The 288,358-nt window shown below is 40.0% G+C and overlaps 3 protein-coding genes across 4 annotated transcripts; 1 reads left to right on the forward strand and 2 right to left on the reverse strand.

Moving 5' to 3' along the window:
- Positions 1-257: 257 nt before the first annotated feature.
- LOC127452120 (procollagen C-endopeptidase enhancer 2-like) lies at positions 258-14,928 on the reverse strand. Its single transcript, XM_051717346.1, has 9 exons — positions 14,816-14,928; positions 12,989-13,097; positions 12,494-12,752; positions 5,025-5,149; positions 4,464-4,600; positions 2,661-3,208; positions 2,492-2,572; positions 1,392-1,562; positions 258-648 (listed from the first exon to the last, which is right to left on the reverse strand). The coding sequence occupies exons 1-9, from the start codon at positions 14,914-14,916 to the stop codon at positions 518-520; spliced, it is 1,662 nt and encodes a 553-aa protein (XP_051573306.1). The 5' UTR covers positions 14,917-14,928; the 3' UTR covers positions 258-517.
- Positions 14,929-15,806: 878 nt separating this feature from the next.
- Positions 15,807-38,513, reverse strand: LOC127452111 (period circadian protein homolog 1-like). The gene is given in 21 exon segments (XM_051717334.1): positions 15,807-17,490; positions 17,666-17,816; positions 18,068-18,260; positions 18,686-18,884; positions 21,411-21,862; positions 21,865-21,922; positions 21,924-22,219; positions 23,865-24,191; positions 24,327-24,473; positions 25,049-25,167; positions 25,444-25,579; positions 25,684-25,792; positions 27,158-27,401; positions 28,094-28,247; positions 28,359-28,544; positions 28,679-28,873; positions 28,988-29,189; positions 29,711-29,832; positions 30,312-30,565; positions 31,025-31,824; positions 38,298-38,513. Coding segments are annotated over 20 exon segments (4,215 nt in total). The 5' UTR covers positions 31,402-31,824; positions 38,298-38,513; the 3' UTR covers positions 15,807-17,196.
- A 36,277-nt stretch (positions 38,514-74,790) lies between these two features.
- On the forward strand, positions 74,791-229,235 carry LOC127452073 (arf-GAP with Rho-GAP domain, ANK repeat and PH domain-containing protein 2-like). Of its 2 annotated transcripts, none has more exons than XM_051717252.1 (33): positions 74,791-74,891; positions 86,512-87,327; positions 90,620-90,693; positions 92,118-92,194; positions 92,907-92,971; positions 104,362-104,739; positions 106,137-106,206; positions 113,641-113,761; positions 117,067-117,245; positions 124,130-124,236; positions 139,314-139,513; positions 144,602-144,687; positions 145,340-145,522; positions 151,325-151,499; positions 154,739-154,864; positions 183,703-183,847; positions 186,788-186,890; positions 187,473-187,671; positions 194,948-195,011; positions 195,163-195,326; positions 195,559-195,771; positions 199,752-199,857; positions 201,944-202,091; positions 203,726-203,794; positions 205,539-205,613; positions 206,908-207,025; positions 211,839-211,967; positions 214,111-214,247; positions 220,023-220,105; positions 221,450-221,485; positions 221,730-221,793; positions 225,667-225,786; positions 228,734-229,235. In XM_051717252.1, exons 1-33 carry the CDS (start codon positions 74,806-74,808, stop codon positions 229,061-229,063), a joined length of 5,046 nt encoding a protein of 1,681 aa, XP_051573212.1. In that variant the 5' UTR covers positions 74,791-74,805; the 3' UTR covers positions 229,064-229,235. The 2 variants fall into 2 exon arrangements, with proteins under 2 accessions (XP_051573212.1, XP_051573217.1); XM_051717257.1 differs by having other exon boundaries at positions 74,820-75,453.
- The last annotated feature ends 59,123 nt before the right edge of the window (positions 229,236-288,358 follow it).

A 288,358-nucleotide genomic window follows, 5' to 3' on the forward strand; every position in this document is an offset into this window, starting at 1 on the left:
CTAGTCACTTCACAGTGAGCCTGCTCTTGATCTCCCAGAATGCAACATTTTTAACAGCAAACTACTGTATTTAGGAATCACAGTAGATTGCTGTAGGAATTTGGCCATAAATTTACAGCAATTTTTTACAGTGTATGTCATAACATGCTTGTTTTTACTGATAGTCTATGTTAAGTAGCTAAAGGTAATGTAATATGTAGTTAGGATTAGGACTAGAAAAAAAAATCATAAAAATGAATTTTATGCAGATGTAGGTTAAAATCCTTTAATTGAAGAAGCATGATAATTTAAAGTGAATACACTGTGTCATATCAAAATGTTTGCATGGTACAAAAACACAGCTAATAAAAATAGACATATTAGCATATAGATTTAATATCAATAATAATTAAGGATTTAGTTTATTTGAACATTTCCATTAATTTTGACTGATTTTGAGGTTGTGAAGTACTATAATCCAGAGTGGGTTGGATTAAACTTGTTTCCCCCATTGCGACTGGTCAAGGTGGCTGTGAGGTCAGCATGATTTCTTTGCGAGATTGGCCAGTGCTTTGTCATGCACTGACTTATGCTGAAGGGCAAAGCTGGATGGGGTCAGAGTGCCAAGCCCATCATCATTCACATGACCCATCAGCACATAGATCTCTCCTATGAAAGATTATAGAATTATCAAAGAAATGTAGGGTCAGTGCAATGAAAAAAGGTAAAAATCTGTACAGTGATAATTTTTGTTGTATCAGTGAGCTGTATGTATTCTGCGAAACCATCCCTACATTTCCGGTAACACTTTACAATAATGCATTAGGTATTAGGCTTCTGCATTAGGTATCATGAACAAACAATTACCAAAATATACTTTTTACAATATTTATTATCTATATAATAAATAGAATTATATATCTTAGCAAATACAGTTGTTCATAGTTAATGTTAGTTTAAAGTGCATTAACTAATGTTAACATATACAACTTTTGATTGAAATTTTTTTCTACTTTATGTTGAAATGAACATTAACTAAGATTAATAAATGCTGTTAAAGTATTGCTCATTGTTAGTTCATGTTAACTAATGGTGTTAACTATTTTAACAAATGGACACATTTCCCATAATAAATTAAGTGCATGTGTAATGTAGACATTTGTCCACTAGAGGACAAACTGTTTCTAAACAATGACTCAAATTCAAGTACAAGCCTTATACCCAAGTGTTCAAATAGAGGAGGAGGGGTCCTCCCCCCACCCCCCTCGATTGGAACACTTGGCATAAGGCTTGTATTTGAATTTGAGTCATTTGAGTCATAGTTTTATGTTAGAAACATAAAACTAGATTTTTTGTTCATTCTGATTTTTGTCCATTATCTGTCCTAGTTTTCATAAATAATCCAGATTTACCTTTACGCAGTGCTGGACACTTCATGCATGTTGCTGTCAATGTGACAGACATGGTGGATCCTCTCTTTTTTATATTAAGTCTACTTGTCTTAAATATCTTCATGATGGACACGCCTACTTGAGCACTGCCTTGAGTTCCTGGAGTCACCGATGTCACTTTACCAGTCAGCACTGTGGGAGAAACAGATGCAGAGGATTTAAGAAAAAACAGCTGTGTGGATGCTTGTGGAAATCTTAAAAATATATACAGTGTTCCTGAAAATATTTTTTGACATTAAAAATAAATGCTTTAAATGCCTTAAAATAAATGCCACTTGGTTTGAAATATTTTGTTATGTAGACATTCATACAGTTTTATGTGTGACTTAAGTGTCCAAATACTTGAAGGGCCACGTACACTCACTGAGCACTTCACTATGGTCCAAATAAACTTTAGAGACTGTTGTGCGTGAAAATCCCAGGAGATCAACAGTTACAGAAATACTCAAACCAGCCCATCTGGCACCAACAATCATGCCACGGTTGAATTCACTGAGATCACATTTGTTCCCCATTCTGATGGTTGATGTGAACATTAACTGAAGCTCCTGACCCATATCTGCATGATTTTATGAATTGCACTGCTGCCACACTATTGGTTGATTAGATAATCACATGAATATGTAGGTGTACAGGTGTTCCTAATAAAGTGCTCAGTGAGTGTATATGCACTGTATGTATTGTTTGTTCAACATTGTATTATTGCAAGATTCTGGTGTGTAACGTACAATTTCATGCAGATTCCAATTAAAAATAGCAATCAACAAATATTGGAATTACTTAGAAATAAAATGTGAAAACAATTCTGTGCATCACAGCCGAATTTGAACCATCAGTTCTTGACATAAACATACAGCTGTTTGCTTTTAGCTCTCCTTTAATGACTCTATTATTACACAATGCCTGACAAGCACCTATGCACTTAAAGCTTTAAAATGGCATTCTTCATATGAGAGCACAGGTAAGCGCTTGGGGTCCATGTTTATGACAAGCAATTAGAGGAAAAGAGAGTAGACAGAAATGGCAAGATGAAAGAGAGAGAAATAAATAAGGCAACTCACCAAAATGACTGGGGCAGAAACGGGTCACAAGAGTGCCTATTCTCGTGCATGGTAGTGAACACAGTGGGTTCCCCACCGAAGCTGAAAGATACAGATGAACACACATTTAGTTAAGCACAAAAACAGAAAACAAAATATTGCACTGTCACACAGTTAATAATAATTTTACCTGCTTTTATTGTTGTTTTGTTCCCAGGTTTTGTGATTGGACTAGTCTTTGGTTTTGCTGTTTGTTTCACACCAGGCTTTACTTTTGGTTTTTCTGTTGCACTTGTTGGCTTTAGTTGCTTAATTCCAGGTTTAGCTCTTGGCTTAGTCTTAGGCTTTGCTGTCACTTTTACTGCAGGTTTTGGTGTGACTCTATTATTAGATCTTGTTGTAGGCTTTGCTGGGGGAATAGGTCGGACTGGTTTGGGCTTGGGCATGGGCTTTGATCTTGGCTTAGGAGTTGGTCTGGGTGGCACAGGCCTTATCGGAGATTTTGGTGTCGACCTGGGCCTTACAGTAGGTTTAATTTTAGGTTTAGGTCTGGCTGGTGGAGTAATGGATTTAGTAGGTGTAGTTTTGACTCTAGGTCTAGATACTGCTTCCAGGCCAGATGTGGGTGTGCGGGTGCCACGGGGGATACTGTTGTAGTGAGCCATGAATCCTGCAGCTGTGACACTCAGATCTGAGACGAAGTGCACCAACAGCTCATTTCCATTGGTCACTACCACACTGGCAAACAGAGATGTAAAGAGAGTTGTTACTAGTGGTCGACTGATATTCGTTTTTTCTTAACTGAAGCCAACAATGTCTCATGACAATTTGTATTAATTGATACGAGATTGCAAAATCGTAAAATATCATACAACTTTTATTCCCATAGAGATCAACCACTCAACTAACAGAATTTAAAATTGATACAATACAGGCATAAAAGTTTAGCTAGCCTCATATCCAACACTTTATTTAAGAAAGGAAACATCTGTGAACAAATTTGGTCACTCATTCCATATTTATTTATGCAATACAAATGACTGATGTATGTCAATAAACTGTAATTTGCATACCTCGCTTTGTTCAAAATCCTGATGTTTTCTTTCTTTCTTAATACACAAAAGTTATTTTCCTATTTACATCATGGTTTAGGTTTAGGGTTTGAGTAAGTGGTTAAACTTTATGGTTAGGTTTCAAACTTGGTTAGGGGTTAAACTTAATCTAATGTAATAACATTGTTCACTGGTTTGTTTATTTTTCTCTATTGGAGTAAAAGTTGCATGTTTTTGTATGAGCCAATTCATACAATTTCTTATGATATCACCATCTTGTACTATTATTACAACTTGTTGTTTGGTCTGCTGAAACGATAACTAGAGAGCAGGGTGGCCAATGGTTAATATATTGCCGACAATAAATAAATAAATATATATATATATATATATTTAAATTGTGCATTATCCATTAATATGCAGTTGGTTGACTTAAAAAATAAAACAAGGGAGAGCTAACATGCCTGTTAATCGGCCAAGAAGGCACAGTTATCGGCTGATCACGTCAAAATAGTCAAATATCAGCCAATATATGTATATACTGTATATCGGTTTATCACTAGCTATTACAGTTCTAAAGCAACTGATAGGACTGCAAATAACAATTATTGAAAATTATTTACTTTAAGGAAGCAGTCTCAAAGCTAAAGTCAACACTGTCATTGACCATCAAATGGACAAAGGTCTAATTTTGACACTGATGACTGTGTAAAGGGAAACTATTTCTTAATTGGGAAGCACATTCTTCCACCAAGCTTCTTTAGGACAACTGACCTGATTGAAAACAACAACATTCTTTTCCTGTGTAGATAAATTAGAAAATACCTTGTCCTTAAAATAGTTTTGAAGGACTCAATAAATGTAACTGTGTGTAAATTGAACCTGCAGTAAATGTTGCATCAAAAGTGGCATGAAAGTTGCTACGTTGGGTTTGCACTCACGCTGGAGCCGAGTTTCCACAGAATTTCCCAATACGCCGCGAGTCATCGGTCTCTCCCCCATTGAACAGGGCCACGTAGTCATAGCGACAGTATGTGTCTGATTCCAAGTCCAGTTTCTCAAACTTAACCTCAATCACCTGGGCATGTACATATGCACACACATGGAGACACACAGATTTTGATATGTTGTTATGTAACTGTATATAGTAGCTCTGAGTGAAAAAATGCCATTTTAAAAGAGGTCTTTCATTTATTTTTTCATGCACCGCTCTCTCTCTCTCTTTCCATGTCCCACCTGACACATTCCTTTCTGAATGGGGTCTTTCACATACTCTTCCATATACTATTTGTGCTTTCATCATAAACACACACAAGTTTGCAAGTGCACCCATATATACACATGCTCAAAACCTCTTGGCACCAGCAGTAAATAAAAATTTATTTAATCCTCTTATGACTACAGTTTATGCAGACAAATAAATTTCATGCCACCAGACTGAGCAACAAGAGGAGAGAAACGAGTAGAGAAAAAGAGGTGTGAAGTGATCTTTGCCGGCTGACCATGTTGGTCTCCACAGATATGTGCCAAGAGCAGCTGATGCCTGCCGGGTAATCAGATTCTGGCCAGTTGGGTGTCTTCAGTGAACCCTGAGGCTTAGTCAGTCTGCCACCACAGAACTGATTCTCTGTAGGGAAGATGGGATGTGGTTAAAGAAAGAGAAATACTGCAGATATCCCTAATCAAAAAGTCCTAATGGAATTAGTACAGGATTGGATGTCTATCATAATTTGGAATTAATTAAATAGATTTTGGGATCTGGGATTAAATCCCTAATGGGATTTTAAAATATATATATATATATATATATATTTTTTTTTTAGGGAGACCAGGGCAAGTTGTCACACTTTTTATTTCTCAGGCTAGGTTTATTTTTGTCAATTTCTGTATAGGCAAATAGTACCTAATAAGGCCACATGCTATCTATACTATAGGCGATGCTATAGTGTATAGTATACATATATCACACGGCTCTATGGAATAATACAATTTTGATTGGCCATTTAGTGGTGCTTCTCATATAATTGCGATCTCTGCAAGTAAGTAATTATTTCAACTTCAATCAATTTCTGTTTCAAGTAGCCTTGTAATATGCAAGATAATGAACAGTCAAATATATAAATAAATAAATATGTATATACAGTATATATATATATATTCCTTTTGTTCTGAAGGCATATGCTTAAATGTTTGAAATTAGTTTTGTAGACAAAAATATAATTGTGCCAACATATTAATTTATTTAATTACAAAACTAAACTTTTATTTATTTATTTATTTTTTTTAAATGGATGACTTGGACCGAATAATTAAGAAAAGCAGCCACTAAGTGCCCAGCATATAGATGGGAACTCCTTCAATACTGTTTAAAAAGCATCCCAGGGTGATACCTCAAGAAGTTGGTTGAGAAAATGCCAAGAACATAGTTTTGATTTATTTTTTTAGTCACAACATAATTCCCATATTTCCATTTCTATTATTCCATAGTTGTAATGACTTTACTATTATTCTAAAATGTGAAAAAAATTAATTAAATAAAAAAATAAAGAAAGAAAGAATGAGTAAGTGACCCTAAATTTTGAACGGTAGTGTATATATATATATCACGGTCCGGTCACCTTGTCAGGTTTAGGTTCTACCTTATGGGACCGTGGTAGTATCGGCCTGCCTTTGTGTTTTGTGTTCCCCCTTTGCGTGAGTGCACGGGAGCCGGTTGCACCAGCCATATGTAAGTTACAACTTACCCTAGTTGAGGCGTAAATGGGCACTAAGTTACAATTTACGCACTACTAAATATTTGAGCGTTGCTTCATTAAACTTAGGTAGGACGTAACCCTACGTATGAACTAAATATTTATGAAAGCCTCCACAGGAGTAACGGATGGAATAAAAAAAGCATAGGCTGCTGATTTAATGACATCAGTGAGCACATGTTCTGCATGACAGACTTCAATCCTTTAGACATACAGTATATGGTGATATTTATATTTACACTCGTTTACATTTACAAGAGAGAATATATGTTAAAAAAAAAAAACAAAAAAAAAAAAACAGCTTGCTTCTTAGAAGCTCTTCATCATGAAACCAATCTAATGGTGCACTTTATGGGGTGCATCGCCCGGTATCAAGTTTCATCACATACAAAATAATATAGGATATTAAAATGAACAAATGTCAATTTTTCCAGCCTGTTGTATTAGTATTTATTTATTGCCCCTTATAAATTTTAGACACAGTTCCTGAATAATATTGTTTACATAGGCTATATAGTATTAATTAAATCTACTTTTATTATGTGTCCTGTTTCACTTGGAATATAATTGATTACAGCTGACAGTTACATGAGCAAACAAGGTTTGAACAAGATCAAACTGAAATTCACGGCTGTTTAACACTTCTGTGTACAAATTTGAAGACTGCTTATTGGATCAATTAAGGTAAATGTAATATTATGCGATTACACATCACTTTAGGGACAGTTTACAACCTACTAGTTACGTTTTGCCTTAAGAACAGGTGGTGCAACCAAATTAAGCACTGACTTAGTTACAAACTAATTAGTAATTACTAAGCCCTTAGTTTGAACTTCATGTCCCAACTTAAGTGAGACCTTACGGAAAGCTGGTGCAACCCTACCCGGGTCCAGGGTCTCACTTGAGTTGAGACGTAAAGTTTACACTAAGGGCTTAATAACAACTAGTTAGTTTGTAACTAAGTCAGTGCTTAATACACTCCATAATCGGCAAACCTCTAGGAGTTGTCCTGTCTCAGCAGCAGGGGAAAACATCTAAACTCCATCCATGTGCCTTCTTCTCCAGAAAACTCTCCCCGGCGCAGCAGAATTATGACATTGGAAACCGGGAGCTTTTGGCTATCAATCTAGCCCTAGAAGAGTGGCGGCATTGGCTGGAGGGAGCCCAACATCCTTTCCTGGTGCTGACGGACCACAGAAACCTAGAGTATCTTTGGGAAGCTCGTCGACTCAATCCTCACCAGGCACGATAGGCCCTCTTCTTTACACGTTTCAACTTCACCATCTCCTATCATCCAGGAGTCAAGAACCTCAAAGCGGATGCTCTTTCCCTTTTCTCTCCAGAGGAAAACACTGAGGAACCTGACACCATACTTCCTCCTCATGTCATAGTAAGCCCCATCCAGTGGTCCCTGGACGATAGCATCGCGGAAGCTGCCGCCACTGAACCTGCTCCGCTGGGCTGCCCCGCCAACAGAACTTATGTACCCACTTCCCAACGTCTAACACTCATTGACTCCGTACACTCCTCTTTGGGCACTGGCATCCCCGGGACCAATAGGACCCTCTCGCTCATCCTGGACCGGCTCTGGTGGCCACGTATGGACAGAGATGTCAGAAGGTTCATCCAGGGATCTCCGGATTGCGCCATGTCTAGAACCCCTCGACAACTACCAGCTGGCAAACTCCTTCCGCTGCCCATACCACGTCGACCTCGGTCACACCTGGGAGTTGACTATCACTGATTTGCAGTCCTCTGAAGGATTCACCTGCATTTTAGTGACAGTGGACTGATTCTCCAAAGCCTGTAATCTGGTTCCCCTCAAGGGTCTTCCTACTGCCTTAGAAACTGCTGAAACCCTATTTAACCATGTATTATGTAATTATGGTATCCCCGAAGACATCGTCTCCGACAGAGGTCCTCAATTCATTTAGAGAGTCTGGAAAGCCTTCTTCTCTATCATGGGTGTGACCATCAGCCTCTCCTCTGGATACCATCCGCAGAGTAACGGGCAGACGGAAAGGAAAATCCAGGAGATAGGCTGATACCTCAGAACCTTCTGTCATCGCCGCCAGAACCGTTGGAGTCGCTTCCTGTCCTGGGCCGAGTACGCACAGAACTCCCTGCACCAGCCTTCCACCAATCTCATGCCATTTCAGTGTGTACTCGGCTACCAACCTCCTCTCTTTCCATGGTCTGGAGAGCCATCCAACGTCCCATCTGTCAACCATTGGTTTAGAGAGATCGAGAGGGTCTGGGACTTGGCTCAACACCACCTGCAACGGGCAGTGTGCCGCCAGAAGAGCCACGCCGATGCCCGGAGATCTTCAACTCCAGTTTTCCAGCCCGGGCAGAAGGTGTGGCTCTCCACGAGGGACATCAGGTTGCGCCTCCCTTGCAAAAAGCTAAGTCCCCATTACATTGGTCCCTTCGCCATCACAAGACAAATAAACCCAGTCACATACCAACTCCAAGGTCCACCTCAATATCGCATTCACCCTACATTCCACGTCTCCCTTTTGAAACCTCACCACCCGTCTCTCTCTCCCTTCACTCCTCAGAACTTGGACGGACATGTATACGCAGTCAGAGACATCCTGGAATCCCGGCACTGCAGGGGTCTTCTCAAGTACCTCGTAGATTGGGAAGGGTATGGTCCAGAAGAAAGATCATGGATACCATGAGACGACATCCTGGACCCTACTCACCAACTTCCATGACACACACCCAAGCCGTCAAGCTCCTCGTGGACGGGGTCGGCCATGGCATCGGGAGGTACGTCCCTCTGGAGTGTTCCGTGGAGGAGGGGGGTAATGTCACAGATTCACCTGACTCTCCCGCCACACACACACAACCTTCCCTCTCTCCCGAATACTAATCACCTGCACCTGCCTTCCATCACCACATCAATCAGCTCCACTATATAAGCCCCACCCACTCCTCAATTTATGTCTGGTCTCCCTTTGGAATACAGACTCACTTACCTGCGACTTACCTGTTCTCCCGTGATACTCCTACGACATTCAGCGATCTCTCCACGTTTCCTCTCCAAAGTCTCCTTCGAATTGTGTGTATTCCACTCCAGCAACTTTCAGCGATCTTTCCAAGTTCCCTCTCCAACATCTCCTCCAAATTCTGTGTGTGGCTCCTCAAGGATAATCACTCCCTACACCGATACGAACTGTCATCAGGTTTCTGTTCATCTCAACCACTCAATACTTTATGTTTGATACTCACCTGTTTCTATATTTGTGTTTCTCAATAAATACCTGCCTTCGGGTTCAAATGCCATCTTCGAGTCTGGGTTTCCGTAACAGATATAGGCTATTTAGCTTATGTAAATAACAATATTCAATAACTGTATCTGAAATGAATAAGGGACAATAAATACATACTAATACAACAGGCTGGAAAAATAGTCATTTATTCATTTTAATATTTTATATATTGCGTATATGTTGAAACTTGACACCGGGTGGAAAGTGCACTGAAAGTGCACCATTAGATTGGTTGAATCATGCTGAAGAAGTAAGTTTTTTACATAATGTTTTCTCCCGTAAATGTAAACGAGTGTAAATGCCAACACCATCATTTATGTCGAAAGGACTGAAGCCTGTCAGTGTCAACCAAAACATGAGCTCATCGATGTCATTAAGTGAGTCTGCTTTTTTATTCCATCTGTTACTCCTGGTCGGAGGCTTCTGTAAATATTTAGTTCATACGTAGGATTATGTTCTACCTAAGTTTAATGGTGCAACGCTCAAATATTTAGTCGTGCGTAAACTGTGACTTAGTGCCCATTTATGCCACAACTAGGCTAAGTTGTAACGTACATATAGCTGGTGCAACCGGCCCCAGTTGTTTGGACCGCCGTGTGTGCATCACCGCCATGCAGTCTCTGGTGATGTCATGGTTCTGTCAACCGGTCAGGTTGGGAATTGTCTGACGAGGACCATGACATCATCGTCCACTGTCTGTCTTGTTATTTCGTGTTCGTGTTTTGCGTGGGCGCACAGGTCTGGCAGTGAGTTATTGCTGTGCGCAATTTGCCGCTCTGTGCCCTCCGGTGATGTCATGGTCATGGCACCTTGCCAGGTTGTGTTCACCTGTGGAGGATCGTGGCATCATCGCCCCCTATCTGCTTTGTCAAAGTGTGTTTACATTTTGCACTTATGTGTCTCAGGTGTCGCTGGCATGCTGAATCAGCATTTCCATGGGAACCCTGTTTGTTTCCATGGGAATGCTGATCATTATAACTTTCAGCTGCGAGCGACACCTGCCTCGTGTTTGTTTCTCTTATTTAAACCCCCAGGTGTGTCATGTCCGATGTTGGATCATTGTTTACTGTGTGCGCATGTGCACACCTTCCTTGATCTCTGCCTTCATTTCGGGAGAGGATTCAACGCCTGGCTTGCTTTAAGTTTGGAAAGAGCTGTTTGAGTTGTGAATAAATTCCCATTGAACTTTCCCTCTGCTTTTGGGTCCTGTTTCCCCAGCATCATGACATATATATATACATACACACACACACAGTATATTAAAGCAATAACACACAAGCAAGAGTGCTGTATTGTCCATCTATCAGCATGGCTGTGAGCACAGGCAGAGAGCCGCATGTAATCACATCCATGCTGATAGATGGACAATACAGCACGATTGTAAGTGTGATATTGGTTTTATTCAACAGCTTAACGAACATGTAAATAAGTAGGGAAAACTAAAGTCCCAAAAAAACACTCTTGTGTGTCAAACTTCTTTCTTACACCACAGATTTAGGATCTACCATTGCTATTTGAAAACATGCGCCCAAGCCTCTGTTACTAATTGGAAAACCACATTTTGGAACTAGTAACGACATCTTGGGCTGTTTCTAACAAGTTATTTAAGAAAAAAGGACACGTGTGTGTATGTATATGAGAGAGAGAGAGAGAGAGAGAGAGACAGAGCATGTGATTACCTTGCAGTAATGAACAGTAATAATGCAGCTGTTTTTTTTTAACTCTATTCTTCAGCTGTAGTGTGATGGTAATCCACTCCATTCATGGAGTGATACTGCCATATGTGCTATTTGAATTATGAAGTGTTTTGTTGTCGGAGAGAAAACATGGAGGACACCAGCTTCATTCTTGTATATTGCTTGGGGAACTCTTATTTTGACATCGAGACAGAAAGTGTTCTCTCCTGTTGAAAGTTTACATTTGAACGTGCCTTGAACGTGTTTGATTACTCCCGTTTGCCACGACTCTCAGCTGTGATCGGCAGTAATGCTGAAGCTGTTAGTTTAACTCTATTTCTCAGCTATAGTGTAGTAGTATTCCGAACAATCATGGAGTGAGAGACAATTCTGTATGACTTAAAGGAAATCTGCTCACTGTTCGACAACTCACAGTTTTTCAATGTCAGCTCAACTTGCTCATAGCAGACACAAGACGGTCTTTATCGCCACCTGCTAACTCAAATCTTTAATGTCACAGGGATGAATGAAAATTCAAACATCTATCTGCTCTTACATGTTAGTTTGGAATGCCATGAACACAAGCGGAGTGATACAAACAGTAAAGCGTTATGGTGTGAGCTGTCGTCCAATCAGATTTGAGGTACAGAGTTAACTGTTGTGTATATATATATATATATATATATATATGTTATATGGTCACAAAAAACTATTGAACATTTCCAAAGATATTGGCCAGGAAAAAAGATACAGTTCACTGAACTGTAGTTTCTTGACCCCAACAGTAGGTCATGTTGTCACACTATATTGGGTAAATTGTCACAATTTAACATACCATTAAGAATTCACAAAAATTAAACAAGGCATTTCAACCCAACATACAAAACCACTGCTAGAGACATAACATACATTTTTATATTTTAGACTAAAAATCTCCCCTACATTACTTAACCTATTAAACTATTTTTCAGTTTATTTTTCATAATTGTGGTGTATACTGTAGTAGGGACTTATTTAATCTTATTAGGATCCTATTAGATTGGTCACACATTGATTGAAATTTCAATAGGAATCTGTTTCACATTCCTATAGGATTGTTGATAAATCCTGAGAGAAGATATTTGTTCCTTAAACATTCTTTGAAACAGAAGTATGTGCAAATCTGAACTGTGAACATTATGTCACACATTAAAAATTGAAAATGTTCAAAACATAGTTTGGATTGTGTTATCAAAGTATGAAACTAAAATTAGATTTATCCCACCATCAACATGTGGTTTTCCTCCACTAAAATAAGCGAGAAATCCTCTTCCTCCTGTGCTGCCATCAGACACCATCTCCACCATCATGGTGTTTGAGGTAGAAATGAGGGCGCCAGGGCGGAACGTTCCACAGAACCGGCCCAGTTTCTGGACTGTGTACGAGTGTCCATTATAGACATCCACATAGTCATAGCGACAGATGGGGTCCGCCTCTAGATCAAACATTCTAAACTGCAGCATCACAACATGACCCTCTGGGACCTGATGGGGGAGAGGAAGTAATGAAAATTAATGAGGAAGTCAATGAATGAGCATTTCCATCAAAATGAGGCACAAAGTCAATTTCACAATCATTCACTTTCTCTGCTCCTTTGCGGTGGAATTAGCTTCCAACCTCCACCCGATCTGTGGAAACTGTGGAATGTTAATGTTAATGAAAATTTTATGTTTAGAATGTAATAGAAGAGAACAAGAGAAAATGAAGGTGATGTACTTACTGTGATGTACCATGTGCATTTGGAGTTTGGTTTGTAATGTGAGGGGAAACCCTCACTGGCCACAAAACCGGAGTCTGTCACCAAATGACCACCACACAGGAAAATGGGCCTGGGGAGCACAGAAGAGGAACAGAAAGGAATGGCAAAGAGAAGAAAAGAGACAGAGGGATAGAAATTAAGAAAGACAGAACTAATATTAAATGTTTAACCCTCAGTGACCCACTGTAGAAAAATTGCAACAGTTGTTTAAATTAATGGACTCCGCGTCCATATGCATGGACATTGTATTTTTACTTCACTATATGCAATGCATAAATTAAATGAATAAAAACTGACTGAATACTGTTCACAAGACTTAGACTGTAATTTAAGTGTTACATTTCTGCTTCACCAAGTCATGTGACACAACATCATGCAGTTGATTTCAGTGAAGCACTCCTATGGACACAGCCATATCATGTAAGTGAATGGTGGCCAAAATTTCAAGCTTAAAAAATTGGAGGCTCAAAAAAGCACATAAAGGCAGCGTAAAAATAATCCATATGACTCCAGTGGTTCAATCCATGTCTACTGAAGTGATCCAATCTATTTTGTGGTGAGAACAGACCAAAATATAACTCTATTTCACTGTACATCTTACCACTGCAGTCTCTAGACACAATCATGATTTCAAGCTCGATTTCACTTTCTAGTGCTTAACGCATGCACAAAGCGCTAGACGGTGCTATGAAATGTAATGGAGCTTGAAATCATGATCGCTAAGGACACTGCTGATGTCAAGATTTATAGTAAACAAAATAAAATAAAAAATAAAATATTTTGGTCTGTTCTCACCCAAAACCAGTTGGATTGCTTCTGAAGACATGTATTAAACCACTGGAGTCTTATGGATTACTTTTATGCTGTCTTCAAATGCTTTTTGGAGCTTCAAAATTTTGCTAAACATTTACTTTCATTGTATAGACCTACAGAGCTGAAATATGCTTCTAAAAATCTTTGTTTGTGTTCTGCAGAAGAAAGAAAGTCATACACATCTGAGATAGCATGAGGGTGAGTAAATCATGAGAGAATTTTCATTTTTGGGTGAACTATCCCTTTAAGGCAGTACTGCCAGTTCTTCCATATTAGAAGGATATACACACAAACTATATTTACACATACACACACGCAAACCACAGCAAACTAAACAGCCTCAGTTTTGAGGTTCCAGAAAGGGACACTGAGCTCTCTTTTAGAAATCTGGTCTGCAATCATTCTAAAAGCAAAATGTATCCTGGTTCACGCATAATCTGGCATTCTCTCTTTTTCCCTCACAAATTGCATATTCATTATTGAATTTGCAATTGCAATTTATAAAACATATGTACGCATGTAGCATATGGAAATTTCAGAAACACTTCTGGGGTGTTAGGTAGGTTTAGGGGTTATGTTTCAGGGTAAGGGTAGCATTAGGTTTAGCGTTTAGGTTAAAAGTGTCACTACAGTGTAATTAAATGCAGGCACCTAAAATGTATGTGCAATGCAACAACACGTATGTACATAATAAGTACATTTTATGCTTAAGTACATAGTAGTTAAAGACACCTAACATAAAGTGGGTTTGGATGTTCCTTATACAAGTGTTTGTCTGAGGTCAGCTAATATTCTAAGAGAATAATCCACAAATTAATTTAAAAAAAAAATCTAAAATAAATAGTTTTGTTTAAAGATAAAATCCTGCTAGTGACCAGCACCTCTGTGCTCTATATGAGGCTTGGATACTGGGCCTACTAAATGCTTGCATTCACTCACACACACATGTATCAGTCAACAAACATGCACACTTACCTTGTGAAGTTGGTCTGGCTTTGTCCATGCACCCATCCTAACCCCAAAAACAGAAGCCCCAAATGCCACATGCATACACCACCCAACATCCTCCTTCTCATAGAGGAACAGAGAACAAGTTAGTGAGGGAACAGAGAAGAGGGGTGAGTTTAAGGGCGTGGAAAGCGACAGGGGGAGGACTGAAAGAGGGAATTCAAGAGGCAGAGAGGAGAGCGAGAGTGAAATTGAGTGAAGGGGAAGAGTAATGTGTCCCAGACATCAGTGCTGTCTTATGATGGAGACATTTAAAATTGAATAGAAAACTATAAACAGCCAAACACACATCACCACCACCAACCCATACAACATCCATAGTTGTTTGTCTGGATGTACAGTATGTTGACTTTGGCCCATTCTGCATGTTGCATTTTTTGAGTAAAATGTGTATTCTTTCCTTGTTAAATGGCCAAGGATACAAATGTTGAAACAGTGATATCATGAGAGCAAAAGTCTGTACATAAACAGCACAAATAGTGCAAGTGCTTTTGTACTTTGCTGTTGGTTATACTGTATAGTCTGCATGGCCCGTTGTTATATTGCGGTGCAGTGAAAGAATGCAAGTCAAGCTAAACTTTCTAACCAGGGCACTGGCACAAGCAACCATGTCATTAAAATCCCAGTGACATAAAATCCCCTTTTATAACTCTCATATACAATAATCATTTTAATCACAAACATTTTGTGTGTGCATCATACTTGGGTAAATATGTTTGTAATTTGTGTGCATGTGCAATGCTGTTTGTGACTGGAAAAACCTCTGTATGTGTTTTTAATAGCTGAGTGGACTAAACTAAATGGCTGTGGTTTGGTAGGACAAACCGCTTATTAATTCACTCTTCCGTCTCCAAAGCATACAATGTGCATTTCGATCATACGTATATTCACTGTATACTCTTATAATCCCTCAAATCCTATTTTAATTTCGATTCATGGAATATTTACAGACTACAAGTGTAAACCATATTCTTTTTTATTCTTTTTCATATACAAAGAAATACACAAAAATACTTAAAAACTTCTCCAAGACGACTTGAAGCAACATGACTGTAACTGACAGAGAAAAGTTACTAAAATAAGATCGAGAAAGGGGGAGGAACCTCCATCCAGCTGATAACAAATACAATTTTATGAGAATCTGAATTAACCCAAATATGAAACTGTTGTCATCATTTACTCATACTCATGTTGTTCCAAACCCATATTAATTTCTTTCATCCATGAAAAAAGTAAATAAATTGTATTGAAAAAAGATGCAATGAACGTGAATGGTGACTGAGACTAACATATCGCCTAGCATCTCCTTTGTGTTCCACGGAAGTCATACAGGTTTTGAACAACATGAGGGTGAGTGAATGATGACAGAATTTTCATTTTTGAGTGAACTATTTCTTAACCTTTCTCTGGTCGTTCCCATCTGCACCTCTCCATCACTTAGTGCTATTCAACAAGATGCCTTAGCAACCAATACTCTTGGAAAGTTCACTGTTGCCATGGATACTGTTGTGATAGTAACAAAAATTCCAAATTGGAACTGGTGGTGAGTGTAAACCGTAATAGTTTTGACCAATAATTACTGCCTGCCTCTTTGAGGCGATTTCAGTTGCAATGTTCATTTTACACAATCCATTCAAGCTTTTAACAATTACACACATCACATAAAAATCTTCCTTTGCCCCAATAATGTATAAAAAAAAAATATATATATATATACAGAATGCTTAAAAACAAACAAACAAAAAGCCTGTTTAGTGTGTGTACATTTGGCTGAAAATCCTAATTTGACAAGCTTGTGTGCAACTGTAAAAATGACAAGAACATTTCCTTATCATTTGTCAAATGAACAAGGCGAGAAACAGTTGGAACTTCCTCAGAGTCCTTGAGTCTGTTCTGCTCAGTATTACCAAACCTACATTAACTCAACGCCATGAAGTTTAACCCTTACATATTTGAAATAGATTTTAAGTGCACCACAAAATGTGCTTATGTAGGTCGCTAAAACTGGAATTGAGCAGTGGGGTGTGAGGACTTGTCCAATCCAGTGCGGTCTAAAACCAAGTACCCCCTTGTTCCCTGCAAAGTCACAAAAGCTAACAGTTCAAAACCTGTCTGCAAAAAACAAAATATCCCATGACTATGCAACAGAGTGATAATGTCACAGTCTTTCCATAAAGAGGATATTCTGCTTCACATTCATCTTCTGTCAGCCTTGCTGGCTCAATATTTATTGACAAGGATTCATCTACATAAATAATTACAACTGCATAATTTAATGTGTACACAAATGATGTCATCAGTTGAGGATATGAGCAACGTGTCCTGCTGACCGATGGCAACTAGTGTCTTTAGTGGGTCATCTCAACAGGAGAGGTCACTTCCTGTTCTTCTATCATCATTTCTTGGTCATTGATTTGTGATGTCATAATAGTCCGATTCTTCTCAATCTCCTTGTCTTTGCACAAGTCACCCTTTCCCTCTAACTTACTCTTGTCCATGACTGTGTCCACTTGGATTTGCTTTCCTGCTGTGGTGCCGTCTTCCGTCACCTCCAAAACACCGCAGAACTCCATCTCATGGATCTCAACATCGAAGGGAGCCGCAGAAGGGGCAGAAGGAGAGGACCTGCAGTCTGCACAGGCCTGAAAAATGCATACCATGTTATTAAAAGAGGATTTCAGTAAAGAGTATAGACATATCTGTTTAACAAATCCAGTTTAAATGACAGCACATTGCTGGCTAATAAAGTGGAAATCACTTAAAATAATTTTGCATTCATTTCTGGAATAATAGTCCATTTAAGAAATTTAAACTCACAGAAATGTTAATAGCACGAGGCAGGCGTCCAGTGCGGATCCAAGGGTGAACCTGACTCAACTCGCTCTTCTGCTCTTCAGTGAAGCGAGGCTGTTGTTTCTGCATGGCTCGCAGAGCAGCACGGTCCTCTTTTAATACAGAATCTCTATCTCTGTAACACAAAACAACCACAGCAACTTTGATCAGCCTTTTACAGTGGGTGTTTAGTAATGCGTGTTCATGGGGTGTTAGCATGGGAACAGTTCTCTTTTGCAAAAGTGCGCATCATAACGAGATGGATTGAAATACCTTGAGGTTATAATCATATTTGGTGTGTAGTTCTAGTATAAGACACACAATTAACTGCAATTTAAAATCAGTGATGTTTATGGAGATGAAGTGAAAATTTTATGCAACATTTACCTGATAGGCAGCTGGTAGGTCATCATAGTCTTTTCATCCGTGTTGGCCATGAGCAGCCATATTGGGTCTTGTAGGACACACTTGATGAACTGTGCCTCTCCATCTCCCCCTGCTGTCTGCTTGCGGGAATGGCTGTTCTCTGATGAGTCCACACTGCCAAAGTACTTGCTGGTATTGCTGTTTTGACTACTTCCTGTTTAAGTAAACACAAAACAAGAGAAATTCATCCATGCACTTTTTTTTTCTCAAAAAACTGAAAATATTACCCATCTTAACTGGTGAAAAGTCCTGACATTCTAATCCTTCACATAAAGTAACTATCCATAATAACCCTTAAAGTATCCATTTCAAAGGATCTGAGTTTCTTGAAAGAAACCGGTGTATGTTATCTGAGTGGAGACTGGGGGTCTGGCCTATGTCAGGAGTGCTTATTTGTCATGGCTTCCAGAGGGAAGACAGGCACATGTGTTGTTTTCTTCATTTCAAAGTTAATTTTAACTTTTATAACTTAAAATTGTGAATTACACAACATCTAGACATCTAGTAACAAAGTAAACTGGACCAAACAATATTGACACTGACATTTATTGATTCATCTGTCTTTAATAAAGCACTTACGAGTTCCACTTCCTGAAGAGCTGCAGCCATTGGATCCTGATCCAGAGGATCCTGAGCCCAACCCTGAGCAGCCTGTTCCCGACGACCCAGTGCCTGAGGCGGCTGAGCCGGTGCCCGAGCGAGAGTCCTCCTGCAGCAGCAAATCCAGCAAATCACTGGAGGTGGACATGGCATCTTGATTCGACTCATTTGTTTCACCCTGCAAAGGATAATACAAGCTTAGAACACTACAGCGTGATATGACATAACATCAGGATCATGGTTGAGTAAAGAGAATTTTCTTCAATGAATGCCATGTTCTGATTATGATTTATTTTATTTTTTTATATTTTTATGAATAAGATTACTTTCTTGTCAGGTAAATCTAAAGAAGGCTGTCAAGAACATACCTGGGACATATTTAATCCCAAAATGTATTCCAAAATATCTAAGACACCTTCTTTTCGTCAAATTCTAAGGCAGCAGCACACATATCCTTCCCAGAAAATGCAATTCCCAAATGCATTGTGATAAACTAATCAGAGATAAGTGCACAAAGAGAGAGAAATGTCACTTAAAAAAAAACAAAAAAAAAAAGGCAACTATCAGCATTGATTTTTGCAGATAACCATAGTTCCAAAAAGCAACTACTGGCACCGATCAATCAGTAAAACCGTTATATCGTCTACTTCTAATATATAAAACACACACACACACACACACACACTCTAAAACCACTTGCCTAATATTGCGTAGGTCCCCCTAGTGCCACCAAAACAGCGCCAACCCTATTCTTCTCACCACAATTGTACAGAGCAGTTATCTGAGTTACCATAGACTTTGTCAGTTCGAACCAGTCTGGCCATTCTCTGTTGACCTCTCTCATCAAGGCGTTTCCGTCCACAGAACTGCCCCTCACTGGATGTTTTTTGTTTTTGGCACCATTCTGAGTAAATTCTAGAGACTGTCATGTGTGAAAATCTCAGGAGATCAGCCGTTAAAGACACTCAAACCAGCCCGTCTGGCACCAACAAACATCCATGCGATTATCTAATCAGCCAATCATGTGGCAGCAGTGCAGTGCATAAAATCATGCAGATACGGGTCAGGAGCTCCAGTTAATGTTCACATCAACCATCAGAATGGGGAAAAAATGTGATCTCAGTGATCTGGAGTGTGGCATGATTGTTGATGCCAGATGGGCTGGTTTGAGTGTCTTTAACTGCTGATCTTCTGGGATTTTCACACACAACAGTCTCTAGAATTTACTCAGAATGGTGCCAAAAACAAAAAACATCCAGTGAGTGGCAGTTCTGTGGATTGAAATGCCTTGTTGATGAGAGAGGTCAACAGAGAACGTCCAGACTGGTTAGAACTGACAAAGTAACGGTAACTCAGATAACCGGTCTGTACAATTGTGGTGAGAAGTTTGGCGCTGTTTTGGCAGCATGAGGGGGACCTACACAATATTAGGCAGGTGGTTTTAATTTTGTGGCTGATCTGTGTATATATATACACAAATTAGAAGTAGACCGATATTTCAGTTTTACCGATTGATCGGTGCCGATAGTTGCTTTCTGGAACCATCCATTTTTGGCAAAAATCTATGCCGATAGTTGACAACTGTTTTTTGTTCCTCCATGTTCCTATATGGCCGCTGCTATTTTGATTTAATAATCATGTAATCTAAATTGAAGCGAGGGCATGCAAAGAAAAATGGGACTATATGGAAATGTGCCCTATCAGCATATACATTGTGTCTCCAACTTCGTATCTTGTGAATAATAATAAACCTTATTCCTCATTAAACCTCATATGGTGAAATATATACGTATACAAACTCTTCATATGAGGAATATATGGGCTATAAAAAGCTTAACTTGGTAAATATTTAATTATAGAGCATTGTAACGGAGCCAAGCCTCTGTTATATTACAAATAAGATCCACTTCTGTGTTTTGGGCTTATTTACAGTTAAAAGTCATACGTTATGCACTTAATCTTTATTTTTTCTGGTTATTATTGGGATTTTGGTTGAACAATAAACTGAATCTGGGATTTTATTAATTTTGGACTCTTGTAGTCTCTATGTCTACCACAGTAAGAAAAGACTGAGTTTTTTTATTAATTTTTTTTTTTTACATTCTTTAAATCTAATTTAAAAAATATCAGCTGATTAATCGGTTATCTGCTATTCCACCACCTAGTTATCAGTATTGGCAAAATCAGATATATTAAATATATATATACACAATGTATTGTGTTATCATAGCAACATGCTAACACCAAACTTTTGAAATAATTTGTGACTTGAGTCTGCCTTGTGCTATGTGTGAGGAGCACTATTTGTATGATGTATGGAGATGTTGCTAATGTAGTGTGTTCCAAATCAGTCACTTGTGAGGTTCCATTTCAAATAAGATGGTGCCTTAGAAGGCAGGAGACAACCAGGGAGCTTGGGTCTGAAACAGAGCTATAATTTTTCCCCTTTGATTTTGGAGTGAAATACAGAGTGTGTTCTTCACAGGCTTTTTGAAACACAACCAGTAAGGTCTACAGTTGACCACACGTTAATACATTACGCATGAGGTATACTTCTGAATCTCAGGCTTAACAGATCTCTCAAAGATCTGTTTAAATAATCTGATGGCATTTAGCTAGCGGTTTCATTTTGGATAAAGTTTTAACAGATAAAAACATCACTATTGATAAAAGCGTCTGCTAAATGACAGTCTATTTTTCTTACATTTTCGTTATCTTTTGAGTCAACCGCTGAGCCCCTCTGATTGGAGGAGGCCTGTCCTCCAGCCCCACCTCCTTGTCCCAGCATAGGAGATGTGGCTTGCTGCCCTGAAGCCAACGCTGATGCCACCTCAAACCGATTGCTGGGTGACTCCTCTAGCTGAAGTAGATTTAAGGGCGAGGAGCATCTGGAATGAAAAAGAGGCGACTCTGCTCCTCTCTCTGCCCCAGCCTCTCTTTGGCTATAAGAATGTGGGGTGCTGGAGCGAGAGTGGGCACGTGGGGCTTGGTTCGGGGTCTGACAAGGACCAGGGGAGCCCGTGTTAGGGGTGGGGAAAGGGTAAGCCAGGGTTGAGTTGTAGAATTGTGGAGGCATGCCCATATTGGGCTGAGGGAACATGTAATTTGGCAGAACAAATGCCATCATTGGGTGAACCATGGGAGGTGCCATCTGCAAGTTCTGAAGGGGGAAGCGTAGACCTGTCTGTATGCTGAGGTCTGAGACAGGGTGAGAGAGAGGAGGATAGACAGGATACAAAGGAAGAACGCCGGGAGGGTAAGGGGCGGAGGGAACACTAGCTTGAGACCCTGAAGTAGGCCAGGAAGAGGAGCTGGTTGTGGGACACAAGGGTATGGATGGATTCAAGATCCGGTCCAGAGTGGGAACCCCAGGGAGGAGACCTCTCAGAGGGCCTGCTGTGCTCCGAGACCCCGCTTGCTCTGAAGTCTCCTGGTGTTTCAGTCTCTTGCCTCCTCGACCACGTCTACGACCACTACTGCCTGCTGCTGGGTAGTCACGTGAACAGCGGACCCCTAAAATTGAGAAAGAGAGAGAAATTGAGAATATTGGGACATTTTCAGAAATACCAACATTTGTTTTTTTAAAGATGTCGGACATCACAATTTAGCGTATTTTACTGCAAGAGGATTATTAATAAGTGTTTTATTTTGTAATTTATATTCACCGATCAGCCATAACATTAAAACCACCTGCCTAATATTGTGTAGGTCCCCCTCGTGCTGCCAAAACAGCACCTACCCGCATCTCAGAATAGCATTCCGAGATGATATTCTTCTCACCACAATTGTACAGAGCAGTCATCTGAGTTACCTTAGACTTTGTCAGTTTGAACCAGTCTGGACTTTCTCTGTTGACCTCTCTCATCAGCAAGGCGTTTCCGTCCACAAAACTGCCCCTCACTGGATGTTTTTGGCACCATTCGGAGTAAATTCTAGAGACTGTTGTGTGTGAAAATCCCAGCAGATCAGCAGTTACAGAAATACTCAAACCAGCCCATCTGGCACCAACAATGATGCCCCAGTCCAAATCATTGAGATCACATTTTTTCCCCATTCTGATGGTTGATGTGAACATTAACTGAAGCTCCTGACCCGTATCTGCATGATTTTATGCACTGCTGCCACATGATTGGCTGATTAGATAATCGCATGGATGATTGTTGGTGCCAGACAGGCTGGTTTGAGTATGTCTGTAACTGCTGATCCCCTGGGATTTTCTCACACAACAGTCTCTTGAATTTACTCAGAATGGTGCCAAAAACAAAAAACATCCAGTGCGCGGCAGTTCTGCATATGCAAATGCCTTATTGATGAGAGAGGTCAACAGAGAATGGCCAGACTGGTTCGAACTGACAGAAAAGCTACGGTAACTCAGATAACCCTGCTGTACAATTGTGGTGAGAAGAATTTCATCTCAGAATGCTATTCTGAGAAGCGGGTAGGCGCTGTTTTGGCGGCATGAAGGAGACCTACACAATAATAGGCAGGTGGTTTTAATGTTATGGCTGATTGTTGTATACACTCACTGAGCACTTTTAGGAAAACCTGTACACCTACTTATGAAATTACCTAATCAGCCAATCGTGGCAGCAATGCAGTGCATAAAATCATGCAGATACAGGTCAGGAACTTCAGTTAATGTTCACATCAACCATCAGAATAGGAAAAAAACAAAAAAAATGTGATCTGCTGATCTCCAGGGATTTTCATGCACAACAGTCTCTAGAGTTTACTCAGAATGGTGCCAAAAACAAAAAACATCCAGTGAGCGGCAGTTCTGTGGATGCAAATGCCTTATTGATGAGAGAGGTCAACAGAGAATGGCCAGACTGGTTCGAGCTGATAGAAAGGCTACGGTAACTCTGTACAATTGTAGTGAGCAGAATAGCATCTCAGAATGCACAACCCGTAGAACCTTGAGGCCGATGGGCTACAACAGCAGATGACCACATCGGGCACTTTATTAGGACCATAGTGTTCCTAATAAAGTGCTCAGAGAGTGAGTGTGTGTGTATATGTATATATATACATATATATAATTAAAAACTCTAATATTGATGTTAAACAGAAAACAAAATTGCAAAAACTTTTTTTCTTGGAGGATAGAGTGTACTGTGTATGTTGCATTGTGTGTGAAAGCTTACATGCTTGTCCTTACCTTTAGCTAAGGGCACAGATGTCTGGCGTCGGACAGCTGAAGTTGGGTCAAACACTCTGAGTTTACTCAGGTCTCTGAAACGGCACATGAAGTTCTGCTCCTGTTGCTGTGTGTGCGCAGACAAGATCTCTTTCGTGAGACCCAACCTTTCTCCACCTGCTCCTCCAGCTGTCCCGGCTCCTCCTGGACCTCCTCTTCTCACTCCATCCCTATCGGACTGAGGGGCGGGGCTAGGGGGCAGAAAGGGTGTGGCCATGAAAGGAGCTTGGGGTTGAGTGGCAGGAGGAGCAGTATTTGGAGTTGAAGGGGCTTCCTCCATTACAATATCTGTGAGAGTGCAAAAAAGAAACAGAAGATGGAAGTGAGATAACAAAGGAGGACTCCAGAATGTCTTCCTAAAGAACTGGAATGCACAATGTCCCTGCTTCACTGTCTTATTCACACTCACACCCAGTTGCCCACCTGACTCAGGAGGTTTCTTGTCACCCACATGGACGATGGTGCTGCTGAAACTGCACTGGGATGTAACAGAGGCAACACTTTCTGCTTTACTGTGCAAAGCCAGTGGCGGCAACAAAGCTCTCTCCTCTACCAATGACACCCGAGGAACTGCAATTCAAGGCATCTGTTAATGCACATCTTGTCTTGAAGGTTGTAGTTTATGCCTGCCATTTTTGTGTTGTTCACATTACGTTGTGCTGTTCACATTACGTTGTGCTACAGCAAACATCCACTTTTACCTTATCTTTTGCACATCTTAACAACTGTTCTGAATCTTCATTGTTTTTACCACTAACATTTTCTAAGGACCTTGCTTAAAAGCTTAGCTTGTTTAACATTCATCATGAAATCATAATTGACCCCATGTACTTTCTTAATACTCTTTTGCATTGTGCCCAATTCATAATTTCACATTATACCTTCGTAATCTTTTTCCAAAACAAAAACAAAAGATGGCCCCTTTTTATGATTTTCAATTTTGTGCTATAGCAATTAAATAAGCAAATGTTTCCGTTTATTCCTTCTAATAATAAAATGAATGATGCATAATCCAACATGTTACAATATCAGTAAATGCAGATTGTATTTAGGAGGGGGCATCTTTTCCCACCTTCCCCTACATTTAGCATTGTACTACATACAATCAGTACTGTAATGCATTAGTTTAGTATTGCAATGCCCACCTATAGTATTGCCATGAGTGTCCTGCTGTTTGTCTTCATCGGATGTGGAGGAGGCGGTGCAGGAGGAGGAGCCACACTTCCTCTTTACTGTGCTGGGGATGTTACAGCTCTCCAGATACCTGAGGAACCAAACAAATGCATGTTAAATCACTGAACCCAAGACCTGCCACTGGACTGCAGCAGTTGCATTTAATGAAATTACATGCCTAATGTCCAAAGATCCATTACTCACTTTACTGACATGCATATATATGCCTATACCACAAAGCAATTGCTTTGCTATGGACAACTGAACATAACGCACATAGGCATTTTTTGTTATTGATATAAGAGGTACAAAGACTCTTTTATCTGAGTGGAAATCCACCAATGCATTAATGATCTGAAAAACTCACCTGATTATGCTATCTAGGCTGTTGATCTGCTGATAAGAGAAGGTGGGAGATGAGGGTGCAGAGCTCTTTGAGAGTGGGGCATCACTAGGGCCAAAACTGCAACCTGGCTCTGCTGCTTCACTGGCTTGCAAAGCACCTGTTTATCATGGACAGAACAAAAGTGGTAAATAATCCACAAAAAAAGAAATACTGCCATAAAACTTCAGAGTAAATACCAAATCTGTTTGTATGTGTGTTTACCAGTGGTGGAATGTTTTTTAGGAGGAGGTCGGCTACGGGACTCAATAAAGACCTGTTGTCCGCTAGTCTTCACCATGTGAACATCTTTGCAAATTTGCTGGAAGGTCATCTGTTAAAAAGTCAGTGAGATAACTGTCCATGTGGTAACATATTTCTGTGTGCATACAGATTTAGCAAGCGATAATATGGCCAGACAGAATTTACTGTAGTGCCTCACACTTAGTGCTGATTGTTACTAGATACAGAATTGTAAAAATCATTTTATAGAGTTTGCCCTTACAAAGAGCAATTTGTAGGTAATGATATGGAGAAATTATATTCAGCAAAAAAAATTTGAATCTCCATGTCTTTTTAATGCCTTAATGTAAAACTCTGATAGATATAGATATACACACACACACACACACTCTAAATCTTTCCTAACTGGTGTTTCGGTGTTCCTGACCTTAATAACTTCACACTTTTCCAGTCTGAAGGCCAAAAAATTTAAACACTACAAAACTGCCATTTGTTGCTTAAAAAAATATGAAAATTCTTTCATAATTTATTAATCCTCATGCCATCCCAGATGTGTATTGCTTGCTTTCTTCTGCTGAACACAAACAAATAATTTTTATAAGAATATCTCAGATCTGTAGGTTCATACAATGAAAGTCAACATGGTTCAAAACTTTGAAGGTCCAAAAAACACAAAGGCAGCATAAAATAAATCCATAAGACTTCAGTGGTATAATCCATGTCTTCAGAAGAAATATGATAGGTGTGGGTGAGAAACAGATCAATATTTATGTCCTTTTTTACTATAAATTCCGCTCTCTGCATCAGTAGATGGCGATATGTACAAAGAATTTGAATCACCAAAAACAAAAGAAGAGCTCTTAGGAGAGAAAAGCACTTAAAGGAGGGCTATTTGAAAGTGGAGATTTATAGTAATAAAGGACTTAAATATTGATCCGTTTCTCACCCACACCTATCATCATCATCTTCTTCTGAAGACATGGATTAAACCAGAGTTATATGGATTACTTTTATGCTGCCTTTGTGCTATTCGGAGCTTCAAAGTTTTGGACCCTGTTGACTTGTATTGTATGGACCTACAGAGATTAAATATTCTATTAAAATGATGTGAATGATGAGAGAATTTTCATTTTTGGGTGAACTATCCCTCCAAACTAGAAAAAAAGTAAAAACTAAAATAAATACTTCACTAGTATTATTTCAGTTTAAGATCTTGATAACAATCTTATAATAATGTTTTGATCCCATGCCTTCATATTCTACCTTATTTATCAAACTACAGATGTTTTGTCCAAGCTAAATTACTGAGCAAATTTCATGGTCCGACTGAATACTGGTATTGTGTATTATCCTTTGCAATCTTTCTCAAATAATTTTTTTTTTTAATGAATTACTTGATTAATCTGATGTCATAATTTTAAGGTGTGCAAGTGTGTGCGCATCTCAAAACACTTACAGGTTTATGGAACTGAGAGGGATCCTCCAGACCTGGTCCACTGCTTTCTGATGAAGAGGCGGCACTGGGCTGGAGCTCATGGGATCCGTTGCTGGCCAGGCTGCCGTAGCCCTGAGAACTGCCACTGTGGACAGGCTGCACCAGGAGCCTGTGGATCTGTTCACTGAGCTGAGCGATGTCTGGGGTCAGGGCCCGCTCCTCCTGACCACTCGGCAGTGTAAAGACATCCTCATTCAGTGGAGAGCTGGAGGAAAAGAGTGGAGAGGTAAATAGGTACATGTTCGAGTGCATCAGAGACATTTACATTTGTTTAAATCCAAAACGACTTATATATAGCCTTAATCAGTTTTTATACACTTATCAGCATTTGTTCTTTAAGAATCAAACCTGTGACCTTGGCATTGCTAGTGTCATGCTCTATCAGTTGAGCTACACTTCAACTACAAAGATAAAGAAATTGTCCTTGAGAAAAATATTGAACTCATCAAAAATCTGTGAATGTCTATCTGTGTCTACATGTGATTGAGGAATTACATGTGTGTGTTCATGTGTGTTTCTGTTGAACACATTTGTAGAAGTATGTGTAGTAGGTAAATCATTTTAATAAATGATTTTGAACTGAAGACATACAGTTGTGCATATATGTATGTGTATTCCAGGACCAAAATTAACTTTTCACCACACCTGTCTATAGCAAGTGAATTAAAAATATATTAATATTTTAATTACTAGCAATATTTTTTTCCAGCCATGAAATGTTATTTTGCATTATTTTCCATCAAAAATGAATAAAAAAGTACTGTTTCTATGATAATGGTATTATTTTGTCACTAGCAGAATCATTAAAGATGAGTCAGTTTCTGTTATTTTATTTTTTATTATGTTGTCGGTTGATAATTTTGGACCCTGTATGTACTCGTAAACATGCGTTCTTACGTTCTGACTTTGTGGCGGCCAACTATGAAGGCCACTTTCCTGCTCCAGGGGTTAATAAAGGAGGACCAAGAGGTGTCAATGGTCAGATACTCTCCATTGCGAGCGCACATCCGCAAAGGAGAGTGCTCGAACGGCTGCCCTGCAAACTGAAGAACTGCGAAAGAAAGAAATTTGAATATATTGTGCCACACTACTCTCATAAAAAAAAAAATACAAAATGGATGAAGGCTAAAGGCTAAAGACAGAGAGGGGAAAATGGACTCACTCTTCTTATGGATGGCCACCATAATAGGTCGGTCTTCTGGATGGATGAGGAGCAGCACAGGAGTTCCCACCAGGTCCTGAGGCAGGTACCCTAACAGAGGAACTGCCCGCTCATCCACCTCCTGAAAGAGACAGCTGGGAGTGTGACTGGTGGTGAATATTCTCTTATCCGGAGGAATGCGAGGAGCTGAGGGAGGGATGGAGAGAAAGACAGGAAGATAAGCAATTAAAACAACTGAAACATCCTCCGCAAATGCAAACAGTGGCAAAAAACAGATGGGTTAATAAACAAGCCAAGAAAATGTGCATGTATAGATGTACCCTCATATCCCGAGTGCACTCTCTCGGCGATGAGCAGACAGCAGGGTTGGGGGAATGCCGTGTCCGAGTCTCGGAGCGTGAGCAGGTAGGGCGTGAGTCTGAAAGGGTAGTACCTCATATCAACGCTGGATGAGACGTCTCCACTGATGCGACAAAACATAGACTTTTCTTGGGTGCAGTCCACCGGAGGAGAGGCTACAGTCAAAGAAGTGGAGAGAATTTAATTTCATTGCATAAACCTTCATTTGTATACAGTAGTGTGGCTAAGAATAGGTGTGCTTGACTTTAATATACCATGAATAAACATACCAGAGCCGATGCAGGAGGCCCATGAAGGTAGTCTGCAGGGTGCTGTGCTACTGTAGAAGGTGCTTACATCCTGAGGGGCCAGCAGCTCAGAGAACAGCACCCTATGCAGCTTCTCTGGCTTACTGCGCAGAAGAGATGAGCCCTGTGGTGAGATGTACACCACCTTTCCTGACAGGAACGACACCGCCATGGAGAATGTGTCCTGCACAGGAGAAAGATGGACAAGTGTGTAGTGACAGCAACTTCTGACAAAATAATGTGGTTTATTAATGTATAATAAGGCAAATAAACCCAAGCCATCTTATCGTCGAGTCCTGTATGACATGTTATATGTATGAAATAAATGTGAACCAAAGAATGACTAATTATTATATTTTCTAAAGGCAAATGTGCTTTTGGTCAAGGGGTATTGAAGATAATTGATCAAATTGCTGGCAAGGAGAATCTTCTTGACCTCACAGGTACCATATGTGTTTTATGGTCACCAAAAGTAAGGTATAACATTTTCATGGGGGGAAAAAGAAGAAAGTCTTAAAAAATATGAATTTGTGCCTCGATTTGGGGAAAATTATGTGATGAAATACATTAATGTCAACATTTTCCACGCTTTCTTCCATTAAGCTAGTTGTAGATTATGAACATTATGTTACCCTATGTAGACTTGATATCACAAGTCAACTTATAACCAAGACAGAGAAAAAACGTGTGTCACAGACAACGTACTGTATTTTTGAGAGTAAATTCAGAGGTGATATTGTCCAGTTCATCAACAGTGAAGGTGGAAAGATCCAGACTGCAGCCATGGCACTCCTCAACATTCCACTGGTGATAGTATTCCTGATTGGCTACAATAAAAAGAAATAAGCACAAACATTCTTTAACATCACTAGACATGAGTACACATGTAGTGCACAATACTGGATTATGCCATTTCTTTCATTATAGGCCTTAATTTTACCACCTTTTCTGAAACACCCATGAACTTCCTACTATACTCTTCTTAATTATATTTTATCTTTAATTCTTTAAAGGTGAAGCATGTCATTTCTGCGCACTACTGTCACCAAACAGAATGCCCGGAACAGGTTTCCACCAGTTTGGCTAAACATAGTCCAACCCCAAAACTCATGCCATTGGTTGAGCAAATGTTGCTTTGTCAGGCTGGTCAGAATGCTCAAACAAACAGAGCAATGTTCTGATAGTGGCACAGAGCCACTCTGTTTAGGGGGAAAATAACCCCACGAAAGGCATACTGCAGTGGTCTCTACATAAACCACAGAACACATAAAACCTATACACAAACTCCCTCTCTTCAGTCTCTCACCTCGAACTTGTTTGACACAGCTGAGGGCATATTTGAGGGCGTTAAGGGTGCTGGAGCGTCCCTTCATCTTTTTCTCTGGTGGCAGGCGGATCTTCAGCTCGTTCAGTGCTCTCATCAGCTCTTTCTGAGTCTGGACACGAGCGGACTGGTTACTGCTGCAACCACTGGTGGACTGTGGGTCCTGCTCAGAGCTGGCACTCAACAGACTGTAAGCCAGAGAGCTGCTGGGCGGAGAGAGACTCTGGGAGTTGGAGCTGGGGAGGCAAAGATTAACAACAAGAGAGTGTGAATTTAGACATTTAACCAGTGATAAACCAACACATTTCTAAAAGGGATAGTTGCCCCAAGAATGACAATTCTGTCATCATTTACTCACCCTCATGTTGTTCCAAACCTTTTATTGCATCTCTTATTCATGCAATGAATGTGGGCTGGGGCTAACATTTTGCCTAACATATACTTTTATGAGGTTAAGTGAATGATGACAGAATTTTCATTCTTGGGTGAACTATCCCTTCAATGTTCCGGGTTCAATACAAGTTAAGCTCAATTGTGGCATAATAATGATTACCACAAAAAATTATTTTGACTTGGAAAAAAAGCTAAAATCTGGTTTACAGAGAGGCATTTACAGTGGAAGTGAATGGGGCCAATTCGTAAAAGTTGAAATACTCACTATTTTAAAAGTAAAGCCACATTTCCCCCTCTCTTACCTCTTGTTGCTCTCCGTAGTCTCCAGGCACATAGCAGAGTCCTTTCCATTCTGACTGGAGGAACTTTGATAACTTCTGTTTGACCGTCTCCCTCTGGATCCGTTCCCTCTATCCCTTCCTTCTTCACTCTCCCTCTCCCCAGAGTCATTTCCACTCGATAGTGCATCCGTATCATCAGAATGTGTCCCTTGGTTGTCACCTGTGGATCCCTTGGGATCAGATACCCCTCCCGGTGACAATCCCGTCCCGCTACTCGCCGGATTTGATGAGGGAGAGCTTTCACTCATGCCGCAGGAACAGTTAACAGGCCCTGCCGCTTTGTCTGCCCCTCTATGTGTATCATTGCTGGGGGCAGAGTCGGAGTTGTCATCACTCATAATACTGTGAGAATAAATGTTTGCCTAGGTGATGAGATTCACCTGATAACAGATTACGTTGAATAAGTTCACTATGTTGGACTGGATGAACTACAATGTGAAATCATTTTGTTGTAAATACTCTTCATTGATTCATTCCACGAACAAGTATCATGGTGTGTCTGATTGTTTTAGTTCCTCTGAGGCCTATTTAAGTGGACAAGTGGCTTGTAGCCTCCAGCACTGTTAAACGTCACCTCAAAACTGTTGTTTAGCACAGAAAACCAGACAGGACTGGTTGTTATGAAACAGACTTGGCTACTTGCACAGAGGCAGATGGAGTGTGACAGTGCGAGAGAGAGCGCAAAAACAGCCACTGAGAAATACAGCTTTTTTTCAGGGTTTGTTTGTTTCTCATCTGCTTTATCCCGTCTCAGCGGACACCTGTCAAGAAAAGGAACAAAAAAGTGAGTGTCAGTTTAAAACATAAACAGACAAACAGAAGTATGCAGCTAGTTATTCATCTTGAATTAGCTAATGGATGATAGATGATATTGTTTCTGGACAGCCTGAAAATGCTACTGGTCTCCAACCTTTTTCAATCAGTAATTCCACATATCATGCAATCCTCTTAAAAAATGTAGCGATTTTAAGTGTAAACACAAGCACACATATGCGCAGGCACAGAAGGGGTGCTGAACGCATGAGCTCAAATCTGGTCTCCTTGGTAACCAAGAGTATAGTTTATATAGCCACACATCCACCCTCTACATCTCCACCTTCAATCACTGCAATCTGAATCTTAGTTGGGGGGGGGGGGGTTAATTATACTGGACCTCTGCTGATTGTGTTTGGGCAATAAATAGAGTATTTACCTTATGGGGTTATTCCTGAGTGGTCCAAAAACAGCAAGTAACTTCAACCTGAACACTTATTCTCACTTTATCCCTCTAGAACACATAATCTCATCAGACAACCAGGGGACGGAGTATATATATTGAGTGTTGTCTTACTGTATATGCTTCCTCTCTGGGATTGTTGCCGGCCCGGCACTCTAATGATCCAATACCATTTTTGGAGCTACTGAGTTTAGACCTACAATTTTAGTAGTGCAACTGTGAATTACTATTTACAGCAAATACCTCCTGTAAACTAATCTTGTAACAATTAGTAAGCCAATCAGTTATTCTAAGATATATTAACAACATGGCAAATATAAATATACATGGGGCAGTAGCTAGTGGTACTGAATGGAAACTTGGCACTGCATTTAAACTTTAATATCTCCCAGTTTGAATGTCCCAAATCAAGACCATTCTAAACAATGGTTCCCAAACTTTTTGGTATGCTGGACACCTTTGTGATCTAAATCATTTAACATTTAAATAAATATTATGAAAAAAGCAGGTTATATTTTCATTATTCTAATTAAAGTTTAAAAATGCTAAAAGATTAAATGTAATTTGGCATTGACATTCTTATCACAATCTGACATGCCTCCTGCAGTTCCATCCTAAACCTCTAGGAGATGACAGTCCTCTCATTGAAAACCCCTTTTGCAGGCCTAAGCCTTTTCAAATGACCTCTAATGAAAAACTTCACCTGTCTTTTAGCCTATGGCCTGTTTTGCATACGATTAGGTCATCCATTGCCATAAAAATGTAATCCATCTAGAGCACATTTCATACCGCTGAACTTGTGTAGTACAAGACAAGCAAGACAAAGAAGGATATATTTCATTATACTGGGGAATTAATGATCGAGTGGGAATAAAGTGATTTGCTAAATGAAGAGTGCTCAAATCTGACAGAACTCTCAGGTCACTGCGGCAATATCAAGTAATCAACATTTAACTGTTGTGCTCTTCAACTAGTTGTTCAGGTTTAGATGATATGCCTTTAAAAAAACGGTTGTAAATCATGTGCAAAACAGAACTAGGCCTATTACTTCAGTGTCTCTCTTCTTTGTTTTATTAGGAGGCCAACTGGAAAAGCTTAACCTCCTTATAATCTTATCCACAAGAACAACCTATTTTAGCTATAACATTATTCATTGTGTATGATACATTAGTGAAGTACAGCTTACCACTACACATAAATGTGCCATAAAGAGCCATAGACAGATCATCCATGTTGAAACTTTAACCGCCCTTATATAGAGTACAGTCCATTACACCTAACAGTTTGGTTTCCATTCAATTTCTCATATCCTTGCCAATTTACTAAGCAAGGTAAGATTGTTGTGGTATGAAGCAAAGCATGATATGAAAATGAAACTGTTGTCCAGCTATTATAAAATGGAATTTAAGACATGATGGTAGGAGGATGCATGTTTGCATTCCAAGAACCACCGCTTAATCATGCACTTAAAAAAAATATCTTTTGCTGAACTTGATTTAATCATGGACAGTGGTTCCACATGTTTGAAATGAGTTTTCTTAATTTAAAATGAATATGTAATCTCAACACAAACATCTAAGAACCCAGAAAAAAACCTAGTTTAATTGAGTAAATCCCAAAAAATAAATCTCTTATTTTTTATGTACTAGTGAAACTAATGAAAGTACATTTTAGCATGCAAAATAAATGCTAAATGGAAGCTCTACAGAGTATAGTTTAGTAACTATGCTATGGTTAGCACAGCATTTGCTCCACGAAACGATCAATCAATTTCATGTGTGACCTCTACCTATTCTCATCGTTTGCTCAAGCTCCACTCTTCACCATAATGGTTACCCCCCAAAACTCAGACAAGACAGAAACTCTTCAACATCTCAACATAACAAAACATAACATTAACAACTATTCCCCTTTAAACTCATCTTGCACAAAAACACATAAAATAACACTTAATGACTAAATATAAATGTAATTTTAACTCCTATCAAGTCCCATGCAAAGCATGCTGAGAAATGGAAATCCCCTGCCCAGTTTCATCTATGTAACATTAACACCACAAAAGTATTGATGTAGTCCCAACTCAAATGTATTAATTAAACTTCCATTTTACAAACTGAAATGGATAGAATGCATTAAAATCAAGTTGTGAGAAAATGTTCTAGAATTGTGTTGCTTTAGTTCATCCCTAGTAAATCTAGGCATGTCCTGATACCATTTTTTTGAGAACGAGTACGAGTACCAATACTTACTTTTTGGTACTCGCCGATACCGAGTCCGATATTTGTTTTTTTGTTTTATTTTTTCTGAATTCCATATGTACAATTTATTTCAATTTCATCACCAAAATATTGTTTAAATAAATGAATTCATTAAAACTTGAATCAAATGAAAGTATAACAATTTATTTTCAACATGATTTTGTATTATTTTTAAAGTGATTTTATACAGAACCTCAAAGCACAACCCAAAATACATTGGAGTTATTTTTGTCAATTAAAGTGCTGCATAACAGAGCACCACAGATGTGAGATATTGCTGATTTATTATTATTATTTGTAGTATTACAGTGAATATTACAAAACTATACAGTAGTGATATATTAAATTGAGCTTTTATTTTGGCAGAGCTTTTATTTTGAAGTGTTTGTGTTGTTTTGACCAATGAGCTCTGTCGACAGCTTCCCACTCTGGAAAAGCCGGTGGCTACGTGACTCAAAGTGATTATTAAACCACAAAATACTGCTATTTAATTAAATAAATGTGTAGATTGTACGTGCTTCGTGCTACAAATTGAATTTACGCTCTGTTAACTGTCATCTGCTACAAACAGAGTGCTCTATGCTCATGAAGGTTTTTTCCGTGTATGAGCCAAGGATCTCTAAAAGGTATGAATGAGCACTTTGTGTCTTTGTCAACAACACCGGCTCCACCCATTCACAAGTACTCACATTTAAAGCACGTGCAAACTATATATTTATCTTATTAAATCACAGCTTTTGCTGTTACATAATCTCACAAGGACATATCATGATTTTAATTTGTGCACTGAATGTTTACGTAATGATATTCATACGTCAGATGTTATCAGTTTTTGGTATCGAAACAGTAAGCTTCTGTGTTAATCTCTAATGACCTAAATCTTAAAATGACATGAAAGATGACAAGAAAATGACCACGACGATAATTAACTGATTTGAATTCAAACTTACTGTTTACAACAATATGACGAGAAAAAAAAATACAGCAAGGCATTAACAATGCACGCAATGTTTTTAGAAGAAGGAAAAATCTAAAATAGAATTTATTCAAATAATGTAGTCATAAATTTGCTGAGGTTGGGGATTTCCATGCTTGAGCTTCGCGATTTGAAAGAGCTGAACACTGGTAAAATTAACCACTTAACTAACGGGGTTAATCACATGCATCTTATAAACTGTATGAGATTAATCCACTGTATCTACAACTAAAACGCAATACATCTGCACAGACAATGAAATGAATACACTGTTGAACTTGAACTAACTTGCATGCTAGTCATAATTTGTTCTGAATACACTGTTTACGTAAAACACTACAAGCAATGCAATATCCTAGAGCCATTCGCAAATTCTAATAGTTAATACTTTAGTACTCTTTATATGCTATTATTACAAGAGGCCAGGTTTTCACAAGGACATTTTGCATATGTTTTACATTTAATGATCAGAAATCTATATTTTTAATATGTATGAATATTGTATGACTCACACGTTTGTCATTTTCAACAATTTTTTTTATTTGATTTTTACAATTTAAGTCAGAAAAATGTACTTAAATTAGTTGACTAAATCTTGAGAAAATTTAAAGACCATTTTCGCCCAAAAGACAAAAATTACGACTAAAATAATAATAATAATGTAATAAGTAGGGCTGTCTATCAATTAAAATGTTTAATCAAATTAATTACATGATGTCGCTTATGAATATTAACTGAGAAAGGCACCTCAATAAAGAATTTAGTGTATAATAATTAAAATTACTATAAATATAAAAATAAACATTATAATTTAGATCATTCAAATGCAATACATCTAGGGATATTTTTAATAACCATTAAAAATGTAATCGATTAAATCGATGATCAATTAAACTATTTCAGCACAAATGCATTCAGTAATCATGCAAGCAGTGAAGACTGTTTACCATCATTCGCGATGCATTACAGTCCTGTCCAAAACACAACTGTGCACCCTTAAAGGCGCTATATGTAATATTTTGACTGTACTAAATCATAAAATGACCATAATATGTCATTAGAGAATTAGGAAACATGCTAAGTTTAAATACTGGCTTCTCCGATAACAATGCTACAGCCAGTATATTCTACTTTGAAGTTTCCATTCCGGGCCGGAATTTATGTTTATGTTTTGGCCTGTGTGATCCCACCCACTGCCCTCTCACCAATAGCATTTCTGCACCGCCGGGTTGCCAGATTTCAACAAGTTTGCAGGCAAACAACACTGCGTGCTACATCATGGAAGCCAGCAAACAAACTGGATCAGAGATAACAGATTCCACCCGACCTAAAAAGCCTCGCCATCCGTCTAAAAACCACCATGACAGAGGCGTAGTAAAACAAGGATAAATACTGGAGATGCCTTTGAAAGGTGGAGACAGCTCAAAGCCCAGAAATCCTTAAAAACGGATGCTGAGTTGGATAATTTTCATGTCAACATTCTGGCAACCCGCATGAGCTTCGAATCTGGGGCGGGGCAGACAACTCTCTAATATTTTGAATTTGCACTGCAGTCACTGTCAATCTTACATATAGCACCTTTAACTTCTCTGCAAATTCTTACTAACTCCAGCCTAAAATGCATTAAAATACACTGAGCTAAAATATTTCAAAAGGAATATACCAATACTTAAATCTCTTATATTTATTTCAATTATAATTAAACAGAAGGCTACAAGCACATATTATTTGGAGTAATCCATATGCGTTTTGTGGTAATAAAGTTAACGATTAATCGATCGTTAATTTTCATGACAATCGATTATGAAAATTAACGCAAATCGACATTACATCATATACATACATCGCGGCAGCAGTCAAGTTAAACATTTAGACAATACCAAGTGGTTTAAAAGTCACAACATTTTTTTTTTTCATATCATTGAACATAACCATATTATTGCCCTACTTTCCTCCGCGCTATTTCTTGCTGGTCGATCTACTGTGTACGCATGCGTCAGACTGACGCGTTGCGTCTCACTAGTTTAAATCGTCTCTAATCACACGAGCTGTTTTTAGCATGCGGTGTTAATTTAAAACGTAGGGTGGGAAACAGCCTTAAATTCGTAAAAAAAAAAAAAAAAAAAAAAAAAAGGCGAAATTTACAAAAATTTGCGTCATTTAATTTAACGCGTTATTTTTCATATAATTAATCGCACTAAGTTAACGCGTTCAATCGACAGACTTATAGTCGAGATTTAATCTAAATCAGCACTTTATTAGCGCAAATTCATCGTACAGCGCTAAATACGCATTTATGTGGCGTCACATATATACAAGCTCGCGACTACAGGCGTTGCTTGTTCAACACACTTGGTGAATACACTTCATTTTAATTCGCTGAATACATAGATGGGAATGTTTGTTTCAGGCCTTGAAAATATAATCAAACGAGGCGTAGTCGAACAAAACAGGACGATCAGCTTTAATTTGTGCGTACGACTAAGGGGTAGTTCACACCGAATTAGTTTTTTGCGTCCGTCCGCGCTGTTTTTCAACCGTTTCCCAATATAAATATAAATATGCGCTATACGGACGTATTTGACCGCCGCTACATGCGTTCTGTTTTATTGCTGACGCTGCGTCAAGCTGTTTTAACACAGTGGCGTGTTCGGCTTGAAAACCCCCTAAAACTAAACGTGAATAAATGTGTGATACACATAACTATGACCTGACCCAGAAAACGACTGATGTACAAAAGTCCCAATCGTCAAATCTAACCTCAAGAATAAGTGCTGGGCTTACCTCCTGGATCAAACTCTTCTTCTGTCTTCTAAACAAGAGGACAATTCCTTCAATTTCCATATACCAGGGCAAAATTACAGTGCAATCCTGATGTTACAACGTTGGCAGACTATAAAATGTATTCTGTTGCTTCTGCAGTCCACCGACATTGCGCCCTAATTGTGTGTGATACAGATTTCAGTTTCCCCAAGCCTCCAGACACACACGAGTACACGTGCTTTTTCCAATCCGTCTACAATCCGTCGTTTCGAGCAATTCTATTGGCTGTGCTCGTAGCAAATCACGGATACGATTGGTTGGCCACGCCTATTTTAAGATGAAGTGTTCGCTGATTGGCTGATACAGAGGTCGCTCGGAACACGTTCAGCATTTGTCACGTTGCAGCGCGCCTGTTGTTGTTGAGAGAGTGTGTTGTCGGCAGTATGACAAAATTCCTTGTAAAAACGACCTCCTGCTGTTAATCAACAAACGAAATAAATCTAATTCTATTACTCATTCTTACTTCTAAGATTTACTGTAATGTAAAGCTGCACGCTGTTATCACAACACAAGTTGACCTGTTTACTCTCTCATTTGATGATTTTTCTATTTCATATATTCAGATTATTATTTAGTAAGAAAGTAAATAAAGAGCTGTTACAGTATTTTGCACAAGTTCTCTTCCAAATAGATGTACGGTAGTAGCATACAACCTGAGGTTAGGTACATACACAAACAATCTAAATAATCATTCAAATATATTTTTTATCGACGAAACAAGCAGTGTTATAAATAGTGTGAATATAATTTGACCCCATATTTGCATTCAAGTGAGGCTATGTTCAGTATACATTCACCAGTCCATGCACAGCTACACGTGCCTCAGAGGCAGGCTGATGGTGACGTCAAGCAGCTTCCGAGACACTCGGAGTCACGCGGCTGGTAAAAAAAAAAAAAAAAAAAAAAAAATAGAAAAGTCACGCGGCTGGCGGTGTGGTTAGCTGTTGCTGTATGGATGAATCCATCGTGCTCTGCAGTGAAACAGGCTGACCTCCATTTTCCCGATTGGTAAACTGGGCCGTCTGTTTTGCCAAATGCCCAATGTGTGGCGAGTATAGTTAGTTGGGGGCGGTGTCGACAGCGCAAAACATTATGAGCTCCAGCCCTGAATGTTGTTTGTTAGGAACTTCTCAAGGTGTTGAGAAGAGCCGTTTTTAAGGAAATGTATGGGTTATTGCAGGGATTAGAAAAGAGATGCGATCAGAGCAAAGACAATGAAAACCATCACATGACAAATAAAAAACTAAATCCACACATATAGACAGTATGGTTAAAGCAAACAGAGGATTACCGCATTAAAAGAGTCAAGACAGTTGAAAAATATAGAGTAAATAAGTGAAATTGGCTGATTGTCCTGCATTGAAGCAAATTTATGCTATTTATCTCGCGTTTGCAAAAAGAGACATCAACAGCAAAGGAGGGGAAATGCACATACACCACTGGCCAGAAGGATTTTTGTACTCAGTAGGTTAATACACGATACATATAGGCAGTTATTTGACAGCAGCTCCTTCTGTAAGGCAAGTTAACATTCACTTTTATTGTTTCTGGACTGAGATGAGTGTACTGTAGGCCTATACAACAAATTCTAAACTGTATTTTTTAATAGGAAAGGGCCCCAAAGCAATATACAGTTAGGGGCCCCAGAATGCCCAGCTACAGCCCTGACCACAAGCTCCTGATAGAGATGCCTGAAGGAAAAATGAGCATAGACCAACGCAATTGCTGCTTCATTAAAAAATTCCTGATAATAGTTTGATTTAAACAACTGGTTTAATTATTTAAATCTGTTTACGTTGGCTAAATATAAAATTAGAAACATTAATGCCAAAGAAAATGTAGTTGCTTTGCCTCTTACCAAACTGTATTGTTTAATAACAACATAACATAACATATTCATTTTGGTTAGGTCTGCTACATTTTTAAAGTTCATACTCATGATTAAGTTTAATTAAACACTTCACATATATATTCTGAATTCATTATATGTACTTTATTTAAAGATTAACCAATTTGGTGAATTGTAAGTTGTAAAATTGCCTTTCAAGCGCATTTATTCTGCTTTTTGTAAAACAAATAAAAAAATAAATAAAATGCGTTTAATGCATATGTATTATACAGTAAAATGTTGTAAATGTTTAAAAGTATATACTTATTAAACAATTTCTGTTAGTGTAATGTTGTAAATAATTTTTGGTCATAGGCCTTCTCATTCAAGAGTTCTTTGATATTTATTATGAGGTTACATATATTTGAAGAAATGTATTATTTATTATAAATATCATTATTATACATGTAACATCTATGAACCGTACATATATATATGAATTCAGACCAGCTCTGGCACGCACTAGACAATAGAGGGATGGGCCGATTCCATCTAAACTGCTGCATTGCGCGTTTACTGGCTGCCATATCTGGCCCAGTTGAATCAGGGAGTGAACAGGGATTCATCCCGAGTACAGGAGACGGAAGCAGGCCACAGGGATAGGCTAACCGGAACTGGACTGAGTATATTTTACTATCTGGGATTAAAGTACAAAGAGATAGCAATAAAGAGACATAGAAGATGTTGCTATTTTAATCAATAAATGGGAATAACACAGGTCAAATTACACATCACACTTACTATATTTAACACGATTTTACCGTTGTAGCAGTAAATGGCACTGTTACACACATTTTTATAGTTTCATGTGAAGTAATCTAGGTGGAATATATTAACTTTTTTAACATTTTATTACAACTTTGGTATTTGAAGTTAAAGCTGTGTAGTTAAAGTGTAAATGTGTTTAGGCTGCTTTTTTCCCCATAACAAATACTATATATTTTTTTCAAAAGACACTGACCTAACCAGTAATGAGCAGCCATCCATGCTCTTTACATGCTTAGAACATTGCACTGTAAATATAAGGGCATGTACATAAAGGGCTCTAAAGTCTGGACCTCCAAGACTTATGGAGAGATATGGACCAAGTTTTCCTTCATGTGTAATATACTGTAGGTTCTGTTCGACTGATGTTTGATATAAGGAAATAACTGGCCTTCAGATATTTCCAAATATTAGCCTAATCTCAAGGGCCTGATAAAAGGAAAACAATATCTGTTATGGAGAAGGAAACTAGCACAGCACAGTTTCACAATCACAGTCTCAACTCAGTATATATACAGTATACACACACACACACACACACACACACACGGTTTATATATATATATATATATATATATATATATATATATATATATATATATATATATATATATAAACATGGTATTACCAATACTGTGCCATGGTACAGGTCATTGTAAGACACTATAAATTAATGCTACACAGTATACACAAGAAAATGTAAAAACGTTTCTCCTAAAGTCACCAGAATCACATGATTTGCTGTTGTTTGTGTAAATAATAAAAAATAAATAAATTTCACGGCATTCAATGCTACACTATGTGACTTGATGGGTGAATGATGAAAGGCTGTAAACGACCCTCGTCTGTGAAAAAAGAAAAGAAAATTTCCACATTTAGCATGTAATGCTGAGCAGAAGACATAAGAGCTCATATGAGACTGGCAAGCACATATTTATGAGTTACATACAAGTGGGTAATTTAAACAATGTAACAAGTAGTTAAATTGAATTTTTTGTGATGACAATTAAGGCCATTACATCATTGAGCAGCTGTAATAAAAACTGTACCTTTGCCATCACATAAAATATAAAACTTCCAGTTTAACTACCTGTTCCCACAATGTTGAAAAATTTCCCTGAGGACTGAGCATAAATGTGCGCTCAGTAACTTCTTTCTTTGTTTCATCCTGGACTTACACTGACACCTAGCGGCTTGGATGAATCATCATTTAAAATCAATAGTTTTCAATTTCAGATGCCATTGTAGAAATGTAGTTTTCACAGTCAGCCATGATAACTTTAATCAGTGAGTGAGTGTCAAATAATACAATTATTATTATGATTCTAACATGGCAGCACCCATGTGCTCCAAGTAGAAGGTTACTGATGTGACTGGAGTCTTCATTTTAATGTGAGTGCTCATGATTTCCTACATATATTGCAAAATTACAATTCTGATCATGTCTTTAGGAGTTAAACTTTTTTAATGAGGAAAAAATTACTGAGTGAACCTTCAATATTCCCCCGAGCTCCCCTCAGCCATTTAACATCACAGACAGATCTACTCATAGGATATTTGCCTATTAGACGTAAATAAGAAGCTGGATTCAAGATCGTGCCTATTATGCTGTAGAGCAGGAAGTGTGCACTCAGATTCCTTTGGCTCTTACTATCATTCCACCTTTCCTGAGAAATAATTTTTGCCTTGTTCTTTTTAATAAAAAAAATAATATACACTTTTGAGTTAATTTAATGGGCAATACATTGAACGATATTTGGCACATCTGAATGATAAAGTAAACATTAAATCTTCAGAGCAATGCAGTTCTTGAAGATTTTTTGCAAGCTTCTTTGTCACTGTTATGTCAGAACCATCTGCTGGTCAATCCCACTCATACATCTTTGTAGAAAATACCTCAAATTCTAGTTTAAAGGGATAGCTCATCCCAAAAATGAATATTCTCTCATCATTTACTCACCCTCATGCCATCCCAGATGTGGATGACTTTCTTTCTTCTGCGGAACACAAACGAATATTTTTAAAAGAATATCTCAGATCTGTAGGTCCATACAATGCAAGTGAATGGTGACCAAAACTTTGAAGCTCCAAAAAGCACATAAATGCCACATAAAAGCAATCCATTTTGCTCCAATGGTTTAATCTATGCCTTCTGAAGCGATGTGGTTTTGGGTGAGAACAGAGCTTGAAATCATGATTGCCAAGGAGACTGCTGATGTCAAGATTTATAGTAAAAAGATAAATGACATTTTGGTCTGTTTTTACCCAAAACCAAGTGGATTGTTTCAGAAGACATAGATTAAACCACTGGAGTTTTATGTATTACTTTTGTGCTGCCTTTATGTGATATTTGGAGCTTCAAAGTTTTGGTCACCATTCACTTACATTGTATGGACCTACAGATCTGAGATATTCTTTTAAAAAATCTTCATTTGTATTCCGCAGAAGAAAGAAAGTCATACATACATGGGATAGCATGAGGGTGAGCGAGGACGACCCTGTATTTGTCATCAGGAACAAATTTTTCATGCATTTTTAAGCAACTGTTTTACATGACAGATATTTTGTCAAGTGTCATTTTTTCTGCTGTTTTTGTGGTAATCTTTTTATTCTGTTAAGTGTTTCATTCATGAACAGTTTGCACAGCTGTAACAACCCTAATTACTAGATATAACATTCATTAATATCAGCTCAGTACAACAAACTTTGTACGTGCTGCATTACATTTGCAATCACAGGTTGAAAGATTGTCCTGGAACTCTAAATAGCAATCAAGCAATCATCAACTCACAGAAAAAAATAAAAATAAAAATAAAAATTTAAAAAAAATCTTAGAGGAACAATATGATTCCTGTGTCACTGTTTCACTTATGCAGTGACTTAGAAGAATATTTCAGCTCTGTAGGTCCATACAATGCAAGTGAATGGGTACTAAAATTTTGAAGGTCCAAAAAGCACATAAAGGCAGCGTAAACGTTATCCGTAAGACTCCAGTGTTCAAATCCATGTCTTCAGAAGTGATATGTTAAGTGTGGGTAAGAAACAGATAAATTTTTAAGTCCTTTTGTTATGATCAATCCCCAGTTTCACTTTCTTCTTCTTTTGTTTGTGGCGATTCACATTCTTCATGCATATCACCACCTACTGGGAAAGGAGGACATTTTACAGTAAAAAAAAGATCTAAATAGTGATCTGTTTCTCACCCACACCCATCGTATCGCTTCTGAAGATTTAAACACTGTAGTGTTATGGATTACTTTTATGCTGCCTATATGTGCTTTTTGGAGCTCCAATTTTTTTTTACCCATTCACTTGCATTGTGAGGACCTACAGAGCTGATATATTCTTCTATTAAGAAATATTATCAAATATGGAATGTGCATAAGTTACACAGAAATAATTAATATAATATAATATAATATAATATAATATAATATAATATATACAAGATTTTCTCAATGTACCACTGCAGGTTATGTTCCTGCTGAACCTGAGCAGCAGCTGTTGTCCCTCCCTCATGGAGATTTCTGAAGAGGGCTCTGGAGGTCCACAGTAATCCAGGGCCTGTAGTTCAGAGAGTTCCCAGCTAATATCTCTGCTAGGCAGGGTGGCCACAACCACACTGCTGGGGTCCAGACGCTCATGATGGAGTGCAATGGTGACTGAGAAGATCTTTACAGCTTCTTCCAGCTCTTCAACTAAGGAGGTCAGGTAGAAAGATTTTACAGAGGATTGAAAGTGAAGGACTATTAAACTTAAGAGAGGAATGTGAAAAGGAATGAGTTGAAGTTCAAAGAGACAGTTCAAAGAAGTATTTTCATATCATGCTACCAAACATTAGTTTTGATCAGCACCTTTCGTAACTCTCAGTAAGTTCAGAAGAGACCAGACCATTCTGTAGGTTCCTTACACTGACTTTATCTAGAAATTCCCAATGGTTTTCCATCCAGCCCAGCAAAGCCAGCTGCTCTTTACAGTCTTTTGGAGATTTATCTGAGGCACTTTCAACCCTGAGTGGGAGAGAAATACACTTATTTCTCTCTATTTCAAAGCCATTGTTAGCACTGATATAAACCTTTCGCTCAGAGAGGAGACCAGATTTCCTCTCAGTTTTAGAATATAAAAAGGTCTGAATAATTTACCTATTCTGCAGGGATGAAAGAGTGGGTCTGTCAGACTCATCTCCCACTCTTTTCTTGTCAGAGTTAGGACATGGCAGGATAAGTGTGAAAGGTCATCGGAGATTAAGGATTGAGGGGTGGTTTACGTACAGTAAGGGAGTTGAGGTAATAGCAGTGTGGTAGGAATCATTTTTGGAGAGGATAAAATGGAAGCATCCACTGGCTGAACCTAATGTGACAAAAAAATACAGTAGGCTACCATAGTCTGGTCTTTGATTTAAAGGGATAGTTCACCCAAAAATGTAAATAAAGATTTTTAGAAGACTATCTCATCTCTGTAGGTCCATACAATAGAAGTGAATGGTGACCAGGAATTTGAAGCTCCAAAAATCACATAAAGGCCACATAAAAGTAATCCAGAAGACTCCAGTGGTTTAATCCATACCTTCAAAAACAATATAATTGATGTGGGTGAGAAACAGATAAATATTTATGTCCTTTTTTACTATAAATCTCCACTTTCACATTCTTTCACATTTTGAAAGTGAAAGTTGATATTTACAGTAAAAAAAGAAAAAAAAAAGAAAAAAAAAGAAAAAGGAATTAAATATTGATCTGTTTCTCATCCACACCTATTATTTGTATTCTGCAGAAGAAAAAAGTAATACACATCTGGGATGGAATTTTTATTTTTGGGTGAACTGTTCCTATTAAAGCAGCTTAATTGTACCACATACTGTACATTATACATTTATCTTAGTGAGTGCTTCATTATTGTGATATGAACCTTTGAGGAAGACACAAATATATATAATGCCATCATCCTTGCAAAACATAAGCATATCCATATCATATAAGCTATGTATGTAAGTCTACAATAAAAATAAAGGAGATTAACCTTTTTGGAAATCTATAATAACTTCTGTGATAAGCCTTTTGTAACAGAAATGAAACAAAGTAAAACAAAAAACAGAATTAATTACATTACAGACCCTTTGTCCTCCATAGAAACATTTGTACATGTTGGGGTGCAATAGCTAACTCTTTGTTCCGGATCCACCACTTTCACTGTGATCTCTCTAGTTCCCATGATAACTTGCTTGGAATGGTACTGCTACGCTGAGAGGGAAGGGACATTTGATGTGGCTGGAGTTCGAAATGCAAAGAACACTGCTGACCAGCTCCTCTGATCCTGACACAATGAGAGAACTCAGGCCATCAACTAACTCACAGATCATGACATTTGCAATCTCGGATGGGACAGTTAAGTACCAGACTCTGGGAGATTCTGAAAAACTGGCTCCTCCTGACTGGTCTGCAAGTCTGTCACCAAAAATACAACCATTGTTAAGAAATTCGTCAAGTTAAAATGAACTGAAAAGCTGATTATGTGGTTTTAGGGCCAAATTCATAGAAACGCATTAAGCCTATAAATAGGAGGGATTTTCAATGGACAAATCACCTTTAGTAGTTGGGTGTTTCTTCAACTTTGGGCAATTTCATGTCCCAGGTGTTGGTTTTTAATAAAACAGATTTCAGCTTTTTTTTTTTTTTTTTTTTTCAGGTCAAATTTAACTGAACAAGAAAGTATGCCGTCATCATTTATTTACAAATAATTACATTTTCTAAACAAAGAGTGAAATATAAACCATATAAGCATAGCACATAACATAAACAATTTCAATATTTATTGTGTGAATATAATTAATCAAAGTCCCGCAGTTGTGGCGTAATTTCAACTAAACCAAATCATTTTGCCCATAATAAAGTTTTTCAAAAGTAAGCGTACTTGTTGAACAAGTTGATAAAAGTGTCAAAGCATGCTTGAGATGAAATATGAGACAAGTGATATTTGAAGAAAACAGAGACATTCAATGTTTTTACTGTGCGTCATTACAAATCAAGCTGTAATCAAGCTATTGCCAAATTATGTACAAAAGTGTGAAAATGTATTTAATTGTGTGTGTGTATTTACAGTATATATAGAATGTTAGCTATAAAATGTGCCTCATAAAGACAAAGAAGTCAGTCATTTTATATATATAAAAAAACTATCCAAATGTAATTTCCATCACCGTCATTTCCCCTACAAAATTCTATTAACCCTTATATTTTGTTTTGGCCACAACTGACCAATTAACTTTTTGTTGTTTTTTTCTGAATAATGCAGTTAATTTCATCGAGCTGGAATAAAATGTCATGGTTACTTGTGTAACCTCCGTTCCCTGATGAAGGGAACGAGACCTTGTGTCGATGTAGTGACACTAGGGGTCACTCTTGGGAGCCTGAGACACCTCTGGTCTTTGATAAAAGGCCAATGAAAACTGGCGAGTGGTATTTGCATGCCACTCCCCCGGACATACGGGTATAAAAGGAGCTGGTATGCAACCGCTCATTCAGGTTTTATGCTGAGGAGCCGATACAAGGTCCGGCCATTTCAGTGGGTAGTTCAGCATTGTGGCAGGAGGGACACAACGTCTTGTTCCCTCCATCAGGGAACGGAGGTTACATAAGTAACCATGACGTTCCCTATCTGTCACTCACTTGATGTTGTGTCGATGTAGGGGTCCCACATGTCGACACAACGGTGTCCCTATACGAAACGCCACAATTAGCTGAACTGTGTTACGTGAACTGGCGGTGTGTGGTGGGCAGACTACTATGTGCCTCACAGCCAGCACACCAGATCGACACGTAACCTTCCCCAACATAGTTATGAGTGTTGAACGGCCCTTTTTGGGGACAAGTCGACTACCCAAGAGATAGAGACAAGCTTAACCCAGTTGTGGCCTCTTTTCCCCTTCTCTTTTTTCCACTCCCTAAAAAAGAAGGGGGATTATCCGACTGGGCCGCCAGGTCTAGTCGGGGGGGTGTCCCTCCCAAGGGGAAAACACCGCGGAGACCACACCTCGCCCAAAGAGAGGGGGGATATTTAAGTGGAAAAATACGTCACATGGTCATTCCAACCATGTGGAGAGTCTTCAAGGTAGATCCTGCTCAATGGGGGAGGAGTTACTACAAACATGGAGACTGGGGCAGAGGGGCTCTGCCCAAGGAAGACGCAGTTTGCCAACAGGGAAACGAATTAGCGGAAGATATATATCGCATGGGGTTAGCCTTACACGGAACCGCCACATGCGGAGCACCTACCCCAGAACAGGACTCTTAGTTAGCACGTGTACTGGGCCGGCAGCGAATCTCTCCGAAAACTCGACTGCCACAGGGCTCGGAGGAAGTCAACCAGGGAAAAAACTTGTGAACACTACTGGGAATTAATGGCGCACGTCTTCAGCTCAAAAGGAGGTGGAAGGCGCTATGCGCAAGCGATACACCCGGCCGACTATCCCCGGCTTATCCACTTGTGTTGCGTGCCACTACCTGGGATGAAACCGGTTCCACCCGGAGGTTGTAGAACCTTGCAAAGGTGTTGGGTGTTGCCCAGCCCACTGCTCTGCAAATGTCTGTTAGAGAGGCACCTCTGGCCAGGGCCCAGGAAGCCGCTACACCCCTGGTAGAATGGGCTCGTAGCCCTACCGGGGGTGGCATGTCCTGGGCGAGATATGCCATAGTTATTGTGTCAATGAGCCAGTGGGTGATCCTCTGTTGGAGACAGTGCTTCCTTTCCGCTGTGCACCAAAGCAGACAAAGAGCTGCTCAGAGAATCTAAAGCTCTGCGTGCGATCCAAATAGATGCGTAAAGCGCGCACCGGACACAGCAACGACAGGGCTGGATCTGCCTCCTCCTGAGGCAGCACTTGCAGGTTCACCACCTGGTCACTAAAAGGGGTGGTGGGAACCTTGGGCACATAGCCCGGTCGGGGTCTCGGGCTCACGTGAGAGTAACCCGGACCGAACTCCAGGCACGTTTCGCTGACAGAGAACGCTTGCAGGTCACCTACCCTCTTGATGGAACTGAGAGCAGTCAGGAGGGCAGTCTTCAAGGAGAGTGCCTTAAGCTCGGCTGACTGCAAAGGCTCAAAGGCGGCTTTCTGTAGACCCTGAAGAACTACAGAGAGGTCCCATGAGGGAACGAGGCGTGGTCTGGAGGGATTCAGCCTCCTGGCGCCTCTTAGGAACCTAATGATCAGGTCGTGCTTCCCTAAGGACTTAACGTCAACTGCGTCGTGATGTGCTGCTATGGCGGTGTAGCAAATTAGCTTAAAAGGGAATTATTTATAATTAATTATAACTGGTTATAATTAATAATAAATATTTAGATTAGATCTTAGAATTAACTGTAGCAGAATCGATATTACAATTACTTGATCTGTCCGTCCAGCGAGCAGACAATATAATTATTTATCAACTCTTGGAAGATTACTTTCCTGGCCAAGGAACAATAGTCTTCCTACTTATACAGTGCTAGCAGTAGTTTAGCATGTAGCAAGGAGCAACATTCAGTGACTTTGAATTGTGAGCGGAACACAGAGACAATCAATCGTGAATATAAGGGATTTAATACATGAAACTATAACTAACATACAAACAAACTAAGCAAAACATACATATATAGAATGAAGGAATGTAAGGAAAAGAGAGAGAGAAGAGCAGAGAATGGCAGTATTTCAAGGGTTTTAAAACTCTCAGTTAACCACAACCTAAATGAGAATCATCAGAGGCACAATACACCTTAAAAGGGGTTCAAACTTAAACTCGCATCTAATCAGTTGTAAATGGTTACTTGCATTGGTTTGTTGCTGAATAAGAGTCTTGATGCGGTAGACGAGGTTCTCGATGATTTCTTTAGGAGTGAGTTGAAGAAGTCCACAGGAAATCCACAAAGTTACTTGAAGGTAAACACTGCCAGAAGGTTAAACTCAAGAGAGAGTTTTGGAGTGGGTTGGTCTCAAGAAGAAGAAGTTTTGAGCGATGATTAGTCTGCGCTTTGGAGTTTTGATAGTTCATTGCCGCACCCATTTTGTGGGTGGAGTGGCCAATCAGAGGCATGCATTTTGAGCGGGAGAAACATCCTTTGTCTCCGTTTATGGCCCATTCGCATTTTATTGCTGATCTGGACCGCTAGTGCAGCTTTTAATTCAAAACATAGTAAGAATTGTTCGATGCATTTCACGATCACATGGTGTACATTATTGTGTGAGAAATAAAGGGAAGATCATTTTGATACCAAGAAGGTAACCTCCAGACGATATTAAAGCAGAGAAACACTCATACACTTGAATATAGGCATTTAACGTCTAACTAATACAAGTAAAGGGTTTTAACTAAATTAATATGATAGGGGAATATACATACAACACATGCATATAGCAGATACATTTATAACTGCTTACTATGGCCTAAAATAGAGAAAATGTCTTTAGGTGTGTGTGTGACGTGTATTGGAATTACTGGAGACAGACAACTGCTCTGGTGCCTGGCACGGGGGGGGGAGTCACCCTCCTCTCTGTGGAATGTGTTTGAAGCTTGATGGAGACACTTCAGAGGAGGCCTGTTTTAGCATCCTTTTGATAGTGATAAAGACCATCTGCAATTTAGCACCCATATAAATGCAAACGTGGAGACCAGGTCAGTAATTTATATGCAAATGTCAAAAGGCTAAAAGGTTTTTTTTTAAACAAAGTTTTTTTTCAAACAAAGTGTAATTAGCCATCACTGATCTTACACAGACGTTACAGCGGCAACGTACACCTCCTGCAGGAAGGAAAGCACTGATCCGATTGCGCATCTCTGGGGGTCTTTGCATTGGGAAGAACACCACTTAGCGAACAGACGCCACTTAAAGGCATACAGGCGCCTCGTAGAGGGGGCCCTAGCCTGAGTGATCGTGTCTACCAACGCAGGTGGTAGACCGCTTATGTCTTCCGCGTCCCGTCCAGGGGCCAGACATGGAGATTCCAGAGGTCTGGTCACGGGTGCCAGACGGTGCCCCGTCCCTGAGAAAGAAGGTCCTTCCACAGGGGAATTCGCCAGGGAGGAGCTGTCGCGAGGAGTGTGAGGTCCGAGAACCACGTCTGGGTGGGCCAGTAGGGTGCTACCAGGATGACCTGCTCCTCATCCTCCCTGACCTTGCACAGGGTCTGTGCAAGCAGGCTCACTGGGGGAAACGCATATTTGTGTGCCAGCGTGTCTATGCTGAGGGGAGCCTCGGTGAGGGCGTACCAGAGCGGGCAGTGGGAGGATTCTTGGGAGGCGAACAGGTCCACCTGTGCCCATCCGAATCGACTCCAAATCAGCTGGACCACCTGAGGGTGGAGTCTCCATTCACCCCTGAGGGTAACCTGCCGTGACAGCGCATCCGCTGTAGTGTTGAGGTTGCCCGGGATGTGAGTGGCTCGCAGCGACTTGAAGTGCTGCTGACTCCAGAGGAGGAGACAGCGGGCGAGTTGTGACATACAACGAGAGCGCAGACTGCCTTGGCGGTTGACATATGCTACCGTTGCCGTGTTGTTTGTCCGAACTAACACGTGCTTGCCCTGGATCAATGGCGGGAACCTCCACAGGGCAAGCAGAATTGCCAATAACTCGAGGCAGTTGATATGCCAATGCAGTCGCGGACCCGTCCAGAGGCCGGTGGCTGCATGCCTGTTGCAAACAGTGCCCCAGCCCGTTTTGGAGGCGTCTGTCGTTCTAGAGGAACACCTGCCCGTAGAAACGAGAGGTCGGTCCAAGGGCTGAAAAGACGATGACAGACTGGTGTGATGACCACGCGATGTGTCCCGTGGTGCCATGCGCATCTCGGGACTCGAGTCTGGAGCCAGTGCTGAAGCGGCCTCATATGCATCAACCCGAGCGGGGTGGCCACCGCCGAGGATGCCATATGCCCCAGGAGCCTCTGAAAAAGTTTCAGTGGAACCGCTGTTTTCTGTTTGAACGCCTTCAAACAGGCCAGCACCGACTGGGCACGCTCATAAGGCGTGCCATCAAGGAGACTGAGTCCAACTCCAAACCGAGAAAAGAGATGCTCTGAACCGGGAGGAGCTTGCTTTTTTCCTAGTTGACCCGAAGCCCTAGTTGGCTGAGGTGTGAGAGCACCAGGTCCCTGTGTGCGCACAACATGTCTCGAGAGTGAGCTAGGATTAGCCAGTCATCGAGATAGTTGAGAATGCGAATGCCCACCTCCCTTAATGGGGCAAGGGCAGCCTCTGCGACCTTCGTGAAGACGCGGGAGACAAGGACAGGCTGAAAGGGAAGACTTTGTACTGATACGCCTGACCCTCAAATGCAAACCGCAGGAAGAGTCTGTGTCGAGAAAGGATCGAGATGTGGAAGTACGCATCCTTTAGGTCTACCGCCACGAACCAATCTTGATGCCGGACGCTCACCAAAATGCATTTTTGCGTCAGCATCTTGAACGGGAGTCTGTGTAAGGCCCGGTTCAGTACTCGCAGGTACAAGATTGGCCATAACCCACCGCCATTTTCTGGTATGATGAAGTAGGGGCTGTAAAACCCTTTCTTCATCTCGGCTGGAGGGACAGGTTCTATCGCGCCCTTCCGTAGGAGGGTAGCGATCTCCGCGCGCAAGGTAGCAGCGTTTTTGCTCTTGACCAAGGTGAAGTGAATACCACTGAACCTGGGCGGGCGCCTGGCAACTGAATTGCGTAGTTGAGTCGGACAGTCCGGATCAGCCATCGCGACGGATTGGAAAGCGCGAGCCACACGTCCAAGTTCCGCGCAAGGTGGGGCCTCGCGGCGGGGCGGAGCTCGAGGTGCCACTCCACGTCATGGCCGTGCTGAGTCTAGGGACATCGAAGCACTTACCTGGCTCCTTGTGACCACCCCCGGAACAGCCTGGGACGGGGGAGGAAGAGGCCTGTCCTCGTAACCCGTGGAGACTGCCACATCGGGGGTTGGGCGCTCAGGGGCAGAAAGGCCACCGCTGGAGCGCTGATCCTGCAAGAAAAAACCCATGGATGGTAGTCGTGGTGACGACGTACACACCGGGTATGTGACCCAGGGAGGAAGGAAGCCGCTCTTTTGCTGAACTGTTGGGTACTGCAGCCACATGGGCATGCGGCGAAATCAAACAAAAAGGCAACAAAAGATTTTCTGCCTGGCCCTCCACCGGGGGATGGAGTGGTCTTTTTACTAGCTCCAAGTAAGTGGCTTCTCTCGTCCCTGGGTCGCCCGTCTCAGGGGCGCTTTGAGGACCTCCGTGGGTTCTTAGGTGCCGGCTGTGAGACAGGTGGCATCTGCTTCCTGTGGTGGGCTCCATGCCGGGGCCGGGACGAAGGGGCGGACTGCGGCGGAGCCGGTGCAGTCATCGCAGGGGGACGCCCTTGGTGACGAGCAGATGGGGTGTGGGATCTTGAGCCGTGCTGGGGCAGGATGTGCCGGATTGCCTCCGTCTGCTGCTTCACCGCCGAGAACTGCTGGGCAAAGTCCTCGACGGTGTCGCCGAATAGGCCAGCCTGGGAAATGGGGGCAGCAAGGAACCGTGTCTTGTCGGCCTCGCCCATCTCGACCAGGTTGAGCCAAAGGTGGCGCTCCTGGACCACTAGTGTGGCCATCGTCTGCCCGAGAGACCTCGCCGTGACCTTCGTCGCTCGGAGAGCGAAGTCGGTCACCGAGCGCAGTTCCTGCATCAAATCTGGGGCGGATCTACCCTCGTGCAGTTCTTTCAACGCCTTGGCTTGGTGGACCTGCTGGAGAGCCATGGTGTGCAAGGTAGAGGTGGCTTGTCCAGCAAGTTTGTGAGCCTACAGGGCTTGGACGGGAGCTTAGGGCATCCGTGCCAGGTGGCGGCGCTCTGCGGGCATTGGTGCACCACGAGCGCCTTATCCACTGGGGGAATCGCCGTATAGTCCCTGGCCGCCCCGCCGTCGAGGGTAGTGAGAGCGGGGAATTGCGGAATCGGGGCCGGGCAGTAAAAGGTGCCTCCCATGATTTTGTCAGCTCCTCATGCACTTCCGGGAAGAATGGCACTGGAGCGGGGTGTGGCTGCTTTGAGCGGCGCCGCGAGCCCAGGAACCAATCATCAAGCCGCGAGGGTTCAGGGGAGAGCGGATGATTCCACTCTAACCCGACGCTCGCAGCCGCCCGGGAAAGCATGTCCGTCATCTCGGCATTGGCCTGTGACTGGGCAATCGTCCCCGAAGGGGGAAGCCCAGCTGAGGGTTCTGCGTCCGACTGGACAAGCCCGCTCTTTCTTACGAAAGCAAGCCGCGACTGCAACGTTGCCATGGTCATGTTCTCGCAATGAGAACATGAACTATCCACAAACGCTGCCTCTGTGTGGGTCACGCCAGACACGAAAGACAGCGATCACGACCATCCGAAGTTGAGAGATAACGACCGCAACCAGGAATAACACACAATCGGAAAGGCATCTTTAAAAAGACGCATCTTTAATAAGACGTTCGGTGTGTGCCGCTCTTTTAGAGAAATATATACTCTTTTAGAGGAGATAAAAGCTCTTTCAGAAAATATACTCTCTTGTTTTTGTATACTCTCTGCAGTGCACCAGTGCAGAGGAGGGAGAAGCCGCTGAAATGTGCCGTCAGATCCAGCAGAGGTGAATGAACAGTAGAATTCAGCTCAATGAGCATGACCGTTTGGCTCCGAAGAGAAAATCTGAATAAGTGGTTGCATACCAGCTCCTTTTATACCCGTACGTCCGGGAGAGTGGCATGCAAATACAACTCGCCAATTTTCATTGGCCTTTTATCAAACACCAGAGGTGTCTCGGGCTCCCAAGAGTGACCCCTAGTGTCACTACATCGACACAACGTCGAGTGAGTGACAGATAGGGAACTCCATGACTTTGTTCACACATGGCATCTGTACACACAATTTGTTTTTAGATAATTTTCATAAAATTTTATTGGTTTTATTTCACTTTGTTCTACCTGTGGTGTTCCTGGTCTAAAGTGACTGGCCATTGGAAATGAATGGATTAGAGTACAAAATACAGAAATATTAAGTGTTCAGGAGCATCCCAGTCCTTTAGATGGACACATATGTGGATGTGTGTTTGTACACACAAAGTCCTTGGACATGTGCACACACACACACATTTACAACGTGTGTTGAGCGGCCTTTTGTGCATCGTCTTTCCATGTACACTTTTTGAGGAATATTTCAAGATCTACATATTAGATTTAGGGTACACGAGTCTGAGTCCGAGTCCAATTTTAATGGACTTGGACTTGACACGGACTCGAGCCTTTAGGACTCTGGATTCAGAGTCCAGCCGAGTCCATGACATTTGATTTGTGATGCAATGAACAAAATAAATAAATAAAAATAACAAAACAGAAATAAATGGACACTCTCTCTGCAAGCAGTTCTAGCACCTCCTGATGTCGTAGATGTAACCAGAGTTTGTTTCACCATGTTGAGCAAACACACCTGCAGAGTGGCACACTCAGTCAACCAATACGCTTGAATGTAACTATGGAGACTGCTGTATAACATCGATTACCGAGGTGGCTGGCACAACGAACACATAAAACAGGTTTGTAGCCAATATACTAGAAACTACAAGGCAGTTTCACACAGCACGTGACCTGACAACTGGTAAAATCGCACACAGTGTTTGTGTAGCCAAGACAGTGCTCGCATCGTGGTTTTGTCATGGTTAAAAACTTCATTAAGTCAAGTCAACCACATCATGTCTCTCACAGTTTACTAAAACAACATATACAAATTAAAATTCAGAAAAATATTATTAATATTGGGCTATTAAGTATTTTAGGCGTAATGTATTCACACCTGTAGGCATCTGTAGACTCTTGTGGTCCACACAGTTTTGTCAACTTAAACTGGTCCTTGATGAATTAACTTTAACTTTTTAAATAGTTGGGAAAAAATTGTTATTGCTAAAGCAGACTACAACTCTGAAAACAGATAAACAGCACCTATTTATTGTTTTTCTAATTTAAAAGCATTGAGGAGCAGCTTAATATATGTTCTTTTACATTTTTTTCCAAAATAAAATGCACAATGAAATATGAAGTTATTTTTGGCAGTGAAATGTTTTGTTTATAATTTAATTATAGACTGGGTGACCAGAAGTCCCAGTTTATTACACAGGACAGTCCCGGTTTTTGGTAGGGTCACTGATTTTTTCACCTTATTTCCCTTCTCGTTATTGTCTCCGTTATCGTTTGCAGAGAAGAACATTAATTTTGTTGCGTCGCACGTTGATTTGACCATACACTAATTCTAGTCTTCAGCAAATCAGCTGAAATGTATCCGGTTACCATGGCAATGACGTCAAACTGCCAGCAGGAGGTGAAGCCACCGGAAGTGTTCGAGTGGCCATCTTAGTATGCCCAAACTCTCATAGAGGGTCAATGACTGACAGGAGAAAACACCCCCGTTTCACCGTCTCTGACCTGTGGATACGACAGTTGCATTTTGCCCTCTAGTGACGATCATGTTTAATGTTTAATTAGCTCATTATGGATAATATTTGTTATGAGGGAGAAGATTTACGCGGATCACGATGTTCAGTCTATCAATGCAGCATGACGATCACCAAAAGAAGCGGTAAAACTGTCCACAAGTTGTAATGTTAGAAGGAAAAGCTGAAATATCTGCTTGTTTAGGGTGACAATACATCCTTACCCCCAAAAAGGACTTTTAAAAAGTAAGACTGGGATTTGTAAATCACCTTTAATGCCCAGGATTTGCTTGTTTTCACATTGAAGTGCTCTCTGTAGTCAGTTTAATTCATTATCCTCCAGTTACTATTTTTGTCTTGTGGAATATATGAGAGTATCTGTTGTCAAATAACTTCTTCAAGGTAGTACTAAATACATTTTTATGATACCTCTTATTTTTTTTAAACAATAACACATGGACACATCAGGGTTTTAGGTGCACAAGCAGTGTGTAGAACTGCCCCACGTTTTCCGCGAATTAACAGTCATGTCCGTGTTAAATGGCCCCAATATTAGCAGCAGGCATTACCAGTGTTTCCGGATGTAGCATTTTCAGTCAAGTCGTGAGATGTAACTTCTCAGCGAGTGCTAATTACTACTGTGTTGACTCATTATTTTTCAAAAACCAGTCGGCAGATAGAGACAAAAAAGAAATCTCAGTATACGTATATTATTTCTTTAGATAGGGATCATTTTAGATAAAACTAAACTAAATTGAATGGACAATTTGAAAATGAAAAATAAATAAAAAACAAAATTAAAATTCGAAACAATAATAACTCTGGTTGTAATGACTAACGCAGCTTTCACTTTCTTTAGTCTATGTTTGAATGGATGGGAAAAAATCAACAAATAATTGAAAAAGTCAACAGAGCACAATAAGAATTGTGTTGATGGACAGTTTTGTCTTCATACACCTAAAGCATATGCTTTCATTCTAACCAATTTGAAGTTTGTTCAGCAGGATACTAATAATAAAATATAGAGGTGTTTTTGTTACATTTATATTGACAACTGTGTTTTCTTAGTTGTGAAGGTTAAAATAAGCTTAAAATATTGATGTTGAGTTTACAGTTACAATTTGAATTCAGATTCATGAACAGATTCATTCGGACTTGGACTCGACTCGGACTCGGCCTGTTATGGACTCGGTCTTGAGTCCGACATTGCCCCTTTCGTACTCGGACTCGATTGTTTAAAGACTCGGACTTGACTAAGATGGACTCGAACCCAACACTACTACATATCATATTATGTTGTGTTTGGCTCGTTTGAATCGGGATAGTCATCTGTAAGTTACTATATGTCATTGTCAATGTTATATGTATGTTTCAGGAAGTAATAAGGAAAAATGTGACAAAAAGACACTGCTGTTTATTATATTTACATATGTGTGTCTGTTGGAATTTCATACATTAATTTTCACTGCAGTTTGGCCTCTGAGTGAAGTAAAATTGCTCATTGCATTTTATTAATTGAAACCTTTCCAACTATATATAACACATGCCAACTCATTTTTTAAAAATATTTTTACCAACTCTGAATATAATTGTTGTGATAACAAATTTGCATAGTATGAGAACAAGCAGTTCTAATTTGTCAGCAAATTAAAAAGTATTATTTAAGAATTGGTAGAATCAGCTATATCAGCTAGTCCAGATTCTAAGCTTTAAAATGACACCTATTTTGTTTAAATCAAGCAAGTGGTTACTAATTTAGTGCCCCCACTAGCCTGATATAAGCTCTGTTCAGTGAATCCTTCTGTCAGTACAATTTTTTTTTTAAAGCTACACTATGTAACTTAAAAAAAAAATAATAATAATTATTAATGAGAGAGTGCAACAAAAATCCATCTTCCAAACCATGTATTTTACCCAAATACACTTTGATAAACCTATAATAATAATTAATATTTTAGAGCTGTTGTGACGGATTTTGTGGGAAATTGCATACATATGTCATTCGCCCGTGCGTGTTGACGTCATATCCGTACACAGAGAAAATAAGTTCCAGCTACTGTAACGCGTGTGGGAGTAGTTGAAGCTGAAAGTTTGTTTTCACAATGAACGAGAAAAATTTACCATGGATCATTCAAAATGGCAAACCTCCAGGGAATCACCGGTTGTAAAAACAAAGAAACCCCGAACAGAGCAGAGTCTACAAGCAAAAAGGGAAAGCGACAGAGTCCGTAATGAAACCCGAATCGGGCCTGGGTAGCTCAGCAAGTAAAGCTGACTACCACACCTGGAGTCACAAGTTCAAATCCAGGACATGCTGAGTGACTCCAGTCAGGCTTCCTAAGCAACCAATTGGCCCGGTTGCTAGGGTGGGTAGTGTCACATTGGGTTAACCTCCTCGTGGTCGCTATAATGTGGTTCTCTCTCTCAGTGGGGTGCGTGGTGAGTTGTGCGTGGATGCCGTGGAGAATACCGTGAAGCCTCCACACGTGCTAGGTAATGTGCTCAACAAGCCACGTGATAAGATGCGATGATTGATGGTCTCAGATGCAGAGGCAACTGAGATTCGTCCTCCGCCACCCAGATTGTCACTACACCACCATGAGGACTTACAGCGCACTGGGAATTGGGCATTCCAAATTGTGGAGAAAAGGGGATAAAAAAATAAAATTAAAATAAAAAATTGTATCTTGTGTGACATTATATAATACTTTTACCAAACATAAGAAATACAAATTGCAATTACCTGGTAGAGAAAAAACTACACACAATGTTTACTGTATGGATCTTCTGGCTACAGAGAGACCTTGATAAATATAAACTACATGCAGCGGTACAGCTTGGGAGATCTGGTTACAGATTCCTTCAAACATTTATCAATAATAAGAAATACCTGGTAGAGAAAAAACTACATGCAAAAGGCAAAGCATGGGAGATATGGCTTACAGATTCCCCAAGCTCCTCTGCCATCCTTCCTTAAGTACCAAACGATTCTATTGTTGTTTCAGATGTGTATGTTTGATGTTATTTAGGATTTGGTTTACAATTTAGGGAGTTGTAAGTCGACCTTTGATTGAGTAGGTTGTTTGATGTTTACAAAGAATGCACCTAATCTGCATACAGCATCTGGTCTCTGTGTGAGACTTGGGAGAGGCATGCCCCGGATAGAATACAGTATTTTACTAAGTTCTTAAATATTACTTGCGATTTGAATTTGCTGAAAGGGAATGAGACCGTTTTACCAGTTGCACTGTTACCTCTTGAATAATACCAAACATGTATGATCAAAAATCCTTTTACATTACAGAACAGGATAAGGCATAACTTAGTTTTAGTGTCCTTAAAGTGATCTGAGGTGAGAGATAGAGAGCAGATGTGAGTGTGGTTTGCGTTTTATGGTCCCCAATCAGTGGAGTGTGTTTTCCCAGGTGGAGATGCTCCTCTGTGTGAGAGTTTTATGACGTTGTTTCTCACAGAGTTCTTTGACTTTCCCGGAAGTGATGCAGACAATTTTGTGACAATCTTACAATAATTATACTGTAATCAGTGCAGAACTTTTCACTTGCTAGCACACGTGTGTATTTTTCTCTATAACGGCATTCATTTATATAAATAAATCCTTTAGTCCTAGGCTTGCCAAGGACATGTGAGTCTTGAAATGATGTTGACCACTGGTTGGTAACAATGACAATCTATAAATTAGTTAGTACCGTGGTCTATTTGGCCAGAATATCCTGAAGTTATAAAAACTTTACAACATTTGACCTTATCAGACTAGCGATTGTTATGTCTAATTTTAACGTACGTACGAACGATGCCTACATTTTGTAACGTCATTTATTTCAAAAACATTAGTGTTTCCAATAAGTCAAAACAACAGCATAAGATATGACAATTACCTGCTCAAATGACATGTTATCGGATATCCGTCTTTTCCTTTCTTTCGTTATTTATTTGTCCATTTGCTCTGATAAGATGTCCTGTATCCATGTGTACACCGGTGCCTCGAACCACATTCATCCACGCAGAGGAGCAGAGCTGAACCACAACCAAAACAACTTTCTTCCGCAAGACGCATGCAGTTTTATTTTTTAAAAGCTAGTGTATATAGTGTAGCTTTAAATATGTTCAAAACAGAAGTACAAAACCTGTCATAATTACAAAAAAAGAAGTTGACTAAAAAATTGAATGCAACACCTTGGGATAATATATGCAATATGAGAGATTTATTAACAATCTTAATGGGCCGGTCATTTTTGACCGGGAACACAAATGGTGTTCGCACAAACGAACACAACACAAGGGTTAAACACAATGCAGAATTTGAGATTTGGTGGAAATGACACCATTCATGACAAAAATGGCATAAATCTCCTGTGATGCATGTACACACAATGTTGTACATTATTAGAAGACAAATATAAAAAAATTAGTTAGTGCCTAAAGTTAAAGAAACACTCAGGGTGAAATATCTGGTTTGTGAAATGTCATGAACACACATTTCTCATCAAAGTGGAAGAGAAAGCTGTTGGATTGATCAACAGCACTTTCGATTCAAAATATCATTACACCACAACTGCCCACATACTGTAGAGACTTACCCAACAATGACCAATCCATGCTTCGATTTTTCACCCCCTTCCTTGCTTTTCTCTCTCTCCTCTCCTTTTTTTCTTCCTCCACCTCTTTATTGAGGCTCGGACACTCTTTGCTGTCAGACAACATAACTTCATACAGTGAGTCTTCTTCTGTATCTTCTTGACCAGAATGTGACCTCACGTCTCTTGTTTCTTCTGAAGTTTGTCTGTCATCCATAAACACAGTACAGTGCTTCATTGGATCTGATGTAGGACCAGTTGGAAGACCAGAAGAATACACTTTTGCAAGATGCAGTTGCTGTTCTATGCTTTGGCACTGCGAAGCACTGATATCACATGATGCTGCTTTTATCTGGTCTGTAGTATCCAGAGGTCCTATACTGGTAGGATCCAGCAGTCCATTTCTTTCACCTTCGATGACTTTATTCACAAAAGCAATACCAGTGTCGAACGTCATACTCATTATGCAGAACTGGTTTACAGTAATGAGGACATCTTCCAGTACATTAAGTATGATCACATGGTTTTGGAAAAAACAGGATCCATAGGAAGCATCTTAAATCACACAATACTATTAATGTAGTATACACTACAATAATTCTAAGACAAGACATGTGAGTGTGCATTTGAATGATTTTTTCTTCTATTTTATCATTTTAATTAAATTTAATGAACCTTTTTATTTTATTTGACTTTAAACACTGTAAAACATGACAAGTTAACTCATTTCATTAGAGGAAACTGATTGCATTAAACCATTTAAATTTTAAAACTTATATGTATGAGTACTGTGAACTCATTTAAATTGATTTAACTACACTTCAATTTAAGTATTCAGTCAGCCAAACATCCAGTATTCTTAACTTAAAAGATTTTAGTTTATTGCATTCATTGATTTCTTTACGCATAAATCGGTTTGAGTTCTATTAATATATCTAAGAATGTCTAAATAATTAATAGAACTCAAATGGTTTAAGGAAACTGATTGCCTTAAATGTATTAAGTTGAGAATACTAAATTGAAATATAGAGTTACTCAAATTACTTAAGTTACATAGAACTGTAAGCAAAAATGTACATTAATAAAACCAGGGACTAAAAATGGTTCAAGGAACAAAAACGAAAACTGAAAACAAACTGATTTTTTTGCAGAATGTAACAAAGTGATTTTCAATTGTTCCGAAGTGAAAACATTATTTTTAAATGCTGGTAATTTAACATTTTTTTGATAATTTTTTTCATGAAACCAAAGGCCAAAGGGTTTATCACAGTAAATATTTGGAACTACACCACTTCATGTTGCCCGAAAAAATGAAACATGTGCTTTGATCCTGAAGGAAACTGCTGCATCATACATTTCTTTGCCTAATTGCCCATTGTGGATGTCTCATTCAGTTAATGAAGACCTTTTTAACAACTATGTATAATTACTACATATACATGCACGGCTAATCCAGATACAATGAAAACCTTTCTCAGTTGTTTCCATGTCTTCACTGAATTATTGTTAGATATGATGCATTAATACAGATTTGATGCTGCCAGGTTTTGACTGAGAAGCAGATCTGTAGTAAAAATTATATTTAAGTGCTAATTAACTGTATGCTTATGTTCCCTATCTGTCACTCACTCGACGTTGTGTTGATGTAGTGACACTAGGGGTCACTCTTGTGAGCCCCAAACACCTCTGCTTTTTTGAAAAAAGGCCAATGAGAATTGGTGAGTGGAATTTGCATGCCACTCCCCAAGACATACGGGTATAAAAGGAGCTGGTATGCAACCGCTCATTCAGATTTTCTCATCGGAGCCGAGCAGTTGTATTCAGTGCAATGAATTCAATTCCCTCCAAAGACGCACCTCAAAACTGCTGGATTTATGGCACATTTCAGCGGCTTCTCCCCCTCTGCACCCATGGAGTGCAAAGAACGCCCCTGGGGGCTTTGGCAGAGCGAAAATTAGAGAGTATATTCTAAAAGAGTATATTTTCATTCACAAAAAGAGCGGCACACACACGGAACGTCTTTTTAAAGATGCCTTTCCGTTTGTGTGTTATTCCTGGTTGTGGTCGTTATCTCTCCACTTCTGACAGCCACGATCGCTGTCTTACATGTCTGGGCACTGCCCACGCAGAGACATCGTTCATGGATGAATCATGTCCTCATTGCGAGAACATGACCATAGCCACCCCAGCGGCTCCCCGCACCGGTCCTTCTACCTATGGGTTTGAGGCCGTATCGGTTAGCACTGGGGGCGATTTGGGGACATCAATGGGACCACCTCCGCCGGGTAACTCCCCACGGACCTCCCATTCCCCAGCACACTCGCTTGCCCCGATCGGGCTCTCGCACGAGACCACCGGCTCGTCTCAGCGCGAGTTCGACTTCTCGTTCGGAGCTCGGGAAGACAATGAGTTATCGAGTGCAGCATTGGAGAGTGGGCTTGTCCAGTCTGACGCAGAGGCTTCGGCTGCACTTCCTCCTTCGGGAACGGTCGCCCAGTCTCACGCCGATGCGGAAATGACAGACATGCTTTCCCGGGCGGCTGCGAGTGTCGGGCTAGAGTGGAACCCTCCACTCTCCCCTGAACCCTCGTGGCTTGACGATTGGTTCCTGGGCTCGGGGCACCGTTCCAGTTCTCGGCAGTGAAGAAGCAGACGGAGGCCTTACAACATATCCTGCACCGGCGCAGCTTAAGACCCTGCACCCTGCCTGTTCGTTGCCAAGGGCGTCCTCTAGCAGCAACAACACTGGCTCCGCTGCAGCCCGCCCCCGTGGCCCGGCTCCGGTGTGGAGCCCTCCTTAGGAAGCAGATGCCACCTGTCTTGCGGCCAGCCGCTAAGAACCTGTGGAAGGCTTCAAAGCACCCCCAAGACGGGCGACCCAGGGGTGAGGAGACCCACTTCTCTGGGGCTGGTCAACAGACCACTCCATCCTCCGGTGGAGGGCCGGGAGGAGAATCTTTTGTTGGGGGCGTTCTCTGCACTCCACGGGTGCAGAGGGGGAGAAGCTGCTGAAATGTGCCATAAATCCAGCAGTTTTGAGGTGCATCTTTGGAGGGAATTGAATTCAGTGCACTGAATACAACCACTCGGCTCCGAAGAGAAAATCTGAAAAAGCCTGACAAAAGAATGGTTCCCTCATCTCCTAGGTCACATATCTGGTGCGCACGGTCATCGTCACAACAACCGTCCACCATCCCATTATGGCAGGTATGGCACTCTAGCGGCAGACACCCCACCCCTGTGCGCCCAGCTGTGGCACGAACACGCCCACATGGGATTGGTTCCAGTGGACTACGGGGACGAGATTCCTCCTCCCCCCTCCTCGGCCAATCTTATGGTGGGCGGCAGGAGCCAGGTAAGTGCATCCATGTCCCTGGACTCAGCACGGCCATAGGGCTCGAGTCCCCTCGACATGGCACCTCGAGCTCCGCCCCGCCGCAAGGCCCCATCCGCTGGTACGTCCGACATGATCATTCCCTTGGTCCCCCTCGCCCGGAGTTTGGCTTTCCAACCCGTCGCGATGGCTGACCCAGACCGTCCGACACGGCTATGCGATTCAGTTGCCAGGGGCCTGCCCAGGTTCAGCGGCGTCCGCTTCACCTCGGTGAAGGGCGAGAACACTGCTTCCTTGCGTGCGCAAGGACACGATAGAACCTGTCCCTCCAGCCAAGATGAAGAAAGGGTTCTACAGCCCTTACTTCATCATACTGAAGAAAGGCGGTGGGTTGCGACAAATCCTGGACCTGCGAGTACTGAACCGGGCTTTGCACAGACTCCCATCCAAGATGCTGATGCAAAAATGCACTCTAACGAGCATCCGGCATCAAGATTAATTTGCGGCGGTAGACCTGAAGGACGCGTACTGCCACGTCTTGGTCTTACCTCAACACAGATCCTTCCTGCGGTTTGCCTTCGAAGGCCAGGCATACCAGTACAAGGTCCTCCCCTTCGGCCTGTCCTTGTCCCCTCGCATCTTCACGAAGGTCGCAGAGGCAGCCCTTGCCCGTGCGTAAGGGAAGTGGGTGTCCGCATCCTCAACTATCTCGACGCAGGGACCTCGTGCTCCAGCTCCTCAGCCGACTGGGGCTTCGGGTCAACTGGGAAAAGAGCAAGCTCTCCCCGGTTCAGAGCGTCTCTTTTCTCGGTTTGGAGTTGGACTCAGTCTCAATGACAGTGCGCCTCACGAACGAGAGCGCACAGTCGGTGCTGAACTGTCTGAAGGCGTTCAGACGGAGTACAGCGGTTCCACTAAAACTTTTTCAGAGGCTCCTGGGGCATATGGCACCCTCAGCAGCGGCCACACCGCTTGGGTTGATGCATATGAGACCGCTTCAGCACTGGCTTCAGACTCGAGTCCTGAGATGGGCATGGCACCGTGGGACACATTGCGTGACCATCTTGCCGATCTGTCGCTGCCTCTTCAGCCCTTGGACCGACCTTGCATTTCTATGGGCAGGGGTTCCCCTAGAGCAGGTCTCCAGGTGCGTCATGGTTACAACAGATGCCTCCAAAATGGGTTGGAGCGGTGAATGCAATAGGCACACAGCCGCCGGCTCCTGGACTGGCCCACGGAGTACTGCCTAGAGTTGTTGGCCCTGCGGAGGTTCCGGCCATTGATCCAGGACAAGCACGTGTTGGTCTGGACAGACAATACAGCGATGGTAGCATACATCAACCGTCAAGGCGGTCTACACTCCCATTGCATGTCACAACTCACCTGCCGTCTCCTCCTCTGGAGTCAGCAGCGCCTCAAGTCGCTACGAGCCACTCACATCCCGGTCGACCTCAACACCGCAGCAGACGTGCTGTCACATCAGGTTACCCTCAGGAGAGAGTGGAGATACGACCCTCAGGTGGTCCAGCTGATTTGGAGTCGATTCGGTCGAGCACAGGTAGACCTGTTTGCTTCCCGGGAATCCTCCCACTGCCCGCTTTGGTACGCCCTGACCGAGGCACCCCTCAGTATAGATGCGCTGGCACACAGCTGGCCCCCTGGACTACACAAATATGCGTTTCCCCCAGTGAGCCTACTTGCACAGACCCCCAAGGTCAGGGAGGATGAGGAGCAGGTCATCCTAGTAGCAACTTACTGGCCCACCCAGACATGGTTCTCGGATCTCATGCTCCTCGCAACAGCCCCCCCCTGATAAATTCCCCTGAGGAAGGACCTTCTTTCTCAGGGACGGTGCACCATCTGGCACCGGCGACCAGACCTCTGGAATCTCCATGTCTGGCCCCTGGATGGGATGCAGAAGACCTAAGTGGCCTACCACCCGTGGTGGTAGACACGATCACTCAGGCTAGGGCTCCCTCTACGAGGCGCCTGTATGCCTTGAAGTGGCGTCTGTTCGCTAAGTGGTGTTCTTCCCGACACAAAGACCCCCAGAGATGCGCTTGATCATTAGGTTCCTGAGAGGCGCTAGGAGGTTGAATCCCTCTAGACCATGCCTCGTCCCCTCGTGCGACCTCTCTGTAGTCCTTCAGGGTCTACAGGGAGCGCCCTTTGAGCCCTTGGAGTCAGCTTAGCTTAAGGCACTCTCTTTAAAGACTGTCCTCCTGACTGCGCTCACTTCCATCAAAAGGGTAGGGGACCTGCAGGCGTTCTCTGTCAGCAAATCGTGCCTGGAGTTCGGTCCGGGTTACTCTCACGTGATTCTGAGACCCTGACCGGGCTATGTGCCCAAGGTTCCCACGACTTCTTTTAGGGATCAGGTGGTGAACCTGCAAGCACTGCCCCAGGAAGAGGCAGACCCAGCCTTGGCATTGCTGTGTCCGATGCGAGCTTTACGCATCTATTTGGATCGCACGCAGAGCCTTAGAAGCTCCGAGCAGCTCTTTGTCTGCTTTGGTGGACAGCAGAAAGGAAGTGCTGTCTCCAAACAGAGGATTGCCCACTGGGTCATTGACGCCATCGCGATGGCATATCAGGCTCAGGACGTGCCACCCCCTGCGGGGTTATGAGCCCACTCTACCAGGAGTGTGGCGGCCTCCTGGGCCCTGGCCAGTGGCACCTTTTTGGCAGACATCTGCAGAGCAGCAGGCTGGGCAGCACCCAACACCTTTGCGAGGTTCTACAATCTTCGGGTTGAGCTGGTCTCGTCCCGTGTATTTGCAGGCATGAGCAGGTAAGTTCCGGGACAGATGGCCAGGTGTACCGTTTGCGCATAGTGCCTTTCCCTCACTTGAGGTGAAGACGTGCGCTCTTAACTCCCAGTTGTGTTCACAGATTGTGATCCCTGGATGACTTTCCTCCTGAGCCCTCTGGCAGTTGAGTTTGTGGAGAAACTCGCTGACCGGCCCAGTATGTGCGCTAATGAGCCCCTGTACTGAGGTAAGTGCCCCACATGTGTTGGTTCCCCAAAGGCGACCCCATATGATATTTTCCGCAAAATCGTTTCCCTGTCAGCAAACTGCGTCTTCCTTTGGCAGAGGCCCCTCTCCCCCGGTCGCCATGCTCTGTAGAAACTCCTCCCCCTTCAGGTAGGACCTACCATGGGATCTCTCCACATGACATACTTCCGATAAGACTCTGTAAGACCATGTGATGTATTCCACTCAAAATACCCCCCCCCGCTTTTTGCGCGGGATGTGGTCTCCATGGTGTCTTCACCTTGGGAGGGACACCCCCCCCGACGCAGACACTTATGGCTCCCAGTCAGTTAACAAATTCCACTCTTTTTGGGGAGAAATGAGAGGGAAACAGGCCTCGGCTGGGCTAGCCTGTCCCTATAGCTGGGCAGTCGACTTGTTCCTGATGGACCGTTTGACGCTCATAAAAGCGTTGGGGGAGGTTACGTGATGGCCTGGTGTGCTGGCTATGAGGCACACAGCGGTCTGCCCATCACACACCACCAGTTCACGTAACACAGTTCAGAGAGTTGTGGCGTTTTGTATAGGGACCCCTAGTGTCACTACATCGACAAAACGTCGAGTGAGTGACAGATAGGGAATGTCCTGGTTACTTTCGTAACCTCCATTCCCTGATGGTGGGAACGAGACGTTGTGTCCCTCTTGCCACAACGCTGAACTACCCTCTGAAATGGCCGGGACCTGGTCTCAGCTCCTCAGCACAAAACCTGAATGAGTGGTTGCACACCAGCTCCTTTTATACCTGTATATCCGGGGAAATGGCATGCAAATTCCACTCGCCAATTCTCATTGGCCTTTTTTCAAAAAAGCAGAGGTGTTTGGGGCTCCCAAAAGTGACCCCTAGTGTCACTACGTCGACACAACGTCTCGTTCCCTCCATCAGGGAACAGAGGTTACGAAAGTAACCAGGATGATTTCTATGCTGATAAATCCACCACACGGGAAAAAAAAATATTGCTTATTTTTTCTTATTTTGGTGAGGCAAGTGGCTTACTTTAGGCTTGATTTTGCAGACCAGATTATTTGTTTCTCTTGGGAGATCTGGCAACACTGCAATTGATATTTCACCCACCCCTTAGAGCAGAGTACTGTGATTTTAAAAAGAACATTATTAAAGGTGCTGTAAGCGATTTTTTCATTGAAAAGTATGCAAAAAATGTTCCTACTCCCTTAAAGATATTAATTAAATAAGTGTCCTGATATAGCTCACTTGTCTCTCTGACAGCTGTAGACTTTGTAAACAGCAAACAATAATGTGTCAGCAGACTGCGGACATTGATGGTTTTTTACCTATCAATAATTTTGCTCGTTCTCATAGTGTTGTATTTGAAGCGGATCATTGAGGCTATGATTCATAATGTTTGTCATTTGAGGGCGCTATTGTGCTACTATTGAATTTGACAGCACAGGAACAAACAATGCTGCTCTTTTGCTCGGTTTTGGTCTCAAAATTATCTTTGGAGGGTGGGGTTTCGGAATGAGGAGGTGTGGCTAATACAACGGCTCAGTCATTTGAAAGCTTCAAAATGCTATAATCACTTACAGCACCTTTAACCATTCTTTTATTTTATTCTAAATGGTTACCATTTGGAAAGGAGGCTGTGGAACTTTAAATGAAAAACCTTTTAGTCCCTGAGTAAAGCAATGATGTACACAATATTTTCTCTAATTTCCATGAGAAAATTATGGTGTGAATGCTTCACATTTAAGTTTAAAATGGTCATTGTTAAAAAGCATTTAAGCTTAATTAACAGCATTTTTGACCATGTTTAGTACCACAAAAATAATTTTTAATCATTCTACATTTACTAAAAAAGCAGCATTGTTAGGTCTATAAGGCTATTCATAAGTAATTTCTATGAATAGAATATTTAAAAAAATTAGAAAACAGTGAGAAGGTTGCTTGTCAATCATAGGCTGAAAGACTAAATTAATTGCTGTAACTCTAGTCATCTGAGTTGGAAATAACATAATTCTTTAAAATGATTCAGATTGAGTTCTGCTTAATATAGGCTAATGAGTTACTAAGTTCAGTTAAAGGGGTCATGAAATGCTCTTTTTTATATAGTTTTATTATCTTCCCTGAGGTCCACTGATAATGTTAGTAATGTTTTTTGCCTTAAAGGATTAGTTCACCCAAAAATGAAAATTCTCTCATGATTTACTCACCTTTAAGCCATCCCAGATGTGTATGTCTTTCCCGAAATTAAGATTTTCATAAGCACATTTCAGCTCTGTATGCCCATACAATGCAAGTGAATGGGTGCCATCAGGCTGCTGGCTTATTAATGGTCCAAAATGCATATTTAGGCAGCATAAAAGTAATCCACACAACTCTAGTAACAAAAAAGTAACTCCACTCGATCAATTAATGTCTTCTGAAGCAAATCGATAGGTTTTTGTAAGAAATAAATTGATAATTAAAACGTTTTTAACTTTAAATCGTCACTTCCGGCCAGCGCTGGGATGCTGTTTGAAATGACCTAACTCCCGCGTGACGTTCATTCCTCTGTTGTAAACAAAGCATGCACTTCCGACTTCTCGCGTGAACACGCCATCATGCTTACGTCATGCGACAGCTCCATAATGCGTCGACTGCTGGCAGGAAGTGATTTTTAAATGTTAATAAAGTTTTAATTATCGATTTATTTTTTACTCAAACCTATCAATTTGCTTCAGAAGACATTAATTGATCGACTGGAATTACTTTTTGTTACTGGAGTTGTGTGGATTACTTTTATGCTGCCTAAATATGCATTTTGGACCATCAAACAGCCAGCAGCCTGATGGCACCCATTCACTTGCATTGTATGGACATACAGAGCGGAAATGTGCTTATGAACATTTTCATTTCGGGAAAGACATACACATCTGGGATGGCTTAAAGGTGAGTTAATCATTAGACATTTTTCATTTTTGGGTGAACTATTCCTTTAAAACAGTCATAATTTAGTAATATATGATCATTTTCCATCCTGTCTCTGGCCCTCTGTCTGAAACACTCGGCTTTGGCATAAGCGCCTCCTTAAAACTACCACAAAAATGCCCACTGTTCTGACTGGCCAACATTGTGCAGCCCCTCAAATTTAGCCATGTTTGAAACTCAATCTGAAGAGATTGAACAAGCTCCACAACATTGTAAAACTAAATGTCAGGATTTACACATAATGCACATCCAACACATTGCATCTGAATATATTAAACTGCACATCTCAAGTACAACTGTTAACACTCACACACCCTGTCTACACCGGACGCGAGAGACGCATCCCATCAAAAGTAAGAAAACCCATTATAATCAATGATGCGGTCTACCATGGAAGTGTCAGTTACGGCGCGTTGTGCGCGTCATGCTGACAGTAAACATATGTCCCATTCCATTTTGTGCTGCACGTGCTGCCACTACTACTGCCAACAACACAAATAAACGGTTTAGAAAGTTAATGTCGACGCGCCTGGTGTAGATAGCCTCAAGCCTATCTATTTTTTATTGTATTGGGGATAAAGCTTTGATTTCTGAAATTTACAGTATTTTTTTATAGTAGAAAGACCTCAATAAAATGTTATTCTTCATGACATGACCCCTTTAACTTTTATCTATTAAGTGACATTAACTTTTAGTAATATTTGAGTAAATTTCACTGTTAGGTTTTACAGTGAAGGGACAGTTCTCCCAAAAATGATAATTATGTTGTTCCAAACCTATATGGCTTTCTTTCTTCTGTGAAACACAAAAGGATGTGTTAGGCACAATATTATAGGGACTGACAGTCCCAATCACCATTCACTTTCCTCTCATCTTTTTAATCCATACAATAAAAGTGAATGGTGTCTGAGGCTAACATTCGGCCTAACATCTCATCTAACATCAGGTTTGGAACAATATAAAGACAGAATTTAAATTTTTAGGTGAACTATCCCTTTACTCTGGTGTCCTTTTTTGTATGTATCCTTTAATTATATTTTAATCCTTCACAGTTATGCCATAAAATCTTTGTTGACTATGAGAGACAAAGTGAGATACAAAGAGAGAGTTTGGAAACTTTCCAATACCTCCTTCACAAAGAACCCAACCCTCTCATAAAGCACTTCAGTTGTTTGCTCCTGAGACTCTCTGTCTGGGAGAGTGCATGTCAGTCTGTGAGTGTGTTTGCTGTACCACAAAATACTTCTCTCAGAACACACAGTCGTTGGGTGTAAAGCACACTAAGCTCCTTAAGAATCTGGAAATGCTTTGCAAGGAGACCAGCTGAATCTCTATGTCCATTAGAGAGCTCTCAGTCAGGTCCCGTTTCTTCTCTTGATTTCTCTGGTTGTAAACTCCTTGCAGTTCTTGAGCTGTTGCTTGTAAGATGTTTAACAGGTAATTCTCTTGGGAGAATGTTAACTGGACAGCTGCCTCTACCATACTTTTAAGTGTGTTCTAAGAGAATCTTGGACTGCATACTGAGGATTTGATTATTAGCAAGAAAAAAACAAAAAAAGAAAAGAAAAAAAAAACATACTAATTTTCTCTGTGTCTCTCTCTTTCCTGTGGTTGTGTTTTAAGTGGAGCTGTTGTCTTTGTACAAGCTCACCAGTATTTACTACCATAGGCCTGTAAAGTAGGGTTGCCATGGGAAATAAAAGGTGTGACTTGAGACAAAAGCATCCCTTAGAAATGGAGGACCCTAAAGAAGAGTAATGTGTATATTTATTATATTGAGGCCCTCTCAGAAATTCAGTTTCCATCTTTAAAATTTGAGGTTAAATGTACTGCAACATATAGGGCTATTCAAATGTTTTGTGTCGTTCAATATTATACATGTAATATAGTGTACACTTTCTAGTTGTCTCACTATTTTTGTGTAATTGTTATAATGCTTGATAAGTCAAAACTAACTGGTAAATTCAGCAACAAGGCTTTATTTAATATGGAACATGCCTGTACATGCACTTGTCAAACAAACTCATATACTCACACAAATATAGTGTTTACACACAAACATGCAAAAAGATGAATAGGCCTATTTGTAACACCCTCTAAATGTCAAAATATAAACAAAAAATTATATGTGTGTTATGCAATAAAGCGCTGTAAATTGCTGTTATTACTTTGTTAAATATTGGCTTTTATGCAATATGCTGTAATCTGAAAAAAATTATCGCTGACATGCAAGGTATAATAACCTCTTGACATGATAATCAAACCACAGGGAGATGAAAATATGATGCTGGGCTTTGCCACCATCATGTGGTCAAATAACTGCATTGCACATATGTGGAGCTGCCGAGGACAATCACAGTTGTAGTTATAGAGGGTTTATAGTGACATGCTTGTAATTATAACCCAGAGGGAGCAGACTCATTAAAAGTAATATACTCTTCTAATTAGAGCTAGGTTTCTGTTAGACATAGCATATCAAAACCAAGATTTGTAATAATTAATTAAAAATAAAAACGCCTTTATTAGGCTATTGATATGACTGGAGTCTTCATCTCAAGTGAGTGAAAAGAATATTTAAACACATTTTATTTACAGTAAGTACTTACTATTTCTATAGGGATACATTTACATTTTACATTTACATTTATTCATTTGGCAGATGCTTTTATCCAAAGCAACTTACAAAAGAGGAACACATTATAAGCAAATCATCTTAAGGAGACAGTGGTACGAAAAGCGCCGTATTACAAGTTTCACTAGCATCAGAATAGTATACAAGACAGATTAAATTGCAACAATATTTTTTTTTTTTTTTTTTTTAGTGACTGGTTAAGTGCTCATGGAAAGGATGTCATCATTTACTCACTTTCATGCCTGTATAACTGTCTTGTGATGAACATACAATATGTTAGACAGAATGTTAGCCTCAGTCACCACTCACTTTCATTGCATATTTTTAACATAAATAAAAGTAAATGGTGACTTGAGCTTGTCAGTCCCTAACATTCTGAATCATATCTCCGGCCTTATGTGTTCTCTGGGAGAAAGAAAGTCATATGGGTTTGGAACAACGTAAGGATGAGTAAATGATGACAGGAGTGTAATTTTTGGGTGAACTATACCTTTGAAGGATAGTTCATTTCAAGTGCACATGCTGCTTTTTGTCCATGTCAAAGTGTTTGTTAACAGATCTGTTCAAGTGGTTTCTGTTCAGATTGTCTGTCAAGATTTTCAGCCAAGTCCCAGACATTTTTAGAAATCGAGAGTATGTACAGGTATGGTCTCTCTTGGTACATACAGTACATACAGTGATATAAAATTACTTAAACAGTGAAATAAGTTTTTGGTCATATCACCACCACTAATTAATTCAATAGAGATCATTCATTCCCTATTTGACTTGCTCTGTTCTTAGGTATATTTAACCATTTCTAAGTGCACATCCACAACTGTCTGTGGCTATATTCAAGTAGGTATAGCTGCAAGCTGGAGATCTCCAAATGGGGTTACTTCAAAAGTGGGCGAGGCTACTCAAAAAGGGGGTTGCGCCTACTCCAAAATGGGGTGTCAATTCCACTCTTGGTTAGGGTTAGGGAAAGGGTTAGGTTAAGTAGGGGCTCCCTATATCTTTGCTGGCGGTTTGGAGCTCTCGCATCTTTTTAGAGCTCTACCTGAAGCTATATCCTTCTCGCTTTATTTCAAGTCTGTAGACTTGCATTTTATTTTGTCAACCACAAAATGTCACTGTGCCCTCCAACCTTCACTCTGGAGCACTCTGAGCTCGACTGAAGTGGAAAACACGCCTCCTCATTACGGAGGATGAAACCTTCAAAAATAATAAATAAATAAATACATAAATAAATAATTAAATCTGCATATTCATGCACAAATAAATATATAATTAAATGTGTGAGGTGATATACAAATAAATATAGAAATGTAGAGTTAAAAATCAACTTTCAATTTTGCATTTTCCCAACCATTTACTTTTGTTTAATATTTTATTATTTTTGCATTGATAGTTGCATTTATTTAATTATTTGTATATTTCTTTATGCATGCATATGCAGATTTATTTATTTGTGTATTTATTTATTATTTTTGCAGGTTTGGTACTTCATACCTTTTTACCATACGGACAAAGACATGTATTAAATAAATGTGTAAATATATACATGTGTAAATAAATAAATGTATAAATTAATATAGAAATAATTACATGTGGAAATAATTGAATGTATAAATACATTAATAAGGAAATAAAAATATAAATACTAATTTATGTCAGATTTGAAAATGTATTCATTTTTATGTACACTTTAAAAAATTATTATTATTATTATTATTTACATTTATTTGATTTTGTTTTCTTTATTTTCTTTCTTTCTTTTTTTTTTCTTTTTTTTTTTTTTATTGGCCTACTTGGTCCTCTATAGAAAACACCAAACCTCAGAAAATGAAAACACAATGTTTGGATTTAGCATCATCATGTGGTCAAATGGCTGCATTGCGCAAACAGATAATTCACCACAGAGAACTGCCCAAGATAACCCCCATGACACCGGAAAACAACAGAAAACTATTGTAAGTCAGTTTTTGCAGATTTTAACATATCACACAGTCTTTGTCATGCATACACATAAAAACACATATACGAAGCTATCTTCTACAAAGGTTTTCATGGTTTCTAAATATGCATCTGAATCAGCCAGCAGTTTTGTTATTTGCTGTCATTGGTGTGGCACGAGTCATGACACATTCCATCCTGCAGAATCCATCACCGGAGGGCCATCAAGCTGCAACACGCAGTGTGTTGAGTGATGAGACAGAGATAAAGAAGAGAGATTCTGGCTTACTTACCAACATCTTTATACTTACTTCCATGTTATTTTATTTTTAATTTTGTCTATCTGACCATTTGGGCAGTGTAGGTGGTTCAGTTGCGGTTAGTTGCGGGCGAGACGTGTCAGTGCAGCGCTGATAGGCGTGGAGAACAGCGCAAGCGCGCCTAGACTCGAAAGCCGGAACGGCATTTTTATAGAAGATTCTAAATACAGTAAGCAGATGGTGACAACGTCTTGCCAGAGAGGTACAGTGACAGTGCGATATCAGAAAGCTAATCCGAACCAGGAAGGTGCCCACTGAGGTATGTTCAGAGAAAAGACGTGGTTTCCCCTCACAACAGAACTTTGCTGAGAGATTTTGCTTTCAGATTGACTATACCTACTTTCGTCCATGGGGTTACTACAAGGTTATGAAGCAGCTGTGTTACTATACATAATTTGTGAGAAATTGACTCCAAATGAGTTGATTTTGCTAATTCATTTACTTCGACCATCACAACACATTTACTACAGGCATTCTGCATTACATTTGTAGATAACAAGTGGCAGATATTTCCAGTTTTGGATTATCTTGGTTATTTTGGTACAGCTCAAGGCTACGCCTCTAAATGAGGTGTTTTATATGAGTATTGTTACTGCCAATAAAAAGAAATGTACAGCAGTATGTTGATTCTTATGTGACATGATGAAGATTTAATCAATTTATAATGGTATTTTAAAGCTGAATATATGCATATATGCATTGCAATCTGACAGAAATTAACATTTTGTAAGGAGTGTTTCCAATTGCCGGACTTTGCTCTTGAGTGGTGGATTTTATGAGAGAGAAATTTATGGTATGCATGACCAAGTTATGTGCAATGTTATGGAGTTATATGTGTGCCACAATTCTGCATGCACAAAATCATATTTTGAGCACGCAATATGATATTTATAGGTACAAAATTGTTCTGCGTACGCAAGATGATATTTTGAGCGCACAAACATTTTCTGTGCATGCAAGATGATATTTTGAGCACACAAAAATTTTCTGCACACGCAAGATGATATTTTACACATGCGTGAACTCAGTTTTGTAAAGCAATGTATCTTCTAGCAAAGATGAATTCACTTTGAGTAAACAAAAATCAATTTTGCACTTGAGTAAAGTTTATTTGAATGTGAATTTGCACAGAATTCTGAAATTTACGGCACTCCAATGTTTTTTACGCGTGCAAGATCTCACTCGCTCTCTCCTACTACCCACTCTGTGTGCGCTCATAGCTCTTCTAGGGCTGGGCGAAATGCAAGAAATATGTTCACAATATTTTTATAAAAAAATAAATAAAATACTGTATATTAGGGCTGTACAATTATAGCAAAAATCATAATTGTCGATTATTGCCCTTGATATTGTAATCGCAATTATTAATGTAGATTAAAATATTAAAATACCGTGATGTCACATAGTAAGCAACCGTGTGGTTCTTCAGAGTAACAGATTCAATGGTGGATTTGAGCTGCGCTCCAGTTTCTTTTAAGCATCTTTTAAGCATTATATTGTATTGTATTTTATATTGTAATAATGTTTGTTAAGGTAAGGCAAATACAAATTATTTTAAATTGATATCTATGGTATAGAATGAATTAAATTATTGCTAAATTACTGCTTAAATTATTAGTCCACGTACAGTAAATAATATGACATATTCAATATTCAAACTTATTAACAGCCGATTTAAATCAACCAAGTTACTCTGTTCAATTAAATCTTCAATGGTGATCTTGTTCATGTAAGATCATCATTAGATCATTTTTCGCCTCAGTGGTTGCACTCTGGAAATGTTAAATCTACTAATACCAGCTGCGTGGCAAATGGGTCTTATTAGAGAAGACGCGATAACAATGACGGTGATTCCTGAAATATGCTATTTATGCCATATTCTTTATGTTGGCTACACCTCCAAAACAAACTTAGAACAGTTAAGCTGAATTACTTTATTGCTAATTTGCCTACTTATTAACATGACAAAACAAAACTGTTATAACATTTTTAATAAATTGTACACAGAAATCGAGCAATGTGACAAACTCCCATTACAATGACTGAAGCTGTCACTCACTACAGGTTCACACTGATTGAGACCAGCATTTCGACGCAAGCTCAGTGACGCTCCACACAATGTTCTGAACTCTCGCGAATGCTCTCATTGAAAACAAAGCTGTCTAATCAAAATAATAAACAGTAGCGGATTTAGGCATGGGCGACATGTGCAGTTGCCCAGGGCGGCATCTTGCGGGGGGCCGGCACGAGGCACCCACACAGACCCCCCCAGGTCAACAACTTTGGGGGGGGGTGTTGAAGCGGGTTTCTACCAAGGCACCATACAACCACCACTCCCCCCAACCCCCCTCAACAACTTTAAGGGGCGTGTTGAAGCGGGTTTCGCCCAGGATGCCATACAAGCTAGAACCGCCACTGATAATAAATCAGTTATTTACACCGTGTCTATGCCTTGATTAGAACGGGATCGTTTTAGTTTTGTCGTGTTGCTCATTTGCAGTGTATTTAACATCTACGTTCAAAGCAAGCGGTGCAATAATAATTCCAAAGTGCTTTTCGCTCTTGTTCTACAGCTTCTTTTCAAGTGTCAGGTGATGTTTCTTCAGTATTAATTTTCGTGTGCCATGCGAACAGAGCTAGAACATAAAGCAAGCATCTGGGCATTCAGACAGTTTAAAACTTGTGCATTAGGATCAGTAGAAACCATTGATGCAACAGGAGCAGACTTAAATTGAACGCTGTAATTGTCAGTTTTCACGATTACATAATCGTGATTCGATTTTCGATTAGTTGTGCAGCCCTACTGTATATCACAATATTTCATTACATCGTCAACCCCCCGGATGAGGGATGAATATTCTTGCTTTAGTGATTTTTCATTGAAAATTAAATTCATTTATTTAAAAAATGAAAAACTTAAACCAAAGACATTTCTAAATTCAAATTGCACTTCAAACGAAACGAAAAAGCAATAAAAATAACGAAGTGGTCAGTAATAAAAAAAACAAATATACATACACATATATATATATATATATATATATAATATAACCTTTCCATTTACCGTCACGCAACTATCTGTCTATGACAACAGGTGGAAAATTACTAATACAAATTAAGATATAAAAACAATTATAAATGTAAATATAATTATTGTAATGATGATAATCATCACTGAAATATTAATCATGGTTCGAGGTGAACATGTTTTTGTATTATTTTATGATTTAATCACAGAGGCTATACATAAAGTGACCCTGCAGAGTTGCACTCACAATGAACTGCTCTGTGGAAATAAAGCGAACTGAACTCAAAGTAACTACTGAGCTGAGATGGTCTGAGGTCATTTGCAGCATTCTCATAGATGCTGCTATTCTTGCAAAAAAAAATTCAGAAAACTGAAACAAAGAAAGAGTGAGAACCCTTTACATACGTGTGTTCCACGAGACTGCATGCCTCCGAACAAACTACATGTCACACATGCACATAGACGGCTTTTCTGTCATCTGTTCATAATAATAATAAAGTGTGTTTCTTCAAGCGTATGTCTGTGTGTCTAACAGCATTTCGTGTGTCATTCCGAATCTGAGACGTCTTACAGTTACCCACCATGCACATTATACTCGCTACCTGAAATTAAACATCTTCTGTCAGTGCGCGAGTTAGACCTTGCACACGCAAAACATTTATTAATCTTTGCAAGAAGATACATTGCTTTACAAAACTGAGTTCAAGCCTGTACAAAATAACTTTTTGTTCACTCAAAATATCAACTTGCACGCTCAAAATATCATCTTGCATGCACAGAAAATTTTGTTTGCTCAAAATATCATTTTGCATACTCCAAATACAATTTTACACTCTCAGAATTCTGGCACATAAATAACTCCATAAAATAGGGGACAGCAGAGTAAGGAGCACTTGAGCACATTCTTTGTGTACATTCTTCATACTATAATCACTTTGGTTAACAGTGGGTGTAAAGCATGGGACTACATGCTTGTGCTTGTTATCAAGCCTAGAAGAAAGCTTTGCAACATTCAGGGGGGTTTTACAATGAGAGAGTGACATAAGTACGCATGAGCCGGTTTACTGCTATATTGTTGCGGAAAAGTCCAGCAGACATCCTTCATGTTTTTTTGTGAAATTTTGCTTAAGTAATTTGAGTACATGTTACAAGTCATTCAGATGATGAGTAAATTATTAACCTGTTTGTACCAATAGGATGAAGATAAAATATTTAAATAAATAAAAAATAAAAAATAAATAAAATAAAAAATACAGCACAGTTACTTGTTTAAAACTTTCAAGGAACAGACCCTTTTCAATCAGGTTTCCAAACATAGTCCTTTCCCAAACTCAAGTTATTGTCCGGGCAGGCTGTGCAACAAGCAGAGCAGAGCACCACATAGTTTACAAATGGCTTACATATAGTTGTCTATCTTTACATTAAGATGCTGGATAAGAGAAAGTATTTTAACGTAAAAAAGATCTTTAACATATTGTAGCATATTGTAATCTTTATTCTGTTGCTAAACAAGAGTACATTATATACAATTCTTTGTAGAAATGAGGAAATTGTAGCATTGGGAGGATATGATATGCTGTGAAATTAAAGGAATATATCCTCACCTAGCACTTCATTAGGAACACCTGTACACCTACTTATTCAAGCAATTATCTAATCAGCCAATAATGTGTCAGCAGTGCAATGCATAAAATCATACAGATACGGGTCAGGAGCTTCAGTTAATGTTCACAGCAACCTTCAGACCGTGGCATGATTGCTGGTGCCAGTTGGGTTGGTTGGAGTATTTCTGTAACTGCTGATCTCCTGGGATTTTCACACACAACAGTCTCTAGAGTTTACTCAAAATGGTGCCAAAAACAAAAAAAACATCCGGTGAGTGGCAGTTCTGCGGACGGAAATGGCCAAACTGGTTTGAGCTGACAGAAAGGCTATGGTAACTCTGTACAAATGTAGTGAGCAGGATAGCATCTCAGAATGCACAAAATGTTGAACCTTGAGGCGGATGGGCAACAACAGCAGAAGACCCGTCTGGACCTTTATTAAAGGTGCGCTCAGTAACGTTTGTCTTTTTTTCATCTTGGACTTACACTGACACCTAGCGGCTTGGATGCAGCATCATTTAAAATCAACAGTTTTCAGTTTCAGATGCCATTGTAGAAATTTAGTATTCACAGTCAGCCATGATTACTTTATTTTAATCAGTGAGTGAAAGTGTCAAATAACAGGACGGTTACTGAGATTAAGCGAGTAGTTTTAAGATGGTCGTGTGAATCCAAAATGGCAACCCCCATGTGCGGACCCTCTCCATTTAGAATAAAACCGCTTTTATAAGATTACTGATGTGACTGGAGTCTTCATTTTAATGTGAGTGGTCATGACTAATGCATATATTGCAAAATTACAGTTCATGTCTTTAGGAGTTCAACTTTTTTAATGAGGAGAAAATGACTTGAGTGCACGTTTAAGACAGTAGTGTTCCTAATAAAGTGCTTGGTGAGTGTAAATCCCCATGCCTAAACCAGTAAAAGTCTGATGCATGTCAGTGCAGGTTTGGGGATTGTGAAAGCTTTAGTTAGTGCCAAAGCTGTGATGCTTTAGGCTAATAGCCAGTTACGTTAGATTTGAAAAATGTGATTGCTTAAGCTGTTCTGAACAAAAATAGCCTTTTGTGTATAGTGAACAATAATCTGAAGCCTGGGCTGCTAGTGTTACCTTTAATAAGTGTGTTTGAGTCAGATTAATGATCACATGATGTAAAATATATTTAGTAACCTAATCCAGTGGAATGCTATATTGCAGTCATTTAATCTCATTTAAAATTTAAAATTTTAAATCATTTAAAATTTAATCTCATTGCCTCTCTGATTACTTTTAGATTATCTATCTTTTCAAGGCCATTTATATTCAGTAAAGACAAGAGAAAAACAACTTCAACAAAAATACTTAATAAAGTAGTAATATAAGAATCATATATTCATTTTACGAAACAAGAAGAGGACGACACTGAACTCGTTACATTCACATAGCAAGTGGTTTGACCTGGGCCCATATTCACAGAGATTTTTATCTTACCACTACACTGTAAAAAATTTCTGTAATTTTAATGGTACCAGATTGTAAAAAAAAAACAAACGAAAAAAAAAACACTTTAATTGATTAACGAGTAATTTTTTTTATATATTTTAAAAGACAATAGAGTAGTTTTTACAATACAATGTTGTAAAAATTTAATTTTTTAGATGTAAAAAGTATGATTTTCCTGGATAATTAATGGTAAAATTTTACAATTTGTTTAACAAGAGAGTACATGTACTTTTTACAGTAAATTATTGTTAAAATTACAGTAAAAAACTATAATCGGGCGTTCCCACAATTCCCTGCATGACCCATCATATTTCATTATATTTTATGGGAATAGTTGTTTCTTCTTATTTTTAATATCAGTTACGTACATAGGGGTGTTTTGTTTTATATGTTATGTAGATTAGTCAATGTTTACTGCATTATTTTAATTTCACATGTGTTACCCTGACGGTGTGACTGAGTGACACTGAGCAATGTCTCTACATGTTTATTGGTCATTGCTCCTGGTTCACTATTGGTGAACTTCATGTCATCATGTACTCTTCTGTAATTACTACAGTGATTAACAATACATTATAAAGTGAAAAGCAGATTTGTACAGTTTCAGAATGTTAAAATTATGTTTATGATGTTTTTTTACTGTACATTTTATATATATATATTTTTATTTTTTATTTTTACAGTGCCAGCGTGGTCATGTAAATTACAAACAGTTTTAAAGTGAAAAATTTACAGGTAAAGTTGTTTATATTTTTACTGTATTTTTTACATAATTATTCTGGCAACCACAGCTGCCAGTTGTTTTTTTTTTTTTTTTTAAACAGGATTTTTGTTTTGTTTTACAGTATAGGAGTTCTCCAAAGAGTTCCTAGCTAGGAGTTTTTGCTGTGAGATCAGTCTACATAGTAAATTAGTTCATTTTTGTATTTTTTTTATTTTATGAAGCAAGGTTATATTCAGTTATTCCCTCATCCAACACCATTGCAGTACTTTATTTGTTTATTCATTGTAATTGCTTGAATATCAGGTCCAGCATGTCTACAAAGAGCATTGAAATATATTTTATCAGTATAGTGATGGTTTTGCTGAAACAGAAAGGCACACACAGTCGAATGAAACATCCCACGCTTTTGTGGTGAGGACTTTCTTTGCTTCTCTAAAACTTCACCACTGTTGCCCTCAACACTACTGTTGCATTTCCAAACTACCTCACCATGACATTTCAATTATTCTCTGTTCAGTTGTATTCCTTGAACAAAATGTAATTTTATTTATTTTCGAAGATGGAAAGGATAGTGTTTGAAAGGCTCAGTGTGATACTTAAAGCTGAAAGAAGAAGTAATCTGGAAAAAAGAAGAAGCAGAGGTCATCCAAGGGGGCCTACTGAAAGAGCTTTTGAACTATGGAACTAATATTCACAGGACTGATAAAATCTGATACTAAGTTTGTTTGAGCTTCTCTGCCATGGCTGAACAAAATTAATCATGGTTGTGAGAATGTTATTTGAAGTTTAGTAATAAAGGACTGCTACCTAGTTTTACAGCTTTAATTTCTGAAACCAGGCATTCATGACATAATGTATTTATGAACAGTCCTTTACTTAAGATAGAATAAAGATGACATCTTATGTGATATCTTTACTACAGGACTGTTTTATTATTTACCTTAGTGCCATGTGAGTAAATGACCAATCAATAGCACTATATACTAAAAAACAAAGTTAAAATCCACTGTAAATCTAAGGGTTAACCCGAGAGTGGTTTTTGGGTTTAGAAGGGACTGGCTAAATACCCAGAGGAATGATGTTTGGCCAAAGTGACCTATTTATTGAATTAGGTTCATTTGAGCATTTGAATCAGAAAACAAGTTGGAGAATAAAGAGAATTAGACAGTCTTTGAAGGTTTTGTAGGTTTGAGAGTTAAGTGTTGTTTTATTCTTTGCTGACGTGTTTCCATGCTTAATGTAAGTTAAAAGTAATTTTGTTTTTGCATTTACACTAAGTTTCAATTGGATAGTTGTGTGTTTGAGGTTGTAGAGAATGTCTCAACTCATCAAGTAAGTTAGAGTTGGTAAAATGTGTCAGTGAGTAAGCTGTGACACTACCTAATCTAGGATATGACCATATACACTCACAGAGCACTTTATTAGGAACACTATGGTCCTAAAAAGTGCCCAACATGGTCTTCTGCTGTTGTAGCCAATCCTCCTCAAGGTTCGACGTGTTGTGCTTTCTGAGATGCTATTCTGCTCTACAATTGTGCAGAGTGGTTATCTGAGTTACCGTAGCCTTTCTGTCAGCTTGAACCAGTCTGGCCATTCTCTGTTGACCGCTCTCATCATCAAGGCATTTCCGTCCACAGAACTGCCACTCACTGGATGTTTTTTGTTTTTGATACCGTTCTGAGTAATCTCTTGAGACTGTTGTGCATGAAAATCCCAGGAGATCAGCAGTTACAGAAATACTCAAACCAGCCCATCTGGCACCAACAATCACGCCACTGTCGAAAATCACTGAGATATTTTTTCTCCATTCTAATGGTTGATGTGAACATTAACTAAAACTCCTGACCTGTATCTGAATGATTTTATGCATTACATTGCTGCTTTACGACTGGCTGATTAGATAATTGCATGATGTCTAGGTGTTCCTAATAAAGTAATAAGTGAGTGTATTTAGAAAGGGCCCATCATATTGAGTTGTCTGTGATTGTCTGATTTTTACTTTTAAGTCATATTTCTATTACCCCTGCATGTTAGGGCTGCACGATTACGACAAAAATCATAATTGTCATTTAGTTCCCTTGATATTGTTATTGTGATTCATTTTAAATGTACATTTAAATAGGCTACTTATTTTGTGGGGGGCATCTTCATGCCATATTCTTTATTTTGGCTACACATCTAAAACAAGCTGGGAACTGTTTTTCAATTTGCATTTTGTGAAAATCAGAAATGTTCCAGATTTTACACAGAAAGCCAGCAACGGACATGTCTGTGATTGGTTACAATACTCGATTGATTACAAGAGAAAAACAGTACAAAATAGTAAAAATGTATACAATTAACCCTTGTGCGTCAATACAAAAAGTTACTCAGAGGTCCTTCAAGGACAAAAATGTCCATGTCAGAAAACTGCCATATTAATATTGTGTATTAATATTATTTTCCACTTTCACTGACTTGATGTTGGTGCAGCTATCATTATGAGGATTCTCCATAGACATAATGATTTTTATACTGTACGAACTATAGATTCTATCCCCTAACCCTACCTCTAAACCTACCCTCACAAAAAAACTTTCCTCATTTATACATTTTCAATAAAACTTCGTTTAGTGTGTTTTTTAAACGATTTAAATTATGGGGACACTAGAAATGTCCTCATAAACCACATGTATAGCATAATATCCTTATAATTACCAGTTTGTAACCTAAAAAAATGTCCTCGTAAACCACCCAAACACACACACACACACACACACACACACACACAAATTTCTCAATACACACATACAAAACACACTCTGACATCCATACCAACACACCCATACAATTTTAGCTGCATCATTTATTCAATTGGCCTGCAGTGCTCTATAATACAGCAAACAGAAAATAGGAAAAAAGCATGTATATGCTCCATAGGCTAAACATGAGAAAATTGGCGCCATCTGGTGGAAAATATAAAAAAAAAAATTTTTTTGAAGCCAGGGCTCCGGAAGGAAAGCATAATATCATAGAATTCGTGATTGTATACTTTAATGGCACTGGAATCAAATATTGCAGTTTAATGGGTTTCAGTGGGGACATTTTTGTCCTGAAGGTCCTGAGTGTAACTATTTTGTGTACACAGTGTATTATAGATATATTTTAGGAACTGAGGTTGAAATATCAAAATTCCCCCAAAAATACACACCTTTGGCTAAATTTATGCCGTTGGCATTAACACAAAATGTCCCGAAGGTCGCACAAGGGTTAAGAGAAATTTATTTCAGGATAAATTGGGATTGTTTTTTAAATCAGAAGCTTGAAATCTGGGTAATCTATATGCTGCTCTTTGTTGTGTTTCTCATATGCATCACATGCATGAATTTGATTATATAGTTTAAGAACCATTGCAGAAGTTTTTATCCCAAGATAATGCAGAAGCACTTATTAATGCCTTTGTTAGAAGTAGGACTGATTATTGCCATGCTTTTTTAGCCTCCTCAAAAAACCTGATTCATTCTCTGCAACTTCTTTAGAATGCAGAAGTACTTATTCTAACAAAAACAAAGAAGGTAGCACATTTCATCCCTGTTTTCCATCCCATTTTTCACTATCAAATATACAGTAGATAGCTTTTATTTGCTTTTTTTATTTGCTCTAAATAGCTGAGCACAAGTGCGTTTATATGTTGCTACATTTGACTTCAGATGTGCAAATACTGCCTTTCTGCAAATGCTACATGTAAACATGCTCAAAACAGTAGAGATGATTGTGGACTTTAAGAGGAATACACCAACACACCAACTTGTGGCAGGTTGAACTTCCTCAACTGGCGAAGGAAGTACAACCTGCCACAGGCGCTGCAAATCCAGTTCTACTCAGCAGTCACTGAGTCTGTATTCTGCACTTCAATAACTGTCTGGTTTGGTTCAGCTATGAAATCGGGACATCAGAAGACTAAAAAGGACAGTTTTGACTGCTGAGCAGATTATTGGTTCCCCCCTGCCCTTCCTTCAAGAACTGTACACTTCCAGAGTGAGGAAAAGGGCTGGAAAAATCTCTCTGGACCCCACTCACCCAGCCAACTACCTTTTTGAACTATTGCCATCTGGCCGTCGCTAGCACCACAACAGTATTTTCCCTCAGGCTATACATCTCATAAACAGTTAAAACTATACTATAATTGCTTATACTATAATGTGCAATACACAGCCTAGTCAGTTATATTATTTAATAATCCTTCTGCATTACATTCCTTTGCACTGTATATAACAGATTTGTATTTGTACATACTATATGTATATTTTTAGACAAGTGAGCCAATTTAAGCATTTTTGCCATTCGATGTTTGTAAAACATTGGATTAGCAATGGTAGGCATTAAAAATAACTCCAAACACCCAGACATGTACTTGATTGTTTGTGAATGTTATTATTCATAATAGTTATTTTTACCCAGGGTGTGTTCTCACATTTTTTCTACTGTCCTTGCCTCAGATTATCCTTACCATCCAATGCCAGCCTCTCCTGCAAACCCACAGAATTCATGACCACTGAAGACCCCTCTGCCTCGTCTTCTATGGAGCCCGACCAGGAGATTGATCAGTGGTTGACCAGTCTGAACTTGCCCCAGTATGCCTCCAGCTTCACCCGGGCTGGCTACCACTGCCTTAAGGACCTCAGATGCCTAAATGAGGAGAAGCTTCTTGAGGTGGACCGTATCCCCACTGGACACCGGCGGAGGATCCTAAGCAGCCTGGAGACCCTGATGGTGGAAGATGATGGAGGTAAGGTTCCAGTGAGGAGAAAACCAATCCCAAGACCTAGACAGTTATTTCCCAAGGATAGGCAGAGAGGAACATCTTGCCAGCATCCTCAGGGCAGTAACATCCAGATGGAAAGGCAGACTCTTTCTGCAAGGACTTGTAAGGGTTTGGAGACTGTTGCTGACCTAGAGCAGATGGCCATTGGCTCAGCTACGTACACTCTTCCTCATACACTTTCTAGTGATGCTTGTCAAGCTGCTTCCTCCAGCTCTAGCTCTGCCTCTGAGCACAGCAGCAACGAATCATTGGAGAACTTATCAGAAGAGCCCTCCTGCTTTAGAGCAGAAACTATTAAAGATGAAAATTATTATTTTCCTTCAGAAGGACCACCTGTAGGGTTTCAAGGAGAAATGATTGAAAATGAAATATATGAGGAATGCCCAATGGTTAAGGAACCTTCAAGCGCAAGGTCCACACGTTCCTTTAAGCTACGACACAGGCCTGTTCCAGAGATCCCTGAACATACCTTCATACCACCTTATGACTGGTGAGTAAATATGCAAATGACTTGTATTAGTTTTTTATTTGTTTGTCATATTTCAAATATGCATTTTAGAACCTGAAATATTTTCGAAAAACTGCTGTGCCTTAGCTGCTTTTCCACTATCTGACTTGTGCGAGCAAAGGCTATCAACTGGCCAGCCTGGGCCAATAGCTCCGCGAGATAAAAATCGATCTGCGTTCCCACCATCGAGCCAACAGCCCCGCAGCGGTGCCCTTAAACCCGTCCTTAATACGCTGCCATGGTGCCAATGTCATATACCCACCGCCCATTTCACAAGCAAGAGGGAAGCTCAAGGTGAGGTTATATTATCTTGTTATCTAGAATATCGTGTTTATATCGTATGTAAACATTAGCTAGCTAGCAAGATAAGTTAGCGTTGACAGCTCATGACTGTAACTGCTATGGTGTTCCGAGTGGTCTCTCCACTAACAGCGGGACGATGTCCCGGCACACCGTCCATGGTCTCGAACCATGAAAAGTTCTTCCTTTGGGCACAGCTTTGTCCATTGTGCATTTTAATTTTTCCCGAAACTTGTACCATTATGCGCTGGATTCACAACTTGGCAAGTTCTGCGATCTTGGTGCTGACCCTCTGACATGACACAGTGAAACTCTGCCTTTGACATTAACCCTGCCTCAATTCCCACTTGGCCTTGTTTGGCCCAAGGGTAATTGGTGAGCCAAAGGCCATTGGTGGTTGTCCCAGAGGAAGCTCCGAGAAGTCACAATGAAGCCCCGGAAGTGACATTGGGAACGTAACTGGCTTGGCGTGCACTAGCACACCCTCATTTGTCCCGATGGTGGAAATGTGGCTCTTGTTGTCTTAGACCAGTGGTACTCAGAGACACTGGCACATTTCATTTGTTTGCAAGAGCCACATTTGAAAAATGAACATTGGGTGCTTGGTTTCATGTGGGTGTTTTAACTTTAAATTTGATCCATTAATTAGTGAGTTTACATCACCACAAAGAAGACATACATACTTTCCCACACCATTTAATACCACTCCACACTCCAAACGTTCATATGCATTTTAAATGCAAAAAATGTAACCAGTCTGATTTTTTGCAAAGTCAGACTAACAGGCCTAGATAATATGATTGTAGCTTGGCTTCATCCAGCATGTATAAACGTTAATTGGACCACAACTGGCCTAAGCGTTGTGCACATGCATGCTCCGAAAGAGTGCATATTACATTTCCTCATCTGACATCCTTCCTTCGGTAACACATTGAGTCATGTATACTTGTACAGACAAGACGAATACTGTTAAAGTACTCAGATAAAGTACTAAGTGGTACATTTGCATTGATGCAAGAGTTGACCAAACTACAGAGAATTTAGAAATAATGGCCTGCTATTGAGAAATGATATGAAATTCATATTCTGAACACGCTGTACAGCCAAATATCACAGCACATCAGCTTAACTCGACTACTGCATTCTCTTCAAACTCGCCACTAGCTTCATTAGCTAACTAGATAACTTTAACTAGTAAAAAAAAAAAAAAATATGTATATATATTTATATACACACACATTGGGATATACATTTTATCAGTCCATGCGTTCCCTGGAAATTAAACCATGACACTGTTTTCCAAAGTGATTTACAGTGTTTTCAAGCTATAACCTACATTAAATCAGTATGTGTTTCCCAATCAAACCTGTGACCATGATGTTGTTAGCACCATGCTCTGCCAGTTAAGCTACAAGAACACAGTAGTAATTTATTAGTACTTCTTTCCAAGCAAATCAGGGCTCCAGCCTAAAAAATGACTATGGAGCCATTGGCTTCTAAAATGAAACATTTAGGAGCCAAATGGCTGTTTTTGGATACCAAATTACAGAATTACTAGATTTAGATCAGTGGTAGTTCTGGCTTACTTGGTGCATTAGACGAGATATGGCGGTTAGTGTATTGGTATAATATAACATGCAGTATATAACAATATAACAAATATGTATAATAAATGTTAACATATAGAAATTTAAAACATTTACAACATGTCTTTGTAAAGTGTTACCATAATGCCTGGACACATACACACCTGGATGTATGTTCAGTGGCTAATAACAGACATATTGTAGTTGTATAGTGTGAAATGTAGTCGCATATGTGTGCGATTTACTCGTGATCTAGAGGGCTGGCCATTATGAAATAAAAGATTGCATGAAACTGCAAACTGGCATCTCTCGCTCACTCGACCACTCGCTCTCTCTCTCTCCCACCTCGTCAGTTCTCCCTGCGGTGGATTATGGGCAATATAGCATCAGCGAGTGCAGAGCCCCTTAAAGCGAGTGTACATGGACTGTACACTTGAAATCAGAGTGCATTGTGGGTAAGAATGAGGGAACATATGTAGGGATCAAGTTGTTCACCCAAGATATTGCACTATATAATGAATAGGGGGCGATATCAGACACATAGGACTTTGATATGAATGCATACAGTGACGACTAGATTTTATATTATTGTCGCAAAACATTTGCGACTATTTTAGTCGCAGCCTGGAGCCCTGTGAATAGTGACTCTGGTCTGTCAAGCTTTAAGGCTATGTCCACATTAATCCAGATACATTTAAAAACAATGCTTTCGTTTTCATAAGCTCTCCATCCACACTGCCATTTTCAAGCATTTTCCACAACTTGCTCATCCACACAAAAACATACGAAAATGCTCAAATCCCCTTACTGCGCAAGTGAAAATTCACTGTTCCATGTGCGAGCTGAAATGCAATTGTCCTCGTGTTTCGTTGCTGGACAGCAATTCCGAGTAAACTTCACTTCGTATTTGAATAAATGCATTGTGAAAGTTGTACAAAGTAACATTTATCTTTAACAACACTATCAATGTGAATAACAGGCAGAATAACGCCGCTACATTGTGGGCCACCATCTTGGTTGTTTGGGTTTAATGGATCTCATGACTGCATCACATGACAACAAATACCTCATCGTTTTCAGATATCTCCATCTTCCCCTTCCACACTACAACGCAAAGATGGTGTTTTCAAATTTATCCACTTGGGAGTGCATTTTGGCAAAGCTCAAATTTTGCTGTCATAAATGCCATCTCAGTGTGGATGGAAGGCCAAAACATAGAGAAAACAATGTGTTTTCAAACGAAAAAACATATTAGTTTGGACAATGGCTAAGAAGGACAAAAAACCACATTGCTTTAATTATGATAATTCATGATATCAAATATTTAGAGGCATTTATTCAGAAATCCAAATGATTTTGCACATTTATTCTCACAAATGTGTGTGCAGGAGCGTGGCAGTGAACAGCACGGACCGTCTCATAAGGTCTGAGGGACCCACTTGCCCCACAACCATTCAGAAAGGTACACTGTGCTTTATTTTATTTCAGTTTTAGTTGTTTATATTTTAAACACTGTGATTTCTGATAGAGTCATGCAATTTTTTTTTTCTCTATTAAAACAAATGGGATTTCAAATGCACAATGGGACAGAGACAAAGCCAATACTGCACTCTCTCCTCTTCCTATACTTAATAGGCTCTTTTCTCTTCACGTAAGCTTGTTGAGAGGCTTAGTTTGCCTAACTTTAAAAACTCTTTGAAACTGCTTTTGGCTTTGAAATGTTCTGTTGTGTCCCTATTTCGAGCATGTTGCAGTGTGTGTAATTGCTGCGGGAAAGGAGCTTTTAGTGTCCTAGAGGAATTGTTTGGAAATTGTTTGTGCGAGACAGTGTGTGTGTGTGTAGGCGGGAATTGGGAGTTACACTGAAGTCTGAAAACAGGCTTAGGTGTAAAAGTGGTTTAATAATGCCTATATCTACTAGATCTACAACCTAATTCTGTGCTTGCTCCCTGAAGACTAAAATGTAATGGAAAGGCAGATGAAGTTTTAGAGAAAGTTTAAAGTACTCAACAAAAAAGTGTGTAGACTGAAAACGGGGAACTTGAGAATTAGTTTGTAAAAGAAGAAAACTTGATGATCAGAGAATATACTGAGGAAAAATCAATGTCTAATCATCTTAGACAATTAGATATTGTTTTGACACCCTCAAGTTAAGGATGGCAGCATAGAGGAGGAAAAAAAAAATTGATATGTCCCCCATTCATTTAAAAATGCTCATTGATATCAGTCAGAATGTTAGCCTCAGTCACCATTCACTTTCATTATAAGGAAAAAAGATGCAGTGAAAGTGAATGGTGACAGAGACTAACATCTAATTTTGTGTTCCATATAAAAAAGTAAGTCATACAGATTTGGAAGAATACGAGTATCATCTGTAGTTAGAAGGTCAACTCTTGGTCACGATAAATGATGACACTGATCTGAAATGGCACCTTGGCTACTGGGTTAAGATGTGATACAATGCAGTACAGTTCTATCCTAGAGAACATACTGCTGTCTAGATCAAACACCCTACAGGACGGTCTTATCTTACAGGGGGCCCTGTCTATTAGCTATATATCTATGTGTGTGTCCGTCCGGAGGGAACAGTCTGAAATTCATGCTGCCCCTGACTGTCTTCGCAGAGATATGGTGGTCATTTGTCACCTTGACAACCAGTCACCCAAGCTGCTCCCTCTTTTGTACATTTTCCAAGCCGGCTGCACTAAAGGACAATGTGTGGGATCTCATTTTATGCTTGTTCTTCTCTCGCTTGCTCTTTTTCCATCTCTTGCTTTCATTGTCTTACTCTCTCTCTGTCTACTCCTTTGCCTTCCTCTCAGGCTCTAAACACAATAAAACAACCTGTTTTACTGTAACAATTAATTTCAATTTTGTTAATTACAGTGTCACTTCTAAAGAACTTGCCCTCCATTGACCCCTATGGAGAGCTTTTCCTGTACAATACAGCAGAAAACAAACTGGTGAGTGTATGCACCAACCTGTTGTTAACCATTTCTGTTTCAGTGGCATACCCAAAATTAAAGGCTTATAACTTGACAAAAAACAAAAAAAACAAAAACAAAAACAAACAAGGACGGTCAAGTGTTTGGTATAATTTTAAAGAAAACTTTTCAATTTTTTAAAAGATATAGATTATTATAAATTCTGAGAAGCCTAAGAAACTGCTGAAAAATCACAAAAAAACTTGAGCCAAAAATGTATATTTTATTTTTCTGAATAACAATGCAGACATGATTTTAGTAATGAGATTTCACAGAATGAGTTTCATTCTGTGTCATTTGAGTCATCATTGAGTCTATGTCATACACTTGGCACCATCTAGATGCTGTGTGCACATTGTGCTTCGCGTGGATTATCTAATGATATGTGCATCTTATTAATTTGTGTGGGGTTAAATGGTTAAAAGCCATTCTGTGCTGATGTATTGCAATTTGCATGTTCTAAAATGAATGACATATTGCTCTTGTCCATTTAAAAAGAAACCTGATCAAAAAGCCTCTATCTATACTCAGATGTACAGCATCTTCCTATTCTTAACACCGCTTCCCTTATCAGTTACAGTTTCAGTAAGGCTTGTATAATAAAGATAAATGGGTTCATTTGAGTTTAATATAAATGTGTCTGAATGTGTGTTGTACAATTTTAATTTGATTGTTTGTATTTGTTTTTGAGGATTTGGGCAAAGATTTAATGTCCACTCAAGGAATAAAAGAGAACCTGGAACAACAGAAGATGAGGTAAATTCAAACACATAATTTCCCTTCTGAAAAGTGTTGTCACTGATTACATATGACTAAACTATTCTTTTCAAAAATATACTTTTTATGGTAGTGTATGCTTATACAGTAACAAAGTTTGCCATAGTATAACTACTGGTAAAATCAGACATTACATTTGGCATTATCAGGACTATCAAATATTAGGACCCTTAGCATTATTATATATTTTATTCAGCATACAGTTTAATATAGTACAATCATCAGATTCACGCTCGCCCTGAAAAGTCACATCCGTGTGCTCGTATTACATGATGAAGAGAAACCATCTAAAACACTTTAAAAAACGTCACACTTTGGTCTCAGTGTGGACGTCAGTGTGACATCCATGAAAGCTGCACAGTTGATTACATTGGAACTGAAATCGCGGTATAATGTTGCACGAGTTTAATCAAAATGATGGCGCTCCCTTTCTCGATTGCGATCAGTTTGATTGCCGTTGATGTGAGTGCTTGCTTGCTCGGTGAAGTTTAACGGAGACTCGCTTGTTGTAAAGACAAACAGTTTTGTGAAATACGTGCCTGATATTTTATATTTCGAATTTATAACAGGATAAAATAGCAGTAAAATTTAAGTTATATGCTGGAGAGAAACAAGTAAGCGCATCAAACAGCACAAGCCCTCTTTTAACACACTTGATGCAGCAACCACTCCACATTAAACTGTTTGATTATTATGATCTTCTTTAAAGTGTTTATAAAGTGCTCTCGTGCACTGGACAATTGGGATGTGTTTTTTTCCGCTTCAGCTTCTCTCCGTCGTTTTTCATTATTGATAATTATCGATTTTATTGATTAGCTGTTGCAGCCCTAAATACAATTTTAAATGTTACACCTGTGGGGTGTCATTTATGTAATAAATCTCGAAATATTACTAAAACTAAAAGATCCCACAAAAAAACACTGATCTTGTCCCTTGCGGCTTTCCATAGTTCGACGCACATTGTGTACAATAGACAGTTTAATAGCCTGTAATTGATTTGCGTGAGTCACATGTTAAAACTATTTGTTACTACATTTGCCAAAGTTTCATGGCATCGTTTCTTCATGGCATCGTTTCTTAATAAAAGAGTTTAGAGAGCACATATGTATATTTGTTTTCTCTTTCTCTTTGTTTTCAGGGTACTTAGTGCATGTTTCAACAAATTTTCGACAGGCATTTTGACCGTTAACACACAGCTGCAACCGCGAGTCACGAGCGCTCCTTTTACATGCACGCACATATACATGAGTGCTTGAAGGCAGCTGCTATAACAAGTAGGGGTGGGTAAAAATAAATCACCAACATCATTTGAACTATATCGATTTTTAAATCCCTAGATCAGTCTTTTAATCTATGTGCAACCCTCCAATACAATGAGAGGAAATCACTCACATTTGCAATCAAATTTCATGCTATGCGACTAAACTTTTGCTATATATTTGGAAACTGGTTGGTAAATGTTTAGATTTCACTCACCAGTTATTGTGTAGCATAGTGGTGATGTATTGAGCAGCGAGATCCTTTCACTGCATGTTGAGAGTAAAAGTTGTTCTGTGTAATGTGTGTCCAAAGACGAGATCCATACGACCCATTTGTCATTGAATAATGTCTCTTTTAATACCCTTTCTGTTCTCTGCAGTCAGTTGTTGATCAAAAACCATACAATTTTTTTTTTTTTTTCTAATCATGCATGGCACAGATGAGATAAGCACTTCGAGTCCTGTTTTGTTAACGTGCTTATTTACAGATGCTCTTTACAGAAATGCCGGTTTTGTTAAAGAACAGTACCAGTTTTAGAATGTGTTCAAACAATCCATGTAAATACTTGTAAATAGTATTTAAATACTTGTAAATAGAAATTATTCAAACAATAAACATGTAACAGATTTTTTTATATGAAATATAATATCTTATTTTTTGATTGAATACATGGATTTGTTCATTTTTTTAAAGTCAAAATGTGACCAAAATGATGAAAAACGAATAAAATACAATTAGTAAAATTAATATTTTCGCAATGTACTTAGTTAGAAGGTCCCCTGTGTAATTAACAGCATTAGCTGGGAGAGAATTTATTTCATATGTAGGCAAAAAGGACATTATAACTGAAATATACCCATATGAATCGATATCGAATCAAAATCGGGGCTTGAGAATCGGAATTGAATTGGGAAATCTGTATCAATATCCAGCCTAATAACAAGACAGTGTTTGGGTGCTGAATTGTGTCTGTATTTGGTATTATACTGTAGATGCCCCAGTATTATTAACTTGTATATATAAAACACCGATCAGCCACAACATCAGTTTGAGTATTTCTGTAACTGCTGATCACCTGGGATTTTCACACACAACAGTAGAATTTATTCAGAAAGGTGCCAAAAACAAAAAACATCCAGTGAGGGGCAGTTCCGTGGATGGAAATGGCTTGTTGATGAGAGAAGTCAACAGAGAAATGGCCAGACTGGTTCGAACTGACAAAGTCTAAGGTAACTCAGATGACTGCTCTGTACAATTGTGGTGAGAAGAATATCATCTCAGAATGCTATTCTGAAATGCGGGTTGGCGCTGTTTTGGCGGCACGAGGGGGACCTACACAATATTAGGCAGGTGGTTTTAATGTTGTGGCTGATTGGTGTATATGTACATTTTGTTATGTTACAGTCTTATGCTAAAATGCTTTAAATTATTATTTTTTTCCACATCAATCTACACTCATACCCCATAATGACAAAGCAAAAAACTGATTTTTTTTATATCTTTGCAAATTTTGTAAAAAGAAAAAAACTGAAATATCACATTGACATAAGTATTTAGACCCTTTGCTATGACACTTGAAATTTAGCTCAGGTGCATCCCATTCCTCTGGATCATCTTTGAGATGTTTCTACACTTGTTTCTGGAGTCCACTGGTGGCAAATTTAATTGATTGGACATGATTTGGAAAGGCACACACCTGTCTATATAAAGTCTCACAGCTGAAAATGCATATCAGAGTAAAAACCAAGCCATGAGGTCAAAGGAACTGCCTGCAGAGCTCAGAGACAGGATTGTGTTGAGGCACAGATCTGGGGAAGGCTAAAAAATTTTTTTTGGCTGCATTGAAGGTTCCCAAGAGCACAGTGGCCTCCATAATTCTTAAATGGAAGAAGTTTGGAACAACCAAGACTCGTCTTAGAGCTGGCCACTTGTCATCTATCTATCTGTCTGTCTGTCTGCATATATATATATATATATATATATACAGTTGTGCTCAAAAGTTTGCATACCCTGGCAGAAATTGTGAGATTTTGGCATTGATTTAGAAAATATGACTGATCATGCAAAAAAACTGTCTTTTATTTAAGGATAGTGATCATATGAAGCCATTTATTATCACATAGTTGTTTGGCTCCTTTTTAAATCATAATGGTAAAAGAAATCACCCAAATGGCCCTGATCAAAAGTTGACATACCCTTGAATGTTTGGCCTTGTTACAGACACACAAGAAGAAGTTACAGACAACCACCTTTTTCCAGAGCAGCCTGTATTTCTCCTGAGGTTACCTGTGGGTTTTTTTTGTTTTTTGTATCCCAAACAATTCTTCTGGCAGTTGTGGCTGAAAACTTTCTTGGTCTACCTGACCTTGGCTTGGTATCAAGAGATCCCCGAATTTTCCACTTCTTAATAAGTGATTGAACAGTACTGACTGGCATTTTCAAGGCTTTGGATATCTTTTTATATCCTTTTCCATCTTTATAAAGTTCCATTACCTTGTTATGCAGGTCTTTTGACGATTCTTTTCTGCTACCCATGGCTCAGTATCTAGCCTGCTCAGTGCATCCACGTGAGAGCTAACAAACTCATTGACTATTTATACACAGACACTAATTGCAATTTAAAAAGCCACAGATGTGGGAAATTAACCTTTAATTGCCATTTAAACCTGTGTGTGTCACCTTGTGTGTCTGTAACAAGGCCAAACATTCAAGGGTATGTAAACTTTTGATCAGGGCCATTTGGGTGATTTCTGTTATTATTATGATTTAAAAAGTAGCCAAACAACTATGTGATAATAAATCGCTTCATATGATCACAATCCTTAAATAAAAGACAGTATATATATATATATATATATATATATATATATATATATATATATATATATATATATATACACACACACACACACACACACACTGGTGGCCACAAGTTTGGAATAATGTACAGATTTTGCTCTTATGGAAAGAAATTGGTACTTTTATTCACCAAAGTAGCATTCAACTGATCACAATGTATAGTCAGGACATTAATAATGTGAAAATTACTATTACAATTTGAGAAAAAAATTAAACTACTTCAAAACGTTCTCATCAAAAAATCCTCCACATGCAGCAGTGACAGCTTTGCAGATCCTTGGCATTCTAGCTGTCAGCTTGTCCAGATACTCAGGTGACATTTCACCCCACACTTCCTGTAGCACTTGCCATAGATGTGGCTGTCTTGTCGGGCACTTCTCACGCACCTCACAGTCTAGCTGATCCCAAAAAAGCTCAATGGGGTTAAGATCCATAACACTCTTTTCCAATTATCTGTGGTGAACATCAGTTAAGATGGCATTCCGGGGACCAGTTTATGGCAGGGCCCCTCTCTAACTGCCCGTGTGGAAGAAGATGTGCCACACTGTGATTGGATCCTTGGTTAATGAACATAAACAAATGTTCAGCAACATCAGATAAGATGCTAAGACAACTGCCAGACACCTCTTACAAGGCAGGAAGGGGGACCCTCTGCACCCACCAACACCAAGGAGAGGACTTTAACCACCAAACTCATTCCTAAGGTTTAGGCAAGAACTGCCATAAAAATTCCTTCAGGACTTCCCGGATGCAGCAGCAGTGGAGGGCCACAGAGATCTATTCATACCTATGTTTGGAGGCCTTAAATTAATAAAAACTGCAACACATCCACTCCATCTTCATGCAAAGCACAGTTTATGCTAATGTATATTGACTGTTAACACAACAGTTCACAGAACAGACCTATTAACAGATAAACGAATGCATGGACAATGACTTAACTGTTTCTTATCGTGTTTGGTCTCTATCTGTTCCATACGATGCCTTTAATAATTTGAAAGAGGTTTGGTAAAGAAATAATGCATGGGTAAAATGCTAAAGACACTGTTTTAACACTGTACTTTATGCTATGCAAATGAGTTCCACACTAGGCTGGGCAACACCGTGGCTACTTCAGACACCAGTGGCCAATCACACTCCAGGATCGGAAAGGCGCCAGATTTCAATCTCCTCCTCATCAGAAAGGGATAAATATGTCCCCCGGGTAGACACACCCTTGTTCTGCATTTCCAACTCGACGGGGAAGGAGACACTAACAGACACACCACGTCCTGAGTTTCTGACCTGATGAGGAAAGAGACTACAAGATAGTTGAGGTTAAACTTTTGTGAGCAAAACCTTTTATATGGCTTTTGGCTGCACTCTAGCTGAAAAAGGGCCCCAGCATTGAGGGACCTTATTTGACCCTTACGGCTCCTCCATCAGCGCAGCCCAGTCCACAAAGGACCTCTGCATCGGCAGACATTGCCTGTCCCATATGGCTCCTCTGTGACACAGCCAGCCTGCAAAGGACCCTGTGAAGATTCAACTGACCCAGCTGCCCAGTCCACTCTTTAAGGACCCTCTTGGCGCAACCAAAGTTCGGCATCCTCCAGCCCAGCGTGGCAACGACTATTGGATCGCAACTCTGCGCCCTTCCCACTGCATGCTACCTGCATCACCAGTGGAAGACGTCTCTACTGCTGGACTGATCACCCGACTGTGCGGAATGTAAATATAAACTTACCAAACCTCTTTCTAGACACCTTGGCATTAGTTTATATCTGCAGCATATGTTTTTCTAACTTGCTTAGATAACAGTTACCTGGGGTCAGCTTGTTGCAAATAATAGGTATATTATTTGTTTAATGATAAATAAGCATTATTTATCACCATTTTGCCAGAGCCATTAGGTGGTTCCCCATAAGGAGCATTCCCATACAATTCTCTCCCATTGCTACATTCAGTTCAACAGCATTGCATTTATCCATTCTGTATTCAAATCATTTATTTGTTTTATTGTTTAATTCAGTACTTTCCTTTTTGGTTATTAGTTTATTATCCTTTAGCAGTGCATATTCATTATTAGCATTATTAATCGTTGTGGTACTTACTCTTGCATATCTATTGTTAATACATTTCATTAATTTAATTACAACTGTGTCTTCATTGTGTTGATGATCAACGACTCTACTAGTTGTCCAGACTCTCACAAATCCTTCAGATAAATCAGCTGACCAGCTCCCTCTAGTTTACTTTAATTCTAAATTATCCAACAGCTCTTTTGGGAGTGTTCTTAAATTGTTAAGATAGTATTCTTAACTGGTGCCCCATATTGCAAAGGGGGAGGGGTCATCTGATACACTCATAACCACACCTTAAGTGACACGTGATCAAAAATTACTACGTCATCAGTGAATTGAGTAGAAATCACTACAACATATCTGTTGTCCAATGTCTTTGTTCCTTTGCCCACTCTAACTTTTTTATTTTTTTTATTTTTTTTTTAAAGTGGCTTTTTCTTTGCAATTCTTCCCATAAGGCCTGCACCCCTGAGTCTTCTCATTACTGTTTACTGGTGTTGAGCGGGTAGAATTCATTGAAGCTGTCAGCTGAGGACGTGAGGCATCTATTTCTCAAACTAGAGACTCTGATGTACTTATCCTCTTGTTTAGTTGTACATCTGGACCTTCCACATCTCTTTCTGTCCTTGTTAGAGCCAGTTGTCCTTTGTCTTTGAAGACTGTAATGTACACCTTTGTATTAAATTTTAAATATTTTGGCAATTTCAAGCATTGATTAGCCTTCATTCCTCAAAACAATGATTGACTGAAGAGTTTCTATAGAAAGCTGTTTCTTTTTTGCCATTTTTGACGTAATATTGACCTGAAGACATGCCAGTAAATTAGCAATTTAGCATGATTACTTAAGCATAAGGTGTTGGAGTGATGGCTGCTGGAAATGGGGCCTGTCTAGATTTGATCAAAAATGAGTTTTTTCAAATAGTGATGGTGCTGTTTTTTACATGTCATGACTATACTTTGTGATCAGTTGAATGCCACAAAATCTGTACATTATTCCAAACTTTTGGCCGCCAGTGTATATATATATATATATATATATATATATATATATATATATATATATATATATATATATATATATAGGGGTGTAACAGTACACAGAAGTCACGGTTCGGTACGTACCTTGGTTTTAGGGTCACGGTTCGATACGAGTTCGGAACAACAGGAAAAAGCAACAAATCCCAAATGCTAGGTTTCTTTTCATTTATTTGGAACAGACAGTAGTGCAAATTACAGTTTGTTCCACCTAGCAGCATTTAGTCCCCCCTGAGGTAGTTGGTAAAGTACAGCCTCCTTTAGTGTATTAAGCACTAAGCAGTACATAGAATGCACTCTTGCATAGGTCACATTTTTTGTAGGGCTGATAAAAAACAAAAGGTATTTGGTCACAATCAGCTACAAAACTGAAAAGCATCTCTTTTGTTATAAAAGTACAAAATAAATAGAATAATGAAAAATAAAACTTGTGCATTAGGAGGAGGAGTGTTACAGTTTGTTCCACTTAAACTATATGTTGTTTGTGTATATGCCAAATGCCTGGGTAATGATTTTGGCCCTGTCTGCTCTCATATCTAGAGGCTGGTTAAAAGCTGCAGGGATACATTTTTGCACTCCTGTCCTCTTTTTCTGCCTAGTTCTGGTGATTGGCACATCTGGATGATGTTGTCTGATATGTGTTAGCATGTTGGACGCATTTCCACTCACATACCGTACAGCTGCCTTACAACGCCGACACACCGTCCTCGTCCTATCTACCACTCGCTCTCCACTGCTGCCGTAGTTCACTGGGAACGCGAAACTTTCCCACACTACTGATTTAAAACAAGCATGCGGGTCTTCGAGCTCTTGCGTGTCATCTGAACTCACCATTCTTGTAGGTGGAGCGTAGATGGTCTCTTCTTCTTCTGCTCTTTTTCCTGTTGTGGTGGTTAGCAAACAGCGTTGCATTACTGCGTGCGCCCCCTTCTGGATTGGAGTGTGGATAGCCTGTGACTGACTCGGGACGAATACATGTACCGTTACACCCCTAACATATATATATATATATATATATCGTTGTATGTCTTAGCTGACAAAAACTATCATTGTGGGCAATTTAAAAAAGCGCACACATAAAATGTGACGTCATCCATAACAACAAGGTCAACACCGCCTTACTCTTATCTTAAAATTTCCTTACTAAATCTTGATCTTAGCAGTTTTGTGAATAGGTTTTCTGAATGCACTGTATAGTATCAGTAGCTCTTGTTCTTCACTACAAGATGATAAAAACGTTCAGGGCTTTACTGAAAACATTCAGGGCTTAATGGGATAGTTCACCCAAAAATTAAAATTCTCTCATCATTTACTCATCCTCATACCATCCCAGATGTGTATAACTTTATTTCTTCTGCAGAACACAAATTAAGATTTGTATAAAAATATCTCAGCTCTGTTGTCCATACTATGCAAGTGAATGGGTGCCAAAATTGATACGCTCCAGAAAGCACATAAAGGGAGCATAAAAGTAATCCATATGACTCCAGTGGTTAAATCCATGTCTTCTGAAGCGATATGATTGTTTTGGGTGAGAAACAGATCAATATGTATGTCAATTTTTGCTAGATATTCTTCTCCCTGCCCAGAAGGGAGCATATGCATGAAGAAAGTGAGTCACCAAAATCACAAGAAGAAGAATAGTGATAGGAAGTCTGATTCATTTCCGTGAACAGACAGTTCGTTTTAATGAACAGGTTCAAAAACCGATTCAGCAGTTCTTTTACGTCATCATGTAATGATGTCTCTAGCACGTAATTCTAACATTCTGGAGTCATGGTTTTCATGCTCAAACATTTAAATAAAGCTATATGTGAATGCACATTGCTGATTATTACCTTTTATTCAATTAAGTTATAATAATAATACAGTTTATTTTCATCAGTGTTTCATTTTGTGATCATGCATGTCGAATACGACTGATATTGATTACGTCTTGGATAAGTTTCCTACAGTAAAGTTTTGCACCTAAAGCACCCAATACAGACAATGTGTACAAACGCGGATATGTTCTATATGTGTATTACATTTTCTTTTATAAAACTAGTCATAAGAATATTTCCAGTACGTTTTGGTTGCCATTAAAGAAACTTACAGTTCGCCCCATGCTCGTTCATGTCCTCGGTACATGCATGCTTATAGAATCAGCTGCTCACTCGTCAGACTCCTCGGTAATCCTCGGCAAACTTCGACAGTTCGTGGACCGGCTCTTTCAGTTCTTTTTGAGTCAGACATGACCGAAGAGCTGACTTTCAATTCTGCCTGTAGGTTTGATTCCTTCATTTCGAACAGGATCTTAGGTACAATAACCGGTCTAGTAACTTGTAAGAGCCACCTGCCTGTAAGAGTCTAACTAGTCATCTACATTTAGTTAATGAAATTCAGTTTCTTGAAATTGTCCAACACAGTTAGCTACACAATTCATTAAGTCTAATTAAAAAAATACAACTAGAAAACTAATATTTTATTAATAATTTGTATTAGAAACATAATCGAGTAAAAATGCCTACTTAATTCTCGCAACCTTCTTTGCAAATATTTTTACAATTATTCAAAAATAACACATCTGTTTGTTTTATAAAGGTTTTATTCAGATACTTCTCATTCAGTGCTTTTTGAGTCAGACACAACCAAAGTGCTGATTCTGATTCTGCCGTTAGGTTTGATTCCTTAATTTTGGACGGGTTCTGTGGTTCAGTAACTGGTCTAGTAACTCGTAAGAGCCACCTGCCTGTATTAGTAACATCATCGAGTAAAAATGCCTACTTAAGTCTCAAGACCTTCATTTGCAAATATTTGTAAATAATTCAAAAATAACACAGAAACAAACATCTGTAGGTTTCTAAATGTTTTATTCGGCTACTGCCATTACCATCTCAACACATAGCAAGTCCTTGGTAATCCTCTGCAAACTTCGACAGTCAGCGGGACCGGCTCATTTAGTTATTTTTGAGTCTGAGAGTTTGACGTGCTGCGTAGCCAGTTCATTGACTGTGGGTCTTGCGTCATCAACCCAGAAGTAAAGTTCGATTCAGTTCAATGTCATGAACTGGCTCGTTCGGTTACTTGCTGAGAATCAGCTCAAAAGAGCGATTCCTTTAAGAATCGGACAATCACTAAAGAAGAATGTGAAAGTTAAAATGGACATTGACTGAACAGGGAGGAGAATTTTTTGTAAAAATCGACTTAAATATTGATCTGTTTCTCACCCACACCTATCATGTCGCTTCTGATGACATTGACTTAACCACTGCAGTCTTATGGATTAATTTTATGCTGATTTACACAATTTTTGGAGCTTCACAATGTTGGCCCCCATTCACTTGCATTGTATGGACCTACAGAGCTGAGATATTCTTCAAAAAATCTTCATTTGTGTTCTGCTGAAGGAAGAAAGTCTTACACATCCGGGACGGCATAAAGGTGAGTAAATAATGAGAGAATTTTCATTTTTGGGTGAACTATTCCTTTAAATCCATATCTTCAGAAGCGAAATGACAGATGTTAGTGAGAAACAGATCAAAATGTAAAATGTTTTTACTCTGAAACTCCACTTTCAGTTTTACATCTGAAAGCCACATGTGGTGCCTGTTTAGTTTCACTTTCACATCTGAAAGTGAAAGTGGAGATTTAGAGTAAAAAAAGAAAAATACTTACATTTTAAACTTTAAAGTTTCTCACCCACATGTCACATGCTTCTGAAGAGAAGGACCAACAGAGCTGAGATATTCTTCTAAAAATCTTTATTTGTGTTCTGCTGAAGAAAGAAAGTCATACACATCTGGGATGGCATGAGGGTTAGTAAATGATGAGAGAATTTTCGTTTTTGGGTGAATAATCCCTTTAAACCCTGGTAGCCTACCCCTAGCGCTGCCGATGTTCTGCGTTTGACCAGTGTCCAACTAAAGCTTCATCTGGTCATCATTTCAAATATATTTTACTGTCCAGAAAAATCTACTGTTGACACAAATTATACTTATGTTAATAATGTTATTATTAAGCCTTATTTTACCAACCACGGATATACACATGCATTGTTGTCTTCATATGCTGGCTTAACAAGCCTGGACTCAATGATATCCTTTATAATAGTTATACTATAACCATACAAAAGAAAATCTTATTCCTAAACTCCTATCTTTATTTTTCCAGGAAGAAGCAGACAAGATCCAAAGTAGAACTGAACAGTAACAACAAGAAAGATTTTTCCAAGCAACATTATGTTGATGATGATGATAGTGATTACTCCACTGTCCAAGCATCAACGCCCAGTCAGGAATCAACCAATAAAAGCTTTTCAAAACAACCTGCACCCTCTGTCCTTCTCTCCAGCACTGGACCATCACCTGTAGCCCAGCTACAAAGAGATGATAATGACCTATACAGTGTGCCATTGGATGACTTAGCAGACCTAGTTAGACCCACTCTTCCTCCTGAAAGAGAAGTTTCCATTTCACCTTATGCCTGCTTTTATGGGGCCCCTAAGACTAATACTAAAGCAGGCTGGCTGGACAAACTGTCCCCTCAAGGGTAAGAAGGGTATGCTTTGTATTGGGGTTTACACTCTTTTCTCATAAGGATTAGCATAGTACACATTTCACATTCAACATTACTGACTGATATCCATGGTCCCTGTGTCCAGTTTTAATAAAAGTCATGGTTTCAATCCAAAATAATTACATTGGTATGTTGCTGGAACAACTTGATATCACATTTCGAGGCAAATTAACACTTTATCATAGTGGCCCGTAATTGCAAAGTGGCCTTATTTTGCTTGTTACCTTTCACAAATTAATCACAAATTGCTCTATAAATCACCACATGTAGACTCAAGCACTACAACTGTTTTAGAAGTCTATTTTTATTGAAAATGAAAATGTATTGCCCCAATAAGTCCTTTTCGTTTGTGACAAACTGATATTTAAAAATGTGCTTTGTAGATTATTATTATCTCAAAATTCGCTTCATGGATAATTTGTGATGTTGATCATGTTTCAGATAAAGGCATAAAGATACAGATCAGCGTTGTATTTATTTATTTTTTTATAAAAGTTTTTAAGCAGATTTCAAAATGATATGATACATGCCACACTTCTGACATAACAATCTGCCAATTTTCTATTTTTACATATGTGTATGTGTTAACAATTTTACAAATTACAATTATAATTATACAATATACAAATATACAAACAGAACAACCCTCCCACCCCAACCGAAGACACCCCATACGAAGAAAAAAAATATCTGCAGGTAAATTCATATTCAGAGATCTAATGACGTTAGTGTATCGACATAGGCAAGGACAGAAATGCTGAATGTCTGAATTTCAGGTTCCTGAATTGCTTTTTATCCCTGATGTCCAAGTCACTGGTAAAAATGACCTTCCTATTCTATTTTTCTCTCTTCCTCCTTGTGTTTGAGGGTTTCTTTTATCAGATGACACAGACCATAGTGCCAGTTGAGTGTTGGCGTTGGCCAGAAAGAGTCATTTTGTGCAAATAAGTTGGCCCTGACAAACCCTCAGCAATAGTTTTTTTATAAATCAGCAATTTGTTTTTATTTTTATTAATTTAACTAAAAGCTGAAGGGTGCTACTTTTTGGATGTTAAAATACTTTCTGCAATCCCAGCTTAATATGCAGAGACAACTATAATAAACCATTCATATTTCCTTGAAAACTAAGCTTTAAAATGATTAAATGTTTTGAAAAAATGCTTTAAAATCATTGCTCTGATTGTTTGAGCGTCTCGACCGCCCGACACAGCAACACTGACACAACCAAAGGTTGAATTTGGGGCGGGACTATCTGTGTTTTGACCCAGTGGTAGACAAGGGGAGTAATCGGATTAACAATACTTTAGAACACCCTTCACATTACATTAGACTTTTCTCAATATAACACTAGTTTCATGTTGTACTTGTAGGAACTGCATCTTCCAGAGAAGATATGTGAAGCTGGAAAGAGGAAATTTCACTTACTTCAACAGCGATAAGGTGACAAACCCATACTTGCTTATTCTCACACACACCAGGGCTCTGTCCTGTTCTTGTTTCTGTTTGAAAAGGGAGAGCCGAGACACGGCTAGAAGCCTGGCACCAGTTTTCAGCTCAGCATGTACAATCAGTTCAAAGTATCTCAAAGAGTACAAACGGCTGCAAAACCCTCTCTTTTGTGGGATAAAACAAAAAGTGCCTCCATAGTTGTCAACATTCACTCAGTCTTTTTGCAGATATGGGTTATTATCACAGTTTGACAGAAACAGCACTGGATGCGGGAACGAGGTGATATCATCAGTGTGTTACAGAGGGGGTAGAGGACACTAACAGAAATGGAGAAGGGGGCATTGGGTGCACCTGTGTGTACCATGCTCTTGTCTTTCCTTTTGTCCACTTAATACCTAACCAAAAGAGGACCATCAACGGAGCAGCCTGTTCTAGCTTTTACATGCATCGCTCGCTTCTCTCTCTCCCTCCTGCTCTTTTTTTCCCACCCCATCTCCTCTATACATTTAATACTTACTGGAGTAGCAAGTAGCATGGAAAGACTGAATACAAGACCTACGATTGGTTCTTAATACTGTGTGTGTGTTGTCTCCACAAGCATCACTGTTTGTAACCTTTGTGATGGTTGTGGATGAGTCCATGGTTTGTTCTGGGCAGCAAAGCTGCCTGCTGTTCTTGGGAAAAAAAGCCTCCAGGTAAAAAAAGTGTGGGATTACATCTACTTAAGTGTATGTAATGCAGCTTCTTCAGGGCAGTATTAAAGGTGCAATATGTAATATATTTACTGTACTAAAGCATAAAATTATCATAATAGGTTATCAGAGAATTAGGAAACATGCTAAGTTGAAATACTGGCATTTCCGAAAACAATGCTACAGCCAGTAGCCAGTATTCTACTTTGAAATGTCCTTTCCGGGCTGGAATTTCTGTTTGTGTTTTGGCCTGTGTGATCCCACCCACTGCCCATTTTCCAATAGTATTTCGACACCCCGGGTTGCTATATTTGAAACAAGTTAGCGGGAAAACACAGCGTGCTGCAGCCATGGAAGCCAGCAATACATCTAGCTAACATTGACAGAGATATAAAAAATACACATGAGCTGGTTTATAATTTGCAAACAATAAAATAATTGCAAACGTATAATTAGCTGATCAATTTACAGTGTAAGACTCGTCGCTTGCCATTGACAGTTTGCTCTTTCCTGTTGCGTGTCCTCAACCTGGCAACCAAGCATGTGAAGACCTTCGAGTCTGGGGAGGAGGGGGCTGGGGAGACAACTCTCTCCAATATTTTGTATTTGGACTGCAGTAACCATTTTAAACGCTTGATGTCAATGTTACATATTGCTCCTTTAAATAAAACAACAAAAGACAAATTTTATGATTTTGTAGAAATGCTAAACTTCTTGATTCTGCAAGGGGTATGTAAACATTTGAGCACAAATGTACATACAGTCTATTTGGAGCAGATTAATGCATTTCACTTGTTAGTAATTTAACTGCTGAACTCCATGAGTGCAAAAGAGTGTCACACACAGATGTCTCTCTGCAAGACTCTACATACAGTATATAGTCGCTGTATTTGAAGACTAGACTTCAGAGATACACTACATGACCAAAAGTATGTGAAGACTTGAACATTATCCCCATTTGTGCATGTTAAATATTTTATTCCAAAATTATAAGGAAAAATAAGGAGTACTCCCTTTGCTGCTACTTTATAAAAGCTTCCACTCTTCTGTGAAGGCTTTCCACTAAATGTTAAAATGTGGCTGCAGGGATTTGCTCCTGTTCAGATACAAGAGCATCAGTGAAGTCAGGCACTGATTTTGGGCGATGGGGCCTGACTCGCTGTTGGCATTCCAAATCATCACAAAGGTGATTCATTTGGTTCAGGTCTGGTTCATTTTACTGGCTGCATCCCGTGACAGTGCCATGTACTGCATTTAGCAGTCTGAGACTAACTCAGATTCAATATATAGTTCTCTGGGTTGCCAGCCCTAATCCTTGTCCACTGCACTGTACTGTAGTGTATGCTTTTTGATATGCTATAGAAATTTGGGTTGCCAAAATGTCTTAACATGGTAGGTTACATATTTGTCTACTGCCTTTATTAGCCTATTAGTCAGAACTGAAACAAAAGTAGTTTTTCCACCATCAGGCCGAACGGCTCTCGTGGTGAAACTGTACCGTTCCGTGCTGATCCAAGCCAGTTGGCACGGTATGGTTTCTTTTTCCACTGTGGTGCTTGAGTGCAACAAATACGTTAGTAGGTGACAGCGTGAAACAGGTAAACATTGGAGCGAGTGTGCTATGAGGTATGATGATCACATATTCCCGTTTTGAGTCTTGAGCCCTGGTATTTACTCTGCTAAAGCAAAGGAAAGACATGTCCCATGACGCAAAAAGGATAGCAAAGAGAAAAAGGTGAGAGGTTTACCATCATTTGCTGTGGGGTTGTGCATGCCACTGGACTCAAACACACAGAAAGGTAGAAGTTCCCAGACTTGCTAAAAAAGGAAATTTATTAACAAAATATTATTCAAGTAAAAGTAATATAAAGATATATATTATATTAGTTTTAATGAGCTAGCTATCGTAATCTACCTCCCTGATGAAAAAGGTGTGTAAAAAAATAATGTACTATAGCCTACTAGTTAAACCATCATTATAGAATTATGAAGATTCACCAAACATACACTGTTTAAAAAAATAAAATAAAATTTAATTAACCTTACCATAGTGAAATTTGCCAGATACCCACAGTAGGTAGTCAACCAGAATGAGCTTTATTATTGTGGGGATTAACGTGGCTATAAAATGTTAAATTCTCACACGTGAGACTCAAATCATGTGGCAAAATCACCGCCAGGAGGTGCAAAGAACATATTTGTCACCATCGTTTAGGGTAAAGAAAGTGAGTTATTATGATGAACATTGTTAATATTATTATTTTTATTGTATTTTTTACATTTTGATGTGAAGGTGATTTAAGTGGAAATGCTACTGGAACTGTTCCTCACCTTGCTCAGGACCATTTGTCCCAATGGTGGAAAAGCAGTGAAATATATATAAAAATGCTCTGATCGCAGTCTGTAAAAAGCCATAAAGCTATATATCATCTTTTCTGGAGCCAGTTTTGGAAATGATTAGTGAATTTGATGGAAATGATGACCAGCACCACAATTAATCAGGAGCTAATATAGAGCAGGTCACTCACTATTACTCTCTCTCTGAAATTTCAATCTCTCTGTCTTTTGTCTCTCTGTCTCATTATCTTTTTGTCTTTAGCCTTCTGTTTATTAGAATGCTTACAGTTTAATTGTCTGCCGTGATGCTTTCATGTTGTGTGTGCTTGCCAGGGCATTGCTATATGGTTGCAAAGGTGTTCAGAGTGGTTTTTAGTGAATTGCTGTGCAGTTGCTAGAGCATTGTTAGATGGCTGGTAAGGTGTTCTGAGTGTTTTTAGCGTGTTTCTGTCTGGTTGCTAAGATGTTCTGTGTTGTTACTAGGTGGCTGCTGAAGTCCCAAGTCTGGTCCTTAGATATGGCTCAGATGCCTCCTTGATCATAAGTCTGTCATCAGCCATCTGCAAATGGCAAGTCCAGTCATTTAGAAAAGCAATAGCTCACTTCTGCAAGCACCACTAATAAAGAAACTAAGGAAAGTTTCAAAGGAAGTCTTGCAACTGATTGTCATCAAAGGACAGTCTCTATCCTCAGTCTCTTATCTCTGATTGAAATGGATAATCTTAATCACTGTTCACTTCTTGACATCACATAATGATGTCATCAATCAGAGAGCAGGTTCTTAAGCGTGGGAGAGAGGCGTGCACAACACTCCCACTGGTTCTATGCGGGACCCTCGAGGACTGGGTGGCATGGTCTCTCTCCAAACTTACCTGATGTTTCATCAACCTTGCGACCAGGTCTGCAACATCAGGGGATCCAAGTTACACTTTCTCAGAGTTTGAGTGTGTGTGAAAAAGGGGTTTAATATGTCACTTCTCAGTAGGCAGGGTCTATGGAGTTGTTTGGGTTGGGATCTGTTATCTCGTATCTGAAGTACAACTGAAACCCCTATAACCAGAAAATCCCTAAAAGCTCCAAAGTCCTATGGGAGCTCCAGTGTGAAGCTTTCTCACCACCCACTCTGGTTTAGATGGTACGTAATTATCCAACTTAGGGCAAAAGCGAGCTTTCAAGGACCCACATCTTGTATGGCAGTTGATGTTTTATTTCCCTACATTTAGCTCTGTTGTCTCTGATTAGGATGAGATTAAGCAAAAATGCAATTTGGTATTGATGTTACTCAACATAACACATTTAAAGGGATAGCTCAGCCAAAAAATGTCTTCCTTCCGTGGAACACCAAAATAAGATGTTAGGCAGAATGACAGCCTCAGTCACCTTTCACTTTCATTGCATCTTTTTTCCATACAATAAAAAGTGAATGGTAATTGCGATGGTCAGTCCTTATAATAGCTACTGGTTCCACAAAAACATCTCCTTTTGTGTTCCACATGAGAAAGAAGATGATATGGGTTCAGAACAACATGAGGGCGAGTAAATGATAATTTTTAATTTTGGGTGAACTATCCCTTTAAGTCAGCATACACATTCACATTTAGCTCTTCTTGAGGGTTTGTGCATTAACTCCCGTTGGCCATGTGGTGTCCCCATGGCTCCATTGTAGAACTCACTCAGCACTGGTAATGAGTTAAGACAAAGGCTAATGGCACTACAGCACTCTCTCTGGGTCTCTCGGAGTGAATGTGGTCTTTATCAGTCTGTCCCTTCAGCTCTATTACTCTCTCGCACATTCTGATGTATTTGTTTGTGAACATCAAAGTGCATATATAGGGCAGTCTGCTAGGAGCGTTGTAGCATAACATGGCAGAGCTGCAGATGTGCACAAACCGTACAAATACATTCAGGCAGGTATTCTGCTATAAACTTCAGGGATACAGAACAATTGTGTGTCCACGCTTGTGTGTTTGCATAAGCACTCACACAAAGTACCTAAACCATTTCTAAACTCCTAATGGATGCACCCCTGTTTGCACATCAACTCTTTAAGCCCCCTTCATCATTCCGACCCTGAAAATTGTAATTACGATGAATAATTAACGGCAGCTTAGAAAGCACCTCGTTATTGCCACTTAGCTTCCTATAAACATGCACAACTCTTCACTTTCGTCGCTCGTTCCCCTCTCTTCCGCCGGCGTCCAGATTTAGACAGAGGAAGTCTCATTAAAACGCCGGCGAGTTCACGGCCGTATATTGCAGCTGCTGTGGCAAGGATGTAAAATTGGAGAGAGCGAGACAGGAGTGAAATCCCAGGGAGAGGTGATGGCTGCCCCCTACCATAATTAGGGTTAGCTGCAGCAGCCATTGTTAAAATGGCATGCTGCCTTAATTTGAAAAGATGGCACTTTCTTTGACCCCTCTTTCTCTCTTTTCCTCACTCGCAATCTTCCTTTCCCTCTCGCTGAGCTTTTCTTCTGTGATCCCTTAGTTTTTCACTCATTTTTCTCTCTATCAAGTAATCCTCAAGCTATCATATCCCTCTCTCTTTCTCATTCTCTCTTCTTTTGCACTTTCGCATCCGCTCCATCTATCTTTGGCTTTATCTCTTCCATTTGGGCTTGTGAGGGGTCCCTCACTAAATCTTCTCTTCTATTTCTGGATGGACGAGTTCTAGAAATGTGCTAGGACATCATAACAATTAACAGGAAAGTGAAATGGACAAATGAATCATTTCTGTTTTCTTTCTCTCTGTCTCTCTTCCATTTCCTCTTTTTCTCCCTCCTCTCTCCTCATTTTCAGTTCTCCACACTACTTGCCCTTTTCTATCCATCACAGTCTACTGTTTCTGAGCCGATGGAGTGGTGTGTATGAGTGCTGTAGAATAAAGGAGGCCTCACAGAGCTCTGCTACTGCTTTGAAGGCTTATGTTGGTTTGAAGCACACACAGAGACCAAACACTCCTTTCTCTAAACAACTAGCTCCGTTTCCCTCATTGCGTCACACAAAACATCAGACTATAAATACTGGAGTGCCAAAGCTGTTAGCTGGGGACCGTTATTAGGACTCAGACCTGCTTGAGTGTGTGAGTGTGTGTGTGTTTGTCTCAATCCCTGCTTTCTTTTTTGTAGTAAGCAGATGCATTAGGGTTGGATTGGGGTGTCTGTTGTAAACAATGTATGAGAGTGATGTTGCAATATGTTGCAAAAAGTTTGGATTCACCTACTTGCTCTTTACTATTACATACTGTAGACATTTTTGAATAACAGGAAAGTTGTCAAAAATATGACATGACACCAATGGATGTATGGGAATAAAATAGTGACCAAAATATGTTACATAAATTAAGCCATAAATCTTAGTAGCCAGCCTTTGTCTAAATTGCCAGCTCTGCACACACTTGACATTCTTTTAAAGTAATAGTTCACCAAAAATTGAAAATTCTTTCATAATTTCTTTCTTCTACAGAACACATACAAAGATCTTTAGTAGAATATTTCAGCTTTGTAGGTCCATACAATGCAAGTAAATGGTGACCAGAATTGTGAAGCTCCAGAAAGCACAGAAAGGCAGCATAAAAATAATCTATAAGACTCCAGTGGTTTAATCTTTAGTCTTTTGAAGCGATCTAATAGGTTTTGGGTTAGAACAGACCAAAATGTAAATCCTTTTTCACTATGAATCTTGACATCAGCAGTCTCCTTGGCGATCATGGTCTTAAGCTCGATTACACTTTCGGGCGCCATCTAGCGCTCTGTGCATAGGTCAAGCTCTAGGAAGGGTAATCGAGCCTAAAATTATGATTGTGCATAGAGACTGCAATGGCAAGATATACAGTGAAAAAGTTCTCACCCAAGATCGATTAGATTGCTTCAGAAGACATTGATTAAACCACTGGAGTTGTGTGGATTACTCTTATGCTGCCTTTATGTGCTTTCTGGAGCTCCAAAGTTCTGGTCACCATTCAAAACTGAGATTCTTCTAAAAATCTTTGTTTTCAGCAGAAGAAAGAAAGTCATGCTCATCTGGGATGGCATGAGGGTGAGTAAATGATGAGAGAACTGTAATTTTTTGGTGAACTATTCCTTTATCCAACTTCATGTAGAATCCACCAAGTGTGCTTTTCTAGTAATCTTGAAGGAGTCCCCATATGCTGGGCACTTGATGGCTGTTTTTCCTCAATATCCGGTCCAGCTCATCTCTTTAAGAAAATAATTATTTAAATTTTTTGAAGAAATTCGTAAATGGACAAAATTTATATTTGTCAAGATCAAAAGGTTTTTTAAGATCATGAGAAACATATATTCATTCAAGTGTGTCCAAACCTTTGACCTGACAGTCTGTTGATGAATGTGCTGGGTACAATGAAAAGTTTTTCTTTCTCTCTCATTATCTGCAGGAGATGTACTCAAAGGGCCTTATTCCTGTTTCAGCAATTAAACAAGTTCGAGCTCTGGGTGAGAATAAGTTTGAGGTGGTCACTTCTGTAAGAACCTTTGTGTTTCGGGCAGAGAAAGAAGGTGAGTCTTGAGTTTCGATCCACCTCTATTAATATCTTTAAAACCAATTCACTCCCTCTCTCATCTTTTCACTCTTATGCATATCTCCTTAATATCTCTGCAATAAGATATCACAAAGGAAAAGTGTGGATTGTACTCTGACTAGATCATCCACAGCACACTGAATCAGAGAGAGAGAGAGAGAGAGAGAGAGAGAGAGAAGAGAGAGAGAGAGAGAGAAGACAGTCAGACTCGGAGAGATCACAATATTTTGACAATGAGCTTAAACAATCAAGATGCCGATCATGATAGTGTCAGATTTAAAATCTACATTAAACACCATGTGGTGCATATTGTTGTCACAACATTGCATGTGCATTTTATGGTATAGTTTTCTTTCTTATATTCATAATTAAGCTGCAGTCATGTTGTGACGAGGAGGAGGGCGAGGCCGGGCCGTGACTACGCACGCCCGGCCCCCAAACGGGCTAATCAGCCGAGGAGAGGGATAAATCCAGCCAGATGCGGCAATCTGTGTTTTGTGTCTTTTTGTTTGTTTACTTGAAATATTACTTTGAAGGTTCGTCCAGTTCCCGCCTCCTCCTTTCCCATTATACCCCTGTTACACATGTCTTATTTAAAACAGTCCTTAAAAAAAAATAAAAAATAAAATAAAAAATAGAACTTCTGTCATCATTTACTCGTTACTTTCAGTTACTCTCATGTTTTTCAGACTTGAAGTGATAGATCACTCAAAAATGAAAATGAGGGCAAAATTTTAGCCATTGTTAGTATGGAACAAAAATTGCACTTAAAGTGAATGGTGACTATGGTGACTAAGGCAAACATTCTGCCTAACATCTCCTGTTCTGTTCCCCAGAAAAAGGTCATGTTTGGAACGACATGAGGGTGAGGACGGGATGAAATAGTTTTCATTTTTGGGTGAACTATCCCTTTAGGGCTCTTTGGCTCTATCCCACATTATGGGTTTAAGGTGTTACAAGTGGTATTTAAAGCATAGTCTTCTACTTAAAGGAATAGTTCATCCAAAAATGAAAATTCTCTCATAATCTACTCACTTTCATGCCATCCCAGATATGTTTGACTTTCTCTCTTCTGCAGAACACAACGAAGATTTTTAGAAGAATATCTCAGCTTTGTAGGTCCATACAATTTAAGTGAATGGTTGCCAGACCTTTTGAAGTTCCATAAATCACATTAAGGCAGCAAAAAAGTAATCCTTATGACTCCAGTGGTTAAATCCATATCTCCAGAAGCGATATGATAGGTGTGGGTGAGAAACAGATCAATATTTAAGTCCTTTTTTACTATAAATCTCCACATTCACTTTCAGAATGTGAAAGAATGTAAAAGTGATAGTGGAGATTGATAGTTAAAAAACAATCCCCCTTTTGCTTTAGTTCAGCAAACATAGTCCAGCTCCAAACTCCCAGCATTGGTTGAGCCAATGTTTTTATGTCCAGTCCAGTCTGGCTAGTGGTGCCCAAGTTATAGACCATTAAGTCTCCAAATACTTCTTGGAGCCACTGTATATGTGTAAACTAAAGTATGCAGCATACATTATTTTGCATTATTCATACATAGAGAGACTTGACTGTCTCAAGGCCATGATGACTGGCAAGATTATTTAGCTCTTGCTGACTCCTTGCAGTAAAAGTGACAGTGAAAGGGTGAGAGGTTTGTCATGAGCCAATCAATTACCCCATTATTGACATGGCCCATGCTTTCCTTGATGTAATTACTGTAGTAAATCTAAGGCTAATAGCACTCTTGTGTGCCATATTGTCCCAGAATATCAGCAAATAATGGCATCCTCCGGACCTCCCCACCCAGCTCTTGTAGGATGACCCCTGACCCATGACAAGTGAATTAATCAGAGGGAAGTCCGTTTAGGCTGTGTTTAACTGGACTTTTCACCATCAGAAGAATTCACAGAGAAAGAACGAAAGCTGGTCAGATCTGCTCATGCATCTTTAAACAGCTTTACAGCAGTCTGAGAGAGTCATCAATCTAACGGCAAACACAAGAGAGCAGGAGAGAGAGAGAGAGAGAGAGAGAGAGAGAGAGAGAGAGAGAGAGAGAGAGAGAGAGAATGAGTGAGTGAATGAAAGAACTGGAAGTGGGTGGTGAGGTGGGATGAGCAAAACAGATAAGAATGAGAATTAGTGTTCAAGGGATCGAGCAGTCTTCAGCTCTGGAGATCTACAGGTGAACCCTGAGAGAGAGAGAGAGAGAGAGAGAGGAGAGAGAGAGAATTATATTTTGTGAATAGCAATATTCTTGTGGAGAAGAGGAAAGAATACTTTTTGTAGACACCAATTTTCAAGATTCGTGACTGTGAGCACCATAAACATCCGTAAACACATGCCACAATGGGACTGCATTGTTGACTTCACCACTGTTTGTTGAAGGCTTGGTCACATTCAGGCACACACAGGAGAATAAATGTAATTGAAGGCATCATTAAATGGACAACATCAGATTTAAAGCTGATGTGTTTCATATTTTCAATAATAAAATTATTTCTCGTATCCCAGTTTAAAGCTGAAGTATGTAATTTCTGCGTCACTAGCACCACCGAACGGAATTGCAGAAATAAATGTTTTCAAACAAGCTTTCTGAATATGCCCCTGAATATGCAAATATTTTAACATCAGAAAATGTACACACATTACCTTTAACAAACTAAACACGGTAAATGAGTAAAATGTGATTATATATCAATCTAACACAAACTAAAGTTGTGCCTGAAAGATCATTTGTGAACTACAACCAGAATTTGAATCTTGTCCAAAAAGACAATGTACACAGAAAACCTCACCTTTTATAAAATTAGATCTCTCTCTCTCCTTCTCTCTCTCTCTCTCTGTCTCTGTCTTACCTTCTCTCACTGGATGTGGCAGGTGCTGTAGACCTGCAGAGGATATGAGTATCCAGCTGTTAATGTTTTTTGGCTACTATGTGTGCGAGTGAATTTGTTCAAGCCCCTGTAGTCCTATTTAAACACAGCACAAGAGAACCCTCTCAGACTTCCTTCCCCCATCACACACACACACACAGGCAGGCACAGAGCAATGAGGCACTTGGGCTTTTGCATACTTGCTTTGTTTGCAGATTTGGAAGTTTATAAAGTATAACAATAATATTAGACTCTTTTTTTCCTTCCCTTTTATTCCCATGGCACCGTGTTTCTCCACACACACATACCTGCACATACACTAACATACATCAAAAAGGATACAGCGTACCTCCACTGGCACTCACACTTTTTCTTACCTCCCTCCATCTTTTGTCTTTCCTCTAAGGAGAACGTCAGGATTGGCTAGAGGTTCTGCAGTTTGCAGTGAGCTCCCAGTCCTCAATTTCCCATCATCCTCGCAAAAATAACACAATCAAGAGCAGCTACGTTGAGCTGCGTGGCCTCAAAGGAAGAGTGTACCTCAGCCTCATGGGAACCATCTTCAGGCTCTGCAAAACAGACCAGGTTGCTTTTTAATGTACCTCAATCTTTCTGTCTGTCTGTTTATCTGTATCAATTTATTGTTTTTTATTATATTTTAGTAAAGTAATAGTTCACCCCAAAATGAAAATTCTCTCATCAGTTACTCAACCTAATGCTGTCTCAAACTCATATGACTTTCTTTCTTCTGTGGAACACACACAAAGATACAGTATATTGAAGAATGTATTTTTTTTTGGCCGTACAATGTAAATCAGTGGGATGCACAACTTTCAAGCTCCATAGAGGAGTTAATGAGTGGTTTAATCCATGTCTTCTGAAGCGGTACTATCACTTTGGGTGAGAAACAGACCAAAATTACCACTACGGTCACCAAAAGGTTGATGGTTAACACTAGAAAATTAAAATTCACATCTCATTGATGTACAGTAATAGCTGGATTGAGTACCCAGTGTGAACCAAATGCAGCTTTTCCCTCTTGAAGCCTGCACTGTGATCTAGTTGGGCCGGACGTCAAGATTTATAGTGAATAAGGACATAAATTTTGATCTGTTTCTCACCCAAAACTGATCGTAATGCTTCTGAAGACATGGATTAAACCACTGGAGTCGTATGGATTACTTTTATGCTTCCTTTATATCCTTTTTGAACCCCATTGGCATTGTATCTACAAAAACACATCATATACTCCTCAAAATATCTTTATTTGTGTTCCACAGAAGAAAGAAAGTAATACAAGTTTGGGATGGTATTAGGATAAGAAAATTATGTGAGAATGTTCATTTTTGGCTATTATCCCTTTAACCCTAAAATGCATGGATGTTTCCCCAAACATAATTACATACACTGATCTTTAGAGACCTGGCATGTTTCTGTATCGCAAATGGAGCTACAAAATGCATAGACAGGTTAACATTTTTAAAACATTTTCAAGACAATTAGAAAAGAATCCAAATGACAGTTGCCAAATCATAGTGTACATATGTTACACATGCTATAGTTTACTTCCACATTGCTTCTTCGTCAAACAGCAATGTCAAATGTAAATCAAGCCAATCATTGAAATATCAGTGCCACATTGAGTAATAAATAGCATGTATTATATTTATGTGTACTCGCATATGGAATACTGATAATTCACCATTGTCACACAGAAAATCAATGTGATATAGTAGTCATTTGTTTGATTGTAGTACTGAGTTGTCTTGTAATAAACAATAGTAAAATTTAGATATTAAATAATCATAAAATATGATTTATGGAAGCACAAAAAAATAATAATAAAGCAAATTTTTTATATTTTTATTTTGCCAAATTTTTTAGTTAAACTATTCAGAAGAGAAAGGTTGAGAAATACTGGTGCGGGCTTAACTCCAAAAATGGTGCTGGTGGTGGAATGAGGTCCCAGGTCACTAAAGACCCGAGGTATGCATTAAAGGGTTAAAAGGAACAGGTACAGGTGAGGTGGGAGAGGATTGTTGCAAGCCGGATTCGAACTGGCACTGGCCACATGAGCACCACAGCATGTAGATTTATTATAATTTATTTTATACTAAATTAAAGAATCTCTATATGTAGGGCTGTCAATAGGGCTGAGAAATTTTCACTGAAATATTACCAAAATTCGAATTATATTCACATTTTAAAAGACATTATTTCAGGTAGGGGAAAAAATGAAAAGACATCTGATTTTTAAATCATCGTTGTCTCCTACATTCACAAGGGGGTGCAACAAATCAGTATAAACCATCAGCACTGTGTTGAAGCGATTGTTTATTGCAAAAAACAAATCTGTCTGTTAACAAATGTGCAAGTTCATATTTTCAAATATTAAGTAAAAAAGTAAAACAAGAAAAGAAACACTTCAATAGACGATTCTATGTTAAATTCTTAGTGTTGCACAGTAGGCTATACTGTTACCATAGTACTACCATGGACTCAAGCTTCATAATACTGCCGTGATCCCAGTGTTTTTCATTAAATACAGTTGTATATACATACCTAATGCTTAAGTGAGCATGGCATAGCCAAGACACAACCACCAAAGACCTTTACCTATGGGGGCTGTTCACTCCGAACGCGTCAGTCTTTTTCCAATGTAAGCATGCACTAGATGGACGTCTTTTACTGTTGTGTGGTGTCTCTTGTGCAGTTTAGATGCAGTTTAGATGCAGTTTTTCAATTTAAAAGGAAATTCAACCTTTAAAACTTGTCTCGAAAAACTCTTGTTCTGTTTTATTTGTTGCTCTGCACCTGTTTTAGCCCAATAATGTAAGTTATGCTCATTTTAGCAATCGAATGTGCATTTTTTTCCTAAATCTGACGAATGTTTGGGTTTCAAACTTTTATTTGACATTCTGATCTACCCTTGACAGGTTTATTTGTGCATTTAATTACACTGCTGGAACAGCTTGAAGTAAACTGTTTTTCTCATGGGAGTGAAAGAACTAAAACTTCATGTTTGTAAGTGTGTAACATTCTTATGCACTTCCTAGCATGTGAAGCAGCCCATATGTGCATGTGAAGAATGTCGTTATTGCGATGCACACAAAACCGTGACATCTCACATGCATATGTATTTGATCTATACCCAATTGGTCTCAGTTTTAAATTAGATTAAGCTGAGAATGTTATTCAGTGTGAATAGACGACACACACGTTCACACACACTTTATCATCTGTTTGTCTTAAATTATTGTCCATATTAGCACGAGCAAACATCTTTGTCTTCATTCTGCAAGAAAATTGTTTTTCGTCAGCCGATTTAGCATGCGAGAGAGAGAAAGAGAAAGAGAGCTGTGAAAATGGAAATTGATTGTATTGTTTTTACTTTAAATCCTCTCCGTGGTTAAATCACTCCGACAAGTGCTGAGAAAAATGAATGGGAATTAAGGAAAAAGAGAGGGAATGAGGGGAAAAAGGAAAGTGAAGGAAAAAGGGAGTGAAAGAAAGGAGGAACTGGGTGGAGAGACAAGAATGGAGGGACAGCAGAGGGAGGTGAAGACAGCAGTGGCTGTTGAGGGTTGAAGAAATCACAAAGGAGCATGTAGATGGAGAGAAGGCGTGTGTGTGTGTGTGAGAGAGAGAGAGAGAGAGAGAGAGAGAGAGAGAGAAAGAGAGAGAGGAAAAGGTGTGGTGGTGGGTAACTCGGTTCATGTTCAGTGAAGTGGAGTATTTAATTTAACAAGATGAACGAGCTGCCCAGGATGCTGTTTTTTTCCCCATTTCCCTCTTGGAGAGGATGAAATGTGCCGCCCTTTTCTCCTCTGTAGTCAGGGCATGATGTTTCCCCAAGGTAATGAAAGTCAACCTAACTGGCCAGTGAAAATCACATGACACCACTACAGTTTAGTACTACATCGATTTTTGATTTCCTAACTTAAACTACTTGCTCCAAAACAAAGAACACAATAGCCTAAGCACATGGAACTGTAATGCCATTTTCGTAAGGTCTCTGAAGGCTAACATTATAAAGTCCAAAAGGACAATTATAAGATGTCAGGGGCATTTCTATATCTTCAGCCAATTGAACCTTTTTATAGGTGATGATGCCCCATTTAGCAGCTTCAATCTAGCAAACTTTTTTATATTTTCAGTTTTTTTTTTAATTCAAAGAAACACTGCTGCGATGGGGTTCAAATACAGCTACTGAGGGAGTGATGGCAAATTTAGCATCTTTCTCTCCTTGGACTGCTTTTTTTTTAGTGGATTTTTATTTTGCTCTTTGAGAAAATGGAAGCGCAAAAAGAATATTTGCTGTGCTCTCCCATTCACAGATATAGATGAAATTACTCTGACGTCACACCCATAGTATCTATACGTAGATACCATATTAGCAGCTGCTTCTATAGACCACGTTAAGTCAACAGCCGTACATCAGTACATGAATGTAAATTGACAGATATGGTCTGCAAATGTCTATTGTCTTTTCCAGCCAGCTTCCAGATTATCTGATTTTCCAAAAACATTGGGCAGTATATTAGATGATCTAAAAAATCCTGACTTCACTTCTAAAACAGGTTGTTTTTTTTCCCCTTAGCAAACTGCAAATGAAGTCCTCTACAAATAAATATATCATGGCAAACACACTGAAAATTTGCACCCAGTCAGTCAGTTCATTACATGATGAACTGTTTCCACAAAAAAAAAAAAAAAAAGTTTATGCAGCGGTCTGAGGCTTCTTCTCCATTCACTTAAATTCAAACAGCTCTCCTTGTTGACTGTTCCAAGATGGCGCCGCGGTTGACGTATCCGAACCATCCGAATGAGGCATCTATGTATGAATATCTGTGGTCACACCACATTCAACCGCGCTTCCGTGTTCTTATTAACAGCAGATTTCAGTGGTGGATATGGGCAGCACTGACGTTTTAATAATCTTTTAAGCATTACATAATATAATAATGTTTGTTGATGTTAATAAAAGTTACTATGAAGGGATATCTATGGTTAACAGTGAAGAAATTATGTAGGTTCGTTCTGAATTATCAGAAAAAGATTTAACAAGATTTAACTTGATTCAGTATGGCTGTATGATTATGCTGGACATGTAACAGGTTGATGAATACAAACCCTCACACATTTAGAACACTTCTAAAGCCTGAAAAATTTGGCATATACACCTATGAGCCAAAACATTATGACCACCTGCCTAATATAGTTGTTCCTCCACGTGCTGCCAAAACAGTGCTGACCCGCAAAGGCATGGACTCTACAAGACCCATGAAGGTGTCCTGTGGTATCTGGCATCAAAACATTAGCAGCAGATCCTTCAAGTCCTGTAAGTTGTGAGGTTGAGCCGCAGTGGATCGGACTTGTTGGTCCAGTGCATCCCACAGATGCACAGTTGAATTGAGATCTGCGGAATTTGGAGGCTAGGGAAAAACGTTGAACTCTTCATCATGTTCCTCAAACCATTCCTAAACAATGTGTGCAGTGTGGCAGGGTGCATTATCCTGCTGAAATAGGCCACTGCCATCAGGGAATACCAATGCCATGGTGGGGTGTACCTGGTCTGCAACGATGTTTAGGTGGGTGGCACATGTCAAATTGTCATCCACATGAATGGCCGGACCCAGGGTTTCCCAGCAGAACCCAGCAGAACATTGCCCAGAGCATCACACTCCCATCACACCCCACCATGGCTTGTCGTCTTCCCACAGTGCATCCTTGTGCCATCACTTCCCCTGGTAAACGAACACATACACGGCCACCACCTGTGAGTGGTCATAATGTTTTGGCTCATCAGTGTATAAATGAGAACTACCAACAGACATACAATATGTTTCTTTAATGCATAGATTATTAACACACATACAGTAAATAATAATGTTTGACTTCAATATCATCATATTCCATGTCCAAACTTAATTTCAGCCTTTTTCAATTTAATAATTGTTACTTACTGCATTAAAAAGTACTGCAAAGACATCAGTTAAGCAGTATGACATTGTTTTTATTTACATATCCTTTCACAAACAGTAGCCTATGTGCTGTAATGGGAGACAGAGTCCCATAAGTCATATTTGGCCTCATATCTGTCACAGCTGTTGCACTTTGGAAATTAAAATTTTCGATCAGAGTTTGTGCGATTCTTTCATAAAAAGTTCAAATATACCAAAAGCAGCTGGGTCTAATAAGAGCAGACACAATAACAATGACGGTGATCCCTGAAATATAAAATATGTACAATTCTGAGTTTATCCTGATAGCTCAGATCTCATATAATCTTTCAGAAACGCCCTGTTTCAACCACACAAATAACACTTTCTGGGCATTTTCAGCTCAATTTAGTTGAAGTGCCTATAGAAAGCAGTTCCTTTCTCCACTGCCAAAATAAAGCGCCGGAGTGAGCGTTTGTTTGTAAACAGTAACTTCTTCTATATAAGTTTACCGCACTATAGTTTATTTCCGTGTTTCAAACCTGAAAATGTGAAAAAATTCCATCCAATAAGATTGTATTTTTTGTGTGATTTCACTGAAACACAGAGTGGGCCACGGATGAGCGATACAAAAGTAAAGCGCACATCCGAGGGCTCTGCGCAGGCGTGGCGCCCTGTGTCACAAAGAACATTGTCGCTTTTGGCAAAATACTTTTTGTCACCTTATGCCAGGGAGCTATTGAAATACAGTGTAACTTCCGTAACAAATTTGAAACATTTTGGGACCAATGTACAACCAATGTACAATGTATTTATATTTCCAAAAGTGTCCTAATGCTTTATTTCAGAAATCATGTCGATTCTTCTGAAATGTGAAATGTGGACTCTTTCAAAAGATGAGCTTTACTTTGAAAACTTCACCCTATTGAACGACAAGTAACCGTAGGCTACTTATACTATCTGTCCAAATATTGTCTTGAAAAGGACGATATAGTAGCCCTCTGGCTGTTGTTGTGTCGTTTTCTCTCCTCTCTCCTTCCCTCTCAGAAACATCCCTTGGTCCTCTGAGAGGTTTTCATATTGTCACCCTTGAGGTAATTGGTAAAGTTTGGAAGAAAATTTTGCTGTTTATTTCTTGCTTGTTCTTGTGTGAAATAAATGTTGTCATTCATTCACACTCTGATCAGTGGATCAGCAGGTATTCACCCACCAGCGAGTTCATCGTCTATTCTGTGCTCCCTTTGACCATTTCCACACACACGTTTCTTGCATATAGAAAATGTTTTATAGTTTATTTTAGAAGTTTTTTTTTTATTATTCACTTGATTCACTCCTGCTATAATGTTTTGATTAGCCAAACAGAATATATTAAACTAAATTGTTGGGATTGTTCACATGGCTGTAACTAATAAGCTTAATTCCAATGGGTTTGGAATTCTTTATTTTACTTCCTAATGTTGTTGTTTTTTTGTTTTGTTTCTTACAAAAATGGACATGAAAAATTAAGAGTTTGTTGATTCTTCACAGGACTTTAATGCTGGACTGGCCATTGCTGAGGTGGACCTGACTGCTGCATGTGTAAAACAGGTTGAGAGGAAGGGCTTTGAGATCACTACACCTTTCAAATCCTTTTGGTGAGCTGCTAAAAAGTAATATATAATAGATTGAAAATAACAAATTGTTTTTTTCACTCATTAAATCTTGTTTAAAACACATTTCATGACCTTCGAGTAGAGCTAAGCTTCTTACCTGGATTTCTTTAATATTACTTGTCTTGGGGTAAATAAGAAATTCATAATCAAAGTTACACCCAAGGCCAGACTTAGTAAATTAAGTGTTAACATTAGTATAAATATTCATTTATTTACTCAAGCGCCTCCAGAAATTTCATCAGATTATGAGAGAGGTTGCTCTAAATTTCATATACAGCCTCTGGTTACATAAATCATCAGCACTTTCATGTTTGAAATACTTTCATAATTTGCAGAATAGTAAATTAACTGCTATAGATGTGACCCTTCATACCTTGCTACTTGCATAAGGTTGTGAGAAAGAAAGAAGTGTGGCTTTTACCTGCCCTGCCACATAAAAACTCATTTTTGTTGATCCACTCTTCAACTGCATTCTATTCAAGTTTAATGGCCAGATCAAAAGAGATTCCAGAGGACCTTAGAAGAAGAGTTGTTGAAGTTCATAAGTCTGGAAAGAGTTACAAAAGGATTTCTTGGTTCCCCATAGCCCAAAGTCAGGCGGTTTACTCCTGGAATAAATTCAGCACCATTTCTACTTTCACTTCGACTGGGTGAACTGCAATTCACAGTGTAAGAACATGACAAAGAGTCCTCCAACAGCTTACAAAGAACCTTACTATGAGGGCTAAGAATGTGCTGCTGTGTTCACAAGTCTACTGTTAAAAAAAAAAAAACACTTGACAAGAAAAACAAGAGAAGTTCATGAAAGCTTACCAGAGATGAATCTACTGCATTTAAGAAATGTGCCACTTAGAGAGAACAAAATACTGCATATCTACCCTAAAATTTTGTTCTAAAATTAAAGGTGTCATATCATGAGAAATCAAAATTTCTTTGATCTTTTGAAATAGAAGAGTTTGATGTACTATGAGAACATATTGTAACTTTCAGAACTTCCTCTCCAGTCCAAAAAGGCCATGACTATTGCTATTATTCCCAAACACCAGAAGGACCAAAAGTAATATGTGGGAAAATCTGCAAAACCTTGTGCTGTTCCTGGTTGTAGTTATCACCTGGTGCTTTGCATATCCTTCTGAAGGATTCCGAGGTTCTAAAAGAGTGGCTGAAGTTTATTTTTTCAGATTAACAATTTTGTATTGATTCACATAAATGAACACCGAAAAACAAAACATATATACATAAAATCAGTCTTAACCCCCACTATTACCCCTCCCAATCCCCAATCCCACCCTGACCCCAACAACATCACAGTGGTCACAAATGATATAGACACACACACACAAAAATAAAAATAAAATAATAAATAAATAAATAAACAAATAAAAAAATAAAATAATAATAATCATCTATCCATAAATGACATATACCCGCCCCATTTCTCCACGAACACCCTGTACCTCCCCATTCTTCTAAATGACCCTTCTTCAAAGGCCGCCACCCTTCCCATCTCTGAGCACCACTCCTGAAAAGAGAGTGCTTCAGCCGACCTCCAACCCCTTAAAATGATCTGCCTGGTGATCATGACACTGGTTAAGACCCAACTCTTTATGTGTCTATTTTCAATGTCGATGACCGCCCCATCGCCCAAAATACAGAGTCTGGGGCAAAATGATACCCGAGTGTCTAATACATTGCACACCAGACTCTGAACCTTTAACCAAAACTCCTGGATCTCAACACACCCCCAAAAGACATGGGTTATGTCTCCATCCTCTGATTGGCTTCGCCAGCAGGTGAGTGTGTCTTTAAGATCAAGCCTATACAATCTAGAGGGGGTCCAGTAGAACCAATGTAAAATCTTGAATTGCATAAGGCGCACCCTTGCGTCTCTAGATGCAGTCTTGATGATTTTTAGAAACCTAGCCCACACTCCCTCCTCCAATTCCAAGTTTAAATCTTTCTCCCATAATCTCTTGAGAGTGGTTGAGGCTCCGTCCTCCAGACTCTGAATTAACAGGGAGTAATACACTAATGCCTCATGACCTTTTCCAAAAGCAGTAATCACCACTCTTATAGTATCTGCCGCTTTAGGGGGATGTATGCTATTCCCAAAAATAGTACAGAGCAAGTGGCGCAGCTGTAGATACCTAAAAAAACTGAGATCTGGGGATCCCAAAATGTTGAACCAAATTTTCAAAGGATCTCAACACACTACTCTCATGTAGGTCACTGAGTGTAGTAACCCCCCTCACAATCCACTCTGACCAGCAGAAAGGGGACTTATTAATACATAGTTTGGGTTTCAGCCATAAGCTCGAGGCAACATTTAGATAAATATCCGAATTAAATACTCTGGACACTTTTGTCCATACCGAGTGCAAATGCGAGATAACTGGGTGTAATTTAACTTCTCTGGTTTGACTGATAGAAAGACTTTGCAATGGCAAAATAGGAGCAATAACTTCCTGTTCAATACAGAACCAGAGAGGGGCTCTTTCAGGTGGAAGCGACCAATGAGCCAAATGTCTGAGACCGAACGCATATTAATAAAACAAAATCTTGGGTAGGCCTAGCCCACCTTTGTCAATCGGCCTATGCAGCTTACTGAAATGTAATCTGGGACGCTTACCATTCCAAATGAAAGACTTTGCTATGCTCTCAAATTCCTTGAAAAAAGAGAGGGGGACATCTATAGGGAGTGACTGTAGCAGGTAGTTGATTTTTGGAATACAGTTAATTTTAATAACATTAACCTTCCCAATCATCGATAAATGTAGTGAAGCCCATCTGCCCACATTGCTCGAAAACCTTTTTTATTAAAGGGTCAAAATTAACTATAATTAAATCAGACAAATTTGCTGGGAATAAAATACCCAAATACTTAATGCCCTGTTTGGGCCACTGGAAGGCGCCCAGCTGGAAGGCCGTTACTGGGCAGTACGCTGTCAAAGCTTCGGATTTAGACCAATTGACTTTGTATCCTGAGAACTTGGAAAAGGAATTAATAATTCTGTGGAGGCAAGGGATAGATCTAGTAGGGTCAGAGATGAATAATAAAATATCATCTGCATAAAGCAGAAGCTTATGTGCCATACCTCCCGCCGTCACCCCTGGAAAATCGTCCTCCTTTCTTATCGCGGCTGCTAATGTTTCCAGGGCAAGACAGAACAATAATGGGGAAAGAGGGCAACCCTGGTGGGTGCCCCTATCCAGAGTAAAATAATCTGAAATTAATCAATTTGTTTGTACCGCCGCCACCGGGTTTCTATAAAGTAACTTAATCCATCCAATAAAAGTATTCCTGAACCCGTATATTTCCAAAATCTTAAAAAGATAATCCCATTCTACCATATCAAATGCCTTTTCGGCGTCAAGTGAGATGGCAGTGACCAGAGTCTGATCATTCGCCACTGACCACATGATATTGATGAAATGCCTAATGTTATCAGAAGAGCTGTTGCCCCAAATAAACCCCACATGATCTATATGTATAAGAGATGTCATAACTTTACATAATCGGTTAGCAAAAATTTTTGACAATATTTTTACATCTAGCTGGATCAGGGAAATTGGATGGTAACTCTTACACTCACTTGGATCTTTGTCCTTTTTAAGAATCAGACTGATCCAGGCTTGTGTCATGGTTGGCAAAAGCTTTCCATTCTTTATTGATTCTGTATAAACTTCTAGCAAATGTGGAGCAAATTCTGTAGCATAAGATCTATTATATCTAATTCAGCAGCAAAACCATCTGGCCCCAGAGCCTTGCCTGTAGGCAGGGCCTTAAATACCTCGTCAAGCTCCTCCAAGGTTATCTCAGAATCAAGAGATTTTTTTTGCTTAGTTGTCAATTTAGGGAGTTCTAATGGTTCCACAAAGTTTCTAATATCTTCATCAGTAGACGAAGATGTGGAACTATAAAGATCAAGATAGAACTCTTTAAAAGCATTATTAATATCGGTAAATATTTCACCACCAGCAGATTTCACTGAGGGAATGATAGAAAAAGACTCTCTCTGCTTTATATATCTAGCCAAAAGCTTCCCTGCTTTGTCCCCCTGTATGACTGTTTTGCCCTGAATAACCAAAACTCCATTTTCCACGACTAAATAATATTATATCTGTATTTCAATCAGGTCAATTCTCTGAGGCCATCAGATGATATTTGGCACTTCAGCTCTGCCTTGGCACTTTTAATATTCCCTTCCAACTCCATGAGTTCTCAAGCTTTGGATTTTTTGATGAATGAGGCATACTGTATGATCCGACCCCTAAGAATGCCTTAAGTGCCTCCCAAGCCATGCCCACAGAAGATACTGAGGACCAGTTGGTCTCCATATAGACATTGATTTCAGTGTTTAACATTTGTTGGAAATCAGGATTTTGCAAAAGTGATACATTAAAGTGCCAACTATATGATTTATTTTTCTCCATATGTGGCAACACCTCTAAACTCACCAGGGCGTGATCTGAGACTAAGATGTTTCCAACTGAGCAGTCAACAACAGATGAAATGAGGGACTTAGATATATATATAAAAAATCTATTCTAGAATGAATCTTATGGACTGATGAAAATAATATATAGTCCCTACCAGATGGGTTCAAAAGTCTCCAAATATCTGCAAGACCAAGATTTTTATACATCCTAAGAAGCATAAATGTTGCTCTAGGGGGCTTACACACTTTTGCTTCACTATGATCAAATACTGAGTCCATCAATAGATTAAAGTCTCCTCCCAATATTATATCATGAGGGGTGCCAGCGGCTTGCAACATCCCTTTAAGATCTATAAAAAAGCCCTGATCATCAGTGTAAGGTACGTAAATATTAGCCAAAATCAACCTTGGCCCCTGAATTTCAGCTAAAACAATAATGACTCTTTGATTGAGACATTTGAATTGTAGATGCTTATTTATCATTGTAATGACTCCCCTACTCTTACTTGAGCCAGCACTAAAGAAAACATGCCCACCCCATATCTTCCCAAATTTTTCAGCTTCCTGCGGGGAAATATGCGTTTCTTGAAGAAACACTATATCATATTTCTTACGTTTAAGAAAAGAAATAACCTTCCTTCTTTTTATGGGGTGCCCCAACCCATTCACATTCCACGTGGAGAAAGACAGTCCGCTCATATTAACACTTGACACTTGATTGTGTGTCAAAAACAAGATTATAAAGACCACATTCCCCATTATTGCAACAATCAAACCCCGAACTTGCCCCCCCGAACTGAACAAACAGAAAAAAGAAAAATGTGCACATTAACCCCACGCACAACAGTGCCAACCGCCCATCCCTCTAAACTCAAACAGTCCATGTACGCCTACGAGAGTCCCCATGACAATTTTGCTATCGGATTGGTCAAGTCCGGTGCTTTTGTACAAATTTTGTGAGGCAGAATAACATAACAGAAAACTCCAGCCAATAGGCAGAATAAACACAAAGAATGTGTAGATTCATTCCCAGAACTGGATCGAAGGTGTGTTCCTCCACAAAACAAGCTCCAGCCTCTAGCGGAACCAGCAAAAAAAAAAACTGTTTCAGTTTCCTCGGACAGTCAAACGAAGGTTCAGTGAGCCAGCTGTTTTATAAGTGCAGCAGATGACCTAATCCTTCCAACAACCTGCACAAAATACTTCACAAAACAAACTCCAGGCCACAGGAGGCACACACCATGACTTCCTCAGTTCATCAATTTTATGAAACATCACTTACTGTGAATGCAAATACTCTGCGGCCATGCTTAGCATTCATTCTCAACCCGGCCGGGAACATCAGTGCAAAAGCGATCCTCTGTCGATGCAAAAGCCTCTTGAAGGAGTGTCATTCCACAAAACAAACTCCAGCTGCTAGGTTTCCTCAGACAGTCAAGAGTATGTACAGCAAGACAGCTCACTTGGGGGCCACATGAAAATCATCAAATGGCTAACTCACACCATTGACTCTATGAAAGACAATGCTTGTTGTGGGCATGTAAATATTTTGTGGCCATCCTTAGTATCTATTCTCAGCTTGGCCGGAATCATCACTGCAAAAATGATCTTCCGTTGATGAAGGAGTTTTTTGCATTCCTTGAATCGATCACGTTTCTCTCGTCGAATTCACAAAGTCTGTGAACAAGAAAATGCTGTGGTTCTTCCAAGAAAGCTTTCCTTTGTTCCTCGCCTCACGCAACACGAGATCTTTATCGGATGATCTCAGAAATTTGGCCAGAATTGATCGGGGCCTGTCTCCCTCTGTGGATCTGCGAGCCGGGACTCTGTGGGCTCACTCCATTTCCAGCTTATGGCCTGTTATGTCGAGCAGACTTGGAAAGAGCTCGTAAAGGGGTTTCACCATATCTCGACCTTCTTCATGCTTAGGAATTCCAACAATTCGGACATTGTTTCGCCTACTATGATTCACCAAATCCTCTTATTTGGTCTATTTTGGTCACTAGCAGATTAGCAGCTAGTTCCCTCTCTGATGACTCCAGATAATCGATCCATCTCTCGACATCCCTGAATAATTAAAAACTAGCAAAGTGCGCAGAGCTCGCCGTTTACATGTCCACTCCACGCATGGCGTCACGTGACTCTGAAGTTTATTTTTAACAAGGTCCCTGATCATTTCAGTCCAATCTTGTAGTTTGTGTAGTGTATTTCAGCATGGATTGTGTTGTTAACCTGTCTCAATATAATGCAGGCTTTGCAAAGAATCTGTTATTGAAGGATGGGAGAATTAAAAACGACATTTGACCTGACAGCAAACCAGCTTCCTGTGCCAGAGAAAAAGCTAAAAACTGTTGATCTTTTCACATGCGAAGGAGGCGTTTCTTGAAGGTACAACAGGACTGTTTGATTCTAAATTGTCACACAGAGAAATATGACCGTTTCTGGCACAAATTGAACTTTAAATGAAAAATATTTCATAATAAAAACATGTACTATGCTGAAGGGTGTATATTATGAGCTTGCGTTGCTTTTTAATTGCTTTGAACTTTTCTTGCAGTTATGTAGGGACTGATGAATTCCAAGTGACTTCATAGACATCTGAACGTTTAACAGCAGAATACCTAAATCTTGAAAATGCATGCAACATGACAGTGAACTAAAACACAAGTATAAATAGAGTGACTCAAACAAAAGAAATGCCTTATAAATTCCTGACTTCGTTCCATTGAAATGCTGTAGTGCATTCTGAAGGAGGCTATTCCAGCAAGAATATGTCAGTATTTGGGACTATTCTCTGTGTTAACCACCAGATGTCGCCAGTAAGACTGAGTCTGAATTTGCTAAATTCTGGTTATCACCTGTGTTTCATTATCCCTGTGTCATGTGCCCTTGTTATCCAATTGTCTTTTGTGTATTTAAGCCCTAGTCTTTGAACTGTTCCTTGCTTAGTCTTTGAGTCCTTGCCTCATGTAAGCATCTGTTTCAAGCTATTGTCTTGAGTAGTTATCTGATTTGGATTACACTGGCTGTTTTTGGTTTGCTATACTGTACTTGTTTTTGCCTTTGGACTTTGGAATGTTTTTGGATTTCTCTTTATGAACTATGTTTTTGATCTTTTTATCCTGTTTATATTTTTCGCAACCTTTTTCCATTTTTAGACTCACAATAATACTTGGATGATATCTGCCATCCTTGTATTGCTCTGCTTTTGAGTCTCACCCCTCTCAGTGGTAAAGTCCCTGCCTGTTACAAAGGAGACCCAGGTTCCAGACCTGCAAATGGCGGACATTTGTGACAATAGCATGTACTGTTGATGTTAGTAAGCATTTTCTTTATCAGCCGATGGATCATGTCACGAGCTGCTCTGTCTAGTTGGCACATCTCTTCACTGTGCATTTGCATAAACTCTCATCAACTTTGATGCATCACCAACAGTTGCTGTCGTTTATGTCACCTAAAATTGCCCTCTTTCATTTCAAACGAGTGACTTCTGGTCACTTTGTTGCTGCTAAACACTATCAGTGTGAAATAGAGGTCTTCACGGCTCCAAAAATTCGTGCCCGAACCCAAAGAGACCCAGAAATGTACTAACCGGACCCGTCTATTATTTGAAAACTTGGACCCGTACCCATGCAGAACTGAGAAATGCCGGACCCGAACTGGACCCGTCTATTATTTGCAAGCTGGGACCCGGACCCAGCTGGGAGACACAGAACCGATCGACACAGATTTCACAGCTGATTGTTATTAAGTTAATTTACAAGTTGTGAAAGCAGACGTTACCTAATGTAACGTTAGTATATGCATCACGGCCACACACGGCCCCTGTGCCTGGCCGTGATGCAAGAAATCCTTGATCTCCTTTTCAAGAAAGTTGGTAAAGTACATCCAGGTTTTCTGTGATTCCTCTCTTGCTGATTGAAACAGCATAGCTAATCCACTCATTATTTCAGCTTCAAAAGTCCACTTGCTGATACGGTGACGGATGACAAACGCGACTTGTTTAGAATCAACTTTGCAGTTTTTTTGTATCTCGCATAAGATAACTTCGACTGTTTGCCCTTTTGAACTATAATAAAGATTGCTCATTCATTGCCACGGCTGCTAACGTTTGCATGGCTAATTTGCTATCGTGTGCCTTAACTCCGCTCTGCCTCTGACATCACTCAGCTTGTTGTGGCTCCGCTCCGTTTTTCACCTTATTTCCCACCCGCACTTTCTCATCATAATTTTACAATGTTGCAACTTAGTTACGACACACATAGCACCATCATCATCAGCGCTGTTTGATCACGGCCGGGTCTTCTCGGCTCAACTCTGTATGTGTAATGGGACCCGACTCGGACCCGGCTGACCGTATAAAACGTGGATCCGAACCCGTATGGAGGTTGGGTCTCGGGTCCTCATTTTAGGGTGGACCTGTGAAGACCTCTTGTGTGAAAACCTCTTTAGAGCAGCAGCTACAGAAAGCATTTGGCTTGGGTGATTATCAATGAAAATGTTGCCACAAGTTACTTAAAGGAGTCATGATATACTATATATATATAATTTATGGTTTTCTCTGAGGTCCATTTATAATTTTTTTTGCACCCAAAACAGTCAAAATTTAGTAAAATTATCATTTTCACCATGTCTCTGGCCCCTTTTTTTTCTGAAATGCTCAGTTTTCAGCTCTCTTGCCTTTTAATCTCAGGGTTTACACATGACACACATCCAACACATTGCAGACAAGGAGGGGTATAACATACTCTCTCTTAGGTCCGTTGAAGACCAGACGTACTGCTGCATTCTGGATCATTTGCAGAGGCATAATTGCGCATGCAGGAAGGCCAGCTAAAAGATCATTACAGTTATCCTGTCTAGATATGACAAGCGACTGAAGGAAGGGTCTTATCTTCCTGATGTTGTGCAGTGCAAATCTACATGAATGGGCTGTTTTGGAGATGTAGTCGGTGAAAATTAGTTGGCTGGCGATGGTTACCCCTAGATTTCTGACCATTTTGGATGGTGTTAGAGTAGATGAACCTAGCTGATCAACAGCATGGTTGGCTGAAAAGACAAGGAGTTAAAGGTGGTGTTCCTTCATCCAGGCAGAGATGTCTGCCAAATAGGCCGAGATCCGAGCAGTCACCGTGGGTTCGTCGGACTGGAAACACAAGTAGAGCTGCATGTCATCTGCATAGCTGTTGTAAGAGAACCCATGTGCTGGAATGATGGGTCCCAGTGATGTTGTGTATATATAGAAGAGAAGTTGGCCAAGCACTGAGCCCTTCGGTACCCCAGTTATTAGCTGATGTGACTTGGACAGAAAGAAAGAGCTTCCTGAAAGATAGGACTTGAACCAGCCAAATACATGCTATATAATACACTATGAAATGAGCCTAACACATATAATCCACGGTTAAACATGCTATGCACACAGTATAATCCTGCACTGATGCGTTCAGGAACTGTTAAACTTCAGGTACTCTTTCCTGATGTTGGGATGCTTCAACACAGGTCTAAGCAGAGATGCTGGTCTTCCCAGCCACGACATCTTCCATGTCTGTTTACACAAAGGTTAGGACATGGTTCTCTCAGTCAGTGGCAGCAGTGGAATGGAGCAGAGCAAGCCGTGCTTTTGAAAGTTGAACTTGTTCTGCTTTTAAAGCGCACCACACATTGCCATAAACGTATCAAAATGGTCAAAGTTGTCCATCTAGTGTATGTTTACATAGACCAACAATTAAAAATGGTGCAGATGGGTGCAAGAATGTGTCCAGGATACGTTTATTCTCAAAACAGCAAGATGCTGCACATCTGAATGAAACAGAATGGTGGTCTCCTTTTGAGATTAATAACTTGTCACAGAGTCTTTTAAAAGCAGCGTGAGATGCATGCCAATGGTCAAAGATGTCTGTCTAGGGCATGTTTATGTAGAAAAAAGTAATTAAAAATAGTCCAACTGGAAGGTGTCCTGTGTAAGGCCCCTTTGGAATGAGGAAATAGTAGGCCTATTTGTCCTGCTTTCACTCCAGCTTACCGACTTAGCATCAGTGGGCAGGCCAAGGGTGTGATGATGTAAAAGTAAGCGTTGATCTCTTGCTGTAGAGGTGGTCATACATTAATGAGTACCCCGACTGACATCACAAAATCAGAGACGTAGAGAATGACGGGTTTTTGCAGCTTGGTTTCAATAAATGCTTTTAATGCGTTGAGGAGGACGTTTTGAGATCTGAAACTTACAGTATGTTTTTATAGTATAATTAACTCATATGTCAAAAGATCAAGGACAATTTGATGTCTCATGACATGTACCCTTTAATATAAAGGTTTAACAAAAATGGTTTAACCATTAAAATATTTTTGTAATCTGGGTGGTACAAAAATTTAAAGTGACAGTTCACCCAAAAATTCTCTCATCATTTACTCACACTCATGTGTGACTTCTGCATTTTAAAGGGGTCTCTGCAATTAATGAGGACATGTGACTTTGTAAATTAAATCTGGCATCAACAATCTTTAACTAAAAGTAACGACAGCATTTTTTGAGAAGGTAGCTGACCTCTGCGAATGTTCCTGTCTTTTCAATGTTATCATGATTTCTACAAGCCATAAAATGCAATATTTTAGAAAAAACAAAACATGGAAATATTTTATGTGGGCCCTATGTGGGAAAATTATTCTTACCCTTTTAGGGTTAAATTAAGACTTTATTTGTAATCATGACATCATGTTTAAGCAGCCATTTCTGCAGAAATCCAGATTCCTAGAAAGACAGTGAACTTTTTCCTTACAATTCTATTTTGAAGGTGCTTGCACTGATCTTGTGCTCTGTTAAGTTTTGCTGAACTCACGATGGGTTACAGAAATGTTTCTAATAACATATCGCCTGCAGTGTTTTGTTCACTTTTGTAACATTTCTGCAAAAGAGGTGTGACCTTGTCTTGATTCATTAGAGCACTCTTACATTGGAATTTTACCTCTTGGTACAAGTGATCTTTTAGTGCTTTTCCAACTAAATAAAAGATCCAAACAAGAAAAAATGTAAATCTTTAAAACTTTTTTTGCCTGTTTATAATTAATTGAGTGCTTGCTTAGCTAGACAGTGTGAGATTTATTAAAGTCACAGGAAACTCCCTCCATTTCTCCCTTTTGTGTCTTTTTTCAGTTTGTTGCCTGCTGTGTTTCTTTTCTAACAGCTACTCTCTCATTATGACTGTCCTGCTTCTCTGATACCATCCATCTGAAATGCACTCATTATTGATCTGTTTTTTTCAAACTCCCTCGTTCTTTTTTTCCCCGTTAGAAATATCAGCTCTGTTATAACAGCTGTGCAGTAGTGTTGTCGCTCGCCTGTGACCTCTCACTAGCTGATGTTTCCAACAAAGAAGCCATTTGCCGAGGCCTAATCGATGAGATGTTTTCTTGTTTGTTTTTTAATGGTCCTTTTATGGCTGATGCGGTTCTCCAGCTAAAAAACAAAACAAAACAAAAAAAAACCCAACAACAGTAACCGCACCAACAAACAATGAAAAGCTATCGCTCTCATTCTTTGACTGGGGTGCACTGGTAAAGATTTTTTCCTCTATCTCCAGCATATTGATCTATTTGTAGTTGCATTCTAAATGCTGAACGATGTGGGGCTGGCAGACTATTTAGTATTAGTTGTTGCCAAAATAATTTGAATTTTTCAGGGAAATGACATATCAAGCTCTCTGTGCTCATTTAAAATAATGGGCGCAGAGGGGGTTCATAATGGGAAGTAGATTTGGAGCTATTATTGGCTTTTATATTTAGACCGTACTGCTTCTCATCACTGCCAATCATAATGCAATAATAAGTATTTAAAAAGTGGTGTTCACTGTTTTTATTTGTCTGCTACTCGACCTGAGCCCAGTGGAACCCAACAAGCATTTGGGTTTCAGGCCGGGTCCGAGTCAGTTTTTAATTTACAACTTTTTGCATTGATTTCAGCCTTGTAATTACTGAAAAAAAATACCATTATTTTAAATATATTATGTTTTTATTTTTTAACGTAACACATTTTGTGTACATGCACACACTCACTCCATCATTGAGTCATAACCTAGCGAACTGTTTGCGAGGGAATTCGTTTCAGTCTTCAATTTGACCGTACCAATTGGGTTGGGTCAAGTCAGGACACAAGGTCTTGTTTACGGGCCGGGTTCAGGCTTCAGCATAATGTCTGTGCAGTTCTCTAATAAAGAGAGGATTGTTGTTTGGTAATTAACCCTAAAATGGTTTTGTATTATACAGCAGTGTTGGGTTTGAGTCCACCTTAGTTGAGTCCGAGTCAAGTCAGAGTCTTTAAACAATCAAGTCCAAGTCCAAAAGGGGCCGAGTCAAATTCAAGACTGAGTCCATAACAGACCGAGTCCGAGTCAAGTCCGAATGAATCTGTTCATGTATCTGAATCAGTTTTTTTCTACTTCATTTTCAATTTGTCCATTCAATTTAGTGTAGTTTTATCTAAAATTATGGGTGAAATACATATAATGTAATTAATTAAATACATTTAATGTGTTTAATACATTTAATAAATGTTAATATTAAAACATTTAATAATTCCCATAAAATTAAACAGAAAATAAAAACAGAAAAGATCAGATACCATTAGAAATGTATTTTTTATTCTACTACACTTCACACTTTTCAGTCCTCCTGCTGTGTCCTAGGGGCCAGTTGCGTAAACATAGCCATTAACTTAAGACTTCATATAACAATTAGTCTGACTAGCTAAAGATGCCATAGAAAGCCGGTTGCATAAAACAAACTCACAGTTGTCTTTAGTAGACACTGAACAGCTTTAAAAAAAATAGCTGTGGACGCTCAATTCAGTTTTCATTAGCTGAAAATATTTGCTTATTAGAGGAACACAATGCTTCAAAATGGATTCAAATGAACAAATTTAGTGATTTCAACCCAAATAAAAAAATAAATAAAAAGTCAAAGTCTTCTACAAAGTCTCAACTCAAGCCCCTTCAGTGCTCAACTGAAGCCCCCACCAGCTCAACTGTTATTTTCCATGGCAACATAGAATGTCAATGAAAGTTAGCCTAGGGGTCTGCTGTCTTACATTTTGGTCTTTAATTAGACCGATCTAAGTTTTTATGCAACTGACTGAAAAAGATGACCAAAATTTTAGACGACTAACTAGTAAGACTAGTCTCAAAATGTTTTATGCAACCGGCCCCAGGTATAGCCTACTTCCCTAAAGTTCAGATCAAATTTTTTGACAAACTCTCCTTGAGCTGATGTGTTATTCTTTTCACATTATAATTAGTATGGATAATAGGTGAATAGAGACTTCTCCCCTCACTTGTGTTCTTCATTGTATTTTCAGACTTTTTTGACATTGAAACGCAATAGAAGCTTACAGGTAACACACAGATGTTGCGCTACAAATATGTAATGGACTGTGTTGTACAATTTCCATCATGGTCTATTTCATCCATCATATTAGTTTAAATTTCCCTGATCCCTAGCATATTTGATTTTGTCTCGATATAGTCAACATTTTCAGTTAGAAATGGATTTGCGTAGTAACGTAAGTCTGATAAAACGTTTGTTCTGTTTAATAAATTGCAGAGTTGTGGAACGTACTTTTAAAAGTGTACTTACATTATTGATATGGGACTACAGATGAAAATTTGCCAATTTGGCTAAATCTGGCACATTTTACATTTCTTTTGTATTATTAATGTGTATTGTCCCTGATTAAATAAATAAATAAAAGAAATAAAAATAAAATATTTCTGGATGAGAGTGGCAGAGCATGTGTGGCGATACACACATACAGCATGAGTGCGCGGGCAAGAGAGAGAGAGAATGTACTTTGAAAAAGTGTGCGCTGCCGCTCTCAGCCAGAATAATCACACGTAAGTACATACAGTATATACACAGAATGTATGATAGTACTAACTGTGGAGAGCACATCAATATGAAGACAATCCAAATCCCGGACATTTAGAGGCAATTTTGAAATCCCGGCCAGACGGTTTGGTTTTTCAGGTCTGAAAAAGAGGACATGTCCGGGAAAAAGTGGATGTATGGTCACCCTATATTACATGATTTTTTTTACATTGCATCTCAAATACCATGGACTCGACTGGACTCGAACAAAAAGTCAAGTCCGAGTAAAAATGCACCCGAGTCTGTGACAAGTCCAAGTCCATTAAAATTGGACTCGTGACTCGGACTTGAGTCTGAGTCCGAACTCGAGTACCCCAACTCTATTATATAAGGAATTATATATATATATATATATATATACATACATATGTATGAATTAAATGTTTACATCTTTCATAATGTGACACCAAGTGACTCAAGCTATGTTTTTAACACCAAAACATTTTTAAAAGGGTTTACACATTAAATTGTAATTTTTGGGTCTTGGAAAATAGCAGAAAATTAATTTACTGAGGTATCTTTATATTCTTGCTCTTTTAAGGGTCAAGTAGCAGATGTTTGCACAGCTTTCTTAGGTCTTTTTGACGCACATGTACTACAGTATATACCTACTGTACACATATGTACCCTAATTACTTTGTGCGTAAACAGGCTGTTAAAGTGTAAAAAGGATGGCATGTAACAGATCTGTGCCATTTGTGTCAGTTTCACAGCGGAGTCAGAACGTGAGAGAGAGGAATGGATGGAGGCAGTTCAGGAGTCCATTGTAGAGGCGTTGTCCAATTACGAGGTGCTGGAGAAGGTTTGGTTCAACAAGTCTAACAGGAAGTGCGCTGACTGTCAGGCTCCTGAGCCAGAATGGGCATCAGTTAACCTCGGTGTGGTCATCTGCAAAAATTGTTCAGGTGAGAAAAAATTCTGACTGCACACAAAGATCAGACCAAGAGAAAACACACAAAGCCTTAGAATTGAAGGTGGACACACACTTACATCACAGAAAATGACAAAACAGCCACACACCGATTCATTTATATTTGCCATATATTTATATTTATATAGCTAAGCTATAGTTTGAGCAAACTATATACTGTATATATAAGCCGGATCTCAACATCATATACAGTAGCCACTGTAGGGAAGAACTCAGATGGGCAAAAGATGCTGGGAAACCAAAGAATGTGCTGTACCTGGAGAATTTTTCTTAAAGGACAGTTCACCCAAAAACGAAAATTCTCTAATCATTTACTTACCCTTATGCCATCCCAGATGTGCATGACTTTCTTTCTTTTGCTGAACACAAATGAAGATTTTTAGAAGAATATCTCAACATTGTAGGTCCATACAGTGCTAATGTATGGTGGCCAGAACTTTTAAGCTCCAAAAATCACAAAAAGGCCACATAAAAGTAATCCATATGATTCCAGGGGTTAAATCCATGTCTTCAGAAGTGATATGATAGGTGTAGGTGAGAACAGATCAATATTTAAGTTTCACTTTCACTTCCACATTCTTCTTTTGTTTTTGGCGATTCACATTCTATGTGCATATCGCCACCTACTGGGCAATTAGGAGAATTCATAGTAAAAATGGACTTAAAGGTGCACTAAGGATGCAGCATCATTCAAACGTAATAGTTTTCAGTTACTGATGCCAGTGTAAAAATTCACAATGCACAGACAGCCATGATTACTTTAACCAATGAGTAAAAGTCAAATAATAGGATGGTTACTGTGATTAAGCGAGTAGTATTCGGCTGGTCATATGATTCTAACATGGCAGACCCCATGTGTGGTCCCTCTCCATGTAGAATAAAACAGCTTTTGTAAGCTTACTGATATAACTGGAGTCTTCATTTTAATGTGAGTGGTCATGATTTCCTACATACAGTATGTTTCAAAATTACAATTTATTTCTTAAGGAGTACAGCTTTTTTAATGAGGAAAAAATTACTTAGTGCACCTTTATATAGTCCTTTTTGGACCTTCAAATTTCTGGCCACCATTCACTTGCATTGTATGGACTTACAGAAAATCTTCGTTTGTGTTTAGCAGAAGAAAAAAAGTAATACAAATCTGGGATGGCATGAGGGTGAGTAAATAATTACAGAATTTTCATTTTTGGGTGAAATATCCATTTAAGAAAAATCCTCTTGGTATTGCACATTCTTTGGTTTCACTGCTCAGTAAAAAGCAGGGACTCATGCACAAAAGCAGTCATTGATCATCGAGGAAGCAACACACCATTTTAAGAAACAAGGGGATGTACTATAAACTTTTAAACAGGATCTTTTGTGTAAATTCAGTTATTGTTTTGTGTTGAGTAATATGCGTATGTAAATATCTGTTATGTCAAAAAGCTTTGTCAGGGCAGTAATAATTATAAAACAAAATGCAAAGTGTAACATCTTGCAGATTCTGCAAGGGGGATGTACACTTAAGCTCTCAACTGTACATATACAGTGTGTGCAAAATCCATAAGCGCTTCTAGCCCTACTACACCATTTGTCCTCCACTCAGTTTTTCCCAATAAAATTGCCATTTCTAAGATTATTCTGACCAGCCGCTGACACCACAAATGATTTTATTATTTCAGCCATTTAATATTACATCAGGTCATGATACAAGAGGAAAGACTGGCTGAACGTGTGCTGAATAAGCCATAGAGTGTGAAGACATTTTTCTTAAATGTGTACTGCAGCCTTCATGAAATCTGTGGCACAGACACTTTAATTAGCTGTGCCTCTGTCTTTGATGATTAGGAGAGAGAATGAGAGAGAGAGAGAGAGAGAGAGGGAATATAAAAAAAGCTAACGATTAAAGGAGAGCAAATTGTCCTCAGTAGGTGACAAAGAGTGTGCGAAAGAGAGAGACAGTTGAAGTGATTTCTTCTTTCTCACAATCCATCTACACATTTATAATACTTATCTGATGTTCCTCCTTGTTTTTTTTTTTACCCTGTTTCTCTTTCTCTCACTCACTCTCTGATATCAATCAGGATTGGTAGCTCTGTGACAGATATTTGGGTTTGTCTGTTTCTTTACATGTGTAATGGCAATAAGTTCTTTAAATCGAAAGCTGTGATTGGAGACGTTCACACTGCTGTTTCCATAGAAACTCTGAGAATGTACATTTTTCAACTCTTCATTCCTTTTATTAGTTTGGTATAAGGAAACAAAACGATATAAGTGAGTTAAAGGGATAGTTGACCCAAAAATGAAAATTCTTTCATCATTTACACAGCCTCATGCAATCCCAAATGTGTATGACTTTCTTTCTTCTGCTGAACACAACAATTTCTAGAAGAATAACTCAGCTCTGTTGGTCCTTACAATGCAAGTGAATGGTGACCAGACCTTTGAAGCTCCAAAATGCACTTAAAGGCAGCATAAAAGTAATCCATAAGACTCCAGTTGTTAAATCCATGTCTTCAGATGTGATATGATAGGTGTGCGTGAGAAACATATCAGTAATTAAGTCCCTTTTTACTATAAATCTCCACTTTCACTTTCACATTCTTTCACATTTTGTGCCTCTCACTGTGTGTTTAAGGTACTTTTATGTCTTGGAAGTTTACATAGATGGCACTACAAATCCCTTACTGAGTCCCCTTAATGCACACACAGACACAAAACTTCTTTAGTCCTGTTGGATTTCAGGCGGCTCTAATGATATTTGATGGCAAACTGGTACTCTAAAATGCTGCTAATTATGCTGGAAAATCACACGCACCATATTCAAATATGTGTTTCTCCCTGCCATGTTTAATTCATCTGTTTCACACATAAACAACGACTATGACGGTGCCTGGAGATCAGCGAAATAAATGCACAGACCAAAAAACACAATTAATTACTTATGATTCATTAGCAATTAATGTCTTTTTCGCGCCTTTCATTTGCAATTATAGCTGTAGCAGGCTGGAGAAAAGAGTGCCAGGAAAGGATATGATGAAATGTATAATGAGTGCAAGTCTTTCTGTGTGTATATCATATGAGTCATTACTTTTATACGCTTTCAGTTTGAAGCTGTGTTTAGTTTCGAGTGGAAGTGAGACTAACAGTTTCTCTACACAGGAACACTATATCATCTGGTTACTAACACAGCTTCAAGACATACTGTTGTTGGCTGTTTAATTAACCCTAACCTAGTTTCCATCCACGTTTTGCACTGTTTTGTTATCGGCAAAGTGAAAATGCACAATGTTTTTTTTTAGAGAAATTTGCCGTATTCTGCCTGTTTCCATTCAAATGGCCTTTTATCAATAAAAATGGTGTGCGTGATGACATCATGCTTAAAAAAACACTTTGTCGCATAAGTTTTCGCAAAAGAAATGTGCCCTTAAGCCATTTCCATACAGAAATGTGTGTATATCGCTAATTGTGTATCTTTTGCCTTCCAGATGTCCCTAATTTCTTTCCCCCGAAGTTTTGGTAAAATGGGGAGAGTATTGAGACAATTCATTGAAATTAGCCAGCTACTGTCATTTTAATTTCACAAATAAATGCAATCAGAAGAGGAGGAATTGCAGTCAAAAGGGAGCAGTTGCCCTTCTGATAGGACTGTAATATTGGTCCTGATGTTGCGCCTATCGCAGGTTGCCACCGGTTCCGACCCGAAAGTGGATCTTCACAGCCCTGTTCATGCTGGCAACCTGCCCCAAGTAGTGGGGGAAACTTTCGGTCTTAGTATAAGGACTATCCATCGATGTGTAAATGTTGTGTGCACAGCTATTAAAGAAAAATGTATGCGGTGTAATATCAGGGTTTACATATGATACATTCCTGATATTCAATAGGCTATTTTGAACAATCATCTAATCTAAAGCATTGCCATCACAACTGCATTATGTCCCACATATTTGTCCAGCAACTTTTAACGACCAACTGAACTTGATTGTCATCTCAAATAAATTTTAGCGTCATAATGCAATTTACATTTTCTGAAGAAGCTCAGCAAATGCGTTCCGAGGTAAAGAGGGTTAGATTTAAAATATTTAAAAATTTTAAAATGTTCAAAAGCTAGTTTTCTGAAAGTGATCTCATTGGACAAAAAGTTTTGATAGTTTATAGTCTTGAACATTTTTTAGAACATTCTGAGAATGTCATTCAGCCAACTTTTTTTCATCTACAGAACAGGGTAAGGCTTATTGAAGAAAAGGCAATTATATAGCCCTAACAATATTATATTTTTTTCATTTGGTAATTATTATGTTTTTATTTAATGCTTTATTTGTTTGGTAATTTATTTTATTTAATACAGGGAATTTTGCCAGCATTTTTTCAAAAGTAAGCTAAACAATAATTTAATAGAATCGGGCTATATGTTAGTATTCCAAAAAAAGCACACTGAAGCTTTTCTCCTAGTATTGTGTATTTATTTTTTATTTAAAACATCTTCGTGCACAGAAATTATATATTTTTTGTATTTTGGGCTAATTCCATGACTACCGTCTATTATTTTGAATGCCATGGAAAAGAAATGTAATAAATAAACGTATGTGTACCGCGATTAAAGTAATCACAAAGAGTGGCCATTCATTTGTTCTCCATGATAGGAAATATTTGTGTTGGCACTCCTGGAAGTGTCATGACGCAGATGTGTTTGCAGTATCAGATCTGTGCAGGTATGCCGTTAAGACCAACCCATAACAGTGCGAGTAATGCTTCAAGGACAATGAATTACCTTGTCGTCATGATTAACACAGGCTAACGATTGGGGTAAATTCTGTCATTTAACACTATATTTTTGCATTAATGCCAATCTTCTCGACAAAAAGTGTTTCCAAACCAGATTTTTGTGACATTTGAAGTATCAATATAGAGTTTATGTGCTAAACGAAAAAATATTATGTCGACACTTGTGAAATTTTAGCATTTACATCAGCTATATCGGTAAACTTTTTGATGCACTACACTTTTTGTTGCAAAAAACCCTTGGATGGAAACGTGGTTACTGTTATAGTTGTGCAAATTTCAGATTAGTGTCTGTGTCCAGGTCAGCATCGGTTCTTGGGCCCTGGTATCTCAAAGGTTCGCAGTATGAAGTTAGACAGCAGCATATGGACCAATGAACTTATTGAGGTACCAATCTCTCCAATTTTTAATGCATTGATTTTAAAGGTGTACTCTATATATATATATATACAGTATATATATATATATATATATATATATATATATATATATATATATATATATTTTTTTTTTTTTTTGCTTACAGCACCTTTAATGTATTCCGCATGTAAAAAAAAAATATCCAAGATAAAGTGAGTAATATTCGAATGGTCATGTGATCTCAACATGGCGGGCCCCATGAGGCAACACACTATATGTAAAATAAAAATGCTTTTATTATGCAATTGTACATGATTAAAAAATATTTTTTTCAAGAGTACTATTCATTTAGTTGTGTAAAAGTAGAAAAAAATGTCTAACTGCACATTAAAGGGATAGCTCACCCAAAATCTAAAAATCTGTCATCGTTTACTCACCCTATTTTTGCTCCAAACTTGTATAACTTGTATGTTCTTCCATGGAACACAAAAGGAGACATTCAGAATGTAAGCCTCAGTCACTGAGGTTAACATGTCGTCTTGTGTGTCGCAAAAGAATGTAAGTCATACTGATTCGGAACAACGTGTGGGTGAGTAAACAATGACAGAATTTTCATTTTTGAGTGAACTATCCCTTTAAGTGTATTTAATTTACATTCTGTCACTGTCCATCTCTCTAGCTGTTTTTAGAGGTTGGGAATAAAAATTCAAACAGCTTCTGGGCAGCAAATCTTCCCCCAGAGGAAGAGCTTTGCAAGCAGCCATCGTCAGAGCAGCGGGCACTCTTTATTCGCAGGAAGTACAAGGAGAGGAAGTACAAGAAAGTTCTGGAAGGTCTAAACACCCAGGAGGAACTCAACAAGGTGTGTGTATGTGTGTGTTTGTGGTGTGTGTGGTAACGTTGGCCTTTGACTCAGTGTTATTTTTTCTCTGCCTCATTAAAAGGCCCATTAGGCCAGAAGGAAATGTTGGTGGTTGTGTGTGCGTGCGTGTGTGTGCGTGCGTGTGTGTGTGTGTTTACACCTGTTGTTGCTCCGGCTCACCTGGTAGCCCAGGTGTAAATCAGGGTTACCATAGTAACTGACTCCCACAGATTTACGGATCAGGTTACCAGGGTTTTATTAAAACCATGCTAAGATTTTGCTTATGCATAGCACAGAAAAATGCACCTTCAATCAAAGTGCTGTACAAATTAAAATTTTGGCTTTTTAAACTTAATTTTAGAGGACAGTAGAGGCAGACAAGAAAATCAGGAACAGGATCTGAACATGAACCAGGCCGAATTCGAACCCAGATCCCAGCGAGCCAACTGCTCTTGTACTGTATATGACTTAACCATAGCTCCGAGAGAAAACACCATGTATTTTTAATGCCAGAAATTACATAAATTGAAAGAAGATAATTGATGTATTTTGAATTAACAGGCTTCCCTGTGTATATGCATAATAATTACCACATCACTATGCTGAATTTGTATGCGTGTTTTGATTGGTCCTGCTGAGTTTGTCCATATTGTTCTTTCCCTAAGCCAAAAAGACGCTGTTTTCCTCGCTATCAGCACAAACAGAGATCAAGCCTGCTTTACTTCCCCAGAGACGAGGGGAAAGGAGAGGGAACGAGAAGGGAAGAGAGGATTGGAGAGGGGAGGGGAAGTGGAACTGTGGATTAGGTGTGTGTGTGTGTGTGTGTGTGTGTGTGTGTGTGTGACTGGAGCATCACTGGGGAGTTTTCAGGGCTCTTCTAAAAAGTTGTACAATTGCTAACTGTGTGTGAAGCTAAAGTCAGAGAGAGAGAGAGAGAGACTGAGAGAAAGAGGGAGGGAGAAAGAGAGATAAAAAAGTCTAGGTACATCCAGAGGTGAGATTAGATTATAAATGGAAAGGTGCATTTGGGAAACAAACAGAATGCTCTAAAAACAATCCACCCCTGTCCTCAAAGTTTCTTGTTCAAGCTCTGATGTGATTTACAGGTATGTCTTTAAGTTTTTTTTTTTTTTGCACTTTTTGTCTGATACTTTTGTTTAACTTGAAATTTTTGAGTTTATAAGATATAAAAATACTACTAGATTCTAAATGTTGGGTGCCTTTGTGTGTACAGTGCATGCGACTTTAAGTTTTCCAAAGTTGCACAGTACACATACAGTATATGACATCTTCTATATATGGCATCACTGCTTTTCTTTTTGTGGATTTATACTCCTAAACTCCAATTAGACTCGTTAACTCGGTGACCTCCAGAAAGTCTCTTCAGCATACGAGACCTAGTGAACACACACACACATGCACTTAAAGGGATGCTCTGTGGGGTTGTGTCATGCTCTGAGGTGACACAGGAACTGCTGTAATGCTTTCCCATCAGGATTATGCACCATTCAGAATTAAATTTCGAAGTCCTTTTAAATTCAAATTAAATTCCCGAATCTGAATTGAGGTACCAAACAGGATGTGGAATTGTAATCAAAAAAAAAAAAAAAAAAAGAAACGCTGTGAGTGTCATTTTTAATAATTTTATTTTTTAGAATGATTTACCAATAAACATGTTCACAGGGATTTTCTGAAACATTAAATGGTATTAATAATCAAATGAAAAACTACACAGTAAATTTGTAATTAATTCAAATACATTTATACTGTATATATACTGTGTGTGTGTGTGTATATATATATATATATATATATATATATATATATATATATATATATATATATATATATATATATATGTATGTATATATATAAACTACCGGTCATAAGTTTTGAAACACTTGACTGAAATGTTTCTCATGATCTTAAAAATCTTTTGATCTGAAGGCGTATGTTTAAATATTTGAAATTAGTTTTGTAGACAAAAATATAATTGTGACCCCATATTAATTTATTTAATTATAAAACTAACATTTAATTTAAAATAAAAATGTTTTTGAAATTGATGACTTGGATCAAATAATAAAGAAAAGCAGCCAATAAGTGCCCAGCATAGATGGGAACTCCTTCAGTACTGTTTAAAAAGCATCCCAGGGTGATACCTCAAGAAGTTGGTTGAGAAAATGTCAAGAGTACATGTCTGCAAATTCTAGACAAAGGGTGACTACTTTGAATATGCTAAAATATAACTCAGTTTTGATTTATTTTGGATTTTGTTTAGTCACAACATAATTCCCATAGTTCCATTTATGTTATTCTATAGTTTTGATGACTTTACTATTATTCTAAAATGTAAAAAAATATTATAATAAAGAATGAGTAAGTGTTTCAAAACTTTTGACCAGTAGTGTATATATATGGATGGATGGATGGATGGATGGCTGTTTCTGAGCATATGGGGGCCCTAAGTGAATTCCTACTTGGAGGAGTCCCACTCCCCCACCCAAGAATGACCCCACAATGCAGTCTTAAACAAATTTGAATATATTAAAAAAAAGGTTCCCCTGGTAGCTCAGAGCCAATAATACCACATATAGCTAGAAACAGCCCTTGACATACAGACAGATAGATAGATAGATAGATAGATAGACAGATAAACTTTAATAAATTGTAATCTATTTTGATGGTTGTGTTAATTATGACTAGTTTAGAAAAATATGTCAGTTATTAATTTTGATTCAGAAAAATATTAATTTTGGCTATTTATGCCAAATTATTTCCTTATAATCATTTTTTCTATTGTTTATCAGGGAATAAACAGGCATAATTAGTCAAAATGAATCATGTCATTTTATTTCATTCTTGTCATTCCAATTCCAATTCTGGGACGAGTACAATTCAATTCAAATTCCAGCTCATGAATCAAAAAGAAGCCTGTTTTTAAATTCTGAAATTTTCCCAACCCTGCTTTCCATAACTGAAATTTACATGTGTGTGTGTGTGTGTTTGTCATTGTGATGTATTTGGCAGCGGCAGGTATAGGCATTAGAGTACATATTTGTGGTTTTGGATGTGTATGTGTGTGGTTTACTGTCTCAGTGTCCTTGTTCTCAGTGGATCTGACTTGTTTGAGGGGGATCGATAGCTTAGCTGGATCAGGCTATGTTAGATGAAAGCAGTGTTCGACTAAATTACATTCGCCCGCTCACTCTCTCTCTGTCTCTCTCTTTCTGCTTTTGGAGAGACACACACTATTGTATTTATTGACTTCTTCCCCCTCCATCTCCTTTTAATTGGACAGACAGTATTCTTTATATGGATGCCACATTTCCTGTCAATGTCAATGTTATTTTCTGCTAGAATGCTAAACCATTCTGCTGCATTCAACAAATGTTTGATTTCCAAAGCTGCAATAGGAATGGTGCTTTTAACACTGTTGTAAGTTAATTCATCATGTGCTGTCAGTTTAGGTGTATTCTTTGTGCATCGGCTTGCATGTGTGTTAGGGCTGGGTGATACGTCTTAAAAAATTATATCTCTATATTTTTCAGCCTATGGACGATATTCAATATATATCTCGATAAGAATGGTGCTCTAAAATGGCTCAAACTTTTTTTTGTTTTTTTTTATCAGAGGAACCATCATTTCATCCACATAGCCATTGTAGCCAAGTAGATTGAATATTTTAAAGACATTAAATACAAATCTAAATATTTGTTTTTCATTAAATAAACACAAGGGAGAGTGAAATTCAATCATTGTCATCGATATGCACTTTATATATATATTTCATACACAATGATACATAGTAGCTTAACAAAAAGCATTATTGACCTTCAAATGTTTTTACTGTGCACAGCTACTTCACTGACTTATTTTTGAAACCCCAGTTGAACATTGCATAATAATAAATTATTACTGTGGGACACGTATTACAATATAATGCTGAATTATCATTATTATTCTGATTATTAGATTTGCGTTATACAAAAGTAATATATTTCTGCCCTGTTTACTTCATCTTCACCTTGGGGCTTTTATTTTGACACCGAAAGTGCTGCAGTATTTACTTCAACTTCACAAGGAGCTTTTATTTCTACACAGAAAAGGCAATAGACCTTTTTCACACTCTGGGTTTTGGAACGCGGAAGTAAATGACTGCAGGGTAAACTTCGACAACAGTGAATGGGAGTAAATGGGAGATCACAGCAAATATTATTTTCACTTACCCATTTGCTCCAAGAACACAAGAAAAAATCCACTATAACATTTGAATGACTTTCCAGAAAAAAAAAAGAAAAAAAACTCTCAGCAGCTGTAATCGAAACCCCCTCGCCGCTGTGGTAATTCATTTTTTTAAACTGATTCCAGGGTCATATAACACAAAGCATAATGTTATAAACTTACACTCAATATTTAAAAAAAATGATCATATAAAAAAGTTGCTAGATTTACGCTGCTTAAAGACGGAAACGCGTCATCGCAGTCTGTGAAAAAGGTCTATGTGTATTTGACAGTTTACAATGTTCTGCATTTCACGAATCTCGTGTTAGTAGATTTGTATAATAACTTGTAACAGTTACTAATGTTTGGAATTGCACGAATGCTTGAACCTGCATTACTTTGATTTCTCAATGCACGTGAACTGATCTGAGAGCGCCGCCATGCGAGTGCACACAGATCAGTGCATTACTGGTTTGTTCTGAATCACACACAGACCGTTTATCTGTCTTTAAATCACAGCCTTTTGTGGATTAATTATCACAACTTGCCATTCTGATGTTATTTTGTTTAATTGTGCTGCCCTGAAGGATCATGAAATTAGTCTACTGATGCGCTCTTGATGAAACTTAATGGCCAAATGAAAGCACATTGAAATCATCGCGATATTGACGATATTGGTCAATTTTACATCATCAGCAAAATTATCTCGATTGTATCGTTAATATTCGATATATTGCCCAGCCCTAGTGTGTGTGTGTCTGTCTGCATAGTTTGTGTACAAACTTTTTTGCTGTGATGTGCAATCACAGGGATTTTTCCTGCTGGCCCAGTTGGAGCATAGTTGAGTTCACTGGCCCCACCATAAAAAATATGAAATTGTTTTGTTAGCAACATGTTGTTTGTGTGTATGAATTAAATATTCAACTTTAATGATTTTTTTTTTTTAAAGTAAACAAACAAACTTCAATAGTAAATTGCTTTTAAAAGCTGGAAATTATACAACTGTAATATAACTGAAAAGGCTGTGATGTCAAACACACCTTTTTATTGGAAAATGATACCATACTGTGCAAAACATTACTGATTTGTTTTATGCTTCCAAAAAAATGTAGTCAAAATCTGTTAGTCAGCTAGATAATATTACCTTGTTGAGAATTCAGCAGGATATGCAACAACATTAGTAAGTAACAACATTGTTCAATTTATTAATATAAAACCTTTTTCATTTGAAAGGTATAAAAAGACATTTACATAATCAACAATCATTTGACTCAACATTTGATTCAACTGTGTTGGCCAGCTAGATAACCTTGGTGATATATTTACATAATTCACAACAACAATGTTCAATACACAAAAAAATCCAAATGTTTACGTTTGCAATACATAAAACATGCACATGATCAGCGGACGTCAGATTGTTTGAGTATAATAGTGTATACTCAGGCCCATAAACAAATTCTTACACTGGCATTGGGTCACTGGGCAATCTGTATTTTTGCTCTCTGAATCATATATATATATATATATATATATATATTTAAAACAATTTTGTTCCTATCCTCTGTGTGTGTGAAGGCCCTCTGTGCAGCGGTGGTTCTGCCTAATGTCCTGCAGACCATGGCCCTGGTTTTCAGTGGGGCAGACATAATGTGTGCGACGGGTGACCCTGAGCACTCCACTCCATACCTGCTGGCTCAGAAAGCAGGCCAGAGACTGCAGATGGAGTTCCTCTACCATAACAAGCTCTCAGGTGTGTGTGCTCACGAAGCAGTGTCTGTCATAAGTACAGGTATGGAGATAAAACAGTATCAAAACATCACAAATGCACACAACAGTCCACAAATGCACGCAACAGATACACAAATACACACAACAATCCACAAATGCACACAACAATCCACAAATGTATGTAGCAGATCCACATATGCACACAGCAATTCACAAGTGCATGCATCAGATCCACACACGCACAAGGCAATCCACAAATGCACTGTGAATTGAGCAGATGTGTGGATCTGTTGTGTGCATTTGGAAATTGAGAGCGCATGTGGATATGTTAAGTGCATTTGTGGATTGCTGTGTGCGTGTGTGGATCTGTTGCATGCATTTGTGAGTTGTTTTGATACTGTTTTATCTCCATACTGTCATAAGTAAAGGACAGGTTGAAAAATAATTTCAAGGAATAGATCACCTAAAAATGAAAATTCTGTCATCATTTACTCACCCTGCCACATTCTAAACCTGCTCGATATTTCATTTTCTGTGGAATATTTGCATTGGTGTCCTGCTTTTCTGTATGTACTGCCTATGTGCTGATTGGTTAAATGATTGGAGGGGCCCTGTTTGGTGCTCAGATTCAAATTGTCATCACAACTGGCATTACTCACAGGCTAATGGAGGACTCACTTAACCCTACCTCCAAACATAATCTCCCTTGAAAGTGTCTATAATTAGCAGTAGTTTGTGTTTGTGTGTGTCTAGACTTGATTGCATTGAACTGTCATTACATTGCTCATTTGGGCCCTTTAAAGGAAGTATGCCAACTATCCTAATTAAGCTATCTGTTTTACATTGCCAATATTTTGTAAAGCTCCCATCGTAACACCAGCAGGACAACATTCGTGTAACCTCTAAATCTGCGTGGAGTTGTGGCCTCATTAACTTAATGGCTTGTTTATGTGATTCTCAGTCGGATAATCCAATCATGATCTTATTTACACACACACACACACACACACACACACTCACACACACACACACACACACACACACACACACACACATGTTGGTGCGGCTATCCTTATGAGGACTCTCCATAGACATAATGATTTTTATACTGTACGAACTATAGATTCTATCCCCTAACCCTACCCCTAAACCTAACCCTCACAAAAAAAATTCTGCATTTAAAGAAAAAAAAAAACATATTTTAGTATAATACCCTTGTAATTACCAGTTTGTAACCTTAAAAAATGTCCTCGTAAACCACACAAACCTGCCCACACACACACACACACACACACACACACACACACACACACACATTCTTAAAGGATTAGTTCACCCAAAAATTAAAACGTCATCATTTGCTCACTCCAATGCTATTCAACACAGTATTATTTTCTTCTGTGCAGTACAAATGAAAGATTTTTTTTTCCATACAATAAAAGTCAATAGTGATTTTAAATACCAAGCTCCAAAGAAGCACCATAAAAGTATTATAAAAGCTAACTTATGGCTTCAGAAGATATGGAATATAGTGTACATGTTGTGTAGTACATACCCAAATTTAAGTCATTATTCACTGATAATCTTCCCCTCTGCCAATGCTCTCAAATATCATTATTCATTGATAATCTTCCCCTCTCCCAATGCTCTCAAATATCTTAAACTGGATAAAGGGTTAACTTTTAAAGGTGTAGTTCACCCAAAAATGAAAATTAATTCATTATTTACTCATACTCGTGTTGTTCTAAACCAAAATGATTTTCTTTCTTTTTCAGGACACAAAGGGATATAATTTGAAAAAACATTCTGCTCAGTGATGTCATACAATGGCAGTGGATGGTGACCACCTCTTCAAGTTTCAAAAGGATGCAAAGTATAATTCAGAAGTCTAATAAATTATCCTATGTGACTCCGAGTACTAAGGCTGGGCATAGAAATGCATCTCTTCTTCGACTTCAGTCTCTTTAGTCATGTTTTGTAAGTTCGGTTTTCTGGTTTGTGTGCAGCTGTGATGTGTTTTCTGTTGTTAATATCTCTGTGGTGGTCCGATTGTAAAAAAACAAGTGAGTTTTTGCTTGAATGCCCCATCTCTTGAGAGGGGGCAGCTGAACTGCTGCTTTTGTGCACTCTCATGAACAGGAGAGCAATGGTTGGTCAAGATTTTCACGAAATAATAAATTAGTTTTCGGTTTGTTTCTCACCAAACCTTATCCTATGCCTTTAGAACAAGGCATGCATCACATGGAATAATTTAGTAGACCTTTGAATTATACTTTTGCATCCTTTTGAAGCTTGAAGGGGTGGTCACCATCCACTGCTATTGTATGACATCACTGAGCATTATTTCAAATTGTTTCCCTTTATATACTGAAAAAGAAAGTTATATGCTATTCCTGTATTTCCTCAATAAATTGCCACAATTTTTGTTGTTCTCTTGGATTACTATATTCCAAGGAAAAATACACACATGAATACTTTTGAATATATTGCTTATGCAGGTTCTCAATCTGCATGTTTAAAGCATATGTGAAGTGATTGCCAAATTAGACTCCTCTCTATCCTATCTCATTATCACTTTTAATACCTATCATTTGAACAGAGAGGTATAAGTGGCTGGAGGGAAGAGATGGATGAATGGAAAGATCCCTCATTTAAAAGGGTTTTCAATTAAAGTTATTCGAGCTTTTTCCATGTTGGGGACTGGAAGTGCATGATAAAATCTCGCCAGGGCTGCCGGCCCTCCTGAACAAAATTGAACCTGAGCATAGTAGCTAATTCAATCTAAATGTGATAAGGTAGAAGGTGGAAAAGTACGTTTAAAGCGAGAGAGGTGGGGGGCTGGGTTGGAAGAGTAGATGAAGAGGTACTGTAGAAAAAGGGGAGCATGGAGAGTCTAATCTTCTAACCTCCAACCTCCTTGTTTGGAGAGAGGTTTTGCCGGCCTTCGGAGCAAATAACCTTAGGCAATGAGATATCCTGTTAAAATGCAATCAATTTAGCTGTTAAAAGTAAATTTGAAGCTTTTTTACACCTTGGATGAAGACTGTCCGTTTATCAAAAAGCTTCAAAAGTAAACAGTTCTTAAATACTTTGAATTTAAGTTGAAAGAACTACAAACAAACTAGAATCGGGAGCTGGGTTTGCATACTGTATAATGAGACTGATCTCCACACAAACAGAATTCCAATCTCCACCACATTATAGGATTATTCCTAATCAGCTGTTCTTCTTCTTTTTTTCTTTTAATCTCTCTCTGTATAGATTTTCCTAAACTGGAGGCAGCATTTGACAGTAGTTTTCCAGCCGCTGTTTGTTCTTTCATGGACGGATTTCTCTATTGCTCTGTGAATACAGGCAAGTCCACTCTGGACAGGAAAGGAAGACCTGGTGAGTCCATCTGCTATTACATGCATCCATCTAGAAAACCACCTCTTCATTTGAAAATTCATCCAAACAATGGCTTATAATGAATATTCATCTGCACTTCCCGTTTATCCCCCACCCATGGCTGGAAATTGTTGCATCGTATTTGCGAAATATGCACAAATCACACACACACACACACACACACACACACACACACACACACGTACGGTATCCATCTCAGAATCCCTGCTGTACACTAAATCCCCACAAAGATGTTCTTTTTTCAAAGATGTTAAAAATGTTTAATCAGTGCTTCTCTTCTCATCTCTATATCGTCTCTCTGACACCCACTGTGCTCATGCTGTTCTTCTCCAAACATCTGGAGCGGGCCGCTGGTGGTTAGGTGGGAGTTGTCTCTGGGGAGAGGGCCAGGAAAGGGCCCTACATTAAGTTGGACTCTTGGTGGAGTAATTTAAGCATCTGGAGCTCATGTTCCACTATAGGGTCTTATGTTTTTTCCAGCTTGTCTCTATCTAGTATCTTGTGGGATATCTGTCTCAAGCTGTGGTTGCCCGCTTTGGTCCTCTGCTTGTTTTTCCTGATACCAGTGTGTGTATGTGTGTGCTTATGAGCACTAAAATAATGCCATACATAGTTTTCATTTATCAATTAACATCAAACTTAGTCCAGTAAACATAAAAAAATCTAAATCAATATTTGGCATGACCATCTTTGCCAAAACAGCACCAATTCTCCTAGGTACACCTGGACACAGTTTTTCTTGGTTTTTGGCAGAAAGGATGTTCCAAGCTTCTTGGAGAATTCACCACAGTTCTTCTATCTCTTTAGGCTGTCTCTATTGCTTCTGTCTCTTCATGTAATCACAGACTGACTCGATGTCCAGTGGGGGGCTCTGTGGGGGCCATGCCATCTGTTGCAGGGCTCCCTATTCTTCTATTCTATCCTATTCTATTTGCAAAAGGAATGTTTTGGATAGAGGTCTGCACAGGCCTTAAAATGAAACCCGACCCGAACCCAAAATCGCTCACTGACTTTATGATTTCTTCTCCTAGCAAGTACTGTTGCAATAGGCTGTATTTTATGTAAACATATAGGCAACATTAGTTACAGTATTGTAACTGTAAACACACAGTTTTTAAAGGTGCACTCAGTAACTTTTGTATTTTTGTCATCTTGGACTTACACTGACACCTAGCAGCTTGGATGCAGCAGCATTTAAAATCAGTAGTTTTCAGTTTCAGATGCCATTGTAGAAATAAAGAATTCACAGTCAGCCATGGTTACTTTGATCAGTGAGTGAAAGTGTCAAATAACAGGATGGTTACTGAGATTAATCGAGTAGTATTCAGCTGGTCATGTGATTCTAAAATGGCAGTCCCCATATAGAATAAAACAGTTTTTATAAAGTTACTGATATGACTGAAGTCTTCATTTTAATGTGAGTGGTTATGATTTCCTACATATATTGCAAAATTACAATCCATGTCTTTAGGAGTCAAACTTTTTAAATGAGGAAAAAATGACTGAGTGCACCTTTAACAAGGCATGGCAGCCCCGCAGTACACTAGAGCAGAAGGGGGGAAAAACATTGCCTTACCCTTTATAAAGCACTGAAATTTTGCTTGGTGTAGAACAATCTGGAATAATGTTAAACAATGTAACAGTCACCTCTTTGCAGCCTGAACTTTTTCAGAACACTGAATCTTTGTGATACCTGTGCTAAAAACAATCTAGATGCAGCGCAACGAATGAAACAGAACTTTGACATACATGTGTCAAAAATGTGCCGGTCCTGCACGAGAGACGCTAAAGAAACAGCAAGACGCAATGTTGAACAGTCAAAGACATTCGTCCAGCATGTGTTTATGTAGGAATACTATAGAACAGAGCAGATGCACACAAAAACACGTTCAGTTTCAACGGCCCCTAACTCATCCATTCATACGTGTCTGAGTGAGAGCGTGTGCGCGAAACAAGTTTGGTAGGCCTGTTTATTTTTTCATTAATTACAAACCCGACCCGAACCCGAAGTCCTACTTAACAAACTGACCTGAACCTGGCACGATACCCGATGGGTTCTCGGTTCCCGTCGGGCGCAGGTTAGGTTGCAGATCTAGTTTGGGAGTCTAAAATGTATATTTCCTATTGACACACTAAAGCTGAAGGTATAAATAAACATCTTAGGACAAATGTTTTTGTTAAACATCTTAAGACTTTTGCACAGTACTGTAACTTAAAAGTAAATGTGACGACCATTGGATACTTCAAAGAATGTCTGTTATGCCAGTAATTTTGTCTATAATAACTGTGCAAATGCATACTGTACAAGCAGCGTGATACAAACAGTGATATATAAAGAATGATGGATTGATAGGCATCAATTTGAGATTTATGATTATCAATATGAATACTGGTGTCTGTGCAAATAACAATAATCAACAATTTATTCATTTGGAGTGTTTTGTATGGAGAGTGAACATTGTACAGTAGGCAGAACCTGCAATTTGAAAATCTTGAAATGAATGTATGGATTCAGATGGGAAAAATGTATTTGTGTTTTAAATGTTATTTATTTATTTACTTAATTTTATTTGATGTACCTTTACCCTTCAATTCATTCAACCACCGCTTATGTATATAGCCTATAGACAGAGATGTGATGCCATGTACAGTATTCAATGATATGCTTAGAATATGAAAACTTGAGGCAGTGAAAATGCATGTTAGATCCAGTGTACACAAGACCTCTCTCTCCGTCTGAAGATATCCATATATCAGAGTTCTGTCTGATATCCAAAACCAGTCAACATCAACAGCTTGTTATGTTAACTTACTCTCCAACCAGCCCAAGAGTCAGCAGGGGGAATACAGAAGAAGGCAGGAGACGAAGTGATGGTAAAAATGAACAGAGTTTATTTAATAATCTTGAGAGTTCAGTCTATAGGCATGCACACGAGTACTTCAAAACAACGCACAAGACATTCAAAACTACAATGGCGGACTACAGGACTGTGTTTGTGCTACTCAAGATTTTGAGTTTATTGACGCTTCTCCAGCAAAATAATTGTAGTAATAAAGCAACCTCATCGTCCATCCAGACAAAATTGCTCGATGCTTTTGCCATCTTCATTGTTTGTATTCACCGCTCTGTGGAAGAATGCTTATGTGCGCAGGCGCGTTTTTAGACGTTTTCGCGGATCCGTGTGAACGGGGATCGTTTTGACAACGTTGTCGTCTGTACGCAAAATTTTCAAAAACGCAAAGGAAAACTTTTCCGTTTTTTGTGCATCGTTGTCGTGTAAACGTACCCTTAGATAGCTTGGTGTGCGTGTGTGTGTGTGCATAACTACTGTATAGTTCGGGGACAAATTTGTCCCCAGAAATGAACTAAATCTGACAAACCCTCCCTTTGGGGACAATTATGGTAAGTGTTTTTTTGTTGTTGTTGTTTTTTTAACTCTTAAATTGCTAAACGTTTTCTTATAAGGTTAGGGTGTGTGTTAGGGTTAGTCTATACAGTAGAAATTATAATTAACTTTATATTTAAACAGTAGAAGGATATGGTATGTCCTAATTTAGATAGCTTGGAAATTGTGTGTTTGTGTGTGTGTGTGTGTGTGTGTGTGTGTGTGTGTGTGTGTGTGTGTGTGTGTGTGTGTCTGCCTGCACTGAGCTTCCACTGACACTGACAGAGGAATCATGCTTTTAGGGGAAGTGGAGAAAACAACCACATCTGCCCCTTCATAAATCATGCAGTGGTATTTCTGTGTGTGTTTGTGTGTACATGTGAAACACCCCATGCTCTAAAGGGGACAATGTATCTAAAACAAGCTCCCATTGCCTCTCACCGTTGGAAGCTGTGGGTCTCCATGCCGGGGCAACTTCTCAATCAAGACTCATTCATTTCATCTGGATCAATGTTGTGATCCTTTCATAGCAAACAACATCCATCCGCAAATGAAAGAACGACCCCATGAGGTTCCGCCTGTGCAAATGATGAATCAAGATTATTTTGAGGCATGTCTGTCGATGACTAAACCTCTTAACTATGCTGTGCCGGGCTCCAGACTATAAACTCACATACATATGAATCATTTTACTCATACACCACACATAAATGCTCACAACACTTTGTTTTGACCTTTAGAGTTTTAGAGTTGTGTCAAAACAGTTTTACTGTGCTGTAATTTAGAACAATATGTTATTTATTGTGTTCAATAATCTATAATTGGTCTAACAGGTTTTAGGATATGACCCAATGTTTTACAACCACAGAAGATTTAGATTTCTTTGCAGAAATTGGTGGTCGCCAGAGCTCTCTTAGGTGTCGGCTAGCTTAAATGAACTTATGGGAACTGATGATGATTTTAGGTAAAATAATATATGCTTTAAACACAACTGAGGGAAAAAACAACATTTGTTAACTGAATAGAGAAGAATGAGGGGCCGTGTCTGTATTGAAGGGGTCTGAATGCTTTCTGAATGCACTGTACATATCCGTCAGATGATAGTCTTTGTCTTTGTTCAGCATCTCATGCCATGAGCACCACATTTTTAAGACACCACGTCAAGTTAAAAACACTTAAACTTGTGTCTCGTGGGCCCTGTATTCTTTTACTCTTAAGCTTTTTTTAATTTCAGGAATGCGTCTTGTGTGAATGGCCCCTTATAGATTAAAAAGTGGGCAAAAAGCAGCCATTGTCATAAAGATAATTCTGTTTTCTCTGAAAATTCTCAGCATTCAGACATGCAGCAGATTGAAAGCGTGCATACATTTTTGTGTTGCAGTTGCTAAATCACTCCTTATTTAACATTCTTTGCTGATAAAATGCAAGCAGAGTGCCCAGTAAAGATGAATTGGCATGTAATTTGATACATTAAGAGCAACACAACTGGCCATGAATGCAGTGTTCTTCAATGCATGATTTTATGTTTATTTTAGAGCTGTCAAAATTTACGCGTTTACGCATGCGAATAATTAAAAAAGTTTAACTCTGTAATTTTCCTTTATCGCGATTAATGCATTTACTGTTAATAAAGCATAAACCAGCATAGACACTGGTTGGAAGGGTGGAACCTTTATGATGTGTTGATGTGTCCGCCCGGAGTCATTACACAGACGCACACTTCACAACACACACACACACACACACACACACATAAACAACAGCGAATCTATGTCAGCAGAAACATAATGGAGAAAGGACCTCTTAATGCTATTTGTTGTACAAAACAAGCCCAGATGGGACATGTGATAGAAATCTCTGTAAGGTGCAATTTAATTACTACAGAAGCATGTCAAGTCTCAAAAATGCCAAACGAGACTTGTCTGAGAGTGCTTTTCCTATGGAGCTCAAAGTGGTGCTTGACACTGGCATTGACGCCCTGACAAGAATCATGAACGCAGCTGCACTATTTCTGTACCAAAGCAGATAGCCACAGTCTGCTGGTCGATTAATATTGTGGAGGATGAGAGTTTAAGAAATTTAATGCCCATTGCAATGAAAATGCAACCCATGTGGACTAATTCTATAATAATAATAATAATTATTATTATTTTTAGAATAATAATTATAATAATAATAACTTAATTAGTCAACCTCTCATTTAGACTTTGTGAAACATTTAATGTTACTTGAATTGGTCCTTTTTTTTGCATTTATATCTTTATACTGTGGAAGGCTTTGTTGGGAAAATGTTAATAAAGCATTATTGCTACATATTGTTCCCTATCTGTCACTCACTCGACGTTGTGTTGATGTAGTGACACTAGGGGTCACTCTTGGGAGCCCCAAACACCTCTGATCTTTTTTTAAAAGGCCAATAAGAATTGGCGAGTGGAATTTGCATGCCACTCCCCCGGACATACGTGTATAAAAGGAGCTGGTATTCAACCACTCATTCAGATTTTCTCTTTGGAGCCGAGCGGTCCTATTCATTGAGCTGAATTCATCCGCCGAGTTCATTCACCTCTCTCTGCTGGATCTTACGGTGCATTTCAGCGGCTTCTCCCCCTCTGCTTCTGTGGTTTGCAGCGAACACCCCTGGGTGCTTTGGCAGAACATTTAAAAGAGTATATTCTAAAAGAGTATATTTACTTTCTGAAAGAGCGGCACACATGGAACGTCTTTTTAAATGACGCGTCTTTTTAAAGATGCCTTTCCGTTTGCGTGTTATTCCTGGTTGCGGTCGTTATCTCTCCGCTTCCAATGGCCACGATCGCTGTCTTACGTGTCTGGGCGCTGCCCACGCGGAGACATCGTTCGTGGATGGATCATGTCCTCATTGTGAGAACATGACCACGGCCACCTTGCGGTCACGGCTTGCATTCGTAAGAAAGCAAGCCACCCCAGCGGCTCCCCGCCTTGGTCCTTCTACCTACGGGTATGAGGCTGTGCCAGTTAGCACTGGGGGCGATTTGGGGACCTCAATGGGACCACCTCTGCCGGGTATCCCCCCACGGACCTACCAGTCCCCAGCACGCTCGCTTGCCCCGGTCGTGCACTTGGACAAGATCGCCGGCTCGTCTCAGGGCGAGTTCGACCCCTCGTTCAGAGCCCGGGAAGAGGATGAGTTATCAAGCGCAGTATCGGAGAGTGGGCTCGTGCAGTCAGACGCAGAGGCTTCGACAGGGCTTCCTCCTTCGGGAATGGTCACACAGGCCCAGGCTGATTTGGAAATGAGGACATGCTTTCCCGGGCGGCCGGGTGTGTTGGGCTAGAGTGGAACCCTCCACTCTCCCTGGAACCCTCGCAACCCAATGATTGGTTCCTGGGCTCGGGGCGCCTCTCACAGCCGCGCCCTTGTTCCTTTCTTCCCGGAAGTGCATGAGGAGCTCGGTGATCCCCCAGGTGGATAAGGCGCTCGTGGTGCACTTATGTCCACAGAGCGCCGCCACCTGGCATGGGCGCCCGAAACTCCCATCCAGGGCCTGTAGGGTTACGTCGTCCCTGACGGCTAAGGCCTACAGTGCCACTGGACAAGCCATCTCCGCCCTGCATGCCATGGCTCTCCTGCAAGTACACCAAGCCAAGGCGCTAAAAGAACTGCATTAAGGTAGTTCTGACCTGGGATTGATGCAGGAACTGCGCTCGGTAACCGACCTTGGTTTGCGGAGAAACTCGCTGCCAGCTCAGTAAGTGCGCTAATGAGGCCCTGTACTGAGATAGGTGCTCTGCATGCACTGGTTCCCCGAAGGCAACCCCATGTGATATTTTCCGCAAAATCATTTCCCTGTCGGTAAACTGCATCTTCCTTGGGCAGAGGCCCCTCTGCCCCCGGTCGCCATGCTGTGTAGAAACTCCTCCCCCTTTGGGTAGGACCTACCATGGGACCTCTCCACATGACATACTTCCGACAAGGCTCGGTAAAGACCATGTGACGTATTTCCACTCAAAATGCCCCCCTTTTTTTGGGCAGGGTGTGGTCTCTGCAGTGTCTTCCCCTTGGGAGTGACACCCCCCAACGTAGACACTTAGGGCTCCCAGTCAGTTAACAAATTCCACTCTTTTTGGGGAGAAAAGAGAAGGAAAAGAGGCTTTGGCTGGGCTAGCCTGTCCACCTATTTGTTGGGCAGTCGACTTGTTCCTGAAGGACTGTTCGATGCTCATAAAGAATGTTGGGGGAGGTTATGTGACGGCCTGGTGCGCTGGCTACAAGACACACAGTAGTCTGCCCATCACACACTGCCACTTCACGTAACACAGTTCAGTTAGTTGTGGCATTTTGTATAGGGACCCCTAGTGTCACAACATCGACACAATGTCGAGTGAGTGACAGATAGGGAACATCATGGTTACTTTCGTAACCTCCGTTCCCTGATGGAGGGAACGAGATGTTGTGTCCCTCTTGCCACAATGCTGAACTACCTGCTGAAATGAAAAGGACCTTATATCGGCTCCTCAGCGCAAAACCTGAATGAGTGGTTGCATACCATCTCCTTTTATACCCGTATGTCCGGGGGAGTGGCATGCAAATTCCACTCACCAATTCTCATTGGCCTTTTAAAAAAAGATCAGAGGTGTTTGGGGCTCCCAAGAGTGACCCCTAGTGTCACTACATCGACACAACGTCTCGTTCCCTCCATCGGGGAATGGAGGTTACGAAAGTAACCATGACATTTGTTTTCTTTCCTAAGAAGGAAATAAGTGCATTTTGACAGAAAAAGAAGCACTTTCAAAATTATGCGATTAATCGTGCTAAAAAGCTTTAATCGATTGACAGCACTAGTTTATTTACATAGTTTGATTTCAAAAGCAGAAGTGTTTCATACCTACACATGTTTGGTTGATTCTATTAAATACAATTGGTGGATTTGTGCATAAAATGAGGTGGTTTTTAATTGGCTCCACTGCTCTAGACAGCACACTGCCCTGTTTAGTCATGTAACCTTGGATGATCACAGGTGAAGACAGCCATGGCCAATGGGTGTATACAAATATGAAGAAAATGAGCTTGACATAACAGGCGTAATGGAGATTTACAATTCAGGGATGTTCCAGTCTTGTCAAGAACATGAATAATGCACTGTATATGTGTAGTTATCATTCCCTATCTGTCACTCACTCGACATTGGTGTCGATGTAGTGACACTAGGGGTCACTCTTGGGAGCCCGAGACACCTCTGGTCTTTGATAAAAGGCCAATGAAAATTGGCGAGTGGAATTTGCATGCCACTCCCCCGAACATACGGGTATAAAAGGAGCTGGTATGCAACCACTCATTCAGATTTTCTCTTTGGAGCCGAACGGTCATGCTAATTGAGCTGAATAGCACTGTTCATTCACCTCTGCTGGATCTGACGGCGCATTTCAGCGGCTTCTCCCTCCTCTGCACTGGTGCACTGCAGAGAACGCCCCTGGGTGCTTCGGCAGAAAAACTAGAGAGTATATCTTCTGAAAGAGCGTTTTTCCCCTCTAAAAGAGTATATTTCTCTAAAAGAGCACACACACGGAACGTCTTTTTAAAGATGCGTCTTTCTAAAGATGCCTTTCCATTCCTGTGTTATTCCTGGTTGCGGTCGTTTTCTCTCAACTTCGGATGGTCATGATCGCTGTCTTTCGTGTCTGGGCGCGACCCACACGGAGGCAGCGTTTATGAATGGTTCATGTTCTCACTGCAAGAACATGACCATGGCAACGTTGTGGTCGTGGCTTGCTTTTGTAAGGAAGCAAGCCACACCAGCGGATCCCCACCTCGGTCCTCCTACCTACAGGTATGAGGTCAGCGCGGCTAGCACTGGGGGCGATTTGGGGACCTCAATGGGATCGCCTCCGCTGGGTATCCCCCCGCGGACCTCCCATTCCCCAGCACGCTCGTCTGACCCAATCGGGCTTCCGGATGAGTTCGCCGGCTCGTCGCACGGCGAGTCTGGCTTCTTGTTCGGGGCCTGCGAAGATGATGAGCTCTCGAGCGCAGCATCGGAGAGCGGGCTTGTCCAGTCGGATGCAGAAGCCTCAGCTGGGCTTCCCCCTTTGGGGACGGTCGCCCAGTTACAGGCCGATGCCGAAATGACGGACATGCTTTCCCGGGCGGCCGCGAGCGTCAGGCTAGATTGGAACCCTCCACTCTCCCCTGAACCCTCGTGGCTTGATGATTGGTTTCTGGGCTCGCGGCGCCGCTCAAGCCAGCCGCGCCCCGCTCCAGTGCCATTCTTCCCGGAGGTGCATGAGGAGCTGACAAAGTCGTGGGAGGCACCTTTTACTGCCCGACCCCGACTCCGCAGTTCCCCCGCTCTCACTACCCTCGATGGCGGGGCGGCCAGGGGCTATACAGCGATTCCCCCAGTGGATAAGGCGCTCGCGGTGCACTTATGCCCGCAGAGCGCCGCCACCTGGCGTGGACGCCCTAAGCTCCCGTCCAAGCCCTGTAGGCTCACATCGTCCCTGACGGCCAAGGCCTACAGCGCTGCTGGACAAGCCACCTCTGCCTGCACGCCATGGCTCTCCTGCAGGTCCACCAAGCCAAGGCACTGAAAGAGCTGCACGAGGGTAGTTCCGCCCCAGATTTGATGCAGGAACTGCGCTCGGCAACCGACCATGCCCTCCGGGCGATGAAGGTCACGGCGCGGTCTCTCGGGCGGACGATGGCCACTCTAGTGGTCCAGGAGCACCACCTGTGGCTCAACCTGGTCGAGATGGGCGAGGCCGACAAGACACGGTTCCTTGCTGCCCCCATTTCCCAGGCGGGCCTATTCGGCGACACCGTTGAGGACTTTGCCCAGCAGTTCTCGACGGTAAAGCAGCAGACGGAAGCAATCCGGCACATCCTGCCCCGGTGCGGCTCAAGACCCCGCACCCCATCTGCTCGTTGCCAAGGGCATCCCCCTGCGGTGACTGCACCGGCTCCGCCGCAGCCCGCCCCTGGCGTGGAGCCCACCGCAGGAAACCAACGCCACCCGTCTAACAGCCGGCACCGAAGAACCCACGGAGATCCTCGAAGCGCCCCTGAGATGGGCAACCCAGGGACGAGGGAACCCACTCACGTGGAGCTGGTAGAAAGACCACTCCATCCCCTGGTGGAAAATCTTTTGTTGCCTTTTTGTTTGATTTTGCTGCACGCCCAAGTGGCTGTGGTACCCAACAGTTCAGCAAAAGAGCTGCTTCCTTCCTCCCTGGGTCACATACCCGATGTGTACTGTCGTCACCACGACTACCGTCCACGGGCTTTTTCTTGCAGGATTGGCGCTCCAGCGGTGCCCTTTCTACCCCTGAGCACCCAGCTGTGTCACAAATCCACCCCCAATGTGACATCCTCCACGGGTCGCGAGGACAGGCCTCTTCCTCCCCTGTCCCAGGCTGTTCCGGGGGTGGTCACAAGGAGCCAGGTAAGTGCTTCGATGTCCCTAGACTCAGCACGGCCACGACGTGCTGTGGCACCTCATGCTCCGCCCTGATGCGAGGCCCCACCTGCCGGTAAGTCCGACGACGTTGTCCCCTTGGTCCCCCTCGCACGGAATTTGGATGCATGGCTTGCGCTTCCCAATCCATCGCGGTGGTTGATCCGGACCGTCCGACTCGGCCACGCGATTCAGTTCGCCAGGCGCCCGCCCAGGTTCAGCATTCAGGTATTCACTTCAACTTGGTCAAGGGCGAAAACGCTGTTATCCTGCGCGCGGAGATCGCTACCCTCCTACGGAAGGGCGCGATAGAACCTGTCCCTCCAGCCGAGATGAAGAAAGGGTTTTACAACCCCTACTTCATCGTACCGAAAAAAGGCGGTGGGTTGCGGCCAATCTTGGACCTGCGAGTACTGAACCGGGCTTTACACAGACTCCCGTTCAAGATGCTGACGCAAAGATGCATTTTAGCGAGCGTCCGGCATCAAGATTAGTTCACAGCGGTAGACCTGAAGGATGCATACTTTCACGTCTCGATCCTTCCTCGACACAGACCCTTCCTGCGGTTCGCGTTCGAGGGTCAGGCGTATCAGTACAAAGTCCTCCCTTTCGGCCTGTCCCTGTCTCCTCGCGTCTTTAGGAAGATCGCAGAGGCTGCCCTTGCCCCGTTAAGGGAGGTGGGCATTCGCATTCTCAACTATCTCGACGACTGGCTAATCTTAGCTCACTCCCGAGACGTGTTATGCGCACACAGGGACCTGGTGCTCTCGCACCTCAGCCGACTAGGGCTTCGGGTCAACTGGGAAAAGAGCAAGCTCCTCCCGGTTCAGAGCATCTCTTTTCTCGGTTTGGAGTTGGACTCAGTCTCCTTGACAGCGCGCCTTACGAACGAGCGCGCCCAGTCGGTGCTGGCCTGTTTGAAGGCGTTCAAACAGGGAACAGCGGTTCCACTGAAACTTCTTCAGAGGCTCCTGGGGCATATGGCATCCTCGGCGGTGGCCACCCCGCTCGGGTTGATGCATATGAGGCCGCTTCAGCACTGGCTCCAGACTCGAGTCCCGAGATGGGCATGGCGCCACGGGACACACCGCGTGGCCATTACGTCGGTCTGTCACCGTCTTTTCAGCCCTTGGACCGACCTCTCATTTCTACGAGCAGGTGTTCCCCAAGAACTGGTCTCCAGGCGCGTCGTGGTCACGACAGACGCCTCCAAAATGGGTTGGGGCACTGTTTGCAATGGGCACGCAGCCACCGGCCTCTGGACGGGTCCGTGGCTGCGTTGGCATATCAACTGCCTTGTGTTACTGGCAATTCTGCTCGTCCTGCGGAGGTTCCGGCCATTGATCCAGGGCAAGCACGTGCTAGTTCGGACGGACAGCACGGCAGCGGTAGCATATGTCAACCACCAAGGCGGTCTGCGCTCCCGCTGTATGTCACAACTCGCCTGCCGTCTCCTCCTCCGGAGTCAGCAGCACCTCAAGTCGCTGCGAGCCACTCATATCCCGGGCAACCTCAACACTACAGTGGACGCGCTGTCACGGCAGGTTTCCCTCAGGGGAGAGTGGAGACTCCAACCTCAGGTGGTCCAGCTGATTTGGAGTCGATTCGGTCGGGCACAGGTGGACCTGTTTTCCTCCCAAGAATCCTCCCACTGCCCGCTCTGGTACGCCCTCACCGAGGCTCCCCTCGGCATAGACATGCTGGCACACAGCTGGCCCCCTGGCATTCGCAAATACGCGTTTCCCCCAGTGAGCCTACTTGCACAGAGTCTGTGCAAGGTCAGGGAGGACGAGGAGCAGCTCGTCCTGGTAGCACCCTACTGGCCCACCCAGACGTGGTTCTCGGACCTCACACTCCTCGCGACAGCTCCCCCCGGCAAATTCCCCTGAGGAAGGACCTTCTTTCTCAGGGACGGGGCACCCTCTGGCACCCGTGCCCAGACCTCTGGAATCTCCATGTCTGGTCCCTGGACGGGACACGGAAGACCTACGTGGCCTACCACCCGCGGTGGTAGACACGATCACTCAGGCTAGGGCCCCCTCTACGAGGCGCCTGTATTCCTTTACGTGGCGTCTGTTCGCTAAGTGGTGTTCTTCTCGACACGAAGACCCCCAGAGATGCGCAGCCGGATCAGTGCTTTCCTTCCTGCAGGAGAGGTTGGAAGGGAGGCTGTCCCCTTCCACCTTGAAGGTGTATGTTGCTGCCATAGCAGCACACCACGACGCAGTTGACGGTAAGTCCATAGGGAAGCAAGACCTGATCATCAGGTTCCTAAGAGGTGCCAGGAGGCTGAATCCCTCCAGACCGCCCCTCGTTCCCTCATGGGATTTCTCCGTAGTTCTTCAGCGCCTACAGAGAGCCCCCTTTGAGCCTTTGCAGTCAGTCGAGCTTAAGGCACTCTCTTGAAGACTGCCCTCCTGACTGCACTCACTTCCATCAAGAGGGTAGGTGACCTGCAAGCGTTCTCTGTCAGCGAAATGTGCCTGGAGTTCGGTCCGGGCTTTTCTCACGTGATCCTGAGAACCCAACAGGGCTATGTGCCCAAGGTTCCCACCACTCCTTTTAGGGACCAGGTGGTGAACCTTCAAGCGCTGCCTCAGGAGGAGGCAGACCCAGCCCTGGCATTGCTGTGTCCGGTGCGTGCTATGCACATCTATTTGGATCGCACGCAGAGCTTTAGACTCTCTGAGCAGCTCTTTGTCTGCTTTGGTGCACAGCGGAAAGGAAGCGCTGTCTCCAAGCAGAGGATCGCCCACTAGCTTGTTGACGCCATATCTATGGCATATCTCGCCCAAAACATGCCGCCCCCGGTAGGGCTACGAGCCCATTCTACCCGTGGTGTAGTGGCTTCTTGGGCCCTGGCCAGAGGTGCCTCTCTAACAGACATTTGCAGAGCAGCGGGCTGGGCAACACCCAACACCTTTGCAAGGTTCTACAACCTCCGGGTGGAACCGGTTTCGTCCCAGGTAGTGGCACGCAATTTAAGCGTATAAGCCCGGGATAGCCGGCCGGGTGTATCGCTTGCACATAGCGCCTTCCACCTCCTTTTGAGCTGAAGATGTGCGCTGTTATTTCCCAGTAGTGTTCACAAAACTTGTTCCCTGGTTGACTTCCTCCGAGCCCTGTGGCAGTCGAGTTTTTGGAGAGACTCACTGCTGGCCCAGTACACGCGCTAACTAAGAGCCCGGTTCTGGGGTAGGTGCTCCGCATGTGGTGGTTCCCTGTAAGGCTAACCCCATGCGATCTATATCTTCCGCTAATTCCTTTCCCTGCTGGCAAACTGCGTCTTCCTTGGGCAGAGCCCCTCTGCCCCAGTCTCCATGTTGTAGTAACTCCTCTCCCATTGGGCAGGGTCTACCTTGAAGGCTCTCCACATGGTTGGAAAGACCATGTGACATATTCTTCCACTGAAATATCCCCCCCTCTCTTGGGGCGAGGTGTGGTCTCCGCGGTGTCCTCCCCTTGGGAGGGACACCCCCCGACTAGACCTGGCGGCCCAGTCGGATAATCCCCCTTCTTTTTTAGGGAGTGGAAAAAGAGAAGGGGAAAAGAGGCCACGACTGGGTTAAGCCTGTCTCTATCTTTGGGTAGTCGATTTGTCCCCAAAAAGGGCCGTTCGACACTCATAACTGTGTTGGGGGAGGTTACATGTCGACCTGGTGTGCTGGCTATGAGGCACACAGCAAGTCTGCCCACCACACACCGCCAGTTCACGTAACACAGTTCAGCCTTGTGGCGTTTTGTATAGTGACCCCTAGTGTCACTACATCGACACCAACGTCGAGTGAGTGACAGATAGGGAACGTCATGGTTACTGGTGTAACCAGTACGTTGGAACGAGACGTTGGTCCCTCTTGCCACAACGCTGAACTACCCGCTGAAATGGCCGGACCTTATATCGGCTCCTCAGCGTAAAATCTGAATGAGTGGTTGCATACCAGCTCCTTTTATACCCGTATGTTCGGGGGAGTGGCATGCAAATACCACTCGCCAATTTTCATTGGCCTTTTATCAAAGACCAGAGGTGTCTCGGGCTCCCAAGAGTGACCCCTAGTGTCACTACATCGACACCAACGTCTCGTTTCCTCCATCAGGGAATGGAGGTTACACCAGTAACCATCACGATTTGTAAATGCACAACTTTCCTTGCAGCTTGTTAATGCAAATACCTATACATTTTTAAAATCATTTTTTTATATTTTTTTTTATTTTAAGAGGCATCACCCTAACAATAAAGCTTACTACTCACCTGAAGTCTGCATTGAGATATTGATGTAAAGTTTTATAAATGGTTTCGATTCAGATTCAGATGAGTAGAGAACGTGAACGTCATCATTCTAGCTCGATTTTATACAAAGTTGCGCTCCAAAATGTGGAAGTACACATTGCATTCGCAACGTTGTCACAAGGGGCACTGTGTGAACTCTCCTCTTCTATAGCGAGTTTTCTCTTTCAACTCAACTACTGTCATGGCGGAGCAACAGTTTGAAGAGAATATTGCTGAACAAGTACGGTAAAGCCAATATATTTATAGCAATTTGTCTGAATTATAACACATCTGGTTTAATGGTACATACTTTGAAGATAACTAACACCCTCTTTGCGTACTGAGGTTTGTTACCACCCCAATAACAGAAGAACGCATGTTAAATATGTTCAACTGGACTTTGTGTTGACAATGCATTGGTCAAGCGTTTGCGTTTGCATCTGTGTTCGTATGCTTGCATAAAATGTTTCTGGCCTTAATTAGCATGCTGTGCTTTAGCCTGTAGACAAATTGCATATTAAAACTTTCCTGGAAAAGTTGCGTCTTAAAATTCAACCCCTTCAGTGTTTCCCCTAGGATTTTTTTTTTCAGCAGCGGTGCTGTTGTGCGTGCGTCCACGAGCCCGTAATGCCTGAATATTTACACGCATCGGTGGTGGAATAGCTTAAAACGACCTTAGAATAATTATAAATTCAGCAAAAAAAGAAACGTCCCTTTTTCAGGACACTGTATTTTAAAGATAATTTTGTAAAAATCCAAATAACTTTACAGATCTTTATTGTAAAGGGTTTAATCAATGTTTTCCATGCTTGTTCAATGAACCATAAACAATTAATGCACCTGTGGAACGGTTGTTAAGACACGAACAGCTTACAGACGGTAGGCAATTAAGGACACAGTTATAAAAACTTAGGACACTAAAGAGACCTTTCTACTGACTCTGAAAAACACCAAAAGAAACATACCCAGTGTCTCTGCTTATCTGCGTGAACGTGCCTTAGGCATGCTGCATGGAGGCATGAGGACTGCAGATGTGGCCAGGGCAATAAATTGCAATGTCTTGCAAGTGCCTTGGTGGAAGAGTGGGGTAACATCTCACAGCAAGAACTGGCAAATCTGGTGCAGTCCATGAGGAGGAGATGCACTGAAGTACTTAATGCAGCTGGTGGCCACACCAGATACTGACTGTTACTTTTGATTTTGACCCCCCTTTGTTCAGGGACACATTATTCAATTTCTGCTAGTCACATGTCTGTGAAACTTGTTCAGTTTATGTCTTAGTTGTTGAATCTTTTTATGTTCATAAAAAGATTTACACATGTTAATTTTGCTGAAAATAAAAGCAGTTGAAAGTGAGAGGACGTTTCTTTTTTTGCTGAGTTTAGATGGGTTATTTTGTTTACTGGGGGCTTTTGAAGGGCTCTGGGGGTAAAATTTACTAAAGCATCTGAACATTTACAACAATCTTACCTAAATCTCACGGGGGTTCGAATTCTTACCTCTAGTTTTATTCAGAGAGAATGATTTTTAAAGTATTTAGCCTAATAATGGTCCTCTGCTTCTGTCACTTGTTTCTCAGCACGTGATGCAGCTCATGTGCTGAACATTTATGTTGTTTTTCTTGGCAGATACCTTTAACAAAGACTTTAACAGGTAATTAAAGGGCAGTTCCCCCAAAAATTAAATTTCTGTCATTACTCACCCCCAAGCCTGTATGAATTTCTCTCTTCTGTGGAACACAAAAGGATATGTTAGGCAGAATGTTAGCTCCAGTCACCATACACTGTTGCTAATTTTTTCCCCATACATTGTCCATAACATCTCCTTTTGAGTTCCATGGTAGAAAGAAAATCATAAATGTTTGCACATGATGAGAGAATTATTATCACTTTAAGAGTACATGTCAATACTCACCATACATTAAAATGGCAGTTTAATATTGACAAAATGCATTGAAAATGTTAACAGATTAAATCCTGAGAGAGAACCTTGCTTATATTATATGTATATTAAAGATATAAAATGATTTATTTTCATATTATGTATATTATTAATATTATAGTATTTATATTACCATATTATTATTATTTATGCATATTTTTACATAATAATTAAAACTGACTGATTCACAGGGCAGAGAAAATGCCTGTTCAGGTCAGATGGAGCTCCAGATAGATCATAGAGATGACGTATCAGGGTTCCCACTCTATTCAAGGCACAAATTCCAGGACATTTCCAGGACATTTTATGCGCCCAACAAGTGTAATATTTAAGCAAAAACACATGCGTCCATTTAAAGCTTTTATTTTGGTGTTTCTGTGAGTTTTTGACGGTAGTCTCTCACCACCAGATAAGCAGTTTTCTCCATGGCCCAGTGTGATTATTACTCCCTGTAAATCTGTGATTTAATTAAATAAATACATAGTCTATATGTGCTGCGCACTTCAGAGTGCTCTCTGTCTCTGTCATTTCACACACAAGAGTGCACGTGATGATCATGATGAGGTGTTTTCAGTGAATGAGTGGCCATCTCTACACATTCATTTTGAAGTGTGCATCACTTGCAGATTATTTATTTATTCAATTAATCGGAGACTTTTTAAGTTTAATTATCACACTAGGACATATCACAATTATAATTTGATTAATTGTACACTAAAACATTCATTTTCATTTAAATATGTCATATTAAATAACATTCTGCATTTTATTGCTAATGCCATTCTTATGTGTTTCTGAGTTTTCCACATACTATATAATATAAGCTAACTCCGATCATTGAATTATTGAAAATTAATTAAAATCCTGAGGTATTAAAGCCAAATCACCACGCTACCAACCCAGTGTGAATTAATAAAAAAATGTAAAAAATCAGTGGTCTGACTGTCATTGTTGTCTAAATTCACAGGGATGCAAACTCGTGACAATCACTGATTCATGAACATATGTTCAGTTGTTTTTTTTTTTTTTAGAATAAGCTAAAAGCGCCAACTTGAGCTATTTTATTGATTCAAGTATACACAATTATCTGCACAATTGTGCAGAATTAGCTGCAAAAATAAAGGGTATTTTGGTGTGGCTTGCATCTGTTTCACAAATTTGTTCAGTTTCATTAATTGATTAGTTTAGTGACCACTTCTGGAGATGACATTAGGTGGCGACAAATGAGCACAATGAGTGAGTCATTGAATCATTTTGAGTTGTTCACGACCGGAATCTGCCAAGAGAGACTTTATAGTATTTCAGCAATATAAGAACAAAGCAGATCTATAATTTCCGTTCAGTTTATGAACTGCCGAGCATGACTTTTCATCCAAAAAGACAACAATAATAGTCTAATTATAGGCTAATAATGAGTATCAATAACATTCTTACCTCCTCCTTTATTAAAATGTGCATGTCAAATCTACTGACTTCAGCAGAATGTTTAAGCATTATAAGAACAAAGCAGATGTACTGTATCATTTTCCTACAGTATTTAAACTGCTGAGCATGACTTTTGTCAGAAAAGAGGAAAACAATAGCCTAATAATAATGTCCTTTCGTCATTGTAAAGTGCATTTCACGAGTTGAGTCGAGGTGTCAATGCTCCGTTCAACGCCAGTGTCAAGCAATGCAGAAAGCGTCATGAAGGGGTGAATTTACGAGCTTGCCATGCAAGAAAGTGGGAGGTGTGCACAATAAACACTGAAAACATAAGAGAAAATATGGCAATTGCTTTGATTGCAGAAAGTAGAAAGAGGACTCGTTTGTTTAGGTCTTTGCGTTTTTATTATTATTTTTATTTTTTGTTGGTGAATATAACTACTGTAGTTCAATAACTAGGGTCTCTGGATACTCGGAAATGATAAGGTAATAATTAATTAAAATAAATTATGAGACATTCAATATTTCTTCTTAAATTTAGACAGCTTTAAAATATTTATTGTAGCTTTGTTCTCTCGTGTGTGAAAAACACTGGTGTGGAGCCGAGGTTAAGCTGATGTGTCACTTCATACACTTCAATGTATTCGGCAGTGCTGACGCGAGTCATGTGAAAGCCCCTCAACATGTATAAACATCAGTTACTTTTACACATTCATAGCTCCTCCGCTCCTTTTCTCTTTGTGATTAACAATGTAGACTCACATGCCGATGCTGAAGTAAACGAACAACATGCCCCTCTCATTCAGTCGGTCGGTACATGTACCACTTCATTCAGTTTGTTTATGAATGAGAAGTTTCACGAGTGCCGCTTCTCACTGTGCACGTGCTTTCTGTAGCCAAGCACGCAATTGGCTGTAGCTGTAACTAATCAAGTGATCTGCCTCAGTCGAACAGCGATTGCCAAGCACACGATTGGCTGCTGCTGTAATTAATCACGAGGATGTAAGCACACTTAACCATTGATGTTGTTTCTGTCACGGTCCTGTTACTCTGTCAGTCTGGGTTTTTGTCTGACAGGGCCGTGTCATTATCGTCCCATGTCTGTCTTGCGTTTCATTGTCTGTCTTTGTGAGCACGCGGTTTTGGTCTTCAGTCTGTCTTGTTTCATGTTGGGAGCACGATGTCTGGATCCTGACTTCCTGTCTGGTTCGGTTTCGATCTGTGTCGGGATCCGCACACTCGTGCTCAATAGTTTGTCTGTCCTTCGCGAACAGGGGTGCACAACGCAATGCGATGCACACCCGGGTTGCGAGCTGTCTTCATGTTGTGCCGAGGTTTGGTTGCATCGGTCTAAGGTGTCAGGTGTGTGTGTGGTCGAACTGTCGCACAGGTGTCCTGTCTTGTTTTTGTCATCTGTTGCGTGCATCTCGTGTTGATTTCTCTCCCTATTTTAGTCTCCTTGTGTGCGCTGTCCAGTGCCAGTTCGCCTTGTGTGTTCAGTCGGTCTTGTGTCTTGTTCCAGTCGGTGTGGATTATCTTCCCTCATTCTGTCGGTCCAGTCGGTCTTGTTTCCCCGTTACCCTCTGCCCCAGCCTGGATTACCTAAATTCAGTTTTTCATCTTCAAAGCGCTTGGGTCCTGAGCCTCATTCTCTGCATTCGTGACATTACGAACTGGCCAAGATGGACCCAGCGGAGATTTTTTTTTCAACTGGCCATCAGCGTGCAGCTTTATGGGCTATGGCAGGATGACAAGTCCGTGTGGGGGTATGCCCTTGAATTTTTATCATTGTCCTCGTGTCTGGGATATGATCAGACCTGCCTAATCGATCTCTTTTGGGCAGGTCTGAATGAGTCCATTAGATCCATTGTCCCAGAACGGGGTGAGTATGCAGAGTTTCCCGAGGCAGGCTTGCCCTTTAATGGAAGGAGGACATCACGGCCTGTGCCTTGGGGGACTTCCAATCCTTATCCCAACCCAAGGATAAGGGAACTCCCACACGGACGCCTTGGCCGAGCCCACTGCTGCTGACTGCCAGGAGGCGGAGGCTGCAACAACAGCAGTACTTCCCTCCTCCTGGAAGAGGAGGAGGGCACCCACTCCTCAGTCGCTGACAGTGCCCACGGCCACAGAAGCAGTTCCCTGCTGCTGCCAGTGCCCACACCTACCACGGCCAATGAGCCAGCACCCACACCTGCCACGGCCAACGAGCCAGCACCCACTCCTGCCACGGTCAACGAGCCAGAGCCCACGCCTGCCACAGTCAACAAGCCAGTGTCCACAACTACCACGGTCAACGAGCCAGTGCCTATGCCTGCCACAGTCAACGTGCCAGCGCCCACGCCTGCCACGGTCAATGAGCCAGCGTCTGAAGCCTCGTCCATCCTAGAGATGCCATCTGAAGCCTCATCTGTCCCAGAGCCAGCATCTGAAGCCTCAGCTGTCCCAGTGTCAGCATCCTCGGTCATGACGGCCACTCCCACAGTAGTGATCCTAGCCGTCCAGAAGAGGAGGATAAGGGCTTCTGTTCCCCAATTGCTGCCAGCACTCCCGGCTATGGAGGCCGTTCCCCTGTCACTGCCTCTGCTCACAGCCATGGAGGTCATTCCCCTTTCACTGCCTGTGCTCACAGCCACTGAGACTGTTCCCCTGTCCCTGCCAGTGCTCACGACCAAAGAGACCTTTCCCCAGTCTTTGCCAGCATTCACGGCCACGGAGGCCATTCCCCTGCCATGGCCAGTGCCCGAGCCTTCCACAGCTCCGCCCCCTGATCCGTTCCTTCCTGAACCTTGTCCAGTGGCTGCTGCCCAGTCCTCTGACCCCTGTCCAGCGGCCGTTGCCCAGCACTCTGTGTCCCCTCTGCCCTGAGGCCTCCTCCCAGGCCACCAGACCCTGCTTTCACCCTGAGGCCTCATCCCAGACTGCCAGACCCTGTCTCTGCCCTGAGGCCTCCCCCCAGGCTGCCAGACCCCACCCCTTTCCTTAAGTTCCCTAACTGGTTTCCCTCCCTTCCCTCCCTTTCTGTTGTGTGTTCTGTTTTATGTTAGTGCTTGTTTTGTCTGTCTTTTGTATTGTTTGATGTTACCATTTTGCTACGACAGGAGGCGTCCCTTTTGGGGGGGGGGTAACTGTCAAAGTCCTGTCACTCTGTCAGTCTGGGTTTTTGTCTGACATGACTGTGGCATTATTGTCCCATGTTTGTCATGTGTTTCGTTTCGTCTTTTTGTAAGCGCACGGTTTAGGTTGTATTCCCTGTTGTGCACTCTTCGGTCTGTCTAGTTCCCTATCTGTCACTCACTTGACGTTGTGTTATGTAGTGACACTAGGGGTTACTCTTGGGAGCCTGAGACACCTCTGGTCTTTGATAAAAGGCCAATGAAAATTGCCGAGTGGTATTTGCATACCACTCCCCCGGACATACGGGTATAAAAGGAGCTGGTATGCAACCACTCATTCAGATTTTCTCTTCGGAGCCGAACGGTCATGCTCACTGAGCTGAATTCCCACGACTGTTCATTCACCTCTGCTGGATCTGACGCCGCATTTCAGCGGCTTCTCCCCCCTCTGCACTGGTGCACTGCAGAGAATGCCCCTGGGCACTTCGGCAGAAATAATAGAGTATATTTCTCTAAAAGAGCGGCACACACGGAATGTCTTTTTAAAGACGCCTTTCCGTTTGTGTGTTATTCCTGGTTGCGCTCATTATCTCTCGCCCTCTGACGGCCACGATCATTGTCTTTCGTGTCTGGGTGCTGCTCAAGCGGAGACAGTGTTCATGGATGGGTCATGTACTCATTACGAGAACATGTCCATGGCAACGATGCAGTCATGGCTTACCTTCGTAAGAAAGCAAGCCACCCCAGAGGCTCCCTGCCTCGGTCCTTCTACCCACGGGTATGAGGCTAGCGCCGCTAGCACTGGGGGCGATTTGGGGACCCCAATGGGACCACCTCCGCCGGGTATCCCCCCACGGACCTCCCATTTCCCAGCACGCTCGTCTGCACCAATCGGGCTTCCGGATGAGTCCGCCGGCTCGTCTCACGGTGAGTTTGACCTCTTACTCGGAGCCCTTGAAGGTGATGAGCTCTCGAGCGCAGCATTGGAGAGCGGACTCATCCAGTCGGACACGGAAGCCTCAGCTGGGCTCCTCCCTTCGGGTGCGGTTGCCCAGTCACAGGCTGACGCGGAGATGATGACATGCTTTCCCGGGCAGCCGCGAGCGTCGGGCTAGAGTGGAACCCTCCGCTCTCCCCTGAACTCTCGCAGCTCGATGATTGGTTCCAGGGCTCGCGGCGCCACTCACAGCCATGCCCCACCCCCGTTTCTTTCTTCCCAAAAGTGCATGAAGAGCTGACAAGGTCGTGGGAGGCACCTTTTACTGCCTGATCCCGATCTTTCAGCTCCCCCGCCCTCACTACCCTTGATGGTGGGGTGTCCAAGGGCTATTCGGCAATCCCCCCAGTGGATAAGGCACTCACGGTGCACCTATGCCCACAGAGCGCCGTCACCTGGCGCAGGCGCCCAAAGCTCCCGTCCAAGGCCTGTAGGTTTACATCATCCCTGACGGCCAAGGCCTACGGTGCCGCTGGACAACCAATTTTACATGGGTGTCCTATCTTGTTTTTGTCACCTGTTGCGTGCATCATGTGGTTTTTGCCTCGTGATGTACGCTCAGGTTTTGTTTAGTGTGAGAATGTGTTGCATCACTTTGTTTGCCGTTGCTACGAATTGCCTCATTGTCTTGGCGATGTGCGTTCATGCCATTCGGGTGTTTTGTTGTCTTGTGAGAGCACGTGGCTTTGTTTTGTTTCTGTATCGCAATGCGTCTTTCTGTCTTACGTCATACCCCGTCTCCTTGTTTGCTTATTATTAGTTCATTTACCTCACCTGTCCCCTGTTAACCCGTTTGATTTCTCTCCCTATTTTAGTCTCCTTGTGTGTGCTGTCCAGTGCCAGTTCATCTTGTTTCCAGTCTTGTGTGTTCAGTCGGTCTTGTGTCTTGTTCCAGCCGGTGTGGATTACCTTCCCTCATTTTGTCAGTCCAGTCGGTCCTGTTTCCCTGAATTTCCTTTTTTTCCCATACGAGGTAGTTTGTATTTGTTTTTTGTTTTAATAAATTCCCTGTTTTTCAACTCTGTGCTTGGGTTCTGAGCCTCTGTCATTCTATGAACTCGTGACAGTTTCACAATGTGCAGCCGCCGGCAGAGAGAAAACGTTACGAATTTGTATATTTGTCACCTATTCCGAGTCCAGATCGTTACCAAGGTTTTTTTTTTTTTTTTTACATGTAACCTTGCTAGCAACACAGTCAAACTGTTTTATTCTACTGAAATATTTTCCAGGACATTTTTTCATGATTGGAAAACTGCATTGCAAAATTCCAGGTTTTCCAGGATGTGTGGGAACCCTGCATATGTAACAGGTATTTTGTTTCTCTTCTCCCTATAACAGTTTCTCTTCACAGAGTGTTTCTGGTAGCAGTTTACACAAAGCATTTTTGCTGTGTCTGCCTTTTGTCAAAGGTTCTGTAATATGATATGAGGGAGCGATATGAAAACGCGGCGATCTGAAAGGCGGGAAAACTAGATCGCTTGTTGCGCAAAGCTTTGCTTTGTTGATTATAAACAGGAGTGATAGTTTTATCGCATCGCTCACTTACAGAGACATGGTACAACACCATTCCCACATTGAATATTAAGTTCAGTAAGTATGTGACAAACTTACTTGTGACTTTCTCTCTGCACTCAACAAGCATTCATTAAGGTGCACGAGAGAGGGAGAGAGGGATGCGGAAGAGCCGATTTACCCGTGCAGATTCTGGAATTACAGTTTGATACAAACACCAGATTATTGTTTTGTTCATCTGTATCTATTGGTTTACCAATTCACTGCTACATGTTAAAGTGAATAAAAGTGTGCGGTAATTCCCTGCATTCTGAACGGAACATGCAGAAATAATTAAACGTGTGTGCAATACCTGCAATCCCGCACTGATTTTCAGACCCTGTGGGTATCCTGCTTCTCCGTAGCAGCACAGTAACTTTGGACTGCTATACGGTGATGTCACTGCACGCGCGTGTGTGTGTGTGTGTGGTGGGGTCCCTTTTGTTTCATACAAGTCCCATTCAACAGTGTGCAGTGTAAAAAGCGTGCAGCTGAGTGGGCCTAGCAAGCGTTATGTTGCGTAAAGAATACTAATGAACCATGTGAAATCTCAGCAGCGGAGAGGGAAACACTGCCCTTTAAAGCACTGCCACTAAAGCTATACATATTTGTTTGACCATTTCGTCTCATCTTGCACTGTTTTTCAAGCATCCCACCTCGAGCGATGCATTTTAAAATGACGTGGCGTGTTTAAAATGGTCAAAATTTTTTACATGTGTCTCAAGGCCCCTGCAGTCTGTTCCACTGTGCTCAATCAAGCTGTTGTGGAATGCAAGAACACGTCTTGTAAACACCCTCTAAGAAACATGTCTGATTGCGGTCATGTGAACTCTAAATCAACCTAATTATACAGGGCTTCCTTAAGACACATGAGTCCACTAGTTGTTCAGACAACCCGTTGATTAGTAGCGTTTGAATTGTTTTTAGTTTTGCACATCCCTTTTGATGAGATTGAAGCACTCGATGTGTCTGGACCTCTGGTCAACATTCAATACAAATCCAATGACAACTGAAAAGGACATCTCTTTATACCTGTCTCCATGCCTTTATATAGTTTCCTGAGAAGCACTGGTTCAGAGATTATATATCCACAAACGTTTGTAAACCAAACAATGAAAAGACAGTGACAAGAGGGTTTCTATGGACTTTCTGTGGTGGCATTTGAGCTGGAGAGGATCAGACAGATGAGGTGAAGAGGTTTAGGGAAATAAATACCAGCTATTTATTGTATTACACTACATGCGATACTCAGACAGCCACCTTGGATGGTTGTTGATAGTAAATGCCAGCCGTCTGTGGATCTGTTTGCATGTGCATGTTTTGTGACGTTTCAATATCTTTTGGTGATGTTGCCAAATATCATCTCTGTCAACTAAAGTTTCTTGCTGATCAACACTTTTCAGGCCAAAGCCCCCTTGGTGAATAGAGAGATGGAGCAGGAACCCACCCATTATGTTTCCATTTAACACATACTTTCTTTTTCACAAAAATTACATTGCAATCCACCAATAATTGAACCCCCTGCAATACCACCACAGATCCCCTAGGGGGCTTTGACCCACTTCCACTTTAATGTTAATCGAAATAGTCAAAGTTTGGAAGTCACACCTCATGACACATGGATAGTACCTCCTTGCCCATAATTTAGTGTCTCTTAACTTCAGTCCTGACACTGAAGACAGAACGTTTTTTTCCTTCACAAAACTAACACTGCAAACAGGATTAATGAAGTGCCAGCATTGTAGCTGAATCAGGCGAGGCATTGTGGCATTGGATCAAAACATTGTGTCAGTGGAACACAAGGTTGGATTTAAGACCCACTGCTCTATCTAATAGCACCACAACCGCTCTCAGTAGTGCTCAGAAAGAGACCATCAGCATTTTCACAAGACAAATGAAGATAAGAGTAAACAGTGTGTCCTGACGCTGATTTTGTTGTTTTATTTATGAGGGAATAGGTCGAAGCAGATTGTAAAATGACTTTTCAACTCTGAAGTGAGGTACAGGACAGTGGTTCTCAACTGGTTTTGTTACAGGATCCAGATTTAACATTGGAAATCAGGTGGCGAAAAAGTGTATGACAGTACCAAAACTGTTAACTCTTACAATAACTGTTGTTGTTTGTTTTGTTTTGTGTTTTTTGCAAAAGTAAACAAAAATGTCCTTAAAGGGATAATTCACCCAAAAATGAAACTTCTCTCATAATTTACTCGCCCTCATGCCAACTAAGATGTGTATGACTTTCTTTCTTTTGCTGAACACAAACAAAGATTTTAAGAAGAGTATCTCAACTCTGTAGGGCCATTCAATGCAAGTGAATAGTGACCAGGCTTTTGAAGCTCCAAAAAGCAAATAAAGGCAGCATAAAAGTAATCCATCAGACTCCAGTGGTTTAATCAATGTCTTCTGAAGCAATCCAGTTGGTTTTGGGTGAGAACAGACCAAAATGTAAAAAAAAAAAAAAAAATGTCTCTCCTTTTCTCCCCAATTTGGAATGCCCAATTCCCAATGCGCTCTAAGTCCTCATGGTGGCGTAGTGACTCGCCTCAATCCATGTAGCAGAGGACGAATCTCAGTTGCCTCCGCGTCTGAGACAGTCAATCCGCGCATCTTATCACGTGGCTTGTTGAGCGCGTTACCGCAGAGACATAGCGCGTGTAGAGGTTTCACGCTATGCTCCGCGGCATCCAAACACAACTCACCACATGCCCCACCGAGAGCGAGAACCACATTATAGCGACCACGAGGAGGTTACCCCATGTGACTCTACCCTCCCTAGCAACCGGGCCAATTTGGTTGCTTAGGAGACCTGGCTGGAGTCACTCAGCATGCCCTGGATTCGAACTTGCGATTCCAGGGGTGGTAGAATGTAACTCCTTTTTTACTGTGCTGTACGTCTTACCATCTCTAGGCACGATCATGGTTTCAAGCTTGATTACTCTTCCTACTGCTTGACGCATACACAGAGCACTAGATGGCACTATATGAAGTGTAATCGAAATTGAAATTGAGACTGCTGTCAAGATGTACAGTGAAAAAGGAGTTACAATTTGGTCTGTTTTCACCCAAAACCAACTGTCTTAGTAAGACATGGATTAAACCACTGGAGTCAAATGGATTACTTTATATGCTGCCTTTATGTGCTTTATGGAGCTTCAAAGTTTTGGTCACCATTCACTTGCATTGTGTGGACCTACAGAGCCAAGATATTTTTCTAAAAATCTTTGTTTGTGATCAGCAAAAGAAAGAAAGTCATCTGGGATGGTATGAGGGTGAGTAAATGATAAGAGAATTGTCATTTTTGGGTGAACCCTTTAAAATCAAACATTGAAACTACCATGAACTGCATTGCCTGAAAATAATAGCATGAAAATAGGCTGAAAAGGAAAACTGACAAATTTTGAAAATTCATAAACAACAGCAAAAGTGTAATTAACCAACATAACACATGGAACAAACACTGGTCTAAGTATTCTATTATTATTAGCCATATTACCAATTGATGGATGAATTTGCGCAAAAATATTGTAGAGTTTGATTAGACGCACGACTTTTGATATCAACAACAAAGCTTTTTAAAAGTTAAGTCTATTTATATAGGATATTGCTATCCAAACTATGCTTGGTTTGTAAATGGTTAGTTACATTTTTACATTTACATTTGGCACAGCTAGTATAATTTAACTACTTTATATAATTAAAAAAAGTCTTACATCTCAATCAAGTATTTATGATGAACAGAAGCCCTCTCGGATAGGGAGGATCTCTTAGATTTTATAAAGTGCTCAGAGCAATTTCAGTGTATTGCTGATAATCCCAGTTGATATCCTATTACATCCTTAGCATGCCTTGATGTATCTTTTATAGCTTTAAACTGCACTTTTATATGTGATGTAAGATGTTGAGGTTTGAGAAATTGCTTGGTAGCATTAGTTTATTGTTGAAACTTAAAAGACCATGCCAAGATATTGCAAGATTTTTGCTGCATTCTTATCAAAATATTGAGTTGATCCCTTTGAGCATTATTGAGTATTATTTTTCTTGCAGAATATTTAGTTGTTTTAGGCGATTCTTATGGAGCTTAAAACATTTCTCAACATTTTTATGAATTCCTTACTTTATAAGCGGTATTTAAGACCGTTTGTAAGTTCCATAAAACAGTAATAAATTAGAAAATAGTAATAGCTTGGTGCAAAATTGTCATTGCAACAGCATAATTACTGATATATAAGGCATACTGTGGGATAATCCCCCATTTAGGGGGCTGTACTGCTGAAAAGTGATATTCTGAAGAATGGTGAAAGAACTATGTAAAGAAAAGCAGTCAGATTTTCTACTGAGGTATAAAGGCCAGCCTCAGGAACCCATTTAGGTGACCCAGTTGTATTATACCAAACAGATCCTAATTTCCAGAAATGGTGAACATTTAAAAACATTTTTTTCCAGATTTATTGTTAGCCCAGCAAAAATCTTAAATTTGGTAGCTTGATAGTAATAGCACACCTCTCCTCAATAAGCTGCATGATTTGAGGTATCATTCATGTCCATAGCACAAACTGTGTGGGATTTGGAAGGGAAGTTAAGCTCCAAAATATATTAAAATCCTTTAGTATGAGCAATAATAAACGTGATGCTTGCCTTGAAGAGTATGTGCTTGAATTGTTTTCAGTAGATCATTTTTTTTTATTTGTATATATGTTTCAGACATGGCTCGCCGTTGGTGTACTTTGGAAGGTGGGTTTCTCAGTTACTATGACAATGAGAAGATTGCCACACCCATCAGCCGGGTTGACATCAGTGATGTGGTGAGCCTGGCCATCAACAACACTGAGAACATCACAGATACAGGGTGACTGTTTCTTTCTCTCATGCCCTCTTGTAAAAGCAATAATTCACCCATAAATTAAAATTGTCATCATTTACTTGCCCTCATGTTGTTCCAAACCCATATGACTTTCTTTCATCCATAGAAAAGTAAAGGTGAACTTCTCAGGAATATCTTGGCCAGTCTTTTAATTATAATTAAACTGATTGAGGACTGAGCCTGTCAAGCTCCAACATGACAAAAAAGCACCATGAAAATATCAAAGACGAGATCCACGGATCCATATGTCATTGAAAAATGTCTCTTTTAATACCCTTTCTGTTTTTTACAGTCAGTTGTTGACTGTCATTTAATTCTTATCACACATGAATGCACTAAAGAAACCATGAACGTCTTCTCTCGTTATATGCACTTACTGGCTGATGCCACTAGTGTTAAAGAGGCAGTACCGATTAAATACGTGCTCTACATATCAATATTAATACTTGTATATAGTACAAATTATGGAAGTAAACAGTAAAAATGTAACAAAAATATATATGCAACATAATATGCTATTTTAAGACATTTATGGATGGAATAGAATTCAAATTCAAGGAATTCAAAAGCTAATATTTTACCAATTTTATGAAACACTAATGATAAAATATAATTTGTAAAATTAATATTTTCGAATTGTACGTAGAAGGGTTGCCTAGTCAGTTCCTTTATAATTAAGAGCATAAGCTGAGAGATAATTTATTTTATATGTTCACAAAATGGACATTGTAACAGAAATGTACCCACACAAATTGATATCAAATCGCAGTGGCGGTTCTGGCTTACTTGGTGCCCTAGGCGAGATCCGACATGCGTGGCGCAACCCCCCCCCCCAAATCCCCCCAGATTTTACGATGTTAACCACTTTTTTTTTTTACAGAACTATGCTTTAACACACAATATATAAAAGTGTTAGTTCACCCAAAACATTTTAATTCTCTCATCATTTAATCACCCTCATGACATCCCAGATGTGTATGACATTCTTTCTTCTGCTGAACACAAATGAAAATATTTTGAGAAGAATATCTCAGCTTTGTAGGTCTATACAATGCAAGTAAATGTTGGTTAGAAGTTAGAAGTTTGAAGCTACAAAAATCACATAAAGGCAGCATAAATGTAGTCCATAAGACCCCAGTAGTTAAATCCATGTCTTTAGAAGGGATATAATAGGTGTGGGTGAGAAACAGATACATATTTAAGTAATTTTTTTACTCTATATCTCCACTTTCACATCTTAAAGTCACATGTGATGCCTGTTTAGTTTCACTTTCAGATTTGAAAGTTTAAGTGGAGATTTAGAGAAAAAAGGGATAATCGATCTATTTCTCACCCACACCTATCATACCACTTCTAAAGATATAGATTTAACCACTGGAGTCTTATGAATTACTTTTATGCTGCCTTTATGTGCTTTTTGGAGTTTCAAGTTTCTGGCCACAATTCAGTTGCATTGTATGGACCTACAGAGCTGAGATATTCTTCTAAAAATCTTAATTTGCATTCTGCAAAAGAAAGAAAGCCATGTTTCTGGAATGGCATGAGGGTGAGAAAATTTTGGCAAATTTCAAAGGCTAAAGAGTTAAAATTATTCAATATTTCGTCAAGTCATATTAATTTTAGTCAGTTTTACTCTTGACTAACATGGCATATAATTTTATTCAACAAAGAAAATATAATTTAGTTGATGATGATGTGCAAAATGAAAAAAACTTGTCAAATTGTAACAGACCAAACTTTAATAAAATATTCAAATATTTAGAAAAAATGCATAAACATTTTCTTAATTTAAATTCAAACATATAAAAGATAGGCTACATCCAAAATACTGTACAAACGTCCTTGTTGTGAAAACCTGAGCTCCTGAAATAATAGCATATAATGAATATACTTATGAATATAAGAATTAGCTACACTTTAGAAGATAGCCTACTGTATTCTGAATTCTTCATGCTTTAGAAACTGTTATTAATTGTCCGTGTTTAGCCTGTTTAGGATATTGCATTGCGTGTAGCGTGTTATTTAGCGTGCCTTGAAATTTGCAGACAAATCAGAAGTGTTCTGTATTTATAATTTATTCAAAATGTTGCACTGTACATATTGCAATCATTGAAAACATCAAACTCATCAAATAGCCATGTGTCATATGTTGTTGGAAAGCTCAACAAGCCACTTGATAAAATGCACGGATTGACATCTCAGATGCGGAGGCAACTGAGACTCGTCCTTTGCCACCTGGATTGAGGCGAGTCACTACGCCACCACGAGGACCTATAGCGCATTGGGAATTGGGCATTCCAAATTGGGGAGAAAATGGGAGAAAAAAAAAACAGTCAGAGCTTAAAGGGTTAAAGGACATTTTCATCAAAAGAATAAAAACAAAAAACTATGTTAAAATTAACACTGCATAAAGTGGTCCAAATGATGCTATATTCAAAGTCAGAATAAGAAAAAGACTATTTTAATTTTGGGGTGAAGTAATTCTCCAATAAACTTTTATGTTTTATCACCATTTGTGGGTTAGAGGTTATGGATTTGACCCCACCTCAGAGTTTCCATACACAATAAATACAAACACACAGGGGGAAACGGACATGCTAACCTATAACCTAATTAGCTTGACCCTCTGGGAAATGCCCACACTCTCACTTTTCACCCCATTCTTTTGCTCTCACTACTGTAACAAAAATATCCCCCATATGTTTTTCATAGGCCACAAGTCAGAGCTGTTAAAGCCATTAAGAGGGTGACCTTTCCCCCTGGATTAATCTCTGGTGTTCAGCTGTTTATTGTAAGAGCAAAAGACTAACAGAGATTAATCACCATCCTTTCTGTTTCACAGCTGTGAGCATGTGGGCATGTGTGTGTTTGTGTGCACTTGATTGATTTTGTGTGTTAATTGTGCTGTTTCCACACCTCCCTCAGGCCAATGTTCACCTTTGAGTTGTATCTGCAGTCGCAGAAAGTGCTGGTGTTTGGAGCGGAGACCTCGGATACACAAACAGATTGGACACGTGCTATCGCCAAGGTTACACACACACACGCACACACATGCACACTCAAAGACATAAAAAATATGTCTTATCATAACTTTTACTGTTGCGGTGTTTACCGTACGTGCACACTTTTTGTGTTTAAATATGAATGTTCCTGTTGCAGTGTTTGCCAAACAATACCTGTGTGTGTTGACTCTTGAAGGTCATTTGATTGTGTCTTTGTCCCTGTTGTGTCTGTGTGTGTCAGTGTTTTTCTTGTGTGAGTGGGTGTATGCTATTACTCCTTCAAACAAAATCCATCCATCTCACTTTCCTCTCATCCTACACACAAACACATTTCCATTTAAGTGAAGTGTGGAGGTGCCAGTGTCTAGGCAGAAGTGTTTGCGTAACTCTGAGAGACTCGGGAATGTTCAAAGGGTGTTTGTGTTTGTACGTCTCTCTGTGTATGCTGGTTTAATGTAATGCAACTCTAGGGTTAGCTGTAGTTTCTGTTTGCCAGAAAACACTAGAAACTTCTCCGTGTGATCTGCACAAGCCCCTGACTTTTAAATGTTCACTCTCCTCTCACTCGCCTGCTCAATGTAATATTTTCCCTGTCTCTTTCTCGCCAGTGTTTTGTCCCCACAAGGGCAGATGCTCTGCTGAAGCAGGACAGTGAGCTTATTGGCCGGTTGTACTATAAAGAGGGTCATGACCTTTATCATTGGCGAATGGGATGGTTCGCTCTGGTGGGTTCAGAACTGTACTTCTGCTCTGGAGATGAAGATGAAGAGGAGGGAGAAGTTCAATTGAAACGCCTGCAGGAGCTCAGTGAGGAAAAACACACACGCACGCACACACACACACACACACACACACACACACACACACACACACACACACATTTAAGTAGAATGAAATATATTAATGGAATAGTTCATCCTCAAGTGAACATTTTGCCATTCCAACCCATGAATGTTTAAGTAGCTCTTTTCAATACAACAAAAGTGGACAGTAATTTAAAATGCTAAGCTTTAAAAAAACAAAAAACAAACAAGCACTAATAATTTTTCATAAAAATAGACCATATGATAGCCATACGATCAGAGGTGGGTAGAGCAGCCAAAAACTGTACTCAAGTAGAAGTAAAAGTACTAACATATATAATTACTTGAGTAAGAGTAAGAAGGTATCCAATTAAAAGAGTACTCAAGTAGTGAGTAACTCGTTACTTTCACAAATGACATAATAGACATTTACTCCCCTATATTCCATTACATAATTCACATTGAACATGTACTACAGAATTATTATTATTATTAATGGGAATTCTGTCATCATTCACCATCATGTTGTTCCAAACCCGTATGACTTTCTTTCTTCCATGCAACACAATAAGGAGATTTTAGACCGAATGTTTGCCTGAGTCACTATTTACTTTCAGTGAATGTGTTTTTTTTATATATATATTTTGAAAGTGAATGGTGAGCGAGTCTGTCAGTCCTTTACATTCTGTCTAACATATTTTGTGTTCCACATAATACAAAGCGTCACACTGGTTTGGAACAACATGAGGGTAGAGAAATGATGACAGAATATTAAATTATGGCTGAGCTATCACTTTAAAGAGATAGTTTACCCAAAAATGAAAATTCTCTCATCATTTACTCACCCTCATGCCATCCTAGATGTGTATGACTTCCTTTCTTCTGCAGAACACAAATTAAGATTTTTAAAAGAATATTTTAGCTCTGTAGGCCAAAATTTTGATGCTCCAAAAAGCATGTAAAGGCAGCATAAAAGTAATCCATAAGACTCCAGTGGTTAATCCATGTCTTCAGAAGTGATATGATATGTGTGGGTGAGAAATAGATCAATATTTGTCATTTTTTGCTAGAAAGCAGGGGGCGATATGCAGAGAAGAATGTGAATCACCAAAAACACAAGAAGAAGAATGTGAAAGTGATCTGTTTCTCTGTTTCTCATCCACACCTATCACATCACTTCTGAAGATACTGATTTAACCTCTGGAGTCTTATGGATTACTTTTATGCTGACTTTTGTTCAGCTTTAAAATGTTGGCACCCATTCACTTGCATTGTATGGACCTACAGAGCTGAGAAACTCTTCTAAAAATCTTCAATTGAGTTCAACAGATGAAAGAAAGTCATGCACATCTGGGGTGGCATGAGGGTGAGTAAATAATGAGAATTTTAATTTTTGGGTGAACTATCCCTTTAAGGGCTCTTGTCAGATCTGGATGAATTTGTTAATAAGAAGAGAGGTTTGGAAACATTTCTAGTAATTATTACAGTGAAAACGTGATGATTATATATAATGCTGAAATATAAACCAAAGCAAGATCATGTTTTGTTAATGCCTTCTTTCGCTATGTCATAGCTTTTAAAGTCCTGTGTGGATTCTTATTTCAGTGTAGTTACAGTTTTCAGTATCGTAAGTATTTAGATCATTAGTTCTGTACAGCAGTACTGCTGCTCTCTAAATGCATATATGCAGCCTAGTGAGTAGGGCACCAACCCCGGTCGTGGAACACTCGCTGTGTCTGAAACTGCCCCCTATCCACTATATAGTGCACTATTTCTGTAGGAGTGTCTGAATTCTGAGTGAGCCACTCATTCCCTACTTTTGTTCACTCATTCTTACTCACAATGCACTCTAATTTCAAGTGTACATTCGATGTACACTCGACAATGGTTAATTTCCCACAATCGACCATGGGGAAGACGTACGAGCTGGGAGTTTACTGCTTCCTTCATTCCTGCAATGTTTTATTTCATGATGAATGTAGTAAATTACTTTTTGACAAATCATTACTTGATTAAAATAACAACATATAGAGAGACAAAACCTACAGATACATTTTAAAATGTACTCTTTATTTGATAAAATGTGTTTACTCTTTATATTAACACACAGTATATATTAAAAATGACAAACAGAATGAAGATTTATTGTATTAATATATTATATAATAAGAATAACAAGTAAAGCCCAAGTATTTTAAAATTTCATATGTGACGTTTCTGTGATAGCCCCAGAGCTCCGACACTCAGTGTATATGTCTGCATCCAAATTCACTCATTTCGTTCACTTACTGCTGAGATATAGTGCACTAACTGCCATTCACTATATAGGAAATAGTGAATGAGTGAACGATTTCAGACACAGCCACTCTCTTCGCCGTACGATTGCCTCGCGCCTGCACATCTCACACGCACGCGCCCCGCGCACCTCGCTGTGCACGCGCAGAAATGCTGTCTGTTTGCGCTCCAGTTGTCGATCAGTGGTAGTGATTTACACTTAATTTGGATGTTTACGTGGATGGATTTATACAGTTAATCCACCTGAAGTAGCTGCGATAGTTTCCAGTACCCCCGCGGGGTAAATGCGTAAATACTGCTCATGACATGCGGGATGCGGGACAAAGCACACTGATATATTGCTGCTCTGATTTTAAAAATGTACACTTAAAAACTGATGTCATAAGGGCCCAGTTACATTATCACCCTGAAAATGACCATCTCATTACACAGAAAAGCCTGCGATAGGATTAGAGCCAAAACTTACCTCACTTGCCAAAACTTGCCTGAAGTTGGAGCTGTGATTTTAATCTTGAAATATCAGCTTGTCTTGGTGTTAAATGAAGGCATTGCATGACAAAACTATTCTTTTTTTCACTGCGGCCGAATCACAGCAGTGCTGATGTAGGGACATATCGCACTCTTGCTTGTATGATATTGCTTACTTGTCTTGCTGCTGTGGCAGAAGTATGAAAGAATACACTTATATTCAATAATAATAATAAAAGTAAGCAAAAATAATAATTGCTGTGGTCTCCCATTCACTGCTTTAGAAGTTTACCCTACAATAGTTTACTTACACAATCCAATGGCCAGAAATTTGATAAAGGTCTATTAAAATTGCACAATGTTTGGGAAATTATTAGAAAAATATATATATATTTTTGGTGTACTATTCTTTTAATACTGACCTCAGAATGTGTATTTGTATGCATGTACAACTCATATAGGTTCAAGTTCAAACACACACATTTACAATAATCTGTTGAAAAAGTTTGTACATCTTAAAATGGATTACATCAGTGATGTCTGCAATGAAGTGTCTCTGTAATAGTTTGAGACACCTTCAGCCTCATGATCATTTTCTTCAAATCTCATCTGAAATGTTATCCCTTACTCTTCTGTGCCGCCTCCTCTGCGACCTGCTAGTACTTCCTCATTGGCATTTCCCTGTATGCTAGTTTTTTACTTGGTTCCCACGTCTCTAAAAGACTCATCTGGTCACACGTCTCTCCTGTCTCCAAGGGAGACCGCAGTTGCCAGTGGCAATCGTGTTTGGGCAGGAGGTAGTTGACATGAGCTTGGCACCTATGGACCAGATTTGCAACATTTCCAATCAATTGCACTAGAATGAGGTGGGAAAAATCAATGAATCTCTTTTTTTTTCTAATCCGTTCATGGCCAAAAAAGGGATCAAATCCAGAAAGCCAACATACTCAGGGAAGGATTAAGAGGGTGATGCCTCAACAGTTTGCGGAGCCTTAAAATGTAGCATGGCACTCTAACGAAGCGTCTCCAGTGGTTTAAGATCTCTATGGTGACAGAACATATAGGCCTCAAAGGGCTGGAACTCTGTGAAATTAGATTAGGACACAGACATAGACAAACCAGCAGTTCACAGCTTGGCCTAGCTCACCCTCTTCACACTACAGTGGAGCAGTATCGCATTTAGAAATGGGAAAACACTATGTTGAAATGGGTTCAGATAGTCATACACTATATTTGATGAGCAAAAAGGCATTTGTGATACATCACCAGAGCTGGGTAGATTACTTCTGAATTGTAACCTGATTGATTACAAATTTATTTACTAAAATGTAGTCAGTAATGTAATCTTTTTTATTTTTAAGGTTATCTAATTGTATTGCTTTGGATTACTTTTGGATTACTTCTGACTAATTGTTAATTTGATGTCACATGCATTTAAGTAGGATAAGCTAGTACCATTTTGACATAATGTTGCTTAAATGCATTAAAGAAAATTTACTTTATGGATAAAAATGTAAAAGTCTGAATGGACCATTTTTATATTTTCATTAAAGTTAGAAAGACTAGGCTACAAACTAATAATTTTATTGTCTTTCCTTGTCATCCATGCCAAAGATAATGACATCTGATTCATTTCACAAAATTAACAGAAATCTATTTGTTAATTATTAAAGGCTCGTAACATGCTGATTAATAAAGCTAAATTTAGAAGGAAAAAAACTTTATGGTCTAAAGGCACTCTGGAACCACGTTAACTTATGCAGCGCCTCATGTCTACTCACATGCGGGGAAAAGAGGCAACGTGTGCAGAGCGGGACAGGGCATAAATGAAGTGTGTTCGGTACTTGAGAAAAATACTCAAGAATAGCAGAAAGGTCAGATCTGGGGTACACAGCACTTTTGTTTTTTCGCACTGCTTACTAGAGACGATAAGAGGGCGCAACCGTCGTCATGATTTTATGTGGTCCGGATGGAATCAATCCGGGGTCCAGACCCGGACTGCGGTGACTGGCACAGCCTAATCCTTAGCAAGGCAGTTAATGTTAGCAACTTCATACAGTCTGAGAAAGCGAACTGCTTGCGTTTTTAGCGGCACACATCTGATCGTCTAGATGTAGAACACAGGCTAAATATTGAACATTACTCAAAAGGTTATCATCAATATTGCGGATTTTCAGATCGTTTTATCACACAGCCCTAGTCACAAGTATAGATAAACAACAATGTGCTTAAGCTAACAACACACTAACATTATAATCTTTCATTTCTTTACTGAACACATCCCATTAAACATTCACAGTGCTGTGGAAAATGTAAGTGAACCCTTGGATTTAATATTGGTCAATCCTCCTTTGGCAGCAATAATCTCAACCAAGCATTTCCGGTAGCTGCAGATTAGACCTGCACAATGTTCAGAAGGAATTTTGAACCATTCTTCTTTAGAGAACTGCTTCAGCTTAGCCACATTCTTAGGATGTCTGGTGTTAACGGCTCCCTTGAGGTCATTCCACAGCATCTCTACTGGTGTAATATCTTGGCTCTGACTGGGCCACTCCAAAAGGTGGATTTACTTCGATGTTTAGGGTCATTGTCCTGCTGCATCTCCTAACTTCTATTGAGCTTCGGCTGGTGCACAGCCACCCTGACATTATCCAGTAGGATATCTTGATAAACTTGGGAATTAATTTTTCCATCGATGATGTCAAGTGGTTCAGGCCCTCCATCGTACTTCGCCATTGAGATGTTTTCATGTTGGTATGCGGTGCCCTTTTTATGCCATATGTAGTGCTGCATGTTCTTTCCAAACAATTCAACCTTAGTTTCATTATTCCACAAAACATTTTCCCAGTAGCGTTGTGGAGTGTCAAGGTGGTCTTTGGCAAACTTAAGGCACACACAGATGTTTTTGTTGGAAAGCAGGACACCATGCTTGTTTAATGTTTTCTGTATAGTAGACTCATGAAAATAGATGTTTTTTTTTGTTTTTCTTTACCTCATTGAGCATTCTTTGGTGTGCCCTTTGAGTTATTTTGGCTGGACGGCCACTTCTAGTCAGAGTAGCCACAGTACTAAATAGTCTCCATTTATAGACAGTATGTCTAACTGTGGACAGATGAATATCTAAGCTCTTGGTCTCTTGATCATAGGTCTTCTGAGATCTCTTTTTTGCTAGGCATGGTACACATAATCAGATGCTTCTTGTGCTTTTAGTGCTTTTTATAAGTCAAAGTAGCTCTAACTTACACCTCCAATCTCATTTCATTAATTGGATGGCAAGTTTGCAGACTCCTGACTCTAATTAGCTTTTGTTGACGTCATTATCTAAGGGGTTCACATACTTTTTAAAAACTACACTGTATATGTACAAGAACAATTCAATAATTTGTGTGTTATTAGTTAAACAGATTATGTTTGTTCATTATTGTAACTTAGATGAAGGTCAAACCAGATTTGAAGACAAATTTGTACATAAATGCAGGCAATTCCAAAGGGATCACATACTTTTTCTTGCCACTGAATATAGGCTACAAGTAAAATATGAAGAAGCATCCTGAGAGAGGAGTTAGAGCAATCCAAACGCTAAGCCCAGCACTACAAGGCCGTTTAGTTCACTTTTTAAATTCCTTAATAAAAAAGTTCATGTTTATGGGAGGTTAAAAAATAAAGAGGCTTGTGTTTGTTTTATCAAACAGTGATAGTAAATGTTTGCCTGTTTTCAATAATGGCTTTTAATAAAGCTTGGGTACTCAATAACGCTCCTTTAATTTTTTTTTTAAACCTCACTTCAAATAACATTGCTAAACAAAATTTGCCAACCTTGAAAATAACTAAAGTGCAGCAATTACAGTGCTATTTTTACCACTTTAGTGCCTATGTTTCTGTTGATTTTAACAGGATATGGAGTTTCAAAAATAATAGAGCAATTTTGTTCTCAGTTGAACTCTTTTGTTTTGTTTTTTGTTTTTATTACTCTAAAATGGATTAATATAAGAAAGAATGAACAGGTGATTGAGTCTGTTAATTAAATTAATTTATTCATATAATTAAACATTATACAAAGATTTAGAGAGTTTAGTTTAGTGTACAACAGTGCTGTTTTAGCCACTGTTTTGGGGTCATTTTTCTGACACTTGAGGGGAAGGGACAGATAAAGAGAGTGGAGAAAAATGACAAAGATGTGAGAGAGAAATTTGTGTAAGAATTATTATGAGAATCTGTGATTCTGAATATGTTTGTATACAATTATTTTTACATGTAACATGTGTTTGATGGTTATAGTGAGGCAGCATTCTCAAACTCCTCTCAAACTGCTGTAGAAACTAAAGACTAGCAACACTCAGCTTTCTGCTCCACTTACTCTGACTGGAAAGTTTACAAAACACTAAAGCTCTCATCATTCGTTTCAGTTCATCTCATCTTACTGTCTTTCATTCTAGTGCGTCTAAGAGTAATTTCATCCTTATGTCAAGATGAAAGTTTTAATGACTACGTCAGCAAATGTTTTCCTATTTTTTCAGCTGTGTCCACTCATATGGAGGGTGATGAGAAAATTCAGGTCTTACTAATGGTTGAGAGTGGAAGGTACAGTGCATTTGACACCTTACATAATGCAACACAAACGGCTGTACTGATATTAAAGTCACTATGCTGTCATTGCACTTGTTTGTCTGAATTGTATCTTAATTTGTAAGAGTGTGTGTTTTTTAAAAAAACATTTTTTTTTTTTAAACAGAACCGTTTATATTCATGGCATAACCAAGCAGGACTTTGCACTGTGGCACTCTGCCATCCAGTTGGCAGCGAAGACAGACGGTACAGCTCTTGGTAACCAGCAAATGAAAAAAAATGACGTCCCTATCATCGTGGATAGCTGCATAGCTTTCGTCACCCAATACGGTAATCTGTTTATTTTCCATGCATATGAAGTCTAATCATTTATCTTTATCTTTTCTAAAATGAATTTGAATATTTTAGCAACACTTAAAAATAAGCTGCCTAAAACCTTCATTATGTAGAATTTTTAATAAATGTTGATTACACATTTAAAAGTCCTCTGGGCTAAAAATCTAGACTTGAGACTAACCTGAAAACCCTGTTTATATTTTTTACCCTTGACCTCTCCCTGCAGGTTTGTGTTGCAAGGGAATCTACCAGAAGAGTGGTGACCAGGGGCGTGTTGCCCAGCTCTTGGAGGAGTTTACAAAGGACGCCCGAGTTGTTAAGCTGCGGGCGCAAGACCACCGACTAGAGGATGTCACAGACACACTCAAGAGCTTTCTGTCCCACAGTGAAGATGCACTATTGGCTAAAGAGCTTTACCCATTCTGGATTTCTACTCTTGGTTAGTGCTGCCAACCACTGACTCTGTTTCTATGACTGAGCACATTGATGTCAGAAGCAGGCAGGATTAGGGGGAGGGGACATTTTCATTTGAGAAAATATTTTATTGGACGAAAAATTTCGATATCATCAGTAATTTTTGGTCTATTTTCCTGAAACAAAAAGACTACATTTTAAATGTGTATATGTGCTAAAAGTTGATTTGGTCATTATTTAGGAGTACCTGATGTATATAGACAGGGTTGGGAGGGTTACTTTAAAAATGTATTCCACTACATTTTACAGAATACATCCTGTAAAATTTAATTTGTAACATATTCTGTTAGATTACTCAAGGTCAGTAATGTAATCTAATGTAAAAACTTTGGATTACTATGATTAGTAATCCATATATATATATTAGGGCTGGGCAAAGAAACAATCTTGATATTTATTGCAATAAAAAAAAATCCACACTATCGATGATAAGCTTTTGAGTAATTTTCGATATTTAGGCTGTGTTCTACATCTAGATGATCAGGTGTGTGTCGCTAAAAACGTAAGCAGTTTGGCTTTCTCAGACTGTATGAAGTTGCTAACGTTAGCTGCCTTGCTAACGATTAGGCTAACCAGTCACCGCAGCCTGGATGGAATCAGTCCGGGGTCTGGACTGCGGTGACTGGCACAAGACATGATGACGGTTTCGCCTTCTCATCGTCTCTAGTGAGCAGCGCGACAAAACAAAAGTGCTGTGTACACCAGATCTGATCTTTCTGCGCTGTATTATTGAATATTTTTCTGTAGTACCGAACACTATAGACCATATAGTTTTTTCCTTCTAAATTTTGCTTTATTAATCAGCATGTTACGAGCCTTTAATAATGAACAAATAGATTTCTGTTCTAATATTGTGAAATTAATCAGATGACATCATCTCTGGCATGGATGACAAGGGAAGACAATAAAATTACTAGTTTGTAGCCTAGTCTTTCTCACTTTAATGAAAATATAAAAATGGTCCATTCAGACTTTTACATTTTCTAAATTTTCTCCCAGGAGATACCCCTGAACCCCCATGCAGTATCATGCCTCAGTCACAAGGGCTTCTATGCCCCAATACTTGGGTATCTGAATGTAACAAAATATAAAAATAATTTGAATGTAAAAATTAAATGTTGTCATTAAGCTTCAAAACGAACAGATAATCTTTTGACATTCATATCCAACTGCATTCGATTGATAAACTCTATAACATATTTTGGTAACACTTTCTATGAAGCCCATATTTATAATGCATTGTAAAGGCATTATAAATTAATTATACTGAATTCATAATGTCTCATAATACACCTCACAATAAGTTATAACTTCTCATAAGTTGGGGTAAGGGAATGAAGAAGGGGGGCGTTCATCAAAAAAAGGTTGAGAACAACTGCTCTAAGGTATAACTATGAATAGGTAAGTCTTATAATGTATTATAATTGTGGTTACAATTATTTATGAGAAGTTATAACATATTATAAGGTGTATTATGAGACATTACTAATGCATTATAATATCTTTACAATGCATTATAAATATGGGCTTCATAGAAAGTGTTACCAATATTTTAATATTTTGGTAGAAGATCCCTCAGGCAGGAGTAAAGACCTGAGCGACTTTGTCAGAGTCTGGGTCAGAGCATCTCTGAAACGGAAAGGCTTGTGGGGTGCTCCAGGTCAGCAGTGGTGAGTACCTACCGACATTTGTCTGAGGGGAGACAAACCACAAACCAGCGACAGGTGTTGGGTGCCCAAGGCTCATCGATGTGCGAGCGCAATGAAGGCTGACCCGTCTGATGTGAACTGACAGAAGGTCTACTGTGGCACAAGTCACGGAAAATTTTAATGATGGTTATGGGAGGAGTGTGTCACAACACACAGTGCATCGCACCCTGCTGCGTATGGGGCTGTGTAGCCACAGACTGGTCAGAGTGCCCATGATGACCCCTGTCCAGTCGAAAGTGCCTACAATGGGCATGCGAGCGTCGGAACTGGACCTTGGAGCAGTGGAAGAAGGTCGCCTTGTCCGATGAGTCTTGTTTTCTTTTACATCACGTGGACAGCCGTGTACGTGTGTGCCGTTTACCTGGGGAAGTGATGGCACCAGGATGCACTGTGGGAAGACGACAAGCCGGTGGAGCGAGTATGATGTTGTGCGCAATGTTCTGCTGGGAAACCCTGGGTCCAGCCTTTCATGTGGACGTCAATTTGACACGTTCAACCTACCCGAACATTGTTGCAGACCAGGTACACCCCATCATGGCAATGGTATTCGATGATGGCAGTGGCCTCTTTCAGCAGGATAATGTGCCCTTCCACACTGCACACATTGTTCGGGAATAGTTTGAGGAACATGATGAAGAGTTCAACGTGTTTCCCTGGCCTCCAAATTCCCCAGATCTCAATCTGATTGTGCATCTGTAGGATGTGCTGGACCAACAAGTCCGATCCACGGCGGCTCCACCTCGCAACTTACAGGACTTGAAGGATCTGCTGTTAATGTTTTGGTGCCAGATACCACAGGACACCTTCAGCGGTCTTGTAGAGTCCGTGCCTTGGTGGGTTGGCGCTGTTTTGGCGGCACGCGAAGGACCAGCAGCATATTAGGCATAATGTTTTTGCTCATCAGTGTATATATAGATATATACTCTATATATATCTAATATGGATATTCTTGATAGAAAAAATATAATCATAAAATCATATAAAGGGGCTAGACATAGCATTTTAACTTAGCATAAAGCTAAATATTCACATGACAATTTACACAAGGTTAACTATTTCTGCTGCTCCAAACTTGCTTGAAAACCCCACATAGTTTACCCCATGACTTTTTTTCTAATCGTATTTGGATTCTTTCTATTAAAGGAATAGTTTACCCAAAAATTTACTCAACCTACTTTCTGTAGGTCCATACAATGCAAGTGAATTGTGACCAAAACTTTGAAGCTCAAAAAAGCACATAAAGGCAGCGTAAAAGTAATCCAAATGACTCCCATGGTTTAATCCATGTCTTCTGAAGAAATCCAATGGGTTTTGGGTGAAAAAGACCAAAATGTAACTCCCTTTTCACTATAAATCTTGATATCAGCAGTCTCCTTGGTGATCATGATTCCAAGCTCGAATACACTTCCTAGCACCATCTAGCGCTCTGCGCATGCGTCAAGCACTAGGAAGTGTAATCGAGACTGAAATCTTGATTGTGCCTAGAGACTGCAATGACAAGACGTAAAGTGAAAAAGAAGTTACATTTTAGTCTGTTCTTGCCCAAAAAATATTAGATTGCTTCTGAAGACAACTACTGTAGTCTTATGAATTACTTTTATGCTGTCTTTATGTGCTATTTAGAGCTTCAAAGTTTTGGTCACCATTCACTTGCATTGTATGGACCTATGGAGCTGAAATAGTCTTCTAAAAATCTTCATTTATGTTCTGCAGAATAAATGGCATGATGGTGAGTAAATGATGAGAAAATGTTCATTTTTGGGTGAACTATTCCTTTAAGCTGCCAAAGGGAAAGTTCCTCAATAATGTCAGATCCACTTTTCTCTTATAACAGTGTGAGAACGTTCCGTCTGCCCGTATGAATGTAACACATCATAAGAAAGTGTTTAAATGCTCCTCAGATCGCATCATTTATATGGATAAATGTTTTCCAAATGAATTGACTAAATATTAAATGAAACAAATGACAATAAAATGCAAAGTAATCTCTTCAGTAAACAAAATACTTTTTAAATGTAACTGTATTTCGATTACCATGATTTAAATTGTAACTGTAGTGGAATACAGTTACTTATATTTAGTATTTTAAATACGTACTTCCATTACATGTACAGTATTCCGTTACTTCCCAACCCTGCATATAGATGGCCTCAAAGCTCTTGCTTGGATCTTGTCTTTTGTGTAAAACGTAAACAATAGTTTTGTTTTTAAATTTGTCTAATGTTTATGATTTCAGATGAAGAGGATGAGAAGGTCAGAGTGCAGAAATATTCATCCTACATCCAGAGTTTACCCAAGGTCAACAGGTCAACCCTTGGTGCTTTACTGCAACATTTGTACAGGTAATTTCATGACAACAGTCTGTAATACCATCCTGTCAAGCCAGATTGTAACCATTTCCAATTCTCTATTGTGATGTTTGAAGTCTAGTTGAAAGCTCACAGTAAACACGGGTACTTCAAACCCTCACTGGGTATGTCAGTTTGCTTGAAATATTCCTGTAAGGACTCTAATGGTTTGAAGAAGCCTTAATCGGCCCTTTTGGCAGATTTGGAGTATAGCCTAACATACAGTATCCCCCATGATGTACAATAATTGTTTATTTGTGTTCAGGTCTAACCAGTATTATTGTTTTTATGTGTTCAGGTCTAAGCAGTATTATCGTTTTTTTTTTTTGTGTGTGTTCAGGTCTAAGCAGTATTTGTGCCTGCCTGTTTTGTTTTTGTTGCTTATCTGTGTTTGTGCTTGTGTTTTCATTTATGGTTAACACATTTTATGTAGTTGCTTTCAGAACAAAGCAACCTCATATTAGTGCACACAGTAATGCAGTGCCAGTTAAAAATTTTAAGTGTTTTGGCGAATCCCACCACTGGTAACAGCACAGTTAGTGTAAACACAGTGCTGCAGGTGTAATTTAGTAAATACAGAAATATATGTGTGTGTGTGTGTTTACTTATTTAAGATGTGTGTTTGTTCAAAGTCCAAAATGAACTTTTTTCCACACTCATTTTAGAAAATGTCTTAACAGCCATGCAACTGCATTTTACATTATGGTTGTCCACAAATATACACTCACTGAGCACTTTATTAGAAACACTATACTAATACTGGGTAGGTCCTCCCTTTGCTTTCAAAACTTTGCCTCAGTTCTTCATGGCATGGATTCCACAAGACGTTGGAAACATTCCTTTGAGATTCTGGTCCATGTTGACATGATTGCATCACGCAATTTCTGCAGATTTGTCATCTGCACATTAATGCTGCGAATCTCCCATTCTACTACATCCCAAAGATGTTCTGTTCGATTGAAATCCGGTGACTGGAAAGGCCACTGAAGAACAGTGAACTCATTGTCATTTTCTTGAAACCAGTTTGAGACGACATTTACTTTGTGACATGGTGCATTATCATGCTAGAAGCAGCCATTAGAAGATGGGTATATTGTGGCCATAAAGGGATGCACATGGTCAGCAACAATATTCAAATAGGCTGTGGCATTCAAGCAATGATTGATTGGTATTAGGGGGCCCAAAGTGTGCCAAGAAAACATTTCACCACACAATTACACCACCATCACCAGTCCAGGCTATATTTTTCCAGTCTTTAACTGTCCAACTTTGGTGAGTCTGTGCCCACTGCAGCCTCAGCTTTCTGTTCATGGGTGTCAGAAATGAAACCCGATGTGGTCTTCTGCTGTTGTAGCCTATCCTTCTCAAGGTTCGACATGTTGTGCATTCTGAGATGCTATTCTGCTCACTACAATTGTACAGAGTGGTTATTGTAGCCTTTCCGTCAGCTCAAATAAGTCTGGCCATTCTCCATCGACCTCTCTCATCAACAGGGTATTTCCGTCAGCAGAACTGCTGCTCACTGGATGTTTTTTGTTTTTGCCACCATTCTGAGTAAACTCTAGAGACTGTTGTGTGTGAAAATCCCAGAATAAATACTCAAACCAGCCCATCTGGCACCAACAATCATGCCATGGTTGAAATCACTGAGATCACATTTTTTCCCCATTATGATGGTTGATGTGAACATTAATTGAAGCTCATGACCTGTATCTACATGATTTTATGCATTGCAATGCTGCCACACGATTAGCTGATTAGGTAATCGCATGAATAAGTAGGTGTACAGGTGTTCCTAATAAAGTGCTCAGTGAGTGTACATTTGCCTATATGACAATGGAATAATTTGCATTTTGTACCACAAATTTTCATTTTGGCAGCATAGTACGCTGAAAATGTAAACTTTGGCATCTTACATAAACTTCTGATGGCAAATTTGTCTAAAGACGTGCGAGCCTTGACAGATTTCTTTAGTAGATGGATTGAATGTGTTTGATTTGATTTGCTCGTGTTACTTAGATGATATTTAAATATTAATGCATATATATTATGTTGAAGATTTGTGTTTGCATTTGTACAGGATCCAGAGGTGTTCACACATTAACCAGATGAGCGCACAGAAGTTAGCATGTGTGTTCTCCTCATGTCTCTTTCAAACAGAGGGACACACGGCTCAGGAGACTCGAGTGGTTGAGGATCTTATCAACAATTACATCCAGATCTTTTCTGTGAGTTACATGTGTTTCCTTTCTGAGGATTCAAACCTAGGTAGTCTTGGTTACTTGAGTCCAGACTAGAGGGCCCATGTTCATAAAGGCGTCATGGGCCAAAAGACACTTTCACAGTGTTGTTCTTTTGATTTCTATGATGTGATAGTATAATGCCGTAAGTATTCATTTATACTTTTACTATGGTTATGAATGTATAGTGAATGCTTTATTAATAGTATCTTTTAAAGCTGTTATAGAAACGAATGCTAGAGATGAATCTATTTGTCCATTCTAATTTTAAATATGCTTCATGAAAATGCATAACTGATTAACAGCAGGCCTTTGTTGAACATGCTGTTGGAAAAGGGGTATAATAAACTGGCAAACTGTGCTTGTTTACCCATTTCACAGTTTATGACAAAGTCCTCTGTAGTGCTAAAAACTGAAAAGAATATCCATCTAATACTACAAAACTGGAAATGTGTGAGACAGAGGACAGTCATTGTGTTGCACTTGGATGTGTGCCTCTGTAATGGGATTTACAGTGCTGGGCAGTTCTAATCCCCCCTCAACTCGCTCATACATTCATAGGCCCCCTGGCTTCACACATACACACACTTGTGGTCATGGAGAGAAAGAGAGAGGGAGAGAGTGTGTGAAATGTGAAAAGTTTAGCGTGACAGATCTAGAGCCATAATCTAGAGCTGAAGATGGGAAATTCCACTGGAATAATATGTAGCTTAACACCAAGGCATAAAGGTGTAAATTAAAGTTCAATATACACATTTACATTTGTTTGTTTTCTATGGATACATACAAACAGAGCCTACTACTACTTGTTTTGTCACACTGCTAAGTAAATATCTCAATTTTCTCAAGCCTTGAATACAAATGTGACTTATTTTCCTACAGCCCTAATGCTCTTGTCTCCAATAATACATATTTCCACCCCCAGAGAGCACACAGTTCTTATCAAAACAAATGTTATAGGTGAAGTGTGTCATTTCTGCTCCAACAAATGGAATTGCAAAAATAACTGGATTTTTAAGCTTTTTGAAGAAAATGTAAGCAGTACTTGCTTGTACAAACTTGCTGCCATGATTTTAGAGATTTTGGGGATTTTAGAGTGTTCTGGATTGGTTACCAAGTCTTTGCTAAGGTGTTCTGGTTGGTTGGTAGGAGGTTGCTTTCTGGCTCAATTCAAAAAAGCCTGTCCCCAGGTCTCTATAATATTCTTGTCCCTAGATATGGCTGTGGTCCCTCCTTCAATGTAAGTCTATGGGAATTTTTCGCCCGCTTTATCGTCCACCGGGTTGATCAGCTACAAAGATAATAGCCCTTTTTTTTTTTTTTTTTTGTTAACCATAACTATGAACACTGACAAGCATGACTAATGATGATGTTCATACAGGTTTCCTTATTCCATTGATTGAGCCAGAAGTTAAAATATCGAGTCACTCAAACAAACAGCAATGTTGAAAGTTGGCTTCGACTTGAAGTTTTCTGATGTGTCATTCCAAAAGGGTCCTTTAATAGGATGCTTGTTGAATAGTTAATATGCCTTGACTTTGCTGTTGGGAATGTGAGTGGGGCTGTTTACTGTGCACAGGGGCCTTTAATCTCTATTTATCTGTCCGGTTCCATTAAAACAGGTAAATGAAGAACAGGTTAGGCAAATGGAGAAAGAAAACAGCTTTATCACCAGGTGGAAGGACATCACAGTAAGTCACCCCTTTTAACCTTTCCATTAAATAGGTGTGTGTGTTTGCATGAGTGAGAAAAAATATAGAAAATGAGATGTCTTTTAAAGCACGCAGTGTTACAGTTCATAAATGTTTGTGTTTACCCCATAACCTGCTTGTGTTTGCAGATGTGTAGGTTTACACTTGTTGCACATTTTCATAGGTCACAAAATCCCTTTGACCTGTCTTGCTATCGTTTTGAGCAAATTAGAGCAAACAGCAAGCCCTTTCTGATACCTCACCTTTCTGTCTCCTGCTTTATACCTCGCTGGCACCACAAGAACAGTTTGTTCAGATAAGCTGAAAACAAATTAATCTTCCTTTGTGTGCTGATGTCCAAGTTAAAAGTTTGTGTGTATGTGTTCAAGTTCGGGCAAGGACAATTTTGGAACTGACCCATGGAAAATCTTTCCCCAAACACAATCACAGTTACACAGAGACACACCTACTTATTATTTATTATTACTATTTCCCATATTTTAAAATAATGGTAAAATCAACAAAACTATCAAATAATGTAATTAAATTCATACCAGGCACAACTTTAATTGGTCTACAAAACTTAAGATCAAAAAGTCTTTAAGATAATGATAAAAATAAATATAGTCAGGTATGTTCATGTACTGTACCCTGGATGAAAATATCAGAGGATGCATGACTAAGAGTTTATACATTATTATAGAATAAATGCTTTATGCATCATATAATGCCAGCATACAGTATGTGTCATCTACACTACATTTAAATACATTTTGCCATAGCGGTTTTTATTGTTAAGGAGGAGAGCTTTAAGCTGTGGTTTACATATGCAGAGATGTTTTCCAGCTTTCATGATGTTATGCTGCTAAATGATGTGTGGGACTCCAGCTGTGTGTCATTTAGTGAGACACACAGTCACTGGTCTGAGCTGAAAGGGTTGCTGATTGCTTTTGTTTTATATCCACAAAGGCTGCTGTTGAGTTTAGTGCGTAGTTTCTTAGCAAAGCTATGTTATTCTCGCCCTTCCTTCCTTCTTTCCTTCCTTCCTTCCTTCCTTACTTCCTTTCCTCCTCCCTCCCTCCCTTCCCCACTTCCTTCCATCCATCCATCCTTCCTTCCTACTTTCTTTACTTCCTTCCAACTTTTTTCTTTCCTTTCTTTCTCCTTTCTTTCTTCCTTCCTTTCACATAATACCATAATTTTAAATAAAATCAATATTTCATTTTCATTTAGCCTGGGTTGTGTTCAGCCTGTTGTCATTTATTTGGCGATAATGACTGACTGACTGTACATTGTCCCTTACATAATGGCCAATATTGCACCATCATTCCGAATGGTTCTGAGCATGAAAACACTTCCAGTAGCACTTTAACTTGAGCATGGTTTGGTATGGTATGATTGCAAACCGTTCCCAGCCCAGAATTCTCAGAACGGTTAGCTAACCATACTTAGTACAGCGAACCGTGCTGGTGGACAGCTCTAGTGAAGTGGAGATTCCCAAATGGTGACTTGCCCAGTCAGTCCATTCTAATCTTGATTTCACTGCACAACAGTTTAAAAAGAAACCATAACCATGCCAGCTAGCCCGGATCGATAAACAGTGGCATGATTCGGCAACAGTAACCATTCGGACTGATGGTGGAAAAGGGGCTATTGGTAGTAAACCTAACTGACTTTGATAATGTGTATGTTTTCATAAGTTGTGTGTGGTTTTGTCTCTCTTTATATGTACATTTGTTTGCAGTTCTCTCCCGCTGGTGACCTGATATTTGAAGTCTATTTGGAAAAAAAGCAGCCCGAAAAGTGCTGTTTAATCAAGGTTTGTTTCTCCCGCTCTTGCTCTCTGTGCTTTGAGTGTGTGTGTCTGTCTGGCTGTCTATATCTGTGAACCTGGAGGGGATTTCTGCCACAGACTAAATCAAGCTGCAGTTAATCAAAGGAATGTTGATTGAATTGTGAGTGTAATTGTGGATTTTATCAGTAGTCAAGGAAAACCTGAGTTAATAGACTCATCGCATGAGTGAAACACATTGCTGAGATGTGTAAGTGTGTGTTTTAGGATGAAAGTCATCACCATTTAAAAGCACATTTCTTTTGACAGTTCTTTGATGTCTTTTTCCCAGATTAATATGCAGAGACAACTATTATTAATTTATTTCACCTAAAAGTGTAACACTGTGTCTCTATGGCACTATCAAAACATTCCTCTGTTTAAATGAGTGGTCCGTCCAGCCCAACACGGCAACATTGGCTCGACCAGTGGTGTGAGTTTGGGGTGGGTCTATCTGTTTGTACAACCAATGGAAGACTTGTGGAGTTTTCTGGAAACTTTTTGAAAACATTTTGGGACAAAACGATGTGTGAAGTAGAACTTGCGTAGCAAGAAACATTTGTGTTCATGTATTTGGATGGTCCAAATGTTACTTTTTGCCACACTTGATAATGACAGGTGAATTTCAATTTTTAAGATGAGTTTTACTCCATATCTTGATGAAACGGCACCTATTTTGCTGGCATAATGTGAGGAGGATCCCACATATGTCATTACACAGAGTTTTGGAGAAAAAAAAACTTCTGATGATACATTTTCAAGGTTTGTTTCTCCCGCTCTTGCTCTCTGTGCTTTGAGTGTGTGTGTCTGTCTGGCTGTCTATCCGTGAACCTGGAGGGGATTTCTGCCACAGACTAAATCAAGCTGCAGTTAATCAAAGGAATGTTGATTGAATTGTGAGTGTAATTGTGGGTTTTATCAGTAGTCAAGGAAAACCTGAGTTAATAGACTCGTCGCATGAGTGAAACACATTGCTGAGATGTGTAAGTGTGTGTTTTAGGATGAAAGTCATCACCATTTAAAAGCGCTTTTTCTCTTGACAGTTCTTTGATGTCTTTTCCCACATTTTTTCATTTCCCACAGCAAAATAGATGTTATAACCTCTTGTACAAAGAAAAAGCTCTTAACATAACTTAAAGTAAACATGAAAATCCCTGTGTTTAAATATGCATACTTCCCTACTATGTAATGTCATATGCAGAAAGCAGTATTTAAAATGAGTGGGATGTCCAAATACGCAGTATTAAAAAAATAATGATGAAGATCTCACTCTCTGAATAAGGTTTCTCCTAGTATGCGATCAGATGAGCTTGCCGTCAGCACTTTGGAGATGAAGGGCATGGAGGTGGAGGTCAAAGACCTCTGGACCACCTTTGAGGTCATTGAGAATGGAGAGCTAGGTAAGAGTCGTGTTTCTGTTAAAAAGACTTCTCACTTAGAATTAATACATACGTTATTTATTTATTTTTTTTGCAATTATTGGAACATTAAATGATGTTCCTCTAAGGCTTACACACACATTAAAAATGCTTCAGTAGATAAGTGAATGCTCATGATTAGTACTATTATTATTTCATGATGGATATGAAAAACTATTAACAGATTGTGATGGGATCGGTGGGAGGGGGAGACAGGTGGTGTAAGTGTGATTTTTGCCAAAAGCAAGCATTATGTTTTCCTTTTTACAAATTACAACTTGATAATAGATCTATTTTGCACTTGAGTGTGTTTTCTAATCAAAGTCAGATTGTCTGGCGATAATTACAAATTTGCACTACATAATTATGCTTGTGTGGAGGAAAAACACAAACCACAAAGTTTTTCTTTTCTTTTTTCGATGCTGCTGAGGAGGATATGATATATATATATATATATATATATATATATATATATATAATTAACAATCCAGTAGTAACTTTTGGCGGCCAAAAGTTTGGAATAATGTACAGATTTTGCTCTTATGGAAAGAAATTGGTGCTTTTATTCACCAAAGTGGCATTCAACTGATCACAATGTATAGTCAGGACATTAATAACATGAAAAATTACTGTTACAATTTGAAAAAAATAAATAAAATTCAGAACTTCTATACTACTACAAAGAGTTCTCATCAAAAAATCCTCCATGTGCTGCAATGACAGCTTTGCAGATCCTTGGCATTCTAGCTGTCAGTTTGTCCAGATACTCAGGTGACATTTCACCCCACGCTTCCTATAGCACTTGCCATAGATGTGGCTGTCTTGTCGGGCACTTCTCAGGCACCTTACAGTCTAGCTGATCCCAAAAAAGCACAGTGGGGATAAGATCCATAACACTCTTCCAATTATCTCTTGTCCAATGTCTGTGTTTCTTTGCCCACTCTAACCTTTTCTTTTTGTTTTTCTGTTTCAAAAGTGGCTTTTTCTTTGCAATTCTTCCCATACGGCCTGCACACCTGAGTCTTCTCTTTACTGTTGTACATGAAACTGGTGTTGAGCGAGTAGAATTCAATGAAGCTATCAGCTGAGGACATGTGAGGCGTCTATTTCTGATGTACTTATCCACTTGTTTAGTTGTACATCTGGCCTTCCACATCTCCTTCTGTCCTTGTTAGAGCGGTTGTCCTTTGTCTTTGAAGACTGCAGTGTACACCTTTGGATGAAATCTTCAGTTTTTTTGGCAATTTCAAGCATTGATTAGCCTTCATTCCTCAAAACAATGATTGACTGACAAGTTTCTAGAGAAAGCTGTTTCTTTTTAGCCATTTTTGACCTAATATTGACCTTAAGACATGCGAGTCTATTGCATACTGTGGCAACTCAAAATCAAACACAAAGACAATGTTAAGATTCATTTAACGAACCAAATAGCTTTAAACTGTGTTTGATATAATGGCAAGTGATTTTCTAGTACCAAATTAGTAATTTAGCATTACTCAAGGATAAGGTGTTGGAGTGATGGCTGCTGGAAATGGGGCCTGTCTAGATTTGATCACAAATTACTTTTTTCAAATAGTGATGGTGCTGTTTTTTACATCAGTAATGTTCTGACTATACTGTGATCAGTTGAATGCCACTTTGGTGAATTAAAGTACCAATTTCTTTCCTAAACAGCAAAATCTGTACATTATTCCAAACTTTTGGCTGCCAGTGTGTGTGTGTGTGTGTGTGTGTGTGTGTGTGTGTGTGTGTGTGTGTGTGTATATATATACAGGTGCATCTCAATAAATTAGAATGTCATGGAAAAGTTCATTTATTTCTGTAATTCAACTCAAATTGTGAAACTCGTGTATTAAATAAATTCAATGCACACAGACTGAAGTAGTTTAAGTCTTTGGTTCTTTTAATTGTGATGATTTTGGCTCGCATTTAACAAAAACCCACCAATTCACTATCTCAAAAAATTAGAATATGGTGACATGCCAATCAGCTAATCAACTCAAAACACCTGCAAAGGTTTCCTGAGCCTTCAAAATGGTCTCTCAGTTTGGTTCACTAGGCTACACAATCATGGGGAAGACTGCTGATCTGACAGTTGTCCAGAAGACAATCATTGACACCCTTCACAAGGAGGGTAAGCCACAAACATTCATTGCCAAAGAAGCTGGCTGTTCACAGAGTGCTGTATCCAAGCATGTTAACATAAAGTTGAGTGGAAGGAAAAAGTGTGGAAGAAAAAGATGCACAACCAACCGAGAGAACCGCAGCCTTATGATTGTCAAGCAAAATCGATTCAAGAATTTGGGTGAACTTCACAAGGAATGGACTGAGGCTGGGGTCAAGGCATCAAGAGCCACCACACACAGACGTGTTAAGGAATTTGGCTACAGTTGTCGTATTCCTCTTGTTAAGCCACTCCTGAACCACAGACAACGTCAGAGGCGTCTTACCTGGGCTAAGGAGAAGAAGAACTGGACTGTTGCCCAGTGGTCCAAAGTCCTCTTTTCAGATGAGAGCAAGTTTTGTATTTCATTTGGAAACCAAGGTCCTAGAGTCTGGAGGAAGGGTGGAGAAGCTCATAGCCCAAGTTGCTTGAAGTCCAGTGTTAAGTTTCCACAGTCTGTGATGATTTGGGGTGCAATGTCATCTGCTGGTGTTGGTCCATTGTGTTTTTTGAAAACCAAAGTCACTGCACCCGTTTACCAAGAACTTTTGGAGCACTTCGTGCTTCCTTCTGCTGACCAGCTTTTTAAAGATGCTGATTTCATTTTCCAGCAGGATTTGGCACCTGCCCACACTGCCAAAAGCACCAAAAGTTGGTTAAATGACCATGGTGTTGGTGTGCTTGACTGACCAGCAAACTCACCAGAACTGAACCCCATATAGAATCTATGGGGTATTGTCAAGAGGAAAATGAGAAACAAGAGACCAAAAAATGCAGATGAGCTGAAGGCCACTGTCAAAGAAACCTGGGCTTCCATACCACCTCAGCAGTGCCACAAACTGATCACCTCCATGCCACGCCGAATTGAGGCAGTAATTAAAGCAAAAGGAGCCCCTACCAAGTATTGAGTACATATACAGTAAATTAACATACTTTCCAGAAGGCCAGCAATTCACTATAAATGTTTTTTTTTATTGGTCTTATGATGTATTCTAATTTTTTGAGATAGTGAATTGGTGGGTTTTTGTTAAATGTGAGCCAAAATCATCACAATTAAAAGAACCAAAGACTTAAACTACTTCAGTCTGTGTGCATTGAATTTATTTAATACACGAGTTTCACAATTTGAGTTGAATTACTGAAATAAATGAACTTTTCCACGACATTCTAATTTATTGAGATGCACCTGTATATATATATATATATATATATATATATATATATATATATATATATATAGTGTGTGTGTGTGTGTGTGTGTGTGTGTGTGTGTGTGTGTGTGATGTTTATGTTTTTTTGAGTGAACTGATGTACGAATATACTGTTCTGTAGATTAATGTCTTGAGATGCTAGAATTCCCTCTGTTACATACACACAAATAGAGCCTTTTAAATGTTTAGTCTTTGACCAGACACATGCTCTACACAAGTACGCAGACACAAATGCTCACAATGCAAAACAAGCATGCAGTTCCGTTGGATATACTAAACCTGCAATTTGCTTTACTGTGGTGGTAATAAATCTCAGCACTCAAGGGGGCAATAATCTTCAAATATTTGCCATTAAATTGATAGCATTATTATTCAGGTATCTTTGAAAATGACAGTTTAACTAACTTTAAAGCTGATATGTGTCATTTTTCGATGTTAAAATTCTTTCTCATATCCCAGATTAATATGCAGAGACAACTATTATTAATTTATTTCACCTAAAAGTGTAACAATGTGTCTCTATGGCACTATCAAAACATTCCTCTGTTTAAATGAGTGGTCTGTCCAGCCCAACATGGCAACATTGGCTCGACCAGTGGTGTGAGTTTGGGCCAGATCTATCTGTTTGTACAACCAATGGAAGACTTGGAGTTTTCGGGAAACTTTTTGAAAACAGTGATTATTTGTTTCCATTTAATATTTAATTCCACTTAGTGACACAAGAAATTGAACACTTTAGATTAAGCTAACTTGCTGAGCAAAATTATCTTCAAAACGTTGCTCTGCCAAGACCATAGTTGACCTAAAAGACAAAACTGACCGTTGAGCGCATTATGAATTGCGTTCTGACACATTTTGGGACAAAACGATTTGTGAAGTAGAACTTGCGTAGCAAGAAACATTTGTGTTCATGTACTTGCATGGTCCAAATGTTACTTTTTGCCACACTTGATAATGGCAGGTGAATTTCGATTTTTAAGATGAGTTTTTCTCCATATCTTGATGAAACCACACCTGTTTTGAGGAGTATCCCACATAAGTCGTTACACAGAGTTTTGGAGAAAATTTTTTCAGATGTTGTGACAGATGTTTCTTTAGTAGTAGATAGTTTGTATGGTCTTTGATTTTGAATATTGCGCAGTTCATTTACAACAGCGAGTGTCAGATTATCATTCTTACAATTCTACTTAAACCATGTATTATGATGCAGTTCCTAAACTAGTTGCGGGCCAACTTGCAAGCCAATTTTTACTTGCATTTGGTGCTTGGCAAGTGTTATTTTTGGTTCCTGCATACTTGCTTAGTATGTTTCGGGCCTTTCTGTTCAGTGCAATCACAATCCATTGCAAAACATGTCAGAGGGAGATTTGCTTTCACTTGTCCAAGCATACTCAATCCTTTCTTTCACATCTGTGCTCAGAGCGTCCCTTACACTACAAAGAGAAGATTCTGGAGCAGGTACTGGAGTGGAGTTCCCTGGAGGATCCCAGCTCGGCCTTCCTGCTCATTAAAAAATATTCCGGCTCTGAAATGACAGATTCCAACTCAGGTACTGGCAATGAACAGCCTACTGAACCCCAACAGATCACTCTAAAGCTAAGATATAGAGATTAAAGAACCATATTATTCTGTTCCATATAAGGGGCTTTTAAATGACTCGCATCAGGACGACAACGCACTGCTCAATGGGTATTTGGTCTCTACATGAAAACTCTTGCAGAGTACATGGTGTTTTGATTTTAGCGCTGACATCACCCTTGTAATGATATGTCATCTGAATTGCCCGGTAATAATTGGTTGACACTTCAAATGGTCAGCGGCAATGGAGTCAAAGTTAAAATTGCTTGTGCCAGAGGTAACGCTTAAGCTTGCACTTTACTCCATAGCACTCACTGTAATTGTAATTGGCAACGTTGATGCGAGTCATGTCGAAGCCCCTTAATGTGTATATTTGGAGCCATATTCTCAGTTGCTTTTGGTTATGCTCAGACACATGGGGGGAAATCACTAAGAAAGAATTGTGCCCACTGATAGTATTGTTTATTTTCATGTGCTGTCAGTGTTGTTTTAGCACCCAATTCACCAAAAGAATGATGCAATTATTGCTGCAAAAGTGACCAAATATTTGTGCTGAACACAATTTGGACTGGACAATTGCAGAATTTGTGGGTGCTAGTTTGTGGAGAATGCAGTTACCGCAATCTGGCATGCCTGACTGGATCTGTACGGCATCACTCCAACACTGCAATCCAGTCACATCTGGATATATGCCTGGTTATAATATGGTTCAACATCTTTGATAATTTGATTTACTGCTGCCATGATCAATTGAAAATATAAACTGACATCTCTTAAAAAATAGAATCATTATAATTCTGCAGGGTGTAATTGCACTTTTGAGCAAATTGCAGAATGTCACCTGCACAAATGGTGTAGGCTTTTGTGAATAAGGAGCAATCTACACTCAAAACAAAATTCCATCAAATTAAATAGAGTAATATTTAACCAAGTAAAATGTCAAAAATATATATTATTTTAAGTTTTATTTATTGAATTTTGTTAAAAATTAACAGTTTGATGGAATTTTTATATGAAATTGAAATGCGTAAATCTAAAAAATTTGATTTTTCCAGACAAATCCGGAATTCTTTTTTTTCTGACCTAAACGTGACCCATGTGAATTCTCGATATGCTGTGCATTCCCTCAAATGGAGCCGCTGCTGCTGCGTCATGCACATACTTTAGACAGAGTTGTGCGAAATTTTGAATTTAAGAATTAACTCCCTTTCAAGTCATGAATTGGCCATGCCCCATAGGAAGTTGAATTTGAATTAGAATGATAGTAAGTGGAATTTACTGAACTCGAAATTCAACACATTTACACTACACATTTCATTAGTCTTGGCTTGGCACATAATCTTTGCTCTGTACATTTTTCAGCTTTTTTTGTCCTTTGCCGATCACATTCTTGGTATAGGCAAAAATATTTTCTGAGTGTATATAAAGTGTAATTTACATAGAAAGACGGATTTGTGCTGAAAAGAATGACAATGAATGAATTTAAATATGCATGGCGCAGCACAGATAACGTCTGGTTAAACTTGATTGTGGGTGGTTTGTGAATTGGACTCATTTGCGCTAAGTATGCAAAAGTGGCACACATGTATAGTGAATTTTTCCCAAAGTTTTTACAGTTTCTGGCCTCTTCTTTAATTCATAACTCTCATTTACACTCTCACAACCAATGTCGTGATCAAATTTTCACTCTATTTGACAAATGGAATTGTACAGAAAAGGAAAGCAGGGTTTTTGTAAAGAGAGCACATTTACCCTCTTTCTCAGTTATTTGAAACCATCAGTAACGGCTGCTGGAAATCATAACTTTGTACCTACGCTGAGTAATAGCTTTTAGGTGTGCTTCACTAAAAGAATTAATAAACAGTATATTAAGCAATGGCATGATACAAAGGTTTGTTTATGTACCAGGATGTGTACAGCTATGTGCTAGACCCTGAAACTTTAAACATTTTAAAAATTTATGAGAGACCCTACTTCTGTTTTAAGCAGCGGGGGTGTACAGGTGCAGTGGTATATGTATAGTTTGTATGTTCTTTCTCTCATAAATTGTTTATGTTATGACTCAATATGTTTTTCTTGTTTCATGTTCTTTTCTGTGTGTCTGTGTCTGACAGATAAACTGAAAGATTTCATTAAAGGAGAGCAACTCAAGTTCAAAGACGGCTCCTCCAAATTGTTATCAGGGAATAAATTTCAGGACAGATACCTGGTACTACAGGACAAAAAACTGCTGTTATACAAAGACATAAAAGTATGTTTATTTCTTTTTTCTTTCTTTTCTATATTCATTTATTTATGCATTTCTCTGTTAATTGTCTCTCATTTAATTTATTTTTTTTTTTTTTTTTAACAAAGCAAAATGGTTTGCAGGGTGTGACAGTTTTTCAGCCCCTGGTAATATTTAAATATATCCATCCCCGCTGTTCCACCAGGATCAGCCTCTGCATAGTGTCACCATTCGCCAGTGGCCCTGCTGCAGTCTCCAGTTTACCAATTTAGATTTTCCGGCATGGCATTTCATGTTAGTGCTGTTTGTTTTCTTTGCATGCGTTTACAGATGAAATAGTAATTAAAAAACACAGTGGATGTGAAATTACCTGCTTTGGGCCAATCGCAGGGGCCCATTTGTAATAAGTGTGGAATGGGAAAAAAGCAACAAATAAACCCATAATGGCTATTTTCATTTTAAATTCAAGTAATGCTCGGCTTCTCAAATGAGTGTAGTGATTTAAATGACTCAAGTCTGTTAGTTTCTTTCCCCGTAATCTCTCCTCATACATACTTTATTCAGTCTGTGTACAGAGGTGGGTAGTAACGTGCTAAATTTACTCCATTACATTTACTTGAGTAACTTTTTTGAATTTTTTTTTACTTTTAGAGTAGGTTTAAAGGTGGATACTTTTTACTCTCACTCAAGTAAATTTCTACTGAAATATTTGTACTTTCACTTCTCTACAATGGGTGGCGTTCCTGTCGTTACATTACTGGGTTTAATTTTAGTTCATTTGTAATTTATTGAGAGATTATTTAATGGGACTTTTACGACAGCGGAAGTTCACACAGCTGCGTGCGCTGTGACAGACTGTCACTGTCACAAGCCGAGTCCATCACTGCTGCAGCATCTAGCTCTTCAAGGTGAAACACTTTCTTTGCTCAGCACTGTGAAAAAAGAATAGTTTCGTCATGCAATGCCTTCATTTAACACCAAGACAAGCGAATATTTTAAGATTAAAATTGAAGCTCCAACTTAAGACAGCATGCTGAGGAAAGTTTTGGCTCTAATGATAACGCGGGCTTTTCTGTGACATGGTGATGGTCACTTTCAGGGTGATTCTGTAAATATGGGCTCTTATGACATCAGTTTTTAAGTGTAAATTTTTAAATCTGCAGCTATATATCAGTGCGCTTTGTCCTGCATCCCGCATGTCATGAGCAGTATTTACGCATTTACCCCGCGCCCTCATGGGGATACTGAAAACTTAATCAGACTGATTAACTGTATAAATCCATGTAAACATCCACATTAAGTGTAAATGCCTTTTACTCTGTCGAATGTGTAATTGACAACTGGAGTGCAAACAGACAGCATTTCTGTGTGTGTGCCCTACGCAGGCTGCGTACTCTGCAATTAGAGAGTGGCGGTACTGTGTACAGAACTAATGATCTAAATTCTTTCTACACTGAAAACTGCAACTACACTGAACTAACAACTAAAAGCTATGAAATAGCGAAAGTAGGCATTAATAAAACATGATCTTGGTTTGGTTTATATTTCCCTGTGGGACATTTTTCACGTATTCACTGTATTAATTACTAGAAAGGTTTCCAAACCTCCCTTCTTATTGACAAATTCATCCAGATCTGACAAGAGCCTTTAAAGGGATAGTTCACCTAAAAATAAAAATTCTCTCACAGATGTATATGACTTTCTTTCATCTGCTGAAAACAAATGATGATTTTTAGAAGAATATTTCAGCTCTTTTGGTCCATGAAATGCAAGTGAATGGGTGCCAACATTTTAAAGCTCAAAAGAATCACATAAGTCAGCATAAAAGTAATCCATATGATTCCAGTGATTAAATCAATATCTTCAGAATTGATATAATAGGTGTGGATGAGAAACAGATCTTCTTGTGTTTTTAGTGATTCAAATTCTTCTCTGCATATCGCCGCCTGCTGGGCTGGGAGAAGAACTTCTATCAAAAAATGACATAAGTATTGATCTGTTTCTCTATCTGATCTATCATATCACTTCTGAAGAAATTGATTTAACCACTGGAGTCATATGGATTACTTTTATGGTGTCTGCATTTTCTTTTTGGAGCATCAAAATATTGGCACCCATTCACTTGCATTGTACTGACCTACAGAGCTGAAATATTCTTCTAAAAATATTAATTTGTGTTCTGCAGAAGGAAGGAAGTCATACACATCTGGAATAGCATGAGGGTGAGTAAATGATGAGAGAATTCTCATTTTTGGGTGAACTACCCCTTTAAAGTGATAGCTCAGCCATAATTTAATATTCCGTCATCATTTCCCTAGCCTCATGTTGTTCCAAACCCATATTCTGTGGAACCCAAAAGATGTTAGACAGAATTTTAGGGACTAACAGTCTCAGTCACCATTCACTTTCAAAATATGGAGAAATAAAAACACATTCACTGAAAGTAAATAGTGACTCAGGCTAATATTCTGTCTAAAATCTCCTTATTGTGTTGCATGGAAGAAAGAAAGTCTTACGGGTTTGGAACAACATGATGGTGAATGATGACAGAATTTCCATTCATAATAATAATAATAATAATAATAAGAAGAAGAAGAAGAAGAAGAAGAAGAATTCTGTAATACATGTTAAATGTGTATTATGTAATGGAATGTAGGGGAGTTAATGTCCATTATGTCATTTGTGAAAGTTTTCTTACTCTTACTCAAGTAATTATTTATGTTAACACTTTTACTTCTACTAGAGTAATTGTTTTGAGTAAACAGTTTTTGGCTACTCTACCCACCTCTGTCCGTGCATATGCTAGTTTGCGTTTTCTCTGGGGCACACGCTGTATGAGCTAAGACACAGTCTCCTAAAGAGTGCTGGATGTGTTAATAATTGATATTTGAGGGAAGTGTGAGGTCATGTGTGGGTGTGTGTGTGTGACAGAGAGAGAAACGGGGGGAAGGCGGTGAGGCGAAGATGCTCAGAATGAAGGCTGTTCTTTCCTTAATTAGTGTAATTGCTTGCTGATGCAGAGTATTCAAGTAATTATCAAGTGAAGAAGGTGGGAACTGGCTGTGAAGCTGAAATTTAATTGATATTCTGATGCCTTTGTTTTCTGTTATTTGCTTTTTTGTAAGTTAGGATTCTCGGTTAGATCTCATTTTGCTGTCGCTGATGTGCGCCTGTGCTGCTTGTGTTTTGCAGTGCATTACGTACAAAATACATCCCTTCCAGGCAACAACACTGTGTTGTCGGTGCATGCTAGTTTATACAATGCCCTTGGGCTCCTAACAGCTGTAAACAGGAAATTGCAGTAGTTTTTTTCCCCCTTTGATTCAAACGAATGAGCTGGGGAAATAAAACAATCACAAATACTTTCTTCTATGCTACTTCTCTGTGTATGTGAACCAGTTTTAGTACTTGGTGATTTTGAAAATATATATTTAATATATAACATTAGCTGCAATAAAGCAGCAAATAAGGAATAGTGAACCCAAAAATAAAAATTTGATTATCATTTACTCACCCTCATGTCATTCCAAACCCGTTTGACTTATGCGGAACACAAAAGGAAGTTAAGCTAAAGATGGACTGGAATATTCATTAAAGGGAAAGTTCGCCCAAAAATGAAAATTCTCAAATTATTTATATTAAAAAAATCTATAAATCGCGATTCTTGAGCCAAACGATTTTAAAATCGTCTCCCTGATGAAAAATCTTTTTTTTTTTTTTTTTTATTTAAAGTCAAAATCCTCTGCTGATGATCAATGTTCCTGTTATTATGCTGTCATGTTTCAAGTTTAGTTCCTGTTCCTGTCATGTCATGTGATTTCCTGTTCCCTCATGTGATCTTGTCATGTGTTTCCCCTGTTCATGTGTCTTGTTTTCATTGGTTCATTGTTTGATTACTTTGTTGTCAGTTCTAGTTTGTCATTGGTTTAAGTTTATTAGTCTTGTTATATTGTTTATAGTTCTGTCTGTTCATTGGTTGTCTTGTTACCCATGTCTGTGTATTTAAGTTTGCCATTGTCTCTCATCAGGCATTGTTAATGTAACTTTGTTGTTTTGTCCAAGCCAAGCCAAGCCAAGCCAAGCCAAAGTGTAGTTTAGTGTAGTTTATGTCAAGTCAAGTCAAGTCAAGTCAAGTTTATATTCAAGTTCATGTTTATATTTCATGTTTGTAGTCAGGGTTTTTGGGTTCCACAATTGTAAATTAAACTGCACTTGGGTTCATCACTCCTACATCATCGTCTCTTCGTCTGCCTGTTTCCGGCAACATTACAGAATACCTGACCGCCAACCATGAACCCAGTGGTTCAACTACTGCGCCTGCATCAGAGGAATCAGTCCCTGGAGGAATATGTGGGGGAATTCTGCTCTCTGGCCAGCAAGGTGGACTTTAATGAGGTCGCCCTCAAAGACTGTTTCCGTTTCGGATTAACTGAGCCAATTTCCAATGCCTGGTGGTCGCAGTTCCCTCAGCCTCGCTCAGTATATCGACCTTGCCCTGCAGATCACTGGTTCTACGTTCACTGTGGGGGAGGTGGCTGCCGAGCGGCAGTCCCAAATCATGGCTGCCGAGCGGCAGTCCCAAATCATGGCTCGGCGAGCGGGAGTCCCACGTCATGGTTGCCGAGCGGGAGTCCCACGCCTGCCACGGCCGACGAGCCAACGCCCACGCCTGCCACGGCCAACAAGCTGGAAGCCTCGTCCGTCCCAGAGCCTGCATTGCCAGAGCCTGTGTTTTGATAAATAGTTTAGCTGTAAAAAGGCTTATCAAACTGTTGGGTGGCGTAAAATACATGTCGCGCCCTCACAATATTTATAATCTAACTGCCAGGGTATTAATGTACAGCGGGTAATTAATGTTCTCGCCCTCATGCCATCCCAGATCCGTATGACTTTCTTTCTTCTGCTGAACACAAATGAAAAATAAATAAATAAAATAAAATAAAGATTTATAGAAGAATATTTCCATAGAATATATCCATTCAATACAAGTGAATGGTGACCAGATCTTTCAAACTCAAAATCACATAAAGGCCACATAAAAGTAATCCATAAAACTCCAGTGATTAAATCCATATCTTCTGAAGCGATATGTTGGGTGTGGGTGTGAAACAGATCAATATTTGAGAATTTGTTTTTTTACTAGAAATCTCATTTTCACTTTCACATTCTTTCACATTTTGAAAGTGAAAGTGGAGATTCGTCATAAAAAAAGATTTAAATTATCGATCTGTTTCTCACCCATTCCCATCATATCGCTTCTGAAGATATGGATTTAACCACTGGAGTCTTATGGATTACTTTTATGTTGCCTTTATGTGATTTTTGGAGCTTCATATTTCTGGTAACTATTCACTTGCATTGAATGGAGCAATTCTAAAATTGAAATATTTTTTCTAGATTCTTCTATAAAAAAAAAAAAAAAAATGCATTTGTATTCAGCAGAAGAAAGAAAGTTGTACACATTTGGGATATCATGAGGGTAAGTAAATGATAAAAAAAATAAATAAAAAAAATAAAAAAGAAAAAAACATTTCTGGGTGAACTATTCCTTTAAAAAGTTTCCTTTTGTATTCGGCATAAGATAAAAAATAAAAAAAAGATACAGTATACGGGTTTAAAAGAACATGAGGGTAAGTAAATTATGACAGAATTTTCATTTTCAGGTGAACTATTTATTTAGCATGCACTGTAATGTATGTACTGTAAAGTGTGTCTAGAGGTACAGTATACTTTAAAGTTACAGCATTTTTAAATCAAAGCATTGTACACATTTTTAAATATATGCAATTGCTTCCTCAGAGTACCAAGCCAGAAAGAGAGGCTCCGTTAAAATCTGTTAAATGTTACTCTGGTCTTCGAAGGAAGTTGAAGCCAACAAGCAGGTAAATGGTCTTAAGGTATTGCTGTAATGCTATATAACTACTGTAATCTAATTTTTCATTCATTAACAAACTCGTGCAACAATTTCTCCAAACCCACAATATAATTTTATTGTAATTCAAAGCACATAGTAGACCTCACGAACAGTACTATAAAACATTAGTCAGAATTAGTGTAGCCACATTGAAAAACATATTAATAATCCTGAATGTGTAATTAAGATAGATTCATAATTATTCTGGCATTATCTCTTGGTCCATGCTAAAATGAGCTCTTAGTTTAATCTCTATCTTTTGTGCCAAACATGCAGAGCTTGCTTGGCTTGGTGCCAAATGCCCCCATCAGAAACAAGACTATCACAGTAAAATCTGAAGGCAGATGTACTGTATATACCACAATAACAAAATTCATTAAAATTAATTTTGCAAATACAGTATATTATGTTTTTCTCGCTCCTACTGATAAAATTGCTAACTGTGGATTTGTTTCATTTCAATACTGTTGCATTTTTGTAATTTATGCTTGTCGTGTAATTTATGAGTGCGCTGAAAAAAAGTTATTTTTGCAAATTATAATTTTCCTTGTGAACGTATCCATGGCATGATCCTTAGAACAGCATGTTTCACCAAAATTACATAGGAAAAAATTCCTTTTTTCTGTTACCCATACACACTTTATCATTTTGTCCTTTTATCATTTCACATCACAAGGTCACTTTGAAGCACTGAAATGCCAACTATTTTACTTTTGTTTAGTTGAACGATCATTACTTGACCAGTTACATGAAAAAAAAAATGAAATTTTCAATTGGTCAGCAATTATAACGTTCAAACCAAACACATTCTTGTGCTATAAAAAGTTAGATGCAGCACAAAGAATAGAACAAATCATAGGCATTTTAAAAGCTGAAGTTCTTTTTAAATTGACACGGCGTCTAAAGAAAGAAGTTCTCCTGAGGGAGATGCTGAAAAATTGTGAAATGTGGCACAACATTCCAAGAATCCATCTAGCACATTTACACAGAACAAACAATTATAAAAACAGCAGACAGATGCAAAAATATGTTCAGTGTTCACAGCCTCTGAGTGTAACAGAGTTTGTAACATTGGTATAAATAGATCTTACACATGCAAAAGAAATTGTCCTTTCCATATGCTTGTCAGCTTGCTGTGAAAGTTCAATTGAATTTAATGGCATCTTAGCACTTTAGCCGTTTTCAGGGGGTCAGACTGTGGAGCCATCAGTAAAAGCTGAAAATAGTCTTAAACTGATATGGGAAACCTGAATGAAATGCTGCAAAACTAATGTAATACATTTTTTGTTTTTTTCTGTTTAATTCTCAACAGTTGGGGATTTACAGTTTATACTGAAAAGCAGCAGTGGTAAGTGCAATTAACTCCGTTCCTAATTGCTTAGTCAATCATACACTTCACCAAACTTTTTAGGGGAAAAGTCTAGCTGGAGCTGAAAATTAGAAATGGAGATTAAGATAATCTTTTTAATATTTCAGACTGAAACTTTGTTCAGCTTAGTACTTCAAGTACAGAACTGCACAACTAAATTTCAAATAGGACACTTGAGTGCCTCAGTGTTTTGAATATCTGCCTTTTCGTCTTCCCTGAAAAGGTATTTCTGCTGTAAAGGGAATGATTCTCAGCAAGACTGGGTCGCCTCCATTATCAGAGTGAAGGTGAGCTTTTTCAGTTTTCTAAGTGCTGATAATGTGGAGAGTTAACATTGTTACAAAGGGGCCATTTTAAGATGCTTTTGAAATGTAAAATGTATCACGGTAATAAAATGGTATTCAAAGTACCATGGTATTACCATGATTTTTTGACATGTTTCCATAGTAATACCTGTACCTTGGAAATACCATGCTATTCCTTGAAGCATATTGGGTTATATTGTAAACACCATGGTACATGAATATGGAAAACATTCAGTACCATGGTATATGTCAAAGTACCTTGGTATTACCATGTTTTTGGACATGTTTCCATAGTAATACCATGTTTTTTATGACATGTACCATGGTAATACAAGAGCTGGGTATTGATACAGATTTCCTGATTCGATTCTGATTTACAAGCTCTCGATTCAAATTCGATTTGATGGTAATACCATGATATTCTTTGAAGTACATTGGGACACCTTATATTTACCATGGTACATGAATATGGCAAACATTCAGTACAATAGTATATATCAAAGTACCATGATATTACCATGGTACCACTACAGTTTATATATATATATATATATATATATATATATATATATATATAGATATAGATATATATATAGATATATAGATATACAGGTGCTGGTCATATAATTAGAATATCATCAAAAAGTTGATTTATTTCACTAATTCCATTCAAAAAGTGACACTTGTATATTATATTCATTCATTACACACAGACTGATATTTCAAATGTTTATTTCTTTTAATTTTGATGATTATAACTGACAACTAAGGAAAATCCCAAATTCAGTATCTCAGAAAATTAGAATATTGTGAAAAAGTTCAATATTGAAGACACCTGGTGCCACACTCTAATCAGCTAATTAACTCAAAACACCTGCAAAGGCCTTTAAATGGTCTCTCAGTCTAGTTCTGTATGCTACACAATCATGGGGAAGACTGCTGACTTGACAGTTGTCCAAAAAACGACCATTCACATGTTGCACAAGGAGGGCAAGACACAAAAGGTCATTGCAAAAGAGGCTGGCTGTTCACAGAGCTCTGTGTCCAAGCACATTAATAGAGAGGCGAAGGGAAGGAAAAGATGTGGTAGAAAAAAAGTGTACAAGCAATAGGGATAACCGCACCCTGGAGAGGATTGTGAAACAAAACCCATTCAAAAATGTGGGGGAGAACCACTACGCACAGACGTATGCAAGACATGGGTTTCAGCTGTCGCATTCCTTGTGTCAAGCCACTCTTGAACAACAGACAGCGTCTGAAGCGTCTCGCCTGGGCTAAAGACAAAAAGGACTGGACTGCTGCTGAGTGGTCCAAAGTTATGTTCTCTGATGAAAGTAAATTTTGCATTTCCTTTGGAAATCAGGGTCCCAGAGTCTGGAGGAAGAGAGGAGAGGCACACAATCCACGTTGCTTGAGGTCCAGTGTAAAGTTTCCACAGTCAGTGATGGTTTGGGGTGCCATGTCATCTGCTGGTGTTGGTCCACTGTGTTTTCTGAGGTCCAAGGTCAACGCAGCCGTATACCAGGAAGTTTTAGAGCACTTCATGCTTCCTGCTGCTGACCAACTTTATGGAGATGCAGATTTCATTTTCCAACAGGACTTGGCACCTGCACATAGTGCCAAAGCAACCAGTATCTGGTTTAAGGACCATGGTATCCCTGTTCTTAATTGGCCAGCAAACTCGCCTGACCTCAACCCCATAGAAAATCTATGGGGTATTGTGAAGAGGAAGATGCGATATGCCAGACCCAACAATGCAGAAGAGCTGAAGGCCACTATCAGAGCAACCTGGGCTCTCATAACACCTGAGCAGTGCCACAGACTGATCGACTCCATGCCACGCCGCATTGCTGCAGTAATTCAGGCAAAAGGAGCCCCAACTAAGTATTGAGTGCTGTACATGCTCATACTTTTCATGTTCATACTTTTCAGTTGGCCAAGATTTCTAAAAATCCTTTCTTTGTATTGGTCTTAAGTAATATTCTAATTTTCTGAGATACTGAATTTGGGATTTTCCTTAGTTGTCAGTTATAATCATCAAAATTAAAAGAAATAAACATTTGAAATATATCAGTCTGTGTGTAATGAATGAATATAATATACAAGTTTCACTTTTTGAATGGAATTAGTGAAATAAATCAACTTTTTGATGATATTCTAATTATATGACCAGAACCTGTATATATGATGGTGCATTTCCTTTTTCAGAGAAGGGTCCAAAAAAAAAAAAAAAAACTAGCACTAAGAATTGGGGTAATGTTTTCAAGGTCATCCTGCACGAGTATAATTCACATTATCCGTAAAGGTCTTTAGCTGAATAAGGTCAAGCAGACTGCCACACTAACACTGGTTCCAGCAGCCTCTTCTTTAGACAAGCTGAGTGCTACTACACACCCAGGGCCTGACTCAGCCTATTCAGTATTAAAACTTAAACCAGAAGCAAGAGATGGTAGAAAAGGAGTAGATGATTTAGCCGTTGTTCTCTTCTGAAATCCCCTTACCCTCTCAGATTTTTCCTGTCCCTCTCCTGTGTCCTAATGCTTCATCTTTATCTACTTCTCACAGGTTCCCTATTTTCATTGTGGAGGTTTATTCTTACTTTTGTGGCTTTGAACTGATACAAGGAAAAATAAAGTGCTTCAATTCTTCAGAGTTTTCTTTTTCTATTCCGGGGGGATGGAGTGTGAGAGAAGTACTGCAGGTTTTTTTTCCCCAAGTATAGGAGGCGAGAGAAGGGCATGCACCATAATTCAGTGTACCTATTGTTGTGTCTCATAATTACGTGTACTAAAAGTAGTTGCGAAGTCCATGCAGGTACATTAATTGATACTCTGTGCTCTGAGACTCTTCTAACCTCTCGCTACTTCCATTTCACCTAGCTTTCTGCTTGGCATGGTTTCCATAGAAACTGGAGAGAAGTGCTGGATAGGTAAAGGGACAGGCAGATGAGACCTTGTGCTGCTAAAATGATGATTTAGATGTGAAGAACAGCTCAAATGCCATAAAGTCACAGTGGAAAGTATGAGGTGTCTCAGTGAGTGTTCAGCACAGGAATAAATCCAGAATGTTCCGGCACATTTCTTCCTACATCATTAAGGTCAGAAAGTTAGTTTTAGTAAGAGCTGCTTGTGAATATATTAAAGTTTTAAGTCTGAAAAATAAAACATCCATTCCATGTGGGAAACTGTATTTTTCCACGGTTCCCAGTTTTTAAAAAGTTGGAAAGACTCCAATAAAACTTTGTTTAATATACAATTTCAGCCTTATTTCAGCCTCACAACTAAGCATACTTAAAATTTTAAAGTGAGAGTTTACAAAAAAATAATAATCTGTCATTATTCACTCTTTTGACATACTTTCTTCTGTGGCACACAAAAGGAGATGTTAGGCAGACTGACAGCCTCAGTCATCATTCACTTTTATTATATGGAAGAACATTGCAATGACAGGTGACAGACTAACAAACTCTCTAACATTACATGTGTTCCATGAAAGAAAGTCATATGGGTTTGGAACAACATGGTGAGTAAAATGATTTAAGAATTTTCATGTTGGGTAAATTGTCCCTTTAACACTATTCTTTTGCTGGATTTCAAGCACAGGTATTTCCCTAAAGAAATTATCTAGTGTTTTTATAGTCATGCTTGGCTCATCAATATTTAATAGGCTAGAAATTGCTCTGTGAGTGCAATATCTATAAAATATATATTTTTAAAATCCTTATCCAGTAATCATGTTTGACTGGAAAAGTCTTACAGTTATAGAAAATCATGGAAATTCATTGATTTAAAGGTACTGGAACTCTGATTTTCACAGTTGCTCCTTCATAATTGTAGACTGTCAATGTGTTTGCAGCATGAAGGTGACTTATGGCCTGAAGACCTAAAGCAGAGCGCATCATTACCTTACAACCTTAGCAGAGGGAGAACATCCACTTACAGCACAACTCAGACTACCAAAGCTAAAAACAGAGAGGTCAGGATTAAACCTGCTCTACACTCACATACATGTCAAAAATACTTAACAACTCTTTTCATTTAGTACTGCTTAACGTACTTTTTGCTTCAATGAACACAAAGGCAAGCATAGTTGGCAATTATCTGCTCTAATCTCCATCTTTGTTGACCATAAACGACATTATATGTCGTCTTGTTGATGTTGAAGTGTATTTTTTCTGCTTACCAATACAAAGATTGAATTGATGCAGAAAATACATAAAATAAATACACATTGAAAATCACAGAATTGATAAATATAAAAGTTACCCATATTAAAAATTAAACTATAATGACAAAGATAGACATTTGAAATTATTTTAATCAATGAAGTCAGTTAAAAATAAAAAGTGTGACCCTTATGGGAATGGTAAAGTAAAATTTTGATTAAAACCTCTTCAACTCTGCGGACCTGCCGGCATGTCCAAAAGGGGGTGCTGTGTCCCAAAAAAAGTTTGTGCTTAAAATGTTCAAGTCTCCGAATAGATACACTATATTGCCAAAAGTATTCGCTCACCCATCCAAATAATTGAATTCAGGTGTTCAAATCACTTCCATGGCCACAGGTGTATAAAATGAAGCACCTAGGCATGCAGACTGCTTCTGCAAACATTTGTGAAAGAATGGGCCGCTCTCAGGAGCTCAGTGAATTCCAGCGTGGTACTGTGATAGGATGCCACCTGTGCAACAAGTCCAGTCGTGAAATTTCCTCGCTACTAAATATTCCACAGTCAACTGTCAGTGGTATTATAACAAAGTGGAAGCGATTGGGAATGACAGCAACTCAGCCACGAAGTGGTAGGCCACGTAAAATGACAGAGCGGGGTCAGCGGATGCTGAGGCGCATAGTGCGCAGAGGTCGCCAACTTTCTGCAGAGTCAATCGCTACAGACCTCCAAAGTTCATGTGGCCTTCAGATTAGCTCAAGAACAGTGCGTAGAGAGCTTCATGGAATGGGTTTCCATGGTCGAGCAGCTGCATCCAAGCCATACATCACCAAGTGCAATGCAAAGCGTCGGATGCAGTGGTGTAAAGCACGCCGCCACTGGACTCTAGAGCAGTGGAGACGCGTTCTCTGGAGTGACGAATCACGCTTCTCCATCTGGCAATCTGATGGACGAGTCTGGGTTTGGCGGTTGCCAGGAGAACGGTACTTGTCTGACTGCATTGTGCCAACTGTGAAGTTTGGTGGAGGAGGGATTATGGTGTGGGGTTGTTTTTCAGGAGCTGGGCTTGGCCCCTTAGTTCCAGTGAAAGGAACTCTGAATGCTTCAGCATACCAAGAGATTTTGGACAATTCCATGCTCCCAACTTTGTGGGAACAGTTTGGGGATGGCCCCTTCCTGTTCCAACATGACTGCATACCAGTGCACAAAGCAAGGTCCATAAAGACATGGATGAGCGAGTTTGGTGTGGAAGAACTTGACTGGCCTGCACAGAGTCCTGACCTCAACCCGACAGAGCACCTTTGGGATGAATTTGAGCGAAGACTGTGAGCCAGGCCTTCTCGTCCAACATCAGTGTCTGACCTCACAAATGCGCTTCTGGAAGAATGGTCAAAAATTCCTATAAACACACTCCTAAACCTTGTGGAAAGCCTTCCCAGAAGAGTTGAAGCTGTTATAGCTGCAAAGGGTGGGCCGACGTCATATTAAACCCTATGGATTAAGAATGGGATGTCACTTAAGTTCATATGCGTCTAAAGGCAGGTAAGCGAATACTTTTGACAATATAGTGTAAGTCAGGCATATGTTGTATCGTTTGAAAGCTTAGAATCGGAACTTTTCATAAATAAGCACTTCTGCTATTACATAAAATAACAAAATAATGCCTGAAAACATTCACGTCGTAAATCAGCGCCACCTAGAGGTAATGTGTTAGAAGTATTAATATGAATATAAAAGTCTTTCAAATACCACTTAAATTAACAAGTCATATATCAAATTAAAGCTCTCATTCTCACAAATGCAACTGTACAGTTTATTTTGTTGCCCTAATACCACAGTTCGAAAGATTTTCAAAAGAATCACAAAGTGAAATATGATTTCTGTAAGACATCAAATACAAACTTCTCTTTTGTGTGCAGATCACTGCTGCAGTAAGCCCCAAATAGCTAAAAACTTTATATCTGCTTTTACCTTAGGCAGTTGTCTAAAAAATGAGACCATTTTTGCTTGTCTGTGAGCTTGCTTATGTGAATAATCCAATGTAATATTTTAGATGTCCAGAACAAAATATGCGGTCTAGCAGGAAAAGCATGCTAAACAAATCATCGAAAATATATGTTACTGACTATTGATGATAAAATATTATGCATTATTGCAAAGGGGAGGAAAGCAGCCTTCTAATGACACCTAGATTGAGCTAGTCCACTCAGAGGCCGAGATATTCAATGAAATAATGGGGGTGGTGCACAAACTGAAAATTAAATGAATGTCTATGGACTAGAAAATTTGTGAGGGTAAAAATGCATTAGAGCGCGAACTACATTTCAGATCGGCATTTTGTGGTGAAAGGTGATAGAGGGAGAAAAAATTATAGTACTTGCTGCCATCTCGTGGAATAAAATAAGACTTTTTGGAGGGAGATGGTGTGAACAAAACCAGAATTACATAAAAAAATTCTAGTCATCATAAGATTTTAAACATACAATATAATTTATGAATAATTGGAGTATTTTTTTTTATTATTTTTTTTTTTTTTTTTTGAAAAAATGAGAAATGTTTGGCAGTTAGTCCACTGTATGTGTAAATGGTGAGTTTTTAAATTTGAGTGTGAAAATAGCAGGCGGCAGCCCAAAAATTCTCCAGAGCTGAAGAGGTTAAAGTCAGTGTTTTCTTTCCGAAGAAGCCGACCAGTTTATTCACAAAACCGTATTTGACTCAAATAATCAATAATATCCATGCACTTTCTCCTGTACCATACAGGTTAAAGGGAAGTCAGTCATTAGTACAAGTATTGAGGGTTCCAATACACAAAACCAAATGACCACCAACGAGGGCAACCAGCCGGACTCGATACATAAATTGGCTGGCAGTGAAGAAACTCAGTGTGACTCCAGGCTTGAAATGGTGATTGATGACTCACTTCAGTCTCAGCAAAAAGCATCTCTTCAACAAGACCCCAGTGCTCTCACCCCACTATCACAGAGGAAAGCTATGTTGCCCAGCAGAGGAGTGCAGTTGCCACAAAACCTCATTAATGAACTAAGTACTGTCCTTAACAAAACAGGACGCTGTCCAAAAGGAGACAATTAAGAGAGAGTGACAAAGACAGAAAGACTGAAGTCTTGTCCATTGCACTTCTAATATGCACAGAGAGGATCAGCAAGGCATGAGGATTGTATAACAAAGAAACCAAAAACAGTAAAATTGTTGGATTTAAATTTTATGTCTTTTGTGGAACTACCAAATAAAGTATTTTATGATATCCTCTCTCTAAAAAAGCTTAGACATACTACTCTTTGGATAGAGTGTGTAAGATATGGCATGAATGAAAATTAATTAGTAAATTGCCTGGTAGGTCAAACATCAGATCAGTAAAAAATTTATTTGTGTGCAACTGTTTGGTGGAATTATCACTTAAAGCCACATTCCCTTTATTAATAAAAAAGTAATTTTGTATTAGTTAACCCTCCTATTGCATTCAGAATCTGCATACACCTTTTGCATTTCCGGGTCAATTTTGGTGGAATTAAAGCTTTTAAATAATTCATAACCCGACGTTCCCTATCTGTCACTCACTCAACATTGTGTCGATGTAGTGACACTAGGGGTCACTCTTGGGAGCCCCAAACACCTCTGCTTTTTTGAAAAAAGGCCAATGGGAATTGGCGAGTGGAATTTGCATGCCACTACCCTGGACATACGGGTATAAAAGGAGCTGGTATGCAACCACTCATTCAGATTTTCTCTTCGGAGCCAAGCGGTTGTATTCAGTGCACTAAATTCAATTTCCCTCCAAAGATGCACCTCAAAACTGCTGGATTTACGCATTTCAGTGGCTTCTCCCCCTCTGCACCCGTGGAGTGCAGAGAATGCCCCTGGGCGCTTCGGCAGAGCGAAAATAAGAGAGTATATTCTAAAAGAGTAAATTTTCATTCACAAAAAGAGCGGCACACACGGAACGTCTTTTTAAAGATGCCTTTCCGTTTGTGTGTTATTACTGGTTGTGGTCGTTATCTCTCCGCTTCTGATGGCCACGATCGCTGTCTTACGTGTCTGGACACTGCCCACGCAGAGACATCATTCGTGGATGAGTCATGTCCTCATTGCGAGAACATGACCATGGCAACATTGCGGTCGCAGCTTGCTTTCGTAAGAAAGTACGGGCTTGAGGCCGCGTCGGTTAGCACTGGGGGCGATTTGGGGACATCAATGGGACCACCTCTGCCGGGTGTCCCCCCACGGACCTCCCATTCCCCAGCACCCTCGCTTGCCCCGATCGGACTCTCGTACAAGACCGCCGGCTCATCTCAGTGTGAGTTCGACTTCTCATTCGGAGCTCAGGAAGACGATGAGTTACTGAGCGCAGCATCGGAGAGCGGGCTCATCCAGTCTGATGCAGAGGCTTCGGCTGGGCTTTCTCCTTCGGGAACGGTCGCACAGTCTCATGCCGACGTGGAAATGACGGACATGCTTTCCCGGGCAGCCACGAGCATCAGGCTAGAGTGGAACCCTCCACTCTCCCCTGAACCCTCGCGGCTCGATGATTGGTTCCTGGGCTCGGTGCGCCGCCCACGGCCACGCCCCGCTCCCGTTCCTTTCTACCCGGAAGTGCATGAGGAGCTGACAAGATCGTGGGAGGCACCGTTTACTGCCCGGTCCCGGTCTATCAGCTCCCCTGCACTCACTACCCTCGATGGTGGAGTGGCCAGGGGGTATTCGGTGATCCCCCAGGTGGATAAGGTGCTTGCGGTGCACTTATGTCCGAAAGGCCACTCCATCCCTCAGTAGAGGGCCGGGAGGAGAATCTTTTGTCGCCGCATGCCCAGGAGGCTGTGGCACCCAAAAGCCTGAAAAAAGAATGGTTCCCTTGTCTCCTGGGTCACATATCCTGTGCGCACAGCCGTTGTCATGACCACCGTCCACCGTCCCATTTTGGCAGGTATGGCGCTCCAGCGGCGGACCCCCTGCCCCTGTGCACCCAGCAGTGGCACAAACACGCCCACACGGGATTGGTTCCAGTGGACTACGGGGACAAGATTCCTCCTCCCCTCCTCGGCCAATATTATGGTGAGCGGCAGGAGCCAGGTAAGTGCTTCGATGTCCCTGGGCTCAGCACGGCCATGGAGCTCGAGTTCCCTCGACGTGGCACCTCGAGCTCCACCCCGCCGCGAGGCCCCACCCGCCGGTACATCCGACTTGATAATTTCCTTGGTCCCCCTCGCCTGGAGTATGTGTACATGGCTCGTGCCTTCCAACCCGTCGCGATGGCTGACACGGACCATCCGACTCGGCTACGCGATTTAGTTCGCCAGACGCCCGCCCAGGTTCAGCGCCGTCTGCTTCACCTCGGTGAAGGGTGCAATAAAGCCTGTTCCTCCAGCCGAGATGAAGAAAGGGCTCTACAGCCCTTACTTCATCGTACCGAAGAAAGGCGGTGGGTTGCGACCAATCCTGGACCTGCGAGTACTGAACCGGTCTTTGCACAGTCTCCCGTCCAAGATGCTGACACAAACGCACTCTAACGACCATCTGGCATCAAGATTGGTTCGCGGCAGTAGACCTGAAGGACGCTTACTGCCCCATCTTGGTCTTACCTCGACACAGGCCCTTCCTGTGGTTTGCCTTCGAAGGCCAGGTGTACCAGTACAAGGTCCTCCCCTTTGGCCTGTCCTTGTCCCCTCGCATCTTCACAAAGGTTGCAGAGGCAGCCCTTGCCCCGCTAAGGGAAGTGGCTGTCCGCATCCTCATTTATCTCGAAGACTGGCTAATCCTAGCTCACTCTCGAGAGTTGCTGTGCGCACACAGGGACCTCGTGCTCCGGCACCTCAGCCGACTAGGGCTTTGGGTCAACTGGGAGAAGAGCAAGCTCTCCCCGGTTCAGAGCATCTCTTTTCTCGGTTTGGAGTTGGACTCAGTCTCGATGACAGCGCGCCTCACGAATGAGAGCGCGCAGTCGGTGCTGAACTGTCTGAAGGTGTTCAGACGGAGGACAGTGGTTCCACAAACTTTTTCAGAGGCTCCTGGGGCATATGGCATCCTCAGCGGCGGCCACACCGCTCGGGTTGATGCATATGAGACCGCTTCAGCGCTGGCTTCAGACTTGAGTCCCGAGATGGGCATGGCGCCACGGGACACATCACATGACCATCACGCCAGTCTGTCGCCGCCTATTCAGCCCTTGGACCAACCTTGCATTTCTACGGGCAGGCATTCTCCTAGAGCAGGTCTCCAGGTGCGTCGTGGTTACAACAGACGCCTCCAAGACAGGCTGGGGCACCGGATGCAATGGGCACACAGCTGCCGGCTCCTGGACTGGCCCGCGGCTGCGTTAGCACATCAACTGCCTAGAGTTGTTGGCAGTACTGCTCGCCCTGCAAAGGTTCCGGCCGTTGATCCAGGGCAAGCACGTGTTGGTCCGGACTTGTACAGACAACACAGCGACGGTAGCGTACATCAACCATCAAGGCAGTCTACGCTCCCGTTGCATGTCACAACTCGCCCGCCGTCTCCTCCTCTGGAGTCAGCAGCGCCTCCAGTCGCTACGAGCCACTCACATCCCGGATGACCTCAACACCGCAGCGGACGAACCGTCATGTCAGGTTACCCTCAGGGGAGAGTGGAGACTCCACCCTCATGTGGTCCAGCTGATTTGGAGTCGATTTGGTCGAGTACAGGTAGACCTGTTTGCTTCCCGGGAAATTCCCACTGCCCGCTTTGGTATGCCCTGACCAAGGCACCCCTCGGTATAGATGCGGTGGCACACAGCTGGCCCCCTGGACTACCCAAATATGCATTTCCCCCAGTGAACCTACTTGCACAGACCCTGTGCAAGGTCTGGGAGGACGAGGAGCAGGTCGTCCTAGTAGCAGCCTACTGGCCCACCCAGACGTGGTTCTCGGATCTCACACTCCTCGTGACAGCCCCCCCCCCCGATGAATTCCCCTGAGGAAGGACCTTCTTTCTCAGGGACGGGGCACCATCTGGCACCCGCAACCAGACCTCTGGATTCTCCACATCTGGCCCCTGGACGGGACATGGAAGACCTAAGTGGCCTACCACTCGCGGTGGTAGACAAAATCACTCAGGCTAGGGCTCCCTCTATGAGGTGCCTGTATGCCTTGAAGTGGCATCTGTTCGCTAAGTGGTGTTCTTCCTGATGCGAAGACCCCCAGAGATGCGCAGTCAGATCGGTGCTTTCCATCCTGCAGGAGAGGCTGGAGGGGCAGCTGTCCACCTCCACCTTGAAGGTGTATGTAGCCACTATTTCGGCTCATCACGATGCAGTAGATGGTAAGTACTTGGGGAAGCACGACTTGATCATCAGGTTCCTGAGAGGCGCTAGGAGGTCGAATCCCTCCAGACCGCACCTCGTCCCCTCATGGGACCTCTCTGTAGTCCTTCGGGGTCTACAGGGAGCTCCCTTTGAGCCCTTGGAGTCAGCTGAGCTTAAGGCACTCTCTTTAAAGACTGCCCTCCTGACTGTGCTCATTTCCATCAAAAGGGCAGGGGACCTGCAGGAGTTCTCTGTCAGCGAATTGTGCCTGGAGTTAGATCCGGGTTACTCTCACATGATCCTGAGACCCCGACCGGGCTATGTGCCCAAGGTTCCCATGACCCCTTTTAGGGATCAGGTGGTGAAACTGCAAGCGCTGCCCCAGGAGGAGGCAGACCCAGCCATGGCGTTGCTGTGTCCAGTGTGAGCTTTACACATCTATTTGGATCGCACGCAGAGCCTTAGAAGCTCCGAGCAGCTCTTTGTCTGCTTTGGTGGACAGCAGAAAGAAGCGCTGTCTCCAAACAGAGGATCGCCCACTGGGTCATTGACGCCATTGCGATGGCATATCAGGCTCAGGACATGCCACCCCCTGCAGGGTTACGAGCCCACTCTACTGCGTCTTCCTTGGGCAGAAGCCCCTCTGCCCCCGGTCGCCATGCTCTGTAGAAACTCCTCCCCCTTCGGGTAGGACCTACCATGGGACCTCTCCACATGACATACTTCCGACAAGACTCGGTAAGACCATGTGACATATTCCACTCAAAATACCCCCCTGTCCTCTTTTTGGGTGGGGTGTGGTCTCCACGGTGTCTTCCCCTTGGGAGGGACACCCCCCGACGTAGACATTTATGGCTCCCAGTCAGTTAATGAATTCCACTCTTTTTGGGGAGAAGAGAGAGGGAAAGAGGCCTCGGCTGGGCTAGCCTGTCCCTATAGTTGGGCAGTCGACTTGTTCCTGATGGACCGTTCGACGCTTATAAGAGCGTTGGGGGAGGTTACGTGACGGCCTGTTGCGCTGGCTACGAGGCACGCAGTGGTCTGCCTGTCACACACCGCCAGTTCACGTAACAGTTCAGATAGTTGTGGCATTTTGTATAGGGACCCCTAGTGTCACTACATCGACACAATGTCGAGTGAGTGACAGATAGGGAACGCCATGGTTACTTTTGTAACCTCCATTCCCTGATGGAGGGAATGAGACATTGTGTCCCTCTTGCCACAACGCTGAACTACCCGCTGAAATGGCCGAGACCTGGTCTCGGCTCCTCAGTACAAAACCTGAATGAGTGTTTGCATACCAGCTCCTTTTATACCCGTATGTCCGGGGGAGTGGCATGCAAATTCCACTCGCCAATTCTCATTGGCCTTTTTTTTTAAAAAGCAGAGGTGTTTGGGGCTCCCAAGAGTGACCCCTAGTGTCACTACATCAACACAACGTCTCATTCCCTCCATCAGGGAACGGAGGTTACGAAAGTAACCATGACGGTTTTCATCTAAAACTTCTTAACTGAATTTCTTAAAGTTCTTAACTGTTCATACATGTAAAAATATTGATATTTTTGGCATATTAACTGACATATATAAAAGTTATTATTTAATATGGAATTTTTTTATAATAAAAAAATGTAGAAATTCTTTAACATTTCAAAATATACCGTAACTATACATTAAATATACAAAACAGCAAAACCACTGTGATACGTGCTGCGGTCATTCCCCTTTCGCTGCCAGGGCTCTTGGTCACGGAGGCTGTTCCCCTGTCACTGCCTGCACTCCCAGCCATGGAGGCCGTTCCCCTGCCATTGCCAGCGCTCCCGGCCATGGAGGCCGTGCCCTTGCCGCTGTAGGCACTTCCGGCCAAGAGGCCGTTCCCCTGCCGCTACCAGCGCTCCCGGCCATGGAGGCTGTTCCTCTGCCATTGCCAGCACTCCCTGCCATGGAGGCCATTCTTCTGCCACTGCCAGTGCTTCTGGCCACAGAGGTCGTTCCCCTGCCACTGCTGGCACTTCCAGCCACAGAGCCCATTCCCCTGCCATTGCCAGCGCTCCCGGCCATGGAGGCCGTTCCTCTACCGCTGCCAGTGCTTCCAGCCACAGAAGCCATTTGCCTGCCACTGCTGGCACTTCCAGCAACAGAGGCCGTTCCCATGCCATTGCCAGTGCTTCCCCCATCCTGCGGCCGCTGCCCAGTCTGACCTTCGTCTTGTGGCCGCCACCCAGTCTGACCCCTTGATCGTGGCCGCCACCCAACCTGTCCTGTCCCCAGTGGCTGCTGCTCAGTCTGTTCACTCCCCAGTGACCATCGCTCAGCCTGTCCTAACATCAGCTGCTTCTGCTCAACCAGTCCAGTCCCCAGAAACTGCTGCTCAGCCTGTCCAGTCTCCAGCGGTCGCCACTCAGCCTGTCCAGTCCCTAGCGGTCACCACTCAGCTGTCCAGTTCCCAGCAGTTGCCTAGCCACTGCCCAGTCTGACGTCTGCCTTGTGGCCATACCTGGAGACGTCCCCCTGGCCACCTGACCCTACTACTTCCCTTAAGCCTTCTCCCTGGCAGCCAGACATCACTCCCTTCCTGGAGCCTCCCCCTGGCCACCAGACCCTGCCCTTTCCTGGAGCCACCGTCCTGGTTTCCCTCCCTCACATTTCCTTTGTTTAGAACTACCAGCTCCACCCTGGTCTGTAGCCCCCCTTCCACTTTTGGACTTGTGTCTGTTTTCTTTTGTTGGACTACTCTCTTCTGTTTTTGTTTGTTCAGATTGGGATGCCTGGAAGTCCTCCCATGGAGAGGGGGTAGTGTCAGGTTCCCGACACTCTGGTCAAGTTTTTATTCAGTGTCGGGACTCTGTCACCTGTTTTGTTCTGTTTTTGTGTTTTGGTTTTCCTATTAAGCACATAGCTTTTGTTTATTTCTTATCACCATATGCTCTGTCTTGTTTCTGGACCCTGTCCCCTCATTTGTCTCATTATTGATTAATCTGTTTCACCTGTTCTCCTTGTTTGCCCTTCTGATTTTTCTCCCTATATATTTTGTCTGTTGCCTATTGTGGTTGTCAGTTCCATTCGTCAGTACTCTTGTGGATGTTTCCCTGTCGTCGTATTTGTTCTTGTCTGTATGTATTCCTGCAGTTCCTTGGAGATTCCAGTGTTGAGCCCGGACCTCGAGGCTCTCCTTCTCCAGCCAAGCCAGTCGGTTTGTTTATTCTGACCTGGACTGTGATGTTTTCCCTTATGGGGTTGTTTTTGTTGTAAATGATTCCCATTCTATTTAACTCTGTGCTTGAATCCTCGCCTCTCTCTACGCACCCTGAGAGTATTTTGATAGTCTTGACAAATTCACAAAGTTTGGGTCCCATACCAAAAACTAAAATGTGGTATTTAAAAATGATCTACCTCTCCCAGGTCAAAAATGACCTGAATGCAATAGGAGGGTTAAAGGAATGTTTCGGGTTCAGTATCCAACATATTTTTTCAGTGAAACTAGGGCACAGCCATTATCAACCTTGAATGTGGACCACTTCCGGTATAAGCCACTTCCAGCTATTTTCAGCTATACAAAAATACTACATTATGCTGCTTTATATTACAGGCTGGCAATAAACATCGCCATATTATTATCATTAATTACGATTTTCATAAACTCATTGGTTTTGAGTGCATATAGTTTTGCCGTTTATCACATTTTGCCATAGTTTTATCACACACTGTTGCATAGGCAGAATTAATTAAATCAGGTGCTGACAGGACAGTCCGTCGCCGTCTTGACATGCCTCCCACAAATTTTACACAACCAGCAGAGAGGAGAAAGCTGCCGGGAAAATGCTGCTTCAACTTCCTTTGCACCAAAACTGCATCTTGTTTCATTTTTCTTTATCTTCTTCATCTTTATCTCTTTCTTAGCGGTGTATAGTAAACAGACACGCAGATCCCACATTCAGCATGGCTTATGAAACATCGCCTTTGGAAATAAATAAAGGCATCATCGGAGGTTATGCAGGCACATATGAACGGTTGTTTATATGGAGACAAGAAAGACTGCATCGTCATGATCTCGGTTAAGAAAGAAGCAGATTGTATTACTGTCTCTTCAATACTACAACACACTGCAACAAGTAAATCATTACTTACTCTTTTACTATAAATGCTGACGTTAGAAAATTATCCGACATTGGCACATAATTCTGCTGTACATTCTGTGGTTGTGTGATAGTTTATAAGCCCATATCACTAAATTCTGGTATTATTGTCCTTCTAGTTATTGACATAGCAGCTAATGACAGCGGAACTTTGTCACATTCGCTGGAAATGCAGCCGCTGCTTACTTCCACATTGCAAAATATGGTGGATAAGTTAAGCTCAGGCAACGGGATTTATTGCATAATGTTGATTGCCACCAAAAATGTTTTTTGTCTCATCCCTCGTTTATTAAAAAAAAAAAAAAAAAGAAGAAGCAAAAATCGCAGTTACATTAAGGCACTTACAATGAAAGAGAATGGGGCCTGTCCATAAAAATTAAAATAAACATTGTTTCAATAGTATAGCAACAAAATCAGGGATTTACTAGCATTACAGGGTTTACCAGATTGCAGGGTTTACCGCCATTACGTCACCATGACAACAAAGTTGTGATATTGGATATAACTTTACACTGATAAGGTTAGTAAGTGATTTTGTCACACTTAAATCATGTTAACACCAATATGGACTGCCCCCTTACACTTCCATTTACTGTAAGTGCATTGTGGGGTGATTATCATTTTCCTGTTTCATTCTAATAGCTGTATTCATGCTAACTGAGGTTGAAGACACTATGATCCATTACCATTTATCTGTTTAGAACTATTTACACTTCTCCATGTAATGAAAGTGGATGTTTGGAATTGAGCGGAATTAGTCATTTGTCTCAGTCTTGATGTGCTTCAAGGTCTACCAAGCCTTTTTTATTATTTTTTTGACTGTTCTTCAAAAAAATCTTGTCGTTTTATAGTTAGATACAAAAATAACCCATTGCGAGTTAATCTTCATTTTCCCTCATTCTCATTCCTCTATTTTTATGGTTGCTGTGGTCCATGTTCCAAGATGAACAGAATTAGTCATTCTGATCTCAAACTTGATGATCTATCAAGCATTTTTTTACATCATCAAAAGCATCTTATGTCCTTTCATAGTTGGAAACAAAAATAACCCACCATTCCAAACCTTTCAAAGTTGTTGAATAATGCATAATAGTATGAGAGTATACACATTGAATATTGTCGCCCAGTGTTATATTAAATATTTATAGTTGACATTTTATCTAGATTATGAATCACTTAACAGCCACCTGCATTTCATATCCTTTTCAAAAATTGTAATCATGCACAAGTGCCTGTCTTCAAAATTTAACATACTGAAGTCTGAGTGACATGTAAATAAACAAGGCTAAATTTCAGTTGTTAAATCGTTTATATAAAGTGTTAATGCTGCCATACAGACCTACTGTATATGTATTTTTGGATTGTGTTTGTGTCAATTTATAACTGTTCTCTCAACTCTTCAATGTGTGTATAAATACAGTATACTAGAGAACTGTCAATGGTGTATGGTCTTGTTATAAGAATGGCTGCTGCTATTTTCATCAAAATGACACAGGGTGTTTCTGTTACTCTTAAATTGTATTTCATCAGGTTGTATTGTTTTTTTAAGTAAGGAATAATTGACAACGGACCGTTGAATTATTAAAAAATAATGCACACCCTGAGGTGGTTATGCAGCCATTACACCTCGGTTGTGCATTATTTTTCAATAATTAAATGGGCTGGAGACAATTATTCTGCTTATACCACGATTACAACATCTTTCAGGGTTTTTTTCCTCAAGACATTTTCAGGTTTTCGTCCCTAAAACTCTCTTATGAGTAGAACTACTTTCTTGCGCCACGGATTCAGCGTCTTGCTTTGCTACAGCTCAAGCCTACGTTGCTACTTCGTAAGTGTCACTTTAGAACTATTAACGGAGGCTTGGGCTGATTTAAGGCACTTATTGGAGTAACAAGTTATTGGGTGAGATTAAAAGAAAGTGAGAGAGAGAGAGAGAGAGGAAGAGCGGGGTGCTTTCCACAGATATAAAAATAAATTTAGGATATTATAGACATTGTCATTCTTATCCGATGTACTTACCCAATGTCTTTGTTTTATTTTACTGTGGTAGCCTGTATAGCTATTTGAAATAACTGAAATCATTTGGCAAAGTGATATGGAACTGTTATGCGGTCAAGATCTGGAACTACTTCATAGCCGTGCGTTTACTGGAAAATAATTGCACACCTTAGAACGTCCATCAACCAGTCAGAATCAAACATTCAACAGCCCCAATGTGTTTTATTGTCTCCGATTGATGTGATTAACTGCCTGTAATCAGCTAGAGGTGTAAGTGACACATCCGTGCCATCTCCCTCATTAAAGTTTTTATGCTTGAATTAATTAGCATGTTTATAAATGACGACTGTCAGATGCCGACACCTTGAGTGTTGCCACATGTTACGGTTTTGATTGAAACATGTCGCTTCTGTGCTCCTGTCACTCAAAGTGTGTGTGTGTTTGTTCTCACCTGTTTTCACTGTGCTTCCCTAAGCATTACAGCTAACACATGCTGTCGCGTTTCTCTTATATGAAGGTCACCATATGGCATCAGTGTGATGAATGAAGGGCCTCAAATAATTGAAAACATTATGCTTTGACACAAAAGAAGGTTGCCGTGTAGTGGTGAAATACGAGCTTTTTGAATTAATTAGATGGGCTGCATCTGTTACCTGTAAATAATATATTGTGTTTTCAAATGTTTTCTGAGTTTTATTAAAGTAATAGTTCACCTAAGGTTTACAGCCTCAGTCAACATTTATTTTCAATGTATGGAAAAAAAGATGCAATTAAAGTGGATAATGACTGATACTGCCATTCTGCCTAACATCACCTTGTTTGTTCTACAGAAAAAAGTTAGTAATACTGGTTTGGAAAAGCATGAAGGTGAATAAATGACATTATTTAAATTTTTGGGTGAACTATTACTTTAAAGGCTTCGTTTTGCCAAAAATTTGCCTTCACACTCCAAATTAAACTTCTTATCCAAACTAACTTTCTTGGACAGGCCATACTACGATATGATACGAGTCACTGAAATAACCTCCCCAAAACCCATTTAAAAAAGAGATTAAGCTAATATGACACAAATATTTGCTCATAAAAGATGCAGCGTGTCACCATAGGCTGTTATTTCTGTGAGGCTTTTGTTTTTGAGCTTCAAAAAGTAAATGAAAAGAGTGTCAAGAGTATCAAATAACTGGTGAGACATTGCAAAGTCACTTGTTCCTGACTTTCTGACCTGTTAATGCTGCACTGTAGAAAGTGAGACCACTGAAAATTTGGAGTACTGAAGTTTTAAGATTTTTAAAAGGTATGTTTAGAATATATATATATATATATATATATATATATATATATAGTTATGCTCAAAAGTTTGCATACCCTGGCAGAAATTTTGGCATTGATTTTGAAAATATGACTGATCATGCAAAAAAAGGTATTTTATTTAAGGATCATATGAAGCCATTTATTATCACATAGTTGTTTGGCTCCTTTTAAATCATAATGGTAACAGAAATCACCCAAATGGCCCTGATCAAAAGTTTACATACCCTTGAATGTTTGGCCTTGTTACAGACACACAAGGTGTGTGGTTAATTTCCCACACCTGTGGCTTTTTAAATTGCAATTAGTGTTTGTGTATAAATAGTCAATGTGTATGTTAGCTCTCATGTGGATGCACTGAGCAGGCTAGATACTGAGCCATGGGGAGCAGAAAAGAACTGACAAAAGACCTGTGTAACAAGGTAATGGAACTTTATAAAGATGGAAAAGGATATAAAAAGATATCCAAAGCCTTGAAAATGCCAGTCAGTACTGTTCAATCACTTATTAAGAAGTGGAAAATTTGGGGATCTTTTGATACCAAGCCAAGGTCAGGTAGACCAAGAAAGATTTCAGCCACAACTGCCAGAAGAATTGTTTGAGATACAAAGAAAAAAAACACAGGTAACCTCAGGAGAAATCCAGGCAGCTCTGGAAAAAGAGGGTGTGGTTGTTTCAAGGAGCACTCTTTTCCAGTTATCTGTTGTCCAGTGTCTGTGTTTTTTGCCCACTCTTAACCTTTTTCTTTTTGTTTTTCTGTTTCAAAAGTGGCTTTTTCTTTGCAATTCTTCCCTTAAGGCCTGCACCCCTGAGTCTTCTCTTTACTGTTGTACATGAAACTGGTGTTGAGCTGGTAGAATTCAATGAAGCTGTCAGCTGAGGACATGTGAGGTGTCTATTTATCAAACTAGAGACTCTGATGTACTTATCATCTTGTTTAGTTGTACATTTTGCCTTCCACATCTCTTTCTGTCCTTGTTAGAGCCAGTTGTCCTTTGTCTTTGAAGACTGTGTACACATTGGTATGAAATCTTCAGTGTTTTTTTTTTTTTTTTTGGGGGGGGGGGGCAATTTCAAGCATTGTATAGCCTTCATTCCTCAAAACAATGACTGACTGACAAGTTTCTAGAGTAAGGTGTTTCTTTTTTGCTATTTTTGACATAATATTGACCTTAAGACATGCCAGTCTATTGCATACTGTGGCAACTCATAAACAAACACAAAGACAATGTTAAACTTCATTTAACGAACCAAATAGCTTTCAAATGTGTTTGATATAATGGCAAGTGATTTTCTAGTACTACATTAGCAATTTAGCATGATTACTCAAGTATAAGGTGTTGGAGTGACAGCTGCTGGAAATGGGGCCTGTCTAGATTTGATCAAACATTTTTTTTACATCAGTAATGTCCTGACTATACTTTGCGATCAGCTGAATGCCACTTTGGTGAATTAATGTTCCAATTTCCTTCCGAAACAACAAAATCTGTACATTATTCCAAACTTTTGGCAGCCAGCGTACAGTTGAAATCAGAAGTTTACATACACTGGTTGAAGTCATTAAAACTCATTTTTTAACCACTCCACAGATTTCATATTAGCAAACTATAGTTTTGGCAAGTCGTTCAGGACATCTACTTTGTGCATGACACAAGTAATTTTTCTAACAAATGTTTACCGACAGATTGTTTCACTTAATTGGCAATTTAATTTAATTGTGACAATCACAATTCCAGTGGGTCAGGAGTTTACATACACTAAGTTAACTGTGCCATTAAGTAGCTTAGAAAATTCCAGAAAATTACGTCAAGACTTTAGAGAATTAGCCAATTAGTTTCTGAAAGGTGTACTGAATTGGAGGTGTACCTGTCAATGCCTACCTTCAAACTCAGTGCCTCTTTACTTGACATCAAGTGAAAATAAAACAAAATCAGCCAAGACCTCAGAAAAAAAATTGTGGACCTCCACAAGTCTGTTTCATCCTTGGGAGCAATTTGCAAATTCCTGAAGGTACCACATTCATCTGCGCAAACAATAGTATGCAATTATAAACACCATGGGACCACGCAGCCATCATACCGCTCAGGAAGAAGACGCATTCTGTCTCCTACAGATGCACGTAGTTTGGTGCGAAAAGTGCAAATCAGTCCCAGAACAACAGCAAAGGACCTTGTGAAGATGCTGGAGGAAACAGGTAGACAAGTATCTATATCCACAGTAAAACGAATCCTATATCGACATAACCTGACTGCTCAGCTATGAAGAAGCCACTGCTCCAAAACTGCCATAAAAATGCTAGACTACAGTTTGCAAGTGCACATGAGGACAAAGATCTTACTTTTTGGAGAAATGTCCTCTGGTCTGTTGAAACAAAAATCGACCTGTTTGGCCATAATGACCATCATTTTGTTTGGAGGAAAAAGGGTGAGGCTTGCAAGCTGAGGAACACCATCCCAACCGTGGAGCATAGTGGTGGTAGCATCATGTTGTGGGGGTACTTTGCTGCAGGAGGGACTAGTGCACTTCCCAAAATAGATGGCATAATGAGTAAGGAAACTGATGTGGATATATTAAAGCATTATCTCAAGACATCAGCCAGGAAGTTAAAGCTCCATCACAAATGGGTCTTCCAAATGGACGATGACCCTAAGCATACATCCAAAGTTGTGGCAAAATGCCTTAAGGTCAACAAAGTCAAGGTATTGGAGTGGCCATCACAAAGCCCTGACCTCAATCCGAAAATTTGTGGGCAGAACTGAAAAAGCATGTGCGACCAAGGAGGCCTACAAATCTGACTCCGTTACACCAGTTCTGTCTGGATGAATGGGCTAAAACTCCAGCAACTTATTGTGAGAAGCTTGTGGAAGCCTACCCAAAATGTTTAACCTAAGTTAAACTATTTAAAGGCAATGCTACCAAATACTAACAAAGTGTATGTAAACTTCTGACCCACTGGGAATGTGATGAAAGAAATAAAAGCTGAAATAAATAATTCTCTCTACTATTATTCTGACATTTCACATTCTTAAAATAAAGTAGTGATCCTAACTGACCTAAGACAGGGAATGTTTTCTGATTAAATGTCAGGAATTTAAAGGAATTTCCTCATGAAAACTGAGTTTAAATGTATTTGGCTAAGGTGTATGTAAACTTCTGACTTCAACTGTATATACAGTTGCAATCAAAATTATTCAAACCCCCCCCCCCCCCAAAGGTAAGTTTTTCTAATGACCCAGAATTTGTCACATATTGACATAGTGTCAATATATAACCTAATATTTCTACAGTGGTGTGAAAAAGTGTTTGCCCCCTTCCTGATTTCTTATTTTTTTGCATGTTTGTCACACTTAAATGTTTCAGATCATCAAACAAGTTTAAATATTAGTCAAAGATAACACAAGTAAACACAAAATGTAGTTTTTAAATGAAGGTTGTTGTTATTATTAAGGGAAAACAAAATCCAAACCTACATGGCCCTGTGTGAAAAAGTGTTTGCCCCACCTGTTAAAACATAACTTAACTGTGGTTTATCACACCTGAGTTCAATTTCTCTAGCCACACCCAGGCCTGATTACTGCCACACCTGTTCTCAATCAAGAAATCACTTAAATAGGACCTGCCTGACAAAGTGAAGTAGACCAAAAGATCTTCAAAAGCTAGACATCATGCCGAGATCCAAAGAAATTCAGGAACAAATGAGAAAGAAAGTAATTGAGATCCATCAGTCTGGAAAAGGTTATAAAGCCATTTCTAAAACTTTGGGACTCCAGAGAACCACAGTGAGAGCCATTATCCACAAATGGCGAAAACATGGAACAGTGGTGAACCTTCCCAGGAGTAGCCGGCCGACCAAAATTACCCCAAGAGCGCAGCGACGACTCATCCAAGAGGTCACAAAAGACCCCACAACAACATCCAAAGAACTGCAGGCCTCACTTGCCTCAGTTAAGGTCAGTGTTCATGACTCCACCATAAGAAAGAGACTGGGCAAAAATGGCCTGCATGGCAGAGTTCCAAGACGAAAACCACTGCTGAGCAAAAAGAACATTAAGGCTCGTCTCATTTTTGTCAGAAAACATCTTGATGATCCCCAAGACTTTTGGGAAAATACTCTGTGGACTGACGAGACAAAAGTTGAACTTTTTGGAAGGTGTGTGTCCCATTACATCTGGCGTAAAAGTAACACCGCATTTCAGAAAAAGAACATCATGCCAACAGTAAAATATGGTGGTGGTAGTGTGATGGTCTGGGGCTGTTTTGCTGCTTCAGGACCTGGAAGATTTGCTGTGATAAATGGAACCATGAATTCTGCTGTCTACCAAAACATCCTGAAGGAGAATGTCCGGCCATCTGTTAGTGACCTCAAGCTGAAGCGAACTTGGGTTCTGCAGCAGGACAATGATCCAAAACACACCAGCAAGTCCACCTCTGAATGGCTGAAGAAAAACAAAATGAAGACTTTGGAGTGGCCTAGTCAAAGTCCTGACCTGAATCCTATTGAGATGCTGTGGCATGACCTTAAAAGGGCAGTTCATGCTCAAACCCTCCAATGTGGCTGAATTACAACAATTCTGCAAAGATGAGTGGGCCAAAATTCCTCCACAGCGCTGTAAAAGACTCATTGCAAGTTATCGCAAACGCTTGATTGCAGTTGTTGCTGCTAAGGGTGGCCCAACCAGTTATTAGGTTTAGGGGGCAATCACTTTTTCACACAGGGCCATGTAGGTTTGGATTTTGTTTTCCCTTAATAATAACAACCTTCATTTAAAAACTGCATTTTGTGTTTACTTGTGTTATCTTTGACTAATATTTAAACTTGTTTGATGATCTGAAACATTTAAGTGTGACAAACATGCAAAAAAAAAAAGAAATCAGGAAGGGGCAAACACTTTTTCACACCAATGTAAATAGCAGGATTTTTTTTTAAATGTCATAATTATTCAACCCCTATTGCATGTAGCTGTTTCTTAAATATGTAAGGCTACACAAGTAATTGTTTTAAAACAAAATGAAGTCATCAATCTGCAATGGCACTTATTTAAGTTTTAAAATTTAAGTTTAGTGTTGTAAGCAAAAATGTATTTCTGTGCAAAAAATGCAATTAAAAATAAGCTGTCTCAAAAGCTAATAGAAGAGATTATTTCATTACACAAGAAAGGTCATGGCTAAAAATACATTTCCAAGGCACTTAAATTTCCAATAGACAAAGTTGGCAGCACTGTTCATACATTTTTAAAATATGGTACAACAGCAACCTTCTTGGGGTGTGGAAGAAAGCAAAACTTCACCAAGGGAAATGTTGACTTGAATATTCAAGAAGTAATTAGGAAAGACCTGTGGAGTTCTGGAAGAAGGTTTTATAGACGTATGACACTAAATTGAAAAAAGTTTTAGACCAATGGGTCAGCAGTATGTCTGGAGTTAGATGACAAGGTGATGACAAGAACGACACCATCCCCAGAGTCAAGCATGGAGGTGGGTCAGTCCTGTTATGGGGGTGTTTTGCGGCTGCAGGAAACGGCTATCCTGACTATGTGACTGACACTATGGATTCTTTCTGGTATCAGCCATTTTGGCATGAAAAATGTGATGCCTTCAGTGTGTAAATTGAAGCTCAGTGATCACTGGACTTTCCAGCAAGACAATAACACCAAGGATACATCCAAGTTGTCCAGAATCTGGTTCAGGGATAGGTAGTGGAATGTCCTTAAGTCCTTTCAGTCCATCATTAAAATCCCATTGCAAACCTTTGTTGGGATTTCAAGGAAGCAATGGCAGCACCAAAGAATATCAATGAGCTGGAAGCTTTTGCTCATGAGAAATGTGTAGAGAGGTGTCTGAAGCCTGAGAACACTTACCTGAAACATTTATTTACTGTTATTAAGGATAAAAGATGCTCCACAAATGATTGACTTTGGGGGTTGAATATTTTTGACGACATTTGTGGAGAGAATTAGTTATTTTTTATTTTCAAATTTGGGTAAACTGAACTCAAAATCACTCAAATGTGTATTAACTAACTTTGACTGTTTACTGAGGTTTTAGTTTATGTATTTTAATTCACATAACCAGAATGTATTGCTGGTCAGGGGGGTTGAATAGTTTTGATTGCAACTATATATATATATATTAGGGCTGTCAGTCACTTAAAATTTTTAATCACATAATTTTTTGTCCTTAATCGTGATTAATTGCACATTTTGAAAGTGCTGAAATTTGACACTATATATACATATTTTACTGTCAAAATACATTTATTTCCATCTTAGGAAAGAAAAGAAAACAATATAAAACAATATAATGCTTTAACATTTTTCAAACAAAGCCTTCCACAATATAAAGACAATGCACTAAAATGGGACTAATTGAAGTAAAGTTTCCCAAAAACTCTATTTTCCCCATTGGTTGCATATTCATTGAAATGGACACTAAATCTCTTAAACTCATCCTCCACAATATTAATCTGCCGATAGACTGTAGCTATCCACTTTCCTACACCAATCGTGTAGCAGCATTCATGATTCGCGTCAGAGCGCTGCTTTAAACTTGAAAACACATAAAAAGTGCTTGCAGACAAAAACATCTCATTCAGCGTTTTGGTGATAGTTAAGATTTGGTAATTAAAATGTGCCTTACATTGGCTGAACTTAAGGGCATAGCAGCTGTTGGGGACGTGTTGGACACGTCTTTAAGAAGGTGATTTTTGTCCCCTGCACTTTTCGAAGCTAAACCCATACCGAGTCCAAATGGTGGATTTGTATACAGTATTCTTTGTGTTTTGTTACTTTGGGCTGATTGAGCGACCATCCAGCCAATCACAGGGGAGTTTCATGAGCCGAAACAACCCTGACATAATAGGCCGTCAATCAGACAGTCTGATCAATGCGGCTCCGTTCATTTCTACAAAGTTATTTTCAACAATGCTCATTTATCCATGTTTTTTTATCAGCACTGATTCTGATCAAAATTAATAATCTAGAGATGAGGAACACACAAACGAGAGTTATTTATTGGCATATCGTTCTTGATTGGCAGCATTATGTGAAATGCACTGCAGGGAAAAAACAAAGGACAATCCTTCTTTTAAGCACACATTGTAAGTGGAGTTATATCAGTGCATGAGTCTTCATTAAGTTTTGCTTTTTACATAGAGATAATAGTTTGATCGATTCTTTTTGCCAATTTAAGCAGATTACTAGATCGGTGTTAAATATGTAAAGCTATTTTTAATATCAGCTCCTGTTTTTTACCTCTGTGATGCAGTCAACAAACTGTAGGAAAAAAGATAGATCTGCTGTGTTCTTAGAATACATTTTACTGAAGGGAATAGATATGTAGACACGCTTTTTTTATACATGAAAACGTACGGCCGTTATTGAAACTCACTATAATTATAAGACTATTATTGTTGTCTATTGATAAAAGTCATGCTCAGCAGCTCAGAAACTGTAGGGAAATTATAAATTTGCTTTGTTCTTAGAATGCTTAAAACCTCTACTAAAGTTCCTTTGTAGGTCTGTAGACATACACATTTTTAAGGATTACAATTTTCTTTTGATTATTGATTCAGTGACTAATTTCACACAAGACACTCATTTGTCATCACCTACTGGCATCACCAGAAATGGTCACTGAATCATTAAATAGATCTGAACGAATTTTGGTGGACGTAGTCAAAACAATCGAGCCACTTGGATACATTTAAATCCCACAATGCACAAGCACAGAGTAAAAAAAAAAAATTGTGCACATGTACAATTGTCATTATTGTAATTGATTAAATAATTTATTCAGGACCAGCTTGTGCTCAGTCTTTTATTATCATGTGTGAAACAGAAGCAATTGCTCCACAAAATGCCCTTTATTTTTGAAGCTAATTTTGCAATTATATTGCAATACTACAACTATTACAAGTAAATAATACATATATATTAATATAATACTCATATTATACTTGTATTTTAATATATACTGTGATATTTTAATATTGCACTGTAAGTGTTGGGTCTGTACAGCCACCTACTGACAACTGTGTCCCCCCACTTTTAAAATGACTGCTACACCCCTGGGTTGAACAATACTTGATTTCTGTCACAAGTCCCATCTGGGCTTGTTTTGTACATCAAATAGTGCTAAAAGCTCCTTTCTCTGACATTTTATCACTGAGAGGGAAGCGCTGTCAGAGATTCTTTTATTTACTAAGATAACAACCCCGCGGCTCTATTATAGGAGTGTGTTACGACAGTACCGCCCAAAGAATGTCAATGGGACCTCCAAATAATCGCGTGTTAACGTGTTAATTCTGACAGCTCTAATATATATATATTATATTTTAGGGGTGTAACGGTACACAGAAATCACGGTTCGGTACGTACCTTGGTTTTAGGGTCACGGTTCGATACAAGTTTGGTACAAAAGGAAAAAGCAACAAATCCCAAATGCTAGGTTTCTTTTCATTTATTTTGAACAGACAGTAGTGCAAAAGACAGTTTGTTCCACCTAGCAGCATTTAGTCCCCCCTGAGGTAGTTGGTACAGTACAGCCTCCTTTAGTGTATTAAGCACTAAGCAGTAAATAGAATGCACTCTTGCATAGGCCATATTTTGCCACATATTTTGTAGGGTTGATAAAAAAACACAAAGTATTTGGTCACAATTAGCTACAAAACTGAAAAGCATCTCTTGTGTTATAAAAGTACAAAATAAATAGAATAATGAAAAATAAAACTTGTGAATTAGGAGAAGCCATTCTTGTTTTGGGTTGGTGCATAGATCGTCTCTTCTTCTTCTGCTCTTTTTCCTGTTGTGGCAGTTAGCAAACAGCATTGCATTACAGCACGCTCCCCTTCTGGATTTGAGTGTGGATAGCCTGTGACTGACCTATTCTTCGTCTGACTGCATGCACTGAACCGTGACGTCAGTACCATGATGGTTTGGGACGAATACATGTACCGTCACACCCCTAATAAATATATATATATAATTTGTTAACTCCTGTGTACAAAAAATCAGATTTACTTGTTTCCACTGAAGCACTCTCAAACATTCTCAAATGCTGGGAATGTTGGGATAAAATTTATCAAACTTGTGGAGTCCATGTCAGGACTGATCCGTACTCTATATTTGTTATAGTGCTTTTTGTTGTTGTGTGTGGTTGAAACAAAGATCAAGACTAAAAAAATAATATTTAAAAGATACATATACTACAAATAAATATCTTTGCTAAAAGGAAAGTGTTTTTTTTATTTTTATTATTTATTATAGGGTGTCCCTAATGCCTTATGGGGGGTGCTGCCACCGCAGGAAACGCCTTGTTGATGAGAGAGGTCAACGGAGAATGGCCAGACTGGTTCAAGCTGACAAAAAGTCTATGGTAACTCAGATAACCACTCTGTACAATTGTAGTGAGTAGAATAGCATTTCAGAATACACAATGTGTCGAAGGTGTGTGTGTGTGTGTGTGTGTATGTTTCCTGTACTTCTGCTAGTGGACTTCCACTCTGATGAAATCAAACAGAGACAATTGTGCCCAAAGCATAAACATAGACACCAATCTTCATCCTCAACTAGATATTGGCCACTCCAATTGGACATAGACCCACACTGCCGCCTGTGGGCTAAGAGGCGATGGGCAGAAATTACCATGAGTATTGCAAAAACAGGAGAACTCTGTAGACAAGCGTTTTATCAGTATAGATAGCCAAATAAAAGATCACAAGCTTATCTGAATTCATCACATCCTGTTTGTTTGCGCACTCCGATTATAGACTGTTGCGACAATTTACCGTATTATTCACACTTTAGCAAATCCATTGCCTGTGTTCTCCAGCACCTTTTGCAGGCATCAGAGGTTAAATACCCATTGTTATTGTATATGGTACATCTAATCAAGGAAGTCTGAGCATAATAAAAGCCAGGGAACATATGTGTACTACTAACAGATAATAAACCGATATTCTCTCCAAATTATTTACGGATGAGATGAGATTTAGGGGGTTATGAATCATTACAATGCTTATCTTATCAAAATTAATAACCCTAATGGTATTGCACCAGTTGTTCACTTGGCACAGGAGCACAGATTTTGTATCATAATGTGCATCACCACAATCCATTCCTTCTCAATCCAATTATGTTTTTTATCTGATGTAAATAGCAACTCTCATTAGGCAACAAGATTTCTGATTGGCTACAGAAATACAACGGTGCCTAATTAGCAGCTGAAAGACAATGTAGATCTGATGGGAGATAATATCAACAACACAGTAAAATGTTCATAAAAGCAGGATGCCTTTAACGCTGTTTGTGAGAGAAACAGAGGCAGATGGAAGACAAAGGGGTAATCAAAAAGAAGAGGCATATTTAATAAAAGAAACTGCATTATAAAAGAGAAAGGCCTATGTATATGTTTCAAGAGTCCTATGTGTGTATATATATATATATATATATATATATATATATATATATATATATATATATATATAATACATATAGTAAATGGGTGTAGTGTAACATGCTATCCGCAATCTAAAGCTATTTAAAACAGCATTTTGAACGAAATATATAAGAATGTACAAAGAAAATAATTTTTCTTATGTCCTGATATTGGTTACAGATTATTTTGTCATTATGGATTCAGTTTTTGTGACATAATATTAATTAATAGACTTCATGTCATATGAATTATTATATTTATTATTTAGTAAAAGGTAATAACATGGTGACCAATTTCAGTACCAAAGATACAGTTTCCCTTGTAATTTTGTATAATTTGGTTCACATTTTGTATTACAAGACAAATGAAACATAAGCCAATGACACACATTAACCTTTTTTTATCCTTAGGAACAGAAGAGACAAAAACAAAATAACTAAGTAAATAAATGGGGAAAAATTGACGACAGACCATTGAATTATTAAAAAATAATGAACACCACGAGTTGGTAATGCAAGAGCGAGAGAGAGAGAGAGACAGGGAGCGCAACAGTGCTATCCCCAATGTCTATGTTTTATTTGGTTATTTTGCTGATGTCCGTCAACCTGTCAGAATCAAGCATTCAACAACCCCGTGATATAAATAATATTATACAACAGTTAGTTCCTTTTATTTAGTGTACAAAAGGTAGTGCATAAATAGGCTTACTTGTTTACCTCGCGAAGGCTACAGAACAGCCGCGATGATATTACTTTTGTCGCACAAACCTGCGCGAATAAGCAGCTGCGTCAGCTAGATGTGTACATTTTAATTCGTCCCTGTGAAAGATCTGAGCCAGCAGGTGCCGACAAAAGACCGTCTTGTGTGTACTATGAGCGAGCTGAAATGAAGTTGACTGTGGCAAAGGTTTGTTTGTTGGGCAGAAGCGGGAAACGGGAGCTGGTTTCCACGTTCCACGTGAGTCAGGTTTTTAATTCTCCACAAACAATAGTCACTTTTCAGTTACACACAACAAAAGGTTGGCTTTTCAGCATATACAAAGTGCTGCTTTTCAGCTTCTACAAAACACTCAGTAGCAGACACACAGTCTCTCGTGTGCTCCTCTCTCCCTCTTTCGGTGGACTGGGCTATCTTTTATCTCCGCCCAACTCTCACTGTGCACATAGAAACAGTAATTAGTAATAATTAATCTCAGGTGGATGTCCTCTCTCTCCCCAGACGGACCCTCGACCACGCCCTCACCTCCACATTGACAAACTGTGTTGTCAGTCAGTGCGCAGGTTTATTTGAGGTCATCCAGAATTGTCTCACACTCAATGATAGCTCAAATTAGCTCTACAATATGTAGCTGAGAAATAGAGTTAAACTTCAGCATTACTGCCGATCAAACCTGAGAGTCTCGACAGATGGAGTTATTAAATATGCTCCAGGGTGCCTACCTGATACAAGTTTTTGAGAAAATATGAAAACTTTTAACATGGCGGAGGAAAAAATGCTTTCTGTGTCGGCATCAAAATAAGAGTTAACCAAGAAATGTACAAGAAATAAACTGGCATCCTCCACGTATTCTCTCCGACAACAAAACACTTGAATGAGAGTGAAGTACTCATTGGATAATTCCGATTGTCCATGATTGCAGCAGATTACTAACACACTGCAGCTGAGGAATAGAGTTAAACTAACAGCTGCTTTACTGTTCATCACTGCAACAGATGCAGGTAATCACACGCTCACTCGCTCTCTATCATACACACAAACGTCCTTGTTTCTCCAATATTTTTTTAGAAACAGCTCGAGCTGTTGTTGCTATTTTAAAGTGTGGTTTTCAATTTAGTAATGGAGGCTTGGCTGTATCTTTCCAAATAGCAGTGGCAGATCTTGAATTTGTGGATTAAAAAAAGCTTGTGTGTGGAAAAAAGTTCCACACACAAGAGAGTTTTTGGGACAGTTCTTAATTTTTTCTTACTCATTTAACCATGGAGTGGTGGTGGTGTAGTGGACTAAAGCACTGAACTGATAAGTAAAAGGTTGTTGGTTCAATCCCCACAGCCACCACCATTGCGTCCTTGAGCAAGGCACTTAACTCCAGGTTGCTGCAGGGGGATTGTCCCTGTAATCAGGGCACTGTAAGTTGCTTTGTATAAAAGTGTCTGCCAAATGCATAAATGTATAAAAGCAATATCACACACAATTGTGCTGTATTGTCCATCTATCAGCACAGCTGTTATTACCTGCTGATAGATGGACATACAGCACTCTTGCTGGAGTCATCTTTTACATACAAAATGTAAAAGACAAAGATGTATATACAGTATATATACATAGTTGTTCCTATGAAATATGTCTATTTACACATTTGTAAATATACATAAAAATACAAATATTTAATAAACTTTCTTCCTAAACGTTTTTTTTTTCCTTTTCTCTTTTTTTTTTCTTTTTATGTGTACCAAGAAAGAAAGTAAAAATGTACAATTTCTAAGAGACTTGAAGTAGGTTATTAAAGAAAAAAATAAAAATAAAAATATGAGTTACCTTTGCTGGACCATCTTTTTTTTATTTATTTTTGTTCATATAATATTTAACCTAAAATCTTGATGTTAATTATGTCCATGGACATTATTCATCAACTACCCAAATCCAAAAATGAACGCATTTGCATACAGTTCACTGTTTAGCTCCGCTTTGATTGCTTAGTCATTAGTGTTATTATGGCATGCATGACTGAGAGTTGGGTAACTATGGCAACAGTAAATAATTTTATTATGGTAGCCTTTGACATCAATTTGTCTGACTGTACTTGCATTTAGATAACAAACTTTGGCTGCATTTATTCTGTCATATTTATACTGCCAGTGGTACACCCATCACAAGCCAGACTAATACTTTAACCTAATTTGTCAGGGCATTTATCATCTTTTTACTCTCTCACGCTCTCTCTCAGTCTCGCTGCATTGCCATCCAGTTTTACTAAAGACTGAATCACCACAGTTTTTTTAACAGTGTTATGGAAGACCACTCAAAAACATTGGTATTTTTTTTATATAAAATGTATCTTAGGGCACAGTGACCACAACCTTAATCCTTGTTCAAATTAAACCCTCTTTCCCAAAGGAAACTTGACCACCCTGCAGTCTGTCTCTTTGGGGAGTCAACTATTACAGTAAATTGCAGTTATTTTTTAACGAGTCTTAGCTGACTTTTAGTAAGCTTCCCTGTTATTTAGTCACAGTTCTGTTATTTTGAAAACTTTTTCTCTCTCAGTTTTCACACTAATAAGACTTTGTTCCCAGTCTTAATTAGCATTATCCACTAGTGTTTACAAAGATTCAGGTCATAGACAAAGTTGGACAGTAGTGGCTATCCTGCTTATTTCCCTGCATCTGTTTTGCAATCTTGAGAAATAGAGGAGTGGATAAATTCTCATTGTGGCTGTTGATTGGATGCTAAAAGACTGGAAGATGGTGAATAATTGATGGTGGAGTCTCACATATTAGGCTGCCTGGTGATATCTTTATCTCCTATGGCTTTAGCCTGATTTGTTTTTCTCCATTTTCTACATGGACACGGCACAATTGCCTCCAGATAATAAATGAACAATGGAAACCGACCCAAAGAGACCAACCCTAAGGGTCAACACACTGTTGTTGGTCTTCATGAAAAAAGAAAGCGACTTAACCAAGGGCGTATATTTTGCTTGAACATTGGGTGTGTGTGGTTGGGGGGTTGCAGCGTGAAGCACTTACCCATGTTTCCATTAATCATGGTATAAATAATAGGAGGTTATGCTTGCTTGTTTTGATTATTGGAGGGGAAAGGGGGGATTTAACATGGTTTTTTAAAGGTGCGCTCAGTTTTACCAATAAAGAAATTAATAGTGGGCCTTCTTTTGATTAATAATAGTACTTTTTAAATATACTTGAAAAATCACTCACATGAGAGAAACAGGGATTTAACGACCCTTGATTTAACAGGGGTTTTTAAAGGTGCACTCAGTTTTACCAATAAAGAAATTAATAGTGATTTAATAGAAATTAATAATTAATACCGGCTCCTGGACGGGCCCGCGGCTGCGTTGGCACATCAACTGCCTCGAGTTGTTGGCAATTCTGCTCACCCTGCGGAGGTTTCAGCCACTGATCCAGGGCAAGCATGTGTTAGTTTGGACAGACAACATGGCAACGGTGGCATACATCAACCGGCAAGGCAGTTTAAGCTCCCGTTGTATGTCACAACTCGCTCACCATCTCCTCCTCTGGAGTCAGCAGCACCTCAAGTCACTGCGACCTCAACACTGCAGCGGACGCGCTGTCACGACAGGTTACCCTCAGGGGAGAGTGGAGACTCCACCCTCAGGTGGTCCAGCTGATTTGGAGTCGATTCAGGCAGGCACAGATAGACCTGTTGCTTCCCAAGAATCCTCCCACTGCCTGCTCTGTTACACCCTGACCGAGGCACCTCTCGGTATAGATGCGCTGGCACACAGCTGGCTCCCTGGACTACGCAAATATGCGTTTCCCCCAGTGAGCCTACTTTCACAGACCCTGTGCAAGGTCAGGGAGGACGAGGAGCAGGTCATCCTGGTAGCACCCTACTGGCCCACCCAGACGTGGTTCTCAGACCTCACGCTCCTCGCGACAGCCACCCCCCCCGGCGAATTCCCCTGAGGAAGGACCTTCTTTCTTAGGGGCGGGGCACCATCTGGCACCCGCGACCAGACCTCCGGAATCTCCACATCTGGCCCCTGGACAGGATATGGAAGACTTAAGTGGCCTACCACCCGTGGTGGTAGACACAATCACTCAGGCTAGGGCCCCCTCTACAAAGCGCCTGTATGCCTTGAAGTGGCATCTGTTCACTAAGTGGTGTTCTTCCCGACGCAAAGACCCCCAGAGATGTGCAGTCGGATCGGTGATTTCCTCCCTGCAGGAGAGTTTGGAAGGGCGGCTGTCCCCCTCCACCTTGAAGGTGTATGTAGCCGCTATAGCGGCACACCACGACACAGTGGATGGTAAGTCCTTAGGGAAGCACGACCTGATCATCAGGTTCCTGTGAGGTGCCAGGAGGTTGAATCCCTTCAGACCGTGCCTCATTCCCTCATGGGACCTCTCTGTAGTTCTTCAGGGTCTACAGGGAGCCCCCTTTGAGCCCCTGCGGTCAGCTGAGCTTAAGGCACTCTCTTTAAGGTCTGCCCTCCTGACTGCACTTACTTCCATCAAGAGGGTTGGAGACTTGCTAGCATTCTCTGTCAGCGAAACATGCCTGGAGTGCCCCAGGAGGAGGCAGACCCAGCCCTGAGGTTGCTGTGTCTGGTGCGTGCTTTACGCATCTATTTGGATCGCACGCAGAGCTTTAGAGTCTCTGAGCAGCTCTATGTCTGCTTTGGTGGACAGCGGAAAGGAAGCGCTGTCTCCAAGCAGAGGATCGCCCACTGGCTCATTGACGCCATAGCAATGGCATATCACGCTCAGGATGTGCCTCCCCCAGCAGGGCTACGATCCCATTCTACCAGGAGAGTGGCGGCCTCCTGGGCTTTGACCAGTGGCGCCTCTCTAACAGACGTTTGCAGAGCAGCAGGCTGGGCAACACCCAACACCTTTGCAAGGTTCTACAATTTTCGGGTGGAACCGGTTTTGTCCCATGTAGTGGCAGGCACAAGCAGGTAAGTCCGGGACAGTTGGCCGGGTGTATCGCTTGCGTATAGTGCCTTTCACCTCCCTTGAGCTGAAGGCATGCCCTGCTATCTCCCAGTAGTGTTCACAAACTGTGTTCCCTGGATGACTTCCTCCAAGCCCTGTGGCAGACGAGTTTGCGGAGAAACTCGCTGCCGGCTCAGTACATGTGCTAGCTAAGCCCTGTACTGGAGTAGGTGCTCCGTATGTGTTGGTTCCCCATAAGTAACCCCATGCAACGTATATCTTCCACTAATTCATATCCCTGTTGGTAAACTGCGTCTTCCATGGGCAGTCACCATGTTTGTGAAAACTCCTCCCCCGTAGGATAGGACCTACCATGGGACTTCTCCACATGACATGCTTCTGACAGAGCTCGTCAAGACCATTTGACGTATTTCCAGTCAAAATCCCCCCCCCCCCCCCGGGCGGGGTGTGGTCTCCGCGGTGTCTTCCCCTTGGGAGTGACACCCCCCCGACGTAGACCTGGTGGCCCCAGTCGGTTGACAAATTTCACTCTTTTTTTTTTTTTTTTTTTTCTTTTTCTTTTTTGGGGAGAGAAAAAAAAGAGGATAAGAGGCCACGACTGGGCTAGCCTGTCTCTATCTTTTGGGCAGTCAACTTGTCCCCGAAGGGCCATTCGACACTCATAACAGCGTTGGGGGAGGTTACGTGTCAGCCTGGTGCGGTGGCTACGAGGCACACAGTGGTCTGCCCATCACACACCGCCAGTTCACATAACAGTTCAGCCAGTTGTGGCGTTTCGTATAGGGACCCCTAGTGTCACTACATCGACACAACGTCGAGTGAGTGACAGATAGGGAACGTCCTGGTTACTTGTGTAACCTCCGTTCCCTGATGGAGGGAACGAGATGTCATGTCCCTCCTGCCACAATGCTGGACTACCCGCTGAAATGGCCGGGATCTTGTCTCGGCTCCTCAGCACAAAACCTGAATGAGTGGTTGCATACCAGCTCCTTTTATACCTGTATGTCCGGGGGAGTGGTATGCAAATACCACTTGCCAATTTTCATTGGCCTTTTTTCAAAGACCAGAGGTGTTTCGGGCTCCCAAGAGTGACCCCTAGTGTCACTACATCGACACAAGTAACCAGGACGTTTTCCATGCTTTTTCAATGAACCATAAACAATTAATGAACATGCACCTGTGGAACGGACATTAAGACACTAACAGCTTACAGATGGTAGGCAATTAAGGTCACAGTTATAAAAACTTAAGACACTAAAGAGACCTTTCCACTGACTCTGAAAAACACCAAGAGAAAGATGCCCAGGGTCCCTGCTCATCTGCGTGAACATGCCTTATGCATGCTGCATGGAGGCGTGAGGACTGCAGATGTGGCTAGGGCATTAAATTGCAATGTCCGTACTGTGAGACGCCAAAGACAGCGCTACAGGGAGACAGGAAGGACAGCTGATCATCCTCGCAGTGGCAGACCACATGTAACAACACCTGCACAGGATCGGTACATCCGAATATCACACCTGCTGGACAGGTACAGGATGGCAACAACAACTGCACGAGTTACACCAGGAATGCACAATCCCTCAAACAGTGCTCAGACTGTCCGCAATAGGCTGAGAGAGGCTGGACTGAGGGCTTGTAGGCCTGTTGTAAGGCAGGTCCTTACCAGACATCACCGGCAACAACGTACCTATGGGCACAAACCCACCTTCGCTGGACTAGACAGGACTGGAAAAAAGTGCTCTTCACTGACGAGGTTTTGTCTCACCAGGGGTGATAGTCGGACTCACGTTTATCATCAAAGGAATGAGCATTACACCGAGGCCTGTACTCTGGAGTGGGATCGATTTGGAGGTGGAGGGTCCGTCATGGTCTGGGGTGACGTGTCACAGCATCATCAGACTGAGCTTGTTGTCATTGCATGCAATAACGCTGTGCGTTACAGGGAAGACGTCCTCCTCCCTCATGTGGTACCCTTCCTGCAGGCTCATCATAACATGACCCTCCAGCATGACAATGCCATCAAGCCATACTGCTCGTTCTGTGCGTGATATCCTGCAAGACAGAAATTTCAGTGTTTTGCCATGGCCAGTGAAGAGCCCGGATCTCAATCCCATTGAGCACGTCTGGGACCTGTTGGATCGGAGGGTGAGAGCTAGGGCCATTCCCCCCAGAAATGTCCGGGAACTTGCAAGTGCCTTGGTGGAAGAGTGGGGTAACATCTCACAGCAAGAACTGGCAAATCTGGTGCAGTCCATGAGGAGGAGATGCACTGCAGTACTTAATGCAGCTGGTGGCCACACCAGATACTGACTGTTACTTTTGACTTTTGATTATGTTCATACAAATATTTACACGTTAAGTTTGCTGAAAATAAAAGCAGTTGAAAGTGAGAGGACATTTCTTTTTTGCTGAGTTTACATACAAAATGCTTGTAAAAATACACATACCTATTACAAACTTATTTTATAAACTACATATGTACTGTATATTTAAAGATATATATATATATATATATATATATATATATATATATATATATATATATATATATATATATATATATATATATATATATATACACTGATGAGCCAAAACATTATGACCACTCACAGGTGAAGCGAATAATGTTGAATAATGTTAATCTCCTAACAAGGCCACATGTCAAGGTCTGGGTAGATTAGATGGTAAGCGAACAATCAGTTCTCGTAGTCAACGTGTTGAATGCAGGTGAAGTGGGCAGGACCTGAGCAACGGAAGGAATGTGTCACAACATACAGAGCACTGTACACTGCTGCGTATGGGGCTGCTTAGCCGCAGACCGATCAAAGTGCCCATGATTACCCCTGTCCACCATCAAAAGCACCTACAATGGGCACACGATGGACCTTGGAGCAGTGAAAGAGGGTCACCTGGTCAGATGAGGCCTGTTTTCTTTTACATCACGTGGATGGCCGTGCCACCTACCTAAACATCATTGCAGACCAGGTACACCCCTTCATAGCAATGGTATTCCCTGATGGCAGTGGCCTCTTTCAGCAGGATAATGTGCCCTGCCACACTGCACACATTGTTCGGGAATGGTTTGAGGAACAGTTGATGAAGAGTTCAAGGTGTTGCCCTGGCCTCCAGATCCCCTAGATCTCAATACAATTATGCATCTGTGGGATTTGCTGGACCACAAGTCCGATCCATGGTGGCTCCACCTTGCAACTTACAGTACTTGAAGGATCTTCTACCAATGTCTTGGTGCCAGATACCACAGGACACCTTCAGGTGTCTTGTAGAGTCCATGCCTCTGCAGATTGGTGCTGTTTTGGCAGGACACGGAGGAACAACAGCATATTAGGCTGGTGGTCATAATGTTTTGGCTCATCGGTGTGTGTGTGTGTGTGTGTGTGTGTGTGTGTGTGTGTGTATATATATTTAGTTTAGTTTAGTTATATATATTTAGTATAGTTTGTAGTTGTAAGTCGTAAGTTTATTGACTACATTGTATTAATTATTAATTGATATTACTGCATAAATAAACTTTGTTTATATTACAAAGAGAAGTGTTTTGGTTTGTTTTGCATACACCTGTGTCATGCTGACGGGATGTCAGTGTTTGGCATTCATTGTTATTTTTCCCGAAAATCGATATTCTTCAGATGTCGATTTTCCTAAGAAAACAATCTACTATTGAAACTGTTATACTATCTGGTTATTAGTCCCTGATTCCAGGGTGGTGCCCCGTCAATGTTAATCCATTAGAAAAAGCTAACATTGATTCTCATCAGTGTTCTATTGATTTTAATAATTGTCTTTGATAACTATTAATTATTGCTATAACCAAACCCGCTCCTAAACGTAGCGCACTGCATTTGCTGGAGCCCCATATGAGGTTGTAATGCGTTAGATTCAATTAATTAATTTAAATATTAATTATTTTATTAAACTAATGACTCCATTTCTTGCAAGATATAAGCATTGTAGTTTCTAAATATTAGCTTGAGGAAGTCTAAAGCGCTCTCGGAATAGTTTTAGATCATTAGTCATGACCTTATGGTTGCCGTCCGAAACCAGCTTCCTTACAAAGGTGCCCTTATATGCAAATTGCTGCTTGTAAAGTCATTGACTGAATGGGCAGTGATGCATCAAGGCAGCAGCCTTAGGTTAGACGAAGCCATGGAGCGTGTCGCCTCATGAGGGCTGCCATTTTGAGACCACAATACCAGATGAATACTACTCACTTTGTCTCATTAACCCCCCTTTTATCGGACACTTTTGCACATGGAATAAATTACTATGAATAGCACATTTCTGCAATAGCATTAATGACCAAAAACTATTGCTTTCTGGATTATGCTGTATCTACAATGCTACAGGTAGGTATCAGTATGTATAAGATGACTGCAATAAAGGCCAGCGAAACATAAAAAACAACAACAACAAAAAAAAAACAGTGCACCTTAAAAGGAAAACTAATTGGGTTAAGTAATGAAGCAGGGGGAGGCAGTGAACAGATCTAAAGAACAATGTAGAGAGAGAAAGAGGAATCAAGAAAGTGAAGAAATCTAAACACCAAAAGAGAGGGGAGGATGACTTAAAAACCAGAGAGTGCCACCATGATGAAACCTCTCTTGCAACAGCCAAGACAAATATCCACAGCAATTTATCCACTGCATTTATCAGACCTGGCTCCTGCTTTTTATCTTAATGAAGGATTCTGCTTACACATGGCTACCCATGTCAATCCTCACCATAGCTCTCATATCCTAAGACAGTAAATACTTTAAATAAATGAAACAGGAAAAAGCTGAAGCAAACAGATACCCACTATAGAAAGAGGTTTGTAACGACCATTTCTCATATGTGGAAGGGCTTTAGAATGGAGCCCATTGTGAGACCACGTCAGTAATTTGTTATATCAGCCTTCAGTTGAAAAACGGAGAGCGGTCCACACCACAAAGAGCAATCAAACAGGCTTTGTCCTTTATGTTTTCCATGTTGTTACTCATTGTCTGGTGAATGAGGTGGCATGTATCAGTGCGTGCACAGTGCACACACACACATACACTCAAATGCATACAGTACTCAGATCTGTGCATGTTTCATAGGAAACGGCTCGGTTATGTGATATGTAACCCTGGTTCCCTGAGTGGGAACGAGACGCGGTGTAATCACACTGGGACACTCCCTGAGTGTCACGTGGTCTGAAGCCTTTGTACAATTAACTTACTTAATTAACAACTTAAGCGACGCCCCTAGGGAGCAAAGTCACGGGCTCCATAAAAGCACTCGCTTTGGTGCCATCGAGTCAGATTTTCTGCAGGAAGGCACGAACCTTTGCAGCAGCAAAGAGTATGGCCAGCTTAGGCAGCATCTCGTTCCCACTCAGGGAACCAGGGTTACGTTTCACATATCCAAGGCATTCCCTTTCATAGGAAGTCGAGCTGCATAATTGCATTGGAAATGATATACATTCACACCATGTGAACAGTAGCTGCCAATTGCCTATGCCCATGTGTTAAGCATATCGCGGTGCACAAGCGAGCTAAAGCGTCTGATTAAAAAAATGTTTACTCTTGTTCCAACAGAGAGAACCTGGGAAGCTGGAGTCAAACCCTCATCCAGATTATAAAACCTAACAAATGTATGCAGAGAGGACCACCCTGCGGGACGAAAAGGTCTAAGCCTGCATACAATATAAAACGAGAGACAAGGGAACATCTACCGATAGAGACTCCACTGATAAGCGCATGCTCAGCAGCTACAGTGCAAACATAGACTTTAAGCATTGCTGGGGAAACCCACCCCCAAAATGCTCTTGCAAAAAATCCAGCACTGTACTGACAGGGCAGTGAACTGGATTTTCACCTCACGCTGTACACCAAGAAGCAACAACACGCCACTTGAACGTATAAAGATTCCTAGTTGATGGAGCTCTGGCATTCAGAATGGTATCAACCACAGTGGGGGATAACCCATTATTCAAACGAGCGCCCCATTGAGGGGCCATACCCATAACTTCCACAAGTCTGGCCGGGAGTGCCAAATCGTGCCCCGAGCCTGAGTCAATATGTCTGTTCTGACTGGAATCTCCCAAAGCATTTCCTCCAGGAGTGAGACCAGAGTCGAAAACCATACCTCAGATGGCCAAAACGGCGCCACTAACAGAACCCGAACCCAATCCTCCCGAGCTCTCTGAAGAACTTTGTGCAGCAGACTGATCAGTGGGATTGAGTAAAGACGTGTTGTCAGCCACTGATGCGCCAACGTATCGATGCCCAGCGGTGCCAGGGTGAGAGAGAAAGCCAGAGGGGACAGTATGACGTCTCACTCGAAGCGAACAGGTCCACTTCCGCTCTGCCGAACCTTCTCCAGATTGGTTCCATAATCTGAGGATGTAATGTCCACTTTCCGGGCATCAAGCCCTGTCTGGACAGGAGATCCATCCATAATCATGAGCCCCAAAAGCCTGTGAAATGTTCTCGCAAGGAGAACACTTCCCACTCTGAACATTGCTAGACACTGGCAAAATGACAGAACATGAACTGGAGACAGATGCGCCTGCATCACTCACGAATCCAGCTCCACCCCTTGAAACAGAGTCTGTTGTCTCTTGTCTAGGTTACACATAGCCCTAGATCAAATGGCTGAGAATGAAATCTCAATGTTGGGCAGCCAAAGTCTCAGAGTGGGCAAATACCAAGCATATTCTCTTATTCCAGCCCCCTCATTCTGCAGCCGGGCTCACCGGTCCATGCATGATCCCCTCCGCCATGAGCAATACGCTTTGAACGGGGAGGGGAGAGAGAGAAAGGCAGAGGCCGTTCCTCCATTGCCATATTTATGTGCATTCTCCTAGAATGACACAGAAAAAGACAATAGGGACAAAGGGGGCCAATTTGTCTCCTTACCTTCAACGACAAATTCTCTCATACAGTGTTTTTAATAGCGACGGCTCAAGATGTGCATGCTAACTCTTTTGCACACTTGTTTGTCAGAAAATGGCCGCTGAGCTAGGCCTCAGAGCATGTCTGACGAGACTCGTGCTTTCACTAAAAAGGAGGGTGACAAACCTGAGGAAGAATCTGATGTCCTTTCGCACTCCAATCTTCTAAGACAAAAAGCTGAAAATCCCAAACTGCCCCCGTACATGGAGTTCCAGTCTGGAGGCTGTGGAATTGGAACATGTAGGGATAATGCCTTGTGGTAAGAAATTGCGAGCCATGAACAGCGCCGCTGTCCCTGTCAGACCCTTGTAATGTTAGGAAAAAACACATTAAAATTGTTCTGAAATTACGTTGTATAAAATGATATGTGTCACTTCTTAAATTCCATCCTATGTTACCACTCAATTTTTATTTTTTTTATTTATCACACATTATACAGTGAAATTCTTTTTTTCACATATCCCAGCTAAGCTGGGGTCAGAGTGCAGGGTCAGCCATGATACAACACCCCTGGAACAGATAGGGTCAAAGGCCTTGCTCAAGGGCCCAACAGTGGCATCTTGGTGATGCTGGGGCTTGAACCCCCGACCTTCTGATCAGTAACCCAGAGTCTTAACCGCATTAGCCACCACTGCCCCAATAGAGAGAATAATATTGATCCTCACTTCAACGTGAGTCGCTGGTACAACACGGGCCAGATGAGATCGTGCACTGAAGAACAGAAAATCTGACTCTGGCGCCAAAGCAAGAGCTTTTACGGATCCCGTGACGTAGCTCGCTAGGGGCGTCGCTTAAGTGCCACCAGCCAATAAATTGCGTGATTGTACAAGGGCTTCAGAACACGTGACACTCAGGGCGTGTCCCAATGCCATTGCGCAGCTTGAGTTCCTATGAAAGGGAACAAGTTATTCTTGGCCAAAAACCAAATATGATTACAATGATAGATTAAGTTAAAGAGAGAGAATGTAGAAAGCAGAGGTGAATGGATCTGCCGATGAACTAAGTAAATGAGGATTAATTACTGTGATTAACATATACTTGTGTGCGGAGGAACCCTGAGCTTACAAATTGCTGTCTAATTAAAATACAAAATCAATTTTCTACAGGATGTGCGCTAGAGGAGAAAGAATATGAGGGGAAGAGAGAGGAAGGTTACAGATGAAGAACATGGAACAGGGTGAAGGGAATAAATAACTGCAAATGAACAAACACGCAGGGAGAGAAGTGGAGTTCGACATGCTACTGCTGAAAGCATTAAGCACAACGTAACATCAGACACAAGCCTCACTTTATACTCAGATTTTTTACCCCTGTTTGTCTAGAATGAACTGCATGCTTGTTTTTTTCTGGGACACAAAACAGATTCAATCAACAGCGGCTTCTAAAAGCTAATAGTATCAATACAATGCTAGTCACAGTCTATCATCTCCATTCACCACGTAGCATCCTTTGCTACATGCTCAAATAAACAGATAGGTCTTCCATATTCACTGGATTTATTTGAAATTAGCTTCCCGTCTGACTCTCTTTAATTCTGTGAAGCACTGTATGCAGCCTCACGCTAACAGGAAATTGAGTTAGCGTAGTGGTATTGATTTGTTTTTACGCTAAAGCATCACTGCACAGAATCACAGAGACTGACTGCTTTTAGCTTCCTAATTCTTCAATATAGAGCCAAAAGAATGAATGAGAGTGTTAATGGAGAGATGTGCAGTAACCTTTATGCATTTGAAGGCAAGAGACAGAGTGAGAAAGAAAATGACACAGATGACTAATAAAACAGATTAATAAATTATTAAGACATGCTAAAAATCTGGTGCCAGTTGACAGATCTAAACTCACTCAAGAATACATTTGTAAAGTAAGCACCTAGAGCTTTTAGTGTGAACCAGAGTCTGTTTGACATCAGAGTTCACCAAGTTTGGCCCGAACTCAACAATGTGGTCTGGGGAACGGTTCATGCGATCTGGTATGGTTCTCAGTTAGTATAACAGCAATCCATCCTAAATCACAAAAATTAATTTATAAAAAACAATTGAAATATTTGCATGCTCCTGTTCACACTTATTATAGTTTATAAAATGGATAGTTGTGGTCATGGATGCTGATTGGTCAGCCGTGTTTTATTCATAATAAAGCACAGCTATGACCTCTTAACCCTTGTATTTTCTTCATTTATGCTTTACCTTAAAGGTATTGGGGATCAATTTTGACCCCACACACAAAAAGTGTGATTGTAGCGAAATTATGATTAAAAAATAAAATACAATTTTTATATCACTTTCTTCAAAAGTGCACCTGTGTGTGTGTGTGTGTGTGTGTGTGTGAGGGTGGCGGGTGGTGTTGTTGCGGTATTTTTTTTACCTTGTTTACTTCAAAATTAGTAAACAATACCATTAATGTACATAAAAAATAAGGAATTTTTATGTTAAATTCACTTCAGTGAAGATCTAGATTCCTCAGTTATATTTTTGGAGATTATGCCATGTGTTAGGGGCAAACTGCTGCCATCTCCTGGTAAGAATTATTATTTTATTTTATTTAAGAAAAATTAAGTGAAATTACAATAGGTAAACTATCTCTTTAACTTTTTGAGGTTTTAAATAGATGATTTGACTTTGGGATGTGTGGCAGAGCTTATTTCATGACTACCGGTGGGAAAAGCAATGGTAAAGAAAATGACAAACAATTCTGAAGTGTAATGCTTATAAATGTTACATTATGATTGATGATATAAAAGTGTATAAGAAAATATAAAAATGAATTCCAAATACTTTGTAAATATTTTCTAGAGAATACATTTTCCTCTGTCCCACTTTATTGCTTAAAAAATCTGGAATTTAATAAAAAGAGGGTCTTCAAAGGTTCCACTTCCCAGTAGTAGCATTTCTTAATTTTTGCTTTTGACTAAAGTTGAAGACATACTAAGCTTTTTTCAAAGGTGTAATGTTAGGTTATGTGTGTTTGGATCATAATTAAAAGTGTCCCACTTTGCCCATATTCACCCTAGCATATCAAAAACTAGAACTAAAATTAATTTGAGACTATTTTTATTTTAGTTAGATTTGGAGTAATGAAAAAGTATTTCAGTTTAGTTTCATTTTTTATTTTTCCAATAATTTAGTTTTTCTTTTTATTTTAGTTAGCGAAAATACTTTTATTTAGATTTAGCTTCAGTTTTCATTAACTATAATAACACTGGTCAAACGCAACAAGGCAGGCTTCAATTCTGGCTTCAAATGTAAATTAATTCCGATCAGTGAGCCCAAATTGCATTAACTGGCAGTTCACACTTTGAATTTTACCTGCTGTTCGTGCTCAAGTTCATCAGACAAATCGTTTAGAATGTCTAGTGTTGGAGCTTTCTATTTTCTCTCACAGGTGTGCAGCTTTTCTGTATCAGAGGCAATGAGGTTTTATTATGCAAGCCTTATTTCTAAATATATAATCTATAAGCCTCATTTCTGATCTTCATTTGTTTTTAACTATCCACACACCAAGTAGATTTTAATGCATGCACCAGTCATTGTTCGGTTATTCGGGTTTAGTCGGGAGTCAGTATGTGGGAATAAAGAATGTTTATTGCAATGGAATTTCCTCAAATGCTGCTCAAAATACAGTGAGCATAAGCCTAAATATCACAATACATATGTCTTAAAATTTTTAAATCTCACATTAAAGTCAAACAAAAATTACTGCCTGTATATGCGCTCTGCCCGGGCTGGTTCACATTTCCATGTCATGTGCGTGGAGTTACTCTGCTGCGTTTAAATAGCCTCTTTGGGGTGCCTTGATTTTTAAATGGTTTAAAATCAAATGACATTGAAATTGTCTAATTATTGTACTTAAGTCTGCACACCAGAGCAAAAGGGGAAAAAAACACTCTCTTACCGCTTATCAAACTTTGGAACTTTGCTTTGTTAAAAAATGAGCCGACAAGATGTAATTCTCGATTTGATCCTCCGCAATTTAAATAAAAACATGTTTGATCCATTTATTGTGTGCCTGGTGTTCTGAAGCCGTGTCAGTGTTGCGCTTAATATCCAACCCCAATTCTGAAAAAGATGGGACAGTATGAAAATTGGTAATAAAAACAAAAAGGATTGATTTGTAAATTTTATTCACCTTTTTCTATACTGAAAGCACCACAACCACACATAATATGAAGTTTTACCTTGTGAATTTTAATGTTTTTTTTTAAATGTAAACTCAAACCAGATGATTGAAACACGCTCCAAAAAAGTTGGGACAGTCGAGTGTTTACCACTGTGAAACATCACCATTTCTTCTAACACTTATTAAGTATTTAGGCACTGAAGACACAAGTTTGTTAAGTTTAGAAAGTGGAATTTTCCCCCAATCATCAATTATGTAGGTCTTTAGCTGCACAATTGTATGGGGTCTTCATTTCTGGATGGTGTGCTTAATAATGTGCCAAACATTCTCAATTGGAGATGGTCAGGACTGCAGTCAGGCCGATCTAACACCCACACTCTCTGCTTACACAGCCATGCACTTGTAATCCAGGCAGTATGTGGTTTGAAGTTGTCCTGCTGGAAAATGCAGGGATGTCCCTGGAAGTGATGGTGCTGGATGGTAGTATATGTTGCTCCAAAGTTTGTACATATCTGTCTGAAGTCATGGTGTTCTCACAGATGTGCAAGTTGCCCATGCCTTGGGCACTGACACACCCCCTGGCCCATACAGACACTGGCTTTTGGACCTGACGCTGATAACGGCTTGGATGGTCCTTTTCCTCTTTGTCCCAGAGAACACGACAGCTGTGTTTTAAAAAAAAATATTTGAAATGTGGACTCTTCAGACCAAAAAACACGGTTCCACTGTTCTACTTTCCATCTAAGATGAGACCGAGCCCAGAGAAGTTGGCAGCGCTTCTGGACAGTGTTGATGTAGGGCTTCTGCTTTGCATAGTAAAGTCTTAACTTGCATCTGTGGATGCAGCAGCAAGTGGTGTTGACTAACAAAGGTTTAACAAAGGTTTACTAAAGTTATCCCAAGCCCATGTTCATGATATCCATTACAGATCAATTATATTTTTTAAGACTGAGGGATCAGAGATCACGCGCATACATACAGGTCCATCTCAATAAATTAGAATGTCATGGAAAAGTTCATTTATTTCAGTAATTCAACTCAAATTGTGAAACTCGTGTATTAAATAAATTCAATGCACACAGACTGAAGTAGTTTAAGTCTTTGGTTCTTTTAATTGTGATGATTTTGGCTCACATTTAACAAAAACCCACCAATTCACTATCTCAAAAAATTAGAATATGGTGACATGCCAATCAGCTAATCAACTCAAAACACCTGCAAAGGTTTCCTGAGCCTTCTAAATGGTCTCTCAGTTTGGTTCACTAGGCTACACAATCATGGGGAAGACTGCTGATCTGACAGTTGTCCAGAAGACAATCATTGACACCCTTCACAAGGAGGGTAAGCCACAAACATTCATTGCCAAAGAAGCTGGCTGTTCACAGAGTGCTGTATCCAAGCATGTTAACAGAAAGTTGAGTGGAAGGAAAAAGTGTGGAAGAAAAAGATGCACAACCAACCGAGAGAACCGCAGCCTTATGAGGATTGTCAAGCAAAATCGATTCAAGAATTTGGGTGAACTTCACAAGGAATGGACTGAGGCTGGGGTCAAGGCATCAAGAGCCACCACACACAGACATGTCAAGGAATTTGGCTACAGTTGTCGTATTCCTCTTGTTAAGTCACTCCTGAACCACAGACAAGGTCAGAGGCATCTTACCTGGGCTAAGGAGAAGAAGAACTGGACTGTTGCCCAGTGTTCCAAAGTCCTCTTTTCAGATGAGAGCAAGTTTTGTATTTCATTTGGAAACCAAGGTCCTAGAGTCTGGAGGAAGGGTGGAGAAGCTCATAGCCCAAGTTGCTTTAAGTCCAGTGTTAAGTTTCCACAGTCTGTGATGATTTGGGGTGCAATGTCATCTGCTGGTGTTGGTCCATTGTGTTTTTTGAAAACCAAAGTCACTGCACCCGTTTACCAAGAAATTTTGGAGCACTTCATGCTTCCTTCTGCTGACCAGCTTTTTAAAGATGCTGATTTCATTTTCCAGCAGGATTTGGCACCTGCCCACACTGCCAAAAGCACCAAAAGTTGGTCAGATGACCATGGTGTTGGTGTGCTTGACTGGCCAGCAAACTCACCAGACCTGAACCCCATAGAGAATCTATGGGGTATTGTCAAGAGGAAAATGAGAAACAAGAGACCAAAAAATGCAGATGAGCTGAAGGCCACTGTCAAAGATACCTGGGCTTCCATACCACCTCAGCAGTGCCACAAACTGATCACCTCCATGCCACGCCGAATTGAGGCAGTAATTAAAGCAAAAGGAGCCCCTACCAAGTATTGAGTCCATATACAGTAAATGAACATACTTTCCAGAAGGCCAACAATTCACTAAAAATGTTTTTTTTATGATGATGTATTCTAATTTTTTGAGATAGTGAATTGGTGGGTTTTTGTTAAATGTGAGCCAAAATCATCACAATTAAAAGAACCAAAGACTTAAACTACTTCAGTCTGTGTGCATTGAATTTATTTAATACACGAGTTTCACAATTTGAGTTGAATTACTGAAATAAATGAACTTTTCCACGACATTCTAATTTATTGAGATGCACCTGTAAATGGTTTTTCATCTTGCCCTTTACGCACCAAGATTTGACTAAATTCCTTGAATGTTTTAACTATATTGTGCACTGTAGAGGGTGAAATGCCCCAAAATCCTTCCAGTTTGTCTTTGGGGAACAATGTTCAAAGTGCTGGATTATTTGCTGAAGCATCTGTTGGCAAATTGACAAGTCTTGAACGATCCTTGCTCTTGAAGGACTAGGCTGTTTTTGGAGGCTCCTTATATACTAATTGCCTCACCTGTTTCATATCGCCTTGTTATTTCAACTCATCAAATTTGTATTCGTTTTAAATTGCCCCGTCTCAGTTTTTTTTTTTTTTTTTGGAGCATGTTGCAATCATCTGATTTGAAATTACAATACATTTTCAAAAAACAAAACAAAAACAAAAACAAATACAAGGTAAAACATCATATTATGTGTAGTTGTGGTGGTTTCAATATATTCAAATGGTGAATATAATGTACAAATCACTCCTTTTTGTTTTTATTAGTATTTTTCATACTGTCCCAACTTTTTCGGAATTGGGGTTGTAATTATTATTTGACAGGTAGGGTGGTCGTTTTTTAAGTCATGGAGGGAAGGATTCTTCTTATTTTTATATTATAATATGGCCTACGCCCCGGATGACACTGAAGTCTAGCAACACCCCTGCCCTCATGCAGTCCCAAAAGTGTATGACTTTCTTTAATTCCTCTGAACACAAACTAAGTTTTTTAGAAGAATATCTCAGCACTGTAGGTCCATTAAATGCAAATGAAAAATTACCAGAACTTTGATTTGTGTTTTCCAGGATATTGTAGATTACCATGAAAAAAAAATATATGGCAAATACATGGCAGCGGATAATTTCCAAAGCAATGTGTAATTGTAGCTGCTTTTAACTCGAGTTTTCCCATTGCATTCATATGACAAGCAGATGTCCTCAGTGTGTAGTGTTTCGAGCACTTCAAAACAGTGAATCATTTTGAGAAGCAATTGGTTTAATTGATTCAAAGTTTCAGAAAGCTTAGTTTCTACCATCACTAGCCTGAAGTGAACTAGTTGCTTTCCACGTGATTTAAAAAACGAGTCTGTAGAAAATACAGCGGGTGGCGGATTTCCGAAAGGTAGGATGGCAAGGGTAGTCTCATTTATAGTAATGCGGAAAACTCTTCCTGATTTGTTGGGGTTAGGTTTAGGGGTTGTTTAGGGCCAGTTTCTCTGGCCAATCAGAGAGTGCTTTCCTGATGAATATTACTGAAACACCCAATCAGTTATCGCTTAACTAATGAATATAAGTGACTCTTCCCCTGCCATCCTTCATTTCTGAAACTTGCCAGCAGGTGTGGAGGACGATGGCTCTGCACCAGATGAGCAAAGTGGCTCAAATGTACTTTGATAAAGATGACACAGATGCTACAGTTACCTTCAATATATGCAACATGGCCTTTAAATATATCAGAAATACTAGTGCTATGCATAACTTATTTAAAATACAGCCGCTAGCACTAGTGAGTGATTTTTAATATGATCAGCACTACTTTGTGTGTTTGGACATCTGACCTTGTTGCTTTTCACTCCTTGAAGAACGTGATTCGGCGACAATTAGAAAAGTGCTTCAAGTTGGAGTACGATGATATGACCGAATGCATCCCCATCCTGCACACTAGATCCCGTGTCTGCCCGTAATCAAATGTTCAAGCGGCTGCAAGATGAGGGGGAACTGCCAGCAGCTACAGGTAGTCCAGGCTAATCTAAATACGTTCAGAAACTCATGTTAAAGCAAGAGCAAAGCTGTTCTACTGTACCTTGACGGTCTCAATGGTATCTTTGGAGGGCAGTGCTTTAGAAAGAGGGGGCATGTTCAATTTAACGGCTCAGTTTCGTGGAAGTTCCAGAATGGCTAAAATTGCTTACATCACCTTTAACTTTTAGCTACCTTACAGCTTGATGTATGCCTAACTATTGTTGCACATTTCTAATAAAAAGGTGCTAACGAGGACATAACATAATGGTTGATGTTTATTGCTTCTGATCTGTTCACATACAAAACAATGACACTCATAATTTTCTGCCTATAGGACCCCAGGAACCCCAGGCATCTAATGCCTGTTGATATGTAGCTATATTGTGATTTTTTTTTTAAATTACATATAACTGGTTAAAACCGATTACATTGTAGCACACGTAGATCATTCTAGTGTATACTTTAATGTTCAATGGGTAGGGGAGTGGCTAGCTGAATTCAACTCGACAAATGGGCTAAAATTAGTTTTTTTGGACACAACTTATATCTTCTAATGGAAGAATGGCATTTAATCATTTCACTTAAAAAAATGTACATTTTAATTACCACCTGTGTCCATTATATATTAAAAGCAAAAATACTGTCAATATAGTCGTTCCTAACAGTGCCCTTCAGCTGTGACTATATTCATAATATAGCTTACCTTAAACCTTATTGGTTGTGTCTAAATAAATTGTCTTCGAAGAACAGCTCAACTTCTTTGTAAATATTGCAATGCATCCATGACAGACAAACACAAGTTTGAAATTTTGCAACAAAAAATATGAAAAGGTAAAGCTGACATCTTCTTGTTCGGAGTCATTGCTTCACTACAGTGGTAAACAACTACCACTGGTACTCATGGTGGAACTCATGTTGATGATGATGCAGTTCGGACCCAAAATTACAATGTAAAAAGAGACCAGTGGGGGCACTTTGAGGTGGGTACAATCAAACTCCGATTCAGACAAAGCAATTGAACCAAATGTGAAAACAGCCTTAAGCAGATTGAAATCTATAGCTGAAATCCATTGAAAGTGTTCAACATCCAGGGTGAGAGAAGCATCAGCTGGAGGTCAACTTCAGAGCTGCAGGGCTGTTTTTTGATGGAACATGGTAAAAGGCACACACACGGCTATGTCCACTCACATCCACTCTTTCACAAAGTCAAGTCAAATGTTGACACATGACAGTGTTTTTCAGTGATTTTTCTGATATTGTGTGCACTTCTGTCTCCATCTCTAAATATCAAACATATCCATTCTCCGGGGTCTCTGTGTACCATCTCAACTCTTATTTGCCACAGGCTGTTTACTTACTTTTCCACAAAAAAAAAAAAAAAAAAAAAAAAACTCTGCTCTTCCTCTCCTTCCTTTTTCAGATATCAAATTTTGTCACCTCTGCCATCCAGTCATGTTTCAGTGTGCGTCAGCTCTTCTGAGCTCTGTGCCAAGAAACTGATGGAAACAGAACAGTCCGCTTCAACCTGACACACTGTGTACATCGAACGCAAGTGTCACATTGCGTCAAAAGCAAATCGCTCCCATAATGATGCTATCTAAAGCGTCCATTGCAGCATGTTGCGTCCCGCTGACAGTGGCCGGATGTCCCGTTGTATTGCTGACATGTTGCAGAGCAAATCAAGCCACTTTATCTGAAATAAAATGATTTTACTTACCAAATATGTAACGTGTGAATCTTTTTGTCATGCATTTTTATTTGTTACATATTTAAAGTCCCTGTGAAGTGCCTTGATGAGCACAGTTTGATTTGGTGTTTTGATGCACTTCCTACTGAAACAGGAAGTGGGGGCGGGACGTGTCCAATGATTCGTCCCAGTTTTAAAAATAGCCAATCAGCATTATTTTACAGCCACACCCACACATACCCCTTTCCTTCATGCTGCTCATGTCACAGCCACTAACAGAATTCTCAATACTGGCCAGCTTTTCTAAAGACTTGAGAGCTGAACAATGATCTTACTGACAACATTAATCCATAACGAGCCCACAAACACACACAGCACATCGCTGCCTTTGCTTACACCGAGGCTGGAGCTGTTGTGCAAGTCCATTGCAGATGAATGAGAAACAAGCGAGTAAAAGATAATATATCCATGTTTTGAATCACAATACACTAAGAATAAAGAACACTTACTCGAGCTGTACATCCCAAAAAACCTCTGGCTGCACAAAAAATATAAATAAACTCCATCAACTTTCCTTGCGTCCCACTACTGTGTTTGTGTGGCCCATTCTGAAGTGATCATCCCTGTGCCCTATTCCCTTCAAAGACAATTACGCTCCACTGTGAGAGCTTCAGATGGCTGAAAGGTGATAACAGTCAGTCATAACACACTTTTTAAGCGATTTGTTTAGGAAATTCTGTTTGGAATGTCAGCATGGATTTTGCTCCCTTCAAAGTGCCCTGTGAAGGCATGATCAGCGCCAGTTAGAACACAACCAGATGTGCATAACTGTTGTAGGAGGGGGGTGCGTTCTCATTCTAGAAAGCATTTGATTAGAGAAGGTTTCTCAGCTGCAATGTGACATCATGGATGTTACTGAGTCTTTTTAGCCGGGAAGAGAGAGACTGCAGATTTTTTTCTTCTGAAAACGAATTTTGTCAACGTTTACAGTAGAAGTACACTAGCATATAGATGACCTAAAAGCTAATAGATGTGGACTAAAAGCAGCAAAAGTTTAATTTTGGTTTAATGTGGTCTTTAAATAACTTCTGAACGTTGCATCAAAGCCAGATCAGGATGATTCTTATGTCTGGTTAACTAATTTATATCATCTTTTGTTTCTAACCTCATCTATATGCAGTTTTAGCAACAATAACATTATAATAATAGGAGACGGCGGTTCCGACGCCTGTACCGAACTGTAATGGGCAACATAGCTCCTCTGATGAGAAGAACCAGGTATGCTTGAGCATTCTGTCCTTTGAAATCAAAGAATCAATTACAGTACAGACATCACATCCTGTTATTGGTCCGTTTAGACATCTTTCGTCCATGCTGCGTTCATATATCAGTCGAACCGCACCAGAGTTCGTTTGGAAGCGGACCGAGACCCCCTGAATAGTACAAGAGTGAGCCTTCCATATTCATGTTTAAGAAAACAATTAAGGGTGTTTGTGTGTAGAGGAGATAATATATTATCTTAAAACACAATACTATTCCTTGTCACTCCCATGTCGAAGGCAGTGTTTGTTTGTAGCAGTTAGAATTACATTATGTCTGCATAGTATCACATTATATAACACATATTGCAACAATGGAAGCACATGCAGAATATTCATTCACAGGTCAAGTGTATTTATTTCAGCTCAAAATAGGCCTTAGGGAACCGTGTTTACATTTGAATGTGTGAAAGCGTTAGAGACTGCAATGATATCTCTGGAAGCTGAAAAGAGACTGACCCAAATTTCTTTTGACGTGTGTTCACAGCTGCCACATAAACACTCACTCCTTCCCTTTAAAAGCAGCAAACTCTTCCCCCCTCTGTACTTTTTTTTTTTTTTTTCACTGTTCTCTTACTGTCAACAATCATTTTCAGTAACATCAATTTGCCTTTTATAACTCAGTGGAGAATTGAGAAGGCATAATTAGAAAAGTTTTGTTGTTTAAAAAAACCAAAAACAATCATGTCTTTGTTCACAAAGATATAAAAGAATGGCTGTGAAATGTCTGGACTCTTTTTAATGTATTTTCAAACAGACAAAAGGGGGAAGATGCAGCCTCTGAGGCAGGCACACAGCGATTATTGAACAAGCCTCTGTATAAACACTCTCCTACCCTTAATGGAGGCTTTTTAGTAGCTTCCTTGCTGCGATCAATTTGGTCCCCATGAACAGTCAGTCTGAATTTGTCAGCAGATGCTAGGCTGTTGGCCTGGTGCGATTGGAGGCCTACATTTCGAGAGGTATTTTAGAAGATCAGGGCAGTTATTGCACAATTAGACAAGCAAATTAAAAGTGGCAGAAACTGTGAGCTTGCCCTGAGGCTTCACTCCCACAATTTCCCTCCTCTCTGTTCAATTGTGTCTTCCAGAGTATTCTATCTTTTCACTGGTTGTACTTCGTTTTGCGCTTGGCACGATATGATGTGTACAGTATGTGTGGGTGTGTGTTCTTGAGGGAGAAATGGTTTCTTTTTGAAGGCAAGGTGTACTCTGTTCAATTTGATATTTGGGATGTGATGCAGAAATACCACAAATCTCTCTCTCTCTCTATAGTGTATTGCAAAAGAGCCACTGTTAAACTTAACTGAAGAGAGAAGTTTTTTTTTAATGGGACCTGTGAGATTACGATTTGCCTTGAGAATTCAATCCCAACCCTCTCTCAGTGTCCCTGCAAGTGTTTTTCAGAACTGTGCTTATTTTTTATATGTATTTTTTTGCACTGTTATCACCTGAGTGCCTTCCATCTCCCCAGCACCAACACTGGGCTTTGTATTTGTGTGTGCATAATATAGTATTTACAATGTTCTGTTGACATTTCAAGTTGACCTTTATGCTAAAAAAGTGTGAATGGAAAGTGCGGTATCCCATTAATGGGTGATTCTGTGTGCTCTGCTGATTTTAAACTCCATTAAGTTTGTTAGCCTCCCTGCACATCAAATCTAGAGCAGACTACCAAAGGCTAATTGCCATTTCAAAGAGAATTCATAGGTAATAAAGTTACATTTAGAATGTCGTTTCCCTGGAGTTTGAACAATATTTGTGTCTCCAAATAAATAAAGTGAGGAAAGGGGTCTGGTGTAGTTGTATTTCTTATTTCACTGTTGAATATACCAAGGTTTATAGAGTACTTTATAGACTTTATAGTCTACTTTTACAAGATTAAGCTCAAACATGCATTTCCAATCACAATTTTTGAAGTTGCAAAGATCAGTTGTCAATTTCCATTGACTCTTTACTCTAAGGTTCTGTTCGTTGTAATTTTTTAATGCATTAGGTATCATGAATTAACAATGAACAATGATATTTTACAGTATTTATTCATCTTGGTTAATGTTAATTTATCAAAATACTGTAATGCCTGCTGATTATTCTTTGGGACTAATTATTTGCTATTGTACTCAAATAATTAATGCGGTTAGTCTATGCAAGGTTGTCATTTATAATTGGGGGTTATAAAGCTGTTTCGAATTCCGTTAAGTGCTAATTATGTAGTTTTATGTAAACTTTAGAGATGTCAGAATTAACCTATTAATGCATGTGATTAATTTAAATAAATCTAATCTTAATCGAGATTAACGCATTTACAGTTAGTACAGCTTATACTATGCGTCTGTTGAATGCTTGATTCTGCTTGGTTCACCGACGTTCTAAGGTGTGCATTTATTTTTAAAGGAAATACGGCTATAAAGTAGTTCCAGGTCTTGACCGCAAAACGGTTCCATATCACTTTATTTGCCAAATTATTATTTCAGTTTATTCAAAGAGCCCTACAGGCTACCACAACAAAATAACTAATTAAAACAAAGACATTGGTTAAAGTAAATCAGCTAAGAACGTCAAAACAATGTCTATCCTTTCTATCCTATTGATTTATATTATCTGAAATATCTGTGGGAAACACCCTTGTGCTCCCCCTCTCACACACACACTTATGGACACACAGACATTATACGTGTAACGCACACACTTAAGGCCGAAACTCATGAGAGAAAAACACAGTGGTCATGTCAGCGCACTCCAGTATCTCAGTGGGGATGAAAAAAAGTTATTAAGGTTTACAACAGGAATATGGCGAGACACATCTTGGCGATTTTGAAGTGATGTTACTTTTGATGAAAAAAAAGGTAATCCCAGAAGCAAGATGTCTCATTTTCTGAATTTCTGTCTTTCGATCCCTCAAATACAAACTCACACACGCACACACTCATGCACAAACTCACACACACAAGCAAACACTCATGCACACGCACAAACTCACACACACTAACTTGTTACTCCAGTAAGTGCACCAGTAAAGCAGCGCAAGCCTCCGTTGCTAGTTCTAATGTTTTCGAATTAGCAATGAAGGCTTGAGCTGTATTAAAGCAAGATGCTGAATCTGTGACTATATATGTAAGGAATAATTGACAACGGTTGAATTATTAAAAAATAATGCACACCCAGGTGGTAATGCTGTCACAAAGCACAGCGGAGTGACCGTTACACATCGGGTGTGCATTATTTTTAAACAATTTAACGGGCTGGAGTCAATTACTCCACTTATACCACAGTTACTACACCTTAAGACATCGTTCAGGGTTTTATCTCAAGACATTTTCTGGTTTTCGTTCCTAAAACATTTTTATGAGAGGAACTACTTTCTTCCTAATTTTTTAAAATGTACTTGTTCATTGAACTGTTGTATATAAGCAATATCACACTCGCAATCATACTATATGGCCCTAAATCAGCACTGCTGTGATTAAATACGGCCGAATCACAGCAGTGCTGATGTAGGGCCATATTGCACTCTTGCTCGTGTGATATTGCTTAAAAAAAAAAAAAATTATATATATATATATATATATATAAAATAGGGATGCCGCGGTGTGAGTTTGTGACGGTGAGATTACCGTCTGAGAAAAAATGGCGGTTAATCGTTTTTACGTTTATTTGCAATTTTTCTTATTATACAATAGCACTGATGCAAAAAATACATAACATATAACAACTGAACGTCTTTGTTGACATATTTCTGGGGGATATGTGGACACTAAGGGCAGCCCTACAATAAGAAAACTGATAAATACTCAAAAAATAAATAGGAGGTATATAATAAGAGACGCTCCAACATGGCACAATACCACTTATGAGCATCCTGAGCTAAATGATGTGCTTCAATGTAACTGGAGTGTTTCAAAAATGTGTAAATGCAAGATTATTGTGGGTGCGCAACATGTAGCCTAGTTCAAGGCATCCAGCAGTTTCTTTTTCTTCTGCAACAGTTTATTAAAGCAATCCGTTGTCTGTCAGACTCTATAAACTTACTGTCCACCACACCTTACAAATAAACCTGTGGACTATGCATAATAATGGGAACATTGCTCACAGCAGGCAATTTAAAGTTCGATAATTACTAAAATTTACATTTATTTTTGAACGTGATGAATTTGTACAGAAGAAATGCTTTAAATAATGAGGACGAAAAGAAGCAACTTTTCAAAGTTCACTCGCTAATAGTAACTACACGCAAGCACCGCACAATGTCAGCACACTTAAACATTACAAAAAGTAGCATCTTTTAATTCATCACTTTGAAATCACTAAAGCTAAAAATATGAAACTTACTAGTTTATTGTTGGATAACTAGTGGAGCATCCTGTCCCATTTTTAAGATGTGTTTCTTTCTATGACTTCTGTCTGCATAATTTACATCCGTTGTATTCAGTCAGTCATTTAAATGCTCCCTAACAGCCTATTTAAGTTGCTTTTTTGGTGGATATGAGTCTGGTAGATCGAATTATATTTTGTAGTTTGTGTGTTTAAGCCCCAGTTTCACGTGAATTGAAAATTCAGTCCATGACACCTTACTAAGCACCACGTGGCCACCATCAGTAACATAGCTACAGCTCAAGTACCCACACAGATACAAGAGTTTTCACATTTAGGCTTACAAAATCTTATGAATAACTCTTTTATATTATACAGTATATTTATACCTTATGTATATTATTTTTGCCATGTCTAAATAAGGCATTTTACGGTTTTAACCGTGGATTCTAATTGTGCATTCAGAAAGTATACATACCCCTTCATTTTTTTTTCACATTTTATGTTGTAGCCTTATGCTAAAATGCTTTAAAAAAAAATTTCACATCAATCTACACTCCATACCCCTTAATGACAAAGCATAAACCAGATTTTTGATAACTGGTCGTCCCAAAGTTCAGGTATGGTAGTCCCAAAATTCAGGTACAGTTCTTGTCCTCCGAAAAACAAAGACGAACATTGCACTTGTGGCACAGAGTACTGGTGTAGCCAGTTTTGCAGAGTCTGCAGCGTCCTCTTGTTGTCTTCACTGGTAAATGTGCAACCATGTCCCTGCGCATGTCCACCTTATGATGGCCTCTTAGCTGGGGTCCCGTTTGTTTCACTCCCATCTGAGGACAGTCTCTTGTGAGCATTCAAAGTGCTCCTTGATGTCACCATCTGTGTTACTGGGCTGCCACCGGCTGAAGATGGTCACCCTATCTTTGGTTTAATTGGAGTTGTGTTCACCTGAATTGGATTAGAACAGAATCAATTAAGATGTCAAAAATACATTAAGATACAAGTCAGATATGTTATAAACAGTGAAATATTAAACATGTTACAAACAGTAAATAGCTGAAATGCATTCTCACCAGGATAAGAGAATCTGCTAGTTCTGCCTGAAACTGTCTCCTGTTCAGCATCTCTTTTGGCAAAATCTTGAGCGCTTTGCTGTCTCGCTTGTAGAGGAGCCAGGCGTTGATCACAGCGAGAATAATGGTGTGCCACAAGATGTACAGGTACCACCATTTCGATTTTATGCGGAACTTATATTTGGCAGCAAATGAATCCAATAAATCCACACCTCCCATGGATTTGTTGTAAGTTCCCACAATGTAAGGCCTCTCAACTTCAATGTAGGTTTTGGTGGCTTTGTCCCAGCGTTTAATTTTCTGCACAGGTTCTGGACCAGCAAAGGATGACACAAGTGTCACCACCCTGTTGTCAAACCATTTGACAGCACAGATGTTGTGGTTCCCCTTGACTCTGAAGTCAAAGCTTCCTCTCCCACTCTTCTTCAAGCTCTTCTTGTCTGCAGGGTTACAGTTGGGTAGGCGTACCTGTCTGGCTGTTCTCACGTAATGAATCTCATGGCGAAGGAGCTGAACTACCAGTGGGATGCAGGTGAAATAGTTGTCTGCATAGATTTTGTAGTTCTGCCCTTCTGGAAGCATGGAAGCAAGCTTCATCACAACATCCCCTGCCAATGCAAGTTCAGATTTGGCTCGGTGTCCATTGACACTGCCTTGGTACACCTCAAAATCACAGACCATGCCAGAGATTCCACTTCTCACATAATTTGAAACCCCATGAGTGTGGCTTTCCTTGCAGTTACTGCTTTATGCCCCTCGAAAGGGATCATAATCTCATCCACAGAGTTGTGTTCTTCCGGTACAACCTGCAGACACTTCTCTCTGAATGAGTCGAGCCAAGGACTTAGTTTCCACAGTTTGTCTGTTTTTTCTGTTTTTTTCACAGTTTATCTCTGGCACTGTCAAGTTGTTGACAAAATGTAACAATCTCAGCAGTTCTTGGAATCTGTTGCGTGACATCACATCTGAAACTTGGTTGTACCGCAGGGCTGTCTCCCAATACATACTGACTACAGACATTTGAACTAGGCCCATCTTCAAGTAAATTCCAATCACTTTCTCGATTATTTTTTTTATTGGTATTAACAGATCTTCCAGTCTTTTGAAAGCTGTACTCGTTTGTGTTTTGTGTCAGAGCCTGAAGCATGTCTTCTGACACAAACCTCTGGAAGTACTCCAGTGGTGTGTGGATGGAAACATCACCATTTGTGACATCTGGACCAGAAAAATCAGTATTGGGACTCACAAAATCCCTTTTCAGCCACTGATACCGTTCACGGGGCATGGTCGATTTCTTTGGTTGTCAATGCTCAATGTCATTTTAATCATCGTCTGGGCAGTCAGTGGGTTCAGTGGGTTGTTGGTTTTCTTTGTCCACTTAACTGGCATCTTCATCTGTTTCTCTATCACTTGCATCACTGTTGTCTGAATCCAACTCAAGGTCACGCTCTCTGTTTTGGATGATAGCAAGAACATCCTGCACACTATACACAGGTCTTTTCCTTGCTGGTGGCATTCTGAAATTGGAAAAGTAGTAATTATTTAAAAACTATTCACACAATATTCACAAAATATTGTATTATTCACTCCTAAATCATTCCAGAGCATTAATTCCAATGCAACAACCATCAGCTAAAACATTCAGAACCATTTAGAATATTCCCACCTGTCCCAGGACAATGCAATAACCATCACCTAAATCATTCATTCCAATGGAAGAGCCATTACCTAAATCATACCAGAACCTGTTTCTGCCCATCTGTTTCTGATTAACAAACAAAGCCCAGGGCCAGTTCAATGTATTTATTCAATTCAGGTCTAAATTCAAAATGTTAACAAAGAAAACACATTTAGAACTTAGTTATAGTGAATAATCAAAGACATTATATCTCTATTAGTATTAGTTTTCCATTTGGGCACATGTGAGAAGTGCAGTATGCCCCCCACCCATGAAAAAATGCTACCTGACTCAACCAGTGTTGTAAAATAGCAACACAAATATAATAAGCTCAAAATCATTTGTTTTAAACAAATTTCACAGTAGCTAAATATCTACATGTTGAACACATTGTAATAATAAAAAAAAATAAAAAATAATATATATATATATATATATATATATATATATATATATATATATATATATATATATATATATATATATTAGCATTTTACTTACTTGAATCTTGAGCTATTCAATCCAATAAAAACCAGTTATGTTGCTCCGAGAAAGTTCACAGGTTGAGTGAGCTTCGGGTCAGATGGTCTGGCACCTTTATACATTTTAATGGCCAATAGGATTCAGAGGCGGACCAACATGACCCATTGATTATTTAAATGTGGTCTGAAAAAAACAAAACAAAACAAACAAACAAAAAAAACTTAAAGATGTTTTTTTTTAGGATAGCTCAAAATAATTGGCCCTCACAGGGATAAGGTCTCACAGCTAAAATGCAAATCAGAGCAAAAACCAAGCCATGAGGTCAAAGGAACTGCCTGCAGTGCTCAGAGACAGGATTGTGTCGAGGCACAGATCTGGGGAAGGTTACAAAAAATATTTGGCTGCATTGAAGGTTCCCAAGAGCACAATGGCCTGCAAAATTCTTAAATGGAAGAACTTTGGATCAACCAGGACTCTTCCTATAGCTGGCCGCTTGGCCAAACTGACCAACCGAGGGAGAAGGGCCTTGGTAAGAGAAGTGACCAAGAACCCGATGGTCACTCTGGTTGAGCTCCAGAGATCATGTGAAGGACAACTATCACTGCAAAACTCCACCGATCTGGGCTTTATGGCAGAGTGGCCAGGCAGAAGCCTCTCCTCAGTACAAGACACATAAAAAAGCACCTAAAGGACTCTAAGACTGTTAGAAACAAGATTCTCTAGTCTGATGAAATTAGATTTAACTGTTTGGCCTCAATTCCAAGCGTCATGTCTGGAGGAAACCAGGTACTGCTCATCACCTGCACAATACCATCCTAACAGTGAAACATGGTGGTGGTAGCATCATGCTGTGGGGGTGTTTTTCAGTAGCAGTGACTGGGGGACTTGTCAGGGTTGAAGGAAAGTTGAACGCAGCAAAATAACAAGAAATCCTTAATGAAAACCTGGTCCAGAGCGCTTAGGACCTCAGACTGGGCCGAAGGTTCACCTTCCAACAGGACATTGACCCTAAGCACACAGCCAAGACAACGCAAGAGTGGATCAGGGACAACTCTGTGAATGTCCTTGAGTGGCCCAGCCAGAGCCTTGACTTGAAACCATTCGAACATCTCTGGAGAGACCTGAAAATGGCTGACCACCGATGGTCCCCGTCGAACCTGACAGAGCTTGAGAGGATCTGCAGAGAAGAATGGTATTAAAATCCCCAAATCCAGGTGTGCAAAGCTTGTCGCATCATACCCCAAAAGATTTGAGGCTGTAATCTCTGCCAAAGGTGCTTCAACTGAGTTAAAGGGTCTGAAAACTTTTGTCAATGTGATATTTCATTTTTTTTTTTTTTTTTTTTTTTTTTTTTTATACATTTGCAAAATTATCAAAAATCTGTTTTTTGCTTTGTCATTATGGGGTATGGAGTAAAGATTGATTGAAAAAATAATAATAATTTAAAGCATTTTAGCATAAGTCTGCAACATAGCAAAATGTGAAAAAAATATAAAGGGGTCTGAATACTTTCTGAATGCACTGCATATATGTATATATGATTTTAATGTTACTTTAGAATACAAAATATAACACATACCTATGTAACATATAACACAATAGGCTATTATTATTATCATAGTGATCATTTTGCAACATGAAAATGGAGGCTAAAGAGTAGACAGGCACAAAAGAGAAACTTCTTGTTCAAGAACCATTTCTGAGGCTGTACTGAACTGTGATGACACATATGACAATTCACCTGTAGTCCCAATTGCATGTCATTTGCTTATGTATCCTGAGATGGTCTGAGATCAGATATAGCGTTTATAGATGACACTATTCTTGCAAATTGTTCCAAGATGACTAACGGAGAAAAAATAGTGAGAACTAATCATTTGTGCCTTCTGCGAGACCCGCTCGTGCTGTGCACGTGAGCGCCAACTCTCCAAAGCACCAATGGAAAAAGTTTCGCTCTGAATGCACAGTGAATCAGACATGCGCATTGATGGCTTTTCATTCATTTATTCTTCAAAATATCATCAAGTGCTTTTCTTCAAGCGTGTATCTTTTTGTCAAATGGCATTTCTTGTTATATGTCACTCCGAGACGTCTTACAGGTTGCCTGGCACAGTGGTGGGTAGATGAGCAAAATTACCCACTAGTGCGCATGAATGCCGGTTGGTGGGTGCTAATTTCATACCCTGATATGCAACCAATGTGGGGACTAGTTATATCAATTATTCGACCTCCCACTTATACTTTGGGAAATGTTTAATGCTACTTGAATTGGTGCTGTTTTAGTACATTTCTATCTATACACTGTAGAAGGCTTTCTTTGGAAAATGGTAATAAAGCATTCTATTGTTACATATTGTTTTATTTATTTTTCCTTAGAGGGAAATAAAATGCATTTTGACAGGAAAAGAAGTATATTTAGAGTCAAATTTCAGCACTTTCATATGTGATTAATCGCAAATAACTACGAAAAATTATGCAATTAATCGTGATTATATATTTTAATCGACTGATACCACTAGTTCAATTAGTTTCTTTTTAAGTTACCCTTGGGGAGATTATTGTTCCTTTGAATTTACTTGTGCTCCTGTTCAAGACAGTTTGAGTCTTTCCTGATGATTGTTGGTGCAATATTTAAGAGGAAATATTATTGACAGTCAGTATTGGGAAAATAATGGTTCCCCTTCTGTCACTCACTCGATGTTGTGTCGATGTAGTGACACTAAGGGTTGCTCTTGAGAGCCCCGAACACCTCAGATCTTTGAGAAAAGGCCAATGAGTATTGGCGAGTGGAATTTGCATGCCACTCCCCCGGACATACGGGTATAAATGGAGCTGGCTTGCAACCACTCATTCAGATTTTTTCTTTGGAGCCGAGCGGTTGAACTATCAGCGAGCTGAACCCTACTACTATTCCATTCACCTCTTAAGAAACGTATGCTGTTGGATATATGGCACATTTCCAGTGGCTTTCTCTCCTTCTGCACGACCAGTGCAGATTTCGCCCCTGGGTGCTTCGACAGCGCTAAAAGAGTGTATATTCCTGCTAAAGAGTATATTTTCTCTATTAGAGCACACACATTGACGTTGAATGTCTTTTTAAAGATGCATCTTTATAAAGATGCCTTTCCATCTTTGTGTGATTCCTGGATGTGGTCACTATCTCTCAGCTTCCGATGGCCACAGGCACTGCCTCACATGTCTGGGCAGCGATTACACTGAGGCAGCGTTCATGGATGGTTCAAGTTCTCATTGCGAGAATATGACCATGGCAACGTTGCGGTCGTGGCTATCCTTCTTCCGGGGGAAAGCCACTCTAGCCGCCCCCCACGCCTCGCCTTTTACTTCCGGGTACGAGGCCAGTCCAGCTGGCGCTGGAGGTGATTTGGGGGCATCAATGGGCACGGCTCCGCCGGGTAAATCCCCACAGACCTCCCATTCCCCAGCACACTCGTTTGCCCCCGGTGAGTTCCGAGAGGAGACCAGCTCGCCCCTGGGCCAGCTTAGTGTCCCTTTCGGAGTTCCGGAGTGGGATGAATGCTCGATCGCTGCATCGGAGAGTGTACTGGCGATGTCAGATGCTGAGGACTCAACTGGGCTGCCACCTTCTGGTCGGCCCTCCCCTGAGCCCTTGCGGCTAGATGATTGGTTCCTGGGTTCGGGGTGCCGCTCACAGCCATGCCCCCCCAGTCCCTTTCTTCCCGGAAGTGCACGACGAGCTGACGAGTTCGTGGAGGGCACCTTTTTCAACCACTACATTGACACAACGTCTCGTTCCCTCCATCAGGGAATGGAGGTTACGACAGTAACCGAGACGTTTTGTGTGGCTGATCTGGTGTCTGTTAATTTCTTCCCATTGACACCAAATTCTACAACACTTTTGTTCATTGATTGTTCATGTTAGCTCATACAACTTTTAATGTAAAATGTAGAATCATATATAGAAATGAACATTAACCATTGTTAGTTCGTGTTAATTATTGCCCTAATTGATAACAAATACAACCTGATTGTAAAATGTTACCCAATTTCTTTTAAATTAAGCATGTGGGATCAAAGAACTTGTGAATGAATCAGCATATTCACATAGCAAAACAGGAAGAAATGCTGTTTCAACCCATGTGCTCACAACAGCTAAAAGAAATAGGAAGAAATAAGCTGTGTTAAGCCCTTTTAAAGAGTGCATACAGCAGCACAGAGACAAGAGTAACTGAATGATAGTGCACAAAGTTGTATTGGAAACTCTGTCCATGGTGCTGAAATTAGAGTATTTAGCCATGAGACTTCTTTATAATACAGTGCTGCAAGACAGTGGAGACACCAGATCAGAAATAACCTTTTCGGGTTTCTATTATTGAATTGAATACACTTTAAATTCAGTAGGCAAGAGGCATAATATTATATCTGAACAACCTATAGTGTTCAACTTCCGATACAAATGTCATAATAGAGCAAGGACAATACCAAATTAATATAACTGAAAACATAAAACATGTAAAACGACACATATAATTCAACATAACAGAATAATTTAAACTTAATGAAAACCTGACATTTTGTATATTGCAATGAGGTAGAAGTCATGAATACAGATAAACACTGAGATATGTAACATAGCTCAGCTGTATTTACCTAATACATATCTATTGTAGGTAAGCACAATATACCTAGTGGATTTACCTGTGTCTACCTAATGTTCACATGTATTTGTTTGTGTGTATTTATTATTATGTGAATTAAGTGTATTGCAGTTCATGAAAATGATGCCATTCCCTCATTGTTTATGTAAAAAAAAAAAAAAAAAAAATATATATATATATATATATATATATATATATATATATATATATATATATATATATATGTGTGTGTGTGTGTGTGTGATTGGTAGAATTTAAAGGGATACTTCACCCCAAAATAAAAGTCATTATATCAGAGATTGTGGCAAGATCTAGGTCACTCAAAGCAAGGAGGAAGTGTGAGCTGGTTGAACAATCCAGTGTGAGTCCTTTTTTATTGAGCACACTTTTCAGTGTCTATCACAAGCACACAAAACATACCCCCATCGTCTGACTCTTGAAACAAGCATTAGTGGATGGAGGTTTGGTTACAACCCGAATCCACCAAGGCTTGGACTGTACCCCCCTTAATACTCACAGGTATCTGGTATGCTCCAGCTCGATCAGGGGCGGCCTGCAGCACGTCGGGGTATTTGGACCAATGCCCCACCTCCATCACTGGGCATCGGTCCTGGAAATGCCCAGGAGTCCATCCAGCAGCCACCTCCGGCAGGTGTCATGGAGCTGTTGGGAGAAGGCAAACAGGCTGCAATATGGCTCTCTTCAAATCCTTGTACACCAGGAGGTTGTCAACCAGAATTCGGACCACGAGTTGGGCTTCCCCAGTCAGCACTGGCAGAAAGCGTACCGCTCACTGGGTGTTCCGCCATTTCCATGCCTCGGCCATTCACTCAAACAGCTTGATGTAGGCCTCAGGGTCATCTTGCGGTCCCATTTGAGCGAACGTGGCTTGGGGTCGCGGTGGAGGACCCCTCCTGGGGTACTAAGCTCCATAACACCTGCTGGTCCTCTGCTTGAGCCTGGACCAGTGCCTGGAACTGCTGCTCCTGTTCCATATGTAGCTCAAGAAGGGCCTGATGTTGAGCCTGGTGGATGCCGGCGAGGGTC

The sequence above is a fragment of the Myxocyprinus asiaticus genome, chromosome 2 (assembly GCF_019703515.2).
Source record: "Myxocyprinus asiaticus isolate MX2 ecotype Aquarium Trade chromosome 2, UBuf_Myxa_2, whole genome shotgun sequence".
Classification (NCBI taxonomy): domain Eukaryota; kingdom Metazoa; phylum Chordata; class Actinopteri; order Cypriniformes; family Catostomidae; genus Myxocyprinus; species Myxocyprinus asiaticus.

What these genes read in the sequence shown, in the direction of transcription:
- LOC127452073 (XM_051717252.1), top strand. Translation starts at nt 74,806, where the DNA reads ATGGCTGCATTGCGCAAACAGATAATTCACCACAGAGAACTGCCCAAG. An exon ending in ATACAGCAGAAAACAAACTG is followed by an intron (nt 92,195 to 92,906) that starts GTGAGTGTATGC and finishes TTTGTTTTTGAG; the next exon opens with GATTTGGGCAAAGATTTAAT. An exon ending in CCAAAGCTAAAAACAGAGAG is followed by an intron (nt 225,787 to 228,733) that starts GTCAGGATTAAA and finishes TGTACCATACAG; the next exon opens with GTTAAAGGGAAGTCAGTCAT.
- LOC127452120 (XM_051717346.1), bottom strand. Translation starts at nt 14,916, where the DNA reads ATGAGAAGGAGGATGTTGGGTGGTGTATGCATGTGGCATTTGGGGCTT. An exon ending in AGCCAGACCAACTTCACAAG is followed by an intron (nt 13,098 to 14,815) that starts GTAAGTGTGCAT and finishes TGTGCTCCCCAG; the next exon opens with GCCCATTTTCCTGTGTGGTG. An exon ending in CAAAACAACAATAAAAGCAG is followed by an intron (nt 2,573 to 2,660) that starts GTAAAATTATTA and finishes TGTATCTTTCAG; the next exon opens with CTTCGGTGGGGAACCCACTG.